The following is a 276,395-nucleotide window of genomic DNA, read 5'->3' as shown; positions in this document are numbered from 1 at the left end:
CAACAGCAACTAAAATCACCACTCATTGCAACCACAGTATGTAGAAGAGCATCACTGACCACACAACATGTAGAAGCAGCAGAAGACCAAAGCAGCTCACAATTCACACATGCTCACCAAAACTTGACAATAGAAGATAAAAATAAATGTTACCTCGTCTGATGAGCCTCAGTTTCTGCTGTGACATTTAGATGGAAGGGTCAGAATGCGGTGTTAGATTTACACCAAAATGAGGTTTTACTTCTCACCACTAAAGCAGAAATTTTTCAGTTGTTGGATATGTACCTACTAGACTTTTAGCATCTTTCGTCCATTGTTACGGGATCTTCATCAGCAGGTGACACTCAAGCAAAGTCTCTTTTTGTTTCTTTTTACTCAAAAGTCAAGCATTGTTGAAATACAAAATTTATTTATTATTCTATAAGAAACCTGACAATTTTCGAATGATTCAAATTTAAAATTAGTGATTTTTTTTACTGGAGTTTGTAATGAGAGACTCAATCATGTTAAAAGTTTAGCTTCGAAAAGCTAAAGTTAACACTTTTAACTGTGTTAAAGATTCAGAAATCAATATATTTGTTGTTTTGTCATTATTAGAAACTCACTTATTTGTTTTCGGTTATTGTGGGATGGAAATCTAAAATAAGAGAAGGGATGCGATTGTTTTTTAAGTCCTAAAAAGAGTTTTTATTACATCAAACTCAAACAAGTTTTTCAGTGGAAGTTTTGAATGAGAGAATCTGTCAGCTTTTCCAAGGGCTTCTGGGAATCGTTTAATTTTATTGTCGTGGCTGTGGACAGCAGATAGGTGACAGGAGGCTCAGTGATCTCCCTGTGGTGACCACCACAGAAGAAGAAGAAGGAGAAGATGCGTTTTGGCCTCCTTGACGTCAGAATTAATCAGCAGGAGCTGAGCTGCAGCCGGGCGAGTTGGTGTTAATTCAGGGAGGCGGGGGTAGCTGGGCTGAGGCTGATCCCCCCGGGTCTCATTTATCAGTCGCCTGCGACGGCTCGAGTTGATTACAATTTGCAAAAAAGAAAAAAAGTCATTAGAGTCGCAGGCAGCGCTGACTGTTCACACTGTGCAGGGTCCAGTCCGGATTTCGGTTTCTGTCGCCTTACTCTGAGCTCACATCTGGTTTTTATTGACACTTAGAGTCACATTAAATCAGAATTCCTCATCCACAGCTCTGACGTCACGACAATCATCACAATTACGCAACGGGTGAAGACAGAGCCTTTACCTCCTCGCTTATAACCAGGGTCCATGTAGAACCATGTTAGAGCAGAAAGAAACTAGATTTAAAGATGCAGTCGTTCATTTAGATTTGGCCAAATTGCTAATTGTGGGTGAGATGATGGATTTGACTCAGGCTGCTGCACATGAGAACATTTTTTCTGGTATAGAGTGTGACGGTGCCAGTATTTTGAGGAGTAAAAGTGTCGGAAATGTACCTTTAAATTTCCCGCATTTCTGTATAAAAACAGACTAAGTAAACATTAAATTACTGTAATTTTACAAGTGAAAACAACCCGAAGAACACTTGTTATTTTCTTCATTAAGAGTCTGAAATGTGCAATAAATTTTCATTTTATCAATAAAATATAACTGAAAAGGCTTCAACATCAAAAAACATCACGGACAACTGTATCCACATGTTTCCTTTTCTTTAAGCCACCCTTAAAATATTCCCCTTTTCAGATCATTTTTATAGATATGGAGATTATTTTTTGATATGATAATAGGCCTAAACAGCGCATGCGTCAGTGCGCACAGGCGCGTCTACATCCAAACTGACTCCTGGGTTTCACTCTGAGGATTTAATTTTGTTTCAGGTAAACTTCAGAGCCAATCAGGACACAGTTTCTGATACCAAGCGAGAACGTGAGGCCGCATGCCGCCCCCCACCCCAACCACCATCGCCGCCACGCAGGCACGTGCAGCTGGTGGGATGACGTCACGTTCAGGTGAATTTCTCCTCTTCCTTTTTTTTGTTTAGCCGCTGATGTTTTAGGATAATAAAAATTTGTTTCCGGAATAAAATGAACCTGATAGAAACCCACGTGACCACCTCTGCTCTCGGTGGAGACGCCATGGCGCGCTCCCGTTTGCCTGAAACTTTGTTAATATGCTACGAGAATGCGCAATTCAGTCCGCGCAACAGGCTGAAAACATAAACACACATCAAAGTTTAACGACATTGTAATACTGTTTTCATTTTTTTAACAATTAAAATTTAAAGTGCACTCAAACTGCAGTTTAAAGCAAACTATAAATAAATATAATAAAACGTTTTAGAATTTAATCTTTATCCTAGTTTTTCTGACTCGTTTCAGCTTTGTTGCGTTTCCTTCATGTCTGAAATCAGCTTTAAGGCCTTCAGAATAAAAAATAATAATAATCTAGACATTTAGTTTGTAAAAAATACAGACTTCCGGCCTAGCTGTCATTGATGTTGGTAAAAAAATGCCCGTGTTTTTTATTTATTTATTTAGTTTAACTAAAGTGGCAGGAAGATGAAGATGATTCCCGGGCATGAATGGAGACACTGCAGCTGTTCAACATCTGATCATCTTTTAATTCACAATTTAATTCATCTTTTTTTTTATTTGTCGTCACAAGTTTTGTGTAAATAAATTAGCAGCTTCATTCAGTCCAAACAAACAGAAACACACGACTCCTCTGCTTGGTCCCGGAAGTATGTACATGTGGGGGTAGGAGGGGAGGGGGTGTGGGTTGATCAACATGTTGCCGAAACAACCCGTCAGTCTGAGTCTTCCTCCTCCTGCCGCAATTTTCTCTCTCTGTCTCTTTTTTTGTTTTTTGTGCCGCTCAGTCACGCGCTCAGGCTTCAGTTGTTCTTTTATTTATTTATTTTTAACTTCCTGCAGAGAAGAAGAAGTCCGGAGTCAGCCTCTGCAGTCAGTCGGGTTCCTAGTTTGTGGAGATGTCCACAGTGTTTTATGATCAAACCAACTCCGTTCAGAAAAAGCGGAATTTTCTTGCATCGGTGCCGCAGTTTGAAAAAAAAAAGAAAAAAAAAGAAAAGAATCGCACCTCTTTAAACAGTGATGAATAATAATTATTTTCAGATTTTACTTTTTATTTTTTCTGATTTCTCACTTCAATGATGTAAAATTATTTTATAAAAATCAAATGAAATGTAATAAAAAGATAATTATTATCGCAAAGATATCCCGAAAGTAATAGCGCTGCAGTGAGAAGATTTTTAAAGATTTTACTTCATGAAAAATAATCACATGATTATTTTGAATTATCCTCCTTTATGTTTGAATTTGTCACATTTTCAGATCAGTTTTATTCACTTCATTTGATATTTTTTCTTTTCTCTAAGCTTCGATGAACGAAATCTGTTAAAATAGAAACTATAAAAATAATAAACCCATCACATTAAACTCATTCACGTTTCTTTCTTTTCTTTCTTTCCTTTTTTTAATGAGTTCTGCGATTTTTGAAAATCTTGAATCCGGTATTTTCACAATAAAACAACCCCTCCCCCCTTAAACGCGGCACGCGGCCTCTCAGTCCGGCCTCGGTCCTCCCGCTTCTTCTTCTACGGTCTGGCCTGCTCCATCTGCTGGTGCTGACTCCTTATTGCGAAGCGGCTCACGTGCACGGGGATGGGCACCACTATTTTGGGGTTCCGGGACGGCTCCCCGGACTTGTTGTTTACGTTTCCAGCCTTCACGCGTTTCCACTTCGCGCGCCGGTTCTGGAACCAGATCTTCACCTGCACTTCGCTCAGCTTGAGCGCATGCGCGATCTGGGAGCGCTCGGTGAGGGACAGGTACTTCTTGCAGTGGAACTCCTTCTCCAGCTCCAGCAGCTGCTCGCTGGTAAACGCCGTCCTCCTCCGCCGGTTCTTCCCGCCGCCTCCGCCCCCCGCGCCTCCTCCTCCCGTCCCGGAGCCGCCGCCGGGGGGCCCGTGCAGGTGCGGGCCTTCATCCAGACCTCCCCCTCCTCCGTCTCCGTCCTCTTTGTGGCACATGGAGGTGAGGTTGTCGTCCGAGCTATAGTCCAGGTCGCTGTCCATGGAGAAGCTCTCGTCCTTCCGGCCGCACTCCTCCTCCTTGGAGTCTTCTTTGCTGTGTGCTCTGACTGTGAGGAAGAGGAGGGACACACAGTACCACCAGTGAGACCAGGACAAAACCAACAAACTTTATCAGTTTAAGGCAGAAACAAAAGTGACAAAAAGTCACCAAAATATTTAAACGCGCTTCTTCCGTTTCCCCCTCTAATTTCACAGTTTTGATGCTTCTTTACAAAAGATTTCTGATTATTTTATTCTGAATAATAAATTAAGCGACCCAATAAAATAATTTTTTCTCACAATCTGCACTTGTTATTAATCGCAAAGTTTAATTTACAGCTATTAAATGTAAGAAGTGAGCGAAAATGCTCATTTAAGATTTCTTTAAATGCTCCGCGTGTTTGGAGGGAAATCGATTAACATGTAAAAGCCAAAAACTTATTTAGCTATTTTTCTAAATATGTTAAGAAGAAAAGTTCTGTGAGAGATATGTTAGGAGGAGATGCTGTTAGAATAATTAAATATGAGGTTAGATTTACATTTTGAATGCGAAACTGTGACGTGTGGAAGCTGAAGGGGTGAGGCGGGCGGTGGCTGCGTTGGGGGTGGAGGTATGTGCGTGGTGGGGTTAGGGGTGCAGTTGTCGTGTCTCGTGTCAATATCCATCATGAGGTGAGTGTTGGTGTGGCTCCAAAGAACGCGCTCTGTGAGCATTTTTATTTTCACGCGTAATTACGCGCGGAGTGTCTCCGCGCGGCCTTTCCCCCCCGCACCTCCCCCTCAGCGTGACACTCTAAGGTGTCAGAGATCATCACAAATAAGGGACCCGAGAGGGAACAAATGTGTTTGTTTTATATGAGGAAGCAATAAAAGCGGTGGCGCATGATTTTTTTTTCTTCCCTGTCAGTAAACATTCAAATCAGGATGATTTATCGGCAAAGACAAAAATCAATCAGAATAATTTCAATAATTATTCAAGATTAAATCGACCCACATGGATCCCACTTTTATAAGAATTGTGAAGTTTGGTTTTAAAACTAATTAATTATTGTTATTATTGTTATTTCTTTTAAAGCTTTAAAATGTTGATTTACAGAAATTAGAAATGAGCGCTGGGCCTGCGAATAATTCCCGAATAATTTATTTTGAAAACGCAAATAAAAACGTTTAAAATCACTGAAGAAAATCACATTTAAATGTCCATGTTTCTTTTTGAAAATCGTCGTTAAAAAGCAGATTTTTTAAGTTAATTTCTTGCTTCAATAAAATAGATCAAAACCTGGACGGTTTTTGTTTAAACACGTGAAACTCTGTAAACAATGAGGAAATATTCTCGCGTTTCAGCTTCATTTATTTCTCAACATAACATCTCATCAAACGAACTAAAGTCTTTAAAATTAGAATTTTTTTCCTTCACTGAAATCAGATAAAATGATGAATTCTTCAGCGGGAAACGGGATGAGGAACCCGCCTACCTGTGGATGCGTGTACCGGCGTGTCCGTGTCGTGGAAACCCGGCAGCGCCGCAGACTCCTTCCCCTGCAGGAAGCTCTTTCCGTCCTCCGCGTCCAGCCGCAGCTCCTGAGCTTTGTCGAAGACCGCATGCAGTGCCTGAGAGCCGAACTTCCTGGCTGCCTCCTGGTGCTGCTGGGACGGGGAGAAGCCGCCGGGGAGCGAGGCCATGAGGGTGGAGGTGAGCGCCATGCCCTGCGTCAGGCCCTGCGTCAGGCTGGAGCAGAAGCCGCTCTGCAGGCTCGGGATCTGGGGGTGCGGGTGATGTCCGGTGGGGAGCGCCTGTTGGAGGCCCGGGGGTGGCGGTGGGGGCGGCTGGAGCACCACCGACCGGTATGGCATGAACATCGGGTACCCGGTGTAGACGAAGTGTCCCGGGCTGGGCTGAGGAGGCCCCCCGATCAGAGAGTCAATGCTGAAGGCGGTGGTGCTTCCGAGTGGCCGCTGCATCACCATGAAGGACGGACTGAACGCTGCGCTCATATGAACGACCGCTGGAGCTCGGAGGAGACCGGAGAGGAGTCGCTGCGGGCGGAGGAGCCGCGGGGGTCACCGCCGTTGTGAGGAAAGCCCACAGAGGCTCAGAGGAGCGATAATCCCAGCAGAGAAGAGCATCCCATCAGTGCGGCGGAGGAGAGAGAGTCCTTAAGAGGAGCCGAGAGGAGAGAGCAACACTTCTTCCTCCTGATTTTAGTTTCCACACAAAAAACAAAAAAGAAAACCAGAGAATCCACTGTGCGTGTTTCCGCTCGCACTGACGCACAGTGCGCACCTCAGGGTCCCGCGCCGCTCCACTTCAACTTGACCGGACCCGGTGTCACAGCAGCGGGCTCTTCTCCCTTACTCATCCGCTGACACGGTGTGGGTTTGTGTGTGTCCTCGGTGTATGTGTCTGTAAGCGTGTGTGTTTTTTCACCCACTCGGCGCGCGTCCAGCAGTGTTTTGGATTTAAATTGCGCTCCCCTCAGTTTAATTGCGCTGCCTTCTCCGAGAGGGCTCCGCCCCACTCCCCGCGCTCTACGCACTGATTGGCTGGCTGAGATGACGCGACAGGGCGGCTTTGGTATCCTGGATGAATGGCAATTACACAGAGTGGAACCTCGGGCCATTTAGGCCCGAGAAAACACATCATTGTAAATAATAAGCTACAGATACAGATCATTTAAAAATCCGCATAAATCACCAGGTAATAGTGATCCGGCCAATAATCGGAGCTCCTGAGCTGCAGGATTTATGTGCACGGTGATGTTTAGAGCCTTTTTGTAGACACAGAGGAAAGATGCTTTAGTTCAATTCATTTTTTTCTTGGACATTCATCAGAGTGTTGTAGCTGCTTCATGTTCCTCCTTGAAGGCTGGACAGCAGGCTTAAAGTCAAAGCTTCTTTGTCCTTCTCTGGCTGAGAGTTAAAAGCCTCTTTGGTGCCTGACATTGACCTACATCTGTGATGACATCCATCCTTTCATAACCAAATCATATATGTTTGTTTTTAAACATTAGATGGCAGAGAATTTACTTGTTTTCTGTGGAGGGTCAGATCAGACTGCTGGCATAAAGAAAGGTTTTCTGTAAAAGCGCGCTAAGAATTAATTTTGTAATTTGTAGTTTCACCCGATGGCGGCAGTCTTGTCTTGCTGTTTCAGCAGCTAAATCCAGACACTATGATACAGAAGTTTGTCTGTTTGTCTTGTTGTAATATCACATTGTAATGCTCCAGCACTTTACCACCCAGGTTTAATACAGAAAAGCACACTGAAATAATATTTAGGACTAAAATATTTTTTATTCTATCTTTTAAGAGGTCATAAACTTTCATCATTTGCAGTACATATATTCAAGACTAAATAAGCTTAACGTGATGCATTGTATTCATAAAATCAATCATACAGTGTAGTGCTAATAATCCCAAAGAGTTTCAGATGCACTCAAAATTGAGGAAAACTGAATAACTATTAGGTCCACATCTTTTTAATTAAATTTTCCGTTCTGCAAATAAAGATATACATAAGCCCCCTGATAAGGATGAACCATTTTTTAAACACCAGCTCATTTAAAAGTTAAACCATAGAATACAAATTGTTTTTAATTGTGCATGTTCCCACTTGGTGATTAGGTGAATATCAAGTTATATGCAGATGATGATGATTTAAATTACAATCCTGCATGTTTGCACACGTTTCAATAAATCAGAGTATCATCTGCATATAAACTGACATTTACCTTAATTCACACAGAAAGCCCCCACGTAGAAGGCTGTACAATTTAAAAAACAAACAAAAATAGAGTCGTATACGGAGCTCTGTGGAACACCACCACTTAGTAAAATAAAAAATAACAGAATATAAAACTTAAATCCAACTAACTGCGATTTTTGATGCTGTGCTGCTTTAAATGGTCTGAGTGTTGGCAGAAACTAATTTTCTTTCTTCTCCTCTCATCACAAACAGCTTCTTCCCCTGGACCATTCAGACTGTTAACAAACACTATTTCCCCCACACCCCACTACTCGCCCACTCATGTCACCAATCTGAGCCATGGTCTGAGTAACCCTCATCACTCAGGTCACTCACATATGGACTCAAACCAAGTCCTTTGCACTACTACTACTAATTTTGTTTCATTTATTCAGGCCATAGCTGTGGGAACATGGCTCACGTAGGTGGTGCTGTGAGTGACCCAGTATGAGTAAAGTAGCACTCTCAGCACTCATATGAATAAGACCTGTATAAATGATAACTGCTGTAAATACATTTGTCCTTATATTATTGTGGTCTTTTTAAAAAAAAAAATATTTAAAATGAGCAGCTTTTCATGATTCACCAGATGGGAGCAAACAGGACTGTTTTAGGACTTATATTCATACACATTTTCCATTTATTTGTATAGTTTCAGCAAAGTAATAAAAGAAAGGCTGTATCTACAAGTTTTAAGTACAAGTACTTAAAATAGTAGTTTTGATATTATTATATTGCTTGTGTGGAAACACGCGTCCATACAAACAGACACATTTCTGTATCATTGTGTTTAAGTGTTTGAACAGCTAGACAGCTCCGCCACCATCTGGTCAGACTTTGAATTATGACACTTCTAGTTATAATTTTTATTGGGCAGTTTATTAAATTTGACACTGTTACACATAATTTAGATTTTTTTTTTTAAGCAGAACAACATTAAAGACAAAAAGTTTGAAGAATAATTGGGTTGATGGGTAAAATGTTAAAAGAAAAAAAAAGAGCACTCTCTTTGAAAGGTCCAAATAGCTTCACTGCTCCTTGGCATTGATTTTCCTAGTGATGAATGTGTTTTTCTAAATGTATTCCCACAGTTAATGTTTTGTTTGTCTCACACTTTGTTCCAAAATCTCTCATAAGTGTTCAGCGTCCTTACTGCACCCTGGAAACAAATATTTGTTTTACACATATTTAGCATAAAACAACATGTTTTTTCTGAAATTACTTTCAGAGTGAGCAGTTTTCATTTCAGTGAGTTTTTAAACTAAATGAAGACTGACTCAGGTTTGCTCTGCCTCCTGTCTGGCACCTCTGGTTTGAGCAGTCATTAGTTAATAATCAGAAAGGTCAGTTCCTGTTCAGACAACAGAGAGTTTGTTGTCATTTACCTTTATCTGAGACAATGAATCACTAGTAAATCATCCAAAATGTTAATGATGCAGACACCTAAATAAATGCCATAAACCAGATGTTTCCAAACGTAAGAAAAACATGAATTACCCAAACCATTAGCCATAACTTAGACTGACACTGACATTTTTCCTCCTTTCTGTTTTTGGCTTGTGTTTTATGATCTCTTGGTTTGCCGAATGATTTATAGCTTTGGGTGGGTAATGATGGTTAAGATTAAGCCTTTAGCTACCTTTACCAAGGTCCATTTAAATTCTCCTTAAAATATTGGTTATAACTGACTAAATTGACATTTCTCTTGTGGCTTATGAGTCCACAAGGTGCACAACTCTTCAGGAACCACTGCCTGCGCAAGTCCACTTGATACCTGCTGTTGTCACCTTTGTGAATGGTGGCAGGCAGCAAGAAATGACCTCACGTTCACTGGCTTTGTTTCAGTGGGTCATGTGTCTCTCAGGCTGAAGACAGGAGTGTGCGATTGTGTAGTTTTTGCCACCATTTCAGTGGTACTTCAGATTTATGAGGAGAGAAACGCTTCAACGGCTTGGAAAGATGAGACTTCTGTTTCCTCAGTACCAGCAGTGATGCAAAGATTTTTTTCAGCTATCATTCAGAGATGGCGTTCTGGCGTGCCCCCGGTTCTTGTGTAAATGTTGATGTCAGTGTTTACACATGGCATCATCAGTGGCTGAAACATTAAATATACCCGTTAAAGATTCCTATCTGATCTCTTATTCACCGGGGTTTGCACTGTATTTTTAATCTGGCAGAGTTTTACTCTGGATGCTTTTTTGTGATGCAACCCCAAAGGGATTTGCATCTCCTACTGGCCTCAAACCAGGGATCTTTCACGTGTGAAGGAAATGTATGTAAAGCACTGCATTATGAAGCCAATATTAATCTACCCTTTAAAGTTAGTTTGGACCAGCTGGGGGCTTCCTACTGGTTAACACCAGTCTAACCAAACCTGCCCAACGCCCTTGCTGTTTGTTTAGCTGTTCATTTACAAAAACTGAAGTCTGGTTATACAGACATTAGTAGCTTATAAGCAAATATGTGAAATTAGACGTTGTGTTAATTTAATCGAAGGATCTTCTAAAGCAGGCCTTCATTTAGTGCTTTCAGCTATCATCCTGAAATCTGGTAGTTTGACCATTCACACAGGTGCAGTCAGTGTAAAATAAATAAATAAATACAAAATGTATACATTTAATGAGACAAGTTTCTCATTCAGTTTAATCCATTAATGATGCTTCTGTGCTGTCTGCATGAGAGGCTATTAAGCATTTAAATGACAGACATGTTAAAGCCTGAAAATACTGTAATACATGCACACGGGAATTCATATTTCTGTGTGTTAATCCTCTGAATCCTGCCATCAGTGCCTCTTCCATCTGCTTTCAGTTTGTTTTTTTTCTGACTCGTCCTCTGGCTCATGTTGTCGTGGCTTCTGATGAGGTCTGAAGTCGTTGGCGGAGTGATTATCCCGCGATCCATCTCCTCCAAAACACAGCTCTAAATCACAATATTTGCTCGCGCGCCGGCATCAAGCTCCCTTCTAATGAATCCTGTAATGGCTTCCTCATCAATTAATACGAAGCTCGTCGATGCCGCTGGCGAACACACGGGCCATCTTATGAATCCCGGTGACCCCTGACCTCCTGCGGATCTCCCAGTGGACCCTCCTCTCTTCTCCTAGGCTGAGTCAAGGGCACTCCCCCTCCTCCTCCTTCCTCTTTCCCTCCCCTTCGTCCTCCTCAGGGTCACTGGGACACGATCTCATTAAAGGCGGCCTGATCTGCAACTGCAATGCAGACATTAAATAGCAGTATTTTTCAATTAGGGCTGACAAATTCAATCAAAATTCCATAGATTAGGATGAAATGAGGCATGGGTCATTTACAAGGGAATTTAATTGCACGGCCATTAGACAAATAGTACAGCAGTCTCTGTCTCATTATCAATCACACGGGGGCATCAATAGTAAAAGGTTGGAAGGCAGGAAGGGAGGGGGGGGCCGGGGAGCATAGGTGTAAGTGTCCATGCACGGGGAGCGTGCACATTACAGCTCTGCCACCACCGCAGAGCAGCTAATAAATACCCTCTTTTGTACTTATAAATTATCCAGTTTAATTAACAACATGGATTATGATTGGACTATGATTTAATTAAACCTCTCCTGCATGCAAGTCGAGCACCACGACCATCCATTATGGGCCTGAGGAGGAGGTGGTGGTGGAGGGGGTTGAAGGTGGAGGAGGCAGGGGTTTAGGGGGGCACTGCAGTAAATGAAGCTTCCTCTAATAGGAGCTGCTTACCTGGTTGGATCATCAGTTGCTGCAACAAGCAGCGATAATAGACCTGCGAATGGCCGGCGGACATTTACCGAGATAAACCAGTTTGATGTAGAAGAAGAAGAACAGCCGACCTCAGCCCCTCCACCCTTTGCACCCACCATTGCCTCCCCCCAGCATTTAAATAGAAGCTAAATGGCACAATCTGAGAGAGGTTGCTGATATTAGCGCCACATGTTGTAAAGTGGAGGGGATGTGGCGGAAGAAGCAATTACAATGAGGAGCAGAGCAGAGGAGGAAGCAGATGCACAGATGAAGGGTGCAGGGGGACGCCGCCCAAAGCACTGCCCGACACCATTCAGTCAGAGTGGAGCAGTGTGGCTGTATCAACCTTTTCGTCAGAATGCCAGGCCGGATTTCCTCACACGGTGTAGGAGGAAAGAGACGCCATCAGGAGTGAGAACTGCAGAGTGAAGATGAAGTGAAGGCCGTGTGAAGCCCTGAGTCTGCAAAACGCAGCTTTCAGGACCAGAAATTTGGAGTTTAGCAATGTCTGAGATCATCTAGAGTCTGTAGTGCCTTTTTTCTAAAGGATGGCTTTTGTCATGACCAAATCTGACAATTTCTAGCCTGCTGTGGTACGGTGGTTAGGGTGGAAGAGATACTCGAGAGATCGAGTTGGATGCTGATTTCTCTTGTCACCAAGGTTTATTTGTCTAGGTCAGGGGTCCCCAATCCCAGTCCACGAGGGCCGGTGTCCCTGCAGGTTTTAGATCTCACCCTGGGTCAACACACCTGAATCACATGATTAGTTCATTACCAGGCCTCTGGAGAACTTCAAGACATGTCGAGAAGGTAATTTATCCATTTAAATCAGCTGTGATGGATCAAGGACACATCTAAAACCTGCAGGGACACCGGCCCTCGTGGACTGGGATTGGGGACCCCTGGTCTAGGTGATCCCTTACAAAAATAGGTATTAAAGAGAAAAACCCAACCAATTATTCATAGGCTTAATATTTCATTATGACCCTACTATAGGATGGTTCAGTCGCTCACCTGGAAGTAGAGAACAGTTGATCTTTGGTCCTGCTCACCTCATGAATCACTTCCAGTGTGGATGTAGCTTTACTTCACTTTACTGTCTTCCTCCTGTCAACCCCAACCAGTTGTGGCAGATGGTCGGCGGTCCCTGAGCCTTGGTCTGCCGGAGGTTTCTTCCTGTTAAAAGGGAGTTTTTCCTTCCCACAAGTGCTTACTCATTGGGGGTTGTCTGATTGTTGGGTTTTTTCTGTATTTCTGTAGGATCTTAAACTAACAATATAGAAGTGTCTTGAAGCACATGTTTGATTTGGCACCATGTAAAGAAAGTAAATTTGCACAGAACTTCAAATTGTCCACATGACTGAGCTGTCATTCAAAGATTAGGTTAACATTAATAAGATAATTCAAGCTAATGGATCTTACTGGGTTCAACATTTAAATTTCAGTCATTTTGGACAGACAAAAACAAATTGTTAGTTCTTAGTTTAATTCAGTGGTTCCCAAACTTTTTTTGCTGGGCCCCCCTTGTTTTACAAGAAAAATGTTTGCGCCCCCCTCGCGCGCGCGCACACACGCAAGAACACATCCTCCAACCACACACGCCCATATTTTGGTCCATTGCGGTTTATTTCACACCTCAAACATTTAGTAAACAATTAAGCAAATACAAGTAATCTGCAATAAATTACAGGTAGTAAGAAAATAAACTAATAAAGTCTTTTACGCTATGTCCACACCTACACGGGTATTTTTGAAAACGCAGCTGTTTCGTCCACACATAAATGGCGTTTCGAATCACCGAGAATGGAGATTTTTTAAAACTCCTTTTTTGCGTTTACGTGTGGACGAGGAATACAGAGTTCGTCATGCAACGTCAAAGGTATGTGCCTTTTTTCACGTCACGCTGTGCGCCACGTTATTGTTTACATGAGATGAATTGCAGAATGGCAGATAGAGACGAAATACTGTTAATCTGACTATCTGCAGGTTTTACAGCTTACATATACACGCAGTTACTGTCCCTCCATTTAGAAAGGCAGAGGCGTCACGGTGTAATTATTTTACATGTAGTTGGGGTTTTTTCCTGTGTAATAATATTCAACATTGCTATCAATACATTTTTCAAAAAATCCCTCTGCAAAATGGGTTCAAAAACATAAACAACTGTTGGATGCTGTTTGTCCGTGATTTGAACCGAGGGAACAAATTGTGGCAGGATCAGCCTGATGTTATTTGTATCCCACTGTAACTTTACTGTATAAAGAGCTCACATCTCCAAAATGTCAGGAGTAGTCATTACAACAGGTGTTTGTGAACTACAAATCAAGAATGTGGGATCCTGTTTGTCCGTGATTTAAACAGCCCAGCGCTGCTCCCGACGAAGGGAAAACCAATCCTGCAGGGAGACCTACCTCGGCACTTGTGCAGGTGAAACCAAAGGGAAGATGTGCTTCACCATATTTTCTAGTCTTTGGCTTAGAATGAAGTTGGTTTGGAAACATATTCAGCTATGCTTTGTCTCCTGCTTTGCGTTTGTGTGGGCGCCCTGTGCTAGCAGTGTCCAAGCGTTGTTTTTCTTTTTTTTCCCCCCTTTTCATGCCGCACCCCCCCTGCAATGGCTCTGCGCCCCCCCTAGGGGGCGGGCCCCACACTTTGGGAACGTCTGGTTTAATTAGTGTATATTCTCTGCCCTCACAAATCCCACTGAAGAACATTCACAGAGAATTAAGTAGATGATCAGGTTCATGAGATTAGTAACTGTTTCTGTTTTCAGCCTTTTTAAAAAAACTTTTACAAAGGGAGAACTCCCAGAATCTCTCAGTGGTCTGTATCACAGCTAACGAGAGTAAAATGCTTAAAGTTTAGGGGTGATCGACACCAACGGACAGAAAAAAAGCCTAATTTTTATTCTAAAAAGCACCAGAATCTCTCTTATGAGATTCAAACTCGAGTCTGAGCTGCTCTACTCCCAGATCAATTAACATTTAGGACACTGATTGGATTTTTGATTATCAGAGCTGAAAGGGGCTCGATTGATTGGTCGCTGAGGTCGCCCCTGCCCTGACGGCGGCTCATCCAATGAGGAGGAGGCCTGATGGGGATTGAGTTTCTTAAGTATCTTCTGGCAGCGAGCAGGGTCAGTATTGATCGTCACTCTGCAGAAAACCTCCAAACAAGTCGTTTGTTTAATATTTGTATCGAGCTCAGAGAGCAGAGGGAAAATCAGCTCTGTGATGCACAGGAAATCAACAAATAATCACAGGAAATGACCAAAAATGCTGCTGAATGATAATTTAACATCTCCACCAGGTATCTGTTGGTGAATTCTCCGAATTTATTAATTTATTTAGAAGAAGAGATGTGCTGTTTAGAGCTGTCAAACAGGATTTGGAGTTCTTGGAGGGTCAGTCTTTTGTGGTGGTTCATCAGTTCTCATGTGGATCGATTTGAACAGCAGCTCAGAAGAAACACAAACATTGTGTTTCTTGGATGTACAGCTGATTGTTTCTGTTGGTGGATTGGCTCAACACTATTATTCTTAACTCACTCCTCTTCGTATGATGCCCTCTGAATCTTCTCGACCTCATTTTTAGTCTTCCTCAGTAAATTATCTTTGCTGTGTGCATGCTTCCAGCTTGGAATAACCTCTGTTTTTTATTTACTGTCTAATCATTCAGGAAAAGAAGTTGAAACCAAATTTATCCTTATGTGGAAATTATGTAACTTTTTTTGTTTTCAGATGATTTTTTATAGCTGGTATATGAACAGTTTGTAACAAATTTGGTTGTCTTTGAAAACCTGTGGATTGATTTATATGTGAAGTACTCAGAATGAATTTTACACCAAAATTGGGGTGTCTTTGGCTTCCAGTATCAACTGTGAGCAACAACATCTGACATTAGCTCAGAAACAGAGCTCAGTAATCCAAAACCATGATTGAAATTACAGTAAATCCCAACATTATTCAAGCTAGTGTCAGCTGAACTGTCGTACAGAATTCATGTTACCATCACACTTAGACAATATATTTCTATAACTTTTATAACGGATTCAACCAGGACTTGACAACTATACAGTTAAACATCCAGCTAAAATGCTGCCCTCTTGTGGTGAAAGTATTTCTTAATTTTGTAAAGAGTCTTTGAAAAAAGTGGTACAAATGAGAGGCCAAATATCTTTGATTAGAGTGAGTTTGTTGTGTTGTTGGTTTTGGTATATCATCATCAGAGGCATCTCAGAGGTGGCAGAGCTGACGTCATGATCACATGAAAAGTATCTTTCCATACGGGGACGACGTGGTAATATCTGGCTTTATGGGGATATTTCCAACAGGAGTCTTTGATAATCTTTTTGATAATTATGTTCATGACTAAAAGCTCATAATCACTGTCTGGAAGAGTCCTGTTTCTTCTTGTTAAAAGGGAGTTTTTCCTTCCCACTGTCGCCAAAGTGCTTGCTCATAGGGGGTCATGTGATTATTGGGGTTTCCTCTGTTTTCTTTCTGTTATTGTAGGGTCTTTACCTTACAACATACAGCACCTTGAGGCAACTGTTGTTGTAATTTGCACTGTATAAATAAAATTGAATTGAACTCTAACCTGAAAACACAGTGAGACACTTTTATTAATTGTATGATGAAACACTTTGACACAAATGGAAGAAAATCCACCAAATAAACTTAACGTGCTCCAATTGAAGTCTAATTAACCCACAGTGCCCCCTGTAGGATGACAGAGAGCTTGGAGAAATAGACAGACTTCCCTGCCTCTGTCTGAGGGAGGTTCCAGTTCTGTAATAGCTGTGGGAGTTTGGGAAACATCTCGCTGTCTCTTCGGGGCTTTGAGTGAGCTGGACCCGAAAATGCAGACAGATTAAATATGGAAGCCCGGAGGAGTCGAGCAGGGGGGTCGCAGACGGTTAAATACAGGTCTGGGAGTCTGGGAGTGCTGAAGTAGAGCTTAGACTCTATTTTTCTGTTGTACTCTGTGATTGTGACAAAAAATCTAGAAAGGTTTGGAGCTTTGTATCTTTGTGATGACATATCTCTGTAAATAAGAGCTGTTTGGATTCTGAATTTTAGCTTTTAAACAGGAAAAAACAATTTATTAAAAACAGCCAAATGTCTTTTAGCATAAATTAAGAACAAAATCGGAGCAGAAAGTCATTTCCAGATCAGCGGGTGTCTTGTTTCGACCTCAGTGCTCGTCCTGAGGCAGCAACAAACTGGCTTCGTTTTAAACTAATTACCCACAATGAGCTGTTTGACATGCAGAAAATATGAACAAAATGACTTCTTGAGGGAGTTTGAGAGAAACCAAAGCCTGAAATGAGTGACAGTTGTTAAAAGTGTAAACCACTCTCTGCTGCAGCGCCCCCTGCTGTAAAAAAAACCCCTTAGAAAAACCTAAGAAATATCTGCATAGCACAAAGACAAATCTGAGGATAATTAGAAAGTTTTTGAAATATGTAAAATAAAGTAAAATATGTAAAAACTTCTAACTTGTAGCTGAACTCTTCACTAAATGTTTATACATCCCCTGCCATAAACAATGTCTGAAAGCACATCAGTGTTTAACTCATAAAAACAAGTCAAGGAGCAGAAGTGGTTAAACTGGCAGATAAATGAAGCTAGGGTTAGCTGGCTATGTGTTACACTGGCTGGGCTGATGAGTATAGAGACCAACTTTAAAACTCATCTCACTTTGCTGTTTTATGAATAACATGAAAAACAAAAAAGAATTTAGAGGGTAAGTAACACCCAAGTGCTGCTAGCGTCCACAGTTCTTTAGATATCAGTTTCAAATTTTGTGTGATATAGATACCAATAACAGCTGGAGCTGATGAAAACTGGCAAGGTGCTAGACCTTGGGGGACATGTGCACCTAGGCTTGCTAAGCACCTTAACCTTCATTGTTAGCGCCAAAGGTCAAAGTTAACCATGACAAAGAAACTTCAAGAAATCATACTGAGTAACATATCATATGAAAGGGCATGGAGAGAGCTGCACAACACACTTTTTATTTTTTCAATCCAATGCCGTATGACATCACAATGATGCCATAACAGGCTCCCATCATCATGTTGTAACAAAAACATCACAAAACATCAAGGTTTTAGTGTAGCTATGCCCTTCGGGGGGAGTTTCTCTTAGATATGTTTTTGTCTCTCTTGAAAATAAGATCTCACCCTCATTGAGACTACCTGTTTAAATTAAGGTTTTAGTCTGTATATATGTATTATGTTCTCTGCTCTATTAGGTGTTGCACAACATATGTGACATATAATAGTGCATCGTAACTGTGGACGGGACAGCTAAGTGTGTGTCTCATTTTTTTGGTGGGCACGAGCAACTTCAGATTCAAGTAACCAGATGATTTTTGCATGTTCATGTTTGAACATATTGTAGCTCACGTTGTTCTAGTTTTCTGGGTTATAAGAGTGTCAGCACATCTTCAAAGGAGAGCGATGATCTACAGAAAAATGCATGTGGAGGTCTGTGACAGCTGCTGGTGGGCTTTAGTTTTTAGTCAAACTTAAGCAACTTTCTATCCCTCACTGCAGCAGCACAGAGCAGGTGTGCTTGCACCCTCTAAAGACTGTTATTACCCACAGAAAGCAGCCGTCCCACCTCTTTAAGCATGTGAAGGCACCCAGCCTGACCTTTCACCTCTGCCCAGACAAACACACAGGTAAGTATACACTCCCAGAGAATTGGAGGCAACCGCAAACCATCCAGACGGTCAAGGAAGGAAAAAAACAACAGAGGCTTCAGACGAGCTAATTAGATCTGTCGAGATGTTCACCTCCTCTCCCACACTCAGGCTAAAAGAGACTTATTTAATTATTACAGCCTTAATTACTGCTGGTACAATCACCCAAATAGGATGCGAGGAGACGGCGACTAAAATTGGGTTAGAGCTGCCTCTGGTTTCCTCTGGGTTCACCGTGTCGGCTTCCATTAGTGACACAAAGGAACGCCGCAAATCTGCCCGTCTGCTCTGCTGTGAGGGAAAGACGAGGGCGAGAGCGCCGTGCGCCTTCTCATCATGAATGACCGCCTTGTCTCTGAAACGCCTCTCCTTTGGTTTTCTCACAAGAAACGTCTCATTTTAGCCTCTCCACAGCCCCGCAGGTTTAACGTCTTTATCGCCTGCGTGTGGTGTGTTTTCTCCTTGTTGGATTGTCCTCGTTTGTCTCATCAGGATGAACTCAGACATGCTGAGAGGTCACTGATATGAATCAGAGGGCCTGTCAGCCTGTGCTCAGGGATTTCTGCCTCATCGTGAAAAAGACTGAGTTTAAGTAGTTTAGTTATTTCCAGTATTTCTTATGTCCTGCAGTCATACACATGAATATCATCATTGCAGAAACTGAGGAAGAAACTACGATGGCTCTAGGATAAAAACAAATGGATAAAACATAAGAAAATAAAGAAATTAGCTCACACAGCGTCCCCTTATCATGGGTGGTTCAAAGGGGGTTAACAGTGTCCCTTATATCAGACGATCATTGTATTTAGGTGGTCTTATTACCTCTTAACTTTTCACTGAAAGGCATGCCTGTGGGGAATTTCAATGCTTTAAATTTTATATTGTTGTAATTGACATACAGCGTACAGCCAATATGAAAATAAGCAAACAGGTAAGTCCTTCCATTAAATCATTATGGTGCTGATTGATATGTTTCTTCTCAGAAGGTTATTTGCAGTGAATGAGTGAGCTTCTTATTTCTTAAATTTGTATGACCACGGTCATGGAAAAGCTGTTAATCTGTTTCAAAAAGGTCGAATTGTCGACCTTTACCAAGCAAAGAAAACAAGCAAAGTCCTGAAACTACTAAAACTGGACTGAGAACTGTTCAGTGTATTATTAAAATGTGAAAGAATAGTTGTCGACCATCATCTTGGAAGAAAAAATGTGTTTGTGGAAAAAAAACCTTGAATGATTGTGAACACTTAAAAGTTTAGTGAAATAAAATCATAAATATCAATATTAGAAGTCACGGCTACGTTTAATAGTGGAAGTAAGAACGTTTCCATACACACCATCTGTGAAGGCTACAGAAAACCACCTATCAATGAGGCTAATTAGAAAAAATGCCTCAGTTTGCCAGAGAGCATACAGACTGGACTGTATGGATAAAGGTCATGTGGTCTGAGTTGACGCTTTTCCAAAGCGATGAGTGCATCACCGTAAGAAAAGAGGTGGATGAAATGGTGCATGCCTTGTGCTTGCTCTACAAGCCTGTGGAGGCAGTGTTATGATCTGAGGTTACTTCGGTTGGTTCAGTCTAGTTTCAGCAACATTACATGCCCATAAAAATGAGGTCAGCAGGGGACCTGAAGATACTGAATGCTCAGGTTTTTCCATCAGTGGATTTATTTTCTTCTCTAATGATTAGGCTAGTTTCAAGATGACAATGCAAGGATTCATCGGGCATGAGACATAATTTTCACAAGTGATTTGGCCACCACAGAGCCCTGCCCTTAACCCCACTGACAATCTTTGGGATGTTGGAGAAGACTATATAAAGTTTTCTGTTTCTCCCATCATCAGTACGAGAGCTTGGGAAAAAAATATAAATGCAATTCTGGATGGAAATAAATGTGACATTGCATGAACTCGTGAAACAGCAAGTTCAGCTCCAGACTTTACATGTGACAAGAGTTCAGGACTTCACACATCTTCACACCAGTATTCAACGATAATACTTTGATTTACTTCCTGTAGCAGGTTTATCACATTTGTGCACAGTTGTTGTGATAGTTCTTCATGATTCTTTATATTTATATTGTGATAATTGCGAGTTTTTACTGAAAGCCGCGTTCTGGTGCTGAATCGCTGTGAAACAGAAGGCTGATATTTAGGTGTCATCATGGTCATAAATGCATGAAATAAGGCACTCACATTAGATGTGGTGAAAATGGTGGTGCAGGAGAACAGCTTTCACTGCAGAAGCCCTTGCACTACTTTTCATGCCTGTACAAAAATGTGCGGCTCGTGTAAGATCCCCAAATGTAAAAAAGAATTGTATCCAAAACCAAACAGGAAGTCTGCCATTTTGAATTGACCTTGTAGTTTTGGTGCAATTTTTTGTATTTTTCAGGTGATGTACTTTCACACACTCCTCCTAGAGAATCTATTATTTGCAAAGCTTTTGAGTTTTCACTGGAGGGTGTCTCTGTGGTGGATTGGTGAAGTATCAGGCTACCAACCATAAACATTGTTTAAAAAAATGGACTTTGGGATTAAAAAAGAATTTTCTGAATTTTTTTTTTGAGAAATTGAGCTTCCCTTGAAAAAGCAGTTAGATTTGAAGCAGGTTTGAAAATAAAAGCATACATCGGGTAAATCTATAACCCCTGAGTATAAAAAAATTCTTCTGGAAACATTAAAATCCTGATATTTTATTTGTGAAATGTTTCTGTACACATCAGCAGGTCAGGCTTGAAATGGTCACTGTGTGAATGAAATCAGCCTGGGCTCATTAGAAGTCTCCCTGGATTTCATCAAATGCTGAATTCAAATCAGAGCTCCATTTTCTGCTCCGAGCGGTTGGATTGTTTAGGTGTAAAACATTTCCGGTTGAACTGGCTGCATGCTCGAGTCTCTGTGGTTTTCTTCTCTGAGCGGCGAGCTGAAAGAGCTGTGACAGATCGCTGGCTGAGCATCAGGCAGTGTTTAGTTCTGCTTCGTTGTGTCAGGTAAGAGCCTGTAATGAGAGTTGGGAAAGACAGAAGGCAGAGAATGACACGGAAGCTCATGGAGACAGACACTTTTATCTAAGCACAGATTAAAGGATTAGTCCATCATTTAAGAAAAACATTAGCACCATCACTGTCAGATTCAGTACAGAAAAAAGAACAGGAAGAGGTGATGAAGATGAAATTTGCGACTATATTTCTCTCACATGTTCTTTTATTCTTGATTATAGATACAAATGATAGATAAGTGTGTGAAAACAGATGCTGACCGAAGCACTGTACCACTGAAAGAGTAACATATTTAAAAGGAAAGGAACATAATATCAGAACTCTGCATGGTATTAACACTAAAAACATCTACTGTTGCACAAAGAAGAGTTTTTTTTCCTATAATTTAGGAGTAGCTCCTGCAAAGGCCGGACCTCCTGATATTTCTGTCTGGACACTGGGACAACTAGAAGCTTCTCCTCACTAGACCTGTGATCTGAGTGTGCAAGGTTACGATATCAGAGAAGTAAGTATGTGCCAATTTAGATATTGCTAAATCAGTGCAGAGAGCCAGTGTGAGGAAGCTGAAGTGTGGTCATCCTTGCATGTTGACCCTGATACGACAGACTGGAAAGATTGTTCATGTTGTGTTTTCTTCTTTGAGTCTGTTAAATCTTCACCTTCACATGCACCCAAAATAGAAAAAAGTTAGGTTTGACAACAACAGTTATTTGTGTTGTCTAATTTTTGCCAACTCCCTCTACAGTTCCCACAGTGGATCATCTGCCTCCATTCAGGCCTTTCCCAGTTCCAATTATTATGATCCACGTATTGTGATTTGGCGAAGAGTTTATCCTTCCTAACTTCCAAACGTTTCCCTTGCTGATGTAACTTTCCTTTACTGTCCACTGGTGTGTAGCACTAATGGCTGGTTAACAGCATTTCTTTGTGTATCCAAGGAAAAGGTGATATCAGTGATCACTGCCACTATCTACTGTGGCCACTTTGATCCATTTGACAAGCTTAACTCTGAAAAACACTGTATGGTGTATGAGGTCTTTCTGTATCCCATGCACTGCACAGTTATTTTAACATTTGGTCAAGTGTTAATAAAATAAGCATAATGTGTCTATTTGTGAAGCATTTCTTCATTCCTTACACTGTCCTGTACACAGTTACAGGAACACTGGTATTTAGCTGTGCACATTCACAGGAACGTTTAAACAACAACCTGATCACTGACATGGCATTATTAATCACTGCAGTCTTGATGACATGTTATTAGCTAATACTTGGAAACAACAATCACAACGTGACCAAATTAAGGATTTAAAGTTACAGAGTCATGTCTTGAGTCTTTGCCCTTGTTTGTCCGAGAGTGTTCTCAAACTTAGAACGATTATATTATTGAAAATTATTAAAATAACAACTATAATGGAACTATATTAAGTTAAATGCAAAAATTAAAATTTAATAATGTTGTCTTGCTTTACAGTGCAGGAGAGCGAGTCCTTTGGACCAGTTAGTTCTTAAGGGTATCTCTATAAATTTGCCTTTTTTGTATTAGGTTGTACTACTGTAGATATTTTGTAAATTGTGCATCATGCCTGCACTGCATTTTGTCTTGAAAAATGACATTTTCAACAAATCGAAAGAAGCAGCAGAGGTTTTAGAGGTTTTGTTTCTTGGATTAACCTGTTGCTGGGTTGTGTGGTGTCCTTAGCTTCTGTAGTCGTGTGACTGATGGTCTGAATGTGTACATATCCTGTTAATGAGGTGGCGTTGGTGGTTTGGATTCAGAGAAGAGACGCTGCAGAGGTAGACAGAGAGAAGTCAACAGCCGCGTTAACCCCTGGATGTTTGATGAAGCGGTGAGCGCTAGCTTCCCTTCGCCGTGGATCCAACATCATTAGCCCGGAGAGAGACAGTATGTTTCGGCCCGCACTGCCGGTAATGAGCCCTCGCCGATCATCCCTCACGGCGTAATTAGCGGCAGGCCCGGCACTCGGGTCCCCTGCTCGCCGCTAATGGAGTGAACAAGGCAGAAAACGAGCGCTATTAAAGGCTGGACAAGAATTCTAGCTCACCACGTGAAACTCTTGAAACATAATCATCATTCAGCGCAGAGACTCGGGCCTCCTCTGGATCGCTGCCTCGTCTGCCATCTCCAATCAAAGCGGGATGGATTGGGACACGCACGGTGAGACCCCCGATTCCTGTCTCCAGGTGTGAGACTTCAAATCTGAGTCCGAGTCTCTTTAATCTTCACGCACAGGAAACATGATGGAGTCATGTGGTTGTATGATGAGTAGAAAAAGAAAGGTTTTTTCTGTCATCTTTGTTGTAGTTTGAGTTTTATAAGATTTAGTTTTTTTTGTGCCGGCTGTTTGGAGTCATGTGGTTAAAGCTCAGGAATCATCTTTAATTGAGTTTTGGGATTCTTGATTGACCTTTATTCTCAGAACACCGGCAAAACAATAAAAATACTCATATTAGGGTACATTTTAACAACTGCTCAGTATTGTGTATGAAGAAAACTGACGGCTCCACATTTCCTTAGTCTCATTGTGTGTTGCATAGATGAAGCTTTGTTTTTTCTAACGATTATGTTTCTTTTTGTAAGATTCAATCACACTGAACCAGTCTCATATGCTGCAAGTGAAAATAATCAAGTTAATTCTTTGTTTCCTTGATTACAGTGACCAGCTGTTATCGGGCTGGTGAGGTTCATTAAGGAAACAAAACAAAATGAGATTTTTTTTTTGTCACATGAATGTTTTGTCCCCCCGATGATCCTCAGAAAGGTCAAAGGTCAAAGCCACAGCACCTCGATTTTGTGTGTTAAAAATGACACAGGAATGCTGTCAGTGTGTTTGATGTGCTCATGGGTGTCACCTGAGTGACAGGGGGGCGGAGACATGTAATGGTCGCAGGTGGCAAGGTCAGGGAGGCATTGGTCGCCTTATCAAGCAGGCAGGAGAAGGAAGGCGGGGTCAAGGCCAGAGCTGACGACAGGAGGCAGGACCAGGCCTCCATAACAGCTTATCCTTTAGTAACAGTAATATAAATAGGAATAATAGAATATCTACTTGATTTAATTAGTTGTTTCTCCTATAAAATCATAATCAATGAAATACTGAACTGACTGGATAGAATTTGAGTAAATTCAGGCGTTAAAGACATTTCTCACAACTTGTTGAGAATTTATGGACTTCAAAAAATGCACCTATATTACTGTTATTTATTAAATGCATATTCTGTAATTTAAACAATCTAAAAATCCTTCATTTATATTTTAGCAGTACAGGATATATTAAGAATTAGTTTGGTGTATGTGTTTCTTGCTGCATATATGCTTTAATTTGTGTTTTCTGTATACTAGCTTGTGTTTTTACGGTATAGTCCTTTACACACAGTAACACACACACACACACACACACACACACACACACACCTTCATTCTGGATCAATTAGCGTTCGGGGGAGCAGAGAACAATTAGCCAGCTGGCTTTTATGAAACAAAGCAATTAATGTTACGCTAATAAGTCAGATTTCCAGCAATTCCAGATCATTCGCTAATCATTCGCTAATTACGTTGACGACTCTTTAGTGCATCGGGTAATGAGTGATTAATCGGACAGATCTGGAGCTTTAACAAACTCCTCTGAGCTGCTGCTGCTACTGCTGCTGCTGAGACATCAACATCTGGACTACATGTAATTCAGTTTAATTACACCGTAGCCTATTATAGGACGTGCGATAATGCAGAAATTAGGGATTTGTATTCATTGGATGTAAATATGAGCTGTTAACCTGCTGGCTGATGGAGGAGGGAAAAGCTGAATATATTGATAAACAGTAAATGTAATCATGCTAGCAGTCAAAGAAACATTAACATGTTGCAGGATTTGTTTTCTTTTTTTTATGTGAAGATATCAAATCCAATGTATTAAAAACAACATTTGTCCCACAGTAGCTGCAACTAAACATCAACAGACATATTAGTATTTTAAGCCATAATGTCTTTAATGTAAACCACTGTATCTTTATTATTGTCGACTTAGGTTACTGTCCCAGTAAATGTGCTAATGTTGCTCCCCTCTGGGGATTAGCTGAGCTTGGTGTTGAAATTCAAATGAGGAGTACTCCTTCTCTTCCAACCTCCCTCTAAAGGACATGGTGATCTGAGAGGTGAAGCTCCTGCAGGGGCGGATCCTCCTCCTCCTCCATCCCACTCCTCATCAAACCAGGAAGAGATGCTGTTGGCAGCTCCAGAATCACAGTGGTGCTTTGAGAGGATATGGATATGAAAAGGTTAAAGCTGGTTTAAAAATTGAAAATCAACATTTAAAAACATGTTACCATGTAAAAAAAAAAAGTAAATATTTAATGACATAGGTCATGAGCATTATATGGCTAGTTTAAAAACAACAATTTTATTTGTATTTAGAAAAAAAAAATCTCCAATCGCAAATTTCAGCACTATATAGAACAGTTTTTATTTGATGCATTTAATTCTTTTAATTCAAGGTGACTGATATAAACATAGCTTGCATAGTTTGTTTAATTTAAAACTGCTGTGTGTAAAAAGACTGTGGTGCCATGTTTTGTTGAGTTCTAGGAATTTTACATATGAGTGATTGAGAGATATGTGTCTTTGTGATGCATCTGTACACTTTATTGACGAATCAGCATGGCGCTCTTCAAAATGTGGAGTCCAAAAGCAATTATGTCAAATGACAACTTTAGGATGAACATAATGTAGTAGATAGTAGTAAACCTTATAAGTCTAACTCTTTTTTACCCAGTTGGTGCCAATGAGAAAAATACTGAATTTTCAGAATCACTAGCATTGGTGTGGAGAAAGCATAAAAGCTAGAAAGTACCCTTTGCTTTAGATGAAACTAGTCTGCAGAACCAATCCTGCTGAAAACAGGTGAAGGTGCCATTAAAAGGCAGCTGTTGCCCCCTCAATTACAGCGTGGAGCATTTGAGGTAATTGGTGTCCCAGCGAGCGAAGGTCAGGGCAGCTGGGGGCTAATCACAGACCTCAGTGGGCAGAGGAAGGTTTGAGATTTTAAGTTGACAACGTGTGCATTTATGGCCTTCACTAAAAACAGAAGCCCAAGTCACTGCTCACATAGCTGCCTTCATGCGCACAAACAAGACCTGACAGCCCACAGCCAGCCTTTATTCATATCTTTATCTGAGATCCAGGAAATGTAACTGAGGCTGATAACAAACAGAATAGATTTCATAAATCTGTGGGTCTTAAATCGTATTATTTTGTGCGTTTTGTTTGAGTTGTGCTACTACAAAGAAATTTGAGTCTATCAGGACATTTGTAGCCATTCAGTTTGTCCAATTTTGTTCAGACTAAAATATAACTTGATGACCCACTATTCCTCTGTGCTGCCACAAGATTTATGGTTGTGGTTTTGTTGAGTGAAATATTTTAATAATTATAATTTAAATTTTTAATTATATTTGACATGTGGTGACCTAAGAAATAAACTGGAGCTCCAATGATATAAAATCATGTAAATATAAAATCTTTAATGTGGTGCCAGTGCCCATTCTAGAACTGGTTTCATTGATTCCATACCATAATTACACTTTATGGACAAAGGTATTGGCCTCAAACTCTGAATTCAGGTGTATTTGGTGACACAGATATATAAACTCAAGCATCTGGCCATGTTGCCTTTACAACATTTGAAAGGATGGGTTGTTTTAAAGACCTCACTGAATTTGAGTGTGGGACCTTAGGATGCCAACGTTCCAACAAGTCACTTTATGGAATTTTCCAATTTATTCCAAGGTAAACTCTTGGTGGTGTTATTACAAATTGGAAGAATTTAAGAACCACAAAATTTAAAGTGGGGCCACCAAGTGCAGAGGGACATAGTGTGTGAAACCTTCTCTGGCATTAACTTTAACACAATAACTGTGTGCCAGGCATGGTTTTCCATGGCAGAGCAGCAATATGTTGGTGGCTGAGTACTTTTATCCATTTTCTCACTGAATACTCAGTTCTCAAATTTTGAAATCTAGTACAGTTCTCAAAAGCTGCAAAGGCAGAACTGGCTCCACACTTTTCTTTTTAAATTAAAAAAAGAAAAGAAGCATTGAGGCCCCGGGATTTAGCTGTGGGGAGCTCCACATCTCAATTTGGTCTCTATGGACCAAATTTACTTTGGTTCTTTGGTTATTTTACTAACAGCTGGGAAGTTTTGGGGGGTTTGGAGTTAGTAATCACTGATATGATACATCAAAATTTCCAAAGACAGCTTAATGAAGTTCATCATGTTTTATTGCAAGATAAATGCTTAATAAACCCCCAGATTTTAGCAAGAGACAAAAATAACTTTCCTTCAGTTCAATGAGATCGATTAGAATTCATATTAATGATTCTGTCCTTTAGCATAAAACTCTCTTTAAAAATCAAATTAAAATGTAAATAGTAAATGAAAGAGACTGGATGATGCCGTATTTCATCAGTTTTAGCCGATATGGAGTACAAGCATGAGCTGCGTGGAAACACAGTCAGCAGAATGATCACTGTAGTTCAGTTTTCTTGGGTAACATAAAGCTCCTTTCAAGTCAAAATAGATACTTTTTTTAGACTTTTTAGGGGTACAGAGAAACCCTGTTTGCTATCAAAGACAACATCAGAAACAGAAGCTGATAGTTCTGCTGATGATGGCACCATGGTCTGACTAAAGGTGAATAAATTCAGACCAAAAACAGGCCCAAGAAGGAAATTACTCTCCTGCTATCTGTCAGAGCCTCTTCAAGCTGGTTATGATGCAGTGGGAGGGAATGCCCCTGAACAGAAGGCCGCTGTGTGTCATGGTTTCTACACACCTGATCAATCTATGTTCCCCAGCTTACATTTACAGTAAATGAGGAGAAACCCAGATGCAATTCACAAGACATTTATAGCAGGTCTCCTCCTTATAGCTGCATGTTTATTAGGGAATATTGAACATGTCACTGTGTTCAGTGTGACTGTAAAAGAGCAGGAGATCCCTCAGAGCATTTATCCTGGAATTTGATGTCACTGTGAACCCCCAAGTGAACCAAGAAGCTCCTCGCTTTGTAAATGAGGTTGTCAGAGACTAAGATGAGGGCAGAGGCGTTGCACCAACATACAACTCCAACAAACCCCCACAGACTGCGAGATAAAGAAGGAGTCCAAAGGCAACAAGGCTGAATGTATAATCAGAGTATTAATGCAGATTTTGTTGAGCGCACCTACTAATGCGGCCACATTTGTGATGTTGTTGTGAAAGCCAAGCAAATTTTAGCCAAAATGTGAGAACTGTTAATATACAAACAAATTAAAATTGACAGAGCCTTTCCTCAGGTTTCTAGTGATACACCTGATAAATGAAAAATGGAGTGGATGAATAGTTTTCAGAAAGAAAAGCAAAGAACATGCATCCATTTCCTCTTCTTCATCTGAAGCTGACTCATGGTGGCAGCAGGTTCTGAATCTTTGGGCTGATACCCGGTCAAACATGCTGGATAAGAGACTTAAAAGGTAAAAACTGTGACTCTTTGTCCGCCAGCACGATGCTGTTCTGACCTCTTAATAGAGGAACTAGAGTTCGTCTTCAGGGCTCAATAAAGCTTTATTTGAATATGACACACATACACACATGTATGCTGAGGCCAGTGGAGAAAACAAAGAGTTCAGAGGGCTGTGAGCTGATGAGCGACCCTGATGTGTCTGCAGTTGCTGATTATCACTTCATATGGATAAATGTGTGTGTGTGTGCATGTGTGTGTGGTCTCCTGTGGGACCAAAACTGGAGCAAACAGAGCGGCGTCTTCCTGCTCGTGGCTTCTTCCTGCTCGCGGCTTCTTTCTTAGGTGAGGAAGGCGGTGGTCCGGACACTTTGCAGATAATTGGATTAACAGCGAGGAGCAGAAAAGGTGACAGAGTTTATTCCGCTCAGTGAGCCCACCTGGAAAAAGAGGCAACAAATCTTATTCTGACAAATCAGTGTCGTGGAGAACAAGGAACCAAATGCAAAAACCTGCACTGCACTTCATTTCCCCATGTGGCTTTTTTAAAGCTTAAGTGTCAAAAGCCAAATGTTTGGAGCTTCAGTGGAGTTTTACTGTGATCATTTTAAAGACCTCAGTTGGAGTTAGGAAACAGCAGCGCTTCTTTTTATTGTCATTATAATATTAGAATGCATATTCAATGAATTTCATGAATTTTTCATGTAATGAATTTGTTGTAGTTGAAGTTTTTTACATATGTGAATAAATATGCTGACATTATCTTTCTGTTGTTGTTTTAAAAAAATGTAAATCAGTCCTGAGGTTTGCCTTTGAGATTAGCCTAGTTTTTAAACTGTGGTGATTTAAGGTTCTGCTGTAGTATTTTGGCTTTAGCTTTAAATCTTATAAACTATATATATTGAAGTATGGCTTCACTTGACTTCATTAGACTTTGTGAAGTGCATTTAAACTGTGGTTAGTTCACTAACAGTTGGTTATGTTGATGCCTTTGAGTGCTGATTGGTTTGCATGCCTCACAGGCATTTACTTTTTGCTGTAGTGTACTGCATGCAGTATACAGATACTACTATGTCCGTCTTGCTCTATTGGTGCAGATGCTCTTATTTTGAAAGTTTAAGTGCTCCTAACTGATACTTACCCATTTTTTTTTTCCCATTTAAGGTCCCAGGTAAGGTCCTGGCTCCTTCAAAGTAAAAATTTAGTCATGATAATCCTGAAAACAGAAATGACCGTCCTTCTCAGAGAGGAAGATGACAGTAAAGCCTCGTGTGTGTGTGTGTGTGTGCATGTGTGTTAGTCCTTTGGGACCTCCTTTTGGGAAGTGGGTCAACCGCTTGGCAAGGCATGACGGCTCGTTAGCATTGAATGTAAACACACACACACACACACAGACACACACACACACGCGCGCGCGCACAGAGCCCCTCTGGCTGTAATTGGCAACAATGAAAATTACACACAGGCTAATTAGCAGCTCCTTGACACAGGCAGGAAGCTCGGTGTGTATGGATGAACGCACACTCATCACTAACTGCAGCATAGTTTAGAGACAACAAGGATTTACAGACACTCAGCAACACCTGCTGACAGCGAGGAGGTCCAAACACCTAAAATGAAATTCATCATGAGCCAGAAAACGAGCTGATTTTATTTAACTTTGATTAAATGTGTCACCAAGTCACATCACTCATAGATTCATTCATTTTAATACATCTCTGTGTGGTTTTCTTAAAATGTACACTAGGATGTGCACATGTTTGAGTGTCCCCTGTGTGCCCTCTGAAATCTACACATATGCATATCGGTGTGTTCGTGTTTCAGGAGGAGTTTAAGGAAGTCTGAAAAACAGCTTCATGTCATCAGACGTGTGAAGTGTACTTTCAGCATCTTTATAAAACACAACTGTTATATCTGTACTAGTTATAACCAAATGATCTAATGAGGTCTTCCTCCAGTTTATCTGCAGTGTTAGAGCCCCCTCCAGTGGCTACTGACAGCTCAAAAAGTTTTGAATGAATTCTGATAAAACTTTGGAGACTGGGGTGGTGTTAACAATCCATTAAAATTTGGTTTACATCCACTGAGGTCTTCAAGGTCAGCTTAGTGAGTTATTGTTTGAGAATTGACAAAAAAGCCTCATAACTCAGAACCTGTGATTCTTACAAGTGTGGTGTGAAATGTCACCATATAGAAAGTCCCATAGAATGACTTAAAATATCATGCAACATTTGACGTCTGACCTCTTTTTCAAAGTCAATGATTGAGCTGAAGGTCAAAGTAATAATCATCCTAATAATAATAATAACCCTATATACAACTATTTAAAACAGTTTTTGCAGTTCTTACTGCAGGCTTGTAACAACATTAAAGTATATAGGGAATCATATATGCAGATTCTAAATATCATGTCATTTTTTACCTCTGCCCTCACTTTTACATTTCACATAAGCCCTTCTTTTAAGACCCCCAAAAGCATTATATCTTTAAAGAAAGTATTATCAATAGAGAGAATGAGCTAGTTAGTTAAAAACATACTGTAATATAACATATAATAAGCTCATGATAGCAATGTCAAGTAATTCTCCTGGTGACTGAGCCCATTTTTTTGTTAGGGCTAGCCTTAAATCTGCTCCTCAGTCCTTCCACTTAATGTCAAATTCTAAAAATTCTTCTGGGACTGAATTAACAACCTCCAAACCTACATCACCTTGGACCATTGCGCTATCTCACCGCAGGACTTGAACTAAGAACAGTTTGAATCTTCAGTGGTACAAAACTTACATTTTGAAGAAAGACTGATAAAGACTGCAAAATGAGCATTTCATCATTTTTAAGAGATGCCCCAAAAATTCTAAATTTCTCAGATTGTTTCAGTCAAGATGCAACGTTAAACTTTCAACCTTTCATTATATATTAAAAGCCAAAGACAAAAAAAACAACTAAAGTCTTGTGAGAAGCTCTGTAAAAAGTTGGTCCAGTGAGTGCTCCTTTTGTTTCTGCTCTTCTGAGCTTCAATGTTCCCATCGGCATTAGGAAGTCAATTTATTATCAGTTTATTTTCTACAAATAAATAAGCAACAGAAATGAATGACATTTGTTCTGATCTTATTCAGCTTTACAGATGAAAACCACACAGCGATATTAAAAGTAATGTATTTATTAGAAATTATAACCACCTTGACAGTCCTTTTCATAATCAAAGTATTCGTCTTCATGGAAACATATAATCCAACCTTGTCATTTATGTTTCCACATCCATTGTTCATAATATCCAGTCATCACATTTACAGTAAAGAGCAGACTCCTGCTCGTTTGTATTGTTCTAAGTCTCTGAGTTCTCTTATTATCAGAACTTTCACTTCTTTAGGAGTACCATTCAGTCTTATCATTACTTTGTAGTTCCTCGGTCATGGTGCTTGTATCTTGTTTTGTTTTTTCAGGCTACGTGCCTGTTTTGCAATTTTAGCAGTTTTTTTCATTAAATGTTCATTGGAAATACACACCAGTCCTCTTTAGCTTCTTTAAAACGGGCTTTGTTTTACTATCTATACAGAGCGTGTGACTTGTTGTGATATGATGTCTCTGAATACTCACATTCTTCATTTGGAAGAATTTATCACTTGCTGTTCAAGTGTTTGCAGCTCCTCTGCTGGGGCATCTTCACCGTCTCTTTACCTCTGCCAGCTGTTGTTCTGGTGTAGGTTCAGTGTTACATCTCTAGTCCACTTATGATTAAATACTCATTCTTGTGTATTGTTCAAGGTCCTCGATTTGCTGTTCCAAGCCGTCTATTTTCTTGTCCTTCTCCTTTATCAGGTTTTTTAGTTGTTTTATCTCATTTATTAGGACATGTAGCATACCTTGTTGTTTAGCCACTTTGCTCAGTTCGTCCAAAATGAAATTTGGCGATTTCCTGATCTCCTCCGACTCCTCTTCAACTCATGAGTTTGCTTTTTTGGTGGCATTTTCAGATCAGTGAGATTGCTATTACCTTCATTAGCGCTGCAATAAAATATCAGTGCATGGGCTCAGGAACACTTCCAGAAACCAGCGTCTGTGAGCAGCTCACTGTATTAGTTGTTTTAAGAAACAACTAAAAACTCATCTTAGACTTGCTTTTGTTAAGTCTTTTTTTAGTGCTCCGTTTTTTATTTTATTTTATTGTGAAGCACTTCGTTATCCTTGTCTTGAAAGGTGCCACATAAATAAAATGTTGCTTACTCCTGAGCTACGACCGCCCCCCATGTGGAAGTAAGCTGGAGGCTACGCACCCAATCAGACATCAGGCTGAAGCCTGGCTGCTCACTAAACTTGTGAATGTCTGAATATTTTCTAAATTCTTCTTCTGTGCATCTCTAACAGGTGAAGATTCTTATCAAATGCCACACAGACTCACAGAGGCCCCAAACAAGACTCTGAATCCAGGATAAAGCAGTTCAGTGAATGTTGTGCTGAAAGTGTGGAGGTGGATCAGAGTTTCAGAGGAGACTCTGTAGAAGGACAGAGTGCCAGAACGACAGTCCACATACACTGCTACTCTGTTAGAGACAGAGGAGGAGGAGGAGGAGATGGATGCTTGTCTGTTGTTGTGTCTGACAGAATGAGGACCATCATCTGTACAATACAAACTCCAGGACTGATCATTCCATCCAAACAAACAATGTTTAGCATTTTCTTTCCTTCTAATTCTTCTGTAACTCACTGATATATAAACGTCTCCTCTCCACTCGACCTCCCAGTAACAGCGACCAGTCAGACCATCTCTACACAATAGCTGTGGATGGAAGTCAAATCTGTCTGGATGATCAGGATATGACTGATCCTCCTCCACACGTGCCACCTTCCTGTTGCTGTCAGACAGTTTCAGTTTTGTGTTCACTGTGTTTGTGTCGAATGTGAGTTGACAGGAATCTGATGGAGAGAACAAACACAATCCAGCTGCAGTTATTGATCCATCATCTGTTCATTGATTGACATTTTGATGATGACTCCTGACATCAGAGATGTGAATGAGTGATGTGACAGTTTGAAGGGGGTTGAATGTATGCTGCTTTGTTTTCATGAATTACATTAAAAGCACACTTACACTTCCTCAGACCTGGTCTCAACCATCGGACTCCAGCAGGCTCCACCCTGAAAGGAGGAGGGGGGTCAGACCAGCACAGTCTCTTTCAGCAGGCACACATGGGCATTACATCGCTCTCATACACATACTGTTAGACACTGATGAAGTCTGTATGACAGAAAGTGAAAGCTTACATTGAAAGCTCAGGACACTGGATGAGAGACCCTGAGTTAAATCAGTCTCTGGAAAGATAATTAAAGCCTCATTATACTGACTAATACCAAATTTAAAAAGTTCCCAATCAAAACCTCCAAAAGTTGATTTTGTTCATCTGGATGTAGCGTTTTCAGTGGGAGAAACGTTTCAACATTTTCAAACCCCAAAACACGCTGCACCAAAAATATGCAAATTATATGTTGCATGGTTGGTTCTTAAGAAGAAAATTTTTTTTGATCATGCAATTTATTGAAAACAACACTTGCTGCATATTTCAGAGTGGCCTTTTATTGTGGGAAGTCTAAGGCACACCTGTGCATTATTCATGCTTTCTAATCATGTGTAGATGTAATCATCAAGTGTTGGGTTTATATTTTTGTTTAGTGTATATTGTGTAATAAGATTATCATTTGGTTGCCTTAAATTTAGTTATCTTTCATGTATGTCTTCTGTATTAGTCTGTCATGTTTCTTGTCTTCTTGTCCATGTTGTCATGTCTGCGTTCCATGCCGTTTCCTGTTTTATTGTGAAAGTCCCTGTCCTATGTGCAGTGTGTCAAGTTTTGCTTCCCTTTGTCTTGTTAGGTCTGATTTGTTCCAGCTGTGTTCCCACCTATTCCCCATCCCCCCATTATCTGATTGTGTACTAGCCCTCTGTCCTCCTTTGTTTAGTGTCAGGCCATCTTTTGTCTTTTGCGCCATGTTTCTATGTTCCAGGTATCTTTGTATCCATGCCAAGTTTCATGTTTTTTTCATGTTTTTGTTTTTTATGTTTATCTTTAGTTTCCTCACTTTAGGTTATTGTTTATTCTTGTCTTTGTTTGCCTTATATATTACTTTGTATTTCTTCATCAGCCACATTAAATGGCTCGCTTTTTGTTAATACTCAAGTTTTGGTTCCACGTTCCTCTGTGTCTGCATTTTGGGTCCACTCTTCACAAATTCAAACAGTCTGCTTCAGCTCACTGTGACAAATGAATTATAAATATTATATCGATATTGGTCTACTTAGTCATAAAGTAATAAAAAAAAATATTGCCAGTATAAAAAAAAGCTACACAGAGAACTTTCAATCCTTGTTTGTGCAAAACAATCAAATAAAAATCCTAATGTGATATTAAATAAACCACTCTAGCCTCAAGCACAGCAGTGTGTGGTACTAAAAGTAAAAAAAACAAAACAAACAAACAAACCAGTGTTCATTTATTTAACATTCACACGGATATAAGACTTGTTTTTCTTTTATGTGGCTTGGAGCAAAATATTATCTAAAAAAAAAAGCTCCTTGATGTGTGAAGAAATTTTTCCTATTTCCTCGAGTGTCTCTTTCTCCATTGCCAGACACTTTGGCTGCCAAAGGCCACTTCATACCTGAGTGTGTCCAGTTGGAGCTGCTTCAGCAGCTTCACCCCTGCCTCTCCTGGATCATTGTAGCTCAGGTCCAGCCCTCTCAGGGTGGAATGGTTGGAGTTCAGCGCTGAGATAAGAACAGTACAACCTTCTTCTGTGATCAAGCAGCCTGACAATCTGCAGACAGCACATGTGACAGATAGTATAAGAGAACAGTGACGCAGTCAAATAGCGAGAAACAATACCGACATAAAACAAATATGTGATCGATTGAAGCGCAGAGTTAGCTTTAACAGAGATATTTTGAGCTAAAAGTTTATTTGTTCAATTAATGAAACTATTAAACTAAGAATTAGGACAAGCCCTACACAAAGTAGAACTGATGCTCATATGAGTGTCATTAGTTTTGTAGGGATTTAAACACTACTTAAAAAGTTGACCAGATAATTACTCTCAATAAAAAAAGCCTGGTGTAAATTACTGTAGTTGATTCTGAGGAAAATGTGAACATCTTTAATAAATTACATCAAATTAAAAACAACAACAAATTGACGCTACACAGTCTGTGTGAAAAGAAATCCTCTTATTAGATAAAGTTTTAATAATATAGCATAATATAGCAGAATAAATCAACAATAGCCCTGGTTAGCCATGGTTAGCCACATAGGTTAGCATTGAATATGATTTAAATGGACTTTATATGCAAAGTTTGAAGAATCCTGACCTGAATATTTCCAGTTTACAGTATGGACTCTCTAGTCCACCACACAGTGTTTTCACTCCCGAGTCCTTCAGGTCATTATTATTCAGGTCCAGCTCTCTCAGACTAGAGGAGTGGGAGCTGAGAACTGAGGATAGAGTGTCACAGATTCTGTCCGAGAGGTTACAACCACTTAGTCTGTTGAGACAACAAGAGGTAAAAAAAACCCCCAAACAAACACACAAACCAAAATAAACAAACAAACAAACAAAAAAACAAAAAAAATGTGCAGTCGATTTTAAAGATACTGATTATTAACTGTGCACATGCTAAATCCTTGCTGGTCTATTCCAAATATCCTTAAGACATTTTATTATTTATACACTTTGTGCATTATTTGCACAAAATAGAAATTATATTTTTTAACATCCGACTAAATCGCAGTGACGTATTTATGGTCATTTTATACTTTATACTTCATTTTTATTACAATAATATTAGCCCTCTGGGGTCCAGGGTATAATTGACCGTTTTTGACTACTTTTGATACTTTTCTATATTTCACCTTTAAAAACTGTTTATCTTGCCTTGTTTTGTATCATTATTTTCAGCACAACCTCAAATATTTGAAATTTGAGTTTTTGGCATACTATATTAGCACAATTTACCTAAATTCAGACAAAAAAATTCAAAATCTGAGTAGAAAAAAGTTATATTTGTTACTGTAAAACCCACAAACATGTTTAACGAATCATTTTCATAACTTGAAATACAAATAGAAATTGTATATTTCTAAAAATTATACACAAGTTTTGCAAACAACAAAGTTATATGGTACTTTTTACCTAAAAATGCAGCCAAGGCCTCAGGCGTTTTTTAAATAACCATTTAAATCTATTTACAGAACAATCATGTGTGCTGCATCAAATGAGAAGGCACACAAATTATTTGTGCGAGTCCAAAAAACTAGTTTGTGTTCAGTATAAGACAGAGGAGAACACCACAGGCCTAAACCCTGCAGGTCTGACAGCAGGAGGTGTATCAGTCCTGTTTTCCATGTGGGAACAGCGTTTACACTGGAATCTGCCTTTGATGGCTTTTTTGGAGCAAATGTGACATTCAGCAGTATAACTGACACACAATACAAAACAATAACTACACAACACACTAACTCTAGCCTCCAAACACGCTAAACGTCACTAATGTCTCACATATGAAAACTCGCTCTCTCTCTTTCTTTCGCTCGCCCGCTTTACGTCGCTGGTGTCACTCCTAAAACTTCCCCTTCTCCCTAAACAACCAAGTGCCGCATGGTAAACTGTAACACCAATAGGGAAGGGGTGTTTTTTCCTTTCTTTTCACTTGCAAGTGGCGAGTGTTTGCTAGCGCTGTCTGTAGAAAACGCAGTTTTTACCGTTCTTCCCGTTCTTCCCGCTGTAAACACCACTGTTTTGTTCACAAAAAACATTGCGTGTATTTTTTATCATAACTCTGGCTTTACGTGTCCGTACTCTCGACCCAAATTCAAATGGAGACTGAGTCACTGCATCTTGTAGCTGTGTCGTCTTAAATTGGTCATGTGATTTTGATGTGCTGGTGCGTCCGTCGACTCCAGAGGGTTAATACAATAATAATCAATTGATTGTAATTTAATTGCAATAAATTGTTTTACCTGTAAAACAAAGTTAAAGTCTAAAGTTGAGAACTGAAATACAAATTATTTGCATGTACTAAGATTGGGCGATTGGAGGAATATATCGACTATTGACTATAGGCTCAATCGTTTTTACAAGGGCGATTTATTTATTTATTTGCCCAAGAATAAGTTTGCTAATAATGTTGGCTAAAGCTAACAGAAGCAGTCAACAGAAACAAATAATAGCGCTGTTTTAACGTCACCCTCCTTCAGCTGTGAGCAAATGCACCCTCCTTAGAGTGCTGGAGCGATTTACTCAAATAAGAGAAAGAAAGAACGGCAGTAGCCTATGTTAAAAAAAAACAAAAGCATTTTATCAAATAAAAAAACCCACAATGGTGGGGAGGGAAACAAAGAGAAACTGGCTTATTTTTTCCACTATAACCCCTTTTTACAGGCATTTCCAGGGTTTATCTGTCTTACACACTCGACCAAACAACTCCTCACTGAGGTAACAGTCGATTTCTATCTGTGCCTTCTCCTCCAGTGTGCAATTTCGCAATTACTTTGTCCATGTTTGGACTTCATCTGTGTTCTAAACGCGCAAATCAGTATGTGCATCATTACATTGCTCCGCCCATCAAAAAGTCTGTGCATACGTGAATATATTGCCTGCATCGGTTGGAAATTTTTTTACATATCGCCCAACCTAAGCATGTTCTTTGGAAATAGTGGTTCAAAGTAATGCAGTCCACTTTCAATCCTCCTTGTCCATATCATTAAAAGTAGCCAAGTATAGTAATAAAACATTGGCAGCTTAGTCATTTGTAAAGTAGTAAACCAGTAAAAAAAAAACCAACAAAAAAACAAAACAAACCCCTCCCAAAACACTTGGCATGGCTTGTTATCCAGAGGTGGGGGGGAAAATATGAATCCTCAAAAACATATCCTCTGCTTATTCGGTTCACATTTATATTCATAATCATACAGACAAATGGGCTGCATGAGACTACGAAGCTACGGATTCACAAACCCTTCCCTTATTTCTTGTTCACGTTCAAGCAAAATTCCTTTAATGAGCTAAATGAAAAAGGCTACTTTATGTGTGACTGTAAGAAAAACTTTCAAAATCATCTTCCTCTATTAGACACTGTGGCTGCAAACAGCCTCTGCACACCTGAGAGTGTCCAGTCGGAGCTGCTTCAGCATCTTCACTCCTGCCTCTCCTGGATTATTGTAGCTCAGGTCGAGCTCTCTCAGGTAGTAATGGTTGGAGTTCAGTGCTGATGTCAGAGCAGTACAACCTTCTTCTGTGACTGAGCAACTTGACAATCTGCAGACAGCATACATGACAGAAACTATTAAACTATTAGAAAAAAGTTGGACTGGTGCTCACGTGGTAAATGGTAAATATACTGGTTCTTAGATAGCGCTTGTCTACTCTACCTGAGCTCTCAAAGTGCTTCATGAGTGTCATTTCTTTAATTAAAGAGAAAAAAAAAATCCTAAACAGACCACATGAAAAGAAAGTAGTGAGAAAGTCCTGATAATTTAATATGTAATATCTAGAATCTCAACTAAAACAATTTTACACATATCATGAAAAATTTGAAGAATTGTAACCTAAGTTTTTCCAGTTTAGAGTGTGGACTCTCAAGTCCCCCAGACAGTACTTTCACTCCGGAGTCTTTCAGGTTGTTGTTACTCAGGTCCAGCTCTCTCAGACAGGAACGGGAGCTGAGTAGTGAGGATAGAGTTTCACAGATTCTGTCTGAGAGGTTACATCCACCAAGTCTGAGGAGACAACAATGGACAAGAAAATAATAATATGTGAACTGCACAGCATGAACTTTTGATTATACATGGACTATATAAATCATCAACTTAGCACATGCTAAATCGTTACCAGTTTACCCTAAAAAAAACCCGATGACATAATGAGCTTATACATTAAGTGCAGCTTCTAATTGGCACATAAATCTTACATCAAACTAGACAGCACACAACTGTGCTAAACAGAATAACAAAAACAGTGTGTTTAAATCATGAAAACGTTATGACTTACAGCGCTATGCTGGAGCATTTAATCACTGGCAGGAGCCTTAGGAAAGCCTTCTCTGAAGCAGAGTATTTCTTCAGGTCAAACACAACCAGATCTTTTTCTGATGATAATAAGATAAAGACCAGAGCTGACCACTGAGCAGGAGACAGTTTATCAGCAGCGAGACTTCCTGATCTCAGGGACTGTTGGATCTCCTCCAATATAGAATGTTCATTTAGTTCATTAAGACAGTGAAACAGGTTGATGCTTTTCTCTGCAGATAGATTTCCACTGAGCCTCTCCTTTATGTGTTGAACTGTTTCCAGATTGGTCTGTGAGCTACATCCTGTCTGTTCCAGCAGCCCGTGTAAAAGACTTTGATTGGTCTGAAGTGAAAGACCCAGGAGGAAGCGGAGGAACAAGTCCAGTTGTCCATTTGAACTCTGTAAAGCCTTATTCACAGCACCCTTGTACAAGCCAGTCTCTGCAGATTCTTCTTCTTGCAAATTCTGGGTGGTTTCCTGTTGCTTTTCCAGTAAATTCACTCCAGAGTTGATGAAAGTCAGATGGACATGAAGAGCAGCCAGAAACTCCTGAACACTCAGATGGATGAAGCAGAACATCTTGTCCTTGTACAGCCCTCTCTCCTCTTTAAAGATCTGTGTAAACACTCCTGAGTACACTGAGGCGGCGCTGATATCGATGCCACAGTCTGTCAGGTCTGATTCATAGAAGATCAGGTTGTCTCCCTGCAGCTGCTCAAAAGCCAGTTTTCCCAGAGACTCAACCATCTGTTTGCTCTCTGGACTCCAGGGTGGATCTGTCTCAATTCCTCCATCATACTTGACCTTCTTCACTTTTGCCTGAACCACCAAGAAGTGGATGTACATCTCAGTCAGGGTTGTAGGTAGTGCTGTCCTTGTTTCCTCTTTTCTCTTCTTCCCCACATCCCCCAGAACTGTAGCAGTGATCCAGCAGAAGACTGGGATGTGACACATGATGTGAAGGCTTTGTGATGTCTTGATGTGGGAGATGATCCTGCTGGCCTGCTCCTCATCTCTGAATCTCTTCCTGAAGTACTCCTCCTTCTGTGGGTCAGTGAACCCCCTCACCTCTGTTACCATGTCAACATACCCAGCTGGAATTTGATTGGCTGCTGCAGGTCGTGTGGTTATCCAGAGGTGAGCAGAGGGAAGCAGGTTCCCTCTGATGAGGTTAGTTAGCAGCACATCTACTGAGGTGGACTTAGTGGGGTCTGTCAGGATTTTAGTTTTGTGGAAGTCCAGAGGAAGTCGACACTCATCGAGGCCATCAAAAATAAAGACAACCTGGAAGTCTTCAAAGCTACAGATTCCTACTTCTTTAGTTTTGGTAAAGAAGTGATGAACAAGTTCCACCAGGCTAAAGTTTTTCTCTTTCAGCACATTCAGCTCTCTGAAAGTGAATGGAAATATGAACTTGATGTCCTGGTTAGTTTTGCTTTCAGCCCAATCTAGAGTGAACTTCTGTGTTAGGACTGTTTTCCCAATGCCAGCCACTCCCTTTGTCAACACTGTTCTGATTGGTTCATCTCTTCCAGGTGAGGCTTTAAAGATGTCTTCTTGTCTGATTGTTGTTTCTGGTCCATCTGGTTTTCGTCTCCTGGATGTTGTTTCAATCTGTCTGACCTCATGCTCATCATTGACTTCTGCTGTCCCTTCTGTGATGTAGAGCTCTGTGTAGATCTGATTCAGAATGGTTGGATTTCCTGCTTTAGCGATCCCCTCAAACAGACACTGGAATTTCTTCTTCAGTTGAGATTTAAGATTATGTTGACAAACTGGAGCAAATCTGCCTGGAAACAGACAATATGTTACCTGATTAAGTTATATATTAAATATCCCACCATTTAATTCTTCTAAAGAATGAGTGTTTACATATGTGCTGGTGTAATCCTTCAGACATTAGTAAATGTCTTAGTATAACCAGCAGCCTATATGTTTAGAAAAATCCTCTTACTGCTCAGCAGACGGTCAGCCAGCTCATACTGCTTCATTCCTCTCAGAAACTGCAGTGTGATCTTTATAAATGCCTCTCTGTTGCTACTCCTTTGCTCTTCATCCTCACACTCCAAAATCTCCTTATCCTCCGTCTGGCAGTTTAAGCATTCTGAATAATCTGGATACAGAACTGTCTGGATCTTCTTTAACTCATTCTTCACAAAAGTGATGATTTTCTCCTCCAGCAGCTGGAACAGAAATTTATATGAATGACTCAATAAATCTGAAATCATAGATACAAACATCAGAAACATGTTGAAAACAATTACAATCCAGCTGGAATTAAAATCTGTTTTATTTATACATCATTCTAGGGCTTCATGTGGTGTCAGTTTGCTGTTTTTAGATCCCCCTTAAAAGCTGAATAAATTAACTTTAGACCTTGGTGATGGAGGAAAATGTCTCAGGGAATGTTAAGATTCCTGCTGAGTACTGCAGGTCTGCATACACCATTTCTTTTGTTTTGCACTCAATGCTGCATTCATGTGGGCATGCACACCCATCAATCTGGGAAGAGTTTTAAAGCAAGTTGAAAACAATTTGAAGGCCATCATCCTAAAGATTATTCACAGGTGGAAAATAATCAAGTCAGCTGCTAGTCTTCCAAGGTATGGATGTTGCGGCAAACCTGGTAAGACTGTACAATTCTCAAAGAAACAGCAAAAAACCACAAGAGCTAAAGAGTTGAAGTTTATGACAGTACATTTACAAAAAGGAGAAACAAATATTGCAAGTTTAGAAGGGTTGCCAGGAGAAAGCTCTTCTTTCTGAGAAGAAAACAGCACAGCTCAGGTTTGTAAAGCTGCATCCAAACAAACCACAAGACTCTGAATGGATGACACCAAAGTGGAGACCTTTGGTCATACCACACAATTTTGTGAAAACCAAACACAGGATCAGCACTAAGGAGCTGAACCCCAACCCTGAAAAACAAACAAATCCCATAATCCAACCTCCACTAAGCTTTACACTTGGCACAGTGCAGTCAGACTTTCATTCCCAGTTGCTTCCACTTTATTATAATACAACTTTTTGTAACGATTTAAAAGTATTTTTTTAAATAAAACTAACAAGTGGTTTAGAAATATTAGAGCTTGAAATACAATTTTAAATAAAAACAATGTAAATACCATACAGTTATATTTTTGCTGCTGCACCATCTGAATTTTGAAGCTATTTTCAAAAATAGTCACGCTTTTTACTTCTGTGTTTGGTTGTAAGAACATGCATAAAACTTTTAAGAAATGACCGTGAACAGATGTAAAGTACTGTTTGTATATTTACAGACCATAAATATGGAGTCCAGGTGTGCTTGATGCTGCTGGGGAGGCTGATCACTGGGAACCTCTGAGGTCTTGTTCTCTCTGTAGAGAAATCATGAAGATGAATAAATAAGAGAGAAAAAAAGACTTCTCAGAAAAACTATTTTACAATCCTACCTTCCTAATTAAGAGGAAAGGAAAACCATGTAATCATGTTTTACCAGTGTTAGAAAATTTTACAGTGATGATTTGAATTTGTTTTAGCTTGATTACCAGCAACTAAGACAGATGTTCATATGAGATAGAATCACGGCACTGATGGACTTCTTTGAGACATTAATAATTGATTTGTGGCTACTAGGTGCAAAATACACCAAACTGGATTTAACATCATTCATAACTTTAGGCAATCTTTTATTAACTGTGACTGTAACTTTCCCCAAAATCTCTAAAATAACCTGTGGGATGCACCAGGGACCAATTTTAAACACTGCATCTTCTTGGATCTACCTCTTACCTCTTGGAGACATCATGAGGAGATGTGTCTATAGTTATGTCACATCTTTCTGTGGCTGTCTCTCCTGATGACACACAATCAACCTATTCCTTTTTAACTGTAATTTAGTATCAATGCTTGGACGTCACAAAACGTTTTATTACTCATCTGAGATTACATTTGAATCATAGGTTTGGAAGCTTAGAGAAAGGAAATTAAAGCAAGTCTCTTGGACTTTACCTAAGCCATCAAGAAAGAAACCTATAAGTGATTTGGGGCTTAGATTTTAACTTCAAAGGCTGCCAGTAAAATGGCAAAAGCCCCATAGCCCTTTGTTCTGTGCCTAAATGGTGGGGCAATTAGGAGCAGCTGGTTAAAAAAAGAGAGTCTCTATTGACATCCAGTTCTTAATAGCAGTAAGGGCTGCCTCCACTTAGCAAGACCTGATGCCACTTGAGTGGTTGCTACCAACATTGTTTCTGAGCCAAAGTACAAAGTTTACACCTGCTGGACCAGCTTTCTGACAGAAAAGCCTCTTACATCAGTGGTTAGGTTTTTAAAAGTTTACTGAAAAAATAAAAATATATACAGATATAGATTACCTTTCCACAGGAGAGTATTGTCCTTTAAAATTAGCACCAATACTCTTTGACCAGTCACTCTTTAAGGACACACAGCTGGGTTCAGGTCCAGGTTGGTTCCTGTGAATAATGATGGAGCAGTGATGTGAGTGCTGAACTGTGTGAGAATAGATTATCGTGTTATCGCAGTAGTAGGGATTTAGTTGTTGAACCATGGTAAAGCATTATATTCATTATTCATTTAAGTAGGTCAAGTTACTAAACATTCACACATAGAGCACACACATAGAATTGGAATAATAGGTCAGAGATGTATGTGAGAAGCAGGAGCGACAGAAAGCTGGCGTTAGTGGGATAAGGAGTTGGTAAGCCAAACCCAGGAGAATATAGTGTGCGAAGAAGTGGGCAGCAAGGACACAAGATAGGGAGGCAGGAGACAGAGAGGGATCACAAGGTTGTCGATGTCTGTGTATAAATGTGTGCTGCTGGGACGGCCCCAGTGGATTTTGATGTTGGATGCTGAGCTGTGAAAATCCCCATGTACATGTAATAAAATTAATTGATTGTTTATCTTGAGAAAAGACAGGAATGGAATATTACACTGTTTCATGATACCTTATATTGCTGATTTATAAAGAAATGGTGTTTGCATAGACTCATGGCCCGCTTTGTCTGATTAAGGAGAACAAAACATGCTGAAAGCCAAGGTCATAACTGAAGCTCACTGAGGCTACGTCCACACTAGCCCGGAGATATTCGAAAACGGCGTTTTCATACGAAAATGCTCCGTGTCCACACTAGCGTTTTCAGTCGTTTTCACAGAGTTGCGCGTCCACATTGAAACGGCCAAAAACGCTTATGTTCCAGTACTGCGCATGCGTGAAACGCAAGAAGATTTGACCTGCCTCATTTCTGGCTGCCGCTTATTTACTTTCCAACTCATAGAAACCCTGTGGCAAAATGTTGAGGAAAAGCACTGAGTTTTTTAAATGGACTAACAATGAGGTGGAGTTGTTGCTGCGAATAACACAAAAGTACAAAGTTACAAAAACGAGTGAGAATTAAAGAATTTGAAGAAAAGCTATCTGGAGCATGTACAAACTGATATTAATCTTTAATAGGACTGTCAAAATTCAGCACAAACAAAACAACTGCTGTATAATGCCCTCTGCTCTCTTAGCTTAATTGGTCACATGACTGCATCACATGACTAACATGTTTTAGAAAGTCTGCATTTTCAATGTCCACACTGTGATGCGAAAGCATCATTTTGAAATGTATGCGTTTCCGAGAGCGTTTTGAAAACGCTGCGCTTTCCATCAGCGAAAACGCAGTCTCAGTGTGGACGGGAGGCCAAAACGGAGAGAAAATAATGGACATAGCCTGAGAGGGAGAGAAAGAATGTGAATGTTTAGGTTTTATGACTCGGGTGGGGGTTGAGGCTATAAGAGTGTGTGTAACTGTAGGACACTTCAAGATCTGCAGGACCCCCTCCTCTGCACATCTCCTGTCCGGACGATTGTATTGCTCAAAGAGTTTGTATGGAATAAAGAGAATTGTATTGATTAAAGAGATTGTTGAGTGAGCATTAAAACACCGAGTGTTGTTCTTCCTTCAGCCCGAAGATCAAAGAATTGTTTTTTAACAGTGTTTGAAAGTTTACTGAAAAAATAAAAATATATACAGATATATTTTACCTTTCCACAGGAGAGTTTTGTCCTTTAAAATTAGCACCAATACTCTTTGACCAGTCACTCTTTAAGGACACACAGCTGGGTTCAGCTCCAGGTTGGTTCCTGTGAATAATGATGGAGCAGTGATGTGAGTGCTGAGCTGTGACATGGAGAAGAGTCATGGACAGTTAGAGATGGTCATCTCACCTCTGAGCTTTGGTCTGGCTCTCATGTTCCCCACACTGAGTGGTTTTAGAGGGAGGGACTCCCTCCTCTCTGTCCTCACACTGATCCATGCTGCTGAATTCACATCCACATCAGCTCACACACACTTTTTGCCTTCCCTGCAGAGAAAACACAAATCATTCGTGTGCACATCAACTGAAATCCTCCTGTCATGAAGCACAGCACACATGATACATTCAGTTTAACTGGAACCTCCAGTCCATTTTCAAACATTTCAATTGATAACTGAAAGTATGTATCGCTCTTTTTTTTTTTCTTTTGAAGGACATGCTGCAAACCATGCTGAGTTTTCAGGTAAAAGCTGGGAATTACATTGTTGGTGTGAAAACCTTATATTATGTCATTTTATTTAATAGACTAAATTACAGAAATGAGAACAAATTGTCTCTTTATCTTAACAAAATACCCAAAAATACAATTTAAGACTGGTTCTTTGCCAAGTTGATCTGTAGACACAACAGTGGTTCATCCCTTGGGTTAGATGCCTTTTTATGCTTGAATGATTCGTACGTCAGTCTTCAGTGGCTTAGCAAACAAACAATAAAAAGATATTCTTCTGAAGGCTCAGGTATAAGAACTGGACTGAAAATGAGTAAAAAGTAGCTAACGTGTAAAGAAGAGCTTTCAAAAGACCTTTGGAAAGCCTGGAGAGCTATTTCTCAAGAACACTTTAAAAAAGTTGATTCTGTTCATCTGGACGCAGCGTTTTCAGTGGGAGAAACATTTAGTCACTCATCCAAGTGACTTCTTCAGACTCAGCTGACTGCAGGTTTCCCCAATCTTATAAACAATACATTTGCATAACGACTGAAACCAGCCCACTGAAGGAACAATCGGCTGTGAGGTCAGTTCCTTGATCATTAATATGTCATGCATATTATGCAAATTGTCATGTCACTGATCAAAGACCACTGATCAAAGAGCATTGATCAATGGCCATGAGTACCATTTACAGAGAGTTCGGGAATGTCTGCAATCACAGCATTGTAAGATGGTGAAAGATGTACCCTTAGGCCCCCTCCTCGATTTAGGGCGGCCTAAGGGTAGTGACAGATGTTCCATGTCAGCTGGTTTCACATACTTATCTCCTGACATCCACCAACTCAAATTCATCCGATTTAACTACCAGGATGAGAAGCATGTAACTGTATTGGACACTAATGGCTGTCATTTAAATCCTTAGCGTGATCCAAACTACTTCTGACAGTTAAACAGCCACCTACAGTAGCGGTTTTAGATACGGGCGACACGGGCGGTTGCCCGGGACGGCATCGTGGTGGGGGGCGGCATCACGGGTATCGGCAAAAAAAAGAAAAAAAAATGCTCGTACTCATGCTGCCCCAATGTCAGCCAGCGCATATTGGGAATAGCATAAGCACCAATCGGTTTTCTATCGCCCATGGGAGTAAGAGCGCCCTTCGTTTGCGAGGTGTGCCTGCTGCTTGTGGCACAGGGAGGAGAGGGCGGGGCGGCGGGGGATTTTCTGACCGGCTGGAGCAGCATCTAATAACCAACTCACAAAATAAAAACAAACCAACAAACACGAAAACACCAGACATTATAATACAGATTTATAATTTGCACCGATGTTTTTTCAAAATTCTATACACGAAAAGTGAGCGCGAGAGCCCTCGGTGCGCCTGCTCGCTGCTGAAGTCAAAGTAAACTTTATTGTAATCTCCGCTACATACAGTCCAGTATATAGAGAGACGAGATGACGAGGTTTCAGTTACAGCAGTGCAAGTAAACAAACAATATATATAAGAAGAGTAAGAATATAAATATACACTTTAGGACTAGGGGTAAAGGGATCAATAACAATTTAAAATTTATAATTTACAGTTTGATGATTTAAAGTCTCACACACAACCCGTCGAAAGGGGAGGAGAGCCGGCTGCTTCCAAATAGAGCACATTTCATTTATAATGTTGTAAATCCAAGTCCATTATGTATTCATGATTTGAATCCTGGGTTGTGTGAAATCCCAGAAATAAACCTTAGACAAAGTGAATCTGTGAACTAAGGTGTAGGTTTATTAGGTTATATTGTGGCGATCCTCGGGTTGAGGGATGGGTGTTCATACTGGGGTGCAAAATTAAAACCCATGGAAGATGGACATGAAAAGTTCAAAGCCATCAGGACCTCAGTTTAGAAAAAAGAGAAAAGAAGAGGAGGAGAAACGAGCAAAAGATACAGGTAAGCAGATGTGTGATTGGATAATGGCAGGTCATCCTGAAACAATCAGAATCAGAATACTTTATTAATCCCTAAGGAAATTATGTGGGTTACAGTTGCTCCAAGAAGAAATGGTAAAAATCGCAACAGTAACAGACTAAACTCCAAACATTATGTTACAGATTTTAATATTAATTAGTCATTGTCAATTGTTGATTTGTCCTGTTCTCATTGTATGATGAATTATGATGGCTGTTTGGTAGCCGTTTGCATACAATGCATACTCTCTCTCTCTTCATATGTGTGTGTGTGTACAACAGTTTTATGTTAATGTACAATCCTTAATATGTTTTTGTGTGTGTGTGTGTGTGTGTGTGGGGGGGGGGGGCAGAGGGAGTGTTCGCCCAGGGCGCCAAACAGGCTAGGACCGCCACTGGCCACCTACTACATTTATCAGTGACTGCAGGGAGGAGGGACTTGCCACTCTTCCGTTTCTACAGGACTTGAACGCATGATAAGGCAGGCTGGGACTTGCTGGGAGTCCCCTCCCTCCTTTTCAAATCAACTTTACTGAGACCCACAAAATGCGAAACATGCCCCATACAGATGAAAAACTACAGACACAGCACAGACATTTCTCCTGTTTGCTCACAGACAGTCGCGGATACGTCGTTATGTTACGGAGCAGCTGCAGGGATTTATTAATCAAATCTGTCTGCGTCAGCCTCGGCTTGTCCCTGTACTTCCTGTTCAGATCATAAGGATAAAATAAATAAGGAGACGTTAAGTCTTGTAAATCGTTATCATAACTACCGCGAGTTACAAAAGCAGAAAAGATTTCCGAAGTTTTAATAAAAGCAGTCCGAGGTGCTCCAGCGGCCGGCCAGCCATCTTCTTCCCGTCTTCCTATTTGCAGCTTTGAGTCTGTTAACGCCAACTGCGCACAACTGACGTGAGCTATCGAGGAAAACACGAAAGACGGATCCCTTACCTCCTACAGGAGACACATTTCTGTTCAGTGAGCTCCAGCGAAATGAAACGAACCAATCAAAGAGGCGTTTGGGGGCAAACCCCGAACTATTCACTCGAGCAGAGCCGCGCGCCCTGTCCAGTCCGGTAGCGCGCGCGTTGTCTGATGCAACCAACCGAAAGCAGAGTGAAGCTGACCCCCCACCCACTTGAAACGTAAAGGCAAATAGGCGGAGCGGTTAGTGCTACGTTTGTGCAGATTTGTGCAGGTAAAATGAGCGTTTGTGCTTCTACGGTTTTTGAGATATTAAACATTATTTTATAGGTCATTCAAAGGTCACCATCCCCCCAGACTGCTCCAAAACGGGCCAAAATGGTCTACTTTTTTAGTGCTACGTTTGTGCTGATTTGTGCAGGTAAAATTAGCGTTTGTGCTGCTACGGTTTACGAGATATTAAAAGTTATATGTTTTGCCGATGACGTCACCATCCCCCCAGACTGCTCCAAAACGGGCCAAAATGGTCTACTTTTTTAGTGCTACGTTTGTGCAGATTTGTGCAGATAAAATTAGCGTTTGTGCTGCTACGGTTTACGAGATATTAAAAGTTATATTTTTTGCCGATGACGTCACCATCCCCCAAGACTGCTCCAAAACGGGCCAAAATGGTCTACTTCTTTAGTGCTACGTTTGTGCAGATTTGTGCAGGTAAAATGAGCGTTTGTGCTGCTACGGTTTCCGAGATATTAAACTTTATTTTATAGGTCATTCAAAGGTCACCATCCCCCCAGACTGCTCCAAAGCGGGCCAAAATGGTCTACTTTTTTAGTGCTACGTTTGTGCTAATTTGTGCAGGTAAAATTAGCATTTGTGCTGCTATGATATGAGATATTCTGTTATGGTGTTACTGCTGAAAAATTTTTTTTCAAATGACCTTTCACTTTGTGTGTTCACTTGTTCAATAAAGTTCGGTTAAAAAAACCCTCTTGTTGTATTTAATCAGCTAAATTTGTATCGAGTGTATTTTTTTTTTTTACTTCAATTTCTTTACTTTAATCACTTTTTGTTCATAAAACCACGATGCAAATGCTTGAGTATTTATTTTTTTAGAGTGGATTAAAAAAACTTTATTGAAAACTACATTTGAACATTTTAAACTCCCATGAACACTTTTTGAGAAACGAACAAGCTAGCAGTCTTTTGCATCAAATACACATTTTCTGGCAGAAAAAACTATTATTTGGCATTACTGTGTCTGAAGGATTCTTAGAACAGCGTGTTACATCTGATTTCTGAACAAGGTAAGCTTACATTTAAAATACTGAGGTTTTAGTTACTGAGTTAATACATGATATAGCTAACTGTCTGGATCAAAAGGATTTTTTTCAATGTTAAACATTTTCAAAAATGTCCAAGAAAAAAGTTTCTAAAGCACTTTAAAACATGTAGCACACTGGACTAAAGTGCTGTACAGTACATGTTAATGGGTTAAATACTCAGACTCAATTTAATAAACTCACAAATTCAATAGCTCCATCTTAAAAACAATAATTCCACAAAATATGAAAGTGTAGATTGGTGGAGAACTTGGGGGAGGGGTTGCTCCTGGCTGTATATATAGGTCAGAAATCATGTTTTGCTCCATCATAATCATAGTGGTTTTTTTTTTTATTTAGATGCCTCAAAAGCCATCTGTAGACAAGGTTTCCATTTTTGCAGTTCTTTGCAATTCAAAAGAGGCCAGAGTCCAAAATGGCAAAATAGCCACTCCAGCTGCATCAGTCTGGAAAGAGCTGAGTCAGCAGCTAGAAGACAAGATGTCAGCAAAGGCCCTGTACACTTTTGTGAAGCTAAATAGACACAACATCTGGTCAGTTTTGGAAATCAGTGATCAGGAAAGTAATAGTGAAGGAGAGTTAGATTCACATTGCATTTCTGCTGGACAAGAAAACTGTCAAGCTTTTGAACTAGAAGTCCCTTTTGAGGACTGGGTTAAATTTATTCCTGAAAAGGTTGAATACAATGACAAGTTTTCTCCTACCCAAAAAAGGGAATACACAATTTTGAAACCTGGCACTTGGACTCATATAATCAACGATCTTATATGGAAGAAGATCAAAAATACATGTACACTTGTGTTCCGTAGAGCAAAGGTCCATCCAACTGTCAACAATAATTATCTGGACATCAGAGGCGACTGTAAGGAGTGTCATGGCCAGTTAGAAATGTCATGTGATAGACAGCCAGCAATTAATAGTCCAATGGTGCTCCAGTGTTTCATGAGAAATACAGATCTCTCCCTGCACACTGGCCACTCCAAGCGGTTCATGTCTGGAAACCTGCGTGAACAGATCGCTAAAGAGCTGTGTGAGGGCAGAATGGAACCAGCTGTATGGAGGTCAGCAAGGGCAGCAGATCTGATGGATGTTGGAGATCCTGAGCCAAGCCACCTTCCAAATTTGGCCACTCTGCGAAAAGCCAAACAAGAGAGAAAAGACTTGGAATTAGGAGATAAGGACCCCATTGCATCTCTGCAATTGTTAAAATATAGTGTTCCTCACAGTGGTAGCATCCGAGATATTGGACTGGACAGGTTTTTCTGTCACTACTGGAGTCAAACACAGATGCATGTTTATAAGACATTGTCAAAAAAATCTCCCCCAACTGTGTGTTTTGATGCAACCGGTTCAGTTGTGAAAAAACTGCTGAGACCAAATGGCAAATCTGGCCATATCTCCCTTTATCAAGGTATTCTGAAAGAAAACAATTGCCCCAGTGTCCCAGTGGTGCAAATGCTGTCAGAGAAACATGATGTTAATGCCATCGCAAACTGGTTGACAGAATGGATTCGTGCAGGTGCACCTGTGCCAAAGGAAGCTGTGAGTGACTTTTCTCTGGCAATTCTGGGAGCTCTGGTCAAGGCTTTCACTCCTCATCCTGATCTGAAGTCCTATCTTAATGAATGCTTTCATGTCCTTCTTGGAACCCAGTCTGCCAAACTCCCCCCTTGTTTTATCAGGGTTGATGTTGCGCACTGCATCAAGATGATATGCCAGTGGGACTGCCTGAAGACGAAAACACATCGTGTTAAAGATTTCTTTGTCAGGTCATTAGCAAAACTTCTTCAGTCACAATGCTTGGATCATGCAAAACAGCTCCTACATGCTATCACTGTTGTGGCCCTCAGTGAGGCAGAAGGTGATGACAGTTCTGGAGCCCCTCTTCCTTCAGAAAGGTGCAAGAAATACTTGAAAGCCCAAATTGCTCAAGACTCCATCATTCCAGATGAACAGATGGAGGAAAGTGAGAGAGTGGATTCAGTGGATGAGATCCAGACTGACCTACGACAGTGGGTAACAGAAATATGTGAGGAGAGCAGGTCACTTGCTGCAGCAAACGGGGATAGAGATAATATTCACTTTCTCCCTGAGATTATTCCTCATATAATAAGACTGGCAAGTTACTTGCCACTCTGGACAGGAATAATGGTCCCTCTCTTCCAAAGCACCAGCATCACAGCAAGTTCAGCCACTGTTGAAGCTGAATTCAAAAACATAAAACATGGCCTTTTCAAACATGAAAACTTGCCTGTTCGAGTCGATCGCTTCATTGCTCGTCATCTTTCCTTCATCGAGGGAAATATGCGGATTTGTTCTGCAAAAGAAAAGGTCAAAGATGAGGCAACAGTGGGATCACTGAAAGTCACAGATGCCAATTCTGGATCCATGACGACTCACAGTGCAGAAGACAAAATAAAAATGGATGCTCACCCGTTTGTGGGATCTGATGCTGCCACAAACATTCTTCCGGCTGATGGGGATGCAGTTGAGAACTGGAGGGGCCTAGCTGTTCCACCCAAAAAAAGGAAGAGGACTTCCTACCTCTCTTCATGTACCAAATGGCTCCATGCAGATGAAACTTTTGGGGCCAAAAGAGTGAAAGTGGGATTATTAAAAAATGGAAACCTCCATCAGCCTATTAGATTAGTGGAATCGACAATCTCTGTGCTCAATACCTGTGCATTTGATGCATTTTTTCAGTGCCTATGTTGTGCCTTCTGTGACAGCTCCACATTTCAAAATGCTGTTCTGAAAGACAGTGAAAACCCAGTCCTGCAGCTGGTGAAAGCCATTGCCACAGATGGTGTGACCCAACAAACCTACAGAAGGAGAGCAGAGCTGCTTAGTGTGATGTTTGAAGCTGTCTCCTTGAGGTCTGGTGCGATCCAAATCGATGCTCAGTGCAATATCTCCGCTGTAATTGCTAAGACAATGAGGAACATCTCAAGTGTTTATTTTACCAAACACTGCTCTTCACAGCACTGCTACCTCAGCAAAGGGATGACAAGGGAAGTGCCATTTGTTTCTCCTGCCATCTCTGTCCTCAAAGAGTCTGGTATGGCTCATCTTGGCACGGCTGTGGAAGCAGGACTTGGCCTACCTGAGTCTACCTGCCTCAGGCCACTCTCCAATCCATCTCTGTGTCCATCAGAATTCAAAACAGAAGACAGCACCACAGGAAATGAGCTCTGTGCAGGGACAGTTACTCACAGCTACAACATTGGAGATATCGTGTGGATTGATACTGACCTTGCAAACCAAACAGAATTTCCACTGAATGAATTTCCCTCCAACCTGGTTCTCCAAGGAAAGTCGTTCACTTTGAGGGCATTAATTGCTTTCCATGGAAAGATGACCACTGACGGTTTGGGGCATTACACTGCATACTGCAGGAGAGCTCCATGTGTGTGGGAGTGCTATGATGACCTGGGAAATGGAGTGACAGGAGCATCTGAAAAGAAAAAAATACAACCCCATGCTGTGTTATACACAGTATAATGAGTGCTGCCTGCATTTTTCTGTTTTATTTGGTTCATTACAGTTACATGTGTTCAAATGGCTAGTGTGTGTTATCAGTAAGTTCAGTTTTGCACATAAAGTTAAAGTTTTAAATCTTTTAACACTCTGTTCTTTGTCAGTCTGATGCATATTTGCTTTTACACACCCAGTCACCTTCACCTGTAGCCTTGAAAGTAACCGTTCCATTTTTCTGTCAATAATTTTTCTGTATTTGTTTTGTGTTGACCTGGTGGCTTAAGTCAGGGGTCAGCATCCTTTTCAGTTCAAAGGGCCCCTTTTCCCCTGCTGCTACAAAACCTGTCTAAAGCCTAAAAAAAGACAGAGCCTATAAATATCTAGAAAATGAGTTGTCGTATCGTTTAAGCTATGGAAATGTAAATAAAAATGTTTATTTTTAGATTTGATAAGAAAATGAATCATCAAAGCTTTATAACGCAAAAAAGTATTTGTTAAAATGAAGCCAGCTACGTGAGTCCTTTCCATAATAACTGAAAATTAGGAAAGATGGGCAACCAACTTGAAAAGTACAGTAAACAGATTTGAAGCTAAGAAACATTAAATCACTTTTAAAAGCCTTGTACATTCAGTGAATAGTCAATGCAGATATTTCATAAAAAAAAAAAAAAACTGTTAACAGAACCCTTTCTTGTTGTCTTTATAATAAAAAAAAATGACTTACTTGGTCTTATAAGGGCCACAGTGGAGGGGCCGGAGAGCAACATGTTCAGTGTTGCCAACTTAGCGACTTTGTCGCTATATTTAGCGAGTTTTCAGACGTGAAAGCGCATATCGCTTTTACTCTCAACAAGCAGCGGGTGCTGTAACGCAGTCAGTTCTTCTTTTACTCTTATGCTGTTTTGTGGATCTCAAGGTTTAAAACTACTTTTAAACACACACACACAAAGTAACTCCACCAGAGTGCCTATTTCGGGTCACTTTTGCCGGTCCAAGCCCGGATTAAGGAGCAGGGTTGGAATTGTGACATTAAAAAAAACAATAATTGCTAAAAGAAATTTAATTTGTAGTTCTAAATGAACTCTAAATGCATTTAGGACGTTTTTTACTCACTTTATGTCTCTTCCACGATGTTATTTCTCTTTCCAACAACGTAGGTTACAATTACATTAGCATGACCAATTATGCAAATTAGGGGATGACGTCATTTAGCGACTTCTAGCGACTTTTAGGACAGCCAATAGCGATTTTCCTTACTGAGGAGTTGGCAACACTGCACATGTTGCTTTAGAGCTGCAGGTTGAAGATCCCTCGCCTAGGTGCTGTGGAATATTCAGTTTTCTACACGTAGGTAACAACCTATCAAAGCAAACACTTCATTTTTTCTGAGACAGCTACATTAATAATAATGAACATATATAATTCAAAACAAAATCATAGAGGCCAACTGGGTATGTAAAAAATAATAATAATTTAGGTATACGTGAATCACTTCACATGAAACTCAGTTTTGCCACAGAAAAACTTTAGCCTACCTTGTGTACGTTTCTGCACTGGTAACAAAAGAAATATTGACCTTTCCGCTGAATAAATTGTGTTACTAAAGTGTAAATTAATAAAAGTTAATATGCAGCAAGCCTAGAAAACGTGGACAGCCTTCTATAAAAGTGCAAAACTCCACAGCTGCTGAAACTCACTGCCACAGACACTGGTGTTATACAGTGTAGGCCGTAATAATTAAAATCATTATATCTCAGATACTGTAGCAGCACAAACGCTAATTTTACCTGCACAAATTAGCACAAACGTAGCACTAAAAAAGTAGACCATTTTGGCCCGTTTTGGAGCAGTCTGGGGGGATGGTGACCTTTGAATGACCTATAAAATAAAGTTTAATATCTCGGAAACCGTAGAAGCACAAACGCTCATTTTACCTGCACAAATCTGCACAAACGTAGCACTTAAAAAGTAGACCATTTTGGCCCGTTTTGGAGCAGTCTGGGGGGATGGTGACGTCATCGGCAAAACATATAACTTTTAATATCTCGTAAACCGTAGCAGCACAAACGCTAATTTTACCTGCACAAATCAGCACAAACGTAGCACTAAAAAAGTAGACCATTTTGGCCCGTTTTGGAGCAGTCTGGGGGGATGGTGACCTTTGAATGACCTATAAAATAATGTTTAATATCTCAAAAACCGTAGCAGCACAAACGCTCATTTTACCTGCACAAATCTGCACAAACGTAGCACTAACCGCTCCGCCTATTTGTCTTTACGTTTCAAGTGGGTGGGGGGTCAGCTTCACTCTGCTCCAACCGAATGGGTGTGCTATGACGTCACCCTTTAGATTTCACAATTAATTTTACAGACTGTAGCCTTTAAACTTTCACCTGTAGCATTTACATATTTTTTAAATCATCAAAACGTTTAAAGAAATACAGAGAAGATTGATATGTGTGCCACAGCTAGATAAAAATATATATTGACAAGATAATATGTAATGCAGAGTTTTATTTTCTTCCAATCGGTACCCAAAAAAACCCAAAAAAAAACACAGTACAGAATATGTTTATTTTTATATTTAACAGCATTCACAATACCATTAATCATAAACAGAGTTCTTATCACTTTTCATAAAATTTACAATGAGCTGCCATGGTATAATGAATTAATAATGTCAATAACCAACCATAAACAGCTGGTATAACAGAGCTCACGTCCACAGTTTAGCTAACAGGTTTTGTAGAATTCTTATTGTATTAGCTTGTTATTTACTTTTGAACTTAGAATATCACCTTCTTTCATTTAAAGTAACCCAGCATTACAGATATATTAGGGCATTTTTTAACCACTAGATAAAAGCAAAGACTTTAGTAGGTCGTTTAATCCTAAAAACAACAACAACACTACACCTGTTTTAACATAACAGTCAAGTCAGTCATTGCTTCTCAAGCTATGTGAGGTGCACACATCATGCACACATTCTTTTTTTTTTTTTTTTTCGCCTGTCCCATTTGGTTCTTTAGCCGTCAGAATTGTTGTCTGAAGACCAACAAGGATACCCAATGGATTTATTTTGCCAAATGGATCATCATGGCATTGCCGTATTGGTCCATTTGATCGACCTTTGTTTTTATTATTTATTTTATTTTCAGTTGTTACAGACGGGACAGACATGAGTGAGGGATAGGAAAGGGAGAAAGAAAGAGGAAGGAAAAGAAAAACAGAAGGGGAGAGGGACAGTGAGAAAAGGGGGGAAGAAAAAATATCTCCGGGATCACCTGTTGAGAGAAAAAGAATAGAAAACAAGCAAAAAAAACAAAACAAAGCAACATACTATACACAACACCATCGCATTAATCTAGCTAAGTGTAAACAGCAGTAAATACTAAATATTGAATGTTGTTGTGCAGCACAGACAGCGCACAATGTGCTTTGAAGTAGCAGCCAAGAAAGGTGTGATTTAAGTCTACGAACAGTGAACACCCATGTGCACACCTGTGTGGATCGGCGCGCTTGTATTCAAATGGTTTCCCCATGTAATGGTCTGCTAGAGGACGTAGAGAGCCATAGCCCTGTCCCCCAGGGCATGAAGCAGGCATGGAGGAGATCCAGGCCCCAGACATCCAGAGGCCCCAGAGTGCAAGAGCCCAAGGAGGACCACCGGAGGGGCATCCGTGCCACCTTCATGGGAAGGGCTGAGGATCCCCAGACGAGGGGTCACCCAGTAGCCACCGGGCAGAAGCTAGAGGGGGCTGCACCGGCGTGCCCGCCGGCTCCGCCGGCAGCCAGCTGTGCCAGAGTGAACCGAGCCGCAGGCACAGAGGCCGGAGGCCCGAGGGCCCCCCGCGCCCCGGAAGAGGCCTGACCGAGCAGCAGGCGCCAGGCCCCGCCAAGTAGCCACCGGGAGTGAGCTGGCACATGACCTGAGCACCCAGCCCCGGACACCAAGAACCAACAATGCACCGACCCCATCATGCACACATTCATATCAGGTGGATCTGACTCACTTTGACAACAGAAGCTTCACATTAGATTAAACCTATATAGATTTATTCTTACAGAGGTGGATGGTGGCTATTGACAGACAATAGTGACATACTTAAATGCTTTAACTTTTTACACAAGTGACCAATGTTCCCTCTAATTTTTCATGTGTCTGAGCGAACGCACAAACTCACTGAGCGATCCCTTGGACCACTGTGAGCAACAGCAGACGTGTGCACTGTGGTCACACCAGCATCGAATCCATCCAAGTTACATGGTTAATTAAAATAATCAAATTACAGCATTTACATTTATGCTAGACTACTTTTAATTAACTGTTTTAGCCCACTTACAATGAAAATTTAAAAAATCTTGTTCATGACCTGTGTAGTATGTTAACACTATTGGAAGTAAGAATAACTTGAACTCCAATTTTGAAAACACAACTTTTTTATTTATTTATTTTTATAAAGCTCTGACTTGTATTATGAGTATGAGTCTGTGGTCTGGGAGAGAGTCCTGTAACTCTGTCTGCAAAATACAGTATATAATGACCAATGTTGGGCAATTAATTATATAGTTACTTCTTCAAAAAAGTTTTGCAAACAAATTTTTTTGCAGCTGTTTACCTAAAAATGCAGCAAAGGCGGTTTTTTAAAATAAACATTTCAAACTATTTACAGAACAATCAGCTGTTCTGCATCAAATCTGATGCCACACAAATTATTTGTGCCACTCCAAAAATAATTTCTGTCCACTATGAGATAAAGGAGAAAAACAGCCTGATACCTGCAGGCCTATATTCTGTCTGATATTGGGCTGCTGTTGTGTTGCTTTGCACATGTATTTTTTGGGGTTAAAAAAATGTGGTTTATTTGTTTAATAAATATTTTTGACCAGTAAACTTTCCCTGTTTAAACATGGTTTGGTCTTTCTTTGCTTGTGACTTCTTGATGTTGGTAAATACATTAATTGAAAAATACCACGTTACATATAACAAACATATAATAATGCACATTATGGAGTATGCTTCTGCTGTGAGGTCCTGCCTCCATGTACTTATGCAATTAATCGCTAGACGGGTATATTTATAAATAATATTATATTAGGGAAATTTTCCTATACATATTTTTGACCTGGGGGCAGAATTGATTGTGAAATGGAAAGGGAAAATGCTTATGAACTTGCAGATGTATTTAAGGTAACCCTTTTTCATTTTTATTTAAGAAGAGAATTTGTTCCACTGTGCGAAAAGGCTGGAGTGCAGAAAAAGTGGTAGAGATGCAGTTATACATTTTACCTGGGCCCCACAAACTATCAGCTAAAGAGAATAAATAAATTAAATTGCTGCACATTTTGTAGACTAACATTTTAAGATTATTTTAAAAATAAAATATATCTTTTTATAACATTAAATGTAAAGAGTCAAATGGAAGTCTTTCTAAAGTTATTTAATGATATTTATATTATGAAAAGCAGATTTTTTGACATTTTAAGTTTTTCCAGATAAAATAAACACGCACAAAACACAAGCAAACAGCCAGAACACAAAGCTGGAAAACCCACCCCATCGACCAAAATCAACTCAAAATACTCCAACACAACAGAACCTCCTCTATTTCTTGCTGGCTCCAAATCTCTCAGTGGAATGATCAGTGGTTCGCTATCTGTCACCATCAAAACGCTCCACAAATCCCGCGAATGAGTCATCTGCTTATAAACCATTGAATCAGACACCGAAGCAGTTAGGTTCTAAATGAAGCTTTGGACGTCACTGATCACGTGACTCTGGCCAAACGAATCAAGCTTCAACACAGTGCTTCTGAAGCAGTGTGTTGATTTTTTTGACACACGCACTGGAGCGTCAGCTTCAAGCAAGCCATCACTAGTGTTCAGGAAGACAAAACATTGCATATATATTTTTATCATAACTCTGGTTTTACTGGATCTGCGCTGGTATAATCTATGTCACGAGCAGTGTTGGGTAAGTTACTTTAAAATAGTAACTTAGTTACATTACTAGTTACTTCTATCAAAAGTAACTCAGTTACTTCAAGTTACTCGTTACTTTCAAAGTAAGTAGTTACTAGGGAAAGTAACTTTGGTTTTACTCAGAATTCTCTTGTTAATCCATAACTTTGCCAGTCTTCTAGCTTGCTTATTTGCCACAAGTGCACTGTGCCACCTACCAATAGAAAAAAAAATAATGTGCATATTTCCACGAGAGAAATCCCACGCCTGGACTGTCATTGACTGCTGCCATGATCCTACGTCACAGCGTCATGTGCGCCTTTTACATCCAACACAAAAACTGCAGTCGTGGTGCTTTGATTGTACTCAGAACTCGGAATTTCTGCCTTCTGAATAGGAAAATGTAGGTAACATCAGACTGCAGATATGCTGCATACAGGGCTGGACTGGGACAAAAAATCGTCCATCGGCATTTTGACTAGAGACCGGCCCACCATTATAGGAAAAATCATAAAGCCTTTGAATGAAAACAAACGCTGTTGTGACAATGATGTACACTGTCTTGATGGTATATATGCATCAATCTATCAATCGTTTGTTGTAAGATTCAGATAATTATTTTTTAAAAGCTAGACATTTTAAATGAGAATAAGAAAGAAAAGTATTTCTTTGTGCCCACCTTTCCCTGTTAATGCCCTACCTGGTCCCCCTGGCAAAACTTTGCTAGATCCGCACCTGCACAGTTACCAGCTGTCAGCTACCTAAAAAAGGATCCTGGGGTTATCTGTCTCTCAGAAACAGTTCATAACTTCCCTTCAACTCATTTATGTCACCTAAAAGGTAAACCTGTTTCTCCATCACCTGTTCAGCTCCGATGATTCAGTAAGAACATCTCGTGGTTTCATCTTCATGTTTCCCTCTCACCACATATCCAAACCGATATCATGACCAGCAGCTTTTTTGCAGCTGTGGTTCCACCAAACATCAGCTGATACTAGAAATTAATATTAAATAAATTCTAACAACAGCTGATCAAGGTTAAACGTGCTGCTGTTGTTTAACGCGACATCAGCTGGTTTCCTCTTTCTGGCGCAAAGTGGGCGATAAATAAACAAGAGAGAAAAGCCGATCAGCTGATCATTGATCAGTTTTCATGATTGAAGTAGAAACGGGAGAGGGAGGGGGGAGAATGAAAGAAGAAGAGGCAGCTGTGCAGCAAACACAGAATAACTCCAGCTTTGTGTCTTTTTCCATTGTAGCTGAATTACGGGACAAACTGTTCCTTTTTACCTCAATAAGAAACGCGTAATATTTTCTCTGAATACCAGACGGGACGGTTGGCAACTCTAATAACTTACGAACAAAATAAAGTTCAACATCATTAACTTCATAGCACCCACCCAGCTGTATAGAAACTCCTTCATGCTAGCTAGTAGTGATGGGTCGTTCGCGAACGAAATGGCTCTTAGAGCCGGCTCTTTGAAGTGAACGACGCGAGCCAGCTCCTTATTGGGAGCCGTGAGGTTTTTTTTTTTTTTTTCTTTCTCTCACCCTCTCTCTCGCCCTTTTTTCCGCTAAACTCCGCATGCGCGGCCTGTACTTTGCGCTGGGCAGAGGGGTGAGGGGCGTTAGTTACACTCGCAGTAGCACAGGAACAGAGCCAGAGAGAAAGAGAGCGAGGGACAACAACGTCACATTAGAAAGGTATAGTAATCATCCGCTATTTTCAGTTGCAGATGATAAAGGATTCAGAAATCATGCAGGCCCATATGACAGAGAATGTGCATCTTCTTTTTGTTTTAATATTTTAATTTATATTTAATTGTGTTGTGGTTTGCAGTGTTTTGTGTTTTTTCACGTTAAATTTGTTTAAAAGGAAAAAGCTGAAAATTTAAATAGTTAAAAGTTTAAAATGTAAATAGTTGTTTTTTGTATTATATGATTTATTTATTACATTTTATGTGGAGTGAATAAATAAAGTATATTTATGGTGGACCTTAGAGACAAAGCACGTACAAACTCCAAAACACGTACAAACTCCTAAGCATGTACAAACTCCAAAACGCGTAAAAACTCCAAAACACGTAAAAACTCCAAAACACGTAAAAACTCAGAAGCACGTACAAACTCCAAAACACGTAAAAACTCAGAAGCACGTACAAACTCCAAAACACGAACAAAAGACAACAGAAGTGCTCCAGGTTTCTAGGGCGTAGTGTTGAGCTTTTGCTACCTAGTGGCTACACAAGCCAGGAAGTATCAACAACCGGATTTGGTGTGTGGTAGTAAATTAACTTTTTTTTTTTAATTATTTGAATAAATATGAGTGCTTGTCTATAAATACACAAACAATACACACATGTTTTCAATTGTGTAATTTAAGTGATCTGGGTAGCTCTGTTTTGGAAGTTCAGTAAACGCTAGAAATGTGTTTTGGAGTTTGTACGTGCTTTTTGGAGTTTGTATATGCTTTAGAGTTTGTACGTGCTTTGTCTCTAGGGGCCATATATAAACATATATAAATAAAACCACTTTTTTTACATTAGTAATTCCTCGACCATCTGTTCGACCAACCGAACAGATGTTCGACCAACAGGTCGACAGGTGTGGCAGTCTTGCGTTTCAGGAGCTGCTACCGACAAACCAGCAAAAAAAACGCCAAATGTGTCACCTGTGACACTTGTGAGGTTATCTCAAACACACTCCGTCAGTCTTGATGCTGTTGAACATCAAAATATTTAAAAATGTGGTGAGTTTACCTGGTGATATTGTCATGCGTGACGCGATCGCGAAAACAGCAAACAATTAACACCACGCCGGTGTTGTTCACAGGACAGCAAGAGTAAACGATCGGGAGACTCTAGTCATCGTTATCGTCCCCCTCGCACGTCTTATTTCTCCGAATTCAGCGTTTTTGCTTCACAACTAAAGCGAACAGTTTACTTTGTGCACTAACATGGAGTCGAGTCAACCAGCGCCACCTCTGGCCAAGTGCCACAGCCTACAGCCAGATCAACTTGTGACACACATCTGCAGCACGTTTGAATTCGTTTCATGCACAATACATTTGTACTTTCAATTGTGTCTGTTTGTGCGTCATGCAAATAAACCTTTGACATGAATAAAATGACACTAATATTTCACTAGTGTTGTAACATCACATGTCGTTAGCGTAGTCTGTCTGTGTCTTTTCTCTGCGAGCAAACATTTTAGAGTTGGTTGTTATATACAGTCTGTATAAGTATGGTTAATCTAATAAACATTTGTAAGGAGATGGCAGTTACTGTGAGTGTACAGCAGGTGATTAGTAATAAACAGTCAGACAATGACCCTGACAATCTCATTCAATCTTGCAGATTGAATGCACCTTCTGTGGAAAGTGGTACCACACAGTGTGTGTGGACTTCCCCTGTGCAGAAGGCGACTACAAATTTGTGGGTGCTAAATAAGCAGAAAAAAATTATCCCTGTTGTCTTTGCTTACTGATTGTTTTTAGTGTTGACAATCCACATTGCTGGGATTGCATCTGTCAACATGTTTGTGGGTAGATCTGAATGTACCAGGGATAAGTGCAGCCACTCAGCCTCTACTCAATGTGATCATAGCAGCAGGTGCAGATGTGTCACAAGTTAATCTAGTACTAGGCTGTGGTATTTGGCCACAGGTGGCAGCAGTGGACTAACCTCCATTGGAGACTGCTCCTGCTATGTGATTGTCGATCTGCTACAAATTGAAGATCATAAGCAAGTTTTGGAAATTAACCCTTGTATTATGTTGAAGAACAAACAATTGACATTGATTTTGTTGCGGGTCATTTAGATCCGTACTGTGTAAATCCACTCAGAATTATCAAAAAACTGCAATAAAACAATAGCAACTTTATTTTCCATGAGATAAACATGTAGAACACAGACATACAACAGTTAGACTTTCCATAACTATTTTAGGAACAATTTGGTTTTTTGTTCTTACAGACACATTTCTTTTGAACTTGCCCAACGTACTCAGTTTTTCAATGCTCAACATTTTCAATTTTGTCCACATGATGGACAGAATGTAACTGTGTGCTTTCTGCAGATGTACTTCTTGCATTTCTCACAAAAAGTGCTTGTTTTCAAACAGGAATCTTCCTAACTTAGATTTAAAACAAAAGATTTCTACGTCTCCTCCAGTCTGACAAACAGATGACAAACCAATCGCCACACCTGAGTCACTGACTTTCTTAAATCCACTCACTCTCACTGGCTGTTTATTACTAATCACTGTGTAACTGCTGTAAATTCACAGTAACTGCCATCTCCTTACAAATGTTCATTAGATTAACCAAACTTATACAGACTGTATATAACGACCAACTCCCCAGCCATGTTGATGGATTGCCTATATTGTCTGGAAATATTCATTTCCAGAGAAAAGACACAGACAGACGATGCTTACAGGATGTGATGTGACAACACTAATGAAATATTGATGTGTCATATTTGTCCAAGGCGTATTTCATTGTTATGGAAAAAGAGAATATTAAAATCATGATGAACAGGGGTGGTGATTTCTATGACTTTGTGTATATAATTTGGAATTTTGTACAAATGTAGGCCAATAAGGAATATATGATATCATTTCATTCTTTTCAAAGGTTTATTTGCATGAAAGTACAAATGTATTGTGCATGAAACGAATTCAAACGTGCTGCAGATGTGTGTCACAAGTTGATCTGGCTGTAGGCTGTGGCACTTGGCCAGAGGTGGCGCTGGTTGATTCGACTCCATGTTAGTGCACAAAGTAAACTGCTCGCTTTAGTTGTGAAGCAAAAACGCTGAAACCGGAGTAATGAAACGTGCGAGGGGAACGATAACGACGACAAGAGTCTCCTGATTGTTTACTCTTGCTGTCCTGTGAACAACACCGGCGTGGTGTTAATTGTTTGCTGTTTTCGCGATCGCGTCGGGCATGAGGATATCACCAGGTAAACTCGCCACATTTTTAAACATTTTGTTGTTCAACGGCATCAAGACTGACGGAGTGTGTTTGAGATAACCTCACAAGTGTCACAGGTGACACATTTGGCGTTTTTTTGCTGGTTTGTCGGTAGCAGCTCCTGAAACGCAAGACTGCCACACATCTGTTCGACCAACGCCAGTAGATCTAAACGCCAGTAGATCTAAACGCCAGTAGATCTAAACGCCAGTAGATCTGGAACACCGGCGGCCGCCTCGGGTCTCTTTTCCTTCTGCGTCCCCTTTCCCTCCTCCACCTGCTGCCTCCACCACTTGCTAATGTTACCGAATCTGTGGAAGCTCCACGATAGCCACCACACGAAGTAACAAGTAACAACCCTATCTAAATCCCAGTGTACTCCACACAGGAAAGGCAGTTGGTCCGGGGAAACTGTTCACAAAAAGGATTAATCACTAACGCGAAACTCTCAAATTGGAAATTAGCTCGTAAGACGAGATGTAATACTGACTTGTCTCACTTAATGATCCAGTGAAGACCCGTTCTGCTTCCCAGCCTTAAATATCAGAGACTCCTCAGCTGAGTAATTGAGAACAGCTGTGCAGACAAAGCTGGGACTTGCTGAAGGCTCTTCCCAGGCAGAGTGTCGAGAGAGGGAGAGAAAGACAGGCACAAAACAAAAACAAACCAATGAAGCCCCGTGGGGCCAGTGAGGCAGACACAGGGACCATGACATACTAAAAGTTCTCTTCAAAAACTAAACGAATATTTTCCACAAACTCCAACAAAGGTCCATCATTATCCAGGGTACCTCTCTTTCCACCCTATTCACTTATCCTTCAACGTGTCATCAGGTCCCTCTATGACCATTCCCATGAATAACAAGTGAAAGTCATTGTTTTCCTGCAGTTAAGCTAAATGCAGAAAATCTTTCTGTCTTATGAAATTGATTGTTTTGGATTTCCATCTGCTTGTTGCCCTTTTCTTTCTGCCTGTTTGAGTTTCATCAGTTTCATCAAATACACCCAGCCATCCCTGTTTCTGTGTCTGGTTATCAAAGGGTATCTTCACCTCTCATCATCAGTTCATCTTCAACATCAGGCTCACCTTCAACTACTTTTGGGCCATTCTACAATAACAAGATTTTGTCTCATCCATATTTTTTTTTTAAATACAACTCAACTCTCAGGAAGCACTCAAAGCCGAATTTTCACATGTCCCTACTTATTGAAAAAATAAGCTATCAATCCAATTTTTTGTTTTGATTTCATTAATATGAACTTATAGTAATTGTGAAATAGCTCAACTGAATGGAAAAATGAACTGGATGTAGCTTTGTGAAATAGCTCAACATATTTTAGAGAACAGTAACCATGCACTGCAAGTTGTTCCCTACAAGATATGTACATCCCTGTTATTGAAACCTAATTAGCCTGGAAAATTAAAACAAAAGTGAGTGAAAAACAGAAAGGATTGAACGAGTCACATACTAACATGATGGGTTAACCATCATGTTAATTATAGCACGTGACTTACGTGCTAACACTGAGATATTTTTCAGACTAGACTGAGTGTGTCATTCTAACTAATGTAACCCTGTTATCCATATTTCCAAAATAAAAAAAAAATAACGGCAAAGTACTTTTCCTTTCTCAATAGAAGTACATTTATTTTTTATTTTCACAGAAAATTATTTAACACATCTAGCATCTGTTTCTGAATAAACACTAATACTGATGTGCTACTATGTTACTTTTACTTACAGTCATGTTGTCATACATATAAAACATTACAGACATATGAAATATTATTTAAATCACATTTCTTGTGTAAATCACCTCTTGCTAGGAGCTAACTTCCTGTCTTCCATTAGAGCTGCCAAAATGACTGAAACACCATATGGAGGGAAAAAGTACATTAAACACTTGAGAATTTTTTAAAAAACCTTTTTTTGACCAAAAATAAAAAAAACCCAAACAAACCAACAAAAACAAACCACTGAAATAAACAGAAATAAAACATTTGGATTCATTTAATGAGCTCAGACTTGTTTGAGATGCAGATGAACTGGTTCAAAACTGAGCTTTGGTGAAACACAACATATTGATATCCACTATGAAGCTTTAACAAGAAATATGCACAAAAATCTGGAATAATCGTTATAATGAACTTCAACTGATTGAACTGATGAATCTGAATACGTTTCTGAGTGATAGAGACAGAAATATACAGAGTGTTAATCTAATAGGAGGACACTCCTTAGGCCAGGGGTGTCCAAACTCCGGCCCGATCCATTTTTAATTGGCCCGCAAGTAATTTTATAAATAGAATCGAATATGGCCTGCACTTCAACTTTTGCTTGAGTGTATTGCACTTCTTAGTTTTAACACCAGGGGGAGCTACTGTCGATCGAGGCAGTTGCTCCACCAAAAACGACAATCACAGAAGAAATTTAGCCCAAGTTAGTTACTAAACATGGCAGAACCAAAGAAGCGAAAGGTAGAAAGTGAATGCAGAAAATTTCAGACATAGTGGGAGAGTGTATATTTGTTCAAAGAATTCAAGGGGAAGTGTGTCTGTTTGATCTGCACTGAAATTATGGCAGTTATGAAAGAGTATAATGTACGACGTCATTATGAAACCAAACATCAGGCCTATGCATCCTACACTGGTGCTGAGCGAGAGCAGAAATTAAAGCAAAGGGTATCTCTGCGAGGTCAGCAACAGTAATTTTTTCGTGCTCAAAAGGTCCAGGAAAAGGCTACAATAGCCAGCTATGAGGTCGCCCAACTCATCGCAAGACATGGCAAGCCTTTTTCAGATGGAGACCTCATAAAACACGGCCTCGTTAAAGTCACCGAAATAATGCGCCCGTCAACAACGTCAGCATGTCCAGAAATCCAGTTGCTGAAGACTTGTCAGCCAACATTAAACTGCAACTGTCTGATAAAGCTGTGCTTTTGATCTTTACTCCATCGCATGCGATGAGAGCACTGATGCCACAGACACCGCACAGCTGCTATTTTTTTGCGGGGAGTGGACGAGCACTTTAGGTGAGTAAAAAATATATTCCACAGTACCCGTGTGTTAATGTGCAGGTACACATGCTTCAAATATCAATAATGCGCATCAATACCCTGCTTTTGCACACCACTTTCTTATATGCGCTTTTCTTGTTAACACACAGAGTACACACCGCTGTGCACTGCCCACGTACACGCAAAGTCAGCTGATCTCATCTGATGCATATTTGCTCCTTGATCAAGTGACATTTGTCTGGATTTTTGGCACGAGTGGCGATCAGCACCGCGGCTGGATGTCCCGATTTACATACCCAGCGCAGCTGATACTCACCAGAATAATTTACTAAAATTATATGCACTCCTGTTATTAAGTCCAGTTCAGTCTGTTAATGTTGATAACGGTTTCAAACGAACGTTAATAGGTGTGTTGCTAAGCCTAATAACTTAAATAACAAACTTGAAATGTGCCCGTCCCATTTCCCCTTTATTGTTTTTTCTCTGTGCTGTAAATCTTCTGTCTAAGAAGAAATCTGAGGCTGCTGTTCTGAGAATGAGCTACCAAAGCTTTTTATGAATAAATCAATAAAGATCCATTTATGGAAAGCTGTGATGAAGGCAGTTTTGTCTTTAATTATATTCAACAATATAATATATTCGACCACTTGTAAGTGATTTTTCTAAGTTTAATACACTAAAGTTAAGGTTATATACCTAATTTCTCCTATATTTTTATGTATGTGGCCCTCAGTGAAAAAAGTTTGGACACCCCTGCCTTAGGCTGAAGTACACAGACTTATTGAGGAACCAGAAAATAAAAGTCTAAATCCAGGATAAAGAGGTTCAGTAAATGTGGTGTTGAAGGTGTGGAGGTGGATCAGAGTGTCATCAGAGGAGACTCTGTAGAAGGACAGCGTGCCAGCAGGACAGTCCACATACACTGCTACTCTGTTAGAGACAGAGGAGGAGGAGATGGATGACAAGAAAGTGAGTTTTCTGTTATTGTGCCAGACATAACGAGGACCATCATCAAAGCAGCTCAGACTCCAGGATTGTTCATTCCTCCCAAACAAACAGTCGTTAATGTTTCCTCTTCTTGTGATTCCTCTGTAACTCACTGATATATGAGCTTCTCCACTCCACTCAACCTCCCAGTAACAGTGACCAGTCAGACCATCTCTACACAGCAGCTGAGGCCAGCGATCAAATCTGTCTGGATGATCAGGATATGGCTGATCCTCTTCCACATGTGTCACCTTCTTGTTGTTATCAGAGAGTTTAAGTTCTCTGTGTACTGTGTTTGCGTCGATTGTGAGTTGACAGGAATCTGATGGAGAGAACAAACACAATCCAGCTGCAGTTATTGATCCATCATCTGTTCATTGAGTGACACTTTGATGATGACTCCTGACATCAGAGATGTGAATAAGTGATGTGACAGTTTGAAGATGGTTGAATGTGAGCCGCTTTGTTTTCATGAATCACATTAAAAACACACTTACACTTCCTCAGACCTGGTCTCAACCATCGGACTCCAGCAGGCTCCACCCTGAAAGGAGGAGGGGGTCAGACCAGCACAGTCTCTTTCAGCATGCACACATGGACATTACATTACACTCATACACATACTGTTAGACACTGATAAAGGAACAGTCAAACATTTAGACTCATTCAAAATAGGACAATATGCTTCAGTTTTAATGTTCCTGTATAAGACACTTTTTCATTGTTTATGTTGACCCCTGACTGCTTTGTTCTCTATCACGTTTGTGGTACATTCATATTTTTTCACCTGTCATTTTTACCTGCATGCATTATGAATTTATGTAGCGATGCTGATATTGCTGATCAGCAATATATATATATATATATATATATATATATATATATATATATATATATATATATCGGTTTCAAGAATCCTGATCAGCTTCCTGTTTATCCCTGGTGATATGCCCTATACCAGGGGTCTGCAACCTTTAACACCCAAAGAGCCACTTGGACCCGGTTTCCACGCAAAAGAAAACACTGGGAGCCGCAAATACTTTTTGAAATCTAAAATGAAGATAACACTGCATATATTGTTTTTTTTACCTTTATGCTTTGTGTGAACAACTAAAGTAAGTAAGTAAAGTTTATTTATTAAGCGCTTTTCACAGAGAGGCAGTCACAAAGCGCTGTACACAAAGATTAAAATAAACAATACAATCAATAGGCATTATACACAATGTAAAAGATCAAATGTAAATAATGTAAAGAATCTAAAATACGTAGATCAACAAAAGGCTTGTTTGAACAGAAAAGTTTTTAACTGCTTTTTAAAAGAATCCACAGAGCAACTGAGGTGTGTTGCTTATAAAATCCATGAAGTGCTACAGAGAAAATTGCATTTTATTTATGTAATTAACACATTTTGAACTCTTAAAGAAATATAACAAAAGGAAAGACACCCAGCTGAACTAAAATGATCCAGCAAACAAAAACTGTTGTGAGCTACCACCCTTATATCGCCTTTGGGCTTTTGGAGCCTTGACCTGACTCTTAAAAAGTAATTGGAAAAAAGCACTATGCTGCTAAAAAAGGAAAAATAGATATTTGCAAAATTCTGCCTAAATATGTATTTTACCTGGTTAATGTGTGTGGCGGGGCGTGGTCTGCAGCGCCGCTAGGAGGCGGACGCACCTGAGCTGCACCCGCAATCACGCCTCGCTGCCTTAAAGTCTGTGCTCTCTGTGCTGTTGTGTTGTCGGGCTGTGAGCTGAAAAGCTACAGCCGGCTGTATGCGTACAGCAACCGTGTGTGAAAATTGGTCAGTAAATCAAATCAAATGATGCAAGATGGCGCTGGAGTGACGGCAGCCTTTCCAAGTAGCTCTGCAACACCGCACTTTTTCTTAACTTTTAACTTTTTTTAGACTAGGCTTTCAAACTTTATTTCACCTTCCTCTAGTTACTGTACTTCTACCTCTTAGATATAGCGATACAAGATGGATAATGCACTTTTTAAAACTTCTGGAACCAGCTCCTTCATCTACTCGAGAGCGGAGCTGCTGGCTCTAAGAACAAAGGGACAGACCGGCATGCGACACAACACCCCGGCTGAGATAAAGAGGAGCTACAGAGGCTGCAAGGCTGGAGCGAGGAAAGCGGATCACCGGAGGCGATTCAAACCATCAATCCCGACAGTGATAATGGGCAACGTGAACTCGCTACCGAATAAAAAGGACGAACTGTGTGCTCTGAACAACCACCGACTATACCGTGAGTGCAGTTTGTTTATCTTCACGGAGACGTGGCTAACCGAGCTAACGCCACAGGCTAACGTAGACCTATGCGGTTTCACATCCGTGAGAGCCGATAGGGACACGCAGGCCAGCGGAAAAAGCAGAGGTGGGGGACTCATTGTCTACGTTAACAACAGATACTGCAAACCCGGACACGTCTCCGTTAAAGTTTCGGTATGCCGTTCCGACCTGGAGCTGCTAGCTGTTAGCTTGCGGCCATATTATCTACCGCGGGAGTTCAGTCATGTGATCTGTGTGTGTGTTTACATCCCTCCGAAAGCCGACGCAACAGCTGCCTGTGAGAAAATACACACAGTCACAGCAAGACTTCAGACACAAAACCCCGAGGCTTTCATTATTATATCTGGAGACTTTAATCATGCCACACTGGATTCTACTCTGGCTGCTTTTCACCAGTTTGTGAATTGTCCCACAAGGAGCAACAGGACAATTGACCTACTGTATGCTAATGTGAGAGATGCATACAGAGCCACCCCCCACTAGGGAAGTCAGACCACAACCTGGTTTGCCTACAGCCACAATACACACCCCTCGTCCAAAGGCAGCCTGTCACAACACGCTCCATCAGGAGATGGACACCAGAAAAGGAGGATGCTCTGAGAGACTGTTATGACACCACAGACTGGGATGTGCTTCTGAGCCCACATGGTGAGGACATAGAGGGGGCGACACACTGTCTTACAGACTACCTCAACTTTTGTGTGGACACGGTCGCCCCTGCTAAGACGGTACGGTGTTACCCTAATAACAAACCGTGGGTAACACAGGAAGTCAAAGCTGTCCTCAACATGAAGAAGAAGGCTTTCAGGAGCAAAGTGAAGGAGGAGATGAAAGCAGCACAGCGGGAGGTGAAACGCTGCCTGAGGGAAGCAAAGGACACCTACAGGAGGAAGGTGGAGCAGAAGTTGGAGAGGAACAATATGAGGGAGGTCTGGAATGGTGTGAAAACCATCACAGGCCACAACACCAAGAACAGCACAGTGGGGGGGACTGCGGAGAAGGCAAACGAACTCAACAACTTCTTCAACAGGTTTGACCAGCCCACAACCCCCCCACCCTCACCCTCACCTTTACTACAGAGCCCTCTCCCCACTCTCCTACCTCCCTTGCTTCCCCCCCTTCCTGACACTATGATGACACCCCCCTCCTCCAATCCCTCTCTCAGCAGCAGGACATCTTCCCCCCCCTCCTTCCAATCATCTCCTAGTGTCACAGTGGATCAGGTCAGGAGACAACTGAGGAAGCTTCGCCCCAGGAAGGCAGCAGGTCCGGACAAGGTGTGTCCGAGGATGCTAAAGGCGTGTGCTGCTGAACTTGGGGAGCCGCTACAACGAGTCTTCAATCTCAGTCTGCGACTGGGGAGAGTGCCCGCCCTATGGAAGACATCCTGCATCGTCCCGGTCCCCAAAAGGAACCGGCCCAATGAGCTGAATGACTTCCGACCGGTGGCACTGACATCACATCTTATGAAGACTCTAGAGCGGCTCTTCCTCAACCTTCTCCGACCACAGGTACAACATGCCCAGGACCCACTACAGTTCGCCTACAAGGCGGGTGTCGGAGTGGACGATGCCATCCTGTACCTCCTGCATAGAGCCCACTCACACCTCGATGGGGGAAAAGGCACAGTCAGGATCCTGTTTCTTGACTTCTCCAGTGCCTTTAATACCATCCGGCCCTGTCTGCTCCAGGAGAAACTGAACAGGATGGAGGTGGAACCCTGCCTGGTGGCTTGGATCTCCGACTACCTCACCGACAGGCCACAGTACGTCAGGCTGAAGGACATCACGTCTGACACTGTGGTCAGCAGCACAGGAGCACCACAGGGAACTGTGCTGTCCCCTCTTCTCTTCACCCTGTACACCTCTGACTTCTGCTACAACTCTGAATTATGCCACATTCAGAAGTTTGCAGACGACACAGCCATCATGGGGTGTATCTGGGATGACCAGGAAGAGGAGTACAGAAGTCTGGTGAGGAACTTTGTCGCATGGAGTCACACAAACCACCTGCAATTCAACACCTCAAAGACTAAGGAACTGGTTGTGGACTTTGGGAGGTCCAGAGCAGGTCCACTGCCGGTTCAGATAGAGGGGGAGGAGGTGGAGGTGGTCAACAAGTACAAGTACCTCGGGCTGTGGGTGGACAATAAACTGGACTGGTCATGCAACACAGAGCACCTGTACAAAAAAGCCCAAAGCCGACTGTACTTCCTCAGGAGGCTGAGGTCTTTTAACATCTGCAGGAAGCTCCTGAGGATGTTTTACCAGTCAGTGGTTGCTGGAGTACTTTTCTATGCTGTGGTGTGCTGGGGGAGCAGCACAGCAAAGAAGGACTCATCCTGGCTGGAGAAACTGATCAGGAAGGCTAGCTCTGTGGTCGGCATGAAACTGGACACTCTGGTGACAGTGGCAGAGAAAAGGACACTAAAGAAACTGCTGGACATTATGGACGATGCTGGGCATCCTCTGCACACGGCCATAAACAACCAGAGGAGTCTGTTCAGTGACAGGTTGCTTCTCCCAAAGACAAGAACCAACAGACTTAAAAACTCCTTTGTCCCACACGCCATCAAACTGTTTAACTCCTCTCTGGAGGGGAGAGGGAGGGGAAACAGGAGGACAAAGGAGGGGGGAACAACTAAGCTGTAGTGCCTCTTCTCTTCACTGTGCAATACCTTTTGTGCAATACTTTTTGTTAATAATCAGCAGTGCAATAGACTCCATACTTGAAATGTGCAATTCACTTGTATTTTTATTTTTATTTTTATTTTTATTCCTATTTATTCTATTTATCCCCTTTGTATATTTGATCTATATATGTCTTTGTATTTATATATGTGTATATATATATATATATATATATATAATATTCTTAACTCTGTAACTTCTGTCGGTGCTGTGCTTTTTGGAAAAACAAATTTCCCAGAGGAACCTACCCGAGGGATTAATAAAGTTTTATCTATCTATCTAAAGAGATGCTGAAAAGCATGTTCATGGAAACATCGTCGGGTCTGCCGTGATATGTTTACAATATGTCAGGCGTTGTGGAGTGGAGGCGAGGAAGAAGGAACCCAAACGCAGGACTCGCAGGTAGGTGAAGCTGGGTGATTTATTGATGACGGAATGAACACACAGAACAGAGGAAGGACATGGCTGGCTGGATGACTGACTGAATGAACGAACGAACGAAGGAGGACTGACTGACTGGCTGGCTGACCGAATGCTGGCGGAAACAACAACATAACCTAAACATCATCAATGACACGACAAAGCATGAGTGGAAACAGAAGACTTAAATACACAGACTGATGAGGATGATAATGAGAGACCGGTGAGTACACAGCTGAACATAATCTGGCTAATGGCACGAGACGAGGTGACACAGGAACAAACAGGAAATGAAACAGGAAGTGGCAAAATAAACTGAACATGAACAAAACGGAAAGCACTGGGTCACCGACCCAGGAACCCTGACAGTACCCCCCCCTCCAAAGGCCGGCACCCGACGGCCAAAAGAAAGAAAAACCAGAACAGGGCGGGCGGAGGGGGCCCAGGACGGAGGGACGGAGTCCAAAACAGAAACAGTTCAGGTGGGCGGCCGCGTGGCCGGCGGCCGAGACGAGACAGTTCAGGTGGGCGGCCGCGTGGCCGGCGGCCGAGACGAGACAGTTCAGGTGGGCGGCCGCGAGGAAGACGGCGGCGGCCGCTGAGCTGGTCCGGTGGGCGGCCGCGAGGAAGGCGGCGACGGCCACTGAGCTGGTCTGGTGGGCGGCCGCGAGGAAGGCGGCGGCGGCGGCCGTGAGGAAGGCGGCGGCTGAGCAGGTCCGGTGGGCGGCCGCGCCGGCGATGACGTCCAGAATGTGGCTGGGGCGACGGTGCGGCAGCCGCAGGACCAGGCGAAGCAGAGGCTGGCGACGCGGCAGCCGCAGGACCAGGCGAAGCAGAGGCTGGCGACGCGGCAGCCGCTGGACCAGGCGAAGCAGAGGCTGGCGACGAGGCTGAGGCCGGACCAGGCGAAGCAGAGGCTGGCGACGAGGCTGAGGCCGGACCAGGCGAAGCTGAAGCTGAAGCCGAGTCCGGACCAGGCGAAGCGGACGCTGAAGCTGAAGCTGAGTCTGAGGCTGGCCCAGGCGAAGCAGACGCTGAAGCTGAAGCTGAGTCTGAGGCTGGCCCAGGCGAAGCAGACGCTGAAGCTGAAGCCGAGTCTGAGGCTGGCCCAGGCGACGATGATGAAGCCGGGTCTGAGGCTGGACCAGGCGACGATGATGAAGCCGGAGCTGGACCAGGCGACGATGATGAAGCCGCAGCTGGACCAGGCGACGATGATGAAGCCAGAGCTGGACCAGGCGACGATGATGAAGCCGGAGCTGGACCAGGCGACGGCGTGGGTGAAGCTGAGGCCGCAGCTGGCGAGGGTGAAGACACGGAGGCCGCAGCTGGCGAGGGTGAAGACACGGAGGCCGCAGCTGGCGAGGGTGAAGACACGGAGGCCGCAGCTGGCGGCTGGACGGGCTCCTCGGGCCCTCCAGCTGACGAGGCAGAAGACTGGACGGGCTCCTCGGGCCCTCCAGCTGACGAGGCAGGAAGCTGGCTGGGTTCTCCTGAACCTCCAGCTGACGAGTCTTGGGGCTGGACGGGCTCCTCGGGCCCTCCAGCGGACGGGACAGGAGGCTGGACGGGCTCCTCGGGCCCTCCAGCGGACGAGACAGGCGGCTGGACGGGCTCCTCGGGCCCTCCAGCGAGAACAGTCTCGGGACCAGCGGGCACAGGGGCCCCTGGCAGGCGCAGAACAGAACCAGCAGGCGCGGAGACCTCTGGCGGGCGCAGAACAGAACCAGCAGGCGCACGGGCCTCTGGCAGGAACAGAACAGAACCAGCAGGCGCGGAGACCTCTGGCGGATGACAGGCAGGGCCAGCGGGCGCGGAGGCCCCTGGCTGGAGACAGGCAGGGCCAGCGGGCGCGGAGGCCCCTGGCTGGAGACAGGCAGGGCCAGCGGGCGCGGAGGCCCCTGGCTGGAGACAGGCAGGGCCAGCGGGCGCGGAGGCCCCTGGCTGGAGAGCGGCCGGGCCAGCGGGCGCGGAAGCCCCTGGCGGGAGAGCGGCTGGGCCAGCGGGCGCGGAGGCCCCTGGCGGGAGAGCGGCCGGGCCAGCGGGCGCGGAGGCCCCTGGCGGGAGAGCGGCCGGGCCAGCGGGCGCGGAGGCCCCTGGCGGGAGAGCAGGAGGGCTCACAGCTGGCTCTGGGTGCTGTGGCTGCAGGTCCGGGGACTGAATCGACTGGACTACAGGGGACTGGAGGACGGGAGGAGACTGGACTACAGGGGACTGGAGGACGGGAGGAGACTGGACTACAGGGGACTGGAGGACGGGAGGAGACTGGACTACAGGGGACTGGAGTGAAGGCTGAAGAGCAGGTGAGTGAACTGACTGGAGTGGAAGCTGAACAGCAGGTGAGTGAACTGACTGGAGTGGAAGCTGAACAGCAGGTGAGTGAACAGACTGGAGTGGAAGCTGAACGGCAGGTGAGTGAACTGACTGGAGTGGGGAAGCTAAGGGATGAACAGAGGTTGGCGATGCTAATGGCTGAGCTAATGACAGAGTTACCGAGGGGGATAAGATGGCGGCCTGGGCTAATAAGGCTGGTGCCTGAGCAGGGGACACTTCAGCTAGCCTAACCAGGGACAGTGCGAGGGCGTGAAAGGTTGGATCAGGAGGTGGATGAAGAGGTGAAGCAGTAGGTGGGCCGGTTAGCTCTTCCAAGCCTCCAGGGAGGTCAGGCTGGGTTGAGGCTGCCCTCAGCCTGGGCGCTGGGACAGGCACGGGAGGTGGCTGGACACCAGTCACCCCCACCCGGGAAACAAGAGTGGATGTGGAGGTAGACTGCGTCGCAGCTGCCTTCCTCCTGGGAGCTGGCACCGGTGTGGGTGTAGGCCGGGCCCTAGACATCTGAGGGGGTGAAATGGCTGAAGGAGAAGGCCAAATCTGGGCTGCCGTGCTGGTGGGGAATGGCTGAGTGACGGGTGTGGAAATGGTGACCGGGTGTGTGCTACTGGCAGGATTATCAAAGTTCGGTCTGTTTTTTCTGCCACCACGATTTACAGTCTTTGTGGGAGCACAGCAGAAAAACTCTTCCCAGTCTACATCATCCAGGAGGGAATCTCCCCATGAATCGGAGATGGATCTATTATGTGTTTTATGAGAATAATCAGATGACGGATGTGGAAAACGGTTAGTGGAACTCACCACCGGGAGCTGTTGAAAATAGTCCATATTGTGGCGGCGTGTGCGCCGCTTTCTCCGGGAAGAGGAAGCGGCCGGGGTAAACGGCTGAGCCTCTGGCGCGGTAGCCTCCATGGAGCCGAGGTGGGAGGCGTAGCCGCGGTGCCTTGGCGAAGGTGGAGGGCCGGCGAATGAGGCGGCGGGTGTGTGAACGAGGAGCGGAGCGGCGAGAGAGGGAGCGGCCGAAACGCGGCATGAAACGTCCGCTCTCCGCGGCAAATGCTCCGGGGCAGGTGTGGCAGCAGGTGGGGGTCTCCGAGGCCCGCCCAGAGCCAGGCGAGTCCCCTCGAAGACGTGCTCTCGCTCCGCGAAGAGCCGCTGTTTTCCCCTGACCAACTCTGCCCAACGGTAAAGCGCTGCCACCTGCCGCTCATTGAGGTCCGAGTCCGCTGGGTCCCAATCGTGTCTTCGTGGCACGGGTCGTGTCATTCTGTCAGGCGTTGTGGAGTGGAGGCGAGGAAGAAGGAACCCAAACGCAGGACTCGCAGGTAGGTGAAGCTGGGTGATTTATTGATGACGGAATGAACACACAGAACAGAGGAAGGACATGGCTGGCTGGATGACTGACTGAATGAACGAACGAACGAAGGAGGACTGACTGACTGGCTGGCTGACCGAATGCTGGCGGAAACAACAACATAACCTAAACATCATCAATGACACGACAAAGCACGAGTGGAAACAGAAGACTTAAATACACAGACTGATGAGGATGATAATGAGAGACCGGTGAGTACACAGCTGAACATAATCTGGCTAATGGCACGAGATGAGGTGACACAGGAACAAACAGGAAATGAAACAGGAAGTGGCAAAATAAACTGAACATGAACAAAACGGAAAGCACTGGGTCACCGACCCAGGAACCCTGACACAATAAGACTTATGGTCCCAACCGCTGCGCACAGCATCTGCAAATCGGGGCTTTCATCTTTACGCAGGACTTTAAGCTGTCATCTGTGAGGCGTGAGCGGTGTTTGTTTTAACATAGTTCATGGTGGAGCTGCTGACATAATGTGGATCCGAAGATCCATAACTGGCTTACCTGGGGTCAAAAGTCTCGATAAATGCACGGCGTTTCGGCGGGTATACCGGCTTCCGCGAGTGTGACGCTTATTTTGAGCGGTGAAAAAATAATATAATATAATTTTATTTTTATATTTCAAAATCACAATAATCTTCCAATTTAGAACTACAAGTTAAAAAAAGAACTAAACAGAAATAAAATACACTTCAGCTAAATACTTCTAATTTATTTTCCCAAACCACCTGGAGCCGCAGTATAAGGACAAAAGAGCCGCATGCGGCTCCAGAGCCGCAGGTTGCCGACCCCTGCCCTATACTATACTATGTGGTGTTAGATCAAGAGTTTTTAGAGGTTTTCGTTTTAAGAAAATTATTATTTTTTATTTAATGTTTTTTTGGCTTAATTATTGTTTTAGTTGATTCATGTATTTTGATTCGATTTATATTGTGGTTAGAGCTTATTTAGTATAAGTGCTTATGTTATTTTCTGGAAATTCATCACTGTGGCAGACCTTAGCTGGCAATTCTCTCGACCTCTCTGCTTATTTTTCTTCTGCTACTCTTTGGACGACCTCTGAAGAGGTCCTTCTTCCCTACTTTGACTACAGCAGGGTTTCTCCTCCAGTACTGGTTCGACATTCTGTCTCTGGAAAAGTCCCCCAGCACTGATCCACCTCATGGACTGTAATTGTCTTCTCTCCAGCCTCAGGCTGCCTAGGCTATTTTCTTCTAAAATGTCACCTACAATCCTTCACTATTTGTGGTTTTCTTTTGGTAATTTTCAGTGTAAGTTTTTTGTATTATAACTTATCTTTATTAGCTACAATTGTTACTGGTTATTTAAAAAAATGACTTAACAACACTTTTTCTGACCTGACAATTGTACAATTTGGATTCTTAAGCATCTTCACACCAGAGTCCTCCAGGTTGTTGTTACTCAGATCCAGCTCTTTCAGAGTACAGGATTGGGAGCTGAGAACTGAGGACAGAGTTTCACAGCTTCTCTTTGAGAGGTTACAGCTACTCAGTCTGCGAAGACATTAATGTACAGAAAAATAACATGTTAAAATATCTGGTCTGAACTCTTGAGGTCCAATATTTTCTATATAAAATATCTATACGTGGTGAATTATTGTCTTTTCTAAATAAAAACACAAAAAAAACTATTTATTTTCACTGGAAAAAGGCACTATGTGAATCTAAACTGTGAAAAAACAATTCTATATGGAATAGCTTTAATTCATAAGTTCACAGGTTCAGGCAAATAGATCATACATCAAACTACAAAGAAGTTTGAAATCCAACCTGAGTGTTTCCATTTTACAGTCTGGACTTTCCAGTCCAGTCAATAGTAGCTTCACTCCAGAGTCTTTCAGGTCATTGTCACTTAGGTCTAGCTCTCTCAGACTAGAAGACTGGGAAGTCAGGACTGATGAGAGAACTTCACAGCTTTTCTCTGAGAGGTTACAGACATTTAGTCTGAAAAAAAAAAGAACAAGTACACAAGTAATACTGGTATTACAAACAATTTGGGGTCACGACTAGATTTAGCAATATTTAATCTCATTTCAGGACTTGCTGGAATTTTAATGTAAATGACTCCATAGCCTTATTTTATTTATTTAACTTTATCTTACCTGAGAGTTTCCAGTGTACCGAGTGAACTCTCCAGTGCAGCAGATAGAAGCTTTATTCCAACATCAGTCAGGTTATTGTTACTCAGGTCCAACACTCTCAGACTAGAGGGCTGGGAACTGAGCATGGAGGACAGAGTTTCACAACTTCTTTCTGACAGACTACAGTCACTTAGTCTAGAATGACAAATAACCAAGTGGAAAGAGATTAATGTTTTTCTTGAAAGATATCAGTATATGATATATGATATATACAACTTTGAGTATACTTACAGAACTTTGTTGGAAGCCTTGACCACAGGCAGCAGCCTCAGAAGAGCTTCTTCTGAAGCAGAGTATTTCTTCAGGTCAAACACATCCAGATCTTTTTCTGATGACAGTAAGATAAAGACCAGAGCTGACCATTGAGCAGGAGACAGTTTATCTGTAGAGAGACTTCCTGAACTCAGAGACTGTTGGATCTCCTCCACTAGAGAATGGTCATTCAGTTCATTCAGACAGTGGAACAGGCTAATGCTTTTCTCTGCAGACAGATTCTCACTGAGCTTCGTCTTGATGTACTGAACTGTTTCCTGATTTGTCTGTGAGCAGCTTCCTGTCTGTGTCAGCAGACCACGTAGGAGACTCTGATTTGTCTGTAGAGAAAAACCCAGCAGGAAACGGAGAAATAAGTCCAGGTGTCCGTTTGAACTCTGCAATGCCTTATCCACGGCACTCTGGTGGAGAAACTGTAGTTTAGGTTTATTAAATAATTTAGACCACTTGGAGATTGTATTTCGGTCATCCAGCAGATTAACTCCAGAGTTAATAAATGTCAGGTGGACATGAAGAGCAGCCAGAAACTCCTGAACACTTAAATGGACAAAGCAGAACACATTGTCCTGGTACAGTCCTCTCTCCTCTTTAAAGATCTGTGTAAACACTCCTGAGTACACTGAGGCAGCTCTGATATCAATACCACATTCTGTCAGGTCTGATTCATAGAAGATCAGGTTTCCTTTCTGCAGCTGCTCAAAAGAAAGTCTTCCCAGAGACTCAACCATCTTCCTGCTCTTTTTATTCCAGTGTGGATCTGTTTCAGTTCCTCCATCATACTTGACCTTCTTCACTTTGGCCTGAACCACCAAGAAGTGGATGTACATCTCAGTCAGGGTCTTGGGCAGCTCTCCTCCCTCTGTTGTTTTTAGAACATCCTCCAGAACTGTAGCAGTGATCCAGCAGAAGACTGGGATGTGACACATGATGTGGAGGCTTCTTGATGTCTTTATGTGAGAGGTGATCCTGCTGGCCTGCTCCTCATCTCTGAATCTCTTCTTAAAGTATTCCTCCTTCTGTGGGTCAGTGAACCCCCTCACCTCTGTCACCATGTCAACATACCTAGGAAGAATCTGATTGGCTGCTGCAGGTCGCGTGGTTATCCAGAGACGAGAGGAGGGAAGCAGGTTCCCTCTGATGAGATTTGTCAGTAACACATCCACAGAGGTGGACTCTGTAGGGTCAGTTAGGTTTTTAGTTTTGTGGAAGTCCAGAGAAGGTCGACACTCATCCAGACCATCAAAGATGAACATAACCTGGAAGTCTTCAAAGTTGCAGATTCCTGCTTCTTTAGTTTCAGTAAAGAAGTGATGAACGAGTTCCACCAAGCTCATCTTTTCAACTTTCAACACATTCAGCTCCCTGAAACTGAATGGAAAAATGAACTGGATGTCCTGGTTGGTTTTGTCTTCAGCCCAGTCCAGAATAAACTTCTGTGTTAAGATTGTTTTCCCAATGCCAGCCACTCCCTTTGTCAACACTGTTCTGATTGGTTCATCTCTTCCAGGTGAGGCATTAAAGATGTCTTCTTGTCTGATTGTTGTTTCTGGTCTGTCTGATTTCCTGGATGCTGTTTCAATCTGCCTGACTTCATGTTCATCATTGACCTCTGCAGTTCCTCCCTCTGTCATGTGGAGCTCTGTGTAGATCTGATTTAGAAGGGTTGGGTTTCCTGCTTTAGCGATCCCCTCAAATACACACTGGAACTTCTTCTTCAGTTGAGATTTAAGATTATGTTGACAAACTGGAGCAAACATGTCTGAAAAGACACAATAAATAACTTGCATAAATCAGTATTAATTTATTTGAAATGTTAGATAAAACGTCTTCTAACTTTTTATCTTTTAGGAGGCAGAGGCTTGGGCTTTCAGACCCCTCTTTTGTGGAACAAACTCCCAGTTTGGATTTGGGAGACAGACACTACTGAATTCTCTACTTTTAAGATTAGGTTTATAAAGCATATAGTTAGGGCTGGATCAGGTGACCCTGAATCCTCCCTTAGTTATGCTGCGATAAACCCCCTGGTGTTTTTTCTTCACTTACCTTTCACTATGTTGTTATACCTCCCTTTGTATTTAATTATTAGTTTTTATTAATGCCTGGCCCCGTTGCACAGCTTGTCTTTTCTGCCGTCTTCTTCCCCTCACCCCTAAGCAGTCGTGGAAAATGTCTTTCCCTCTCTGAGCCTAGTTCTACCAAAGGTTTCTTCCTGTTAGAACTGATCTTTTTCCTTCCCTTGTTACCAAGTGCTTGCTCATTGGGGGGGTTTCTGACTGTTGGTGGTTTCTCTGTATTATTGTAGGGTTTTTACCTTACTATATAAAGTGCCTTCAGGTGACTTTAGTTGTGATTTGGCGCTGTGTAAATAAAACTGAACTGAATTTAATTAAATCAAAATCACATTTCATCACTCAAAATGGTGAAATTGTGGATATTTGTTGGTCAGTTTCATTCATTTCATTCCCCTTAAAAAATACATGTTTGAGTACATACTGTCCCATACACTGAGATAATAAATAATTTAATTATCCTGCAGTTTAGAGATATCGCCTTACTGCTTTGAAGATGCTCAGCCAGCTCATCCTGCTTCATTCTCTTCAAGAAGTGAAGCGTGATCTTTACAAATGCCTCTGTGATGCTCCTCCTCTGCTCTTCATCATCACCCTCCAACATGTCCACAATGTCCCTCTGACCCTCTAAACATTCAAGGTCATGTGCACCAAGAACCCTTAGGATCTTATTCAGCTCATTCTTCACAAATGTCAAAATGCTGTCTTCTAGCAACTGTAACAAAAGCAGAGGTGGGAAGTATGTGTTTTGTTATATATATTTATATATATTCTAATATATATATTATATATTTCTTCTCAGATTTGAAGACAAATATCTGAACTTTCAACTCCTTACAGGCTCGTTGCTTTAGATTTAAGACATTTGAGGTAAGTTATGTTATATCCTATGGTATTCGCTTGTATTGTTTTATTATGACATCAGTATGACATGAAGTCCAGTTTGGTTGGTTAAAAAAAATCCCTTGAGACCTACTTTACTTTTATATTTATTTAAGTACATTTCACATGCTGTTGATTTCACTCCTAAGAAACTGAATCAGTACTTCAACTGTTGGAGTCAAATTGTTAAATGTTGTCATTGTGTTACTTAAATTTGTAAGTCTTAGTTCAAGCAGCATGATCAAAGACATTCCTTTGTCTCTGACCACCTCTCCAGCCAGTTTGTTGGTGGAGGAGGCTGAAGTGTTTTATTAGGGACATCTATGTGAGGGTTCTGTTTGTTGCTTAGTAAATTTCCTGCTTTTATGATCCTTTTGTGGGCAGGAGGTCACACAAACGCACCCACCCACCCACCCACCCACCCACCCACCGACACACACACACACACACACACACACATTCTCGCACATGCATACACGTACACACACGTACACTCACATAGTGCCTTATCTTTTGCAACCATTGGGGGGTTTTAGAATGGGAGGTGCTTCTGTGTACTGTAACTGTTTTCAATAAAAGGCGGCAAGCGGAGGCCTAAGGTGGGGTCAGTCTGTGGTTGGATTCAGAGCACTTTTCTGAGACACTGACCGGGGCCTCCCTTGCTAGCATGTAAAATCGATCGATCGCTGATTGTCTAGTTTCTTTCGTTAACAAGAATAAGTTTCTAAACCAGCGGGGCCTGTGGAAGCACAGACCCAACATCAACTTTCACCAAACACTATTTTAGTACTTGTACTTCTACCTAAGTGATTGTGATTGAACAGAATACTATATGAATGACTCAGTGTGACTGAATTTATGGAGCCAAACATCATATCCATGTTGGACACTAAGACAATTCACTGGTCTACAATGTGTAACATGCAGATGGTTTTGAAAAGAACAAATGTAAAAGGAGTTGTTGTACATGTACAGACCACAAATATGGATTTCAACTGTATTTTATGCTGCTGGGCAGACTGACCACAGGGAACCTCCAGGAACTCCTGGCCCACACTGTGGAGGAATCATGAAAAATCTGTTTACATAATCTCTCCATATTTTTTTTTAGCTTTTTCAAAAATATTTTTAGCACAGTTTTTTGTGAAGTCAAAAATTAATCAAAGACAAAACACAGAACAAATAAAACATATTTTTTCTGACTGGGAATGCAAGTCAATAACTAATAAAACAATTTGTACATATTTTTTTTTTTACTTTCTTTTTGTTTTTAAGTTTTTTTCTGCTTTTTTGCTAAACAGTAAATTTCAAAATTCATAGTTGACAAGAACAATTATATTTTAGTATGAAAAATATTTTGATAAAAGAACTTTATAGAACCATAAAACCATCATCAATTTAGGGCAGCTGTGGCAAAAACACTTACATTGGGTGGTGGTCCACTAAATTTGTTAGTCACTGTGCATCATTCAGTTCTGTGTCTCCAGGAAACTTATTTTAGGCAATAGAGAGATTGTTTTTTCTACAAATGGTACATGGTTTTTGTTTTTGCTACTATAAGATCAATGTTGGAGAGGAACGGAATACATGTACCGGTGTTCTGGGAATCTATCCTACCTCACAAACCATCCTACCCGTTGTTTCTGTGCAAACGCTGTGTATGGGCATAACACAAACCCCTAATTTACATAATTTTTTTAACCCATTGTGAATATTTCTTATGGTTATGGTTAGGTTTATGGTTAGGATTAGGGGTTGGATTAGTCAGAAGTTGCCGGCAAATTATAATATGGGTAGGACGATTTGCCAAAGTAGGACTGTTTCTCAGAACACCGGAGTTACATATTTTCCTGTTTCATATCTTATGCTATGCCCTTTCTAAGTTTTTGGTAATTCCACGCCGGTGGAAACCCAAACAAAACATACATTAACAGGCTCTAATGCCTGTGTCTCAATCTTGCGGCCCATAATGAGGTGAAGAAATATTTTTAAAAATTATTATTCAAAAATTATTTAATTTGAAGGCAATAGGCAGAGTGTTACAGGCATAGCCCTAAAGAATGTGGCCTCATGGGCAGTGTAGTCCGTGCTGCAGCGAGAATGGACTGCCATACCCGTTATGTGTCTGTAAGCGAGGGAGGGAGAAAAAGGAGAATCGAAAAGTATGTGCTGTCACAGGCCAGAAATGGGAGATGGAGGCATGTACATATAATAATACACACTGCAGCCAAAAATAGTGCCTGCCTGTAATCTGTTGTGGAATACATTTTAAAAGTAACCTTCCCAACACTGAATAAGATGTAACAACCACCGGCTATCAATCCTGGCGATGGGTTTTTCCAGGGCCTCTGCCCTTGACTGCTGCCCGATATACATTGCACCAGACCTCTATGACACCTCCTGTGGGTGGTGGGCCTACTAGAGGTGTTGTAGGGATCCAGCCAAGTCCTCCTCCAGGTGTCTAATTTCCTGGTTAAGGATTAACTAAATGCTGAGATATGCTGAGTTTTCAGCTCAAAGTTCTCTTGGGAGTCACCTTGTTGGTGCAAAAGTAATATTTATGTCTGTCAAACTGTGTTATCAGTTGGTGCATTTATTACAGATTCGACAAAAGAAATGGAAATAAATGACATGTTTTTGCCACAGCTTGGAGAACAATTGTTCAGCACCATGCTTGTAAATAATTGAAAGAGTCTGTAGAAATCACATATATTAAGAAATGAGGAGTGGCGTTCAAACTTTTGCACATGGTTGTAGACGTGAAAAATAGTGTGCTGGATGCATAAGTTACATTTAGACAGACAGATTACCTCTCTGCAGGAGAATGTTGTCCGTTAAAATGAACCTCAAAATCCTTTGAGCTGTTGCTCATTAAAGATGCACAGGTTGGTTCAGGTCCACATTTGATTTTCTGATGGATTCTGAAAAAATATTAAAACTTCTTCATTAAAAATGTCACCGCACATAAATGGATGATAAAACAATTTTGATAGTTATATTAATTACATTTTATCATTTGACTGTCTTTGTTTAAATTTTGTAATGATACCCTTGGACCGGTCGCTCTTTATGGATGGACAGCTGGGTTCAGGTCCAGGTTGGTTCCTGTGAATAATGATGGAGCAGTGATGTGAATGCTGAGCTGTGACATGGAGAAGAGTCCTGGACAGTTAGAGATGGTCATCTCACCTCTGAGCTTTGGTCTGGCTCTCATGTTCCCCACACAGAGTGGTTTTAGAGGGAGGGACTCCCCCCTCTCTGTCCTCACACTGATCCATGCTGCTGAATTCACATCCACATCAGCTTACACACACTTTCTACCTTCACCTGCAGAGGAAACACAAATCATTCATGTGCACATCAACTGAAATCCTTTCCATCAGGTGTGCTGTCCATTTATCAGCTGCTTCTTTTCTGCTTCATCTCAGTCTCAGCTGAATGCAGTCAGACAGCAGTGTGAGGCAGATTAAGCTGCCATCAGCGGCTCTACTTCTACTATCAGTCCGCTAGATGGAGGCATGAAACACACACAATGCATTCACTGACACATTCGCAGATGTGATTTGTTTTCAGTCTATTAATATTCATTAAAGTTGCTCAAACACGGCTCAAATCACAGAAACAGATGGAAATACGGGGAAACATCATGTGACAGAGTTTAGTTTTCTTCTTCAAACAGGTTTAACAGGAGTTTTTAATACGCCCCCCATATGAGGGGGCGTATGAAAAGGGGAAAAAAAACCCAAACAATGCTTGAACACTGCTAGCACGGGGCTCCCACACAAACGCAAAGCAGGAGATGAAGCATAGCTGAATATGTTTCCAAACCAACTTCATTGTAAGCCAAAGACTGTGTCCAGGACCTTATTTATTTCCTTCCAAAATGGTGACATGAGAACAATCCCAAAAAATATGGAAGTGATTTGCTACTGCGTGCTCACACAGCCACCAGAATGTTGTCTGTTGAGAATCTTTGGATTTCTGCGCTGGGGTACAAAAGTAACAAGTTACATTCTTCCAGCAGAATTCCCTCTATGAGGGGGAGCTTGTTACTGACAACTGCTGCATACAGATTTTATCCCATTCCTCTCTTGATAAGGTTAGATTGCTCTCTGTTTCCCATCTTGTTTTTACATTTTCTCTATCATGACCCTTTAGATTGGTCAGTGATGAATATAATTTTGAGAGAAGTTTTTGATAGGGTGCATCCTTATATGCATTCTCAAATATATGAATAATTTCTTCATTCCCCATCAGTAACTGGGGATGATTTAATTTTTTATTCAGAAAATCCCTCAGTTGCAAATATAAAAAGAAATCTTGATTTTGCAACCCAAAATTATTCCTAAGGTCCTGGAAATTCATCACTTTTCCCTCTTTTAAGAAGGTACTGTATGTGGCGAGACCTTTATTAGCCCATGTTTCAAATGCCGAGTCAGTCTTACTAAGCAAAAACTCTGAATTGTATGTGACCCACCTAGGGGGTCCAGCCCCCTGTTTTAATTGATACTTTTTAAGTAATCCATTCCATGTCTTCATCAAGCATATTATCCAAGGGTTACCTGGGTCTCTCAAACAACTTGACATTGAGGGGTCTCCTATCAGTGCCCTAACAGGAAGTTTACCGCCCAAGGAGTACTCGATTTCCCTCCATCTTGAGCGATACCCAGGCTTACACCTGCCCACTACTGGCTTTATTTGGGTTGCCATATAATAGTCATGCAGGCAAATATGGCCTAGTTCTCCTTTATCTTTGGGAAGTTGAAGTGTTTTACACTTAACTCTTGGCTTTTTACCCGCGCATATAAATCTGGAGAAGATTTCATTCCTTTCTACAAAGTATTGATCCGGGTTTTCTATAGGAACACACTGGAACAAGTGTAACATCTTTGGGAGTGTATTCATTTTTATGCTATCCACTCTAGAAGAGATGTGTAGATAAGAAATTAATGTCCATCTACTAATATCTACGATAATATCTTTTTAAAGTGGAGAGTAGTTAATTTCTTCCAAACTAATTAGATCCATTGATAAATTAATGCCCAAATATTTAATAGTTTTTTTGTCCAAACCTATTTCGTGTTTGCTGCGCAAATTTTGGGGGGGACTATAATGACTATTGAGAACTTGTGTTTTTTGGACATTCGGTCTATATCCCAAGTAGGACCCATAATCCCTTAGAACTGACATAAGCTCCGTAAATGATTTGGTAGGGTTTGATAAGTAAACCAAAACATCATCTGCAAACAACGCCAATTTCTGCTCACTTCCAGCTATATTACTCCCTTTTATTGTGTCATTCTGCCTAATCCATTGAGCCAACAACTCTATAAAAATAGCAAATAAAAGTGGATTCAATGGGCATCCCTATTTTGTTGACCTTTCAAGCTTGAAAGCATCTGAAAGTTCACCACTGATTTTCAATTTTGCGGTTGATCTGGTATATAAAGCCCTCAATATTGTAATAATAATAATTTCCGGGTCTCTTATCCTGTACACTGTTCTATCTGCTTGTTGCTTCCTTAGTCTATATGCCAATTGTTTCACATCTTTAGTTCCCATCATAATATCTTTGTTTGGTCAACATTAGTTTCGTTTGGACGTCTTGAGTGTATATCTCATCAATTTGAATTCTATTTTTTGCAATTTTTAATTTTGTCTTAGTATCAATAGTATTTTTGTATGTAGCCTCTAAGTCTAATAGTTCTGACTGCAGCATCTGAAGTTTTGCAACTTTGGATTTTTTAATACTAGAGCGGTGATGAGAGGAAGATATCCCCACAATATCAGTGGGGATATCTTATCTCTATCACTGAATTCCAGGTACTCGGTAATGTCTTTTGTTAACTGTTCACATGTCTGTTTATTCAATATACTAGAATTTAATTTCCAGTTAGTAATTCTTCTCCTTTGAGAAAGTTTTAAAGCTAAATACAGAAAGTACTTAAAAAAAATCTAAACATGTACAGGACGTCAGGACCTTTAGACTAAGCAGGTCCAAACTTGTAGACCCACATAGTAGAAAGGTTATTCTCTTCTTTCTTCTCAGCTCAATGGTCATTTTTACCTGTACATTTGACACTTGATAGATTTTTTATTTTCATTTCTAAACTTTCAAGTGTAAGACAATTGGTAGTTGGTTGGTGTTGAAAACATCCCCTTTACTTGTGTTTTTGTTAGAATGTTTTTCTGCAGTTCCAACAGGGACAGTATTTTCTTATCTGTTAGGAGAAGCTGATGAGCATTGTATTTATTTTCATGGGTTTTTCTGCTTTGTGTCGGTGGCTTAAATTGCTATTTATTCTACTGAAGTTGTATATAGAAGAGCACAGATTCAGTTGTAGACAGATACAGGTCATTACTTTGGAGTATGTTTGAAATAAAGTCAAGTGTGCACAGACATGCACTGTATTCGAAGTTCAGTCAGTTTTTAGTCATGTGATCTGGATCCTCAGTACAACTGTAAGATGTCTATACGACTTGTGAGACCAACTTAACACTTAACACTTAATACTTCTCATATTTAATGTCATCAGTGGCTTCTGCCAAGAATTTCCTGGTAATAAGTGCCCACAACAATTTTGAAGTACAGATCTATTTAGGATGTATAATTAGCCCATCTGGGCTTAATCAGTTAATGAGTTATTCTTAAGTAACATTTCAGAGAGCAGAGAAGACATTTTCTTAGCATTTACACAACACCCACAGTAATTTAATCATACTGTCCTTCCTTCTCTATCACAAGAAATCCTCATATTTAACATCCATTAGTGTCAATATTAATTCAACATTAACACAATTTAGAACACAAAACTTGCTTATTGCAAACTCAATAAAACTGCAGCATAAGTTTGCTTTCTAGCATTATTTGTGCTTGGAGGAGCAAAGCAAAAGAACCAACAGACAGGCATGTAATGCACCTACAGCACTTTTCTAGTCTTAATGAACACTCAAAGCACTACTAGGTACAAGTCCCACTTTATCCAGACGTTCTTGCAACACTTTATCTCCGTCACTTCAAGGACCAATTTTAGAATAGCCAGTTAACCTGACATGTATGCTGGAGAGATTCAAACATGCAAACTAAACCCGGAAAGGTCCCAGGCAGAATTTAAACCACAGACCTCGTTGCTGTGAGGCAGCTTTTCTAATCAGTCCACAAACACTGAGTGCTTTACCACAGAGCACCACCATGTCATCGTGTTTCAGATCTCGTGTCTGTGTCAAGACACTCTCAAGGCACCATGTGACTTTTGCATGAACTCTGCTCCTCATGTGCACTGCATGTGATCACTCCTACTCTGTTTTACTATTCCACTGTTTGGAGATTTCCCCATGATCTTTCAAAGATCAGCAGTGGTGCAAACACCAACAATATGAGTGAAAGTGTTAAGGGACCTCTGGAGGTCTGTTAACATTGTCTCATAAAAGAATAAAATGCACACAGACATGGCATGTAGAGTTTAAAGACCCCCTAAACACACCATTGTGGTGACAGCATAAATTTTTTTTTTTGTTTATTTTGAATCAGGTTTGGACAAAGACATTTTTCTGCAGCCAAAACAGGTCAAATTATCATGAGCAGTAAGGAAGGGTTAAAGTGTCTTCCACTTTTGTTTTCCCCCTGTAAAAGCGTCATTGTTCTGACATGTTTTTATTGTGCAACTGCTTTAACTTTTAGTTTTTTGGCTTTGTTTTGGACCAAAAACTATGAACTTCTAATGCCATCATAATAACAAGATTTCAGAATATTGGAGCACATAAATAAGTAAGTCGTACTTTTGTAACTGGTTGAAGTAAAAATTGTCAAAGCACAAAAAGAGAAATATTCAAAAAAAGGCATAAATATTTCAAGAGAACAGTGAAGAACAGGAATTGAGTAGATGTTAAGTTATAGAAGCAGACCAGACATTTCTAAATAGAGCAAAAACTGCCTCGAACAATGAGGCAGTTTTTGCATAATAATTTTGAATGTGAATCATTCTCTTCAAACTCACACAAGATGTCAGACGAGCTGCTTAAAGGTCGCCTCCTTCTCGGGTCCAGCTGTGAGTGAGTCAGCGTGATGTATGGAGTGGCAGATTTCTTTTGTTTCTGCTGGAATTAATCTGAACAAAGCTGGTGTTAACAAGAAGAACAACTATTACCATCACATGGAGCTTCACATGGAGAGGATCATCTGACAGCAAGTCCAGGAAAGTGAAGTGAAACTTTACAAAGAAAGAAAACACAGTGAGGAGCTTAGGGAGAAATTGTGAAAGAGGAAAATCAGGAACTGATCAGTTTGAAATGTTTGAGGTTTTACAGAAATCTGCATTTCTGTACTGTTATTGTTTGTACTGAACAGAAATGTTCTATTTATATTGTGGTGTGACAGAATACATGATGTTTGCCATTTGACAAAAAATTTGCCATGTATTTTTTTATTCTTTATGTTTTGGTGTATGACTATGATATTTTTACCTGCAGTTCATCTCTGTGACCACATGAAGACAATAAACACAGTTTTTCCCTGCTGACGTCAGTATTTCTATCTGTTTAATATCTGCGTTTACGTACTGCAACAACTTCCACTGAAGAACACTAGTGTTGAAACACTGCAGTAAATGTGTCATAAAGACAGTATATTGTATTTGAGTTGTAGTTACTGACAATGACCAGTGAAGGGCAGTGAATGGTCCATTTCATCCTCATAAATATGAGGCTGTTGGTATTAGAGATGGACCGATCCGATATTACGTATCGGTATCGGTCTGATACTGACCCAAATTACTGGATCGGATATTGGCGAGAAATAAAAAATGTAATCCAATCCATTAAATATCAAAAAAGCACCTCACAAAACTTGCTACACGGCGTAACTCGGCTCATAACCGTAGCACGTGGCAGCAGTGTGCATCACGTGATAGAGCGGCTGTGTGTATTTGTAGCCTAGCTAGCAAACCAGCATTTCATCTCCGAGGAAGTTTTCCCAGAGAGAAGTAAAGCAAGTGTGTAAGTTCATCTCTGAATGTCTGTAAAGCGTTCCCACGTTAAGCTTAACAACCGATATATGGAGCGACTGCCTCTCTCTCTCTCTCTCTTTCCTGCTGCTACTTCAATCGTGAAACTGCTTAATGATCAGCTGATCGGCTTTTCTGTCGCGAGTCCGTCTCTCTTCTTAGTTTTTGGCCCACTTCTCACCAGAAAGAGGAAACCAGCGGCTGAACAACAGCAGCACTATTAAGCTTGATAATCTGTTGTTAGAATTTATTTAATATTACTTTCTACACCAGGATCTTTTTCTACGTAGCTAACGGCTGGTAACTGTGCAGGGGCGGATCTAGCAAAGTTTAGCCAGGGGAGCCGATAGGGCATGAACAGGGAAAAGGGGGCACAAAGACATACTTTTCTTTCTTATTCTCATTTAAAATGTCTAGCTTTTAAAAATAATTGTCTGACTCTTACACCCAAAGTTTTAATCTGATGTAAAATATATAGAAGTCCATTACTGTATATAGTAACTGTTAAGTCTAATATACCCTAGTAAGCTATACTACTTTTTCCTTTGGGAAGGTACCATCTGTGCAGTCTGCAATTCTGTTGAAGAAAGATGTTGAATCTATTTAATTATTCTTGAAAAATAATTTATTTTTGTGCATTTCCCCCCTGCATCAAATTAAATTTGATTACATCGATTAAGCATCATGAGGTGGAGGGTGGTTCCCTATTTTTTTTTTTTTGCTGGGAGTTTGCAACCCTATTAGTTAGGTTGCTTAATATTTCTGCTAAGTACTCTTTAAAATACCAGAATAAGGAGGATGGTGCAGGTTTAAGTTTATTAGATTGATCAGTGTTGCTGGACTATGAAATATTTTCGGTGCAGTGTATTTTTTACATACAGGTATAACAGAATAGCTTTAGTGTTGTTATTTATTTAAACTTGAGTATGAACTTATACAAAATGCAACAAGATATTAAAAAAAACGTTTTATTGATTAAAAAACACACTATATCGGATTCATATCGGTATCGGCAGATATCCAAATTTATGATATCGGTATCGGTATCGGACATAAAAAAGTGGTATTGTGCCATCTCTAGTTGGTATCAGTGTTGTTGATGAGCCATCAGTACAATTATAACACAATATTAATATAAAATAATTTGATAATTTAAACACCCATGAAAGAATGAGTAAAGTAACATCATGTAGTTTGTTCATTTATTTATTTGTTTAGTTTTAATAACACAAAGAAAGCTCCCTGACAAAATGGGAACACGTAAACAAAGTTCCTTCAGAGATGGTGGAAATGATCATCTAATGTTGTCTTCACAAGTAAGCGAACAAGAAGAGATTAAAAACATCTAATCAGTGAAAGAAAATCCATAAATCAGTAAATAAAAAAACTAAAACATGTAAAACATGAACAGCTCGAAGTGTTATGCAAATACAGACAGAAAGAGTTCGACTTACAGGTTTGTATGTGATATTTACTCAAAATAAGTCTAAGGTTAACGGTGCATGAATATATTTAGCATTAGGGTTTTCCTTCAAAATTAAATGAGATATTAGTTTTGTTGGAGCTTCATAAAACAAAAAAAAGTTTCACTGTAATGAAACATTTAAGACTTGGTTTTTTATTTGGACACTGAACAGGCTCATGATAAAACAAACCTGAAGTCCAGAGAAACAAAATAATGTGAAAATGTTTTTTAACAGTTTGTTAATTCATCATTTAAGGCACTGCAGCTCAGTGATTCCTCCTTGATATCACAGTCGGTCACCTTTGTTTCAGAGAAATACAACATATTGATATTTACTGTGAAGCTTTGAGTGGAAAAAGACAGAACAACAACATGTAGGTCCTGGAATAATCGTAGCTTCCATCTTTAAAGGACTGAAGGGGAAGATGTTTACAAGGAATCATTTAAAACAGTTTAAAACATCAACAATTGAATCCATGAATCTGAAAACGTGTTTCTGAGTGAAAGAGACAGACATGTACAGACTGAACTATCTGTTCAACAGTCAGAGCGTTTCTCTAACAGGAGGACACTCTTTACACGCTAAATCACAAATTTAGGGTAAAAAATTGTACCTTTTTTTCGAAAGCACTTTTAAAATTTTTGAATGCAAACGTTATTTTCCTTGAAACAAGGAAAGAGCAGTTTATTAATCTTTTATCGGTGGAGTACCCTCCAGGTCCTTGTGAAAATTAAATCCTGTTGAATTGTACTGTATTTCTTTTACTTGACAGCCAGTTATTAACTATACACAGACTTTGATCTAACTGTTGTGCTACATTAAAATATATTGCACTAAATTATAATGAATGTGGAATTTTATGATATTCTGGACTTTCCATGCTTTATTTTCTCTCGCTGAATGTTTAATGTGAATTGAATACCCCTACCTCATCCTAAACTGTACACAAATTCACTGAGGAAGTAGGAAACAAGACTGTAAATCCAGGATAAAGAGGTTCAGTGAAGGTGGTGTTAAAGGTGTGGAGGTGGATCAGAGTGTCAGAGGAGACTCTGTAGAAGGACAGAGTGCCAGCAGGACAGTCCACATACACTGCTACTCTGTTAGAGACAGAGGAGGACGAGGAGGAGGAGGAGATGGATGTTTTTTTATTATTGTGCCAGACAAAATAACAACCATCATCTGAACAGCTCAGACTCCAGGACTGATCATTCTCTCCAAACACACAGTGTTCTCTGTCTCCTCTCCTGTTGATTGCTCTGTAACTTACTGATATGTTAACTCCTCCTCTACACTCGACCTCCCGGTAACAACGACCAGTCAGACCATCTCTGCACAGTAGCTGAGGCCAATAGTCAAATCTGTCTGGATGATCAGGATATGGCTGACCTTCCACCAGACGTGTCACCTTCCTGTTGTCTTCAGACAGTTTGAGGTTTGTGTGTACTGTGTTTGTGTCGATTTCGAGTTGACAGGAATCTGACGGAGAGAACAAACACAAACCAGCTGCAGTTATTGATCCGTCATGTGTTCATGATTGACACTTTGATGATGACTCCTGACATCAGAGATGTCATGTGAGAGTTTGAACATGGGTGAATGTATGCTGCTTTGTTTCATGAATCACATCAAAAACACACTTACACTTCCTCAGACCCGGTCTCAACCATCGGACTCCAGCAGGCTCCACCCTGAAAGGAGGAGGGGGTTCAGACCAGCACAGTCTCTTTCAGCATGCACACATGGACATTACATCGCTCTCATACACATATTGTTAAGTTTTTATTTTTAATTTTTAAATTGCATTATTTAGTTCATTTAAATCAAACTGAGGTTCATTTTCTCCTTTGGAACAGTCAAACATTTTGACACATTTAAAGAAAATGTGTCTAAAGTTCCTTTCTGTGGTTGTCATGTAAGTATCTTCAATCAGACCGTTATGTTTTTTTTTTGCTTTTATTACTTTTCTTAAATATAACCTAGTCAAATAAGTTTAGATATTGCATAAGTAATCAGATTTTCAACCTGACATTTTGGTATATTTTATTACTGATTAAATGAATCAAGAGGCCTCTCCCTACCTGAGAATTTCCAGTCTTAGTTGCTCTAATAGTTTTACTCCTGCCTCTTCTGGATGATTGTAAGTCAAGTCAAGCTCTCTCAGATGGGAGCGGTTGGCCTTCACAGCTGATACCAGAGAGGTACAACCATAATTTGTTATCAGGCATCCTGTCAGCCTGAAAAAACAACATGTGACAGATACTGTTAGAAAACAGCATGGCAGCTAAATACAAAGTGTATTCTTTATAAGGCACTGTTAGGAGAAACAAAGTCACTTTGATCTAAAATCTAACGCCACCAAGAGCCAGATCATTTGATGGTCACGAAAATGATCAATCTAAGGAGAACTGAACTCCAAGAAAACCCCAAAAATCTAGTAAAAAAAAAAGCAACATGCTAGTCCATTTTGTTGAAATTTCATTGCAGTAACTCAAAATGGTACTCTGTAGTGTGCGTTTGAGAGCATGTCTGACAATATCAGGTTTTAGATATTTGTTCAGGGGGATCTCTTCCCAGATCTGGACAAGGGTGTCACTGAGCTCCTGGTCAGTTTGAGGTGTAACCTAGTGACGTCGGAGGACCAAAACATAATTGCCCAGAGGTGGTTTATTGGATATAGACCATACACCAAGAGAACCTAGTGTAGTGTCTGACAGTGGGTCCAAGTGGGTTCATTCTGATACCCAGTGCAAGTCATGGTGTCGTTGTCTTGCTTGTAGAGGTCCTTGCATCCCTCAGTGAGATATCACTGACACACCACCAAAATGATCATGCTGAATGATGTTACATGCATAATGTTCTCTGTCATTTCTACAGACCCCTTTCATGCATTTTACACTTGCATAGGGAGAACTTGCCCAATCTACAAATACCAATCGGGCTTCTCATGCACACTTTGTAGGTTCCAATTTGTTAATTTCATTTATAGCAAAGCAGCTGAAATTGATTAACAACCCACTCTGCTACTTAACTGACCTGGATTCTGCTGTACTCAAGCAGTGAGTTGCTATGAGCCAGAGAACTGATCAGTATTAACTAGTTCATTTAGTAGGTCTGAAAACAAATGGTACTTAGATAAAAGAGGTCAGTTTGATTTGGTGAGAAGGCAGTTTCCAGAATATTTAGGACACTTCTCAGTGTGCAAAGGACAAGCTACAAACCAGAACAGCTCTTCAGTCTCTCTTCCTATCCTCAAGAAGTAGACTGACTGAACTCAGGGGAATTGAATCCAGAGAACAATCCAACAGGAGTTGGTAAGAGTGGGTTGGGCTGAATCAACTGGAGTTGGTTCCAGTTGATTCAGAGTAGTCTAAACAGTTTAAGTACGGAGCTTATTTGTAGATAGGAGAAAAGTGTGTCTGCCAGAGGACTCCAGGAAACATGCCTGCCACTGAAAAACATTGTTTGATACCACTCATATTCACACTTACACAGGCAGGGTAGAGAAAAGTTAGAGCAATAAGGAAGAGAGAGAAAGAGAGGAGGGGGCTGTACCTGGAGGACAGGGTAACCATGTGAAGTTGTACATTTTAAAATCGCTGACCTGAGTGTTTCCAGTTTCCAGTGTGGATTATCCAGTCCAGAAGACAATATGCTCATTCCAGAGTCCTTAAGGTCATTGTCACTCAGGTCCAGCTCTCTCAGAATAGAGTATGAAGCGCTGAGAACTGAGGACAGAATTTCACAGCTTCTCTTTGAGAGGTTACAGTTGCTCAATCTGATTGGAGAGTAATGAAAAAGAAAACAAACATGAACCGTCTTACCTGAATTCTTGAAAATACATAATCTATGGACATTATCATCCCTCTTGCATGCCAAGTCCTTCTCAATTTACAGTGGGGCAAAAAAGTATTTAGTCAGCCACCGATTGTGCAAGTTCCCCCACTTAAAATGATGACAGAGGTCAGTAATTTGCACCAGAGGTACACTTCAACTGTGAGAGACAGAATGTGAAAAAAAAATCCATGAATTCACATGGTAGGATTTGTAAAGAATTTATTCGTAAATCAGGGTGGAAAATAAGTATTTGGTCAATAACAAAAATACAACTCAATACTTTGTAACATAACGTTTGTTGGCAATAACAGAGGTCAAACGTTTACTATAGGTCTTTACCAGGTTTGCACACACAGTAGCTGGTATTTTGGCCCATTCCTCCATGCAGATCTTCTCAAGAGCAGTGATGTTTTGGGGCTGTTGCCGAGCAACACGGACTTTCAACTCCCGCCACAGATTTTCTATGGGGTTGAGGTCTGGAGACTGGCTAGGCCACTCCAGGACTTTCAAATGCTTCTTACGGAGCCACTCCTTTGTTGCCCGGGCAGTGTGTTTTGGATCATTGTCATGTTGGAAGACCCAGCCTCGTTTCATCTTCAAAGTTCTCACTGATGGAAGGAGGTTTTGGCTCAAAATCTCACGATACTTGGCCCCATTCATTCTGTCCTTAACACGGATCAGTCGTCCTGTCCCCTTGGCAGAAAAACAGCCCCATAGCATGATGTTTCCACCCCCATGCTTCACAGTAGGTATGGTGTTCTTGGGATGCAACTCAGTATTCTTCTTCCTCCAAACACGACGAGTTGAGTTTATACCAAAAAGTTCTACTTTGGTTTCATCTGACCACATGACATTCTCCCAATCCTCTGCTGTATCATCCATGTGCTCTCTGGCAAACTTCAGACGGGCCTGGACATGCACTGGCTTCAGCAGCGGAACACGTCTGGCACTGCGGGATTTGATTCCCTGCCGTTGTAGTGTGTTACTGACGGTGACCTTTGGTCCCAGCTCTCTGCAGGTCATTCACCAGGTCCCCCCGTGTGGTTCTGGGATCTTTGCTCACCGTTCTCATGATCATTTTGACCCCACGGGATGAGATCTTGCGTGGAGCCCCAGATCGAGGGAGATTATCAGTGGTCTTGTATGTCTTCCATTTTCTGATGATTGCTCCCACAGTTGATTTTTTCACGCCAAGCTGCTTGCCTATTGTAGATTCACTCTTCCCAGTCTGGTGCAGGTCTACAATTCTTTTCCTGGTGTCCTTCGAAAGCTCTTTGGTCTTGGCCATGGCGGAGTTTGGAGTCTGACTGGTTGAGGCTGTGGACAGGTGTCTTTTATACAGATGATGAGGTCAAACAGGTGCCATTCATACAGGTAACGAGTGGGGGACAGAAAAGCTTCTTACAGAAGACGTTACAGGTCTGTGAGAGCCAGGGATTTTCCTTGTTTGAGGTGACCAAATACTTATTTTCCACCCTGATTTACGAATAAATTCTTTACAAATCCTACCATGTGAATTCATGGATTTTTTTTCACATTCTGTCTCTCACAGTTGAAGTGTACCTCTGGTGCAAATTACTGACCTCTGTCATCATTTTAAGTGGGGGAACTTGCACAATCGGTGGCTGACTAAATACTTTTTTGCCCCACTGTACATAACTGAGAAAATGCTAATGATGAAAAATGATACTCGGTGCTGTACAAATGCAAATAGACTGGTTAAGTTCAAACTACTCCAGACTTTGCACATGTAAAAAACAAAATATGTGAATCTAAATATGCCATTGTAAAATCGAAATTATTATTTATGGAAGGGAAATTCAAACATTTGGCTGATAGGCACATAGATCTGACAAATATGATCTGACCTGAGTGTTTCCAGTTTCCAGTATGGAATTTCAAATCCAGCCAACAGCAGCTTCAATCCTGAATCCTGCAGTTTATTGTTACTCAAGTCTAGAGATCTCAGTTCACAGTCTTCTAATTTTAGAGAAGAGGATAGAGCTTCACAGCTTCTATGTGAGAGGTTGCAGCTACTGAGCCTGAAGAGAAAACAATAATAAAATAGACCAGTCATTCCAGTTCAATTCAGCTTTATTTATATAACAGCAAATCACAACAGCAATTGCGACTTTTATATTATAAGGCGAAGACCCCACAATAACACAGATAAAACAGAGAAAACCCCAACAATCATATGACTGTCTGATGCTTTCTTGTTAAAATGAGGAAGCATTTTAACGAGAGTGGTAAGGAAAAAACTTCCTCTTTTCTGTGTTTTTTAAAAAAGGAAAAACTCCCTTTTAACAGGAAGAAACCTCAGGGAGAACCAGCTAGAGATTGATAATAACAAATTATTAAATGCAGGGTGGTGTATGGTACGTGAAAAGGGTTGAAAGAAGGAGAAACACTCAGTGCATCATGGAAATCCCCTGCCAGCCTAGACCTATTGCAGTGTAACTAAGGGAGGACTCAGGGTCACGTGATCCAGCCCTAATTATATCCTTTGTCAAAAAGGAAAGTCTTAAACCTAATCTTAGAAGTAGAGATAGTGAACTATTTCTACTTCCAAACTGTTAGCTGTTTCCACAGAAGAGGGGCCTGAAATCTAAAGGCTCTGCCTCCCATTTTACTTTTAAACACTCTGGGAACCACAAGTAAGCCTGCAGTCTGAGAGCAAAGAGCTCTAATGGGGTGATATGGTACTATTAAGAGAAGATGGGCCTTAATTATACAAGACCTTGAATGTGATTATAAAGATTTCAAATATGATTCTGGATTCACCAGAGAGCCAATGAAGAGACTCCAATATCAGAGAAACATGCTCTCTCTTTCTAGTCCCTGTTAGTACCCCTACTGCATTTTGGATCAACTGAAGGCTTTTTAGGGAGTTTATAAGCAAACCTAATAATAACAAATACAATTTTGTGTACTGTTAAAGACAGGCATGTGTTTAAAAATAATTGAGGATTTCATGATAACTTACAGAGCGTTTTTGGAGGCTTTGACCACTGGCAGCAGCTGCAGAAGAGCCTCCTCTGAATCAGAGTATTTCTTCAAGTCAAACACATCCATTTCTTTTTTGGATGACAGTAAGATGAAAACCAGAGCTGACCACTGAGCAGGAGACAGTTTATCAGTGGAGATACTTCCTGAACTCAGGGACTGTTTAATTTCCTCCACTAGAGAATGGTCATTCAGTTCATTCAGACAGTGGAACAGGTTGATGCTTTTCTCTGTAGATAGATTCTCATTGAGTTTTTTCTTGATATATGTTTTCTGGTTGAACTGTGAACTACTTCTCAGCCATGTAAGCAGGGATGCTAGTAGAGTCTGATTGGTCTGTGAACTTCTTTCGGTCGTTGTCAGCAGGCCTTGTAGGAGGGTCTGATTGGTCGGCATTGAAAGACCCACAAGAAATCGGAGGAACAAGTCCAGGTGTCCATTTGGACTCTCTAAGGCCTTATCCACAGCACTCTGGTAGAAATGTGCTTTTTCAGACCTACTGGAGATTGTTTGTGCTTCTTCCAGCAAATTGACATCAGAGTTGATGAAGGTCAGACTGACATGAAGAGCAGCCAGAAACTCCTGAACACTCAGATGGATGAAGCAGAACACCTTGTCCTGGTACAGTCCTCTCTCCTCTTTAAAGATCTGTGTGAACACTCCTGAGTACACCGAGGCTGCTCTGATATCAATGCCACACTCTGTCAGGTCTGATTCATAGAAGATCAGGTTTCCTTTCTGTAGCTGATGAAAAGCCAGTTTTCCCAGAGCCTCAACCATCTTCCTGCTCTCTGGACTCCAGTGTGGATCTGTCTCAGCTCCTTCATCATACTTGACCTTCTTCACTTTGACCTGAACCACCAGGAAGTGGATGTACATCTCAGTCAGGGTGTTGGGTAGCTTTCTCACCTCTGTGGTTCTCAACATTTCCTCCAGAACTGTAGCAGTGATCCAGCAGAAGACTGGGATGTGGCACATGATGTGGAGGCTTCGTGATGTCTTGATGTGAGAGATGACCCTGCTGCCCTCCTTCTCATCTCTGAATCTCTTCCTGAAGTACTCCTCCTTCTGTGGGTCAGTGAACCCTCTGATCTCTGTCACCATGTCAACACACTGAGGAGGGATTTGATTGGCTGCTGCAGGTCGTGTTGTTATCCAGAGATGAGCAGAGGGAAGCAGGTTCCCTCTGATGAGATTTGTGAGCAGGACATCCACTGATGTGGACACTGCAACATCAGTCAGAATCATATCGTTGTTGAAATTCAGGGGAAGTCGACACTCATCCAGACCATCAAGAATGAACATAACCTGGAAGTCTTCAAATCTGCAGATTCCTGAGTCTTTAGTTGTGGTTATAAAGTGATGAACAAGTTCCACCAAGCTGAACTTTTTATCTTTCAACACATTCAGCTCTCTGAAAGTGAATGGAAATATGAGCTGGATGTCCTGGTTTGCTTTGTCTTCAGCCCAGTCCAGAATGAATTTCTGAGTTAAAATTGTTTTCCCAATGCCAGCCACTCCCTTTGTCAGCACTATTCTGTTTGTTTGATCTCTTCCACTTGAGGCATTAAAGAATTCTCCATGTTTGATTGTTCTTTCTGGTTTGTCTGGTTTCCTGGATGCTGTTTCAATCTGTCTAACCTCATGTTCATCATTGACCTCTGCGGTCCCTCCCTCTGTGATGTAGAGCTCTGTGTAGATCTGATTTAGATGGGTTGGGTTTCCTGCTTTAGCGATCCCCTCAAATACACACTGGAACTTCTTCTTCAGCAAAGTTTTAAGATCACGTGTACAAATTGGAGCAAACATTTCTGAAAACACATAAGAAATAACTTAAGTTATTGTACAGCAAAGATTAAGTAATGAATATACTAGCCATCAAACACCTGGGTAGTAGACAGATGTGTCATTACTGAACTCATGCACAAGCTTCATTTGTGTCTTCAGCTTCCAGAATCCAACCTGCAACCTTTCACTTGCTAAGTAAATGTATAAAACACTACAATAGGGAATTATTCTCTCGAACTATTAGAACATTTCTAATTTTTCCAGCAGATAAGATATTTAGAGAAATACTCTTACTGCTCTGCAGTTGGTCAGCCAGGGCTTCCTGCTTCATTGTCCTCAGGAAGTGTAGTGCGATCTTTAGGAAGGGTTCTCTGCTTCTCTGCTGTTCATTCACCCCAAACACGTTCTCATCCTTCTTCTGACGCTCAAATGGTTCCATGTAGTCTGGAATCAGAACTCTTTGTATCGTCTTCAGCTCATTCTTCACAAAAGTGATAATGTTTTCCTCCAGTAGCTGGAACAGAATACTCTATGATTCACCTGATCATACTGAAATCCCGGAGCCAAAAATTGGATCAATGTTAGACACACTGTCCTTACACTAGTCTAAAAGGTGCAGCATAGAGATCACTGTGAACAAAATAGAAAATAGCAAAAGTCGTTTTTGCACATGTACTGACCATAAATATTGAGTTAAGTTTTATGTGGTGATGCTGCTGGCCAGACTGATCACTGGAAACCTCTGAGCTCTCCTTGTTCACCCTGTGGAGAAATCATGAAGACTTGGCTCATGTTATGTCTCTCCACACACACAAAAAACCCAGAAATAAATTAAAACTACAAGAAGCGATGAAACTGACTGTGCCCATTAGATTGTGTATAAGAAAACCAACTACATCTTATTTTGCTGTGTATTGTCTGGATCCAAAATTTTAAATTTCATATGTGATTTTATCAGTTAATATTGATTCCTGATGCCTGGAAGTAACATTAAGCATTAGCTAATATTGGCTTGTAGATGTCTCTGGACTCAGAATACCATCTTATATGTTAAATTTGGGATAGACTGGACAAAGTACATTTAAAATATGACAGTTTAATCTCCCCTGGCAAATGATCAAAGTTTGACAATCCGTTGTGGACATACCGTTCTATGAAAACTCAAAAGCTTTACAATTTAGCATCACCAAAGCCTTTAGATTAAGCATGTTTATTCATTCCAATCTCTAGGAGAAGTTTGATAAATACAAGACCAGAAAATGGCAAAAATTGAACCAAAACTTGCATCTTAGATTGAAAATGACTGGCTTCCTGTTATGTTTAGAATAGCTGTCAATAGATAAAAAAAAATTAACGAATTAATCTCACAATTTTCTGTAATTAATTGCAATTAATCACAATTACTTGATCAATAGCCTGGCTGCAATTACACTTTTTCAACTTTATATTTAAGCTTGTAACTGACATTTATGCAATATAAAGAAGTAAATGGACAATAAACACAAAGAATGTATGCTGCAATTCAAAGAGAATTTAAATAGTTTTCTTCTGTCTTTTAGCACAGTTTCTCTCCTGTGAAACACAACTTTTTAAAAAACATATATAGTAATAGTATACACTAATATATAATATATATTAGTGCTCTCAAACAATCACAGTTTTTAATCAGATTTTTCACAGGGTTACTGTGGATTCATTTTGATTAATCACATTTAAATCTCATTCATTTTAATGTATATTAATCATTTCATTTTCCATGAGCAAAAAAAGCAACATCCCCAGCTAAGGTATGCTTCGCGTCAATGTGATATTTTAAGCTGGAAGTGCTTCGGTGAAAAGATAATTCGACTGGTTGACTCTTCCGTCTGGTTATTCTTTTAATACTCAAATTTCCCATCGAGAGGGCCAATGTGTGTTTATCATCTTCCATATTGAGTTGATTGGTTCAGCTGCCCGTCACTACCAGATCAACTGTCCATTTGCACATGTACGAAGGTAACTCTACGTGGGCAAACTGTCTGAAATGCGTTGACAGAAAAATTTCAGGGATTTTGAGGCATTCTGCACTCCAGATGCGTTAATAGCATTAAAAAAATTTATCGTGTTAATCGTGATGACAGCTTAATCTGCGTTAATGCGTTAATTTTGACTGCACTAGTTTAGAGTATTGATCAAAAAGGGTTTTTTTTTTCTTGAGCTATTACATCAGGCTATCAAATTTCATATATGCAGATGAAACAGTTTTGTGGATGCCTCATTGAGATTCTGTAGGTGGTGCTGTAAACCCAATTTAGCATCTCCACCATTAGGACCAATTATCACAAAAGCTTCATCATGTCAGAGGTTTTAAGTTATGATTTTTTAAAGCTTTCCTAACTTCTTAACAACAACTTCCTGTTTCATTGGGGAGTCATCATGCCACCAGGGCAATGAAAAGTTTTAATTTTCATTATTAATTTATTTACACCACTATTGGGGTGGTTGTGATCAACTTGTGAAAACCTCCCCTAAATATTCCTAGCACTCCAACTATCGATCAGTATTGGCCAGTGTTGGGGAGTAACGGAATACATGCACCACTGTTACGTTTTTAAAATACAAAATATGAGTAACTGTATTCTGTTACAGTTACCGTTACTTTGTTGAAATAAATGGATTACACGGCGGTCTTTTCCTGTTTCATATATTAGGCTATGCTCTCTCTATTTTTGGTAATACCACCCTGGTGGAAACCTAAACAAAACGCGCATTAAGAGGCTCTAATGCCTGTGTCCCAATCTCGTGGCCCAAGTTACCTCTGCTTGCAGCCTGCATAGTGACGTGAAGGAATACTAAAAATACTACTAATAAACGGAGCACATGCAGTGTGACCTTTGCAATGTCAGTGCTTGGGCCTTTGATGACACATAAGTATCCTGTTTATCTTGCTATCATGTCAAAATGTGAGGCTGCTTTGGGGCTTGATGTCTATTTCTTCTCTGGTTCTTGTGTTGACACTTTTAGAAGATGAGACCAGGTAAGAGAATACACACTTTATGTATTTAAAAAAATGTGATAAGGACAGCTCACATTAAATCTGCCCACACAGAGACTTGAGCCAAAGGTCCATGAAGTGATGTGTGAAAATGAGCACTGAGTCATATCATTGTGGTAGTAAAGGTTTAGTTGTCCTGATGATGCCATTGAGAACCACCAACAGAGTCTAGAGCTGTTTGGAGCCTTTAGCTCAGTTTGGTTTATTGACAAATACCTCATACATCATAAAGCTTTCACATGCTTCCCATGCCATGTTTCTGAAAAAAAAAAAACCTCACTCAAGACTTCATACTACATTTGATTATAGATATGTGAAAAGCTGATCTGGCATTAACCCTGTTTGAAAGTTTACTGAAAAAATAAACATATATACAGATATAGATTACCTTTCCACAGCAGAGTATTGTCCTTTAAAATCAGCACCAATACTCTTTGACCAGTCACTCTTTAAGGACACACAGCTGGGTTCAGCTCCAGGTTGGTTCCTGTGAGCAATGATGGAGCAGTGATGTGAGTGCTGAGCTGTGACATGGAGAAGAGTCGTGGACAGTTAGAGATGGTTATCTCACCTCTGAGCTTTGGTCTGGCTCTCATGTTCCCCACACAGAGTGGTTTTAGAGGGAGGGACTCCCTCCTCTCTGTCCTCACACTGATCCATGCTGCTGAATTCACATCCACATCAGCTCACACACACTTTCTACCTTCACCTGCAGAGGAAACACAAATCATTCGTGTGCACATCAACTGAAATTCTCCCTCTGCATTGTATGTTGTCCAAACACTGAGATGAACCAGAAAACCAGCAGTGTCAGCTGAATGCAGTCAGACAGCAGTGTGAGGCAGAGGAAGCTGCCATCAGCTGCTCTACTTCTACTATCAGTCCACTAGATGGCGCCATGAAGCACACGCGATGCTTTCACTGACACACACTGATTCACTGTGACTGGAAGTTTTATTCAATTAATGTTCAGTTAAAAACAGAAACAAACAAACACATGACCTCAGATCTCTGCCTCAGATTCTCTTTTTAATAAGAAAAATGACTTTTCACTCATGTTAATCTAAAACTCAACTAACAAAAGAAAAGCAACCTGTTGTTTTAGTTTGTTTTGTGAACCTTTTATTTTTGTTTCCAGAGATATTTCATCAAAAGGAAACATACACCGAACATAGCTTGATGATGCACATTAACTATAGAGGGAAATAATCCTCATAGAGGTCACAAATTTGTATCATATGATCTACAAGCCTGAACTATTCAAAAATTCATACACAGATTTTTTTGTGATTTTAAGCACTCACAACATGTCTCAGTCCATGCACAAAGCAATGTCAACATTAGATACTGAAGGCTACATTAGAACTGGACTCAGTACTGCTAATACACACACACACACACACACACACACACACACACACACGCACACATTTTTAAGGTTAACCTATCTGATATCTGATAATTTTGATAATATCTGATTATTCTCACTTTCAAAAAGATTCTTAAACCTATAATGTTAGCAAGGAAAACATTACAGGCTTCCGTTACCTTAACACAGAGCTTCACATGGAGAAAATCATCTGGGACACCAAGTTCGGGAACGTGAAGTGAAACTTTTAAAAGGAAGGAAATGCTTTCTGTAAAGTTCTAAATGAGCAACATCCGAAACCCACTCACATGCCCTCTGTACTGGAATCAGAATCTGGAGATGAGGGGGATGACCCACTGACGTACTTTACCAACTCTCCAGTTGTTCAGCCAGTGCGATGGATTCAGTCTTAAGGCTGTCCTAGTGTAAATGCCTGTACGATGCCTATAGGACATACCGGACACACTAGGAGAGCTGACAGGGTGGTAGAAGGGCATTAACCCAGCTGCAGGATTGGTACTTGGACCTTTGTGCAAAGAGGAACAGAAGTTACACTCTGAGATCCTTCAAAATGACCTCCAGCAGGCTGTTTATGTTTCTGACCAAACTGTTAAAAACAGAGTCCATGAGGGTAAAACGAGCATGAAAAATGTTATTACATAAGTGCCAATGAATATCTGCACCCATTACATTTTTCTTTACGCATGTGAGTCTTGACATAAATATAATGTCATACCACTGTCTCTCCAACTCATATCAGTCCATCATCCAGCTTCCTGCCAGGCTCATGCTGACTGAATTTTGTCATTTATATACCTGTCAGACAATTTTTCCACTCAATTTCAGTGGTTTCTGTGTGTTTGTGTGTTTGTAGCAAAGAAACTTAACAGGCACAAAGGGTAGAGGCAGGGCTAGAATTAAACATGTCTTTATTAAAGTCAAAAACTAAAAATCAAGTTCTCCCAAATCCAGGAAACCTTTAACTTTAAGTAATTACACAATGAAACACAATGTATACAGTGAAACACACAGCTCCAAACATAAACTACTTCACTTCTTTACATATTTAGGTAGCTGATAACAATTTAATTTAACTCCCAGAAATGTTTAATATCTACTAATACAGATTTTAGCAGGATAATATTGTGACTTCAAGAAACCCCGTTTGGTATCAGTACAATTACAAAAAGTAGAATGAAAAACAGTTCTGTCATCTGCGTTCATTAAACTGACTTCATGTAATTTATCTTCCCACTAACAGAGTGCAAGAAACGATCATCAATAAAGAGTTAAATGAGATGTTAGTTACATCAGACCTTTGCATATTTATCTGATTAATATTAGAAGTTATTGTTTCTTTCATTAGATTATTTTTAAAAGCAGTAATTTTTTATAGAATGGCAGAGACATGAGTGATCATGAGTGATGAATATCTTCAATTCAGTTAGAATTGTTGAATGTCCATTTATTTAGTCATGGAACATCCACACAGGCTGGTTATCATTATTTGGGAGAAAATAAAAACAAAACCCAAAATGTCCTCTTATTGTGAAAATCTCCCTTAATTCCTGTCCTGCTTCAATAACAGTAATAATATGTGGAGAAGTTGAAAATGAATTTTTTTTTTTTTTTAAAGAAATAGCAAACACAATGACAACAACAACAACAATGAATGAGCTCAGGCTTGTCTAAGATGCAGAGGAGCTGGTTCTTGACTGAGATTCATAAAAAACGCTACATAATAATGTTCACCGTGAAGGTTTGAGTGAAAAAAACGACAAAACTAATTCTGCTTCATGAAATAATCCCAGCTTCCATCTTAAAAGGACTAAAGACAAAGAAGTTGACAAAGAGTCATTGTTTAAAACTTAATTTATCCATGCGTCTGAAAACATGTTTCTGATTAATATACTACACCAATCAGATGAATATCCAGGTGTGCTAAACTTCACACAGACTGACTGATGAACCAGGAGACCAGAGTGTAAATCCAGGATAAAGATTTTCAGTGAATATGGTGTTGAAGGTGTGGAGGTGGATCAGAGTGTCAGAGGAGACTCTGTAGAAGGACAGAGTGCCAGCAGGACAGTCCACATACACTGCTACTGTGTTAGAGACAGAGGAGGAGGAGATGGACATTTCTTTTTTACTGTGACATACAGAACGAGGAGCATCATCAGAGAAGAGCAGACTCCAGGACTGGTCATTAACTCCAAAAACATATTCAAAATAATCTTGTATCTTTCCAGCTTTGTAAATCACTGCTACATTAACGGTTCCTCTACACTTGACCTCCCAGTAACAACGACCAGTCAGATCATTTCTACAGAGCAGCTGATGATAGAAGTAAAATCTGTCTGGATGATCAGGATATGAATGAACCTCCTCCACATGTGTCACCTTCCTGTTGTTGTCAGACAGTTTGAGGTTTTTGTGCACTGTGTTTGTGTCAATTGTGAGTTGACAGGAATCTGATGGAGAGAACAAATACAATCCAGCTGCAGTTATTGATCCATCATCTGTTCATTGATTGACACTTGGATAACTACTAACATCAGAGAAATGAATGACTGATGAAAATGTTTCAGTGTTTTTTGTGTTCATTAATCATATTAAAAAACACACTTACACTTCCTCAGACCTGGTCTCAACCATTGGACTCCAGCAGGCTCCACCCTGAAAGGAAGAGGGGGGTCAGACCAGCACAGTCTATGTGCATGCTGAACATGCATTTAGTGTGTGTATGAACAATGTATGTTCATACACACAAGGACATTACATTGTTCTAATATGTATACTAGTCCCTGTTAGCTCACAGATTATCCCTTTAGAGGATTTCTGGACTGACTTAGCAAGAAAACAGTAAGACTGGAAGGTTCCAACCTTTACCAAATCCAGGAGAATGAACTTCTGTTGGACTCCCTGGCTGCAGAGGCCTCTTGCAATCTGGACAACCCTATGCTTCTATATCTTGGTGCCCCAGCAAACACAGATCGGGAGTCAATTATGGTTACCTCCATTCACGAGGAGGATCAATTAACCAAGCTTGAACCCAGGCCAAAGTGAGCTGAAGACCATCAGCTATGTGTCTCACCAGTTAATGTCCTGGGTATTTCACCAATACGTCGAGAAGCAAAGAGTCCACAAGATTTTGCCCATAGGAGGTGACAACTCTCCCCACTGGTGACTGATTTGGTCCCCCACATGTTGTCCATTAGAATAAATGGCTTGAGGTCTATTACAAATATCTCAAAACCCTTTTTAATCTCACAGGCTTACAATTAATAAGTGTGTGTATCTAAACTACACTTTAAAAGGTCATAGTTTTTTTATATTCTATGGCAAGCACATTAATTTAAAATTCATTTAAGTGTGAAATATAAATCAAACTCACATTGACATTTGTTGTTATTGCTAAACTTGACAAGTTTCAATGAATAGTCATAACACACACACACACACACACACACACACACACACACACACACACACACACACACACACACACACACACACACGCATGAAACAGGAAATAAGTGAAACACTTTCTGCTCTATTAGACATTCTTCCCCATACCTGAGAGATTCCAGCCTCCACTGTGGATCATTCTTTAATGCTGATAGCATCCTCGTGCCAGAGTCACCTGGATGATTGTAGCTTAGGTTCAGCTCTTTCAAACGGGAGGGATTGGAGCTCAGAGCTGAGGCCAGATAAGTACAGCCTTGCTCTGTGATCAGGCAGCCTGACAGACTATAGACATAAAACAACAATCTATCTGTGAATGCTTCACTCAAGATTTGCTTTCATTGGTTTGCGTTTGTTTTTCACATACAATGTCATACATCCTTTCAATGTCCAATTCAATTTAGCTTGATTTAGAACATGACAATCCTCATAGATGACAACAGTTCTCAAGTAAGGCCTAAAAATATTAGAAAGTTAATTCCAGCAACTGGATGAGCCCCAGAGAAAAGCTCTTGGTGATGGTGGGGAGAAGGAATTCTCTTTTAACATGCCAGTGTCTCTGGGCCAGCTTTCCAATTTCAAACTACATACTTTGAAGCAGACCTTTAGAAATGCAGTTTCAAACAAGAGATATACAGGTATTGTACAAATAAAATCTATGTGGTACTTTGGACTGAAAGTAACTAACAATAATTTGTCCTAAAGTGGTATATTAAGGAACCTTCAGGGTTAGATACCTTTAACAAATCATATCTTAATATGCTTCTTTTGGCTGCTCTCTCAAGTGGTCACCACAGCAGATGAACCTACATATTTATTTTGGCAAAGATTTTTTTTATAATGGAGTTCTAAATGAGTTTGCAGTTTATCCACAGTAAAACTCCGCTTTTAAATTGTTGTGGGTGAAAAAGTCTAAAGCCTGACCTGAGAGTTTCTAGTTTACAGCGTGGATTTTTCACTCCAACAGACAGCAGCTTCACTCCTGAATCCTTCAGGTCATTGTTGCTCAGGTCCAGCTCTCTCACACTGTTGGACTGGGAGCTGAAAACTAAAGACAGAGCTTCACAGCTTTTCTCTGAGAGCTGACAGTCATTCAGTCTGAAAAAAAAAAATCAAATTAAATCACCTTTAATGTTGAATCTGCACAATTAAATGGAAAAACAAAACAATAAATACTGAGGACAAATGTGAAACACTTCAAATTTGCTTAGCAAAAACTAATGAAAACCAATGTGGAACTGGTAGATTTAGTTATACTAGCTTGACCAGTATCCAACTAGACAGGTATGTAGTGCCATTTGTGACTTTCTAAATTTTAGTATTTAGGATGTATGGAGGTAATTGTACACTGAAGTAGCTCAGACAAGCAACGATGCACCCATTCATTTAGCTGATAGCTTCATTTAGTAGCTTTTGCAGAAGTGACGGTAGGAGCAATGTTTAGCAATCATTGTGTGATTTAGCTGAATGAAAATGTTGTCCTGAAAGTTTTTATTGTGTTTTAAATGTTTGGTAACTTAAAAATTTGTATAACAATCAGCATGTGCAGGGAGAACATGGGGCAGGACTGAAAGAAGATGAGTGGAGGAAGGATGATAGCAGACGACATGGCAAATAAGAGAGATGATGTGTAAGTAATTTTTCCAGGGAGACTACAGCCTATACACTCAAAGGAGATTCAACTGTAACTGCAGCATAAACAGGGAAGGAGGGTGGGTGGGGCACTTCTGTATGGAGATGGCATGTTTCTTTGGTTCTTGCTCCAGTTTACATCAAAGAAGTGAACGTTGCCTAACTGCACCCAAACTCTCAAAACAGTTTGAATTTCTGGTTTAACAGTTTTCTTTTTGTTTTCTATTTTCTCTCTCTCTCTCTCGCTCTGTGTGTGTGTGTGTGTGTGTGTGTGTGTGTGTGTAGGTGTGTGTTTATCACAATAGTATCAAATAAATGCTGAAACCTAACCTCTGCAGTGTTACGGTTTTGTAACCCAGAGTAAAATCTGTTTCCTGCACTTCTTCCTGCCATTGAATGCATCGCAGGTACATGACTCCAACCACATGGCTTTGCTCAGCCAATCGGACGGCATGTGGGTCATAGTAAGCCTGTCCCGGCTTCCTCCTGTCAGATGCGTGGAGGCAAGCCAGGTGACAGAGCTGTTGCAGGTTTGTATTGGCAAACACTTGCTTTTACAATTTATTTTTCCCCATAATGGAAGTTTTTGAGACACTTGCCATTAAGATCCCAAATGCGGTTTTAATCGACGGAGTAACTGAGCACTCAGTTGATGAAGTCATACATTTCCTTGAACAGTATGGTGACATAGGCCGCAAGGTTACTATAGATTCACCAGAATCTGAATTTAATAACATGCTTGTCGCTGAGTACGCTTCGGGTTTATCTTTAACGCGTTTGTCTCAGTTGTTACCGCACACATCTATTTCAGATTCAGGTGACAAACTCCACATGGAGAGTCTATCTGAAATTTATGCATCAAAAGTTAGTGGTTCCAAGACAAATACTTACTTGGCAGACTTAAAAAGAATAGCCAAATTATCTGGGAGGGATTATGCATTAGTCCTCAGTGAGGGGATGACCCAGATACGCCGGTCCCTTGCAGAGCTCGACCCAGAGACTCTAGTGGTTGCAGAACCAGAAGATTCAAAACCTCCCGATTCAGTCTTTCCTCCTTCACTACCAGCCTCTCTTACGACAAAGTCCCCTTCTGTTGCCAGTGGTCCTGAAGTACAAGGTGGAGAGAGGCATTCTGCCTCCATTCCAGCGGCTGATCTCAACCCTCCTGAAGTACAACGCTATGTTGTGGAACACGTTGTTCGGAGTGGGGACAGCTCGCTGCATGCATTCCATCGACTGAGAGCGTTTTCTGGTAAAGTGCCCAGGCCAATTCAAGAGACAGATTATGATATATGGCGGTCAGGTGTGGAATTAGCCCTGAAAGATCCATCTATATCTGATCTGCAGCGCGCCAGACTGATTCGTGACAGTCTACTGCCTCCTGCCTGTAATATGGTAAAACATCTCAGCCTTGACACACCACCAGAAGTTTATATGAAACAACTTGACTCAGCCTATGGTACTGTGCAGGATGGGGAAGAGTTATACGCCAAGTTCATGGACACCTTCCAGGACAGTGGAGAAAAGCCTTCGGCCTATTTGCAGCGGCTGCAGGTGGCATTACAGCATGCAGCAAAAAGAGGAGGTGTTTTAGAGAAAGACATGAACAACAGACTGTTGAATCAATTCTGCAGGGGATGTTGGGATAACAATTTAATATCGGAACTCCAACTTAAACAAAAGAAACACAACCCCCCCAAATTTCCTGTACTTCTCTTACTCCTTCGAACTGAAGAGGACAGCCACCACTAATGCCCAGTTTGCCAATACTGGGGAAGAAACTAACCTCTGTACTGCGCTAACCACTCTGACTAAACAGCTCTCACAACAGATGGCAGCTATACAACAGCAGCTTGCCGCTTTGACAGCACTGCAGTGTAATGTCAAACCACCGGTTGCTGCCTGCCCAGCTTCAGCTTCAAAGCCCTATGGGCCGAAGAAGGTTGGTAAGAATCCAAAACCTAGCGTCTCCAGCCCTAAACCAGGGTTTTGCTTCCGCTGTGGAGAAGATGGTCACATTAAGCCACAATGTGAAAATGCACCCAATTCAGCATTGGTAAGTGCTAAGCGGAAACAATTTGACAACAAACAAAAGTGGCAGAAGCAAAAGTCCTCTGCTTCTGAGGATTTAAACTAGTTCCAGTTCCTGTTGAGGGACAAACAGGAGCTGAGCTGGACCAACCTTGTCCCGCTGAGAACAAAAAGCATGCCACGTGTGCAAAAATGCAGACAAAGACAAAGATCCACACTAGATTACCACCAGGATTAGTTGGATCCAGATGTACAGCAGAAGTCAACATCGCAGGTTGCAACTGCCCGTGTCTACTGGATACTGGTTCCCAGGTTACCACAATTCCAGTTTCATTCTATAATGAGCGTCTCTCTGATCAGCCAGTCCACTCATTGAATGAACTTCTTCATGTGGAGGGGGCTGCTGGTCAGTGTGTTCCATACCTTGGGTATGTTGAAGTTGCCATGACATTTCCAAAAGACTTTCTTGGGACTGACGTCCCAGTCCAAACGCTTGCACTTGTTGTTCCTGATGTGAGACCTGATTTTCCAACCTCAGTTCTTATTGGCATGAATACACTTGAAATTCTTTATGAACAATTCTCTTCTAGTAACTGTTCATCATTCCAGCCTACCTCTTACGGGTACAGAGCAGTTCTGCAAACTCTCCAAGTGACGTGCCAACAGAATTGTAATGGTCATCTTGGTGTTGTGACCACCCTTAGTAAATCTCCTGTGCTAATTCCAGCTGGCTGCACAGTTGTGGTCGAGGGTTCTGCCAAGCTTCTCAGCCCAGCTAGTCAATGTGTTGTCATTCAGCACCCGGGTTCAGGCCTGCCGGGTGGTTTGTGTGTCAGTAATTGTCTAGTTCCTCTTAAAGCTGGTACACACACTCAGGTTCCAGGTGGAGTCCTGAATGTCAGTTGGCTTTTGACACACTCATTGACAAACTTACCACGGCACCAGTTCTAGGTTTTGCTGATCCGGCACTGCCTTACATCCTCCACACAGATGCCAGCACCACCGGATTGGGTGCCGCCCTTTACCAAGAGCAAGAGGGGAGACTTAGGGTGATAGCCTATGCCAGTAGGGGTTTGTCATCCAGTGAAAGTCGTTACCCAGCTCACAAGCTTGAATTCTTGGCACTGAAGTGGAGCGTGACAGAAAAATTTCATGATTACTTGTATGGAGCAAGTTTTACAGTGGTCACGGATAACAACCCACTTACCTATATCTTGACATCAGCAAAGTTGGATGCTACCGGCCATCGTTGGCTGGCTGCTCTTTCTACTTTCTCGTTCAAGATGCAGTATCGAGCCGGCAAGCAAAATCTGGATGCAGATGCACTTTCCCGTCGGCCCCATGATGGTACTTCCTCTAGTGAAACTGCTCAAAAAGATGAGGAGCTAATTAATCAGTTTACTCAACAACATCTCTCAAGCAGCAGTAACGGTGAAATATCAGCTGAAGTCGTCGATGCGATTTGCCAAAGCTGTGTTGTCAGGACCCAAGCTGAGTATAGCTTGGTCGAATCCCTGTCCATCAACACAGCAGTGCTTCCCGAGAATTACTCAGAAGATTCCCATGGACTTCCTGTTATTTCCACCATATCCCGTTCTGAGCTTTATGAAAAACAGAGAACTGATCCAACTCTCCGGGAGGTTATTCACCAGTTGGAGTCAGGAGAAAAAGTTCCTCTGACAGCCAGGAAAGAGCTTCCTGAAATTCCTCTTCTCCTTCGAGAACTGAATAAATTAGAGCTGATTGATGGTATTCTCTATAGGACAAGATATGAAAATGAACAACCATCATACCAACTGGTCCTTCCGACAGAACTGCGGCAAACTGTTCTCCACAGCCTCCACAATGATATGGGCCACCTGGGAGTGGAACGGACCCTTGACCTTGCCAGGACTCGGTTCTATTGGCCAAGAATGGCCGTGGATGTAGAAAATAAAATAAAAACCTGTGGCCGGTGTATTCGCCGGAAAAGCTTGCCGGAGAAAGCTGCTCATCTTGTTAACATTCGGACATCACGTCCACTTGAACTCATTTGTATGGATTTCCTCAGTCTCGAGCCCGATACCAGCAACACCAAAGACATCCTGGTACTGACAGATCATTTCACCAAATATGCCCTTGCCATTCCAACATCGAACCAAAAGGCAAAAACTGTGGCTAAATGTCTTTGGGAAAACTTCATCGTTTATTATGGAATTCCAGAAAGACTCCATACAGATCAAGGGCCAGACTTTGAGTCGAAATTGATAAAGGAGTTATGTGCCCTGTTGGGAGTCCAAAAGTGTCACACAACACCGTACCATCCAAGAGGAAACCCAGTAGAGAGGTTTAATCGCACTCTACTGGCCATGTTGGGAACTCTTGAACCCAAACAGAAATCCAAATGGAAACAGTTTGTAAAGCCACTCGTCCATGCATACAACTGTACCAAAAATGAAGTCACTGGCTACACCCCATACGAACTAATGTTTGGACGTTGTCCTCGTCTCCCCATTGACCTTGCTTTTAATCTTCCTGTACGTGAGAAAGAACATCAGACACATTCACAGTATGTACAAGACTTAAAAGCTAAGTTGAAAGAAAGTTATCTGCTATCTTCAAAGAATGCTGCGAAGAACGCTGAGAGGAACAAGACTCGATTTGACCAACGTATTATACCATCCAAGCTGGAAGTTGGAAGCAGAGTCTTGGTGCGGAACATGAGGCTGAGAGGTAAACATAAACTTGCTGACAAATGGGAACCAGATGTCTTTGTAGTGCTGAAATGTGCCAAAGATCTCCCCATCTACACCGTAAAACCAGAATGCAAAGACGGCCCAATTCGCACATTGCACAGAGATCTCCTTCTTCCATGTGGGTTTCTTCCTGCAACAGAGTCAGGAACATCAGATGAGACTATTCCAATCACACCCTCTTTAACTCGTCAACAGACCAAGAAACAACAGGAATCTCCTGAGTACTTTGTTGAAGAGGATGAATTGGAACCGACCTTTGTCCATCTTGCCCCGCTCCCAATGGGGTTTAGGGTGGAGAAGTCTCTCAACCCCCTACAGTCTTTTCCCAGGGGTGAGGAGGAAAAACTTCCTCCAACATCTGTACCTGAAATGGAATCAGCTGGGGAAGCTCTGTTAGGATCTCAGAGGGAAGAACCATTGGAGTTTGATGCTGATGGGACATCCGAGAAAGATTTGCTTGAAATCTTACCCGAGCACGTTCTTGAAGCCGTATCTACAGACTTGTCCGATCCTGAAGTCTCTGACAGCTTAACAGGCGAGCCTAGTCCTGTGACATTACCAACTCTTAATAGCTCGGATTCGGTTCTTGACCCCCCTCTGAGGCGGTCAACACGTCACAGATCGCCACCTAGGCGACTGCAGTATGCCCACTTAGGCAATCCATTGATATCAGTTGTTCAGTCTCTGTTACATAGTCTGTCAGATGCTTTAACCACCACAACCACCAATTCTAACCCTTCAGTCGTACATATTGTGTAGTGTTATCATGCGACGGGACGTGCATGTATTCAAGGGGGGAGGGTGTAACCCAGAGTAAAATCTGTTTCCTGCACTTATTCCTGCCATTGAATGCATCGCAGGTACATGACTCCAACCACATGGCTTTGCTCAGCCAATCGGACGGCATGTGGGTCATAGTAAGCCTGTCCCGGCTTCCTCCTGTCAGATGCGTGGAGGCAAGCCAGGTGACAGAGCTGTTGCAGGTTTGTATTGGCAAACACTTGCTTTTCCCGTTTTAATGCTTCTTTTAACACCCACTAACTTATGCAACTTAGATGCTGGTTACTGTGAGCCAGAGCCATAGTGTTGTTGTGCACTGAACAGAACGGAATTGGTGAGTTTGAACTTGTAATTGATTGTTTGTATTGCTACCAGCTGGCGCTAATTGGTTGCTGCCGGTCCAAACAATTTGATTTTGATTTGACTGGTATTTGTTGAATAAATAGTGCTGTGAAGCTATATAGTATGTATATAGCAGTTGAAATGTTTCAGTTAAATCCTTATTGGTTAAATATACTGTTTGTTTATTTGTGTACACAGGAACAAGAATAACTTAATGTTTTAGCTTAATTGGCTGACATTTTTGTATTCTTGTGATTTCTTATTGGCCCTGTTTATTTAATGCAGGCCAGGTGAACCCTTTTCGGGTATGAAAAAGGATGGCGAGCCAATGAGCGGCTAGGAGCAGGACTCATTCCGCAATCGAAGCTTCCACTGGTTGGGTAGGAAGCTATCAAAGACGACGCTCTGTCCCCATTTTCCAAATAAACTGATTTTCACACTCATACACACCATTCCCCCGTTTATGGACAATAGCGCTTGGACATCTCTCATGGACACTCAGATAAAACTCATGGACTTCAGTGTGGATCAGTGTTTAGAATGTCAACATGTGTTGTTTATGGGGAACTGTTTTCTATGTTGCTTGGTATAAGCCGGAAGAATTGGCTTAGTTGTTTTGTGCACCCTCACTGGGTTTTTGGTTAATTGAATAGCTGCAGCAGGAGTGATTATTTAAGTTTTCCTTGTCTTTTCTTGTTAATTTTCTTTGGGGTTCGGTTAAATACATGGTACCTGCAAAAGCATTTTGTGTTGTGTGTGTTTATTAATTACTGCCCATCAGCTCCTGTAGCATTCCTAGATCTTCTGATTAATAATAACCATAATACTTCACTGATTAATAATAACCATATTACTTCACTGATTAATAATAACCATATTACTTCACTGATTAATAATAACCATAATACTTCACTCAATACCTAGCCTGTATTGAGTCATTGGCGCTTCATCAGTGTTACAGTTTACTGTCGTAGAACAGTTAACAAATTAACTTTAATTATTTAACTTCTGAATACAAATTGTGCCAAAGATAGAAAGTGATGCCAACACCAGTGATGCACCAGTGAAAAAAATAAATCACCGACTCAAATTTATTTTAAAACTTAAGGTATGAACACACACTCACTTACATGACTTTTTTGGAGGCTTTGACCACAGGCAGCAGCCTCAGAAGAGCCTCCTCTGAAGCAGAGTATTTCTTCAAGTCAAAAACATCCAGATAATTTTCTGATGACAGTAAGATGAAGACCAGAGCTGACCACTGAGCAGGAGACAGTTCATCTGTAGAGAGACTTCCTGAACTCAGGGACTGCTGGATCTCAATCACTAGAGAACAATCATTCAGTTCATTCAAACAGTGAAACAGGTTGAGGCTTTTCTCTGTGGACAGATTCTCATTGAGCTTCTTCTTGATGTACTGAACTGTTTCCTGATTGGTCTGTGAGCCACGTTCTGTCTGTGTCAGCAGGCCTCGTAGGAGAGTCTGATTTGTCTGCAGTGAAAGACCCAGGAGGAAACGAAGAAATAAGTCCAGGTGTCCATTTGGACTCTGTAAGGCCTTGTCTACAGCACACTGGTAGAAGACTTTTTGCTTGTGTTTAATTCCAAACAGTTTAAATGACCAAGATTTTTTTTCTTCCAGCAGATTTACTCCGGAGTTGAAGAAGGTCAGATGGATATGAAGAGCAGCCATAAACTCCTGAACACTCAGATGGATGAAGCAGAACACCTTGTCCTGGTACAGTCCTCTCTCCTCTTTAAAGATCTGTGTGAACACTCCTGAGTACACTGAGGCTGCTGTGATATCGATGCCACACTCTGTCAGGTCTGATTCATAGAAGATCAGGTTTCCTTTCTGTAGCTGATCAAAAGCCAGTTTTCCCAGAGCCTCAACCATCTTCCTGCTTTCTGGACTCCAGGGTGGATCTGTCTCAGATCCTTCATCCTTGACCTTCTTCAATTGGACTTGCACCATCATGAAGTGGATGTACAGATCTGTGAGGCTTTTAGGCAGATCACTGCTATCATTATTTATTGTAAGACAATCCAGAACTGTAGCAGTGATCCAGCAGAAAACTGGGATGTGGCACATGATGTGGAGGTTTTCTGATAACAAGATGTGGGAAATTATAATACTGGCCTGCTCCTCATCTCTGAATCTCTTCCAGAAATATTCGTCCTTCTGTTGGTCATTGAACCCCCTGATCTCTGTCACTATGTCAACAAACTGAGCAGGGATCTGACTGGCTGCCGCAGGTCGTGTGGTTATCCAGACATGGGCAGAGGGAAGTAAATGGCCCTTAACTAGGTTTATCAGCAGCAAATGAACTGAGGTGGCCTCTCTAGGGTCAGTCAGGATCTTGGTGTTGTTGAAGTCCAGAGGAAGTCGACACTCATCCAGACCATCAAAGATGAACATAACCTTGAAGTCTTCAAAGCTGCAGATTCCTGATTCTTTGGTTTCAGTAAAGAAGTGATGAACAAGTTCCACCAAGCTGAAAGTTTTCTCTTTCAAAAGATTCAGCTCTCTGAAAGTGAACAGAAATATGAACTGGATGTCCTGGTTGGCTTTGCCTTCAGCCCAGTCAAGAGTGTATTTCTGTGTTAAGACTGTTTTCCCAATGCCAGCCACTCCCTTTGTCAGCACTGTTCTGATTGGCTCTTCTCTTCCAGGTGAGCCTTTAAAGATCTTGTCTTGTCTGACTATTTTTTCATGCCTGTCTGATTTCCTGGATGCCATTTCAATCTGTCTGAGCTCATGTTCATCAGTGACCTCTGCAGTCCCTCCCTCTATGATGTACAGATCTCTGTATATCAGATTCAGAAGGGTTGGGCTTTCTCCTTTGGTGCTCGCCTCAAACGCACACCGGAGCTCCCTCTTTAGTTTAGATTTGAGTTCTGACTCACACTTTAGAGGACCATCTGAATGACAAAACAACATTATAAGATTATTTGACAACTTGTAGTCAATTGTTGACTTTCCAAAACATTTCTTTAATTCACTGGGAATCTGTGAGTCAATTAAGAAAATATTCAGATCCCTTATTTTTATGCCGTAAATTCATTTTAAATGAATTAAAAAACATCAACACACAGAAACAGTGTCTCATCAGATCCAAGAATCATTTTCCTCTCTGAATTATTACTGCTGGTTAACTACCTATCTGAAGCTTATCTGACTTAAAGGAGTTTAAAAGATTCATTGGTAGAAATTGTGAGGTGGCCCTTCCAGCAAGTTCTCTTTGAAAACAACAAGAGGTCTCATCGATCAGTGTATACATGTTTCTGTGTTAATGACAACTCAGACAAACTATTGATATCCTACCTGTTGTTGAAGCCTCTTGGGTTGAATTGTCCATCTGTTTATACTCAGTAGGTTTCTCCATTCTTAATCTATAAAAAAAAGAGAGAAAACATGAAGCACATTAAGTACTGGAGATGTTTTGGCATAATGCATAGTTACATATTTGAAAAAGCCTACACACAGAATATCAGCACAAAAAGCTAATACCAACTATCACAGTGGTGGAGGGGTGATGGTGTGTGCTTGTTTTGGCCACCTTGAAGTCACTGAATCAAAGTCAAAGTCCAATTCTCAACCTGACCGAGAAGAGAGCTGTGCATAAACAAGTGTCCACAAACATCAATAAACTGAATAAACACTGTAAAGAAGAATTGGCAAAAAATACATAAAATATTTACTTTAAGTTATTACTGCTTAACGTTTTTCTATAAGTTGAAGCATAGGATGTAGTTTTTCACACACTGTGTCTGCATTTGGCCTTATATTACATAACATGTCATTTGATTTTTATCTCCAGTTGTTTTTATCTGGCACATTTCATAACAAGGTTATTATTTTATTTCATGTGAAGAATAATGACCAACATTATGAAATAAATACCTATGTCATGCAGAATTACTGCATAAATACATGTCATACCAGAGTAATAAACACAGTAGTATCATCAAAATACTATGCACATCAAGAAAAGAAGTCAAATTTAATATTTTAGAAATATGTCAACATCTGATTTCAACTTAGATAATCAAAGTATGATTATATTTAAAATATATTAATTTTAAGTATAATTAATTATCTTAAAATGGTTTGGATAATTTTAAACAGAGGTTAAAAATATCCACTTTTGGTTGGTCAAACCCGGTTTGGCTGTGTAACAAATGCACCACATGTTGCAACAACCGCTCCAAGTATTGGCACAAACTGTTAAAATTACTTCCTCTTGGAGGAGAGCCAACAGTATTTATTTCAAGTCAGAGGCCTGCATATTGAAACTATATCTGCAGGAGATAACAAATGATCATTTACAAAGCTCAACCTGTCCTCCATCTACCTTTTCTTCTGTGTTTCTACAACAGGCTGACTGATTCAGTCATCCATTCAGATCCAACACAGCTTAAGAATTATAGGCCTATCTCTAAGCTCCCATCACTGTCAAAAATTCTGGAAAAAGCAGTTGCTGATCAACTTATTGCTTTTTTAGAAAAACATGACATTTATGAAAAATTTCAGTCTGGTTTCCGTAAGTGTCACTCAACAGAAACCACATTAATTAAGGTCTCTAGTGACATTATGATGTCAGCTGACTCCGGAGCATCCACAGTCATGGTTTTGCTGGACTTAACATCTGCCTTTGACACCGTTGACCATACCATCCTGATTAACAGGCTCCGGGACATAGTCACTGTCAGTGTGTCCGGTCTTGCTCTGGAGTGGTTTCAGTCATACCTTTCCAACAGATCTTTTAGTGTCTTTGCAAATCAGTTTATGTCACACTCTAAGGACCTGACATGAAGGGTCCCACAGGGTTCAGTTCTGGGACCGATTCTTTTTCTCCTGTACATGTTACTCCTAGGACTTATAATTAGGCAGTTCCCTGATTTGTCTTATCACTTTTATGCTGATGATATTCAGCTCTACTGCTCTTTTAAGCCGATGGAAGTCCATAAAATGTCCTTTTTAATAAAATGTTTAGCTTCCATTGAACAGTATCTTGGAGACAACTACTTGCAGTTGAACTCTAAGAAGTTAGAAACATTAATTATTGCCCCTGAAAGCCAGATATCTATAATCAAAAAGCATCTTGGTTCTCTTGGATCATCTGTTCACCCGAGCCTCAGGTATCTCGGTGTTGTTTTTGATTCTGCCATGTCTCTAGAGCAACACTCTAGATTAATTAGTAACTGCCTTTTTCAGCTAAGAAATATTTCCAAACTGTGAACTTTTTTGTCTAAATCAGAGTTAGAAATGATTACCCATGCTTTTATTTCTTCTTGCTTAGATTATTGTAACAGTCTTTTTCTTTGTTTGAGCAAAAGGAATCTTGGCTGTCTCCAGTTAGTCCAGAATGCTGCTGCAAGGCTTTTAACTAAGACACGAAAAAGAGAGCACATTACACCAGTGTTACGCTCATTACACTGGCTTCCAGTACATTTTAGAACTCATTTTAAAATCTTAGTCCTGACTTTTAAAGCTTTGAATCATGACGCTCCTGCCTATATTTCTGATCTTTTGGAACCTCACACTCCCTCTCGCAGCATGAGATCATCTAATCAAAGGCTGTTGGTAGTTCCCTGAACATGTTTTAAAACCAGAGGTGATAGATCTTTTAGAGCGGTGGCCCCCAGGTTGTGGAATTCTCTCCCTCCATCTCTACGCTGCCTGGATTGTATTTATTCTTTTAAACATCATCTTAAGACTCACTTATTTAGACTAGCTTTTAATTAGATTTGCGCTGTATGTTTGATTGTACTGTCTTATGTTTATCTGTTTTATATTATTGTGAAGCACTTTGTGTTTTTTATCCTGTGAAGAGTGCTCTATATAATCAATAAAGTAAAGTAAAGTAAAGTAAAGTAAAGTAAAGTCATCAGTAAGTGGATCTGCAGCAACAATGACTGAGTAATACTTCTGCTGCTCTGATTCTTGGATTGTACACACACACACACACACACACACACACACTGAGTGAGGACACCACTTTGAGAAAGGGTAGGATGGGGAGCTCTAGAGTTTCATAATCAGATGACTCTGTTCTTGCAATAACTGAAAGTTACTGTGACAGTCTGTGGTTGTGCAATTTTGTGCTTTTGCAAATGTTACGCAACTTAGTAATAAGCAGGAGTAATCAAACATGCAGCAAATCAATCAATAGGATAATGAAGCGCAGGTGAAGACAATCAGACAGAGCAGACACAAAAGAAAGCAGTAAAACAAAGGTTTTCAGTAAAACATGAAATAACCAAAAGACAGATAACACAGGATAATAACAGGAAAGGGACAAACATTCAGAAAAAAATAAGAAGGTAAGAAAACAGAACAGAAGCATAAAAAAACAAGAACAATTATAAAACAGAGAAAATATGAAAACTGTGAAAAGTTGTAGAGTAGAAAAAACGAACTACTCAAATAAAACAGAAGAATTTCAAGAGAGTAGAAATTCTCAGCTCTTTAGATCGAAGCTTAAAGGCAGTGACAAAAAACAACAATGGACTCCTCACACATTGGTGAAAACTAAACACACACTTAAGTGGATGTAAATGTCAGTCGCCTTCAGCCCACATTCACAGGTCCAGCTCTGACTCCCTTAACATGAACTACAGAGCTGTTAATAAGAAAAACAAAACTGTCTTCATTACCGTCACATAGAGCTTCCCCCGGAGACCATCATCTGTAACACAGAGTTCTGGCAAGGGAGGGAGGCTAAACGTTATAATAAGGAAACACCCAAAGAGGCATTTTTGGGGGAAGTTTTGCAAAATCAGTCCATTTAAAATCTTGAAATCACTGTTCTGTTACTGAAGGTAGTTTAGTTTGAGTTGTTTTTGGCTGAGCTGTGCCCTTAATCACTGATGTGCAGGAAGCAGGATATACCACTAAAGATTTCAGTAAATCTTGGTTTATTTTCCACAAATCAACCAATCAATAAAAAAACCCCAAAAACGTTAAAACCCACAGGAAACACAAAGAAGCACAAAACACTGTAAATGTAGATGATTTTTAGACTGTAATTCTGTTTTGTTTTCAAGTTGAATTGACTTGGAAAAAAGTCCAAATGTAACACACTAAAAGTTCATCTCTTCCAATTACAGGTATGTAGGAATATTTACAAGAATACCAAAGTTGAGAGTAAGTGAACATTTTTTGGAACATTACTGTTATCCACCAAATCAATTCAACATCATAGGAAATAAATGAAAGTGTCTAAATATTTAAGGAAAGCCAGTAATGAATCTTAGAGTGTAGTTTTACAAGAACAGAGAGACAAACCATCAACTTCGAATCAGACAGATTTACAATTAAAGAAGACGTTTGTTACAATTATTACACCGCATGAAAGTTTTTAGATTAAAACTAGATTCATGCAGCTATTTCCCCCAAATTGACAACATTCACAAACACTAATGTTGCATGGTTTGGTAAACCATTCCAGATGATAATAGTCACATGCTTAAAATACCCTGACATTGGATCTGGAGTATTGCTAAGCTTTGTAGAACACCTGTGCTGAAGGGTGAAATACAGCATAAGATTAAAGGGTTAGTGAGGTATGTTGAGGTTAATGTTTTCTTTTTACTTGTTAGATCACCATGGCAACTAATGTTGACAGTATTTCTTTATTTTAATGAGACTTAGCAAACTTAGCAAAGACACACTGAAGAACCACAACTGAGGTAAAATCCAGGATAAAGATGTTCAGTGAATGTGGTGTTGAAGGTGTGGAGGTGGATTGGAGTGTCAGAGGAGACTCTGTAGAAGGACAGAGTGCCAGCAGGACAGTCCACATACACTGCTGCTCTTTTAGAGACAGAGGAGGAGGAGGAGATAGATGTGTATCTGTTATTGTGCCTTACATAAAGAGGACCATGATCAGAGCAGCTCAGACTCCAGGACTGATCATTCTGTCCAAACTCACAATCATCTCTGTCTCCTCTTCTGTCGATTGCTCTGTAACTCACTGATATGTTAACGCCTCCTCTCCATTCGACCTCCCAGTAACAGCCACCAGTGAGATCATTTCTACACAGCAACTGACGCCAGTTATGAAATCTGTCTGGATGATCAGGATATGAATGAACCTCCTCCACAAATGTCACCTTCCTGTTGTTGTCAGACAGTTGGATGTTTGTGTGTACTGTGTTTGTGTCGATTGTGAGTCGACAGGAATCTGATGGAGAGAACAAACACAATACAGCTGCAGTTATTGATCCATCATCTGTTCATTGATTGACACTTTGATGATGACTCCTGACATCAGAGATGTGAATGAGTGATGTGACAGTTTGAAGATGGTTGAATGTGTGCTGCTTTGTTTTCATGAATCACATTATAAACACACTTACACTTCCTCAGACCTGGTCTCAACCATCGGACTCTAGCAGTCTCCACCCTGAAAGGAGGAGGGGGGTCAGACCAGCACAGTCTCTTTCAGCATGCACATATGGACATTACATCGCTCTCATACACATACTGTTAGACACTGCTTGACTCCTTTAAGGTGGTGTTGGAGTGGCGGATGTTGTCCAAGACAATGACAAGGACAATGCTGGACAATACCTCACACTCACTCATGATGTGCTGGCCAGTCACAGAAGCACATTCACTGAGAGACAGAGATTACCCAAATTAACCAATAAAGGACACAGGAAATCATTAAAAAAAAAAAATACTGGGTGCAGATGACTGGCATAGCAGTCACACATAATCTAATCAGTGACTCATATCTTCTCCCTCAAACTGATTCAAACTTGCTGCCATAAAGATTGTGACCGGTGAACACACCCAATCAATTTTTTTTATATACATGTGCTGTTTATTTACTGTAATGTAGACTGCACAATTTTTACTCTTTACCGTGTTGCTGTGACACAACAACTTCCCTTGGGGGATAAATAGAGTATGTATCTATTTCATTGCTTTTAATGCCTTTCCAATTCTTTGCAAAGCACTTTGTGACCTGTCTATGAAAAGAGCTATAAATAAAGAGGTATGGTTCTGCAAGCTTGCATCCTTTAAATGTACAAAAATTATTTTCCAATAGTTATGAATAGTTGTTCAACCACTACCTCCTGTTTGTTTGTCTCTAGAAATTACCGTATGATTAAACGCAAAAGTCCCTTTTCCATTACTACCCACTTAGATTGACTAGCCACGACTCAACTAGTTTTTCATTACAATTGAGTACCTCCTAAGGTGCGTGGTCATTGTCATAGCAATGCGTCCAAGCATCCCATGATGTAATTAATATGCGAAACGAATGCTACAAAAAAGGCAGACTTTGAGGCAAGAATATACCTGCTGCTCGGTCTGTTGCTTTTCGTCAGACTTGGGGAACGTGGCATTGTCTTCTGTAGCCATTTCTGTCATTGCTGGGTTTCAAAAATGGCGGTTTTGATTTTCGTGATTAAGCCACTCTCATAACTGACCGAGTGACGCTACTGACCAGCCAATCGGTGGCATGCAGTCTGACAATGTCAGGCTTCTGGATCTGCACTGATTTGCTGCAGCACACTGTGCAGCAAATAGTGGTGCAACGGATCAAAAATCTTACGGTTTGGATCGGATCACAGTTTTAAGTCACGGATCGGATCAATTTTCGGATCAGCAAAAAAAGAAAAAAGACAAAAATTTAACATTTACTTATTTACTTATTGAAGTATTTTTTGCCTGTTAAAAACATTAAACTCAAGACTCATTCCACGCAATTATTAAAAAAAAAATTATGATACAATATCGGGCAGTATATGGCTTTGTATCTACCACTCAATTCAATTCAATTCAATTTTATTTATAAAGCGCCAAATCACAACAACAGTTGCCTCAAGGCGCTTTAAGGTAAGGTAAGGTAGACCCTACAATAATACATACCGCTCATTATATCGCACTCCGCTGTGATATAATAAGCTGTCACGGTCACATAGCTTTCCGTTGCCCTGGAGGTCCACCCATTTGTAGTAGTTAGAGCAATATAAGATGCCTGGGGCACTTCAGCCATAACTTAAATCTTTTCCTGCTCATACATGCTCGGAACAATCTTGCCACTAAAGTGGAAGCGCAATGGGATATCATTGCATGGCTCAAGCACGTTCATCATAGTTTAAACTCCTTGTTTTGCACAACGGAATACGGCCTCCCGTCTGCAGCTAAACACCCTTTTGTAATAGCTTTAGCCCGGTCGGACTGGGGATCAAAGGGCTGCTTAAATACCACAAACTCCTCTGCTCCTCCACCTGGACCGCTAGCGCTGGCCATAACTATCGCTTGACAGACCCACCACGTGCACCATACACATACTTTTTTTTCTTCTTTTTCGAATCTTCAGACCATGTGCGTGCCGAACCGTGGAGTGGGATCGGTTCGGATTACGGATCAACCGTTATCCGTTTCACCACTAGTAGCAAACAATGTTTCTGTGCCTGCTTGTTTTTTTCTGTATACCTCTCAGGTGCAACAATGAATAGCTCAGCAATTGGAGCAGTTGCCACAATCATGTTCTGGTCCACTCCCAGACATTTAAGTTGTGCCTGTCATGTTTCCTGTTTTACTTTGAAAGTCTGTGTTGATGTGTCTAGTTTTGCTTCCCTTGTCTTGTTAGGTCTGATTTCTCTCAGCTGTGTTTCCCTCCTGTCTTATATTCCCTGATTACTCCAGTGTGTATTTAAGCCCTGTTTTCCTTACCTTGTATTGTGTTGTACCCTCTTCATGCTGTCTTTTTTTTTTCTTGTACTCCTGTTAGTTTTGTAATGTAGGTATCTTCGTTCCTGTTACCAGTTTAATTTTTAGTTTTGCTTTGAGGCTTTGGTTTGTTTTTGTAAAGTCTATTTTCTCAGCAATACAGCTGCGCTCTAAGTTTAACCTCTCGTCTACGAGTCCTGCATTTAGGTCCAATCCTTCCTGCCACACAGCGAATCATGACAAAACCAAGGAAAGTGGAAATTTTTCAACTGGTTGAATGTATTGCTTTGCATATACTAAAAGCCTGCAAGCAGAAAACCTGTCCAAATTTGTAACTGTAAACTGTGTAAAGTGAAACACTCATAAATACATATTATGTCTGCTGGAGACAGCAAAGAGGTTTGCCCCTGGAACTGGTCTCCATACAGAGGTTGCTGTTTCATTCATGTTCATTTATGTACAGATGAAAAGTTCTGGGATGATGGTGAGTGCAGGTCTACTCAGCCATAGCGCAGACAGATGGAAATCACCATAAACACAGAGGTGTGGACGAGTAAAACAGATTTACTCATGCAACGTCAAAGGTGTGCGCCGTTTTTGACGTTGCGCTTTGTGCCATGTTATTGTTTACATGAGATGAATTTCTACAATTGGCAGATACAGACAAAATACTGTTTCTGTTAATCTTACTATCTGCAGTTTTTACACACTTACATATACACATGCAGTTACTATCCCTCCATTTAGTTTTAGGGACATTGGAGAAAAAAAACATGAAGATGAACTTTTGCGACTTAGGCCGTATCATCCTTCGGAGGCCGCATTTGAAGGCCAATTATGTCACAGCCAGGCAACGAAGGCTGTCTCAATTCGAAGGCTGCTCCAAATGCATCCTTCATTTTCCCAAATTTGACTGATGAGTCGGGTATATCCTTCGTGGCCCTACCTATCCCAGAATTCATAGCATGGCCAAGCCAATTCCAGTTTCCAACAATGTTGGCAGCTACTTAGTTTTAATATTACTCTTTCTGAGTCACAAAATAAATGTTTAAAATATTTTCAGGCGAGAATGTAGCTGTGAAAATTTCAAATATCTGCTTGGTTTATCAAGACATCACATATTTGCAAAAGTGCTCAGACATTTTTGGAGACATCTGTTACCCACCATCCTTTGGAGGCTGCCAGGTCGAAGCTGATCAGGAGGACGAGGCCCACTAGAGCCGGCGAGAACACTGCACTCCCAGCACATCGTGCCTTGACCTCCCGGTCAGCTTCGACCTGGCAGCCTCCAAAGGAAAGGATCTCGCAAAAGTAACTCGGGATCTTGTAAAAGTTCAACTTCATTTTTTTTCTCCAGTGTCCCTTGCGGGGCTTCGTACATTACAGTTGTGAGTCTACACCAACCAAAATACTGTCTTTAGTTATACATTTGAAATGCAAAGGGAAAGGGACAAATTATCAACTTGGAGTCAAACTCTTTCACATTTAGGCATTCCCTGAAAATTCATCATATTTTGAACATGTATAAGACAGAGATGGCACGATACCACTGTTTTATGTCCGATACTGATATCACAAATTTGGATCGATATGAATCCGAAAGTGTATTTTATAATGAATAAAACTGTTTTTTTAAATATCTTGCTGCATTTTGTATAAGTTCATACTCAGGTTTTAAAAAACAAAACACTAAAGCTATTCTGTTATACCTTTATCCAAAAAATACACTGCACCCAAAATATTCCATAGTTCAGCAATACTGATCAATCTAATAAACTTAAAACTACACCATCCTCCCTATTTTGGTATTTTCAAGAGTACTTAGCAGAGACATTAAACAGCCTAACTAACAGGGTTGCCAACTCCCAGCAAAAAAAACAACAACAACAAAAAAAAGGGAACCACCCCCTACCTTCCACCTCATGATGCTTAATCAGTGTAATTGACTTTAATTTCATGCATGTGTAAAACAAATTCACAGAAATCAATTATTTTTCTACAATAATTAAATAAATTCAACATCTTTCTTCAATAGAATTGCAGACTGCACAGATGGTACCTTCCCAAAGGAAAAAGTACTACAGCTTACTAGGGTATATATTAGACTTAATAGTTACTATATACAATAATGTACTTCTAGGGCTGGGCGATATAAACGATATATGACAGAAACAATATAAATTTGGCCAACGATAGAGATTTTGACTATACCGCTCTATCGCGATAGCACATGTTGATGATGTCATCAAGCTGCACCTGTTTTGGTCGAAAGCATAGCAGCGGCTACAACCATTATCATCTGCAAATTATGCCGGGCGACAGTCATAGCAAAGAGATGAAGCACTTTTGAAATATGAGGAAAGCGAAAAACTGCGCTTCCTCCACTTCCGTAACATTGATTCATTAATGCTGAATTCTCTCGCTGCTCAGCTGCTCTCGCAGCTGCTCTATTCCCATGTTGTTGCAGTATATTAATAACTAACCTTGTATTGTGGATGAATAATCTCAGTTGTTCTCCTGACTGAAGTTTTCCCCGTGTATCATCCTGCTATGCGATTGCATTTGTCCCTGACCACCAGAATCCCTCACGTTAACTTTCGAGTGGGAAGTTGGCGTTCATCCTCCAGCTTCACTGTGCTAATGTTATGCTAACATAGCTGTGTAGCAATCACGTAGCACAACATTATATACCAGGTAGTCCAACTTCAATAACCCTGCAAACGGCACTGCTGTTTAGTTTTCTGTCTTCATTTATGTTGGAAGTTGTAGCAGAGCTGTACGTTTTAATTAGTTTCAAAAATCTCCCAGTCAGAACATGGTATGAAATGTTTAGGTGGAAACTAGCGCGCTAACTTCTTGTTAACTTCTAACTCCGTTAAATTTAATAAATTCTGTTTTCATGGATGCCTGGATGTTAAACTTAATTGTTACACCTGGTAAAGCAGCAACACTGATGATTTTTATTAAAGATGAAAGAATTTAGACCGTTTTTAACTCTCTGTGTTCGTTTGACTTTGGGACCTGAAACAGAAGAAGTTTTGGACCCAGATTACTCCGCGATGCTCCTCACTACGGCAGCCGTAATGCTCTGACAATCCATCAAGCAGTGCAGCTTACCAAAGTTGTACTAAAACATTTTTTAACAGATTTCTGCACGCCAAAATTGGTTCGAGGTCCTTAAGCACAACCAGAATTCATACATAAGGCACACTCTTGATTTTTGAGAAAATTAAAGGATTTTAAGTGCACCTTATAGTGTGGAAAATACGTTATACAGAAGAAAATAATATATCGCGATATATATCGTTACCGCACGTGCTTCAAATTATACCGCGATATGGATTTCAGGCCATATCGCCCAGCCCTATGTACTTCTATACATTTTACATCAGATGAAAACTTTGGTTGAAAGATTCAGATAATTATTTATTAATAGCTAGATATTTTAAATGATAATAAGAAAGAAAATGATTTCTTTGTGCCCCCCTTTCCCTGTTAATGCCCTATCGGCCCCCCTGGCAAAACTTTGCTAGATCCGCCCCTTAATCAAGATTAAACGTGGTGTTATTGTTTATCTGCTGGTTTTCTGGTGCAAAGTGGGCAATAAACAAAAAAGAGACGGGACTCACGACAGAAAAGCCGATCAGCTGATCACTGATCAGTTTCATGATTGAAGTAGCAACAGGTGAGGGAGGGGGAGAGAAAAAGAGACAGTTGTTCCATATATCGGTTGGTAAGCTTAACGTGGGAAGGCTTTACAAACATTCAGAGATAAACTTACACACTTGCTTTACTTCTCTGGGATACCTTTCTCTGAGATGAAATGGCGGTTTGGTAGCAAGGCTCCAAATGCTCAACCAGACCGCCAACAGGTCTCGCACGCCACAGCCGCTCTATCACATGACACATACTCCTCCAACGTGCTAAGGTCATAAGCTGGGTTACACTATGTTGCAAGTTTTGTGAGGTGCTTTTGTGATAGTTAATGGATCGGATTACATTTTTTATTTCTCTCCAGTATTCGATCCAGTAATTTAGGTCAGTATCGGACCGATACCGATACGTAATATCGGATCGGTCCATCCCTAGTATAAGATATCTATTTTTTCTGCTGATCAAACAGGAAAGTCAAACTGTAACGTGCGGGCTAGTCAGACAGTTTTATTTTTAGATTGGAAATCGAACAGGCTTACAATGAAAGTAGAAAACTGGAAACCAGGAAGACAAAATAATGATTCAGCAATGTACAAAGCTGGGAACTAATACATTTATAACTGTTTTCTAAAGGATCATTTAATGCCATTACAGGCAAGCTAAAGTCTAGCTATCGCTTCATCATTCTAACAGCAAAAGTAAAAATCACAATGAGCCCTGGATGCTCATTAAACTTGTAACCATAGACAATAATGTGTGAATGTCTCTGAGCAGTTTGTAAATTCATCTTTTGGGTAACTGCTGTTCAGTGATTCCATAATTTAAAACAGTTTAAAACATTAACTGACTGAATCCATGAATCTGAAAACATGTTTCTGAGTGAAAGAGACAGACATGTAGAGACTCTTCAACAGTCAGAGTGTTTCTCTAACAGGAGGAAACTGTTTACACTCAACTCAGCACAGAGTAACTGAGGAACCAGGAAACCAGACTGTAAATCCAGGATAAAGAGGTTCAGTGAATGTGGTGTTGAAGGTGTGGAGGTGGATCAGAGTGTCAGAGGAGACTCTGTAGAAGGACAGAGTGCCAGCAGGATGATCCACATACACTGCTACTCTGTTAGAGACAGAGGAGGAGGAGGATGGGGGGTACAGATATGTTTCTCTGTTACCGTGAACGACAGAGTAACCCTTAACATTAGAAGAAAACAGACTCCAGGACTGATCATTCCTTCCAAACACACAGTCTTTACTGTCTCCTTTTCTTCGGATTGTTCCATAGCTCACCGATATTTGAACCTCTACTTTCCACTCGACCTCCCAGTAACAGCGACCAGTCAGACCATCTATACACAGCAGTTGAAGATACTGGTAATCAAATCTGTCTGGATGATCAGGATATGACTGAACCTCCTCAACATGTGTCACCTTCCTGTTGTTGTCAGACAATTTGAGATTTCTGTGTACTGTGTTTGTGTCGATTGTGAGTTGACAGGAATCTGATGGAGAAACAAACACAAACCAGCTGCAGTTATTGATCCATCATCTGTTCATTGATTGACACTTTGATGATGACTCCTGACATCAGAGATGTGAATGAGTGATGTGACAGTTTGAAGATGGTTGAATGTATGCTGCTTTGTTTCATGAATCACATTAAAAACACACTTACACTTCCTCAGACCCGGTCTCAACCATCGGACTCCAGCAGGCTCCACCCTGAAAGAAGGAGGGGGGTCAGACCAGCACAGTCTCTTTCAGCATGCACACATGGACATTACATTGCTCTCATACACATTGTTAAGTTTTAATTTATTTATTTTTAAATTGCATTATTTAGTTAATTTAAATCAAACGGAGGTTCATTTTCTACGTTGGAACAGTCAAACATTTTGACACATTTAAAGAAAATGTCTCTAAAGTTCCTTCCTCTGGTTGTCATGTAAGTAACTTCAATCAGACCGTTATGTTTTTTTGCTTTTATTACTTCTCTTAAATATAACCTGGTCAAATAAGTTTAGATATTGCATAAGTAATCAGATTTTCAACCTGACATTTTGGTATATTTTATTACTGATTAAATGAATCAAGTGGATGAAATTACTGTTGATTTCAACTGTTCCTGGATAGAAATACACATCGATACAGAAATGATTTAATGCCAGTCTGAAGAAAGACTACTAGTTACAGCAGCATACAGGACAGAAAAAAGCGAATTAGAGATATATTAGAAAAGTAAAAACAGAAAAAGGTAAATAATGGGGCTCTATGGGTGTAGGTGACTGGGCAGGACAAAGCTGGCCCTCTTTACCAGTCTACCAGTTTGTGGTTTCAAAACAGTCCCTCAGCGTCTCATTGGGTTCTGTCAGGTCGCATATTTTAACAATTTTGCTGAATTTCTTCAGGGTGAAATGATGTGGATTCAGGCTTTTAGAAATCCACCACACCCCCTCCGACCCGATCTACAGAGCTCACTGCTGATGGTGTTTTATTCACCTTGGGGATGTAGTCTGAAGCAAATGTTGGAAGCTGTGATCTGAAAAGCTGAGTGGGGATGAGGGGTGGCATGGGAATCGATGCGTGGAGTTGCTTATTATCAAGTCAGTCTGATTGACATTTCTAGATTAAATAACTCTGTGAGTTAGTGTAATGTTCATCTGAAGTGAAATTAGTCTGTGGAATTGGAAGGTTTCTTTGTAATGATGTAATTAATTCATAATTCATTAATATTAAGTTGAAATTCATGGGACCACAGGGCCCAGCCTTTGTTCCACATGTGCATCAGTGAGCCTTGGTCACTCATAACCCTGTCACTGATTTACCACTGTTCCCTGGACCACTTTTTATAGATACTGACCACTGCAGACTGGGAACACATAATAAGAGCTGCAGGTTTGAAAATGCTCTGATCCAGTCATCCAGCCATCACAATTTGGCCATTGTCAAACTCACTCAAATCTTTAAATTTGCCCATTTTTCCTGCTTCTTCCTGATTTTCTGTCATTGTTTTCTGAATTACTGTGGACACATGGCACTGTGCATCAACATGATGCACGCCAGTCTTCAACTGAACAGGGCAGAATATTGACCTCAGATCCTCTGCCCTCAAAGAATAGGTATGTTGAATGACACCCTTTTAAGCAAGGGATTTCACAAGTTGGAATACTTTATTCTCCTCTGAACTATTCAACATGTTTTGAGCAGAGAGACTGTCACAGAAAGCAGAGCACAGACTTTTACAGAAGGCATCAAAGGCACAGGTGTTCATGAAACAGTGCTGTCCTTTGTCAAGCTTGACTGGCTGTTGATTATTTCCATTTTTAACAGCCCGAGCTTTACTTCTTTCTTTTTTTTACAGCTGGATCTGAGTGGAGCCATTCAGGACCAAGGGAGAAGTATGAAGTCAATTTCCTCTTCTTTGGTGGGATTGTGGGACCTCTCCAGTTTGTAGAGGCCTGGTGTGGATTCTGAAGCTTTACTTTACCATCCTGTCCAGCAACTTCTGCTTCTATTCACAGCAAAGGTCACACACTGGACCTTGTTTTTACTTTGGGTTTAAATATTGATTTTATTTGCTCTGAGGACATTTTTATTTCTGATCACTATGCTGTTGTTTTTAACTTGTCTTTTAATGAGCCTTTGTCCCCCGTTAGACGGATGGTTAGCTCTCGCATCTTAAACTCCTCCACAGCGGAGAAATTTGTGGATGCTTTTAACTTACAGCTATCTCCTCAAAATGGTGTTGATTTCTCAACCAGTCTTTTTAATAATTATTGCCTTTCTATTTTAGATGAAATTTGTCCGGTTAAGACGAGGAGTGTTTCTGCCTCCAAATCTCCTCCTTGGCTAAATGACAGTATTCGTTGTCTAAAACGTGATTGGTGGAGGAAAACTCATCTAAATGTTCACCTCCTCTATCTTAAGGACCTTTTAGCTTCTTTTAATAATGCGATCAGAGATGCGAGGGCTGCCCATTTCTCACACTTGGTTACAAAGAGCAGAGGCAATCTTAAGGTGCTATTCAACACCATTAGTGACATCCTGCTCTGCCTGCGGCCCCTATTTTTTCTAACGAGGACTGTGAAAATTTTCTCTCTTTTCTGCTTGCAAAAATTCATAACGTGAGAATGAATTTTACACACTCAGCACCTGTTATCTCGATCTCGACCTCATCTCGGCCCATCATCTTGGATACTCCTGTTTCACTACCTGAGCTGGTAAAATTAGTGAATTCAGTAAAAGCATCCTCCTGGTCACTTGACATTGTACCTGCATCATTATTCAAAAATGTCTTCCAGTCTATTGGCCCATGTTTGCTTACTTTAATCAACTCTTCACTGGCATCTGGTATAGTTCCGGTTTATTTTAAAAACGCTGCTATTCTCCCACTTTTAAAAAAACCTCAGCTAGACCCCTCTCTTTGGAGCAGCTACAGACCTATCTCTAAGTTACTGTTAATTACTAAGCTTCTAGAAAAGGTTGTGACTAAGCAACTTATGGCAGCTCTAGATAAACATGGCATTTACGATAAGTTTCAGTCCGGTTTTTGTCGATTTCACTCCACGGAGACAGCTCTTCTTAGGGTCTCAAGTGATATCTTGATGAATAATGATGCAGGAAAATGCTCTGTTCTGCCTGTCCAATCTAATGTCTTCTTCTTCCTCATCATTAGAAACAAACAAAGTCTCATCTGCAATTTTTCTTTTGAGATTTGATTAGGACACTTCTGACACAATGGGGTTTTAAAAACTGCTGTTGCCTTCTGTCTCACTTAATATCACAATAGCAATTAGGACCTTTGCTTCCTCCAAGGATTGGGACTTTGATCGCAAGTCTTTTACCTGATGAGGCTTTTTTTCTCAAACAGTCCCACTGGCAAATCATTTTGATGAAGTGTGCCACATCCACTCCGATGAAACATAGTGGTAGTTTGTAGGATTTTTTTTTAGGATTTATTGCGCTAGCTCACGTGGTTGCAGTGCTACTGGGATTTTAAAATAGTTACGCAAAACGGAGCATGCCCGCTCTGAACGGTTTTAAAGCGTTAATGTAGCTCTTCAAATCTGAATGATGTGTTAAAGCCTTCACTAAAGCACCAAGTAAAGTTAAAGAGAAATCACAAATGGCTTCTTTTGGGATTGGTGCTCCAGCACGAATCCATTCTGATAACCATCTTGTGAATGCCTGGACATCATGTCTCTCTGACAACATTTGCACCACTGGGATGTGAGAGTTGTCGCTTCCTGTTAAAACACCTTGATATAGGAAGATATTTCCAGACAAACCATTAGGCCTGAGAAGCTTTTTTACAACTCAGCCAGTTGCATCAAAGGCAACTATGGGGTGCTTCACCATCTTGTACATTAGCATTTGAGTTTGACTCCAGTAGTGACAGAAGAACTTGTCTAATCTAATGTCTCCAATGCTTCCACTGTAAGAAGAACTATATTTTAATGAGTGGAGTGACAGTATTGGATTTTTATGAGCCACTTCTAGTTGATTTTGTTTGTGGTAGATGGCTTGGATCTGGATCACCAGCGTCCATCAGCTTTGCTGCCTCTGATGCTCTCCACACATGGGGCTGCAAAGTTCACAAAGTTATTTTGTTACTTCTGCCCACAGACTTCTGGACATGGCTCTCTTAGAAAAGCCAGTGTGCAGTGTTCATCTGTGTTTGGCATTACACACTTCAGCACCATTGGGCAGTGAATTTCAGGTTCTGTCGGACTTTTATGAAACAAGATACAGTTGTGGGGTTCACCTTGGCTCGTTTAAAAGTAATGGTGCATGTACTTTTAATCTCTTTCCAGATTCCCTGGCTTACTACATGAGTCCATGTACCTGGCTTTAAAATGGTGTACTTCCTTTTTTTTTTTTTGAAAGTATTCTTTTTGTATGCGACTTCATCTGGAATCATATGTATCCACTGTTCAAATGGGAGCTCCACATTGAAAGTCTTGCAGTCTTTGTTTTGAAAAGGAGAGCTACTTGGCTCAAAAGCATTGTCATTGTCATTGCTGTCTGTGTCAGTCTCCTTTCATTACTGTAATCCAGAGCAGACCATACAGTGTGTCTGTTTAATTTAACAAAAGTGTAAAGTGCTATTGGTGTCATCTTTTCACCAAGTTCTTTGCACAGATTTTGCCATATTTCATCACTTGGAGGTGAAATGTTTCTTCTTTTTTTTTTGACTGCTTCTTTTGAAGCACAAAGGACTTCCAACACTGCAGTTTTGTTCACCACTGATTTCTTTGGCATCTGTTAAGCAAAATTAAAAAATATATTATATTACTGCTTTAATTTGGTTATAACTGTAGGTCAAATAATTAAGTGAAAATAAAATTACTTACTTTAATGCACTGCTTTGAAATAGTGAACTGAAGTATTGATGATTGCTGTTGATCATGATATCTAGCTTAATATGGCTTCTGTGCCAATTTTAATTTCCTGTTTTGTTCAGTTTGTTCAGTTCTGTTTATTTTATTTTATTTAACTTTTTATTTTTGTGTTGCTTTAAATAACATTATTCTATGTTGTGCACTAATTTAGAAAAACACTGCCTTTTGTTCATAAAAAGTGCTATGACTAAAAACTTTTTTTTTTTAAATTCTGCAAGCTTGCATGCTCTAAAATGTACAGAAAAAATGCCTGTTGGTTGTCAGGTTCTACCACAGTTTTGATTATAAACTTTTTCTAATGATTTATTTTTGATCAAGCCAGGCTGAAGGTTTCCCCTGCGTACAGTCTTTCTGCTAGGATAAACAGGCCGTAAACCTGTCTCTATACAAAGAATACAGAAATACTGAAAATGAGTTAATAGTTAAACCTACAGAGATCAAAATGATGAATAAATGATGTCCACCTACATAAATACCTCTTGTTATTGTTCAGTTAGACTGGTGTTTTGTTGTAAGCTGTCAGGGGTTGCTGAGTGGATGTGGAGAAGAGGACTGAAACGCAGGACTCACGGTGAAGATTCAGGGTGTTTATTGTGAGGGACGAATGACGAAAACAGGAGATGGCTGACTGACTGAATAACTGAATGAATGGCTGACTGATCTGAACTTGGAAGGCAAACATGGGGCATAGACAGCAGTGACAACATCAATGACGCGACGCCGACCAGGAGAGAACTGAGGACTTAAATACACTGGCTGAACAATGACTGATTGGTGACAGGTGAGCAGCTGAACACAATTGAACTAACGATGCATGGAATAAGAACTAGAACATAATGCACACAGAGTAACGCTAACACAAAACAGTTAGTGGAACGTACAGAGGATAAATAGTGAACATGAACTGAAAATACTGGGTCAACGACCCAGGAACCCTGACATAAGCAAAGGAAAGATTGTTCTCAGTGTGTTATTGTCCATGTCACATCTACATGAAACAAACAAGAGCTGAGTGAAGTACACAGAAAATGTTTCCAGCTCTTTCTCCTCTATCAGATATTTTTTCCATACCTGAGAGTGTCCAGTCTCAAGTGTAGATCCTTTAGCAGATTCATTCCTGAGTCTCCAGGATGATTGTAGCTCAGGTCCAGCTCTCTCAGATTTGAGGGGTTGGAGCTCAGAGCTGAAGCTATAGAAGTACAGCCATCCTCTGTGATCAGACAGCCTGAAAGACTGCAGACACACAAAATAACAATCCATCTGTGAACACTTTATTTTAAATGTTTTTTAGTTTTTCTAAAAAACATATCCATATTCACTTTCATCCATTAAATCAATGTATCTTTATTTATAGTGACCACATGCAACAGACAACAACAGCTGTTTCAAGTTGTTAAATTGTGTAAGGCGTTTATTCTAGCATGGCTAAAATGTGGTTCAGTCACCTGATCCAATCCTAACTGTAGGCTATAAGTATAAAGGGCGTCTTTTTTCTGAACTTCTGGTTCCACAGAAGAGAGATCTCTATCCTAGTTATACAAACTAGTTATACAAACTCTAACAGCCATAAGTAAGTCTGCAGTCTTAGTGTCAAGTGCTCTATTTGAATGGATAAAGTAAGTACTGAACACAGCACCAATTTTCTAAGTAAATTTATTTCTAAATGTGCTATTGGCATGAAATTCTCAAAAGATATGTGTAATAACCCATCCAATCCACACTTGCAAAGGAATTAAACCATAGATGTCCTTAAATTAAGTTTTGTGTAATAAACTTAATTTTAGGACACAGGAAAAATGTTTTCTAGTGTTGAAAATTTTAGTAAGAGTTCTTCTTCTTCTTTTCTTTTTTTTTTGTCTAAAAGCTTTTGTTGGCGGTGACAACTTCAAGATGCCTCCTGTATGGAGAAATTAGTCACATACATCGCTCAGGTGTGGTTCTTCATCAAAAATAATCTTCAAATCTGGAAGGCTTTTTTCTACGAACTCTGACCTTTAGATCTTGCTATAGATTTTCAGTTGGATTCAGTTTGGGTGATTGGCTGGGCCAATCTTTACTTTCTTTCTCTGAAAACAATTGAGAGTTTCCTTGACTGAAACATCCACCCTCATTTCATTTTCATCATCCTGGTAGATGGCAACAGATTTTTATCAAGAATGTCTCGTTGCATTTTTCCAAACATCCTTCCTTCAAGTATATGAAACATGCAAATGCCCTGTGCTGAAAAATACCAATACACTATGATGTTCCCACATCCAAACGTCACAGCTGGTGTTTTGGGGGTGAAATGCAGTGAAATACTATGGCATCCAAAGATTTTAATTTAGGTCCAATCTGACCAGACTATATTCTCCTAGTATTTCACAGGCTTGTCTAAATATTTTTCAGCAAACTTTAAATAATGGTGTTTCTTCAGTAATGGAGTCTTGCATGATCAGAGTGCTAATAGGCCATGGTGGTTGAGTGAATTACTTATACTTTTCTTAGCAACAATTATACCTGCTGTTTACAGGTCTTTCAGTAGCTCCTCACAAGTGGTTCTTCAATCTTGGATAATTCTTTTCACTTGTCTGTCTGGCATTTGTGGGGAGCACCTTGTCATTGTAAGTTTATTTTGAAATTATGTTCTTTCTACTTCTGGATTATGACGCCAACAGAGCTCACTGGACCCTTCAGTAGTTCAGAAATTCTTCCTTAGCCTATACCATCAGTATGCTTTGCAGCAATTGTGAAGGTCTTGAGAGATCTCATCAGTTATACACATAGTGATATTTTTCTTGTGTGACACCTTGGTTATGAGACACATGGGCCATCAGTTCTGACCATGACAAATCATATTAATTTGCACTGAGTGGAAAGATTGCTTTCTAATTACCATGATGTTCCATGCCTTTTTACACCTCCTTTGCTTCATGTATTCAATACTTTTTCCCTGTATCATTTCTCATTGTCACACATAATTAATGGCCATCTATGGTTTGATTTCTTTGTTTGTTACTGACATCTGGTGATAATTTCATGTCAACAGCACCAAATAGAAATATATTTACTTAGAAAGTTGGTGATGTGTTAATGCTTATTTTTGCTGTTGTAAATGAGAAGAAGTTGTTGCTCTGGATATAGCAGGAAGCCACTGATGAAAAGTCAATATGGATGAAATATGATCTCTCTTTCTAGTCACTGTTAGTACTCGCACTGGAAGGTTTTGCTTAAGCTAAAGACTCTTCAGGGAGCTTTTAAAGCAGTTTAACCTCAAAGCAATAAATGCTACCCATCAGCACTACTCTGAGACTTTGTTTCTAATTCTAGAAACATTAAATAGAGCAATTCCAGTTATTTGTTAAATGTGCACATCAAAGAACATATCATTAAAAAAGTGTATTCAAGTTTCATGACAGTGTTACCAGAAGCTGAGGTAATGCCATCAAGAATAAGTATAAATTAAAAATCAAAAATTAATACATTCTTAAACATCAAGTTAAAGGTAGTCACCCTCGTACTAAATACTAATTCAATTTCAGATTTTTATTTGTCGGTTGTAACGTCAGTAACGATTTCAAACTATTCCAAAGGCAATAAGTTCAATTCAATTCAATTCAATTCAATTCAATTTTATTTATATAGCACCAAATCACAACAAAAGTAGCCTCAAGGCGCTTATAAGTTAAACCCTTGTGAGCTCAGAAAAAAATTTATGATTATTTGACTTAAAATGATATCGGAACAGGCCTTGCATTATCATAAAAAGGCTGACTGGATATATTACTTTGATTTGTAGACTGTGGCAAACTTGCGACAAAAATAATTAGGCCCAGAGAATAGTTAATATTTGATGTGTTTGTGATGTTCGTTTTATATTTAAGGTAAAGGGGTTGCAATTATAGGGAACAACTCGGAGTTAGCATTAGTGTAGGATGTGTTGGCTGCAATGGATTGTGAAAGTCAAGAATAAATGTACTTATAGGACTAAGGAATAAGAAGGAAACTTTGAAAAGAATTAGTCTTCGCTTATTAATATGGGTTCTGCTCAGTGTTTAACTCAGTCTAATCCTCATGTGTTATCCATCCATGAGGTTTCAATACTATTAACAAGACAATCTACCTGTGTGAAAGTAAAGTTTAGGTAGCATCTATAAATTGTGGTGACACATGGCATCGAAGAAAAACAAAGTCAAATCACTTCCATCTAATTGAGATTTGCAGGGCGTGAAGTATATCACAGTTGACATTAATTGCTGTGACATTAAATTCCCAATACTGTCATTTTGAGAAATCAACCTTTGAAAGTCCATCCATCTATTCGCTTCTGCTTATTCTGTTCAGGGTCGTGGGGTGGGGGGGGGGGGGGGTGGGGGTGGGGAGGTGGAACCTGTCCAGGGTGAGCCCTGGTCTGTCGCAGGGCTAACACATAGACATAGACAACCATTCGCACTCACATTCACTCCCACATTCACACCTATGAGCAATTTTCAAATTAACCTATCCCCACTAAGTGAATGTCTATGGACTGTAGAAGGAAGCTGGAGGACCCAGGGAGAACATGCAAACTCCACACAGAAAGACTGTGAAGACATATATTGTGACAGAAATATATATTTTAAAATTCCAGAAACTTTCGTTGCAAAGAGTGAAAAGAGTAAAAAATAGAAATACACCTCGACATGTAATTCTCTGGATTTAAACTAGCCTGGTAACTGGTGTATATTCAAACCGGTGTCATGCATATCAGTAATTGTTACCAGTTCAAAAACAAAAGAATTTGAAGAAGAAAAACCTTTTCAGACAATAATCCAACCAAATTTAATTCAAAGTGACTAAATAATTCTGTACAGGTAGTGGCTTATGCACTAATATGGTTCAGATTTTAAGTGCTAATCAGTGTAAAAGACTGAAACCTGACCTGAGAGTTTCCAGTTTCCAGTATGGACTCTTGAGGCCAACAGACAAAAGCTTCACTCCTGAATCCCGCAAGTTGTTGTTACTCAGGTCCAGCTCTCTCAGACTAACGGGCGGGGAACTAAGAAGTGAGGACAGAGCATCACAGCTTCTCTCTGAGAGGTCACAGCCACTCAGTCTGAAAAACAATGATAATAGTGGTTAAATTAAATCACTTAATATTGAACGTATTAAAGGAAAACAGAGTGTGCACTACAGTTCTTGGTTATTTAAAATAAATTAAAACATGTCTCAAATTTGTCAAATATAAAACACCTTAAATTCGCCCACTAAAAACACAACTATGCCTATATAATTAAATCTAAACCAGTGAGGAGCTGGTAGATTTAGTCATACTTGTGTAATACCCACTGGCACAGGCACACTAGGCACAGTCTGTGTTTTGTTTTGTTTTTTTCTTTCTTTTTGTTCAGGTAAGTAGAATAAACATTTTAAACAGACACAGATGAGTCCATTTTACTTACAGAGCTTTGTTGGAGGCTTTGACCACGGGCAGCAGCCTTAGAAGAGCCTTCTCTGAAGCAGAGTATTTCTTCAGGTCAAACACATTCATATCTTTTTCTGATGACAATAAGATGAAGACCAGAGCTGACCACTGAGCAGGAGACAGTTTATCTGCAGAGAGCTGTCCCGATCTCAGGGACTGTTGGATCTCCTCCACTAGAGAACAATCATTCAGTTCATTTAAACAGTGGAACAGATTGATATTTTTCTCTGCAGACAGATTCTCACTGAGCTTCTTCTTGATATACTGAACTGTTCCCTGATTGGTCTGTGAGCCACGTTCTGTCTGTGTCAGCAGGCCTTGTAGGAGAGTCTGATTGGTCTGAATTGAAAGACCCACAAGGAAACGGAGGAACAAGTCCAAGTGTCCATTTGGACTCTGTAATGCCTTATCCACAGCACTCTCATAGAAGTATTCATCTGTTTCACACTGATGCGATGATTTTTGTTGCTCGTCCAGCAGATTAACTCCAGAGTTAATAAATGTCAGGTGGACATGAAGAGCAGCCAGAAACTCCTGAACACTGAGATGAACGAAGCAGAACACCTTATTCTGGTACAGTCCTCTCTCCTCTATAAAGATCTGTGTGAACACTCCTGAGTACACTGAGGCTGCTGTGATATCGATGCCACACTCTGTCAGGTCTGATTCATAAAAGATCAGGTTTCCTTTCTTCAGCTGCTCAAAAGCCAGTTTTCCCAGAGATTCAATCATCTTCCTACTCTCTGGACTCCAGTGTGGATCTGTCTCAGATCCTCCATCATACTTGACTTTTTTCACTTTGACCTGAACCACCAGGAAGTGGATGTACATCTGAGTCAGGGTCTTGGGCAGCTCTCCTTTCTCTTTGGTTTTCAGCACATCCTCCAGAACTGTAGCAGTGATCCAGCAGAAGACTGGGATGTGACACATGATGAGGACACTTCTTGATGTCTTGATGTGAGAGAATATCCTGCTGGCTTGCTGTTCATCTCTGAATCTTTTCCTGAAGTACTCCTCCTTCTGTGAGTCATTGAACCCCCTGATCTCTGTTACAATGTCAACACATTCTGGAGGGATCTGATTGGCTGCTGCAGGTCGTGTGGTTATCCAGAGGCGAGCAGAGGGAAGCAGGTTCCCCCTAATGAGGTTAATCAACAGCACATCCACCGTGGTGGACTTTCTAGGGTCAGTTAGGATTGTAGCTTTGTGGAAGTCCAGAGGAAGTCGACACTCATCCAGACTATCTAAGATAAAAACAACCTGGAAGTCTTCAAAGCTGCAGATTCCTGCTTGTTTGGTTTCAGTAAAGAAGTGATGAACAAGTTCCACCAAGCTGAACTTTTCCTCTTTAAGCACATTCAGCTCTCTGAAAGTCAATGGAAATATGAGCTGGATGTCCTGGTTGGCTTTGTCTTCAGCCCAGTCAAGACTGAACTTCTGTGTTAGGACTGTTTTCCCAATGCCAGCCACTCCCTTTGTCAGCACTGTCCTGACTGGTTGTTCTCTTCCAAGTGAGGCTTTAAAGATGTCTTCTTGTCTGATTGTTGTTTCTGGTCTGTCTGGTTTCCTGGATGCTGTTTCAATCTGTCTGACCTCATGTTCTTCATTGACCTCTGTAGTCTCTCCCTCTGTGATGTAGAGCTCTGTGTAGATCTGATTCAGAAGAGTTGGGTTTCCTGCTCTAGCAACCCCCTCAAACACACACTGGAACTTATTCTTCAGAGAAGATTTGAGTTCATGTCGAAAATCTGGAGCAAATATTTCTGAACACACACAATAAATACATTTAATTATGGAATTATTATTTAGTAAATAAGCTTACATTTTTCTTGCCTAAAGAATAGGTTTTTGAATCTATGTTGGTCCATTTCTTGAGACATTCCTAAATTTCCCATTTATGCAGCAGCTTAAATCTTTAAAGACATCCTCTTACTGCTCTGCAGACAGTCAGCCAGTTCCTCCTGCTTCAGTTTCCTCAGGAAGTGCAGTGTGATTTTCAAAAATGCTTCTCTGCTGTTTCTGTTCTCATCTTTATCTTCACCCTCCAAGACCTCCTCATCCTCTTTCTGGCTCCCTAAGGATTCTGGGTAATCTGAACTTAGAATTTTCTGGATCTCCTTCAGCTCATTCTTGACAAAAGTAATGATGTTGTCCTCCAGTAGCTGGAACAGAAGATGATATGAATAATCCAGCCAGACTGAAATCATTGACCAAAACCTCAGATGATGGACACATTAACAATTCAGTGGTCTATAAAGTCCAGAATGGAGTAAACAGAACAGATGTAAGAGCTGTTTTTCTGCATGTACAGACCATAAATACAGAGTCCAAATGTGTCTGATGGTGTTTGGCACGTTGATCAATGGAAACCATTGAACTCTTCTGGTCCACTCTATAAAGAGTCATAACGAATTTGTTCACATTATGACTTTCCACACAGAGATAAATACAAGCTAAAGGACACAAGAGATGCTTTGCTGTTTGTCTTGGTGTCAAACTGAGAATCTTCTCTCTGATATTTGAGAAGATCAGATAAGGTGACAAGTATGAAGAGTTTTGTTTTGGATTTTCTTTATTTTCATTTTTATGTTTCGGACTAGTCAGGTCTTAAATTTTAAAGCCAAAATAATACATTTATCTTAACCCCTCTATGAAGTACATCCCATGAGATGAAGAACTTTGTGAACATTCTTCCCAGAGCTTGTCATCCATCTTCATTATTGTCCTTTTTGATAGGTTTTTGTGGCTGATGTTAACTCAGAGTTAGAAATCATGGCTGTTATGCTTGTCTTAAAGAAAGAAATAATTAATTAATCTACTTGACATTTTTATGACTTACAAATGGGTTACCCTCCCAAAATAAACCATATATCTTGCTAATTAGGAATTTCTTTAGTATCAAACAATTTGCACTATCAAAAGAGCCATAACTAATCATAATTACCAGGTGAACCTCTTATAAAATAAAAACTATAAAAACGAAAACTTTCTAAGCTAACCATTAGTGCTAATTAGTTTGCAAAACAAACACTCTTCTTTAACAGGTGTTCATATAGTAGTATAACATATGATATAAATGTACTTAAAATGTGTAAATAGGTCCGCACAAATCCAGTAAATAGATACAAGCATCTAGCATAATAATTCCCATCTTCATGGCCTTCCAGTGTATTTAGGTCAATTGTGTTAATACAATATGTAAAAAGTACACTCACTATAGAAACGCATCCTACAAATACTCATTCTTCAATCTTTGACTGCTGTATTTATGAAAAGAAAAACTCCCAAAACACACAGCTTTACATACGAACATAGAAATGTGTGTGAAAAGAGCTGAGCTGGCATTAAACATAATGTAAACATTTTAAGAAACAGCATTTAGTGACACATTACCTCTCTGCAGCAGAAGAATTTTCTTTGAAATCAACATTAAAGTTCTTTGACTTATCACTTTTTAAGGACATACAGCTGGGTTCAGGTTGATGTTTACGTTTAGTTCCTCGTTTCTTCCTGTGAATAATGATGGAGCAGGGATGTGAGTGCTGAGCTGTGACATGGAGAAGAGTCATGGACAGTTAAAGATAGTCATCTCACCTCTGAGCTGTGGTCTGGCTCTCTCTGGCTCTTTTAGAGGGAGGGACTCCCTCCTCTCTGTCCTCACACTGATCCATGCTGCTAAATTCACATACACATCAGCTCACACACTTTCTACCTTCACCTGCAGAGGAAACACAAATCATTCATGTGCACATCAACTGAAATCCTCCTTTTCCTCTTTTTCCTCTTTTCCCTCCAGAGGGTCAACCCACTTCAGAAAGTAACACGCCTTCTACAGAGCACAGATGGCCACATAAGAACAGTAAAAGTCACAGTGTGGGATAAAACGTATACAAAAACCTGTAGCATGTCTCATCCCCCTGCCTTCACTTCCTGAAAAGGACTGTTGACTGTGGTAATTTAAACATATTTCCAACTAGAAATATGGTGGTGGCTGTTGTAAAGATTCTTGTTTTTCTTACCCTTTTTTCCCCACTCTCCTTCAGCTCACCAGATTGACCTTGTTTCCTTTTCTCACCATTGATTGGCTCTGGACTTTGTCCCTTAATTGCACACACCTGGCACACGTTATATAAGGACTGCACTCACAGCTAACTCATTTCACTCTCACATGGGGTGAAAGCTGAGGTGAGTTTGATTTGGTCTCTTGAGTTTAAACGTTTATTCTTAAGTTAGGTTAGTGACTTGTAGTCCAACCTTGTTTTCTCATTCAGAGTTTAGCAGTCCATGTGAGTCTTCCTTTAAGTTGAGTTACCACTGATTACAATTCAATCAACTGAAATATACTTCAACAGATTGATGGCTGTTTTTTTCACATTCTGACTGGATGGTGATAACAACCTCAAACTTTCTTTGAACCTCTTCATTAGCACAATAATGAACTCCTCCATAAATCAATCTGGCCATCAAGATCAAACTGGAATCCGTCACGTGCACCAGTGTCTCATATCACATCTCCAGTTTTATAGTTTGACTATGAGCCCAGCTTCAGAGTCAAAGTGAAAACTCAGTCCTAATAAACATGTCATCACACTCAAACTTCACTGTTAAAGAGGACTAGACAGTTCTAGATGTGATGTAAAGTGGATGGTGAGAAACATTTCATGATGTTGAAGCTAACCTGCAGTCTTCTGATTAAGACACTCAGACAGTTATTCTGATGTGAGGAGAATACATCTCTACCTACAGACTCTACAAATATCAGCTCACAGACTTTTAGAGTTTATTGTTGGAGGAACTTTGTGGTTTGATTGCCAAGACACTAAAGATGAAATAAGTCTGTTCTCTACATAAACACGCTAACAAAACCTCAGAGAATCAATTAATCAAACTTCTGTTCTGAAATTCTACTTTCACAACAAAAGCTGCAGCTGCAGATGTTACTGAGGTTTTATCAGAGACACAGCAATCAAAATAATCCTGAATTAACATCTATGGAAGATTTCTATGAAAATAAATAATGGTGGTAGAAATATAGCCTCCGGGGAAGAATAAAACATCACATTGTGGCAGTTAGCAGAGTTTTTAAATGGCTTTGAGAAAATCAATTATTTATTTATTTAATGCAAGTTGCTCATGATTCTATACATGCACATTTTGTGATTATTGAAACAGACGTTTATTTAGATGAGGATAATCAATTAGTTTTCATTAACAGAACATAACAATGACATCTTTCTAGTTTTATCATTATCCCTATTACCGCACATTATCAGCAATGAGTGAGACAGGCTATTTAATTTTACCTTTTATTTATTACTGATTTTCTGTCCACACCTTACATGTCACATATGTGATCATTCACACTACCTGGTCTCCCTCACAGTCTGTTAGTATTTCATGTCTTGTTTGTAGGCACTATAGAACTGGTGTAGCTCGTATCAGTGGGACTGCAACTGATTATGTAGTTGTGCGGGACTAACTACAGCAGGACTGCAGTGAATCCCTCAAAGCCTCCATAAATCCATCCTGCAGTATCACTGTAGACTGACAAGCAGCACTCAGGGGGAACCAGCAGGGGGCGCTCACTGATTCCTGTTAAATATTATCCACGAAATATGGAGAATATTTAACACATGAACATGAACCTTGATGCCCATAAAACAACTTGAGTATCAGTCAGACTGGAGTCCAGCATTTGAACCATCTGAACTCAAATCAGAGCTCGTTTTATAGTTTATAGTTTGATTTGTGAGCCTCTATCTAATCTAATCTGTTCAGAGTTCACAAGAATACTGAGTCTTACTAAATATCACATTACAGTCTGATCTCGTCTGTTAAAGAGGCTCAAACAGTGGCAGATGTGATATGAAATACAGAATGAGAAACATTTAATGAAGCTGGTAAAAACCTGCAGCCATCTGAAGACACTGACACAGACTGTTCGCCTGAAGAGAAGAGAGTAAACCAAATATCTACTTGTAAATTTTGTCAAGTTTATATTCAAGGCACATTATGGTTTTGAGTCTTTATCCAATGTATCACAGTCCTCATCAGTTTTCTGCATAAACACACTAACAAAGAGCAGCAGCTGATTTGTGATGAAGACAAAACCTGAGAGACACTAATGAATCAAAGTTTCACTTACTCAGCTTCTTCCAGTGAACTTCTTCACTCTTTGGTTCTCCACTGTGTGGACCACATCTGTTTAGAAAAACAGAAAATCCTCTGCTTCTTCTCTGTGATCTGGCTGCCGCCACATTGAACACTTTAAATCATAAAAGAGTCTTAAGATGCATCTCAGAGCTCAAAGATCAACTGCTCTACCTTAATATGTCTTTAAACTTATCAATGATTACAGCAACAACTTCCTGCTGTGACTCTGATGCTGTAAAACAAACAGACACAGACACACCCAGCCTGCTTGCTTTATTTGAAATAATGAACATTTGTACTGCAAAGGTTGAAATATTAACAAATCTGTTTACAGACTACTTCTTCCAGTTAGTACAGATACCAGCATTACTTCAGACATCTGGAAGGAATCATGTTGGATAAATATAACTAATAAATAATGGATGAATCTGACTATTTTTGAAAGAAAAGTGTTCCTGCAAACAACAACAACAACAAAACCCTAGATACTGGGCAGTGAAATGTGCTGCCCAGTATCAGAAAGCTTTGTCTCAGTCACAGGTCACAGATCCTCCAAAAGGATGATGAACCAAAACAGGGCTAAAAACTGAAACATGATTGTGCTGAACCACAATTAGTACATTTTCAGTAAATTTTTAACTATTTCTAGTTTTGTCAGTTTTAAGGCAGCATGGTGGCTCACTGTTGCCTCACAGTGTGAACATCCTGAGTTCGACTCCACCACCAGTTCAGGGCCTTTCTGTGTGGAGTTTGCTTTTTTTTTTCCTCCCACAGTCCAAAGACATGCAGCTAGTGGGGTTAGGTTAACTGATGATTCCAAATGCCCATAGATGTGAATGACTGTCTGTCTGTTTGTGTTAGCCATATGACAGACTGGCGACCTGTTATAAGTTGCTCAGAACAAAAACCATAATCTGAGCAAAAAAAAACAAAACACACACACATATATATATATATATATATATATATATATATATATTTATTTATTTATTTATTAATGGGCATTATGATGGTGTAGACATGAGGAGTCAGAGAAGAGTGTAGTTGTGACAGAGCTGCTGACTTTACAAAGTAAGGTAAACCTATATTATAGGAAGTATATGAAGAGATTAAACTGATAATGCAAGCTAAAAATAAAACACATCTATGACTGTGTGTGACAGGAAAAGTAGTGAACAGAAGTTTACAATTAAAAGTGCGGCATGTTTGAAAAAGTTTGGTCAGTGAGACTGAAAAATAGCTGCATAAGTTATCATCGGGAACATACCCCTGTAAGAACCCTGACATTACCTGGATAAGATCAAATCCTGTTTCGTAGTGCAGACCTCAGTAATTGGACGCGGTCCAGTTGGATTCTTATATGTTGTGAGTAGAAGGACTAAGAAGGACTGGTGTTTCCCAGTCTGCAGTCTGCCTGCAGAAAATGAACCAATGGAACAAATTGAAGCTGATTATTTCACACACATATTTCAGCTCACAGTTTAATGTTGTAATTTAAAATTACAACATTAAACCGTTGTTACTACAGAGAAATCTATCATAATTTTTAAAAACACTTTGATTTAATACATTTCTGAGAAAGATCAACAAAGATTCATGAAAAGGACTCCGATTTATTCACAGATTAATTATTTATCACTGGAAACATTCTTCATGTGATCATGATTCTGTTTGCCTGTAGACGTAGTTCATGTTATCATCAATCTTTTTTAAATGTAATGTTTTAGCAACATTTTATCTGTACTTAAGAGTTTTGAATATTTCAGTGTAAAATGCTGTCAGAGCACATCCAGACTCTCTGTAGATGTTCAACAACTCCCCAAAAATATATTCAGTGATGTTTGGAAGCAGTCATGTAGGGAAAAAGCTGCCCTGATGTCCACAAACTCAGTATTTCTAGATATGTATAGATCTTACCGAAATCACCGGCTCTGTCTCTACTTTGATGACAGACTGATGACATCAGCACTCATGCTGAACACAGACTGTGGGGAACTGATGAACTGATGTCTAACTGGGACTTTAATGTCACAAACTTGTGTAGATTAATTGTACTCTGATATCAGCTTTAGGAATAAGGTAATGATTTACAGACAGCTGCTTCAGGCTCCCCTGTGCTTGTCAGTGAGAAAGTCAGTAACAATTGTGATTGATATGTAATCAGCTTTAAATGATTATGTTTAAATTTAATAAAGTTTAATAAACAATAAAAGTTCATAAAAACTTTTGGTCCAGTCAGTCTCTGAGTAAGACCATTCTTCTGTGGGTGTAAACAGTGAACAATAGCCTACTTCCTGTTAGAAGAGAGCCAGAGGTTTGTGACGCAGTATTTGTATTTCGAGGTTTATGTCGAATTTTTGTTACATCTATATTAAATAATAATTTACACAGACCTGTCCCTCTATCCTCTGAGTCAAGCTGCTGACCATCAACTAACTGTTTCTGCTCTCATTCCCGGACTCTGATCACACACACAGAAAATGACGAACAGGTTACCAGTCGCTGTTCGTGAATCCGTTACTGTGAACTATGCAGCAGCAGATTTGTGCTGTTTGTGCTGGAACTAAGCTGCACACAGCTGATGTTAACTTAAAAAACAAAACAAAACAAAAAAAACCATCACAGACTGCTTTCATTACCTTCACATGGATACTCACACCGACAAGATCATCTGCGACACCAAGTTCAGGAAAACGAAAGTGAAACTTTAATAAAAAGAAGAAAAAAAAACTGGGACAGGACGGGTTTGTGAGAAAGCTGGTGCTCGGAAACACAAGTTTAGAATCACTTCCTTTGTTTAGGAATAAAAATTTAAATGTTTGTTGGAGGGTTTAAAGAAGCTGAATCATTTTGTGTGACAGTTAAAGTCAAACACTTGTAGAGAGAGACTGTCTCTGCTGATCAAACAGGTCTCACTGTAATGTCTCTTTAGTCAGAATCCGTCTCTGCTACATTACTGACTGAAAGCTGTCACATTCTGTAATGTGAATGCAGATACAGCTTACACTAGATATACTCTTGTTTTAATACTCTGCTGAAGGAATACATTTTCTATCTGCAACCTGTTGAGTCTTATCTGACAGAGAAGGAAGCAGTGCAATAAAGCTGACATCACAGTTTTTCTTATCTGCAGCAAAATAACTGCAGGCAGTAGCGTTTTTTGATACGGGCGACACGGGCGGTTGCCCGGGGCGGCATCGTGGTGGGGGGCGGCATCACGGGCATCAGCAAAAAGAAAATAAAAATAATAAAAATTGCTCATACTCATGCTGCCCCGACATCATGCCAGCGCATATTGGGAATGGCATAGGCACCGATCGGTTTTCTATCGCCCATTTGCTGGGAGTAAGGGCGCCCTCTGTTTGCGAGGTGCGCCTGCTGATTGCGGCACATGGAGGAGAGGGGCGGCGGGGATTCTCTGGCTGGCTGGAGCAGCATCTAATAACCAACTCGCATAATAAAAACAAACCAAGGAACACCGATGTTTTTTCGAAATTCTGTACTCGAAAAGTGAGCGCGAGAGCCCTCAGTGCGCCTGCTTGCTGCTGAAGTCAAAGTAAAACTTTATTGTCATCTCGGCTACATACAGTACAGAATATAGAGACACGAGAAGACGAGGCTCCAGTTACAGCAGTGCAAGTAAACAAACAATATATATAAGAAGAGTAAGAAAATAAATATGCACTTTAGGACCAGGGATAAAGGGATCAATAACAATTTAAAATGTATATTTTACAGTTTGATGATTTAAAGTCTCACACACAACCTGTCGAAAGGGGAGGGGGGCCGGCTGCTTCCAAATAGAGCACATTTCATTCATAATATTGTAAATCCAAGTCCATTATGTATTCATGATTTGAATCCTGGGTTGTGTGAAATCCCAGAAATACACCCTAGACAAAGTGAATCTGTGAACTAAGGTGTAGGTCTATTAGGTTATATTGTGGCAATCCTCGAGTTGGGGGATTTGTGTTCATACTGGAGTGCAAAATTAAAACCAATGGAAGATGGACAAGAAAAGTTCAAAGCCATCAGGTGCTCAGCTTAGAAAAAATAGAAAAGAAAAGGAGAAACGAGCAAAAGATGCAGGTAAGCAGATGTGTCATTGGATAATGGCAGGTCATCCTGAAACAATCAGAATCAGAATACTTTATTAATCCCTAAGGAAATTATGTGGGAAACAGGCTAGGACCGCCACTGACTGCAGGCGACATGAACTGAATATTCTCAGCTGAACTGAGCTTCAGAGAAACACAACATATTGTTGTGTGATATTCACTGTGAAAGTTTTACAAAGACAGACAAACAACATCTGAATCATAGTGTTGTGGAAGTTTTCCATTTAAAAAAAGCCTGCAGATGAGCGGTAGCTAACATTCTTTAATCCAAACACACAAAGAACAGAAAACCAAACTTTTGGAGAGCCTACATGACCGCGGGGCAGACGGTCAGCAGAGTCTCTCTGAGCCTAACATGGCTCTCTGTTAAATACCTTCTCCAGGAACAAAAGGCAGTACACAGCTGTTTCACACCTTAAGGTTCACACTCCCTTGCTACCTCCCAGAGTCCTCAAAGAGACAAAAGACTCTTCCTGTAGTCCTTCCTGTGGTCTGCTTCCCCCAACTTCCTTACTACACCGCCACCATTTGTCTTACAGTATGGGTGTCAGACATGTTAAAATCCAGTGGCACCAAGGCATTATACAATAAAATAATGTGATAATATATAAGTAAAGGAAATTCCTATACAATCCCACCCTTTGATTCTTAAATCAAGAATGACATTAATACCAGAATTTCTTTCCTGACATTCTGTATATCACATCAACATTATTGTACACTTAGGAGTTTCACACTGTGTATCCTCACTTTACTGTTCTCTCACCACCCTTTGTTCATCTTTAATCTTCCCCACAATCTAAGCTGTCACATGCAAATGGAAACAATAATGATACAGAGGAAAGGCCTTTTCCAGAGTGTCAAAGTACTTTGCATGGCAAAGTGAAACAGCATTAGGTGGTCATTCTCAGTCACAGTCATGGCTCCTGGTGTCTGTGCCATTTACAGTCATAATTCCAACGCTGATCTTCCTTGCGCTGTCACTTTTGGAGCTTGGCATGCTCTCTTCATCCCTCGATTTCTGTTCCAACGCGGCTGTAGATTTAAGGCAGAGCACGTCGTACACCTTAGTTGTCTTCCCCAACATCAACGTCGAAATCTCTTTCATTTTATATAAGATTTTGCTGTTCAAAATCTCCTCGTGACAATCTTTTGGAAGCCCAGTGGTGAAGCCCACTGTCGTTTGTCTGCTGTCCTGCAGATGGTCCCTGGTTCTCACTGGTCCTCTTGAAGCCTTCTCTCCCAGTCATGGTCTGCATCTGCACCTCAGTCTCTCCTTCCATATCCCTCATGTCACGGTCCCTGCAATTTAAAAATAAAAACTTCCCCGGAAAACCCTCTTTTGCCCTATGTCAGCTTATCACAATTAGACATGCACAATAAAGTTGTGCATTGTCTCTTAAAAATTCCCAGGGCTTCTCCCCTGGAGTAGTTTCCCTCCAGGCCCTGTCGTAAGAAAAAACATTAGCCAGTGGTGTGTCCTGCTGTAAATCATGTGATTAGATCCCACAATTAACCATTTGCTGTGGAAAAAGTGATGTAGATGTTAGCGCAACACATCAGTATGCACACTTTCTCACAGTGACCTCTGCACTGTAAACAATACAAGGTCATGAATAACACACTGCTGGTAAATTCACAAAGACACAGAAAGAGGTAATTAAAAGGTTAAGTCAGCACGGCCCAAAAGCCCATGCAACCTGTTGCTGTCACCTTTCTGCTCCTGTAAAAAGAAACATACATACATCCACCCTTTTGTCACTCTTGGTGGAGGTGCAATCTTGCATACTGGTGTCAAGTCAGCCAAAGCTTTTGTCAGTCCAGTCAGTCCCCATTTTTTATTTGCTGACAGTAGAACCTCTCGTGACGCAATGAGTTTCTACTGCCAGCAAAGATGTCATTTCAAAAAAGAAAAATAATTTAGACTGGATTACCTCGCTGATTCCTTTTTGGCAGGGACTTGTTTTCTGATTGTCCCAAATAAGTGGCTTTCTCCCGAGCCCATTTTAATTCTGGAGAAGCTCACTTGCGATTGTTCAACATGTTGTGTAGCGCTTTCGATTCCGATCTTGCAGGCCTGCTTGAAAAAGAGAAAATTGCCAAACAAAAAATCTCAGTGCACTGTTAAAAATCAAAAAATATGAAGGCCTCTTTTTAGAAGTTGTCTAAGCGTACTCTCTTAGAATGATAGATCAAAACACAACTAACTGGTAGGTTAAAAGTGGTAACAAAAGAAAATGCATGAGCCACGTAAATCCCCAAAACATTCATCCACCAGTCACACACCTCACACAACAACAATATTCTATTAGATGATGAGTTTTTGTTTCCCCCATGTACCCAGATGTGTGTCATGATAAAACCTCCCTCACACATCAGAAACAAGAAACTCAATAATCTATTAGTCTCCACTCATCTGACCCTCCTGCAACATTCTGTTCACCCCTGCTATGATTCAATCATCCTTCCCCAAAAATAATAGTTCACTAGTCTATGTATCACCTTTTAACCTACTAAATGAACCGGACAAGATGATGGTAACAGAAATGCATGCTTAAAAATACTGTTTGATCTTCATGAGCTTCATTGCATGTGTGTACATGTGTTAGTAGGATTAATGCATTTTTCTGTTTGTGTAATTTTTGTGTACCTCTCCTCTTTGCGGCGCTCCAGACACTTTTCAATTCTCTACGCAAGGCAGTTGTTTTTTCTTCCCAGTTTCCTAAACCCAAATTTCATTTCCCACACTAAAACAGCCTTCCTCCATGTCCTCCCCTGCTCCTTCCACTGTGGTCTCATCTCTCCTCCTTGCAGCAGTCCAACTATTCACATTTCATCTTTTAACTATTTAAATTTTCAGCTTTTTCCTTTTAAACAAATTTAAAGTGAAACAACACAAAACACTGCAAACCACAACACAATTAAATATAAATTATAATATGAAAACAAAAAGAACATGCACATTCTCTGTCATATGGGCCTGCATGAATAAACTTTCGGAATCCTTTATCATCCACAACTGAAAATAGTTGTGGATAATTACTATACCTTTCTAATGTGATGTTGTTGTCCCTGGCTCTCTTTCTGTCTCTTTCCCTCGGGCTCTGTTCCTTTGCTACTGCAAGTGTAACTACCGCCCCTCCCCCCTCTGCTCAGCGCAAAGCACAAGGCTTGCGTGTGGAGTGAAGCGGGAAAAAAGTGCGAGAGAGAGGGTGAGACAAAGGGGAAAAAAAGAACCCACGGCTCGCGTCGTCCGGCTCACTAGAATGGACTGGAGCCTCCTGCTTGAGGGGAGCAGTGTTTCATCTCATGTCCTACTGCTTTAGTCTGTGTAAACAAAATATGAGTAAAACATTACCAAGCCAGATTATATTTGGCATATTTTAAAAATAGAGTACATTACGGTGAAATCTGCTGTCAATTTGACATTTATATTTACCCTTTTAAAACCCATTTTAGTTATATACATCAGACAAACTATTTGTAGAGCACTTAAATGTTTAATATTGTTTTTATAGTTGTACTGATAAGCGTTGATCACCAACAGCTTCATTAATGTGGATGATCTGGACGGTTCCAGGGAAACTATTATGATCACTTGCCTCTAGTGGTCACTGTAAGTAACTACAACTCTACACTTGCAAGAATTAAAGATATTTTTTATTGCAGAAAGATGGAACAAAATTTTGTTTCACTCACTGGCAAACAATGGCAAGAGATAAAAATAGTTTGTTAAAAAAGACAAAAATGGTAACAATGAAAAGAAATACAAACGACAGGATTAGGATCAATACAATACACAGCAAATGACAGTGATGTTGCCATGGTGACCACTGCCATATATATATATATATATATATAGTATTTATGTTACCTCACTTGTCTTAAACGTCAATATTGGCTGTGTTTCATTTTACTAATGAGTCCACTCTCTTCCCTGTCTTCCTCATGTTTGAGATTCTCTCAGAGAGGATTTAAGAAAGAGCTTTGATGATGGCTGGCTATAGCTCAGGAGATAGAGCAAGGCATCTAATGATCAGAATGTTGTTAGTTCAATCCCTGGCTGCTCCAGTTGGCATGCAAAATATACTTGAGCAAGATACTAACCCTCTCCATAATCCATCAGAGTATGAATGTGTGCAGAAAAGTGCTAAACAAGAATCAGTTTATTTACCATGAAAATATCAAAATAGAAAGCGATGTCAGTTATGGTGGACTGCACAGCCAGATCACATGATCAACTGAGTGGTACAAATAACAGGAAATCTTCTCTTGTGGCGTTAATAATCATTTGAATTAATAACTTATGATTTGCAGACTGTTTTATATCTTTTCATTGTCATCTGTATCACAGTAAAAAATCATATTGGAAAATATAATATTTATATCTAGTTTCTAAAGGATGGTTTAATTCTCCAAATGCCACCACTGACATGTTAAAGTTGAGTTATTTCATCATTCTAAATGTACTGAAAATAAATATCAGCATCTTTCTTACATCTCATGATGTGTTTCTGACTGAAAGAGCCAAATATGTACAGACTGAACTGTTTCTCTAACAGGGGAACGCTAACTACACAGAGTCACTGACTCAAAGTCAAATAATAGTTTATTCAAGGGAGGGCCATAAAAGTCGATAATACCCTTTGCCAAACCATCCGATGGAGCCCAGAACCCAAATCCAGGATAAAGAGGTTCAGTGAATGTGGTGTTGAAGGTGTGGAGGTGGATCAGAGTGTCAGAGGAGACTCTGTAGAAGGACAGAGTGCCAGCAGGACAGTCTACATACACTGCTGCTCTGTTAGAGACAGAGGAGGAGGAGGCGGACGTTTTTATGCTTCTGTGCCAGACAGAATGAGCATCATTAGAGCATCTGAGACTCCAGGACTGATCATTTAAACCAAACACACACTCATCACTCCTTCCTTTCCTTTTGATTCCTCTGTAACTCACTGATATCCAAGCTGTTCTTCTCCACTCAACCTCCCAGTAACAGCGACCTTCAAGCTCATCTTTACACAGCAGCTGAGGATACCAGTCAAATCTGTCTGGATGATCAGGATATAATGGAATCGATAAAACACGTGTCACCTTCCTGTTGTTGTCAGACAGTTTGAGGTTTCTGTTCACTGTGTTTGTGTCGATTGTGAGTTGACAGGAATCTGATGGAGAGAAAAAAACACAATCCAGCAGCAGTTATGGATCCATCATCTATTCATTGATTGACACTTTGATGATGACTCCTGACATCAGAGATGTGAATGAGTGATGTGACAGTTTGAAGGTGGTTAAATGTTTCCGTTTTTTTTATGAATCACATTATAAGCACACTTACACTTCCTCAGACCTGGTGTCAGCCATCGGACTCCAGCAGGCTCCACCCTGAAAGGAGGAGGGGGGTCAGACCAGCACAGTCTCTTTTAGCATGCACACATGGACATTACATTGCTCTCATACACATACTGTTAGACACTGATAAAGGAAAAATCCAACATTTTGACACATACACTTGAAGAAAATGTCTAAACTTCAAAAGAGCAAAAATGATTATCAGATTACATCATAATCTTTATTATTAAGCACGATGTCCAGAGAGCACTCAACATGTGCCACAGTCACAGTCAAGTTCAACACACTGTGACATTCATTCACGCTGTCAGGGAGTGAGTACATATTAAAAATAAAGACTGGGACTGGGTACAAAAAATGATTTAGTACAGGTAGAGTGCAGCAGCCAGTGCATCACATATTTTGAGCTACTGTAGCGGCCATAGAATATGATGTGATCTTCATGATCATTAGTGTACCCTAACTCTTTGCTATTGCTTTTACAAAGGTTATGCTTCAGTCAGGATGGAATAATTCATAGATTTTATTTACTAGCTCCACGTATTAGAACACAAATCTGCAATTCCATGCTTTAGTCTGTAAACAATTATAACTGTAATAAATGAGACATAATACAACATGCCATTGTGATATGACACAAACAGCAGGAATAGCCAATGAGCTGAATTTACCTAAAATTAAGTCAACATTCCTGCTTCCTGCCACTCATTCTGAGAAAGAGTTCCTCTTTCATCACCCTATAAAATCAGCTGGTTCATTTCTTAGTTCATGTACAATCATCTATTATTTTTTTGTTCAGACTCTGTCTTCTCTCTGTTTGTTCTAAATTGACAATACCAGTGACTCCGTGACCTGTTAATTAACAGGTATGTTGTATTTTTCTGCATGTGGATGATCACTGAGGGACCTGCTTGCTTTTCATTTTCCCGTCTGTGTTGTGTTGCTACTTAACCTAAATGTGAATGGCAAGAATGCATAAATAATCAGATCAATGTGCAAACAGAAGCAGTGGCAGTTAAGTCAAAAGGAAGCAACTGTCACTTCACTTTTCATTTGTTTCTGTTTTTGTATTCTCTTGCTCTGTTTCACTCACTCTCATTCTCATACTTGTCGTTTTCGGATTGCTTCTGTCCTCTGGCTGACCTTTATGATGTATAGATTTATTTCATATTCTCCTAACTGTATATAACAGTATATATCCTAACAAATATTTGTACATTTGAGAGTTCAGTTGAGCACAGTATGTAATGTCAGAGTCCTTTCACAACATGATGTATCACAGCATCACACTAAAATAATTATAGCATATGTTTACATGTTCCTTTTGTATGTGTGTTTAAAGGCTCATCATCTTCATTTATTTATGCAAAAATATCAATAACATTTGACTGAAGTGCTGGTTGGCTGCAGGACCATCATGCAGGCTCTTTCTGGAGCTCTCAGTGGCACAGTATATATCCTGCAGTGCAGGCTGCAGGGTAACATAACCAGTGCTTGTTAATGCTAGACCGGCTTTACAGTCAAAAACACCCACTAGTCTGGGCCTAACACCCCAACCGGTGACCCAGTTTGCTCCACCAGCTCCATTCCATTGATCCTTAGTATTGGCTTACTGCTGTAATTATTATTTCTTATTATAATTTGAATTTGAATTTTAAGGTTGATCGACCAAAGTTAATTAACTTTCACTATATGTAACTGTGACTGTGTCATCACAAAGTCCAGAAGATCAATTTGATATTTTAGCACAAACAAGTTTCAGTAGTAAACGCTCAGAAGCAGCAAACTAGCAATGCAAAGCCCATTTTTGTAGTTGGCCAGTTAGGTTGAGTGACCTAGTAATCCATTTATTTTAACAATTCTTTTTTTCTAAGCTAGGCAAACAATGTCCCCTTAATTCTAGTTTATGCTAGAATTAGGGGCTAAACATGTCCTGGGCATGGTCTCTACACACAGATAAAACTTAATCTAAATAAAGGTCAGAGAGTAAAAATGTAAGTTCCTTTCCACAGATCAGTTAGAACAGGTTGCACCATTGTTGTTGACAGAGAATTTGCCCTTTGAGACCCCTTACAGACATCTACTGTTTATGTTAGATAATAATCACAATGTTCCTACATGTGTGATTATTCAAATTACACTATCCAGCATTAAGTTATCAGACAGTGTTTGTGGTTGTAACGGCCATCTACATACCCGAGAGTGTCCAGTCTTAGCTGCTCAAGCATCTTCACTACTGACTCTCCTGGATTATTGTAGCTCAGGTCCAGCTCTTTCAGATGGGAAGAATTGAGGCTAAAAGCTGAGACCAGAGACTTGCAACCTTCTTCTGTGATCAGGCAGCCTGACAGCCTGTAGACATGACAAATACTCTTAGAGAATAGCAACACAGCTAAATGCAAACAGAAAAATTGCAGCCAAAAATCATTAAAGAATGACACACATCTAAACCTTAAAATCGACAAATGATAAAAAAAATAATGAAATAAAAATTAAGACAAAAAATACATAAAGTAGGGCTGAGACTGTTTCGGGTGTCATCAGCTTTGTTGCTTTTTGGTTCTAATGAAAATATTGGGCAAGCGAGACGTCTGACCAGATTATGACAGTAAATTAAGTCTATATTATAAAAGTCTTTATATCTTATATTACCTTGTGAGGACAACAAAAACATCTGAAATAAATATGTTCAATATGTTGGACAATTTCCAACACTTTATTTATACGTTTTTCATTTTTTGATCAGATAAATCGCGTAGATTAGGATGAACAATATAATAGATAATTTGACAAATCACAACAGAAAGCCCTGCATTGCTTAAAGATTTTAAATAGTCATCTATTGACCATTTTAAGAATGCTGACCTGAGTGTTTCCAGTTTACAATACAGACTTTCTAGTCCAGAAGACAAAACTTTCACTCCAGAGTCCTTCAGGTCATTGTTACTCAAGTCAAGCTCTCGCAAACTGGAGGGCTGGGAGCTGAGAAGTGAAGACAGAGTTTCACAGCTTCTCTCTGAGAGATTACAGACACTCAATCTGAAGAGACAATAATGAGAAAAATAACAGCATGTTAAACTTTGTGGTCTGCATCTTTGAAAAAAAATATGATCTTGATAAAATATAATCTTTATTAATTAAACATGTTATTAAATCATTTATTAAATGTCATTAATTTCATTTAAAACATTTATTAAATTATTTATTTCCAAATTAATTAATCAATGACACATGTAATTAATAATTATAGATTTAATTAATCAATTATTGAAACATTAAATTAATTATTTAATGATGTATCCTGGCCCTGCAGCTTTGTTCATTAATTAATTTCATTTGTCACCCATCAAAGTCAAGGGGTGGGGTCAACACTGCCACTCCAGCTTGTGTAACATCTTATTGCTTACACAGTCGCGCACAGTCAATGAAGACAGTTTGATCTTAGATAACCAATTGCTATGGACTGGCGGTAGTGTTGACTTGGGACAACCAGGTATCTCAGAATGCATTTCAAATCACAAGCGATAATGGTGCTGCTATAAACTGTAAATAGTGATGATGTGATGTGATGATGTGTCGAATCTTTCTGGCCAATTGCGTCACCAAAAGGCAGATCACACCAAGCCTTGTTTAACTGCTTATTTGGAAGTACTGACACCTGATAACTATAAATATGATAACTATAAATTAACTAATTCGTACATTTCTTTTGTAATGAAAAATGTAAAGACTCATATCGCCGGTAAGTTATGCCAGCTGTTTAATTCACAGTAGCTTTTCCAGTAAATATGGCAACCACAGACACTGATCCAGGCCAGACTTTGGGGAGTACCCTTCATGTCTCTTTGAAACTAAAAAAACAGTCATTCATTACGGTCAGCTGTGAAGTGAGTTCATTGATTGTCTTCTGCATCGATGGAAATGTCTCTCCTGTTTATCTCTCAATTCGCATTTATTATAGCAATTATATAATGTTTAGTATAGATATAGATAGTTACCAATTACCATTAATTGCTAACCTTCTAGAAAAGGTTGTGGCTAAGCAACTTATAGCAGTTCTAGACAAACACAGCCAGTTTCAGTCCAGCTTTCGGAGAGTTCACTCTACAGAAACAGCCCTTCTTAAAGTCTCTAGTGACATTTTGATGAGTAATGATGCAGGAAAATGTTCTGTTCTGCTCTGTTCTGGACCTCACATTTGCTTTTGACACAGTTAACCACAACATTTAGCTTGAAAGGCTAAAATATTGGCTTGGTATATCTGGAACTTCCTTGGAGTGGTTCTCCTCATAGTTACATAACCAATGTTTTTCTGTGACGGTCTCTTATTTCAGGTCATCCTCTACCTCCCTTACTTATGGTGTCCCTCAAGGTTTTGTTTTGGGGCCTTTATTGTTTTTAATATAGCTTCTTCTCCTCCAACGTATAATGAACCCCTCCAAGGACATTTCCTATCACTGTTATGCTGATGAGATGCAGTTATACATTTTTTAAGCCCCAAGATTTATCTAAGCTCCAGTTTCTGAATGACTGCTTAAATTCGTTGGATGGCTGTTAACTTCCTCAAACTTAATGAGGGGAAAACTGAAGTCCTTGTATGCGCTCCTGACAGATTTTTCCCCCTGATAGTGTAAGCCCTTGGTCCTCTTTTGGTCTATGTTAAATCCTCTATCAGGAATTTAGGTGTAACTTTTGACTCGACTCTCACATTGGATGGTCATGTCAAATCTCTGGTTCGGTCTTGTTTTTATCATTTAAGAAATGTTGCTAAATTAAGATGTATTGTATCTTGCTCTAAACTGGAGATTGCTATACATACATTTATTTCTTTATGCTTGGACTACTGTAACTCACTTTTTATGTGTCTAGACAAAGGTTCCCTGGATTGTCAGCAGGTTGTGCAAAACGCTGCTGCTAGGCTTCTGACCAAAAGATGAGAACTAAAGGTGATAGAGCTTTTGCCACTGTGGCCCCTGTTGGAGTGATTTTGATAAAAGTTGTCATTGTTGTACTTAAAATTGTAAACCTTGTCCTGAACTGCATGTTCAGATATTTTTCTGTCCCTCCCCTACATGTAGGATGATGGGGAGGCAATAGCTATAGTGTTTAATTGCAGGCACATTCTATGTAAGGTTCTGGTTTGCTTATTTAGTAAGGCATGATTACTTCCTTCCATTTATGGGCTCACCTGTGCTTGTATATAGTGGACCATTAAAGGAGTTGAGCCATATAGGAGAGATGACCCTTTTATGACCAGCAGGAAGTCACGTATACAAAGGCATACGTGACTTCCTGCTGTTTCACACATGTTTCACACATGTGTATACACATGTGTGTGTATACACATGCACACACATGCACACACACACTCACGTGCATGCACATGCATGCACACGTACACAGTGCCTTTACCTTTTGACACACCATATGGGTTTTACAATGGGGTTGTGTGTTCACTGAATAAAAGGCTGCAAGGGGACACTGTTTTTTTGGAGTTGGCTGGGATCAGGTGAGGATCTTGTAGCTCCAAGATCCTGATCCGACCGGCTTCCCTTGCAAGTTTGAAACCGATCGAGCTCTGATTGTCTTGCTTCGTTCACAGGGATAAGTCTCTGAACTAGCGGGGCCTGGGAGTGCAGACCTAACAGCCCCCAGACTGTGGAACACCCTTTACCCAGCCCTGTTGCTTGTCATGTGTTTCTTTGGTGTATTAAGAGTTTTTTCATGTGCTATGTGCAGAGGTGTTTTTTTCTGTTCTCAAACTGAGCTCCCTGTTGAAGTTCAGTCTGGGGGGAGTTATTTTTTTCTCCTTATCTTTCCTCATGTGGTGCATTTTTCCATTGTTACACCTCTCTGACCTGTCTTCCCCATGTGATGTTTTGTGTAATGTATGTATGGCCGGAGGGTAAGATGGCACCGCCATTGCGTGCAACAGGTCGGCAGCCTTATGAAATTTCCCCTTGTGGGACTAATAAAGGTATATCAAATCAAAACTCTCTCGCTCTGAGCCTAAGAACTCTGGACTCAGTAGTCGCTTTTAAAAAAACCCTCAAAACTCACCTTTTTAGAATTGCTTTTGGTTAATTCTTCCCTGTTTATGTTGTTTGTTTTATGTTTTATGAATTGTTATTCTATGTGCAGCACTTTGTGATTCTCTGTCTAGAAAGGTGCTATATAAATAAAAATTTACTTACTTACAGTTAGGTCCATAAATATTTGGACAGAGACAACTTTTTTCTAATTTTGGTTTTGTACATTACCACAATCAATTTCAAATGGAACAACTCAGATGTGGTGGAAAGGATGGGAGGAAAGGATTTTTTTTGTAAAACAATCCCTATAATTGGACAAATTAAATAACTGAAAACAAAATGTTAATTTCTAATACTTGAAACCCCTTTGCTGGCAATGACAGCTTTGAAGTCTTGAACTCATAGATATCACCAGACGCTGGGTTTTCTCCTTTTTAATGCCCAGTGACTTTACTGCAGTGACTTTCATTTGCCGTTTGTTTGTTGGCCTTTCTTTTTTTTTTATTCAAAACATTTTTATTGAGTATTTGTGGATATAGTTTACAAAGAAAAAAAGAAGACGAAAAACACAAACAGTTGGAACATTGTTTTCCTCTCTTATTATTTACCAAACAAGCAACGAGAAAAAAGAAAAAGAACAAAAACAGAAAAAAAACAAAAAGAGAGAACCCCCCACGCCCCTCCCCGAAAACAACCCCATAAGAGCCACACAGAAGTTAGCTACACCATCACTGAGCTCCACACACTGCCCACTGTACTAAAACCCACTGAAGTGCAATCTGTGTGTCGCATTGTCAAAGAAATACGCGTGTATGAATTTGGTCATTTAGAAAATGTATAAATGTTGCTCTACTTGATTCTGATCTGCTGCTGAATCTCTTTTATGCTGATGGAAATGTAGAGTTTGATCTGTGACACACTGAAACATTAATCTCTTATTGGGCTCTTCAGTGTCTCCAAGAACCTGGGCCTGTTGCATGGTGGTACAGTGGTTATCACTGTTACCTCACACCACTAAGGTCTTGAGTTCAACTCCACAAACAGGCTGGGGTCTTCCTCACACAGTTCAAAGACATGCAGTTAGTGGAGATGGGTTAATTGGAAACTCTAAATTGCCCATGGGTATGAATGTGAATGATGTGTCTATGTGTTAGCCCTGTGACAGACTGGCGATCTGTCCAGGTTGTACCCTACCTCTCAGGGGTGGGATGACTTTGATGGGTGAGGCTGACAGAAAAAATATAACAACTTGCAGCCTTTCATGTCATCCTGACGTCTGCTGTGGACAGGGGGGGCATCTTCCTTGCTCGCTCTTTGTTCTCTGCCTCAAAATGTGCAAAGAAGTCTTTCAGGCAGGGAGGGATCACTGCTGCATGCCGGAGGTGTTGGCTTGTTTAAATGCCCTGCCACAGCTGAGAGTCCTTTGAACTTGTGAAGTGTGTGTTGTTGTTATCTGCATACTCCCGCTTTGCCTCTTTGATGGCCTGTGATAGGTCTGCTCTGGCTGTAGTGTAGGCTTCTCTATTGTTGGACTTAAAGGTAGAGTCTCTGATTTCTGATTCTTTGCAGAGAACCAGGGTTTATGGTTTGCATGGGTGATGATGGTCTCTGAGACAGTGACATCTTCATTGCATTTGCTGATGTAGGTGGTCACTGAGGTTGTGTACTCCTCCAGATCCACGGTGTCTGTGTATGTAGCAGCTTCTCTCAACATATCCCAGTCCGTGCATTCAAGGCAATCTTGCAGAACAGGTTTGGCCCCCTCTGGCCATGTTTTCACCTCTCTGAAGGTTGGTCTGATCCGTTTGTTGATGGGTCTGTAGACTGGGGTGAAAAGTATGGAGATGCGGTCCGATTGTCCGTTGTGAGGGAGGGGTGAAGCCTTGTATGCATGCTGGATGTTTGTGTAAACAAGGTATAACATGTTGTCCCCTCTTGTTGCAAAGTCAATGTTCCGATGAAATTTGGGTAGAACTGATTTAAGTTTGGCATTATTAAAATCCCCAGTGACACTGAAGAAGCTGTCAGGGTGGGCTGTTTGCAGATCACTGATAATCTTGTAGAGTTCACTGCATGCTCCACTAGCTTTAGCATTAGTGCTAGTACTAGGTGGGATGTAAACAGCAACAATGATCACCACAGTAAACTCTCTTGGGATATAAAACGGCCTGCATCTGACTGCTAAGGCCTCCACAAGTTCTAAAAAGTGCACAGACACAATTGGAGCATTCCTACACCAGCTGTTATTGATGTAAACACACAGTCCACTGCCATGTGTCTTGCCGATGATAGGGGGTCTCTGTTGGCATGGTGGCTATCTGGCCCATTTAGCTGGATAGCGTGGTCTACGATGCCTCCGTGTAGCCATGTTTCAGTAAAAATAAGAAAAAAGCAGTGCCTTGTTTCTTTCCTGGAGTTTATTAGTAGTCTCAAACAGTCCAGTTTGTTTTCTATGGAGCACATGTTGGAGAGCAGTGATGGAAGCGTGGTTGGCTACGGTTAGCTTTTAGCCTAGCATGTATACCGGCTCGCTTACTGCACTTTCACTTCCTCCCACACTGTTTTCGATGGACTTCCAGGCGGACGCTAAGATGTGGTGGTGCCGTAGCCCGTCTGTTCAGAGCTTGCAGTATGCAGTATGCAGCAGCAGCGCAGTTTCTCCACTGTGTTTCCATCTGGTTGAGTTTACTGGTGTTTTCCTAAATCCAAACGTTGTTGGTGGTTATAGAAGTGTTTGACTGTAGTTCCGACGTACATTACAGCTATATAATAAACCAGGACTCAAATAGAACTTGAGTAAAAACACGAAAATTGCACGATGATTTCGACACGGTGTAGCCACTGCAACCCAGCATGCCACCATCATGGTATTTACAGTAATACCATACCAAGAGTAAGGATATGTCAGTACAAAAACTAAATGTAGCTTTTATGTTGCAGATTTCAAGTCAAATCATAAACGACATAATCTGACCTGAGCGTTTCCAGCTTCCAGTTTGTAGTCTTCAGTCGAGAAAACAGTAGTGTCAAACCTGAGTCTTGCACATTGTTGTTACTCAGGTCTAGATCTCTGAGCTCACAGTCTTCTAGTTGAAGAGAAGAGGACAGAGCTCCACATGCTCTCTCTGACAGGTTACAGCTATTCAGCCTAAAAAGATATATGTATAACAAGAAGAATGGAATAGCAAGAGTTTTCTGTTTGTAAACTGAATTTAAATGATAAAAACATCATGACTTACAGAGCTTTTTTAGAGGCTTTGACCACTGGCAGCAGCCTCAGAAAAGCCTCCTCTGAAGCAGAGTATTTCTTCAGGTCAAACACATCCAGATCTTTTTCTGATGACAGTAAGATGAAGACTAGAGCTGACCACTGAGCAGGAGACAGTTTATCAGTGGAGAGACTTCCTGATCTCAGGGACTGTTGGATCTCCTCCACTAGAGAATGGTCATTCAGTTCATTTAGACACTGGAACAGGTTGATGCTTTTTTCTACAGACAGATTCTCACTGAGCTTGTTCTTGATGTACTGAACTGTTTCCCGATTGGTCTGTGAGCTACTTCCTGTCTGTGTCACCAGGCCTTGCAAATAAATTTTATTAGTTTTCAGACCCAAAAGAAAACGAAGGAACAAGTCCAGGTGTCCATTTGGGCTCTGTAAGGCCTTGTCCACAGAACTCTGATAGAAGTCTTTCTCTGTGTGAGAGCTTGTTTGTTGTTCTTCCAGCTGATTGACTCCGGAGTTGATGAAGGTCAGATGGATATGAAGAGCAGCCAGAAACTCCTGAACACTCAGATGGACAAAGCAGAACACCTTGTCCTGGTACAGTCCTTTCTCCTCTTTAAAGATCTGTGTGAACACTCCTGAGTACACCGAGGCAGTTCTGATATCGATGCCACACTCTGTCAGGTCTGATTCATAGAAGATCAGGTTTCCTTTCTGCAGCTGCTCAAAAGCCAGTTTTCCCAGAGACTCAACCATCTTCCTGCTCTCTGGACTCCAGTGTGGATCTGTCTCAGTTCCTCCATCATATTTGATCCTCTTGACTTTGGCCTGAACTACCAGGAAGTGAATGTACATCTCAGTCAGGTTCTTGGGCAGCTCTCCTCCCTCTGTTGTTTTCAGCACATCCTCCAGAACCGTGGCAATGATCCAGCAGAAGACTGGGATGTGACACATGATGTGGAGGCTTCGTGATGTCTTGATGTGGGAGATGATTCTGCTGGCCTGCTCCTCATCTCTGAATCTCTTCTTGAAGTACTCCTCCTTCTGAGGGTCAGTAAAGCCCCTGACCTCTGTCACCAGGTCCACACACTTAGGAGGGATCTGACTGGCTGATGCAGGACGTGTGGTTATCCAGAGGTGAGCAGATGGAAGCAGGTTCCCCTTGATGAGGTTTGTCAACAGTACATCCAATGAGTCGGACTTTCTTGTTTCAGTCAGGATTTTAGTTTTGTTGAAGTCCAAACTAATTCGGCACTCATCCAGACCATCAAGAATGAACACAACCTGGAAGTCTTCCAGCCTGCATATTCCTGATTCTTTAGTTTTAGTAAAGAAGTGATGAACAAGTTCCACCAAGCTGAACTTTTCCTCTTTTAGCACATTCAGCTCTCTGAAAGTGAATGGAAATATGAACTGGATATCCTGATTGGCTTTGTCTTCAGCCCAGTCCAGAGTGAACTTCTGTGTTAAGACTGTTTTCCCAATGCCAGCCACTCCCTTTGTCAGCACTGTTCTGATTGGTTCATCTCTTCCAAGTGAAGATTTAAAGATATCTTCTTGTCTGATTGTTGTTTCTGGTCCCTTTGATTTCCTGAATGCTGTTTCAATCTGTCTGATCTCATGTTCATCATTGACCTCTGCAGTCCCTCCTTCTGTGATGTAGAGTTCTGTGTAGATCTGATTCAGAAGAGTTGGGTTTCCTGCTTTAGCGATCCCCTCAAACACACACTGGAACTTCTTCTTCAGTTGGGCTTTAAGTTCACGTTTATAGAGTGGAGCAAATATTTCTGAAAATAAGTAATTCAGATAAATTAATTATTATATAACAAATATCATAGCCTTTCAGTACCCTGAAAGGATTAATGTGTGCGATAGATATAGAATAGATATTGGTCCATTTCTTGAGATATTAGGAAAGATCAATATGCAATCTTTAGAGAAATTCTCTTACTGCTCTGCAGATGGTCAGCCATCTCATGCTGCTTAAGTCTCCTCAAGAAGTGTAATGTGATCTTCAGAAATGCTTCTCTGCAGCTCTTTCTTTGATCTTCATCCTCACCTTCAAACATCTCCTTATCCTCCCTCTGGCTTTTTATAGTTTCTCGGTCATCTGGACTCAGAACCTTTTTGGTTTTCTTCAGCTCATTCTTCACAAACATCATAATGTTGTCCTCCAGCCGCTGGAAAAGAAGACCATATGAGTTACCGAGCGGTCTTTCTATACATCCTCACACAGAACATTGCATCCTGGTATGGGAATAGCTATGTTATGGACCAAAAAGCTATTCAGAAAGTGATCCGTACAGCAGAACGCTGCTACAGGGCTGCCCTCCCCTCCCTATAGAACATTTACACCAGGAGATGCTGGACTAGAGCAGCTCAGATACTGAAGGACCTGTCCCATCCCAGCAATACACTGTTCCAACTTCTGCAATCATCTGAGCCCTGAGTCTCAGGCCATCCCCCCCATTCACAACGGCACAATACACTTTAACACACCATTTAGAAAATGTACATTCTCAGATTTGAACTGTAAATTTCCAGATTGTTTTATTTTATTTATATAATATATATAACTCACTCACTTATTGCACATAATGTCATCTTTGTATATATTCACTCCCTGTATATAATGTTCTCTCTCTCTTGTTTTTTTGCACAGTCGAGCATATCAGGTTACATTTCACTGCGTGTGTCACGGACCCGGCTCTGGGGACTCAGGGTCCGTGGGCAGTGGGGACTATGACTGTTGTTGTTGTTATTATTATTATTATTATTGTCATTATTATTATCATTTGGTGTGTTGTCTGCACTGCTCTTATCTCTGTCCACATCTGTATGTAGGCAGGTATGTGTGTGTTGCCTTTTTTCTGTGGCCATGTTACAGGCACCTTCAGGCCTGAGGGGCGTGGCCTAGCTTGAGGACTGGCCACACCTTAAGTCCTTGCTACACACCTGCTCCTCATCTGGGCTCGTCGGGGGAGCTATCTAGAAGAGCGATGGAGCTTCCACCGGCGCAGGATTATTGCGTTTGACTTCACGTCAGTCTTCAAGCACAGTCAAGTGTGAGTGTATACCTGCTGGGATAAGTGTGTAACGGCTGGCTCTATTGTTTTCCCTCAGGAGGAGTGTGGGACGCGAAGGAGCAGTGAGCACGGGGAGTGCAGGGACACTGGAGCAGAGAGCACTACACTGGGACTTTTCTGGGAAGAAGCCACAACACGGGAGTCTGGGACACTGGGGAATTTATTGTTGTTTACTTCACCACTCTGTAAATAAACACTGTTGCACGGAAGAGTCCAGCGTTTGGGTCCTGTTTCCCCACCTCCCCACGGTCTGCTAGCCAGACCGTGACAGCGTGTTGTACTTCTATAACTATGCACGTGACAAATAAACAATCTTGAAATGCACTGGTTCTTATACAGCTCTTCTACACTCTGTGCATTCAGAGTACTTTATACAACATGCCACATTTAACTATGCACATTTTTCTATGCTCAAATGCTTTTTAACTTTAACACTCTGATGGTTGCATCAGAGAGAACTTTGGGTTTAGTATCTTGTCCAGTACATTTACCAGCCAAGGTTTGATCCACCAACCTTCTGATTAGTAACTGACCTGCTCCCCTCCTGAGCTACAGGCACCCCCAAATGGACTGAAATCATGGAACCAAAAATCAGATTCATATTGGACACACTGACAATCCACTGGTCTACAAAGTGCAGCATAGAGATGACCGAAAAAAACACATGTAAAAGTAGTAGTACAGACCATAAACACAGAGTCCAGGTGTGTTTGACGCTGCTGTGCAGACTGACCAGTGGAAACCTCTGCTCTCTCCTGGTCCACTCTGTGGAGGAGTGAACTATAATTAGGTCACGTTATGTCTGTCCACACACAGACGCAAGGTCCATGAAGTGATGTTTTGATGGGTTCAGTGAATACGATGACTCCCTGCAATGGTGAAGCTTTGCTAGTCCTGGTGATCTCACTGAAAATTAAAAACTCAGTTTTCAGATGTCTGTAGCTTTCCCAACAGCTCTTACCATCTCGTGCATTAAGCTTTCCCTCCATGCTGAGATGCCTTGGAGCAAGGTACTCTCTTTGCACCAGTGACTGGTTTGAAGTGACAACTTCCAGCGCTCGGTCAACTTTGTGTCAGGAAAAGTACATCTAATGTATCACTGTAACAAAACACTGTGTGGATCGTAGATTTTATTAGGTCACCGCAGGCATAGATTTCCAGCAAAAATAAGCACGTATTACAGATAAAACATCGAACAGAAGCAACGTCTAAAAGGTGAAAACAAAAATCCAAAAATATGAGGGACAAACAGGGACCTATTTTAAGGCGCAGGTTCAACAAACGGAATCTAGCCATAAACTCTGAGTTGAATCTGTCGACAGGCTTCAGTTTTAATTTCCAGACAGGCTTAGTTACTTCAGTGAAGTCTGACTATGTTCACTTTGAGTTGTGGAGCTCAAGGTGTACCAACTAAGAAGGCCTGGAGAAGGCTGATGAAGGACAGGGTTTGAAAGCACCAGAGATCGAAGACGAAACAGACATCAGAGAGACACAGAAGTAGGAGTTGTCCACAATTGCTACTATGTATGTATGTGGTTTTATGTCACGACGGCCACCACAGGTTAAAGGACTCAGGTGCAGACACCACTCTGAAGCTCGGAGGATCAGCGAAAAGCAAGATTTTATTTCAGCAAGCGAAGGTGACACAGGGGAAAATAGTTAAAGGCAAAAACACTAAACAAGAACAAAAGGCGAGAGGAATAAATCTAACCTCTGGAGTTACTCAAACTAAAAACTAACATGATGCTACAAACTCAGGGGACTAAGAAAGTGAGATTAAACACACTCTATGGCAGGCAAGAAACTCAGTCACTCTTGGTGGTGCTGTCACTTGGTGTTCGCTCGCTCTGCGGTAGAGTATCACTTCCTGTTCCTGCTCAAACACAGTGGTGTTTTTGAGTAGCTTATCTGCTTAGCAATTTAATTAAAAACTTTTAAAATACATTCTTTTTCATAGTATAATCTTCACGTTTCATCCGAAGCACACTTTCTGTGTACTCACTGCCTAATTTATAGCCAAAGTTTTTACTCACTGTGTCTGTACTGTTTCGCTAGCTTAGCTTAGCTAGTAGCTGACTCGCTAGCACCATGGCTACTTCACCTGTCCCTCCTGCACTTTCCTGCTCATTGTGTCAGATGTTTAGTTACTCCTCGGCCTCCTTTAGCAGTAATGATACTTGTAACAAATGTAGCATATTTGCAGCTCTGGAGGCCAGGATTACTGAATTGGAGACTCGGCTTCGCACCCTTCATTCACCCGTAGCTAGCCAGGCCCCTGTAGCTGGTACAGGCGAAGATAGCGTAGGCCCCGCTAGCTGTTCCCCGGCAGACCCCAAGCAGCTGGGGAAAGAGGGCGGCTGGGTGATGGTGAGGAGGAAGCATATTCCTAAACAGAAGCCCCAGGTACACCCCCAATCTGTTCATGTGTCTAACCGTTTTTCCCCACTCGGCGACACACCCGCCGGGGGTCAAACTCTTTGACGATTCTGTTGGTGATTCTGTTCTCAGACATGTGAAGCTAGAGACACCGGCAACCATAGTCAGTTGTCTTCCTGGGGCCATAGCAGGCGACATTGAGGGAAATTTAAAACTGGTGGCTAAGGGTAAATGTAAATTCAGTGAAATCATAATTCACGTCGGCAGTAATGACACCCGGTTACGCCAATCGGAGGTCACTAAAATCAATATTGAATTGGTGTGTAACTTTGCTAAAACAATGTCGAACTCTGTAGTTTTCTCTGGTCCCCTCCCCAATCAGAACAGGATTGACATGTTTAGCTGCATGTTCTCCTTAAATTGCTGGCTGTCTGAGTGGTGTCCAAAAAACGATGTGGGCTTCATAGATAATTAGCAAACCTTCTGGAGGAAACCTGGCCATGTTAGGAGAGACGGCATCCATCCCGCTATGGATGGAGCAGTTCTCATTTCTAGAAATATGGACAAGTTTATTAAACCCCCCAAAATATGACTAACCAGATTTGGGACCAGGAGTCTTACACGTCTCTCTGCAGCTTCTCTCCTCCTGCTACCCCCCCCCCCCCCCCAAAGAAAAAAAAAAAAACAAAAACGCAAAAAACCCCATCTCCATCTTTTTTGTGTCAGCTCCCAAACAGACAAAAAACAAACTAAAAACTAGCAATGAACAACTTAAACATAAAAAAATCACAAAGAAAGAACAATACAGTATCCACATCTGAAAGAGTAAAACAGTGAAATGTGGAAATATTAGGTCTCTCTCCTCCAAGTCTCTGTTAGTACACGACTTAATAATTGATCAACAAATCGATTTACTCTGCCTTACAGAAACCTGGTTGCAGCAGGATGATTGTGTTAGTTTAAATGAATCAACACCGCCGGGTCATTCTAACTACCAGAAATCTCGAAGCACAGGCCGAGGGGGTGGTGTGGCAGCAATTTTTCACACCAGCCTATTAATCAACGAAAGACCAAGACAGACTTTTAATTCATTTGAAAGCCTGATGCTTAGCCTTGTCCACCCCAGCTGTAAAACTCAGAAACCAGTCTTACTTGTTATCATCTATCGTCCACCTGGGCCTTACACAGAGTTTCTGTCTGATTTCTCAGACTTTTTATCTGATTTAATGCTCAGCTCAGATAAAATAATTATTGTGGGTGATTTTAATGTCCATGTAGATGCTAAGAATGACAGCCTCAACATGGCATTTAATCTGTTATTAGACTCAATTGGCTTCTCTCAAACTGTAAAAGAACCCACCCACCACTTTAATCACACTCTAGATCTTGTTTTAACATATGGCATAGAAACTGAACATTTAACAGTGTTTCCTGAAAACCCGCTCCTGTCTGATCATTTCATGATAACATTTACATTTACAATAATTGATTACACAGCAGTGGAGAGTAGACTCATCAACATCACAGTAGATGTCTTTCTGAAAGCGCTGTAACTACGTTTAAGAATATAATCCACCCACTGTTATCATCTTCAATGCCCTGTACCAACACAGAGCAGAGCAGCTATCTGAACGCTACTCCAACAGAGGTCGATTATCTTGTTAATAATTTTACCTCTTCACTATGTATGACTCTGGATACTGTAGTTCCTGTGAAAATGAAGGTCTCAAATCAGAAGTAACTGACTCCGTGGTATAATTCTCAAACACGTAGCCTAAAGCAGATAACTCGTATGCTGGAGAGGAAATGGCGTGTCACAAATTTAGAGGATCATCATTTAGCCTGGAGAAATAGTTTGTTGCTTTATAAGAAAGCGCTCCGCAAAGCTAGAAGGTCTTACTATTCGTCACTGATTGAAGAAAATAAGAACAACCCTAGGTTTCTCTTCAGCACTGTAGCCAGGCTGACAAAAAGTCAGAGCTCTTTTGAGCCAACTATCCCTTTAACATTAACTAGTAATGACTTCATGAACTTCTTCACAAATAAATTTTTTATAATTAGAGAATAAATTACCAATAATCATCCCACAGATGTAATATTATGTACAGCTACTTTTAGTACCATTGATGTTAAGTTTGACTCTTTTTCTCCAATTGATCTTTCTGAGTTAATTTCAATAATTTCCTCCAAATCATCAACATGTCTTTTAGACCCCATTCCTACAAAACTGCTCAAAGAAGTCCCGCCATTAATTAATTCTTCGATCTTAAATATGATCAACTCATCTCTAATAATCGGCTATGTACCACAGGCCTTCAAGCTGACTGTAGTTAAACCTTTACTTAAAAAGCCATCCCTAGACCCAACTGTCTTAGCTAATTATAGGCCAATCTCCAACCTTCCTTTCATATCAAACATTCTTGAAAGAGTAGTTGTCAAACAGCTAACAGATCATCTGCAGAGGAATGGCTTTTTTGAAGAGTTTCAGTCAGGTTTCAGAGCTCATCACAGCACAGAAAAAGCTTTAGTGAAGGTTACAAATGATCTTCTTATGGCCTCTGACAGTGGACTCATCTCTGTGCTTGTCCTGCTAGACCTTAGTGCAGCATTCGATACTGTTGACCATAATATCCTATTAGAGCGACTAGAACATGCTGTAGGTATTACAGGTACTGTGCTGCAGTGGTTTGTATCATATCTATCTAATAGACTCCAATTTGTGCAAGTAAATGGAGAGTCCTCTTCACACACCAAGGTCAATTAATTATGGTGTTCCACATGCTTCCCCTAGGCAGTATCATTAGAAGACATAGTATACATTTTCACTGCTATGCAGATGACACCCAGCTCTATCTATCTATGAAGCCAGATAACACACACCATTTAGTTAAACTGCAGGAATGTCTTAAAGACATAAAGACCTGGATGGCCGCTAACTTTCTGCTTCTTCATTCAGATAAAACTGAAGTTATTGTACTCGGCCCTGAAAATCTTAGAAATATGGTATCTAACCAGATTCTTACTCTGGATGGCATTACCTTGGCCTCCAGTAATGCTGTGAGGAACCTTTGAGTCATTTTTGACCAGGACATGTCCTTCAACGCACATATTAAACAAATATGAAAGACTGCTTTCTTCAATTTGCGCAACATCTCTAAAATTAGAAATATCCTGTCTCAGAGTGATGCTGAAAAACTAGGTCATGCATTTATTACTTCCAGGCTGGACAACTGTAATTCATTATTATCAGGATGTTACTAAAAACTCACTGAAAAGCCTTCAGCTAATCCAAAATGCTGCAGCAAGAGTACTGACAGGGACAAGAAAGAGAGAGCATATTTCTCCTGTTTTGGCTTCCTTTCATTGGCTTCCTGTTAAATCCAGAATTGAATTCAAAATCCTGCTCCTCACATGCAAGGTCTTAAATAATCAGGCCCCATCTTATCTTAATGAACTTGTAGTACCATATCACCCTATTAGAACACTTCACTCTCGCACTGTAGGCTTACTTGTTGTTCCTAGAGTATTTAAAAGTAGAATGGGAGGGAGAGCCTTCAGTTTTCAGGCCCCTCTTCTGTGGAACCAGCTTCCAGTTTGGATTCGGGAGACAGACACTATCTCTACTTTCAAGATTAGGCTTAAAACTTTCCTTTTTGCTAAAGCATATAGTTAGGACTGGACCAGGTGACCCTGAATCCTCCCTTAGTTATGCTGCAATAGGTGTAGGCTGCCGGGGGATTCCCATGATGCATTGAGTTTTTCCTTTCCAGTCACCTTTCTCACTCAGTATGTGTTAATAGATTATTAATCTCTGTCTCTCTTCCACAGCATGTCTTTATCCTGTTTTCCTTCTCTCACCCCAACTAGTCGCAGCAGATGGCCGCCCCTCCCTGAGCCTGGTTCTGCCGGAGGTTTCTTCCTGGGTAAAAGGGAGTTTTTCCTTCCCACTGTCGCCAAAGTGCTTGCTCATAGGGGGTCATATGATTGTTGGGTTTTTCACTGTATCTATTATTATAGGGTATACTGTACAATATAAAGCACCTTGAGGCAACTTTTGTTGTGATTTGGCGCTATATAAATAGAATTGAATTGAATTGAATAAATACAAAACCAGAATATTACTATGGGAGACTATGAACAAAAGCAGAACTACAAAGCATTAAACTATACTAGAGCAACTGTCATAAAACATGAAAGGATGAAACGAGTGCTTTAGCAGAGTCCAAAAGGAAAAGGTCTCTTTAGCAGGCTGGGGAAGCAGCTAGGGAACCCGACATCGGGTATTTTCTAGAACTGGCACTGTGAGCTGCGGAGCAGAAGGAGGAATATGGAGTTATGCTCACAGAGTCACTGTAATAAGGGAGAGCAAAGTTAAAGTGAGCCCCAAGCAACAGTCCAGGGAGACAGGGCAATTTGCAATTATCGTACTTTTGCAGGCAGAGGTGAGGCTCAGGGGTAGTAAAATCCAGGCAAGGCTAAACCAGTCCAGATTCACTCACTGGAAAACGAGGGCAGGGAGGTAGGCAGGTTAGTAAACCCCGAAAACAGCACGCAGGCCAGTGGCTGTGTGAAGGGAAGGAAAAATGACGGCGTGATCCAGACATCCGTGAGACTGCGGCGAGTAGAAAGACAAGATTCGTTCCAAAAACTGCTATGAGGAGAACTACTTAACTGTGGCTTTCACTAACAAGGGCTAGCTAACGTTCTGACGAGAAGTGTTTGTTAGTGGTGGGCGGACTGATCAAAATATCAATTGTATCGATAGTAAATCGGTATCGGATCGAGACTAGCCTGGTGAGATCGATTATTTACTTTAAGTTCCGCTCTTGTTTGCAGTGCTGTGGTTTCAGCAAAGATGAAACAGCTAGGTCACCGGATTAGCCGCTCCTGTGTCAGCGCAGAGCAGGCACACTTTGCTCCCCCTCCCCCCTCTTGTGCTTAGATTTTGCGCCATTACGTGACGTGACTTAAATGCACAAAGCAAACAAACAAGCAAGCTGCCAGCTCAGGTTCATCAGCACACGTCACGCACAGAGAAAATACAACAGAAGAACGGCAGAGAGGAAGAGGAGCGCAATGTGCCTGCATTTTCAAGTCAAAAATGAGACAACAGCAAAATGTGGGATTTGTAAAAAGCTTGCCAGGTATAGTGGAAACACTACCATTTTATATAAACATATATAAAAAACCATCTGTCCCATCTGCTCTGCCCCAACTCCTGAAACTACCTCAAGCTCGTCTGGAGGGGCTGCTTCATCCCCACCTGCAGCAAAAGGTGGGATATGGGAAGAATTTCACCCTAAAGTCCTAGCATCTCAGCAGCATCGGACAACTGGTACTGATGCCCTAATTGAGATGTGCAGGTACTCTGAGGAAAGGCCAGTTCTTTGGGTATAGGATCCACTACTTTGGTGGAAAAACAATGAACAAACATTCCCATCTCTGAGCAAACTTGCCAAAAAATACCTGGCAGTGGTTGCAACATCAGTGCCAGCTGAGAGGATCTTTTCAAAAGTAGGGCAGTTAGCAAATAACAGATGAAGTGCATTAAAAGCAAAGAATGTTAATATGATACTGTTCTTGAACAAAAACCTGTAACCAATACCTTTGTTTTGCACAGACTAACTAAAGGCTTTGGGGGTTGTTAAGTTGTTTACATATTATTTATATTTTCACCAGTTGTTGTTGTTGTTGCTGAGAATTTTAATTGTAATTTTTGTATTATACTTTCTCAACAGTACTTGTTTGTTTTAATTTGTTTTCTGGTTTGCATGCACTTTTTAAATTAAGATTTTTCTAAAAAATAATAATAATAATAAAGCATTTTCTATTTAATTATAAACTTTGTCCTAATTATGTCCTGTGTTTTTATTTAATAATAAAAAAAAGGAAACATCACAAAAAACACTTAAGGTCGTGAAAATTTATTGAGATTTAGCCATTCAATGACGCATCCACCTTATTTACTGAAAAGTATCCGTATCGGTATCAGCAATACTGGCCCGTATATACTGACCAGTCTGTGAGATTAAACAGTCCTGTAGATGGTGGAGAGCATCATCTGGCCATGTTTTAATGACCCAGATGCTTGAAGGAGTTTGTTTCCTGCGGAGGGTGTAAGCAGGGATGAGGAGCAGATAGAGGTGATCAGATGGTCCTAGGTGGGGGAGGGGTGTCACTTTGTAAGCCTGCTTGATGTTACTATACACATGGTCCAGTGTCTCTTCCTGAAAAACTAGTTGATGCATTTATTGCTTCTGGGCTGGACTTCTGTAATTATCATCAGGATATCCTAAAAACTCCCTGAAAAGCCTTTGGTTGATCCAAAATGCTGCAGCAAGAGTATTGATTAGAAAGACAGCATATTTCCTCTCTATTGCCTTCCTTTCATTGGCTCCTTGTTAAAGAAATAATCAAATTTAAAATCCTGCTCCTCACATACAAGGTCTTAAATAATCAGGCCCCATCTTATCTTAATGACCTTGTAGTACCATATCACTCTCTGACTGTTGGCTTACTTGTTGTTCCTAGAGTATTTCAAAGTAGAATGGGAGGCAGAGCCTTCAGCTTTTAGGCTGCTCTTCTGTGAACCAGTTCCCAGCTATGATTTGTGAGATAGACATTCTCTCTTCCTTTTAAGATTAGGCTTAAAACTTTCCTTTTTGACAAAGCACATAGTTAGGGCTGGATCAGGTGACCCTGAATCTTCCCTTAGTTACATTGCAATAGCACGAGGCTGCCATGAGTTTTCCCTTGCTGTCTTCTTTGTAATACAATTTCCTCATGTAGTTACTTCCTGGTGCAAAGTGGCTGTAATGATGCTGTGATAGCTTATCACTATCAGAGCTCTATGATTAAGACATGTAAGAACACCTATTTGTATTTGTTGGCACTATATCAAATACGTATGGAGATTAAGCCTATGTTTAAATTTTTACTATCTCTCAGGCTGTTAAACATCACTGTAGCTGCATATCTTTTTTTTCTCTGCCAGCTGGAAATTTATTTGAAATGTTAGGTGGAAAGTTTATTGCTTAGTTTCACCAAAGTAAGATAGAATTATTATCCATAAACCTTCATAAGACAAACATCTCCCCAGAACATTGAGCACTGCTGAAGTATAATTGAAGAGGAGAAAAAACTATTTGTCCTCGTCCATCCGGCAATACCTGAAACACCTGAGTGGAAGATCCACCTACGCTGTGTTTGATGCAAAGCACAAAGGAGACACATGCTGGAGCAGCTGGAGTCCTACACACACTCAGCCTCTTCACTACAGAAACCCCTTCTACAACATCCATTCTTTACACTCCGACTGCTGTGTTTGTGGAAACATTCTAACACACACCACTTCACACATGAACATAGAAATGTGTGTGAAAAAGAGATGGACTGATATTAAACACGATGGAGGATTTATTCACATTTATTCACAACGACATTTAGATACACATTACCTCTTGGCAGCAGAAGAACATCCTTTAAATTTTTCACCAATATCCTTTGACAGATGGCTCTTTAAAGACGCACAGCTGGGTTCAGGTCCAGGAGATTCTGGCTTCTTACTGATCCTAGAAGTAAAACAATAAATGTAACAGTTTCATGAGACAGATGGAAAAACTGGAAATATTAAATTACTTACATGATGAACAAAATTACTCAAATCAGAAAAAAATTATGTAAAACAAAAAAAATTAAAATGAGAATACTTAATCCCCCAAAACATAAACAACCAGAAAAAAAGTAAACTACTTACTCTTTGTCACATAAAAGTTCTTTTTTAAAGTCAGCACCAATATCCTTTGACAGGTCACTCTTTAAGGAAACACAGCTGGGTTCAGGTCCAGGTTCTGGATTAGTTTTAGGCTTAGGTCCAGCAGACCCTGGTACACCGTGCACCTCTGGGCTTTAAAACAACATACATGAGTGTGAATAATGAATAATGATGGAGCAGTGATGTGAGTGCTGAGCTGTGACATGGAGAAGAGTCATGGACAGTTGGAGATGGTCATCTCACCTCTGAGCTGTGGTCTGGCTCTCATGTTCCCCACACAGAGTTGTTTTAGAGGGAGGGACTCCCTCCTCTCTGTCCTCACACTGATCCATGCTGCTAAATTCACATCCACATCAGCTTACACACACATTCTACCTTCACCTACAGAGGAAACACAAATCATTCATGTGCACATCAACTGAAATCCTCCTTTCCATCATGTGTGTCCAAATACCAGCTGCTTCTTTTCTGTTTCATCTCAGTGTCAGTTGAATGCAGTCAGACAGCAGTGTGAAGCAGAGGAAGCTGCCATCAGCTGCTCTACGTCTCCTATCAGTTCAATAGATAGAGCCATGAAGCACACATGATCACGGTTGGAAAGGTAACTTTTAAAATGTATTCCACTACAGATTACAGAATACATACCCCAACCTGTATTTTTTAACGTATTCCATTACATTACTCAATGAGAGTAACGTATTCTGAATGCTTTAGATTACTTAATATATTGTCATGCTTTTTACAACTGCATGAATGTACTATTGCTGTGATTTATTACTATTACTGAATGTTACTCGAGATACCAATAGCAACTAGATTTTTAAATCTTAATATAAAATGAGTAACAGTAGGGTGGACATTAGGTAAGGCTGCACTTTTTGCAGCGATCTCATATAGAAAACTATTCTGCGCATATATCAAACAGGTCCGCAGCTCTGAACTGTAGTAAAGGGACCTCTGGCTAATATGTCGGTTCCGTGTTGGGCTCGTAGCCAAAAACTAGCTTTACTTTGTTGTCTGGGTCAACTTTGCTAGCGAGAGACAGAGAGATTGTTTCAGAGGAAAACACGAACACAGTGTAAAGTCGAGTCTTAATAACTTCTTTACAACTGGGCTCGTCAGGCACTCTTTTTGGCTGCAGTGGTTATTATTATATTTACTATATATATTATTATATATATTTCTTATATTACATGCTTCCATGTCCCGTTTCTGGTCTGTGACAACTCATACTTTTGACTCTCCTTTGTGTCCCTCCCTCGCGCTCACAGACACATAATGGTATGGGAGTCCATTCTCCCTGCAGCACAGACTACACTGCTCATGAGTCTACATTCTTTATGGCTATGCCTGTAACACTCTGCCTATTGCCTTTATATTAAATAATTTTTTGAATAATAATTTTGAAAAAAAATTTCTTCACGTCATTTATACAAGCAGAGGTGACATGGGCCGCAAGACTGAGACACAGGCATTAGAGCCTCTTATTGCGTGTTTTCTTAGGGTTTTCCACAGGTGTGAAATTAACAAAAATTGAGAGGGCATAGCCTAACATATAAAACAGGAAAAGACTGCCATGTAATCCATTTATCTCAACAAATATTCTGAACAATGTTCCCTCTAAGTTGCGCACGTGTGCAATTGCGCACTGCTGGCACGGTCTCTGCGCACAGAAAATATGCGTTGCGCACAAAAAAAAAACTCACCTGAATTGAAATTAAAATTAATACTTAATACAGTGTTAGTCAGTAAGTGACTGGCTGCTCCCGTATGGGATTAGAACGATGCCACCTTATCCCATGGTCCAGCCAATAATGCGATTCACATTCGTATATACGCAGCTAAGCAACGTTGACAGGCTATGACAGCGTCCTTATGTGCCGACACCGGTGTTTTAGTGAGCAAAGCGGCTGATGTGGAGTGAAGCCACGTTAATGACAACGTGTACAACCATTGGAGATGTGAGCAAGACAGACGGAACAATTGACGGAAAAAGTGTGGACTTTATACCAGTTTTGATTTTGTGTTGATAGGCCACGTAAAACCAGAGTTATGATAAAAATATTTGCAGTGTTTGGTTTTCTTCCTGAATACTATTGTTGTTTATATTTACTGCGGGAAGAAACGGTAAAAACGGCGTTTCATAAGGAAAACGCTTGAAAGCGCTCTCCACCTGTGAGCAAAGACAAAACCAAAACCCCCCACCCTTTCCTATTGGTCGGAAAATGTACCATGTCGACCAATCAAAAAATGATGTGGCAACGTGGCATCTAGTTGTTAAGATGCCACGGGGGGAAGTTTTAGAAGTGACGGCGGTGTTATGAGATGTGAGAGATTTGAGACGTTTAGCGCAAATCTTGTGTAGTTCGTGTGTAGTGTAGTCAATAGTTTTGTTGTGTGTGTCAGAACAATGAGGTTTTACAGAGTTTTACAGGAGTGATACATCTCCTGTTGTCAGGCCTGCAGGTATCAGGCTGGTGTTCTCCTTTATCTCATAGTGGACAGAAATAATTTTTTGGAGTGGCACAAATAATTTGTGTGGCATCAAATTTAATGCAGAACAGCTGATTGTTCTGTAAATAGTTTGAAATGTTTGTTTAAAAGCGCATTGGCTGCATTTAAAAAAAAAATAGCTGCAACAAACTTTGCAGCTACCAGACCACATACTCATACTCATAATACAAGTCAGAGCTTTATATATATATAAAAAAACCCACCCAGCACGCCCCTGCGGACGGTTTATCCTTCAAGCTCGGGTCCTCTACCAGAGGCCTGGGAGCTTGAGGGTCCTGCGCAATATCTTAGCTGTTCCCAGGACTGCGCTCTTCTGGACAGAGATCTCCGATGTTATTCCCGGGATCTGCTGGAGCCACTCGCCTAGCTTGGGAGTCACCTAGTGCTCCGATTACCACGGGGACCACCGATACCTTCACCCTCCACATCCTCTCGAGCTCTTCTCTGAGCCCTTGGTATTTCTCCAGCTTCTCGTGTTCCTTCTTCCTGATATTGCTGTCATTCGGAACCGCTACATCGATCACTACGGCCGTCTTCTTCTGTTTGTCTACCACCACTATGTCCGGTTGGTTAGCCACCACCATTTTGTCCGTCTGTATCTGGAAGTCCCACAGGATCTTAGCTCGGTCATTCTCCACCACCCTTGGGGGCATTTCCCATTTTGACCTCGGGACTTCCAGGTTATATATATATATATATATATATATATATATATATATATATATACATATATATATATATATATAGTTAAAAAGTTCAAGAAAGACCCAGAAAGAGTAATAAGAGTAATATTAAAACTAAGTAGCTGCCGCCATTGCAGGAAACTGGAATTGGCTGAGCCGCACTGTGAATTCTGGGATAGGTTGGGCCACGAAGGATACACCAGACCCACCTTCAAATCTGAGGAAAAGGAGGATGCATTTGTTGGAGTCTTTGAATTTGGCCAGCCTTCGTCACATCACTGTAATGTAATTGACCTTCAAATGCAGCCTCCGAAGGATGTGGCTAAATTTGGACACAGCTATGATACTGGAGGCTGCTTCTTCTTCTTCTTCTTCTTTGGCATTTAACAGCAGCTGGCATCCTTGTACATGCATTGCTGACATCTTCTGTTTCACACTCTTAAATCCTACTTCCTATTCCTGCGTCTTTCAGGATCTTAGCTTCAAACGACGCACCAAACTCAAATTAGTCGTCGACGTAATTGTGACTAGTAGACTAATCGTGGCAGCCCTACTCAGGATAACTGTTTCTGTCATGTAATGGGATTGCAATTTGTCAGGCCTCTACCCTAAGACCTGACCAACTTGGGTGTCCCACCTGAAGGCTAAGCTTCTGCAGGTCTAGCTTTTATGGTCACTAAGGCACGCAAACCCCCTGACCACGTTAAGATAGGAATCCCTCAGGGGGAAAACAGAAAAGCAAAAACACCAAAAAAATCAAATAAAATATTCTTCATCAGATTCTAACAACTAAAAACATGGCATTTACCTTAATTGGATAGCCTATATCAAATATATTCATACCAACAATAAAACTTCTCACTATTGCCAATATGAACAAAACTAAAAATGGTAGGCCCAGTTATAAAAAGAAAAGGAGGAAAGGAGAATTTGCAAAGTCTTGGAAAATAACACTGAAAAATACAAATAGAGAATAAAATAAAATATCCATCCAGATCTTTACAATCAACAACATAAAATCAAACTTAATTGGATGGCCTAATTCAAATAAATGTGCAAAATTAAATAAGACCAAGCAACACACTCAGACAAAAACTGGTTCATCCAAAAAACAAAACTCCTAAACACAAACTTAACAATGTAGTGTATGCTGTACAGTGTAGTGAGGAATGCCCAGACCTCTACAATGAATAGACCAAACAGGGCCAAACAGAGGTTGGGGTTACCTATCATCTCATTTGTGCCTTTTCCAGCGGATTATTAAGCTACTGCAGTAAATCTTGCCCATATTCAGTTTGTGGGTAATCTATTATTTTCTTTCTCAACTTCTACATTTTGACTTAAGGGGGCAGGACGTTTGTATAAGGGGGCATTGACCCCTCTTACCCCAGCGTATAGCCGGCCCTGCTTAAGCCCATTAATATTCAGTCAGTTCAACACGTCTGAACAACATTTTCAAATATTTCAGCGCATCCATGAAAGGTTCGCAATAATTATTCTTACGCAGAGAAGTGTACACACACATATTGGTTTACAGTTAATAAGAAGCATCTTCCATCCAGTAATGTTTTGTCTCCATAAGTTTCAGGATTGATTAGTTGATGAGTTACAATTGGGAATATACCCCTGTATGAAGTGAAAACCCAGGGTTAACCCTAACCCTGTGATTATATGGATAAGATCAAATCCTGTGTCATAGAACAAGCTTCAGTACGTGGATGTGGTCCAGTTGGACTCTTATATGTTGTAAGGAGAAGGACTATGAAGGACTGGTGCTTCCCAGTCTGCAGTGTGCCGTCAGAAAATCAATCAATGGAACAAACAAATTACATCTGATTATTTAACACACAATATTTCAGCTCACAGCTTCAGAATTAGAGCATTCAACCGTTGTTACCACAGAGAAGTCTAACATCATTTTTATAAACACACTTTGTTTTAGTAAATTTCTGAGAAAGATCCATGAAATTGACTCTGATTTATCATTTTCATTTCTAGCCAATAATTATTCACTGATTAATAAACATTCTTCATGTGATCTTTTGTTCTGTTTGCCTATAGATATAGTTTGTGTTGACATTGAAAGAACTTATTTTAATTTAATGGTTCAGCAACATTTTATCTGTATTTAAGAGTTTTGAATACTTTAGTGTAAAATGCTGTTAGAGCACATCTAGACTCTCTGTAGAGGCTCAGCAACTCCTCAAAAATATATTCAGTGATGTTTAGAATCAGTCATATAGGGAAAGCGCTGCCCTGATGTCCACAGACTCCCCAGATCGCAAGAAGACATTGAATTGATGTTGATTTTTGACATCTTAAATTGTAACTTAACAGATGATGGTTATCTTTTTCAGATAATACACAGTTGTCTTTTTCACATTTTTCACATTTTCACGTTTAAGTATTGATGGTAATTTGCAATGGTTTAGTATTGGTTGAAGTCCTGTTGATTTTCAATCATCAGTATTAACCAAGGCTAAAAAAAAGATGTAAAATCAATGTCAGATTTCAGTGTTGATTCAAGGGAATTGCCTGATATTGATTTAACATTATTTCAATGAATGTTCGCTATCTGGATTGATGACAGACTGATGATATCAGCACTCATGTTGAAGACAGTCTGTGTGGTATAAACTGTGTCTAACTGGAACTCAATTTCTTTAAACACAATCTTGCAGATTAAGGAAATGAGTCACAGACAGCTGTTTCAGGCTCAGCGGGACAGTCAATAACAATTCTGACTGATATGTAATGAGCTTTAAATTATTATGTTTAAATTTAATAAAGTTTAATAATAAAGTTTTAAAGCGTGATGTGTTTAATCCAGTTAGTGAATGAGTAACACTACTCCTGTGGGTGTAAACAATGAACAATAGTCCGCTTTCTGTTGGAAGAGAGCCAAAAGTTTGTGACGCAGTATTTTTAGTCATTTTTTATTCTGTTTTGAATTTATGCCTTATCTATATTTAATAATAAAAATCACACCGTCCACTCTGACCCTCGCTTTACGCTTTCCTCCCAACAGTCTGCGTGATTATAAAGACCCGGAGCTCTGAGTTTCTCCAGCGGCTTTCCGGTGCAGCTCAGGCCGGATTTAGCGTGTCAGTGAACGGGAGAGCAGCGGCTCCTCTCCGCTTCCTCCATAGACTAGTGGAGGCAGAAAAAGTTGCCTTCAGTCATCAGTAAGTGGATCCACAGTAACAATGATTCTGAGTTCAGTTGCTGACCATCAACTAAAAGACATTTCACATAGGACGCGGCACTCATTCATGTCTATTCTTTGCGCCACGCAATAACGGTTTCCCGCTGCGCGGACGTACCTTTACGCGACCAGTAAAAACTGCTGCGCTAAGTTGAACCTCACGATGAAGGAAAACATTCTGTCCGAGTCCGGTGAACCTTTTGTCACAGGTTCAACGGACCTCCAGAACTTTTTCGATGGCTCTGCGGACCTCGGCGGGGAAACCCGTGTTGTGGAAACGACACACTCTTCACTGGTCGGGATAGTTACAAAGCTTTCTTCTTCATGAATGAGCGATATATTTTTCTTATTAAACACTTGAACATAATACATAAAACACAAATTCTCGTAGAGGATACAAAGTCAGTGAGGTGAAAGTCTCGAAATGACAAGGAGCAGGCGCATCTGGTACACGCAGAGCGGCCGCAAAGAAAAAAAAAACAGCGAAGTTTGACGCGCATGCCGCGTCCAGTGTGAAAGGGCCTTAACTTTGCTGCTGCTCTCATTCCCGGACTCTGATCTCACACACTAGCAGAAAATAATTTGTGACACACCTTGTTGGTCCAGCTGTGAGTCCGTTACCGTGAAGTATGCAGTTTCACTTACCTTCCATTCATACCGAGACGATCATCTGCGACGCCAAGTTCAGGAAAAGGAAAAGAAAGTTAAAAAAGAAAAGAAAAGAAAAAAGAGAAACAGCAAGGGCAGGAGGGGTTTGTGGGAACGCTGGGGCTCGGGAACATAAGTAACGGATTAGTTTATGATCAATTTCTGTGTTTAGGAGTATTAATGTTTTTAAGCATATAAATGTTTGTTGGAGGGTTTACAGACGCTGAATCATTTTGTGTGACAGTTAAAGTGAAATATACTCGCAGTAGAGAGAGACTGTCTCTGCTGATCAAACGGGAGAGTCTCACTGTAATGTCCCTTTAGTCAGACTCTGTCTCTACATTACTCACTGAAACTTGTGACATTCACAAAATACAATAATGATATATGTGTTTGTTACCTCGCCGGGGTTTAATCTGATACCTTTGTAATTGTTTGAATTATAATATGAATACTTTTTTTGAAAAACAAAAAAACAAACACGTTTACTGAAATGCTGGATGAGGTGGATTTCTAAAGTTTGTTGACTCAATACGTATAGAGTATGAGTGTGACTGTCTTTTACTTAAGGATCAGGAATGCATTAACAACATTTATTTCTTTGACAGGGCCCAGGATAGCACCGAGTCTACTGCCCTGATTATTGTCCCACCTCCTGCCACGCTTGACAAATCTACCATGTCATGACTATTCCTTGAAGCTGACCTTGAATCTGAATTTGAGCCTTCTACTCTCTTAGAGACAGAGGAGGAGGGCGACGAGATGCACATTTGTCTGTTATTGTGCCAGACAGAATGAGGACTACCAGCAAAGCAGCTGAGACTCCAGGACTCATCATTCCTTCCAAACAGACAGACATTGCTGTGTCCTTTCCTTTTGATTCCCCTGTAACTCACTGAGATATTAACATCTCCTTCCCAAGCGACCTTCCAGTAACAATGGCCAGACCATCTCTATACAGCAGCTGATGCCAATGAAATCTCTCTTGATGCGCAGGATCACTCCACATGTGTCAACTTCCTGTTGTTGTCAGAGAGTTTGAGTTTTCTGTTTATTGTGTGTCAATTGTGTCAGTTGTGAGTTGATAGGAATTTCAAGTGAATGAGTGAATGAGAAAAAACACACATGCAAGAAGCAGAACATGAACTCTCATTCATGTTCTCTTTTATATTCATATCAATATGAGAGGATGGACAGCAGCTCCAGAGAGCCCAAAGCAGGAGGCTTCAGATCCAGGAAGAGGAGAGCTTTAGAGAGAAGAGAATAGAGAAATGCAGCTCTACATGAAGAGGAGGCTGCAGCTGCAATGGTAGGAATGAACACTGTGACATCATGGTTCACAAATGTACTTTCCTAAATCCTTTTCAAGCAAGCAAGAAATATATAGTCTAAGGAGCTTGGAAAGAAAAGCGTCTGGACTTTTTTAAGTTGCCTAAAGACGTTTCACCCCACATCCGAGAAGCTTCTTCAGTTCTAGGGTCAAATGTCCCAGATTTAAACCCTGTGGGGGTATCCCCCCCTAATGATCCTCTACCTAATCACGTGAGCCAAGGACCGCTGAGTCTTCTATGTTGTGCCATGCGTTTATGAAGTGGCTGTTTGGTCTCTCCAATGTAGAGGTCTGGAGTAAACTGTCGTGTTTGGAGAAGACTCTCCTGAGTTTTTTTCTGATACACCAGGAATGACAATGTTGTTGTCTTTCTTATCCTCCCTAGCTGGTGTCTGATGTTCTTTTCTGTGCATCTTTGCTGACTTGATGAAAGCCCAATTATGATAGCCACGTTTTAATCAGTAACCGCTGATTACTCAAAGTTTGTGTTCCAGATGGTGGTGGAAGTCAAAGAGGAGGTACTGGTTCGTGTATGTGGGCTTCCGCCTTCCAGTCCAGGAAAGGCAAACAGTTGTCCTTTGTGTCTTCCCTGATGAACTTGATGGTTTTATCCACAACTTTAATGTGCGCAGTGAAGGACTCCACTTCTTGTGTTTTGATTTTGACCCAGGTGTCATCTACATATCTGCACCAGTGGCTAGGTACTCTCCCTGGTACAGATATGTAGATGACACCTGGGTACGTATATGAATAGGAAGTTAGTGTGGGAACACACTGCTTCCTATTTTGGTGTATTTGTACTGATTACAGTTGGTAACAAATGTGTGTGTGTTTGTTTGTTTGCTTGTTTGTTTGGGGGGGGGTTGTCTGTGTCTATCCAAACTTAAAAGTGTTTCCAATAAAGAATCTGGAGGGGAAGAGAAACATATAGATCTGTATGCAAGAACTGAGTGACCTTCACACTTCTAATGCAACTGTAAATTAACTATTTATTAATGCTACACTTCAGGCATGATATGGCAGCCTCGCTTCTGTCAGTCTACCCCAGGGCAGCTGTGGCTACAACCGTAGCTTGCCTCCATCAGTGTGTGAATGCGAGAGTGAATGAATAGTGGCATTGTAAAGTGCTTTGGGTGCCTTGAAAAGCGCTATATAAATCCAATCCATTATTATTAGCTTATTCTCATTGGTCTAACACTGCCATATGTGTCAAGAACCCACCCACTACTTTAATCACACTCTAGATCTTGTTTTAACATATGGCATAGAAACTGAACATTTAACAGTGTTTCCTGAAAACCCTTTCCTGCCTGATCATTTCTTGATAACATTTACATTTACAATATTTGATTACACACAGCAGTGGAGAGTAGACTTTATCACAGTAGATGTCTTTCTGAAAGCGCTGTAACTAAGTTTAAGAATATAATCCACCCACTGTTATCATCGCCCTGTACCAACATAGAGCAGAGCAGCTATCTGAACGCTACTCCAACAGAGGTCGATTATCTTGTTAATAATTTTACCTCCTCACTACATACGACTCTGGATACTGTAGCTCAAGTGAAAACTAAGTTCTCAAATCAGAAGTACCTGACTCCGTGGTGTAATTCTCAAACACGTAGCCTAAAGCAGATGACTCGTAAGCTGGAGAGGAAATGGCGTGTCACAAATTTAGAGGATCATCATTTAGCCTGGAGAAATAGTTTGCTGCTTTATAAGAAAGCCCTCTGCAAAGCCAGAACGTCTTATTATTCATCACTGATTGAAGAAAATAAGAACAACCCTAGGTTTCTCTTCAGCACTGTAGCCAGGCTGACAAAAAGTCAGAGCTCTATTGAGCCAACCACCCCTTTAACGTTAACTAGTAATGACTTCATGAACTTCTTCACAAATAAAAATTTTATCATTAGAGAAAAAATTACCAATAATCATCCCACAGATGTAATATTATCTACAGTTACTTTTAGTACCATTGATGTTAAGTTAGACTCTTTTTCTCTAATTGATCTTTCTGAGTTAACTTCAATAATTACTTCCTCCAAACCATCAACATGTCTTTTAGACCCCATTCCTACAAAACTGCTCAAAGAAGTCCTGCCATTAATTAATGCTTCAATCTTAAATATGATTAACCTATCTCTAATAATCGGCTATGTACCACAGGCCTTCAAGCTGGCTGTAGTTAAACCTTTACTTAAAAAGCCATCTCTAGACCCAACTGTCTTAGCTAATTATAGGCCAATCTCCAACCTTCCTTTCATATCAAAAATCCTTGAAAGAGTAGTTGTCAAACAGCTAACAGATCATCTGCAGAGGAATGGCTTATTTGAAGAGTTTCAGTCAGGTTTCAGAGCTCATCACAGCACAGAAACAGCTTTAGTTACAAATGATCTTCTTATGGCCTCTGACAGTGGACTCATCTCTGTGCTTGTCCTGCTAGACCTTATGTAGGTATTACAGGTACTGTGCTGCAGTGGTTTGTATCATATCTATCTAATAGACTCCAATTTGTGCAAGTAAATGGAGAGTCCTCTTCACACACTAAGATCAATTATGATGTTCCACAGGGTTTAGTGCTAGGACCAATTCTGTTTACATTATACATGCTTCCCTTAGGCAGTATCATTAGAAGACATAGCATACATTTTCGCTGCTATGCAGATGACACCCAGCTCTATCTGTCCATGAAGCCAGATAACACACACCAATTAGTTAAACTGCAGGAATGTCTTAAAGACATAAAGACCTGGATGGCCGCTAACTTTCTGCTTCTTAATTCAGATAAAACGGAGGTTATTTTACTCGACCCTGAAAATCTTAGAAATATGGTATCTAACCAGATTCTTACTCTGGATGGCATTACCTTGTCCTCCAGTAACACTGTGAGGAATCTTGGAGTCACACATAATGACATGAAGAATGGCTTTATTTGAGTTACAAGCACAACACGTGTTTTTATTACAAAGGAAAGAAATGATGTTATCTTAGATAACTTACATTAACCCTGAATTAAGCCTGAATCATGAAATAATTGTCAGAAAATTGTACTTTTTTAAAAATAGTTTTTATTTAACCTTCTTTGGTTTAATTTTTTTAATTAAAAAATCACATTTCCATATATGACATTTAATTTCTATCATATTGTCTTATGTTTTTTTAATTGCTTAAAAATATATTTTGCAATTTATTTAGGTTTTACAGGGAAAAAAATTCACACTGTTGAAAAATTCACAATGATGTTGAAATCCCCAAAACTGGCAAAAAAAAAAAAAAAAAACCCTGTATGGCGTTAAGGAATTAAATAAGGTCACAACCAAAAAAGCGGTGTAAAAGTCTAGACCAGGGGTGTCCAAACTTTTTTCACTGAGGGCCACATACATAAAAATATAGGAGGAGTTGGGCCACTTAATAGAAATTAGGTATATAACCTTAACTTTAGTGTTAGAAAGTTAGAAAAAAGTTAGAAAATCACTTAAAAGTGGTCAAATATGTTATATTGGTGAATATAATTAAAGACAAAACTGCCTTCATCACAGCTTTCCATAAATGGATCTTTATTGATTTATTCATAAAAAGCTTTGGTAGCTCATTCTCAGAACAGCAGCCTCAGATTTCTTCTTAGACAGAAGATTTACAGCACAGAGAAAAAACAATAAAGGGGAAAATGGGACGGGTACATTTCAAGCTTGTTATTTAAGTTATTAGGCTTAGCAACACTATTAACGTTCGTTTGAAACGGTTGTCAACATTAACAGACTGAACTGGACTTAATAACGGGAGTGCATATAATTTTAGTAAATTATTCTGGTGAGTATCAGCTGCGCTGGGTACGTAAATCGGGCCATCCAGCTGCGGTGCTGATCACCACTCGTGCCAAAGATCCAGACAAATGTCACTTGATCAAGGAGCAAATCTGAGCAAATAATCACATTATTTCGGTGACTTTAACGAGGCCGTGTTTTATGAGGTCTCCATCTGAAAAAGGCTTGCCATGTCTTGCCATGAGTTGGGCGACCTCATAGCTGGCTATTGGAGCCTTTTCCTGGACAATTTGAGCACGAAAAAAATACTGCTGCTGACCCTGCAAGAGAGCTACCCTTTGCTTTAATTTCTGCTCTCGCTCAGCACCAGTGTCGGATGCATAGGCCTGATGTTTGGTTTCATAATGACGTCGTACATTATACTCTTTCATAACTGCCACAGTTTCAGTGCAGATCAAACAGACACACGTCCCCTTGAATTCTTTAAAGAAATATTCACTCTCTCACCGTGTCTGAAAATTTCTGCACTCACTTTTCTACCTTTCGCTTCTTTGGTTCTGCCATGTTTAGTAACTTGGGGGTAAATTTCTTCTGTGATTGTCCTTTTTGGTGGAGCAACTGCCTTGATCAACAGTAGCTCCCCCTGGTGTTAAAGCTAAGAAGTGCAATACACTCCAGCAAAAGTTGAAGTGTGGCCATATTCTATTCTGTTTATAAAATTACCTGCGGGCCAATTAAAAATGGCTGCAGTTGGCCCGCGGGCCGGACTTTGGACACCCCTGGTCTAGACACACCAACATAATTTTAGGTTCTCAGAGGCAGTGTCATGCTCATCCAATAAAAGGACTAAACATTTACTAAAAATTAATCATTCTTTGAATGTACATTGGAGAGAGATTTTATTTGCTGATGAAACTGGAGTCTCACTGTAATATGCCGATTAGACTTTTTTTGTGGAAACTGAGCAGGTTCACAATAAAACTACAATACTGGCATCCACCAACACAAAATAGTGATTCAACAAAGAATAATGTTGGGAACTAATACATTTAAGGGATCACAAGCAAGTTAAAGTCCAGCTATATTTCATTATTCTAAAAACAAAACACATATCACAATGAACCTGGCTGCTCATAAAATTTGTATCCATTGGAGACTAATGTGTGAATATCTGAACAGTAAATTGATCTTTTGGGTAAGCTCAGTGACTCCTCTCTGATATCACAGTTTGTCTCATCTGCAACAAACTAACTGCAACTAAAATGAACTGAATCATCTCAGCTGACCTGAGCTTAAAAGAAAAACAGCATACGGATATTCACTGTGCAGCTTTGAGTGGAAAAAGAAAAACAACACGTGGATCCTGGAATAATCGTAGCTTCCATCTTTGAAGGACTGAAGAGGAACTTTAAAGGAATCATTTAGTACAGTTTAAACAATAACTGATTGAATGCACAAATCTGAAAATGTGTTTCTGAGTGAAAGAGACAGACATGTACAGACTGAACTATCTCTTCAACAGTCAGAGTGTTTCTCTAACAGGAGGAAACTCTTTACACTCAACTCAGCACAGAGTCACTGAAGCACCAGACTGACCAAACCATAACCCAAATCCAGCATAAAGAGGTTCAGTGAATGTGGTGTTGAAGGTGTGGAGGTGGATCAGAGTGTCAGAGGAGACTCTGTAGAAGGACAGAGTGCCAGCAGGACAGTCCACATACACTGCTACTCTGTTAGAGACAGAGGAAGAGGAGGAATAGGAGGAGATGCATGTTTTTTTCTTATTGTGATAAACATCAAATCCATAGTCATGAGAGCAGTACAGACTCCATGAATGATCATTCCTTCCAAACAAACAGTCATTACTGTCTCCTTTCCTTACAATTTTTCTGTAACTCACTGATATCTCAGCCAGTTCTCTCCATTCAACCTCCCAGTAACAACGACCAATCAGATCATTTTTACACAACAGCTGAGGATACCCATCATTAAATCTGTCTGGATGATCAGGATATGACTGAAACTCCTCCACACGTGTCACCCTCCTGTTGTTGTCAGACAGTTTGAGATTTCTATTTACAGTGTTTGTGTCGATTGTGAGTTGACAGGAATCTGATGGAGAGAACAAACACAATCCAGCTGCAGTTATTGATCCATCATTTGTTCATTGATCAACACTTTGAAGATGACTCCTGACATCTGAGATGTGAATGAATGATGTGACAGTTTGAAGATGGTTTAATGTGTGCTGCTTTGTTTTCATGAATCACATTAAAAACACACTTACACTTCCTCAGACCTGGTCTCAACCAATGTTCTCCAGCAGGCTCCACCCTGAAAGAGGTGGGGGGGGGGGGGACTAGAATGTCAGACTTTAAAATCATATGCTCATTGACTTGTGATTGAAGACTTCTTCATTAAATAACTTATTTGGCTTGTGGTTGCAAAATGAGGAGGCCAAAATTGTTGTTATTACAATTAATTCCAGTTTTTATAGAGCTAGGCTATTAGCTTCCTCTTGTATCTAGTTGTTGTGCTAAACATGTTGTGAACTGATCTCGGTACAGAGGTTAAACTTATCTGATCCACAGTCAGAAAGTAACAATTAAAGATTTTTCATTTGCACAGATCAGTTTGGTAAGGGTTAACCGCTGATGTTCTTGAAAATGGTGGGTTTTTTTTGGAGAACTTCTTAAGAAATTTCTTTTATTTCTGCTCAACAGAGTTTCTGTTGTGTGCAATTTTAAAAGCTTGAGTATGTGTTATTGCTTTATTTTGAATATGTGTTATTTGAATAATCACACAGGAACAGAGTGAAGAGCTGAAAACTATTCAGCTCCTCTATCAGGCGCTCTCTATGGCTGCACAGGCCTCTCCATACCTTAGAGTTTCAAGTTTCAGATTCTTCAGTAGAGTCACGCCTGCTTTCCCTGGATGATTGTAGCTCATGTCCAGCTCTCTCAGATGGGAGCCCCTAGAGTGCAGACTTGATGCCAGAGAAGAACAACCTTCTTGTGTGATCAGACAGCCAGACAGCCTGCAGAGATCATTCAGAAAGTGTTAGAGAAACCAATTAATGCAAAGATTACATTTCCCTTGGGAAATAAAATTATACTGGAGGTGTTGGGTTGGGTTTTGGAAGTAAATACTAGATATATTGAGTTACCAAAAACAAATTTAATTAGCTATAATTGAAAGTAAAAAGAAAATACATTTTTAACTTGTTTTCTGTTGGCTGAAGCGGCCATAGTGCATGTAATTTTGGGGGCAGCAACCCAAGCAGAGAAGACCAGATTTCCCTCTCCCCGGTCACCTCCTCTAGCTTGTCCGGGGGAACACCAAGGCATTCCTATGCCAGCCTAAAGATATAATCTCTCCGGTGTGTCCTGGGTCTATCCCAGGGGCTCCTCCTGGTGGGACATGCCCAGAACACCTCACCCAGGAGGCATCCTTGTCAGATGCCCAAACCACCTCAACTGGTTCCTTTCGATGTGGAGAAGCAGCGGCTCTACTCTGAACCCCTCCCAGATGGCCATACTTCTCACCCCATCTCGAAGGGAAAGGCCAGCCACCCTTCAGAGAAAGCTCATTTCCACCGATTGTATCAGCGATCTCGTTCTTTCAGTCACGACCCACAGCTCGTGACCATGGGTGAGGGTAGGGGTGTAGATGGACCGGTAAATTGAACTTTTCTTTTAAACTCAGCTTTCTCTTCACCACTACAGACGAGTACAGCTTCCGCATCACTGAAGCCGCAACGCCAATCCATCTGTTGATCTCCAACTTCCTTCTCCCATTACTTGTGAACAAGGTCCCAAAATACCTAAACTCCTCCACCTGGGGCAGGAACTTGTCCCTGCCACCCTGGGCATGCTACCCTTTTCCAGCTGCTGACCATGGCCTCAGATTTGGAGGTTCTGATTCTCATTCCCACCGCTTCACACTTGGCCGCGAACCATTACTGTGTGAGCTGGAGGCCATCACTCGATGAAGCCAAAAGAACCATATCATCTGCGAAAAGCAGAGATTATATTCTCAGGCCACCCAATGGAAAGCGTTCAACCACTTGGCTATGCCTAGAAACTGTGTAGATAAAACAGAATCGGTCGCAAAGGGCAGTCCTGGCAGAGTCCATCACACACCGGAAATGAGTCCAACCTATTGCTGGCTATGCAGAACAAGCTCTTGCAACGGTTGCATAAGGATTGAATGGCCTGTAGTCTTTACCTGTTTTACAGTCTTTGCAAGTTCATTTGGGAAAAAGCTTTTGAATATTTCCTGATATTTCATTTAGTACTAAGGAGCTTGGAAAGGAATGTGCACCACTTTACTATGAGACACTTCTTCAGTTCTGAAGAAGCTTCTCGGATGAGAGGTAAAATGTCTTCAAGCAACTTAAAGAAGTCCAGATGCTTCTCTTTCCAAGCTACTTAGACTACGATGATCTGGATGATTGAGAACCTTCACAGACAACATGTAATACAAATTTGCACATTTATAAGACAATTGACTTGCATGCTTTTAACAACACTATCAAATAAAAGAAAATAAAAAAAAAATCATATATTGCAGGAAATTAAACATCAGTTGTCTAAAATAAAAACTTATAGTAGTCTTTACCAACTCGAGACTACATATACCTTAAAATTTTAAGTACTATGTACAATTTTTATTTTGGTAATTAAACTTGAGTGTCAGTCAATGACACACAAAAAAATCCCAGATTATTAAAACATACATTTTTTTATTTCACTTATTTTATTTTTTTATGGTTTGCTTGCTTTTTCTTAACAAACCTAGGGTTAAAAACACATTTTAAATTATTTTTATAAGCCTGACCTGAGTGTTTTTAGTTGTAGGTGTAAAATTGTCAGTCCAGAAGACAATTTTTTCACCCCTGAATCTCTCAGGTCATTGTTACTCAGGTCCAGCTCTGTCAAATTTGAGGACTGAAAACTGTGAACTGAGGTGAGAGCTTCACAGCTTTTCACTGAGAGGTTACAGCTGCTCAACCTGATGGGACATAAATGAAATAATATGTGTCATTTTCTTTCCCCTGTTAAAGTGATAGCAGTGTCTTTCGAGCATAAAACTTATAACTTACAGAGCTTTACTGGAAGTTTTAACTACTGGCAGGAACCTCAGAAGAGCCTCCTCTGAAGCAGAGTATTTCTTCAGGTCAAACACATCCAGATCTTTTTCTGATGACAGTAAGATGAAGACCAGAGCTGACCACTGAGCAGGAGACAGTTCATCTGTGGAGAGACTTCCTGAACTCAGGAACTGTTGGATCTCCTCCACTAGAGAATGATCGTTCAGTTCATTCAAACAGTGGAACAAGTTGATATTTTTCTCTGCTGACAGATTATCACTGAGCTTGTTCTTGATATATTGGACTGTTTTCTGGATAGTCTGTGACCTATTTCTTGTCTGCGCCAGGCCTTGTAGGAGAGTCTGATTGGTCTGCACTGAAAGACCCAGAAGGAAGCGGAGTAACAAGTCCAGGTGACCATTTGGACTTTTTAAAGCCACGTTCACAGCACACTTGTACAAATGAGTCTCTGCAGATTCTCTTGTTGAGTTCTGATAAGCTATGTCTTGTTCTTTTAGCAGATTGACTCCGGAGTTGATGAAGGTCAGATGGACATGAAGAGCAGCCAGAAACTCCTGAACACTGAGATGAACAAAGCAGAACACCTTGTCCTGGTACAGTCCTCTCTCCTCTTTAAAGATCTGTGTGAACACTCCAGAGTACACCGAGGCTGCTCTGATATCGATGCCACACTCTGTCAGTTCTGATTCATAGAAGATCAGGTTTCCTTTCTGCAGCTGATCAAAAGCCAGTTTTCCCAGAGACTCAACCATCTTCCTGCTCTCTGGACTCCAGTGTGGATCTGTCTCAGTTCCTCCATCATATTTGATCCTCTTGACTTTGGCCTGAACTACCAGGAAGTGAATGTACATCTCAGTCAGGGTCTTGGGCAGGGGTCCTTTCTCTTTGGTTTTCAGCACATTCTCCAGAACTGTAGCAGTGATCCAGCAAAAGACTGGGATGTGGCACATGATGTAGAGGCTTCGTGATGTCTTGATATGGGAGAATATCCTGCTGGCCTTCTGTTCATCTCTGAATCTCTTCCTAAAGTACTCCTCTTTCTGTGGGTCATTAAACCCCCTGATCTCTGTCACCACGTCAAAACAACAGGGAGGGATCTGACTGGTTGCAGCAGGTCGTGTGGTTATCCAGAGGCGAGCAGAGGGAATAAGATTCCCCCTGATGAGGTTTATCAATAGCACGTCCACTGAGTCGGACTTTCTAGGGTCAGTTAAGATTTCAGATTTGTTGAAGTCCAAACTAAGTCGACACTCATCCAGACCATCAAGAATGAACACAACCTGGAAGTCTTCCAGCCTGCAGATTCCTGATTCTTTAGTTTTAGTAAAGAAGTGATGAACAAGTTCCACCAAGCTGAACTTTTTCTCTTTCAGCACATTCAGCTCTCTGAAAGTGAATGGAAATATGAACTGGATATCCTGGTTGGCTTTGCCTTCAGCCCAGTCCAGACAGAATTTCTGTGTCAAGACTGTTTTCCCAATGCCAGCCACCCCTTTTGTCAGCACTGTTCTGATTGGTTTATCTATTCCAGGTAAGGCTTTAAAGATGTCTTCTGGACTGATTGTTAATTCTTCTGGTCTGATTCTTGTTTCTGGTCTGAATTGTTTCCTGGATGCTGTTTCAATCTGTCTGACCTCATGTTCATCATTGACTTCTGCACTCCCTCCCTCTGTGATGTGGAGCTCTGTGTAGATCTGATTCAGAAGGGTTGGCTTTCCTGCTTTAGCAATCCCCTCAAACACACACTGGAACTTCTTCTTCAGCAAAGATTTGAGTTCATGTCGAAAATCTGGATCAAATATTTCTGAAAACACACAAATACATTTAATGATGGAATTATTATCCAGTAAATACACCTACATCTTTCGTCCCCCCGAATATAGGTTTTTTAATCTATGTTGGTGCATATTTTAATTTATCATTCAATTTCCCATTTATGCAGCAGCTTAACCCCTTAAGACACCAAGTCCGCAACAGCTTATCTTTATATTTTTACATGCTGTAGTGCCATTTTTGGGAGCATTTCAAGTTGCTATACATAAATACAACCGTTATAGCCCAAATTTTAGTCATATGTATGCATTAAGTCCATAGAAACTACATAATTACTACATTGCAAAAAAGTGCAATAAACTACAAAAGAAGATTTGTAGTTTATTGCACTTAGAAAAGAAAAGATTTTTCTTTTACATATATTTCTAGTTAGAGAAATTTAAGAGGTTTATTCCTCAAAACTGTAAATACAAAAAAGTTGCACAAAATAGTTTCCAACCACAGGAAATTTATTTTGAGTGTCTTCATAGTTTCATTTTTGAGATTTTTATATACTGCAGGAAAAACGACATTTTCCATGAAAATGATGTCACTTCCGGTTTTGGCCAGGTAATGGCAGACATACGATAGTTCACTCTGATGTCTATTCCAACCTAGAAAGTGTTACGAACAGCTGATCGGATCGGCAAAGCATGTTTCTGGAATATTATGTTTTTGTTGCTGCAAGCGCTTTTTATGCAGTTTTTGCAAAGCTATATGGGGAAGGAAACCGTGACCTAGGACTAGCTAATGGCATAACATGTAAGTACAACTCCTCCGGTTTCATATGCAAAAAAAAAAAAAAAATTGCACTACCTTATGTGGTAACAGTTCTACAGAGATTTAAAATTAGTTACGCAAAACGGAGCATGCCCGCTTCAGCCGTTTTTAGAGGGTTAAATCTTTAAAGACATCCTCTTACTGCTCTCCAGATAGTCAGCCAGTTCCTCCTGCTTCAGTTTCCTCAGGAAGTGCAGTATTATTTTCACAAATGCTTGTCTGTTGTTCCTGGTCTCCTCTTTATCTTCATCCTCTAAGACCCCCTCATCCTCTTTCTGGCTCCCTAAGCATTCTGCGTAATCTGAACTCAGAGTCTTCTGGATCTTCTTCAGCTCATTCTTCACAAAAGTCATGATGTTGTCCTCCAGCAGCTAGAACAGAAGACGATATGAATAATCCATCCAGACTGAAATCATTGAACAAAACCTCAGATCCATCAAAAGTAAAAGTGAAGTATGGAGATCACAGTGAACAGAACAGATGTAAGAGCAGTTGTTCTACATGTACAGACCATAAATACAGAGTCTAAATGTGCTTGATGCTGCTTGGCAGGTTGACCACTGGGAACCTTTGAACTCTCATGGTCCACTCTATGAAGAATCATGAAGAATTAGTTCACATTATGATTTTCCACACAAAATACAAGCTAAAGGACACAACAGAAGTTTTGATGTTTCTCTTGGTGTTTCGTAAAATGGAGATCCTTGTCTCTGAGAAGATCAGATCAGATGAGAAGTATGAGGAGTTTTATTTTTGGATTTTGTTAATTTTTGCTTTTACATTACATTTTTAAATGTTAAATTTTTTAAAGCCAACACAATACCCTACTCTTTTGTGAAGTACACCTCATGAGATAAAGAACTTTGTGAACATTATTCCCAGATCTTATGCATGATTTTAGGTCAATTATGTTAATACAATATGTAAAACGGACACTTAGCTTCTTCACAGTAGAAATGCATCAAAAAAAAAAAAAGAAAAAAAATGCATCAAAAAAAATATTAATTCTTCAATCTTTGACTGCTGTGTTTAAGGGAAAAAACATAACTCAGAAACACACAGCTTTACATATGAACATAAAAGTGTGAAAAGGAGCTGAGCTGTGACATTAAACATGTTGGAAATTTTTTTTCAGAAAAAACAGTTCAACCTAAGTCAGTAAGAACATTTAGTGACACATTACCTCTCTGCAGTAGAAGTACTTTCTTTAAAATAAGGATTAAAATCCTTTGACATGTCACTTTTTAAGGACACACAGCTGTGTTCAGGCTTCTGGTTCATCCTGACAGAGAAAAAAAACCCAAAGCACACTTTAGGGTTAAGTTTTAAATTATGTAAATAATTGTGAAACTAAAATAGTTTTGTATAAACTAGAAGAAAACAAATTACAAACACGATGAATATGATGGAGCAAACTACAGTAGATATAATAAATCATCCAAAATTCAAATTATTGTATTCAACAATTTGTCCTCTGAAATATTTTTTCAGCCCCATTTTAATACTGAGACATACTTACTCTGTGTCAGATAAATGTCTTTCTCTAAAACTAATATGAAGATCCTTTGACGTGTCACTCTTTAAGGACACACAGCTGGGTTCAGCTCCAGGTTGGTTCCTGTGAATAATGATGGAGCAGTGATGTGAGTGCTGAGCTGTGACATGGAGAAGAGTCATGGACAGTTAGAGATGGTCATCTCACCTCTGAGCTTTGGTCTGGCTATCTCTGGCTCTTTTAGGGGGAGGGACTCCCTCCTCTCTGTCCTCACACTGATCCATGCTGCTGAATTCACATCAGCTCACACACACTTTCTACCTTCATCTGCAGATGAAACACAAATCATTCATGTGCACATCAACTGAAATCCTTGTTTCCATCATGTGTGCTGTCCAAATATCAGCTGCTTCTTTCCTGCTTCATCTCGGTGTCAGCTGAATGCAGTCAGACAGCAGTGTGAGGCAGAGGAAGCTGCCATCAGCTTCTCTACTTCTACTATCAGTCCACTAGATGGAGACATGAAGCTCACGCGATGCATTCACTGACACATCCTTATTCACTGTGACTGGAAGCTTAATCTTCAGTCAGTTCAATACGTCTGAACAACATTTTAAAACATTTCAGCTGATCCATGACTCAAAGAGGATAAGCAGAGTTAAAAACTTCACTTTAATTATTCTTGCGTACTGTGCAGAGAACTTAATCATTAATCTTAATCATCTGATCACTGCTCTCTAATCATTCCTCCATATTTCTCTCCAATGTATGTCAACATGGATAACAGACCAGGCACGTGCGGGGGGGGGGGGGGGGGGGGGGCTAGAGGGGCACCCGCCCCTTTCCTGATGGGTGCCCAAAGTGCCCTTTTGTTGAGGCAACTTTTTAATAAAATGATTTTTTTTTATGTGTGTGGTTGTGCGGAGTCCTGTCTGTGCCCCTCAACAATAATATTTAACTATTAATCACAGTTTTGCTAAATAAAAGGATCTGGCTTGCATCAGTCACATGATCACATTTAACAAATGATCGCCCTTGACGGCAGAACGCGCTGGTTACGAGCCGGGAACGAGCTCACAAAGAGCAGGCGCATTTTTTGCGGTCCGGAGCTGTAGGAGAAACATAAATTAACTCAGAGACACAGACTGATGCGACAAAACCAGTAAGTAGGTGTACAGCGTACACTGTAGTGTATAGCACACAGGAGTATTGGCTTATTACGTACACGTTGGTAACTTGTCTTGTTGCAACTGACGAACTGAAACAAACGAGCGTGCTGTGTGTGCAACAGCGTGACAAACATTACCTGTCCTTTTATTAACTGCACAAGTAGTGCTGGTCGTAGCTGCTGGCTACCTGTGTAAGGCTGTCATGGGTCTGTAGCTCTGTCCACCGTTTTAGGGAACATATTTAGTTTTAAAGTAAGTTTCCGGGCTTTTCCTGCCTTTCTGGAGGGATTATATTTCACTAAAAAACAATCTAATATGCATGTCCACATAATTATGCATTATTATATTATATATTATATTATAATATAATATATTAAAAAACACACGCTGTATTTTAAAGAACATACATTAAGAAGCAGATTATATTAGATTTATATTTTAAATAAGACAAAATTTGGATTTTACAGCAGTAAAATTATTGTATCTCTACAGTTTAAAATGTAATAAGCTTTGCCCCGGCACAGAGTGGATAGTGAAACAAATGGAATCATCATAATGACATTATTTCATATTTATTACTTCCCCCTCCTCATTGCTTTATTATTGTAGGTCTAGTAATAAATAATAATGTAAGGATTCTGGATCAGCACCGTGATGCCCATAGTATATACAGTATTCTGAAGAAGGTCTAAAATGTCACTGTGTGTGCGTGCATGTGTGTGTTTTATTTAGATGGATTTTTAAAAAAAATATTACTCATGATATAACATTGTCCAGACATGCCTGGTAAGTACATGAGGAGGAAACAGTAGGAGCTGTGTGAGGCTACTAAAGGCAGTGGATCCCTCAGCAGCTGGATTACAAAGAGCACATGTACCAGTTGTACCAGCTATAACATTTTTCTCTCATCATTTTATTATAGATTAAGTGCAAGAGTTGTTAGGTGTGGATAATTAGATTATAGTTTATTGCAATAGCAAGTTGTGCCTTGTTCTCAGATAGACAGCAAGTGGAGAGTGATATATGAAAAGATGGGATGGAAGAAAGAAGAAAAGCAAAGAGTGATTCACAGGCAGAGCCTAATTTATTTCTTACAGTTTTTTGTTGCCTTATAGTTCCAAGCGCTGTCACCAATCTTTGCATTTTGTTATTATCTCATGACACTTGTTTAATCAGCTACCATCTCTCCTATGGACTTTTTAATGTCTACAGTCTCAGATCAACACAGCCCTGCCCTCCAGCACTATCCACAGCAACCCCTCAACAGCAACATTGTACCCATCAGGTAAAACATCGGCTACGTTTGCTTTGCCTTAATGCCCATATTAGATTCTTGATGAATGTGTGTTGTTGTTATTCAGCCTGGCTCAATGTGCCCCTTTTTAACTTTGAGCACCCGCCCCTTTAAACCTCTCTGCACGGCCCTGACGCAGACGTCACATAAACACTGACATCTATTATGACTCACACATTATGGCAAACCATTTTATTTTAGGACTTAATCAGCAGCACACTGTTGTGTTTGACTTTAATGGTGAGACTACAGTTTTCTTCTGGAAAACAAAAACCAACAAATTCAGTATCTGGATTAAACATATGAATCTGATGTGACCGAGTTCTGACTGATGGTTTCTGACTCTCCTCCTGCTAAAGGCTCATGAATGCTACAGTACACAGCTTTCCTGCATACACATGAACAGGACTAACCTTTGCACTAATCCGACATTTCAGAGTTTCTTTTGCTGCTCAGAAACAAATACAGAAAAATTATGAACAATAATCTGTTCATTCACTCATACTCATGATTTTTAAAAAAGCTAAATATTCACAGCAAAACAAAAGAAAAACCTCCCTTTAATGAAGACAAATCAAATAAAGAGTTCCACTAAAAACCTTTACTCAAAGACAGTTTTTTACTGTTTACGTACAAACTGATCTATGTGTCTGTTCAAATGGTTTCTTGTCATTTAATGGTGTATGTGCATAGGACACTCCTTCATTGCCTCACTTGTAAATATGCTGTCTGACTGGTCAGACTGGGGCGTCAGTTCACATACTGACGTGTGAAGACATGAAACCTTCTAACTCTGGCATAAAATGGCTCAAAGTTTGTGACAAAAGAGGGAAAACACAGTCTGTAGATGATAGACTGTTTTAATGAAGCTACTAAATGAAGCATAAATGCGTTTATCCCATTAAATCAGTATGTTAGCAGAGTCTGTATGAGTCTATGAATGAGACTAAACAAACAAAAAAAAGTGGGAGTTTTTTTTCAGAGCTGTGACATTATTTACACACATACTGAGAATCCTTTCAGAGAGCTAAAAAAAAACAACAACTAAAGGTTAAATTAACATTTGACCTCGGGGAGAAAGTGCACTGTAAAAGTAGTAACTAGCAGTTGTTGATCTCAGTAAAGTTTTCAAATTAATTAGACTCAAAAATATAGATTTGATAACTGTTGATCTCTGATCTGAAACAACACCAGAGAAGATCAGGTTTGCAGCATAAGGCTATGTTCACACTGCAGGCAAAAGTGCAGCAAATCTGATTTTTTTGACCCTATGCGACCCATATCCGATCATGGTATGACAGTGTGAACGGCATCCGATATTTTCAAAAACGATCTGGGTCACTTTCGTATGTGTAATGAATCCGATACATATCCGATGTTTTAGAAAGCGACTGCTGTTTGAATGGTCATGTATTAAATCTGTCTTTAACGTCACTGACAGAAGACAGAGGCCAATTATCAGCGCCGGAGAAGACATCGTGAACGCTTCCTGGCCATCCAGTGCAGATGTTAGTGAAACTGTTGGGAAGACAACGTTGGAGAAACGTGAACATTTTATTTGTACTGTATAATCTGCAGATTCTGACAGAAATCTGCAACTATCCCTTGAAGCACCGCTCCTCTCTAAAACAGCAATAAGGATAATTCTTTTGTTATTTACATTATTATGTAAAAAACAAAATAACTTAAAGCAAAAATTGGGAAACGTAAAGTCCGAAGTCTTTATATTAAAGGCCATCAGTCAAACAATATTGTTTGCTCTGGGTCTATACAGAGCGGGTTGTGTGTGAAGTCTTCTTTTGCGATGCGGCCGCTTTGAGCATTCACACTAGAGAGCGTTTGCTGTCACATTTTATTTGTAGTGTGAACAAGCAGACAAAAAAATCGGATTTGATCAAAAAATCGGAATTGAGCATTAAGACCTGCAGTGTGAACGTAGCCTTAGTTGCCATGGCAACATAGGTGAGAGGTAATCTGTCTTTGCAGTACAGAAATCCCAGGGTTAACAACAAAATTACTTGAATAAGATCAAACCTGATGCGTAGTACTGGCCTCGGTCAGAAGACGTGTTCCAGAAGGACTCTCGACAAGTTGTGAGTAACAGGAGGACCAGGATGGACTGTTTCTCTGTCTGCAGCGTCTCTCTGCAAAAAATGAGCCAATAGATAAACTACAGCTGATTATTTCTGCCACATTATTTCTCCTCACAGCTCCAGCATTACAATTTTCAATCATATATATGTTATAAAGCTCTCTCACACACACACACACACACACACACACACACACACACACACACACACACACACACACACACACACACGTTGTGCATAATTTCAGTCATAGATGCATAGATACACACTCAGAAAAGTTAAATGTAGCCATGGTTATAAAAAGAAAATGATAATAATAATGATCTGTCTTAGATTGCTGGTGACAAACAGCAGAGACTTTTTTAATGTACAGACGTGGCTCAATGAACCCGCCAACCAGTAAAACAGCTGACTGTGAGCACACAATATTCTCAACACATTTGCATTTGTTTTGCAGTATTCAAGTAGGGTCATGCTTTAAAGAGGACGTAAAACACTATATATACAGAATAATGAACATTATGGAGCCCTGTTCTAAAAATATTCAGATTTTTCCATGTTGATGAATTAAAGCAATCCCTGTTAAAAAAAACTTCCACCTATGGACTCTATGTACACACAGAGCTGCCAGAAAGAGCAGAGGGAATTAACAGGGACTCACTCCATCCAGCTCACTCTCTGCTCAGACACAAGAACTGCACATACAATGTAAGACAGAAGAGCGGACAGCATCATCACTCACAGGACAATGTTTTTCAATAGCGTCTTCCCCGCCACAGTCAGACTGATGGCAAACAAAAGCCAGTGAACAATGTGCAAAAATAACCCTACAATACCCCACTTTACTTGCCAGAAGTCCTAACTGTGTAATATTTGCAATATAATTGACCTATTTAGAATTCATATTTGTGTTGTACTGTCTTGTTTATTTCTGTCTATTTTCCTGTCTTACTTTGACTGCTCTACACAAGAATTGCAACGTGCCTTGACTGCTGGTTTATGCACACATAGCAAATAAAGAACCCTCAAGCTTAAATTTAAAGTTTTTACAACTTTACAATTTATCTTGTGGTACGACAGAATGTGACATCACCAAATAAGTTGCTTGATTGCTCTTAACATACTTCCATTGGTTTATGTTAGCTAACTTAGGCTTTATAATGGCAGTATGGAGGAGAGCTAGTTTGAGTCTGGTGCACCTGTTGTTCACCAGACCGACAAACTGGAATCAGACGCAGATTTTTATTGTTTGTTTTGACAGATTGATGGTAACAGTGCTCATCTTGAAGGCGGTCTTTGAGGAGGCAATTAACTAGGATGTCAATGCTTGGATTTCAAAGACAAAATTCAGTGGACGAGTAAGCTTAAAGCACTGAGACTCAATCTTTATCATCAACTGTATGAATGAGGAAATGAGACACAGCTCCTTCAACCTCAGCAGGAGGGACAGAGTCGAAGAAAATCCTACTGTGATGAAATAAAATTTGTGACATATATGGATTTATCTTTAAATGTTTTGGGTAATAAAAAGAAAGATACAAGTTTCCTATAAATGTTGTTGGGTGTAATTTAATCTAGTCTCTAAGTGACTTCTCTGTCTGTGTGTAAATAGTCAACATTACTTTCTGTTAGAGGAGAGCCAACTGTTTGTGTCGTAGTATTTTTTTAAACAGAAACTACAAGTTGAATATGTTTGGAGGATAAATCTATGTTAAATAATAATTTACGTTGTTACCTCCAAAAACTTTTCCTTGTTTTGTGCCAAAAAGTAATTTTATTTAAATTATTAGAAGTAGCTTTTTGGTCTGTAATATGTGAAATGTATCCCTCATGAATGATATCATACCCGAGCAACAAACAGCATTCCTGTCCTAAGGTAGAAGTTTCAGTATCAGTTTTTGGAAATGTGACTTTTCTATATATTACATTTATCCAGGTAAAAAGTCTCAGTGACATTAAAAATATATTTTTTAAAGAGTGACCAGACCAAGAGGGCAGCAGAATTTACAACAAATATAACAACAGTTTTGTAGGGTACTGGATTGATTCAACTTTAGGTACAGTAACAGAACATTTCTTTATTATACATATAACCTCTTTGTACAGCCTGTTTACTGAAGCCTATTTACCTTCACAATAGGTAAATACATTAAAAAAATAGAAATGTTGGAAATCAGCTTTTCCTGAAACTAGAGTTGAACATATTGTTCAGACATTACAGAGAAGAAACAAACAATAAAGTTTCTAAAGACTAACGATTAAATGAGGAAACAAAGTGAACTTACAGTTTGTTCAGCATGAAGAATTTCCACTCCACACCTGACACTAAACACAGATAGACAGGTGAGCTGTTTAGCTTTTCAGTTTGAGTTTTAGTTTAACCTGAAAGTGGCAGGACTTGAAGCGGGTGGGCGGGGCTCAGCAGGAGTAGCATTATACTACAAGCTCAAACTCATTTTACATCAGTAGAGCCGCAGACAGCCCACTTTGATCTTAAACATGCCAGACCAGTGAAACTCTCCTTTCTGTCAGTGTAAAGAAATCACATATTTATCTGTTTTTCTACATGATAAAGAAAAAAGCTGCTGTGATAGAGAAAGAAATCTGTCAGCACAACTCATTTTTAAATTGTAAGAAATGTGTAAAATTACCCAGACTCTCAACTTTTTTTTAGCTGTAATTGTGAAAAAAAAAACTTTAGTAAAAATGAAAAGATAGAAACTTTTCTGCCATTTAATTGTTTATTGGCCAATTACTTTGTGTAGTATGAATGTCCATAAGGGAGGTTTTGTCGGTAGGAAAATGGCTGAAAACACAAACAGGTATCAATTTAGCCATTTCCTAAATTCTGCATTTAGCTTTGCAGTCTGCAGTATCATTGAAATGCAGTCAGATGCTGCTCATTTTGTTTTCAAAAACTGAAAATTTTATGAAATCTTATGCTTTATGTTTGACACGCCTGATCTATATTTATTTCTAATTTAAATTATTAATGACACATTAAATTAATCATTAAATGACATATGTAATTAAGTCATATTGGCACTCTCGGCCCTGCAGCTGTATTCATGAATATATTTTATCTGTCAAGCTTGTATACCACCGACAACACACAGCTGGATAACCCCCATTGACTGAACCCCGGACTTAATTTACTTCTATATACTTCTTTATTTCCTCATGTTCACATGTTGTATACTTGTTACATGTGTTTGAATTAAAACTAATAGAAAGGGCATTTTTCACCACAGCATGTTGATAGATACTGAAGACTGATGTCCAGTCTATGTCCTTATTAGTAGAATAAAAATGAAATTATCTGAACTTTGTGGTTTTTGTTCAATAAAGAGTAAATGCAAAAACTGAGTTTTAAAAAGTCTCCATTTTCGGTGATTCGAAACGCCGTTTACATGTGGATGAGGAATACAGAGTTCGTCACGCAACGTCAAAGGTATGTGCATTTTTTCACGTCACACTGTGCGCCATGTTATTGTTTAAATGAGATGAATTTCTAAGGCTAATTTCTAAGTGAATGGTACTCATGGACATTGATCAATGGTCATGACATTTTGCATATTAATAATTAACAAACTGATGCAGTCACATTAAAGTGGTGCTGTCAGCATCAAACTAATCTATGTGTCAATATATAAAATATAGTCTAACGCAACACTGTTTTAGAAAGGATGAGATGAACACTTCAGTTTGTCGCGGATCAAAATGGAATGAATGTGAGGTGGTTAAACAGGTATTATTGGTGTCTGCTCTGTGTCATCTGCATTTCCGTCATCATAAAAGAGACTCAGCAGCAGATAAGAATCAAGTAGAACAACATTCACTACTAAACGAATACATGCACAAACAGTTTGCTCTTCATTCGGTGGTTTTAGTACAGTAGGCTTTACACACGGTTTATATAAAACATGTTCCTCGACAATATAACCACTTAAAAGGTAAATATTCCTGTTTTGCAGTTAAAAAAGAAAAAATAAAGTTATGACTACGACTATATTACTGATGTTCATGACAGAAACAAAGACTTTATAGACAGATCCCGCTATTAGCCATTTTCTAGAGAATGAATTGGTCACAGGTGGTGATTTAATACCTGTTGAACTGAGCCTTTCAGAGTTTCTAACAAGCCTTTTATGGTTAAACTTAACAGTTACTGCATGACTGAAATCTATTAAGGAGTATTAGGGCCACATTAAGAAAAAGAGTAATTATCAACCATTTTAAGATAAAGTCGAAAATGTATTTTGAGCCAAAAGTGGAAATCTGGAGATTACAGTTATTTTAAGACAAACTGCCACGGTTGCTGAACTCTGAGTTAGTGAAGTTGTACTTCAGTATGTGTTTTAGTAACAAGGAAATTATTCCTGTTTAGCACATGAACACAGTGTGCTGTTCAGTACAAGGAAATTTGAAAGATTGGCGTGAAAGTTGTGTCTGGTCAGAGGCAAAAACAGAAACTCAGAAGTGTTTATTTGAATTTACTGCACCTCAGACACACAGTCCTGCAGCCTCACATACTGGGGTCTTCTGGTAAGGTAGTCAGCAATTATAATGATGTAAAGCTCAGACAGATCACTGGCTCTGTCTTTATGATGATGTTTTTTTTGCCGAGGAGGGGGGCTGGCAGCAATCCTCCTCTTTAGCTTAACCATAGACCATAAAGCCTGACTTTTACCCTTGTCCCTAACATGAAAACCCCCCAGAACATCTGATACTCCACAGTGCAGGTACCTACACTCTAAACCCACAGAGGTCAGTTATCTCATCAATGCTGTTATGCTGGTGTGAAAAAAGTGTCTGCACCTTACTTTACTTCCTGTATTTACTTTTCTTGCTCCCCTCACAGACACATCTGACCAATGGATGCACTGAATATTGTCACATGGTTTGTGGAGGGGTTTTTTTTTGTTGTTTTTTCTTTCCTTTGTGTGCCACCCTCAGCCTAATGAATCACTATTATAATAATAGTTCACCAGGACACCATCAGGATGGCAGGGTATCTCACTCAACACCAACTCACTTTGGGGATTTGGGTCCGTAGGATGAGTCTACTCACAACAGCAAAGGGAAGCCATAAGGTGACACTGCTGTTGTCTTCCTGAAAGAAGACAAACAGGGTTAGTTAAGGTTAGCGCTTATGTAAGGTTATTGATGGAAACAAGAGGAAAACAAGACTGCTTCCACTACCTTCTCATAGAGTCTCACATGGACATGATCTTCTGTGACACAAAGGTCAGGAAAGTGCAAATGAAACTTTGTGAAGGAAGGGTTCACCCAGTGAAATACTTTGATGCATCTGTAGCATAATGTTAGTAGGATGTTTACAGTGACTAACATTACTTTGTTTTAATTTGGTTTTGAAACAATGCAAAGGTCGATTTGTCTTATTAGTCAATTAAAATAAAACTCAAAGCAAATCAAATTACATACTGATGTTTATTTGTGTGAGTTTTTTCCTTACATATTTTCATTTGAGGTTAATTAAGTATGCTGATTCTGATGATTCTGATAAAGTCTGAATTTAAATTGATGGGGAGAAACTATTCAATATGCATGTTTACAGTGCATTTGCTTTCCAGTGCATTTAAACCTGCACTTCCTCTCTGTGTCCATCTGCGGTCATTAAGCACTGGAGTAAATTTGCCCTAATGTCAATGTTATTGTATTCAGAGAATTGTAGTTACTGACAGTGACCACAAGAGGGCAGTGATTCTGATACTTTCATACTATTACCAGTAGTCCAGCGTTAATAGTATGAATATAAATCTATATTGTGTGGTTGAAAACATTTATCACTACAAATATAAAACACAATATTAAAACAGGTGTGATATAGAAATAAATTAAATTCAATTAATGTCACAAATATCTTTTAATTAACACAAGAAATGTTTACTTACAAAGAAGATGAAAACATGGAAAATGGCTTCAGCTCTCCAACTTACAGTTATGTAGGTGATATTTACTCAAAATAAGTCCAAAGGTAATATCTGAGTTAAACATGTAACCAGTTCTATATCACAGAAAGTAAATGAAGGAATGTTTTACATATTTAATGAGAACCTGGCATGAATATGAGAATGTAATTCATCTTTTTACCAGCAATGAGTATCAAATGATCATTTTAATTTTCAGAGTTAAAAGAAATGCTGGTTCCATTGGAGTTTCAGTGAATGTTCATCATATTCTGATCTCAGAGTAGAGATAAATTGTCTCTTCTGATGAAACAGGAGAGTTTCAGTGTAATGTAATTTGTTAAGATTGTGATACTAAAGAACTCACAATAAAACTAGAAAATGGTCCAGGAACAAAAATAATTGAAACATGTCTCTGAGTGAAAGAGACAGACATGTACAGACTGAAATATCTGTTCAGTCAGAGTGTTTCTCTAACAGAAGGACACTCAACCGAGCACAGACACACTGAGGCATCAGAAAGCCTGTAAACCAGGGGTGGGCAACTCCAGGCCACAAGGGCCGGTGTCCTGCAGGTTTTAGATATCACTCTGGGTCAACACACCTGAATCAAATGATTAAAAATGATTAGTTCATTTTCCAGGTCTCTGGGGAACTTTAAGACATGTTGAGGAGGTAATTTAGCCATTTGAATCAGCTGTGGTGAACCAAGGACACATCTAAAACCTGGAGTTGCCCACCCGTGCTCTAAACCCAGGATAAAGAGTTTCAGTGAATGTGGTGTTGAAGGTGTGGAGGTGGATCAGAGTGTCAGAGGAGACTCTGTAGAAGGACAGAATGCCAGCAGGACAGTCCGCATACACTGCTACTCTGTTAGAGAGAGGAGGAGGAGGAGGAGGAGGTGGAGAAGATAAATGTTGCTTTCTTATTGTGACTGACAGAAGGAGGGCTGTCATTCGAACAGGTCAGACTCGATGACTTTTCATTAAATCCAAAGGTACAGTCTCTACTCAACCTCCCAGTAACAGCGACCCATCGGCCCATCTCTACAAAGCGGCTGAGGCCAGTAATCGAATCTGTTGAGATGATCTGGATATGGCTGAACCTCCTCCACATATGTCACCTTCTTGTGTTTGTCAGACAGTTTGAGATATCTGTTTACTGTGTTTGTGTGTCCCGGGGATATGTTGTCTGGGGGCTTTTGGCCCCTGGTAGGGTCTTCCATGACAAATTGGTCTTGGATGAGGGCCCAGACAAAGAGTGTTTCAGAAGACCCTTATGAGAAAACCATCAAAGGAACAGTGTACCCTGCCCTAGATAGGGTTACTGGGGCCTCGCCCTGAAGCCAGGCCTCGTCCACAGGTAAACGCAAAAAACGAGTTTCAAAAAATCTCAGTTTTCGGTGATTCGAAACGCTGTTTACATGTGGACGAAACAGCTGCGTTGTCAAAAATACTTGTGTAGGTGCAGACGTAGCGTAAAAGAGTTAGTAGTTTATTTTATTACTACCTGTAATTTATTGCAGATTACTTGTATTTGCTTAATTGTTTACTAAATGTTTGAGGTGTGAAATAAACCGAAATGGAGCAAAATAAGGGTGTGTGTGGTTGGAGGATGTGTTTGTGCGTGTGCGAGTGCACGAGGGGGCGCAAACATTTTTCTTGTAAAACAAAGGGGTCCCAGCAGAAAAAGCTTGGGAACCACTGCACTACAGCTCAGAGAGTAAATGGTGACTGTTTACAGACAAGTTAATGTCTTCGATACAAACTTCTCCTATCTGCCCGCAACCAAAAAAAATCACAAGGTGGTTGCAACACACTCTTTGGGTCAAATTTATACATTTTGGTCACACTCTTTTTGAAAAAGGTAGAGCAAGCTGTCAAGCAGTAGCACATCCTAGATTGTATTAGAGAATGTGAAAGGTCCCGATATGCTGATTCTGAAGTAAAATGGTAAATGGCCTGTATTTGTATAGCGCTTTACTCAGTCCCTAAGGACCCCAAAGCACTTTACACTACATTCAGTCATTAAATTCAGTCAAGTAAATTACAAGTACTTTAAAACTACACTGAAGCACAGAATTGAAGTCAATGTGATCACTTTTAGCATCATTCAGAGAGGTTTTTGGGAGTCACCCGAGGTCCACAAAAACTTGAAAAGATAAGCTTGAACAGGTCCAACTTTTTTCAATAATCCTAAATAACACTGTATAATTGAACTCTCCACCAGCTATGTAGTTAGCTATGTCGAAACTCTACCCATTCTTCTGTCCTGGTGTCAATGATAATGGTAAAAACTCTGCACCTCTGATCATCTGTCCTGTCAATCAATCAGTCTGAAAATTTTCAATGCAGAAACTATATTAATTACATTATTCTCAACATTTTAACAACACAGAGAAGAAGTCCTAAAAACAGAACTGAACAAACTGCACCTGTTGATAAAAACCATGAGATACAGGAAGCAGAGTTGCAGTCTTACACGCCTCTCTGCAGCTTCTCTCCTCCTGCTACCCCCCCAAAAACCCATCTCCATAGAGACTGTGTCTGCTTCCAAAAAGACAAAAAACAAACTAAAAACCAGCAACAAACAACTTAAACAATCACAAAGAAAGAACAATACAGTATCCACATCTGAACCAAAGAGTAAAACAGTGAAATGTGGATTATTAAATATTAGGTCTCTCTCCTCCAAGTCTCTGTTAGTACATGACTTAATAATTGATCAACAAATTGATTTACTCTGCCTTACAGAAACCTGGTTGCAGCAGGATGATTATGTTAGTTTAAATGAATCAACACCCCCGAGTCATTCTAACTACCAGAAATCTCGAAGCACAGGTCGAGGGGGTGGTGTGGCAGCAATTTTTCACACCAGTCTATTAATTAATGAAAGACCAAGACAGACTTTTAATTCATTTGAAAGCCTGATGCTTAGCATTGTCCACCCCAGCTGTGAAACTCAGAAACCAGTCTTACTTGTTATCATCTATCGTCCACCTGGGCCTTACACAGAGTTTCTGTCTGATTTCTCAGACTTTATATCTAATTTAGTTCTGAGCTCAGATAAAATAATTATTGTGGGGGATTTTAACATCCATGTAGATGCTAAAAATGACAGCCTCAACATGGCATTTAATCTGTTGTTAGACTCAATTGGTTTCTCTCAAAATGTAAAAGAACCCACCCACCACTTTAATCACACTCTAGATCTTGTTTTAACATATGGCATAGAAACTGAACATTTAACAGTGTTTCCTGAAAACCCTCTCCTGTCTGATCATTTCTTGATAACATTTACATTTACAATAATTGATTACGCAGCAGTGGAGAGTGGACTTTATCAAAGTAGATGTCTTTCTGAAAGCGCTGTAACTAAGTTTAAGAATATAATCCAGCCACTGTTATCATCGTCAATGCCCTGTACCAACACAGAGCAGAGCAGCTATCTGAACGCTACCCCAACAGAGGTCGATTATCTTGTTAATAATTTCACCTCCTCACTACGTACGACTCTGGATACTGTAGCTCCAGTGAAAACTAAGGTCTCTAATCAGAAGTACCTGACCCCGTGGTATAATTCTCAAACACGTACCCTAAAGCAGATGACTCGTAATCTGGAGAGGAAATGGCGTGTCACAAATTTAGAGGATCATCATTTAGCCTGGAGAAATAGTTTGTTGCTTTATAAGAAAGCCCTCCGCAAAGCCAGAACAGCTTACTACTCATCACTGATTGAAGAAAATAAGAACAACCCCAGGTTTCTCTTCAGCACTGTAGCCAGGCTGACAAAAAGTCAGAGCTCTGTTGAGCCAACCATCCCTTTAACGTTAACTAGTGATGACTTCATGAACTTCTTCACAAATAAAATTTTTATCATTAGAGAAAAAATTACCAATAATCATCCCACAGATGTAATATTATCTACAGCTACTCTTAGTTTCATTGATGTTAAGTTAGACTCTTTTTTTCCAATCGATCTTTCTGAGTTAACTTCAATAATTACTTCCTCCAAACCATTAACGTGTCTTTTAGACCCCATTCCTACAAAACTGCTCAAAGAAGTCCTGCCATTGATTAATTCTTCGATCTTATATATGATCAACCTATCTCTAATAATCGGCTATGTACCACAGGCCTTCAAGGTGGCTGCAGTTAAACCTTTACTCAAAAAGCCATCTCTAGACCCAGCAGTCTTAGCTAATTATAGGCCAATCTCCAACCTTCCTTTCATATCAAAAATCCTTGAAAGAGTAGTTGTCAAACAGCTAACAGATCATCTGCAGAGGAATGGTTTATTTGAAGAGTTTCAGTCAGGTTTCAGAGTTCATCACAGCACAGAAACAGCTTTATTGAAGGTTACAAATGATCTTCTTATGGCCTCTGACAGTGGACTCATCTCTGTGCTTGTCCTTCTTGACCTTAGTGCAGCATTCGATACTGTTGACCATAATATTCTATTAGAGCGATTAGAACATGCTGTAGGTATTACAGGTATTGCACTGCAGTGGTTTGTATCATATCTATCTAATAGACTCCAATTTGTGCATGTAAATGGAGAGTCCTCTTCACACACTGAGGTTAATTATGGAGTTCCACAGGGTTCGGTGCTAGGACCAATTCTGTTTACATTATACATGCTTCCCCTAGGCAGCATCATTAGAAGACATAGCATACATTTTCACTGCTATGCAGATGACACCCAGCTCTATCTGTCCATGAAGCCAGATAACACACACCAATTAGTTAAACTGCAGGAATGTCTTAAAGACATAAAGACTTGGATGGCCACTAACTTTCTGCTTCTTAACTCAGATAAAACTGAGGTCATTGTACTCGGCGCTGAAAAGCTTAGAAATATGGTATCTAACCAGATTCTTACTCTGGATGGCATTACCTTGGCCTCCAGTAACACTGTGAGGAACCTTGGAGTCATTTTTGACCAGGATATGTCCTTCAACGCACATATTAAACAAATATGTAAGACTGCGTTCTTCCATTTGCGCAACATCTCTAAAATTAGAAATATCCTGTCTCAGAGTGACGCTGAAAAACTAGTTCATGCATTTATTACTTCCAGGCTAGACTACTGCAATTCATTATTATCAGGATGTCCAAAAAACTCACTGAAAAGCCTTCAGTTAATCCAAAATGCTGCAGCAAGAGTACTGACAGGGACTAGAAGGAGAGAGCATATTTCTCCTGTTTTGGCTTCCCTTCATTGGCTTCCTGTTAAATCCAGAATTGAATTCAAAATCCTGCTCCTCACATGCAAGGTCTTAAATAATCAGGCCCCATCTTATCTTAATGACCTTGTAGTACCATATCACCCTATTAGAGCACTTCGCTCCCGCTCTGCAGGCCTACTTGTTGTTCCTAGAGTATTTAAAAGTAGAATGGGAGGGAGAGCCTTCAGTTTTCAGGCCCCTCTTCTGTGGAACCAGCTTCCAGTTTGGATTCAGGAGACAGACACTATCTCTACTTTTAAGATTAGGCTTAAAACCTTCCTTTTTGCTAAAGCATATAGTTAGGGCTGGACCAGGTGACCCTGAATCCTCCCTTAGTTATGCTGCAATAGATGTAGGCTGCCGGGGGATTCCCATGATGCATTGAGTTTTTCCTTTCCAGTCACCTTTCTCACTCACTATGTATTAACAGACCTCTCTGTATTGAATCGTATCTATTATTAATCTCTGTCTCTCTTCCACAGCATGTCTTTATCCTGTCTTCCTTCTCTCACCCCAACCGGTCGCAGCAGATGGCCGCCCCTCCCTGAGCCTGGTTCTGCCGGAGGTTTCTTCCTGTTAAAAGGGAGTTTTTCCTTCCCACTGTCGCCAAAGTGCTTGTTCATAGGGGGTCATATGATTGTTGGGCTTTTCTCTGTATCTATGAAGCGCCTTGAGGCGACATTTGTTGTGATTTGGCGCTATATAAATAAAATTGAATTGAATTGAATTGAATACAATCAGAAGCTTCAGAACAAACTAGTGAGCTCACCTTTCAGTTGATTTTTATTGAACTGTTTTCAAGTTGAAGAAAAAGATTTCTTTGAGGAAGTGAGAATAGTCTGAGAAAATACAAACTCTCCTTTACTTTTCTCAGTTTTTAAAGGCACACACATTAAAGCATAAACTGTACAAATGTTAATATTTCATTATTTTTATTCACCTGGGTTTAAATATCAAAAACTAGGATTGATAAACTGTTCTGTTGTTTTAACATGAAATGATTAAAAATATGAACTTTTATCACCTCCTGTGATGGTTTCTTGAACAAAGCTGTTCAATTTGAGTTTTACCTGCATCTGCTCCATTTGTATATTTTTCTTTTTGCCACAATTTAAAGAAAAGCTTAAACAAAAATGGCAGTGTACTATTCACCTTTCTTTATGAAACTGTGAAATTAAAGTTTATTTACACATGAATACTCAGAAAGCAATGTACAAGAAAAAAAATCAGGAAGAATCACAATAAAACCTAGTAGAAAATTCAAATACATCCAACATTTTGTGTTTATGAGGGTCAACCAAAGTGCATAGAAAACAGGCTATGTCAAAGGGAGGAGTTAGAACAAGTAGTTATAAACTGAAGAGCAGCACTGAAGCTCAGTCTGAGGTCAAGAAGGATTATTTTGAAATGTGAATCATGCAATGTAGTTACAATAGATGCAACAAATCCGGAAGCTCTGCATATTGGACAGTTTAATGTAATTCAGCACTTTGTGAGTCATATTTCAGCTCAGGTCGATGGATTTGGTACACACTGTAGATCATTTTACAGTCTTATAGGGGGTAGAGCAAAACCCGAAAGACAAGCATTTTAGGAAGAAGTGAAACCTAGAGTGAGAACTATGAAATATTTCTCTCTCTTTCAAAGATACTTGAACTGGATTATCCAGCCTTCTTCAACAACTGAGTAGAGTTTAAAAAAATAGTCCTCTCATTTTAAATAAGAGTAACTCTCAATCTTGAGCTGTGAAAAGTGACAAACATCTTTTGTTCTTTGGTCACTGAAGCATTCAACAACCAAAAGAGGAAAGGATAAAAATGGGTTGAGGTTCTGATTTTCTTTTTGCTGATTTTTAACATTAAGTCCATAAAGTCCAGTCCTCCTGTGTCTGAGGAATCCTGGAATCCAGTCTGACGAGAATGAGATGGGACAAAAATCTGAATAGGTGACATTCCAACATTTACTAGATGAAAGTAAATGTTTGTTGTTACAGCAGACTTTCAGTTAAATACTGATACAATCTGTTATACTATCTGTTTCCCTTTAAAGGAACATGAAACTGAGCTCATACAGCCATTCTCAACAGCACAGCAAAGGTTTTGTCCAGTACTGGTGAGTACAGATAATCATGATCACGCAATTTAAAAGTCCAAGCCAAATGTGGATCTTTCTTTCTTTGTCAGTATATGTAAATTTTATGCTGCTGAAGCTGGTGTGTCTGTTTGGTTTTTCAAAAGGATGAAATAAGAGTTTATTTAACAGCAGGACTGATCAGACTACATTTGTTGGACAGAGAAAAAAAGTTTAGAGTTAAAATCTTTCATCCCTAACTCCCAAAAGGTGGATTCTGTTCATCTGGACGTAGGGTTTTCAGTGGGAGAAACGTTTCATGACTTGGATGAGTCATGAAACGTTTCTCCCACTGAAAACCCTACGTCCAGATGAACAGAATCCACCTTTTGGGATTTACTTACCTGGATGACTGAGCATGCATCAAGACTTTCATCCCTAATCTCAAGGTCTGAAAAGCTTACTACTTGGTGCCTGACACACCTGCAGAGAGAGGTGGGGATTTAACGGAGTCCATCAGGTTGTCTTCAACAACACAGCAGAGTCTCTACAAGCAGTGATGAGTCTAGTTGATCACATTCATGTTTCAGTGCAACTCTTTGATTGACTTTATTCATTTCATGCTGACTTTCTTTGTCTCCAATCCTCTACCTTAAGTATGTTTTCACTACAGCCATTTCCATCCTCTTTACGATATCCTCAACTGTTATTGTGCATTTCTCTCCCTATATCCAACAGGGAACAGAGGTCATTCTCATCACCTCTGTTCCCTGTTCCCTATATTCATGATCCAGCCTGACACGCATGGCTGGGATTGTCATCAAACAGAACTAAGAGAACAGAAAAAAAAAATCTTGAAACTGATTCTCCACAGGTAGCCTGGAACAGGACATATGTGGCAGGAAAGAAGGCAAAGCAGAATGGATCCACATTAAATAGAATGAAAACTGAATTTTAAATAAAATCAGTTTCTTTTCTCTTTCAGAGTGCAGACATGTCTGCTGCCAGCTGTCTTCTATCTCGTGATCAGTTTCAGTGCTCCATCTGTCTGGATATCTTAACTGATCCAGTCTCCACACCATGTGGACACAACTTCTGCAAAAAATGCATCAGTCAACACTGGGATATTAGTGAAACCTGTCAGTGCCCCACATGTAAAAAGGTGTTTGAGACCAGACCTGAGCTGCACATCAACACTATAATCTCTGAGATGGTTTCTCAGTTCAGACGTGAAGCTCAGCAAAAAACCAGCACCAGCAGCTCAGAGCAACAAGCTGCCAAACCAGGAGAAGTTCCCTGTGACATCTGCACTGAAACCAAACTGAAGGCCCTGAAGTCCTGCCTGGTGTGTCTGGCCTCCTACTGTCAGACTCACCTGGAGCCTCATCTGACAGCTTCACATCTGAAAAGACATCAGCTGATTGATCCTGAGGAGAACCTGGAAGGCAGGATGTGTATGAAGCATGATAAACCTCTGGAGCTGTTCTGTAAGACCGATCACACATGTGTTTGCATGCTCTGTTCTGTCATAGACCACAAGACTCATGAGTTTGTTCCTTTGAGAGAAGAATATGAAGAAAAGAAGGCAGAACTGGGGGAGACTGAGACTGAAATTCAACAGATAATCACGAAGAGACAACTAAAGATTCAGGAGATCAAAGAGTCAGTGAAGATGAGCAAAGATGCTGCAGACAGAGAGAAAGCAGAAGGTGTTCAGGTCTTCACTGCTCTGAAGGAGTCTGTTGACAGAAGCCTGAACGAGCTCATAAAGGAGATAGAAAACAAACAGGAAACAACAGAGAAACAGGCTGAAGGTTTCATCACAGATCTGGAACAGGAAATCTCTGAGCTGATGAAGAGAAGCTCTGAGGTGGAGCAGCTCTCACGCTCTAAAGATCACCTCCACCTTCTCCAAAGATTCTCATCCCTGAAAGCTGCTCCAACAACCAAGGACTGGACAGAGGTCAGTATCCATCCACCATTATATGAGGGGACTGTGGTGAGAGCTGTGGATCAGCTGAAGGAGACACTCAGTAAAGACATGAAGAAGCTGTTTGAGGCTGAGCTGAAGAGGGTCCAGCAGTATGCAGTGGATGTGACTCTTGATCCTGATACAGCACATCCGAAACTCATCCTGTCTGATGATGAAAGACAAGTACACCATGATGATGAGAAGAAGAATCTTTCAGACAACCCAGAGAGATTTTCTAAAGGTGTTTGTGCTTTAGGAAAGCAGAGTCTCTCTTCAGGTAGATTTTACTTTGAGGTTCGGGTTAAAGAAAAGAGAGACTGGATTTTAGGAATGGTCAGAGAGTCAGTCAACAGAAAGGAAGAAATCACACTCAGTCCTGAGGATGGTTACTGGACTGTAGCAGTAGTAAATGGAAATGTATGTGTAGCTTTTGAGGATTCGCAGGTCTGTCTCTCTCCTCAGTTTTGTCCTGAGAAGGTGGGAGTGTTTGTGGATTATGAAGAGGGTCTGGTCTCCTTTCATGATGTAGATGATGCAGCTCTTATCTACTCCTTTACTGGCTGCTCCTTCACTGAGAAACTCTACCCATTCTTCTGTCCTGGTGTCAATGATAATGGTAAAAACTCTGCACCTCTGATCATCTGTCCTGTCAATCAATCAGTCTGAAATGTTTCAATGCAGAAACTATATTAATTACATTATTCTCAACATTTTAACAACACAGAGAAGAAGTCCTAAAAACAGAACTGAACAAACTGCACCTGTTGATAAAAACCATGAGATACAATCAGAAGCTTCAGAACAAACTAGTGAGCTCACCTTTCAGTTGATTTTTATTGAACTGTTTTCAAGTTGAAGAAAAAGATTTCTTTGAGGAAGTGAGAATAGTCTGAGAAAATACAAACTCTCCTTTACTTTTCTCAGTTTTTAAAGGCACACACATTAAAGCATAAACTGTACAAATGTTAATATTTCATTATTTTTATTCACCTGGGGTTAAATAACAAAAACTAGGATTGATAAACTGTTCTGTTGTTTTAACATGAAATGATTAAAAATATGAACTTTTATCACCTCCTGTGATGGTTTCTTGAACAAAGCTGTTCAGTTTGAGTTTTACCTGCATCTGCTCCATTTGTATATTTTTCTTTTTGCCACAATTTAAAGAAAAGCTGAAACAAAAATGTCAGTGTACTACTCACCTTTCTTTATGAAACCGTGAAATTAAAGTTTATTTACACATGAATACTCAGAAAGCAATGTACAAAAAAAAAATCAGGAAGAATCACAATAAAACCTAGTAGAAAATTCAAATACATCCAACATTTTGTGTTTATGAGGGTCAACCAAAGTGCATAGAAAACAGGCTATGTCAAAGGGAGGAGTTAGAACAAGTAGTTATAAACTGAAGAGCAGCACTGAAGCTCAGTCTGAGCTCAGTCAAGAAGGATTATTTTGAAATGTGAATCATGCAAAGTCAATTTAGGAAAATTCAAGAATAAAAATATGGAACTGCAAATGAAAACAATATGTCCACATTAATTTTAAACTCTCATAAATTATATCACTACACTGTGCAGTATCTGCTTTTATTACACTACTTTCATTTAGACAAAACATTTATCATCATTTATCATATCATCACTAATTTCAAGTATAACACTAATATGTAGCTTCAAGAAGGATTTATCATTTAAAAAGACTGAGTTTCACACACAAGAGCACAAAATCCAACTGAATAAGAAGAGAGCCTTAGAAGGAACTGAACATGGTTTTTTATATATTCTGGAATGCATAAAACACAACGAAATACTATTTTATCAGACATAAGTGCTGCTTGTGGCAGGATTTCAAGCTTGGAAGCAGTCAATTTTGAACCAAGATACAACTTTGTTATGTATTTAGTAAAAGCAATATATTGTTTAGTGGTACTACTTTCTGTTATAAGCGAGAGAACACCAAGTGTGGTGTGTGCACATGGATATCCCTGTGCCCCTTCCACAACATGTTAAATAAAGTAAGTTCCTTTCCACAAAAAACGTGTTGTTACCTTGCCAGTTAAGTTATAAACAGTGTTGGAATACATGTACCGCCGTTACGTATTTAAAATACAAAATATGAGTAACTGTATTCCGTTACAGTTACCGTTTAAAAAGGTGGCATTTAGAATACAGATACTTTGTTGAAATAAATGGATTACACAGCGGTACTTCCCTGTTTCATATTGTCGCGGGTCAGGACTGTTTGGGTTTTGTTTGACAGCTATGTTCTGTTGTTCCAGGCGGCAGCGTTACGGTTGCCATGGTTACAGGGTGACGCTCTCTCTCTGCGTGTTTCCTGGGTGAGAGAGAGCGCCTTTTTGTTGTTGTTGTGCTAAGCTAATAGGCAGAATGCTACAGGTATAGCTCTAAACAATGTAGCATCATAGGCAGTAGGGATGCAACGATACCAATTTTTTCAAACCGATACGATACCGATACTTGGATCTGAGTACTTGCCGATACTGAGTACAAAAACCGATACTTCTACCACACACACACACACACACACAAATGCAATGAATTGGAAGACAGGTTTTATTTTATTCTCTGCCGATAAAAAATAAAATCGTAATAAAAATGACCACAAAAAAAATTTCAAGTGAAAAATAAGCACTTCTGTTAAATTGTTGCGGAGTATCCACATTGTAATTTAACAAAATATCACTGAACTATTGGCACTGTCTCGAGCTTTCAGAATAATAAATAAACACTTCTGTTTGGAATAAAATAAATTCAAATTAGGTTTGAGAATAAAATAAACTTTTAAATTATTGCAGAGTGTCCAATTTCATATCGCGGCTCGAGTATGCTGAGAAGATGGTTCAATCCTATGCTTTCCACGACCAGCATTGGCTGGTCATCCAGAGAAATAAAATGAGTCAGAGCCTCTGTTATTTTAACTGCCAGTGGATTTTCTCTTGACATTTTTCATCGCTTTTCCAAAACCTGAGTTAAAGTTGGCTGTTCCGGTCCACACTGCTGACATTTTGTTTAGCCTAGCTACAGCAGCCTCCAGTTTCTTTTTTTTATCTTGAGCCGCCAGTCTCACTCGCCTAACCCTGTGCCTGTTTAGCGCGGGATGTCCCCCTAGTGACCAATCTAAAAAACTACAACAGAAATGTCCAGCCACCCTCTGACTAATGAAATAAGTTAGTATCGGTTCATGGTATCGGTTAACTTTTACGAGTATGAGTACACACACATTTTACAGTATCGGCCCCGATACCCGATACCAGTATCAGTATCGGTGCATCCCTAATAGGCAGTGTAGTCCATGCTGCAGGGAGAATGGACCGCCATACCTGTTATCTGTCTGTGAGCGAGGGAGGGAGAAAAAGGAAAAGTATGAGCTGTCATCGAGCAAAAACGGGAGCTGGAAGCATGTAAATATAAAAATAACCACTGGAGCCAAGAAGAGTGCCTGACGAGCCCAGGTGTAAGTAAGCTATTAAGACTCGACTGTACACCGTGTTCGTGTTTTCCTCCGAAACAATAAGTTCCGTTGGAGCAGCCTTTCAACGCCTCTCTATGCCTCTCGCAAGCAAAGTTGACCCAGACAACAAAGTAAAGCTATTTTTCAGCTACGAGCCCGACACAGAACCCACCGTATTAGCCAGAGGTCCCTTTACTATGGTTTGGAGCCGCGGACCTTCAGTAACAGTAATAAATCACAGCAATAGTACATTCATGTAGTTGTAAACATGAAATACTTTGGATATTAAGTAATCCAAAGTATTCAGAATACGTTACTCTCATTGAGTAACGTAACGGAATACGTTACAGAATACATTTTGGGGCATGTATTCTGTATTCTGTAATGGAATACATTTTAAAAGTAACCTTCCCAACACTGGTTATAAGAGAGAACATAACAGACTAACTAAGGTTAACTAAGGTTAAAACGGATCCCGGATGTGCAGTGGGTGACAGAGAGGGGGAAATCCTTGTGAAAGTGGCCAAAAGATGCGAAAAAGGATACGAAAAAAACAACTAACCCTCCATGTGGATGCTAACTCACCTGCCTAGCTAGTGAGCTGCAGAGAGGACGTGAGTAACATCAATTCTTTTACGTGAGGGACGCTTAAAGGCACAGAGAAAATGTCAGGTGTTGTTGGACAAATGTACATTTTATGGATCTGCTAAATGGATCATTTAAGCATTTAAATTCATATAACCCTCTACTGCATAGTGTTGCAACAAACCACATTTTCATGTCTCACACTGGCCCTTGAAAAAAAAAAAAATTTATTTCAAATAATGCTACCAGGCACATCTCTGTCCAATGAAATGATGAGTTGAAGGTGGGGGATGGGGGGTGGGGGGCTCCCCTCCCCTCCCCCTTTCTGCCAACTGCGCTACGTGAGAGACGAGAGACCTCCATTAGGAGGTAAGATAAAGACAGAGGACAGTGAGCTTTTAGGGAGTGACAGTGAAGTTAAGGAGTGGATCCCTGAATCAGGTAAAGTAATTGTGTGTGTGTGCATGGGGTTAGGGTCAAATGTTGGATGTATTTTGGTGTTTTATTGTTCTGTGAAATGTTTAGATTGTTTATTTGTTGCTTGTTTATTTGTTCATTTTTGTTGTACTAATAAAACGTATTATAGAATAACTTGGTGTTTCATTACCCTTATCACACAATGTTGCCTTGAAGCAACAAACCAATATCATTTTGGGGAGGTGTCATATTTTATGATTGATATATTATTACGGACCCTAAATCTCCCCCAAAATAGGGTGAAATATTAATATTTCCCAAAAATTTTAAAAGTCATGCAGTACAGGGTTAAGAGACCTTCAACTGGGTGTCTTTCCCTTTTGTTATATTTCTTTAAGAGTTCAAAATGTGTTAATTACATAAATAAAATGAAATTTTCTCTGTAGCACTTCATGGATTTCATAAGCAACACACTTTAGTTGTTTACACAAATTATAAATGTAAAAAATAGCATCTACAGTGTTATCTTCATTTTAAATGTCAAAAAGTATTTGTGGCCCCACTTTTTCTTTTTTGTGGAAACCGGGTCCAAATGGCTCTTTGGGTGTTAAAGGTTGCTGACCCCTGATATAGATTATGCTGCCCCATTTATGGACCAAATGTTCCTGGTTGTGGTTGATGCTCACTCATAGTGGCCAGAAGTCATCCCCATAAAGCAAGCAACAGCTGCCAGCACAATCAATAGACTTCGGTCAGTGTTTGCACGCACAGGTCTGCCACAACAGCTCGTAAGTGAAAATGGTTGTCAGTTTACTGGAGAGGAGTTCCAGTGTTTCCTTAGGAGTAACGGAGTACAATATATCACTTCAGCCCTCCATCATCCTGCAACAAATGGACACGCTGAATGGTTCATCCAGTCCTTCAAGCAGTCAATGAAAGCCAGTCGGACAAAGGGTAAGCCGCTACAACAGAAAATCGGCAATTTCTTACTGGCTTACAGGAACACCACCGATGCAACAACTGGACACACACCTGCAATGCTCTTTATGGGACAGAATCTGAGATCGCGTCTAGATTTGCTGAAACCAGACATTCGCAAGGATGTCCAAGGTAAACAGTCTTCCATGGGGGAAACAACAAGAAACAAAACCAGATTCTGGTTTGGACAAAAAGTTCTTGCGTGAAATGTGAAAATGAAATTATTTGAAGTGCCTCAATGGTTTGCTGTATATTAACAAATGTCATATAACCGTATAGTTCACAACACTAAAGAAGACACGGCCCTGAACAATAAAGGCTCTTACAGTGTGTCATTGTCTCTAGTCACTGTCTATTGTCAGTGACTAGAGTGGGACACTCTGTAACAAAACTGTTACGTGGACACCGCCAATTCGAGATTCGCTGCAGCGTGTCATGCAGGACGCATCTCCCTTCCGGAAGTAATAAAAGTGTGAAATGGTCTACTGAGCAGTGTGTTGTCTTCCATCAGATGCCTATGAGGAATCAAAAGAACTCGGTGAAGTGTTGATATTTAACACTTGCCAGAGGCTACAGAGACCCAAGTCAGAAATGGCAGTCTGGCATGATTCTGTCATGGACCAGACCGCTGACATACATCATAAATGTTGGAGCCAACTTAGTCTGGTGTAGAAATGTTGATCAGATTCAGATAGATGCAGAAAGTCTCATGGTTCCAGAGCAAGCGGAGGGCACAGCTACATCTCAAGATTCAGAGGAGTTTACCTTTGTGTGTGTGACTTATAAACTGGCTGACAATGGTGGACAAAATGCTTGCTATGCATTCCAACAGACTAATGTTACATCTTCAACAGTCAAAATCCCTAAAAATATTTAGTTCATGATCCTGAGTACTGTCAGCACACCTGTTGATTGAAGTGACCACAGCCCCAACTTTAACCTTTAATAAAATCCAAGCAGGTTGAAAAAAAGATTCACCCACCTTACAGCTATTACGGAGGGAGAAGTTAGTGTTAAAGACCAAGACTGTTTTTGTATCAAGTTATAAACATGTTTTCTTCTGCTTTAATTCTGCACATTTTAGTGAAGTAATCCCTGGACTGACTCACTTATGGAGCCTGTCTCTAGTGGACAATAGAGCTGCAATTTCAGCACTGACACAAAACAGCCTTTTGACTGCCTTATTGTGTGCAGTCAGGGAAAGATACATGTGATTCATATTTAATCCAGATCAAGCTTTCTGTAACTTAACTGCTACTGTAGCTGAAGTGGGTATTGCTGATTCTGAAGTAAAATACAAATACTTTAAAAGTGTTAAAATTTTACTAAAGCCAGAATTTAAGTAGCAGCTTTATTCAGTGAAGCTTTTGCTACTCAAACAGGTTCCACATTACTGAACTGTCAATATAGCAAATGTGGAAGCTCTAACAGGTGCTATGATATAATTTTCCATGTTATTTGGAATTGTATTTAGTTGGATTTAAATAGTCCCTGAGCCATTTCTGGGCATCAGGCCATCTTTTGCCCATTTGGGCTTTAAAGGAGCTTTTGTTGCTGATCAAATTATTTTATTGTACAGTCTGTGAACTCTCACCACGAGATGTCAATAGATTACAAATTGCTGTCAACTGAATTCTGTTTTTTGTAGGCCTCCTAATTCAAGTGCCTGTCCTTGCTACATCGCTAGTACATCTTTGCTATCGTGGCCAGAGAGAGCAAAAATATCAAATTAAGACACCATAATGGCCAGTGAGCAAGTTTATTCTAATGTTTGAGTTTTGTTGGTAGGAGGTAGCAGGCAGGTGCTTCTTCCCTGCATCTTCAGCTTGTAGAATGAGTTGTGATTGTCATTGTGCTCAGGTGGGTTCCATCTGGTAACTACTGAGACATTTGATTCTATTACTGGACTTCTGTGCAAATCAAAATTTGTCCATAATGAACACTGTGTTCAAAATTAAGGATGTCCATGAGTGCACATTGCAACAGGACATCCTAGGTCACAAGTCAATTATTTTGTGATCTCTCCCCTCTAAGGCTACGTTCACACTGCAGGTCTTAATGCTCAATTCTGATTTTTTGATCAAATCCGATTTTTTTGTCTGCTTGTTCACACTACAGATAAAATGTGACAGCAAACGTGCTCTAGTGTGAACGCTCAAAGCGGCCCGCATGCGCAAAAGAAGACGTCACACACAACGGCTCTGTTTAGACCCAGAGCAAACAATATTGTTTGACTGATGGCCCTTAATATAAAGACTTTGGACTTTACGTTTCCCAATTTTTGCTTTAAGTTATTTTGTTATTTACATAATAATGTAAATAACAAAGGAATTATCCTTATTGCTGTTTTAGAGAGGAGCGGTGCTTCAAAGGATAGTTGCAGATTTCTGTCAGAATCTGCCCATTATACAGTACAAATAAAATGTTCACGTTGTCTTCCCAGCAGTTTCACTGGATGGCCAGGAAGCGTTCACGATGTCTTATCAGGCGCTTCTCCGGCTCTGATAATTGGCGTCTGTCTTGTGACGTAAAAGACAGATTTAATGCGACATGACCGTTCAAACAGCAGTCGCTTTCTAAAACATCGGATATGTATCGGATTCAGTACCACATACGAAAGTGACTCAGATCGGATTTGAAAATATCGGATTTGTGCCCTTCACACTGTCATACCATGATCGGATATGGGTCGCATAGGGTCAAAAAAGTCGGATTTGATGCGTTTTCGCCTGCAGTGTGAACGTAGACTTAGACTGCTCCTCTCCTTTTTCTGTGCAATTACTCAAATCCCCTGTGTTTCCCTGCTTCAACATAAATCCTCTAAGTGTGAAAATAAATATTTCCATTCTCTGTGATTCGTGTTTGGATTCTGCCATTGAGTTCACTTGCCACTGGTTTTGGTTGTTCATGATAAGTGTACTACTAACATTTAATTTCAATTAAAATTTCTACTTTAAGTGGTGCATTTTCCATTGTTATACCTCTCTGACCTGTCTTCCCCATGTGATGTTTTGTGTAATGTATGTATGGTCGGAGGGTAAGATGGCGCCGCCATTGCGTGCAATAGGTCGGCAGCCTTATGAAATTTCCCCTTGTGGGCCTAATAAAGGTATATCAATCAATATTTTGTCGAGAACGCCAAGAATGCAATTAAACTATAGGTGTGTTTCCACTCAACACAACCTGACTAGCAGTGAGAGAGCAAGAGAGAGTGAGTGAGCCAGGGATGGAGAGTAGCCCAACTGGCTACACTGACATCATGTAGTGTATCTTATGAACACAAGTAATGCTTTGAAATGAGATGGAACAGAAGAGTATAGCTTATTTAACAATGGCAGAAATGCAAAGCAAAGATTTAAAACATGAATGTTGTTCAGACTTTTATTTACTGTTTCCACAATTTTCAGTGGCTTGAAATAAATAAAGACCAAATGTTACATAAACACAAGGAGTTCATTACAGGTGTGTGATATTTTCCCAACATAACTCCAAAGTTAACAGTATCTAAATATTTAACATCACAATTACCCATCAAAACAATTATATATCACAGCAAATAAAGAAGTATATTTAATGAAGCCATCAGCGGAGCGGGAGGGTGGCTTGCTGGGCTTATGCCCGGGTCATTTTTTCAGAAGCCCGGGGTCTTTTGGAGTGTAATTTGTTTCATAGTTAGATGCCTGACTGACAACTGTATAAAACAAAACCTACACAAAATATTCGAAGCACATAGCGCACAGTCGGAAATTCCCCCTAATTTTGGTATGAGGAGAGCTTAAGTTTGACCAAGTACCAAAGCAAATCATTCGTACTTTTACAATGTAAATATGATGGTGTATCACAAAAGATTGATATCAAACTGGTTACTTGACCCATATTAAGCTACTTGCTCTTCGAGTGAATCAACAAATGGCGAAATGAAAAGCCAAACAACAATGCTGTTTTTTAGAGAGTCTTAGCCAGTGTTGGGTAAGTTACTTTAAAAAAGTAATTAATTACTAATTACTTAGTCAATATTGTATTTAAAATACTTATCTAATTACTATGTCAGAAAAGTAACTTAATAACTAAATAAGTAATTTAACTAAATACTTCTTAAAATCGCTATAAACCTTGAGTGGGCAAACAATAGAAATTAAACTCTTTAAATAATAAATATATTTTTTTAAAGACGGAGACTCTACAGTACGCAGCGGTTCATCTCTTCCACAATGTAGCCTGCAATCATTTTTTTAAGCTCACCTTCAGACACTTTCTGTGCTGCTGAAGTAAAATCAAGTTTTGCTTGCTTAGCAGGAGTTGCCGCAGTGTAATCCATGGATGACGAACAAGGATCACTAAGAAGTGTTCGTCTATGCTCTCGTGTCAGGTGCTTCAGTAGATTACTCGTGCTATTAACAGCAGCCGATAGTTTTTTCTCCCCAGGACATAGCTTACATATTACTGTAATGTTCTTGTCTGCTTGTTTCAGAAAAGTGAAGAGACGGGAATATGTCCATTTCATTACATTGAAATGGACATATTTCATGAAAGCCAAGTCCAAAATGTTGGACTCAGCTTCAGAATTACTGTTCATTTCTTTTACTTAGAAATGAACAGTAATTAGTTACTCTACTTTTTCAGTGGAAAAGTAATTTAATTACAGTAACGCGTTACTTAGTAACACATTACACCCAACACTGGTCTTAGCTTACATGTGTGTTTATTTCATATTTTCAGTTGTTACCCTCTATGGCTAAATAAAGCACTCTAAATCGGTTTCAGCTATGTACTGATGAACACAACAATGGACATAAGGGGCTTCTTTCAAAGAAAAAAACTCAGGTAGATGTTATTTTATATATTATGCTTTGTAAGTTGTTCAATATTTCTATATTTCTATGCAAAACAAGAGGAATTTCAATACACAGCAGTATGTTCACAGGAGAAACCAGATATTTACATACACTTTAGGGAAAAACAAGAACTTTTTTTTTTACTGTTAAACATCAATTTAGAATAAACTTGTTTTGTTTTAGATAAATAAATATTGAAGCATCTTTTGAACTAGTTAAATGTCAGAATAAAAAGAGAGCGCTGTCTATTTTTTTATCACTTTCATCAACTTTAGGAGTACATATACACTAAGTTTATTGTTAATTAATAAGCGTTAATAAGAGTTTAAGAAGTATGTCTGTGAAGGTTCTCAGTCATCCAGGTCATTGTAGTCAAATGAGCTTGCAAAGAAAAGCGTCTGGACTTCTTTAAGTTGCTTGAAGACGTTTCACCTCTCATCCGAGAAGCTTCTTCAGTTCTAAGGTCAAATGGTGGGGAGTCCCAGCTTTAAACCTAGTGGGAGTATCCCCCCACAGAGGGACAAAAGGACCCCCTGATGATCCTCTAATCGCCTGAGCCAAGTTGTGAAACTGGGTGTGGGTCCCAATCAGCCAGAGTTTTGGGTGAGCTCATTGTGAAACCTGGCCCCACCTTATCATGTGATGGTCAGATGCGGTCAGATGGCCCAGGATGTGAGTGGGCGTTAAGGCGTCTGGGGAGGGAACTCAAAACTGGATTATAGATGGCAGACAGTTGGTGTCGTAAACCACCGCTTCTGTTCAAAGATGGTCGCTCACAGTGGACATAGATGGCTTCCTTCACTCCTCTTTCAAAGAGTTTAAGAAGCTTCAGATAGGTTATTAGAGGCCATGTGATTAAATTGGTGGCACACCTGTGGATCCATATAAGGTACCCCCAAAACACAGAGTCTGTTTCTTTGTCGTGGGAAAATCAAGAGATATGAACCAAAACACCAGGAAAAGAATTGTGGACCTCCGTAAGTGTGGCTCAATTTTGAATACAATTTGGTGCCATTTGCAATTACGAAATACATACAATTTCTCTCTTTACTCTTATATTTAACAAATATGTTTTCTTATATTTTCCTCCGTGAATCGCAACCTTATCGTGGTGGAGGGGTTTGTGTGTCCCAGGGATCCCAGGGGCTATGTTGTCTGGGGGCTTTTGCCCCCTGGTAGGGCCTCCCATGGCAAATTGGTCCTGGGTGAGGGACCAGACAAAGAGCGATTCAGAAGACCCTTATGAAAAAAACACCGAGGGAACAGTTTACCCTGCCCGGGATAGGGTTATCGGGGCCCCGCCCTGGAGCCAGGCCCGGGGAGGGTGCCCGAGGGCGAGCGTCTGGTGGCCGGGCCTTAGTCCATGGGGCCCGGCCGGGCACAGCCCGAAGAGGAGACATGGGCCCATCCTCCCGCAGGCCCACCACCCGCAGGAGGCGCCATAGGGGTCGGGTGCATTGTGTGCCGGGTGGCGGCCAGGAGCGGAGGCCCTGGCGGACTGACCCCCGGCTGCCAAGACTGGCAATAGGGACATGGAATGTCACCTCTCTGGTGGGGAAGGAGCCTGAGTTAGTGCGTGAGGTTGAGAGGTACCGGCTAGATATAGTCGGGCTCACCTCTATGCATGGCTTGGGCTCTGGAACCAGTCTCCTGGAGAGGGGCTGGACTCTGTCTCAGTCTGGAGACAGAGTCCTGGGGTGGGTATTCTAATATCGGGCGGGCTGGGGTGGGTATTCTAATATCCCCTCGGCTTGCTGCCAGTACGTTGGGGTTTTTCCCGGTGGACGAGAGGGTTTGTTCCCTGCGCCTTAGGGTCGGGGAACGGGTCCTGACTGTCATCTGCGCTTATGCGCCGAGTGGCAGTTCGGAGTACCCAGCCTTCTTAGAGTCCTTGGGGGGGGTGCTGGAAGGTGCCCCACCTGGAGACTCTGTAGTCCTGCTGGGAGACTTCAATGCTCACGTGGGTAACGACAGCGAGACCTGGAGGGGCGTGATTGGGAGGAACGGCCTCCCTGATCTGAACCCGAGCGGTGCTTTGTTATTGGACTTCTGTGCTAATCACAGTTTGGCCATAACGAACACCTTGTTCGAACATAAGAGTGTCCATAAGTGCACGTGGCACCAGGACGCTCTAGGCCGTAGGTCGATGATCGATTTTGTAATCGTATCACCAGACCTGCGACCATATGTTCTGGACACTCAGGTAAAGAGAGGGGCTGAGCTGTCAACTGATCACCACCTGGTGGTGAGTTGGATCAGGTGGCGGGGGAGGACGCTGGACAGACCTGGTGCACCTAAACACGCAGTGAGGGTGTGCTGGGAACGACTAGCAGAGGCCCCAGTCCGCGAGATCTTCAACGCACACCTCCGGCAGAGCTTCAACAGCATTCCGAGGGAGGCGGGGGACATTGAGTCCGAATGGACCATGTTCAGCGCCTCCATTGCCGAAGCTGCTGCATTGAGCTGCGGCCGCAGGGTGGTTGGTGCCTGCCGTGGTGGTAATCCCCGAACCAAATGGTGGACACCAGAGGTGAAGGGAGCCACCAGGCTGAAGAAGGAGTCCTATCGGGCTTGGTTAGCCTGTGGGACTCCAGAGGCAGCCGACAGGTATCGACAGGCCAAGCGGAATGCGGCTCGGGCAGTGGCTGAAGCAAAAACTCGGGTGTGGGAGGAGTTCCGAGAGGCCATGGAAAAAGACTTTCGGACTGCCTCGAAGAGGTTCTGGCAAACCGTCAGGCATCTCAGGAGGGGAAAGCAGTGCTCTACCTGCACTGTGTATAGTGCTGGCGGAGCGCTGCTGACGTCGACTGAGAAAATTGTCAGGCGGTGGAAGGAATACTTCGAGGACCTCCTTAATCCCACTGACGCGTCTTCCGAGAAGGAAGCAGAGTCTGGGGATGAGGGGAATGACCCGCCAATTTCCGGGGGTGAGGTCACTGAGGCAGTTAAACAACTCCTTGGTGGCAGAGCCCCTGGTGTTGATGAGGTCCGCCCCGAGTTTCTGAAGGCTCTGGACGTTGTAGGGCTGTCCTGGTTGACACGCCTCTGCAATGTTGCGTGGAGATCAGGGGCAGTACCCGTGGATTGGCAGACCGGGGTGGTGGTCCCCATCTTTAAGAAGGGGGACCGGAGGGTGTGTTCCAACTACAGGGGGATCACACTCCTCAGCCTCCCCGGGAAAGTCTATGCCATCGTGCTGGAAAGGAGAGTTCGTCCGCTAGTCGAACCTCGGATGCAGGAGGAACAATGCGGTTTTCGTCCTGGTCGCGGAACACTGGACCAGCTCTTTATCCTCTCAAGGATACTTGAGGGTGCATGGGAGTTTGCCCAACCAGTCTACATGTGTTTTGTGGACTTGGAGAAGGCATTCGACCGTGTCCCTCGGGGTGTCCTGTGGGAGGTGTTGCGGGAGTATGGGGTGTCTGGCCCATTGCTACGGGCCATTCGATTCCTATACAACCGTTGCAAGAGCTTGGTTCGCATTGCCGGCAATAAGTCGGACTCGTTCCCGGTGGGTGATGGGCTCCGCCAGGGCTGCCCTTTGTCACCGGTTCTGTTCATAATTTTTATGGACAGGATTTCTAGGCGCAGCCAAGTGGCGGAGGGCTTTCGCTTTGGTGGCCTCAGAATCTCATCTCTGATCTTTGCGGATGATGTGGTTGTGTTGGCTTCATCGGGTGAGGGCCTCCAGATCGCACTGGAGCGGTTTGCAGCTGAGTGTGAAGCAGCGGGAATGAGGATCAACACCTCCAAATCTGAGGCCATGATTCTCAGCCGGAAAAGGGTGGAGTGCCCACTCTGGGTCGGGGATGAGTTCCTGCCCCAAGTGGAGGAGTTCAAGTATCTCGGGGTCTTGTTCGCGAGTGATGGGAGAAGGGAGCCGGAGATCGACAGACGGATTGGGGCTGCAGCTGCAGTAATGCAGACGCTGCACCGGTCCGTCGTGGTGAAGAGGGAGCTGAGTGTAAAAGCGAAGCTCTCAATTTACCGGTCGATCTACGTCCCTACCCTCACCTATGGCCACGAGCTGTGGGTAGTGACCGAAAGGACGAGATCGCGGATACAAGCGGCGGAAATGAGCTTCCTCCGAAGGGTGGCTGGCCTCTCCCTTAGAGATGAGGGTGAGAAGTTCGGCCATCCGGGAGGGGCTCAGAGTAGAGCCGCTGCTGCTCCACATCGAAAGGAGCCAGCTGAGGTGGTTTGGGCATCTGACAAGGATGCCCCCTGGGCGCCTCCTGGGTGAGGTGTTCCAGGCATGTCCCACCGGGAGGAGGCCCCGGGGCAGACCCAGGACACGGTGGAGAGATTATATCTCTCGGCTGGCCTGGGAACGCCTTGGTGTTCCCCCGGACGAGCTGGAGGAGGTGGCTGGGGAGAGGGAGGTCTGGGCCTCTTTGCTTAGGCTGCTGCCCCCGCGACCCGGCCCCGGATAAAGCGGATGAAGATGGATGGATGGATGGATGGATGTTTTCTTATATTTTTCAATCAAAAAAATAAACATTTAGTCTGATTTGATGTTTTACAATTTGAAAAATGATTCTGGTTCTGAGTAAATTGGTGGGAAATGGTGGCCTTAAGTAGTCCTGAATTTACTGTGAATTAACTATTGTAGTCCTGTTTTAAATCCAGATCTTTTTTGAACATAACTCAAAACACATTTCCTGAGGTCAGATGGCCCAGGATTTGAGGGGGCTCAAAACTAGATTATAGATGGCAGACAGTTGGTGTCGTAAACCTACCAATAACAACATAACAATATTGTGTTATGTTGTGTTGTGTTATGTGAAGCTTTGAGTGTAAAAAAAACATGTGGATCCTGAAATAATTGTAGCTTCCACCTTTAAAGGGCTGAAGAGGAAGATGTTTACAAGGAATCATTTAGAATATTTACAACTGACTGATTATCTGAAACTGTGTTTCTGACTGAAAGAGACAGACATGTACAGACTGAACTATCTGTTTAACAGTCAAAATGTTTCTCTAACAGGAGGACATTTTGTACACTCAACTCGGCGCAGACACACTGAGGAACCAGGAAACCAGACTGTAAATCCAGGATAAAGAGGTTCAGTGAATGTGGTGTTGAAGGTGTGGAGGTGAATCAGAGTGTCAGAGGAAACTCTGTAGAAGGACAGAGTGCCAGCAGGACAGTCCACATACACTGCTACTGTGTTAGAGACAGAGGAGGAGGATTGCAGATATGTTTCTGTGTTACTGTGTAAGACAGAGTAACCCTTAACATCAGAGCAGAACAGAGACCAGGACTGATCATTCCTTCCAAAGACAAAGGCATTGCTGTCTCCGTTTTTTGAAATTCTTCTGTAACTCACCGATATATAAACCTCTCCTTTCCACTCAACCTCCCAATAACAGCAACTGGTGAGACCATCTTTACATAGAAGCTGACAATCACCATCAAATCTGTGTGGATGATCAGGATATGACTGATCCTCCTCCACACGTGTCACCCTCCTGTTGTTATCAGACAGTTTGAGTTTTCTGTTTACTGTGTTTTTGTCGATTGTGAGTTGACAGGAATCTGATGGCGAGAACAAACACAGTCCAGCTGCAATTATTGATCCATCATCTGTTCATTGATTGACAATTTGATGGTGACAGATGTGAATGAGTGATGTGACAGTTTGAAGATGGTTGAATGTGTGCTGCTTTGTTTTCATGAATCACATTAAAAACACACTTACACTTCCTCAGACCTGGTCTCAACCATTGTTCTCCAGCAGGCTCCAGAATGACCCTGAAAGGAGGAGGGGGTCAGACCAGCACAGTCTCTTTCAGCATGCACACGTGGACATTACATCGCTCTCATACTGTTAGACACTGATAAAGGAAGAGCCACGATTTTCAGATATACACTTTAATCCATTTGTGTATTGAAGAGCATTTCATGTAAAGATAAATTTGTATGACCCTTTAGTTCCCCGACTCATTACTTTTAGGGAGGTGCTTCAGTCAGTAGGAATAATACACATGTGCCATTTATTAGTATCACATGTTAGAAGAATACTCCCGCCTATAATATTTTCCACATTTACTTTTTTCTCACTGCGTGTAATGAACTTTGGCTTTCTGATATCTGCCAAAATAAAGTTAGTGTTCAATAGTGCTCTTTTTCTGAGTTTAGGAGATAAAATCAAAAGAGGGAAACAAGAAGGACATGGAAATACAGAGCAATGGGGCCAACGTGACACCAAGTAGAGGAAAACAGAGGACATAAGTACACAGAGGATAGCGGATGGAAAACAGGGGAGAACACAGCTGGAACAACAGAACAGGTAAAACAAAAATAAACAGTCAAAATAAAACAGGAAGTATGATAACTATGAACACAAACACTAAGACACAAAGGTATGACACTGGGAGAAACAGACGTGGAACAAGACTGACTCTGGAGAAAGAAAGGAAACACCAAACAGAGAAACAGGAGTTGAGCAAAACAAAGGAAAGAGAGCAATACGGATTGTGAAGAACAGACTAACAGACTAACCAATTACTTAAACACTCTCTCTCTCCTAAGAGAGAGAGAGAGAGCGAGAGAGAGAGAGAGAGATTTAGCAAAGAAAAAAAACTCTTCTATTAGACATAATCTTTGGCTACAAACAAGTCTCTCCATACCTAAGAGTTTCCTGTCTTAATTTCTCAAGCAGAGTCACTCCTGCATCTCCAGGATGATTGTAGCTCAGGTTCATCTCTTTAAGACGTGAGGAAGGGGAGCTCAGAGCTTTTTTCAGCAAAGAGCAACCTTCTTCTGTCATCATACATCCTGACAGGCTGCAGAAACATGACATACTCATAGAGAAGTGTGATGCAGTTGACTAACATTATTTTGTAATGAAGTAGGATTTAGCACTTAAAAACTAAAGTCTACAGTTAGCAAAACCATAATAATGCCAATAATAATAATAATAATAATAATAATAATAAATAATAATAATAAAACACTGAAGGTTCTACTTTACAGAAGTAATAATAATAGATACTTTGATAAATTCCAGTAGACACATTCCCTCATAGCCTGGCTCAAACCAGATTTTAAATCACCATAATTAAAACATTTTAGAACCCTGACCGGAGTGTTTCCAGTTCACAGTGTGGAGATTCCAGTCCTCGGCACAGCACTTCCACTCCTGAATCCTTCAAGTCATTGTTACTCAGGTCCAGATCTCTCAGACTAGAGGACTGGGAGCTGAGTACTGAGCAAAGAGCTTCACAGCTTCTCTCTGTGAGGTTGCAGCCACTAAGTCTGGTGAGACATCAAAAGAATCTTGAGATATTGTTTTTTCTTTGCTAGTGAATATATAGCAGCGTATTTAAAGCAAAAGAGTTTAAAACTTACAGAGCTTTTTCAGAAGCTTTGACGATGGGCAGCAGCCTCAGAAGAGCCTGCTCTGAAGCAGAGTATTTCTTCAGGTCAAACACATCCAGGTCATCAGATGACAGTAGGATAAAAACCAGAGCTGACCATTGAGCAGGAGACAATTCATTTGTAGAGAGACTTCCTGAATTCAGGGACCTTTGAATCTCCTCCACTAGAGAACAATCATTCAGTTCATGTAAACAGTGGAACAGGTTAATCTTTTGCTCTGCAGACAGACTCTCACTGAGCTTCTTCTTGATGTAATTACTTGTTTCCTGATTTGTCTGGGGATTAATTCTTGTCTGTTTCAGGAGACCTTGTAGGAGATTCTGATTTGTCTGCACTGAAATACCCAGGAGGAAATGCAGAAATAAATCCAGGTGTCCTTTTGTGCTTTGCAAGGCCTTGTTCACAGCGCACTGATAGAAGTGATTCTCTGTCTGGGTGTGTATTTGTTGTTCTTCCAGCAGATTGACTCCAGAATTGATGAAGGTCAGATGGACATGAAGAGCAGCCAGAAACTCCTGAACACTCAGATGAACAAAGCAGAACACCTTGTCCTGGTACAGTCCTCTCTCCTCTTTAAAGATCTCTGTGAACACTCCTGAGTACACTGAGGCTGCTGTGATATCGATGCCACACTCTGTCAGGTCTGATTCATAGAAGATCAGGTTTCCTTTCTGCAGCTGATCAATAGCTAGTTTTCCCAGAGACTCAATCATCTTCCTGCTCTCTGGATTCCAAGGTGGATCTGTCTCAACTCCTTCGTCATACTTGACCTTCTTCACTTTGGCCTGAACCACCAGGAAGTGGATGTACATCTCAGTCAGGGTCTTGGGCAGCTCTCCTCCCTCTGTGGTTTTTAGAACATCCTCCAGAACTGTAGCAGTGATCCAGCAGAAGACTGGGATGTGGCACATGATGTGGAGGCTTCGTGATGTCTCGATGTGGGAGATTATTTTGCTAGCTAGTTTCTTATCACTGAATCTCTTCCTGAAGTACTTCTCCTTCTGTGGGTCAGTGAACCCTCTGACCTCTGTCACCATGTCAATACACTCAGCAGGGATCTGACTGGCTGCTGCAGGTCGTGTGGTTATCCAGAGGCGAGAAGAAGGAAGCAGTTTCCCCTTGATGAGGTTAATCAACAGCACATCCACTGAGGTGGACTTTTTAGGATCAGTTAGGATTCTAGTTTTGCGGAAGTCCAGACGAAGTCGACACTCATCCAGACCATCAAAGATGAACACAACCTGGAGGTCTTCAAAGCTCGAGATTCCTGCTTGTTTGGTTTCAATAAAGAAGTAATGAATAAGTTCCACCAAGCTGAGCTTTTTCTCTTTCAGCACATTCAGCTCTCTGAAAGTGAATGGGAATATGAACTGGATGTCCTGGTTGGCTTTGCCTTCAGCCCAGTCCAGAGTGAACTTCTGTGTTAAGACTGTTTTCCCAATGCCAGCCACTCCTTTTGTCAGCACTGTTCTTATTGGTTCATCTCTTCCAGGTGAGGCATTAAAGATGTCTTCTTGTGTGATTGATGTTTCTGGTCTGTCTGGTTTCCTGAATGCTGTTTCAATCTGTCTGACCTCATGTTCATTGACCTCTGCAGTCCCTCCCTCTGTGATGTAGAGCTCTGTGTAGATCTGATTCAGAAGGGTTGGGTTTCCTGCTTTAGTGATCCCCTCAAACACACACTGGACCTTCTTCTTTAAAGCACATTTAAGTTTATTCCGGCATATGCTGGGAATTTCTTAAAGAACACAGAGAGGATATAGCCTTAAAATTAAAACATCAACAAGTTCTGCTTTCAGAAGTAGATATATAATATGAGATCGCAAATGTAATGTTATTCTACTACCATTTTAAATATTTAGAGTAACCCTCTTACTGCTCTCCAGATGATCAGCCAGCTCCGCTTGCTTCATCATCCTCAGGAAGTGCAGAGTGAGCTTCACAAATGCTTCTCTGCTGCTGTTCATCTGCTTTTCATTCTCAGCTTTCAACAACTCTTCATCCTCCCCATGACTCTCTAAGCATTCTGGGTAATCTGGACCCAGAATGTTCAGAATCTTCTTCAGCTCATTCTTTACAAAATTAACAATGTTTTCCTCCAGCAGCTGGAATAGAATAGAATATGAATGATTGTGAAATCATGAAGTGAAACATCAGATCCATGTTAGATACACTGGACTTCAGCCAGAATGTTTCCAATACAAATATCATATTTTGGTGTCTCTCAAACTAAAAATAATGCCTAAAAAATGGGGTGTTGGTTTCATTATATACTACTCCATTCTAAGACAACAGGTTGCTAACTAAAACTATAATATAATTTGAACTGTACAACATATAAAATGCAATCAGAATTTCCCTTCATGATCACTACTCTTTACATCCTAGTAGTAGGAAATCTCTTAAGTAATATTTTTAAAAATCAACAAATTAAAATACCCTCAAATGTTTCCATTTCCTTTCCTTTGCTGTTGAAAAATGCTGTGACTTTCAGAAGTCACACCAGTGAAATACTAATTGTCATGGTCCTGGGTCAGGGACCCAGCATTTTGTGATTATTATTATGATTATTATTATTTTCTCATGTTCTAGTTTCATTCGGATTTTGTATTCTGTTAAACTGCCTGGGAACTTCCTGTTTTATTTTGTAGATCCATATGTGATATCACTGTGTTCAGCTTGCGTTTCCCTGTCATCATGTGAATTAGGATCATCTATGCTTCCCTCCTGTGTGTAATTTCCTAATTACCTTGTGTGTGTATATATAGTGGGTGTCAGTCTGTGCTCAGTGTGTGCCATGTATTTTGGGTTTGTCATTAGTTTTCCCCAGTCTAGGTTTTGAAGGTTTTTGCTCATCATTTTCTGTTTACGTCACTCTGTAAATAAACAGTCACTTGCATCACAGCCTTAGACTGCATTTTGGATCCTTTTCCACAAACACCACCCGGCAGCCGTGACAATGCAAACCAACCTGAGTCTGGACCCAGCAGACTGAGGCTCTTTCACAGAGGAGAAATTGCTCACACTGCTATGGGATTACTGCCGGGCAGTCATCCACGCCTCGGACACTCCAAAGAAACCCATTCAAGTCGTCTTCTTGGATGCCTTCCTGTCTTCCACTGTTTTTCCTCAGAACTTCCTGGATGTCAGGGAGCTGGTTCGCATTATTAAGGATTTAAGAGCGACCTTCAGGTTTGAACTGTTTGGCATGGATGGCCCAGGCAAAGAGGATTCTGTGGCCTTCCTAGAGACTCTTGCCACTTGGTATTCCCAGCACCAACGGGCAATTTCCCCGTCGCTGGTCACTGCTACACCACCCAACACTCCTCAACTCACTCCTGTGGCTTCAGTTGGGACTGCTGACCACAGACGGGCAGTGAAAAACATCACAGTGAGCAAATTGGACTCTGTGGTATGTGTACAGGACACTGGTTTTGTTGTTTCAGCCGTGACATTAATAACTTTTCCATAAGCTTTATTGGTGCCTGTGGCGGGTCCTGGTTTGTGGCTAGCTGCAGGGGAAAGGTAGAGTGGTGGGTTCAGGGTATGGTGTCAGTGGAGGCTGTCTCACACACCAAACCCCATCATATAATCATGTCTCCCCTGTTTAAGATGTTGTCGGGACCTCAGAAGGGGGTTGTGTGTGCTACAGAAGCAGAGCAGCTGGAAAGCTGCACTCTGGAAAACTAGACAATGAAAGATGTTTAAAGCTGCAATGCTGCTGTTGTCAGGTCCTTCACTGCCACAGTGTCCTACAATCTTAAGTATGGTTGTGGACAAATCTATAACCAGACGTGAAGACGAGCAATTAAAGCAACACAACTACATCTGAGAATATTCTGAGTAACTGCTGAATTTCACATTTCTCTAGCTCAGACATGCTGGGCTCTAAATAAATTCATTAAATTTGTTTTGTGAACAGAGGTGGAATAACTTTCCTGCACTAATGCCAGTGATGGACAGTGTTGGGGAGTAACAGAATACATGTACCAGCGTCACGTACAGTGGCTTGCAAAAGTATTCGGCCCCCTTGAACTTTTCCACATTTTGTCACATTACAGCCACAAACATGAATCAATTTTATTGGAATTCCATGTGAAAGACCAATACAAAGTGGTGTACATGTGAGAAGTGGAACGAAAATCAATACAATAAATAACTGCAAAGTGGGGTGTGCGTGATTATTCAGCCCCCTGAGTCAATACTTTGCTGCAATTACAGCTGCCAGTCTTTTAGGGTATGTCTCTACCAGCTTTGCACATCTAGAGATTAAAATCCTTGCCCATTCTTCTTTGCAAAACAGCTCCAGCTCAGTCAGATTAGGTGGACAGCGTTTGTGAACAGCAGTTTTCAGATCTTGCCACAGATTCTCGATTGTATTTAGATCTGGACCTTGACTGGGCTATTCTAACACATGGATATGTTTTGTTTTAAACCATTCCATTGTTGCCCTGGCTTTATGTTTAGGGTCCTGCTGGAAGGTGGACCTCCGCCCCAGACTCAAGTCTTTTGCAGACTCCTAGAGGTTTTCTTCCAAGATTGCCCTGTATTTGGCTCCATCCATCTTCCCATCAACTCTGACCAGCTTCCCTGTCCCTGCTGAAGAGAAGCACCCCCAGAGCATGATGCTGCCACCACCACATTTGACAGTGGGGATGGTGTGTTCAGAGTGATGTGTAGTGTTAGTTTTCCGCCACCATAGCGTTTTGCATTTTGGCCAAAAAGTTCCATTTTGGTCTCATCTGACCAGAGCACCTTCTTCCACATGTTTGCTGTGTCCCCCACAGGGCTTGTGTCAAACTGCAAACGGGACTTCTTATGGTTTTCTGTTAACAATGGCTTTCAATGGCTTTCTTCTTGCCACTCTTCCATAAAGGCCAACTTTGTGCAGTGCACGACTAATAGTTGTCCTATGGACAGATTCCCCCACCTGAGCTGTAGATCTCTTCAGCTCGTCCAGAGTCACCATGGGCCTTTTGGCTGCATTTCTGATCAGCGCTCTCCTTGTTCGGCCTGTGAGTTTGGGTGGACGGCCTTGTCTTGGTAGGTTTACAGTTGTGCTATACTCCTTCCATTTCTGAATGATCGCTTGAACAGTAATCCGTGGGATGTTCAAGGCTTGGGAAATCTTTTTGTAGCCTAAGCCTGCTTTAAATTTCTCAATAACTTTATCCCTGACCTGTCTGGTGTGTTCGTTGGACTTCATGGTGTTGTTGCTCCCAATATTCTCTTAGACAACCTCTGAGGCCGTCACAGAGCAGCTGTATTTGTACTGACATTAGATTACACACAGGTGCACTCTATTTAGTCATTAGCACTCATCAGGCAATGTCTATGGGCAACTGACTGCACTCAGCCCAAAGGGGGCTGAATAATTATGCACACCCGCTTTGCAGTTATTTATTTGTAAAAAATGTTTGGAATCATGTATGATTTTTGTTCCACTTCTCACGTGTACACCACTTTGTATTGGTCTTTCACGTAGAATTCCAATAAAATTGATTCATGTTTGTGGCTGTAATGTGACAAAATGTGGAAAAGTTCAAGGGGGCCGAATATCTTTGCAAGCCACTGTATTTAAAATGCAAAATATGAGTAACTGTATTCCGTTACAGTTAACGTTTAAAAAGGTGGTATTCAGAATACAGTTACTTTGTCGAAAAAAATGGATTACACAACGGTCTTTTCCTGTTTCATATGTTAGGCTATACCTTCTTTATTTTGTAAGTGTTACAGGCATAGCCCTAAAGAATGTAGCCTCATGGGCAGTGTAGTCCGTGCTGCTGGGAGAATGGACTGCCATACCCGTTGTGTGTCTGTGAGCGAGGGAGGGAGAAAAAGGAGAGTCAAAAAGTACGAGTTGTCACCGACCAGAAACAGGAGATGGAAGCATGTAAATATAATAATAATGACTGCAGCCAAAAAGATGGGCTAACGAGCCCAGTTGTAAGTAAATATTATATAGTCTAGTTAAAATTGATATGGTGAATAACCTTCAGTAAAAGTAATAAATCACACAGCAATAGTACATTTATGTAGTCGTGAAAAGCATGATAATATATTAAGTAACCCAAAGTATTCCGAATACGTTACTCTCATTGAGTAATGTAACTCAGCGGTTTCCAACCTTTTTTGCACCACGGACCGGTTTATGCCGACAATATTTTCACGGACCGGCCTTTAAGGTGTTGCGGATAAATACAACAAAATAAAACTAGTACCGGTACCGAAAAAAACAAGATTTATTCATAACACACGTGAAAAGACCCAGGAAAACCACATTAACGATAAAAACGATAACAAAATAACACTGAAAAACGATAAAAAACTAAAACTAATTATACTCTACCTAATCACATGAGCCAAGGTGTGAAAATGGGTGTAGTCACGATCAGCCAAAGTTTCGGGTGAGCTCATTGTGAAACCAGCCCCACCCTACCAAGTGATTCCTGAGGTGAAATGGCCCAGGATGTGAGTGGGCGTTAAGGCGCCTGGGAAGAGATCTCAAAACCGAATTATAGATGGCAGACAGTTGGTGTCGTATGCGACCGTCTCTGTTCGAAGATGGTTGTTCACAGTGGACAAAGATGACTTCTTCCACTCTGCTTTCAAACCATCTGTCTTCTCTGTCCAAAATGTGAACACTGGAAAGAAGTCACTCTTTCAAGGGCTTAGATCTGGGACTCTCCACTATTTGACTCCAAACATCGAAGAGCATCCCTGAGTACGTGGCTAAAATTAGAGAGCGCCTTAAAACAGCTTGTGCTATTGCCAGGGACACCTTAACTGCTAGGCAGATAAGGATGAAAAAACACTATGATCGGAGAGCAGTTGCTCGTCAGTTTAAACCTGGTGATCAGGTTCTAGTTTTGCTCCCCGTCCTGGGCTCTTCTCTGAGAACAAAGTTTTCGGGACCATATGTTGTGGAAAAGAAACTTAGTGAGACCAATTATGTTGTTCAAACACCCGATCGTCGTCGCAAGACCAGAGTATGCCATGTTAACATGATGAAACATTATCTTACGAGAGAGAATGAAGGTAATCCACTCACTCCGCACAAGGTTACATCTAGCTCTCCTGTAGCATGTGTAACTTCAGAGATAGCCAATGAAAGCAGTGAGGAGGATGCGGTCCGGGGCAAAGACGCGTCACAGGGTACGAGGCTAAGTAATGGTGAGATTCTGTCTGACTTGCCCCACTATTTGTCTCACCTGTCACTTGATCAGGCTGAAGACATTCAGAACCTGATTGTATCTTTCCGGTGTATGTTTGGGGATATTCCTACCCAGACGAGTTTGATATCCCATGACATCGTTCTTACCAATCCTGCACCCGTTAAACAGCATGCATACAGAGTCAATCCCATCAAAAGGGAGGCTATGAAAAAGGAAGTAGAGTATCTAGTTAGGAATGGACTTGCCATACCCAGTTGCAGCCCCTGGAGTTCCCCTTGTTTGTTGGACATTAAAGCTGATGGGAGTCCACGGTTCTGTACGGACTTCCGCAGAGTGAATGCTGTGACAGTTCCTGACGCATACCCCTTGCCCCTCATCGATGATTGCATTGATGACATCAGACCTGCCACATTTATTACTAAACTGGATATGTTGAAAGGTTACTGGCAGATTCCTTTAACCAAAAGTGCGTCAGAGATATCCGCTTTTGTAACTCCAGACAGATTCCTCCAGTACACAGTCATGCCATTTGGGTTATGTAATGCGCCAGCTACATTTCAGAGGCTAGTGAACAAAGTACTGGGTGATGTTCCAAACTGCCGGGTGTATCTGGACGACATAGTTGTGTATTCCAATGAATGGGCAGAGCATCTTGCTACTTTGTCAGCTGTGTTTGAACGCCTCTCAGCTGCCTCACTGACTTTGAACCTTGCCAAGTGTGAGTTTGGTAAAAGCACCATTCTCTATCTAGGCCAACGAGTTGGTGGAGGAAAGGTATGCCCAGTGGATGCAAAGATCCATGCCATTTCAACCTTTCCAGTTCCATCTACAAGAAGGGAGCTACGTCGTTTTCTTGGAATGGCTGGATATTATCGCCGGTTCTGTAAGAACTTCTCAACAGTAGCTGCCCCGTTGACTGCCTTGACCAGTCCATCAGTTCCATTTTCCTGGTCTGATGAATGCCAACATGCCTTTGAGAATCTTAAAGGATTGCTTTCATGTTCACCTGTTCTCTCCGCCCCAGACTTCAGCCAACCATTCAAGTTGGAGGTCGATGCTAGCGCCGTTGGGGTAGGCGCTGTCCTTCTCCAGGAAGACCAGGATGGACTCGATCACCCTGTGTGCTACTTCTCAAAGAAGTTCACTCTTCCTCAGAGAAGGTATTCAACAATCGAACAAGAAACTCTTGCCGTTCTGTTGGCTCTGCAACATTTTGAGGTTTATCTTGGATTAAGTGTAGAACCCACAAAAGTCTTTACAGACCATAATCCACTTGTTTTCCTTTCAAGGATGTACAATAACAATCGTCGGCTTATGAGGTGGTCTTTAATCATTCAAGAGTATAACCTTCAAATCTGCCATAAAAAGGGGACAGAAAATGTCCTGGCTGATGCACTATCCCGTGCCCTGTAGTCTGTTTAGGGTTTGTGTTTGTGTTTGAAGGATCCAAACTTTTTGTTTGGACTTGTAAGGGTGGGGGTGTTACGTGTCTGCAGGCTGCATGTTTTCTTTCCCCTTCCTTTTGTTTGCCGTTCCCTTAGGTTGCAGACTGCAGGCTGATGTCAATCTGGGGCCATCCAACTAATTAGAGGAGGGGGACCCTGATTGGACAATCCAGGAGTGCACACCTTAATAAGGAGACTCACCTGTGGCTGGGCGTGGCTCTCTTCCCTCCTTTGAATTGTTTGGCACATGCGTGAAGTTTCTCTGCTGTCCTTCTTTTGTTTGGTAATTGTGGTGGGAGTAAAGTGGACTAGGTAAGTTTGGGGACCCCATACACTTACTCACGTAGAGTCTTTTTGTTAGAAACACTAGGTAAGTAGGTTGGTGCCACCCATGTAGTTTTGAGCTTGTTTTGAGTTGAGGTTTAGGGTTTTTCCCTCTTGTTTTTGCTTTTCTAGAATAATAGCTCAGTTAAGTTTTGGATTTGTCTTTTTGGTGGTTTTTTTGGCACAACCTAACTGTCCCTTTCTCCCCCACATTTGTTGTTTGAATTGGGGTTATTTATTTTGTGAGAGCGCTGCCATTAAACATTTTTAATAACACCTGTACCGAGTTTCCGGAGTTGTTGTGTTATCCCCTCCCCACCTTATGATACGTTTTATTTATGCCAAGGTGTCCGGAAAGTGGGTGATCATGTGCTAACGCTAGGACTTGCAAGCGGAAAACCTTTGGCACAACAACTTGATAAACTGTATGCCAGTCATCTAAGTTTTCACCAGCCCAGCGACGTAGAAAGAGATCCTCATCAACAACGTACGCTACCTTCTTTACCTTAGCTTCCTCCTGGGTAAGTACGGACGTACGGCATTTCAGAAGAGAGTCATCTTCATGCTGTGCAACAATAAATTCCTCTCTAGAAGCAGGCAGTTTTATGTCTGCGTCAGTAAGAGAAAACCTCTTTCTAGCCTCATCTTTAAGCATAGCTTCAGGTCCAGCAATATCAGGTCCTTCTGTCATAACAAGGAAAGAGTCAGACAAATCAAAGTCATTCTTCCTGGATTGAGATCTAGTCAGCACACAAGCAGGAAAAATGTTGGCATTTTCTTGCTGTTTAACTTCCAAGCCTGTTTCAGGCTTATCCAGCATCTCAGGGACAGGCATCACTTTTCCACCTGCTAAATCATTCCCGAGGATGAAATCAACCCCTTTTATGGGCAGGGAGGGGAGGACAGCGACCTTACCAACTCCACTGAACACAGAGGAAGTGATATGAACATTGTGCAAAGGTGCAGACACAAAAGTCATTCCGATACCCTGGACCACAACACTTGACCGACAGGATGACTCAACAGACAAAGGCAAAATACCCTCTCGAATGATAGACTGTGAACCACCCGTGTCACTCAGCATTGTTACAGACTGGTCATCAACAGTATTACCTGTTAAAGAAACACAACCCTGTGTGATAAAAGGTTTGAAACAAGGATCTATTTCACTCTGAGATGTTTGGTTTCTGGGAGGCGACATGTTTTTAATCAAACCCACGCCCTTGGGATGTGGTGGTGTGGTCTTATTCTTTAGTGCAAGGCAATCAGCAATGACATGACCTTTTTTGTGGCAATAGAAGCATTCACGTACCTCACAAGAGAGAAATGGTTGCCTAGCTCTGGCTTCAGGCTGGCCACGATCAGGTTTCGGTGAGTGTGTGATCAAAACTTTATCTGAACGAGGGGGTGATGCAAACACGTTTTTGTAAGTCAAAGTGAACTCATCAGCCAAAACGGCTGCTTTTGACAGTGAGGCAACCTTTTGCTCATTTAAAAACATCACAAGCTTCTCTGGTAATAGATTCTTAAAATCTTCCAACAGGACTAACTGACGAAGCGCTTCAAACTCTTTCTTCACTTCACTTGCTGTGCACCACTTGTCAAAAAGAACTGCCTTCTCACGTGCAAACTCTACATATGTGTGACCATTAGACTTCTTGTGATTCCTGAACTTTTGTCGGTAGGCCTCCGGTACAAGCTCATAAGCACGAAGGATGGACTCTTTCAGTACATCATATTTCATGCTGTTTTCAATAGAGAGAGTTGACACAACCTCCTGTGCTTTGCCCACTAGCTTGCATTGCAGTAGCACAGCCCACATTTCTTTTGGCCAGTCTAATGCTATTGCAATCCTTTCAAAAGCGTTAAAGTAGGAATCAACTTCGGTCTCTCTAAATGTTGGCACCAAAGCAATATTTTTGCGCACATCAAACCTACAGGTGCTGCCAGATGAATGTAAAGGATCTGAAGTAACTGGTGAGCTGGGAGAAGACAGGCCTTGTGTAAGTCTCATAGCTTCCACTTCTAGCTGTTTTAACTTTACCTCCTTCTCAGCTTCAATTTCTAGCTGACGTATCCGAAGTTTGAGGTCAAGCTCGGCCTTACGTGTCTGCTCCCTTTCCTGCGCCTCCAGCCGAAGGCGGGCTAGACTCACCTTAAGTCTAGCATGTCTGTTTGACCCACTGAAGTCTGGGGACAGAGGATCAAAACGAGGTAGTTTAGGAGGCACCTTAGGCTCCACCTGGACTTTGGGGGGAGTAGCCATAGCACCAACATCCTCCTTCAGGGGTTTGACACCTTGCTCAACAGAAAGAACGTTACCATCACACACATCAGAACCAGTCAAGATTTTCAACTCAACTAAACGTTGTAAGATAATACCCTTAATTTCCTTTTTCGCACTATATTTCTTTACTGAAATATCAAAGTGTGCCGCAATACTCAATAAGTCATCTTTACGACATAACTCAACCTTCTCAGGTCTCGGAGCACGAATGAAATCCTCTAAGTCGAAATCCATACTTAAATACAGGGCAGTAACATTGTACCAAGCACCAGCGTTGTCTATAGCTCCGGAAAATATATCCCGGACGAGCCCCCACTTGTGTTACGTCTCCTCGAGGGCAGGAGGGGATAACACAACAACTCCGGAAACTCAGTACAGGTGTTATTAAAAATGTTTAATGGCAGCGCTCTCACAAAATAAATAACCCCAATTCAAACAACAAATGTGGGGGAGAAAGGGACAGTTAGGTTGTGCCAAAAAAAACACCAAAAAGACAAATCCAAAACTTAACTGAGCTATTATTCTAGAAAAGCAAAAACAAGAGGGAAAAACCCTAAACCTCAACTCAAAACAAGCTCAAAACTACATGGGTGGCACCAACCTACTTACCTAGTGTTTCTAACAAAAAGACTCTACGTGAGTAAGTGTATGGGTTCCCCAAACTTACCTAGTCCACTTTACTCCCATCACAATTACCAAACTAAAGAAGGACAGCAGAGACACTTCACGCATGTGCCAAACAATTCAAAGGAGGGAAGAGAGCCACGCCCAGCCACAGGTGAGTCTCCTTATTAAGGTGTGCACTCCTGGATTGTCCAATCAGGGTCCCCCTCCTCTAATTAGTTGGATGGCCCCAGATTGACATCAGCCTGCAGTCTGCAACCTAAGGGAACGGCAAACAAAAGGAAGGGGAAAGAAAACATGCAGCCTGCAGACACGTAACAACTGAAAAAGCTTCTTGGATGAGAAGTGAAACATCTTCAAGCAAATTAAAGAAGTCCAGACACTTTTCTTTCCAAGCTCCTTAGACTAAAATGATCTGGATGACTGAGAACCTTCACAGGCATCCCATTCACCCACCAATCTGAGCCATGGTCTGAGTAACCCTCACACCCTGTACAGACCCTAAATATGGAGTCCAGATGTGCATGATTCTCCCGGTCAGACTGATCTCTGGCAACCTCTGAGCTTTCCTGGTCCACTCTGTGGAGGAATCATGAAGAATTAGTTTACATCAGGTCTGTTCATACAGAGTCAACCACAAGCTAAACGCTCATGAAGTGAGGTCTGAATGTGAGCAGTGAATCAGATGCTTCCCTTTAGTCGTAAATTTTTACTAGTCCTGATAATGCCATTGATAATCAGCAGCTCAGCCTGCAGCTGTTTGAAAATGTTAGCTAAGCTTAGTTTTGTCCCGACAGCTTTCCATTAGTTTCAGCTAAGATAAAAGTCCTTCTCTATCTGTATGTATAACTGGTTTCACAGGTCACCTTCCAGTTCTCAGAAAATGTCTATGTTTGTAGTCAATAATTGTACCATTTCTTCTAAATATGTTCTAAACATGTTATAAATGTCTTGAAGAGGCATATTTCTGTCTAATGTATATTTTCAACATACAACTTTGTCTCCTCGTAATCTAATTTCCTTTTACATTTGTTTTAGCTATTACTGTCAAACATTTTCCAGTCACCCAAGATAATTCTGAATTTATCTTGGTGAGTTTGTGGTATTTTTAAGTTTTGTACATTTTTGAAATGTTTCCTTGTTGTTTTTATTTCCTCAGGTGATCTTTAAAGTGGTTAATATTATCTGGGTTCAATTTATTGTCCTAGTTTATTTGTATTGTCTGTTTTAGTTTACTTTTCATTTCCTGTGTAAAGTCTGCATTTCTGTGTTCTGTATACTGTTACTTCCTGTTTTATTTTGGCAATCTGTCTTCTTTCAGATTTAGTTGTATGTTTCTTCCCAGGTGTCTCCAATATGGTCTCATCTTCTCTTATGTATTTAAACCTTTAAACCCTCGTTTGTTGTGCCCCCCATCATGCTGTGTGTTCTTTTGGTTTCTGGTTTCCCAGTTTTTCCTTTCCTGTTGCCAGCACTGTGTTGTTTTTGTATTTTGTTTAAAAGACTTCTGCATTAAAACTGTTTTTGAAGCTGGGCAACTTACTTATGTGATCTGAGCAGAACCATCTGCAACTCAATGCAAAGACTAAATAACTGGGTGTGGACATGAGGAGGAACAGAAGAACCAATGAGAACTATTTCTATGGGGTCTGTGTGCAGTCATTGGAAGATGGCAAGTGCCATGTTCAGATTGACAATAAACTGGACTTCATTTTAAAAAAAACCCACAGAAACACTCTTCAAGAAGGGCCAAAGCTCTCTCTATTTTCTGAGATTACTGAGGTCCTTTGACATTTTCTAGGTGATGCTCAGGATTTCCTATGAGTCTGTTGTGACCAGTGCCAGTCTCTATTCTGCTGTGTGGTGGGGCTGTAGACGGAGGTTAGTGGATAGCAAAAGACAATAAACTGATCCACAAGGTCACTAATGTGGGTGTGGAGCTTGACTCTCTGGGAGGCATTTCACAAAGGATGACACAAATGGGAGTGATTGACAATCTTTCACATCCTTTTCATTTCATGTTGGAAAGCACATTCATTACTCCTCCTCCTCATTATGACTTGTTTAAATTGTACATAGTATTGTTAAACTTTGAAATATTAAACTGAATATTGTAGTTTGACCACCATCTTCTGCTACAGCATTTGTTCCTTACACTTTAACTGCTGTGTTTTTGAAACAAACTCCATCACACACCACTTTAAACATGAATATAGAAATGTGTGTGAAACAGATCTGAGCTGACATTAAACATGTCAGAGACTATTCAGTCAAACGGTTTAAATAAATAAAGTCAGTTCCAACATTTAGATACAGATTACCTTTCTGCAACCGAATGGTGTCCTTCCTTAAAACCTACAGGGATATACATTGACGAGTCACTTTTTAAGGACACACAGCTGGATTCAGCTCCAGAAAAATCTGGTCTGCAATGGAGCCCGACAGAAAAAGAGAAAATAGTTAAAAAAGTTAAAAATAAAAAGTTAACAGTTTCTTCAATTGATTAATTATAGTTTAATTTAACTGAATTACAATTTGTCCCCTGGGATATTTTTCAGTCCAATCTAAACAATGAGAAGCACTTACTCTGCATTATTTGATGCTGCTTTTTGAAAATCTAAAATATTCGCTTTTGATCCATCACTCTTTAAGGACACACAGCTGGGTTCAGCTCCAGGTTGGTTCCTGTGAATAATGATGGAGCAGTGATGTGAGCGCTGAGCTGTGACATGGAGAAGAGTCATGGACAGTTACAGATGGTCATCTCACCTCTGAGCTTTGGTCTGGCTCTCATGTTCCCCACACAGAGTGGTTTTAGATGGAGGGACTCCCTCCTCTCTGTCCTCACACTGATCCATGCTGCTGAATTCACATCCACATCAGCTCACACACAAACTTTCTACCTTCACCTGCAGAGGAAACACAAATCATGCATGTGCACATCAACTGATATCCTCCTTTCCATCATGTGTGCTGTCCAAATATCAGCTGCTTCTTTTCTGCTTCCTCTCAGTGTCAGCTGAATGCAGTCAGACAGCAGTGTGAGGCAGAGGAAGCTGCCATCAGCTGCTCTACTTCTACTATCAGTCCACTAGATGGAGCCATGAAGCACACACGATGCATTCACTGACACACTGATTCACTCTGACTGGAAGCTTCAGCCCATTAATATTCAGTCAGTTCAACACGTCTGAACATTTTCAAACATTTCAGCTGATCCATAATTCAAGGAGGATCAGCAGAGTTAAAAGTGGGGAAGAACTTGGCGTTTAAGAACATTTAAGCATTCAAACATAAATATTGAATGCATTAACTGAGTTTGTAAGTAGGTGAAGTAACTGTGAAATGAGGAAGTACTGAAAAACGTACTTCAAGACAGCACTAGAAACATATAAGAGAAAGTTACAGAATATAACATTTTAGTAACTGTTTCAAAATAAATTAGTTAATACCTCTAATATCTTGACCATAGTATGAGTTCATATTCTGACTTTCTGTTCACACTCACACACAAGATGTCAGATGGATTGTTGGTGAGCTTCCTTTATTCACATCTTCCCAATTCCAGATTTTTCTCTGTTAGTTTGAACTATGAAGCAAATTTTTGCTGTTTCTGCAGGTAAAAAAAAAATTAAAGATTCCTTACTGTGTTACAGAGCTTCAGACTGAGGCAGTAATGTGATCCCAAGTTCAGGAAAATGAAGTGAAACTGTAAAAAGGAAAGAAAAACCCAGAAAGGAGCTGACACATGACTTGTCCAAAAACTGAACTGATCTGTTTTTGGTTATCTGGAAATGTCTGATCAGAGTTTTATTGTTTAAAAATAAATAGATAAAACAAAAAAAGCACAACTTTCCTGTTAATCAACTTAACCTCCAAAATGATCTTTTTATATTGTAACCTGACACTTTGAATTCACACTGGTGTCACTGCATATTAAAGAAAACATTGTAGTTTAATTTGTGCTGTTTCCTTAATCAAATTTTAAGAAGGAAATGTGTGCAGATACATTCGCTGACAATGTGTCATTTTGAGTGTAAGATTCAGTTTATTGTTTTCAGCCAATTCAACACATCTGGACAACATTTTCAAACATGTCAGCAGATGCATGAGTCAAAGACGATCATGAGGCTGCTGTGGTTGGTGTTCAGTCCCTGGATCCTCCTCTAGTCTGCATGTTAAAGTATCACTGAACAAGAGTCACAGTCACAGCTGCTTCAGGCTCACATGACAGAGGAGTCAGAGAACAAAATGAGAGTGAGGCAAAATGGATCCGATCAATAACGGATCCATGCTTTCTCTTTGTTTAATAGAACACTGGAAGCTTTTTCCCTAAACCTCAGATATAATGCTTTGTGGTTTCACAGTCACACTGATGTATGTTTGTAGACTTACTGAAATAGCCCAGAGTGTCAGTCTGTTTGTGTTACACTTCCCTGTGCTCAAGTGACTGTCAGTGTCATGCAGTTTGATTAAGCACTGAACAAACAATTCATTTTTTCCCACAAATAGTCTGACTTGCATCGGTACAATGAAGTCACGCAGCACTGTTGTGCCAGACCTGCCCTACATATAAACTGCTCACATCAGTTTGAGTCTAAATGGACAGGTCACATGATAGTTCCCCCAACCTTTCTTCCAGTCTATCCACATGCTCATACTTACTGAGTCATTTTTGGAAGCTGCTCAGAAGGGAAGGTCTCAGTAGGAGTAAAATTTCACAGTGAGGTTACATTTAGGTATTTGCTTTGATTTGTTCCCAAATAATGAAAACTACATTGTGGGCAGTGCTATATGACTGTTTTACTGTACATCCAATTACTATACAAACAATGTATAATAAATATTAATGACATTCAGCCTCACATGTTCCTTTTTATTTAAAAAAAAATAGCCTGTATTTAACATTGATATAATAAAAGAAACATGAAGTTCCATATTAATCAGATCAGTATGTACAGCACTAACGTCACCAATGTCTCTTTTAACTCTGGTGAGATGTTGAGTTATGTCCCTCTGCCGGTGAGAAGATGAACTGCATGGAGTCAGTTTAATGAACGTAGATGACATGAAGTGTTTTTAAATCAACCTTTGATAATTGTACAGGTGACTGCTGATAACCATACACACACCATGACACAAACAGTGATATCAATTAAAGTCATAATATGATCCTGGGTGTACACCCAAACACATTACCACAGGGTAACACACAGAGAAATAATCATTCATACCTGTTTTTCACTTAAAAGAGCACTTTCTCAGCAGTTTTACTTTGTGATACTGTATTTATTTTGACCTAGGTTGAATTAAATGTTTTCACGGATGTGACTGTGACAGTAATTTCCAAAAATCTCATTTTGAAAAATCAACCTGTAAACATATTTTAAAATTCCAGACTTTCCATTAGTGACATTGGATTAGCCAATCAAATCTCTTAAAGCAAATGAGCCCTCCCCTACATTTTCTGTGTGCTCGTGCACCTTATAGTACAGCATTTAATGTGTAGGAGAGAGAAAAAAAAATAAACTGCAGCAAAATTTGTCAGATTAACCGACATGTTAGCTGCGAGGGCTGCTGTGATGCTGCTGCTACACCATCAAAAGTGACTAGCGACTAATCACCAGGCTTTACAGTCACAGGACGCTGTAGGAGGGACAACAGTCCCAACAACAGAGTGAGGAAGAGATGGAGGAAGGTGAAATTACTGCAGTAAGAAAATAGATGGGGGGGGGACATAATAAGCAAGGGAGAGATTCAAGGGTTCAGGTAAAATGATTGACTACTTTGACCATGAGCCACTGCTACTGTGTGTTGCTTTTAATTGCCACATGCAGTGCAACTATCCTAACCCAGTAATTGTACCGACCTGCTCAGACCTGTTTCAATATCAATAATTAAACAAAATGACATATACACATGTGTATGTATGTAATGTACACAGATCAGGTCATCAGGGTGGGCAAGTTTCAATAAAATTTGACCAATACTTTAGCAGGAGTAGAGAGCCTTGCGACTAGTGGCAAGATGGACTGACAGAGGATCCTTTACAATGGCATGAGCTCGCCAGTGCTGATGATCAGTTCTTCTCTCTTGCCAGTGGAGGGCGCTGCTCACTTAATGCATTATTATTGCACCTTTACTTACATTCACTTCTGTTAAACATCAACACTTTGGTTGCTTTTTCTTTTGGTAATGTGTCTCCTTGCATGCTTCACTTGAACCTCATCCTCTCATTTGAGCCTCTCCCAGTTATAATGACAGAGAAATTTGAGGGCAAGGGAGCCAAAAGAAGAGCACAACTTAGATATAATATTCTGTAAAGCTGGAGCATGTGACCAGATACATAGTATGGATAAATAGAGCACATCTTCTTATATTATAACACAAGAGGTCATCTGGACAGGTAAATTAATGATTTACAGTCACAGTTACAGTTTTTGTCACTCTTTTATTTGAGTCTATACCACAACAGAGTAAAACAATGTTCAGTATTGGTAACTGACTAACTGTCTATCTAGGTTCTAAAGGACCATTTAATTCTCCAAATTTGACCACAGACACGTTCAAATCTAGTTATGATTTCATCACACGAGCAAAAGTAAGAATAGATATCAAGATGAACCCTGACTGCTCAACAAACTTACAAAGCCAGGAAAGAAGTTTACAAAAAATCATTTAGAACAGTTTAAAACATCAGCTGAATCGATAAATCTGAAAACATATTTCAAAATGAAAGAGACCGACATGTACAGACTAAACTATCTATTAGGACACTATTATGCTAAACTACACACAGAGTCACTGAGGAACCAGAGGACCAGATTCCAAACCCAGGATAAAGAGGTTCAGTGAATGTGGTGTTGAAGGTGTGGAGGTGGATCAAAGTGTCAGAGGAGACTCTGTAGAAGGACAGAGTGCCAGCAGGACAGTCCACATACACTGCTACTCTGTTAGAGACAGAGGAGGAGGAGGAGGAGGCAGAGACAGATGTTGATTTCTTATTGTGCCAGGCAGAGTAGCGGCCATCATCACAGCAGCTCAGACTCCAGGACTGATCACTCCATCCAAACAAACAGTCATTGTCTCGTCTCCTTGTTATTCCTCTGTAACTCACTGATATCTCAACTTTTCCATTCCACTCGACCTCCCAATAACAACAGCCAGTCAGACCATCTTTACACAGCAGCTGAGGCCGTTCAAATCTGTCTGGATGATCAGGATATGATTGAACTTCCTTTGCTTGTCTCACCTTCATGTTGTCAGACAGTTTGAGTTTTCTGTTTACTGTGTTTTTGTCGATTGTGAGTTGACAGGAATCTGATGGAGAGAACAAACACAATACAGCTGCAATTATTGATCCATCATCTGTTCATTGATTGACACTTTGATGATGACTCCTGACATCAGAGATGTGAATGAGTGATGTGACAGTTTGAAGATGGTTGAATGTGTGCTGCTTTGTTTTCATGAATCACATTAAAAACACACTTACACTTCCTCAGACTTCCTGGTTTCAGCCATCGGACTCCAGCAGGCTCGACCCTGAAAGGAGGAGGGGGGTCAGACCAGCACAGTCTCTTTCAGCATGCACACATGGACATTACATCGCTCTCATACACATGCTGTTAGACACTAATAAAGGAACAGTCCAACATTTTCACAAATACATTTGAAGAAAATGCTTCTGAAGTCTTGTCCAGTGGTTGTCATGATCTAGTTAGTCTGTTTTATTATAGCAGAATTTATAATTAAAATTATGTGGATCATCATTGTCATCTCTATTTGTCAAAATGATGATTCATTAACGTAAACATCACACAGTTATGTAGTTTAAAAAACATTTCTTTTCACAGGAGACTTCCTAATTAAAAAGACAATGAAGCTAAGGTTAAAGGGGGTCCACCGGTGCACTTGTATGCCTCCACAGGTGCGCAGAGAACCAAACCTTACAGCTACATGTAAAAAAAACAAACCAAAAAACCAGTGTAGTCCAACAAAAAGATTGAAAGCACGCAGACAGGAGCAGCCGGGGATCAAAATACCTACTCTTCTCATCAGTAGTTGGCCTGTGCTACCTCCTGAGCTACAGTCACCTTAAGTCACAGCATACTAAAAGCTATTTCATCAATACTCCCAAATCAGTGAGAATGAAACATGCATGTTTTTACACAATTTCAATGGAGTTTAATTTTACTAATTTCTAAGCAATTAAACTAATTACTTTAGTTATTTTGTTCAGTTTTTTGGTTCCTTTTTCTTTTTCAGTGAGAGAAGTCTAGTTTGTTTGTCCATTAAAGTCAGGTCCAATATCTGAGGTGGAAATGTGAAGGACAGCAGACAGGTGATCATCACTGACAGAGAATCTGTACTTGGATTTGTTAAATTTCATTCCTGTGTTTGTTTGTTGACATATAAATGTAGGTCCATAGAGAACCAACATCTTCTGAGCAGGTCTACCTATATGTGGAAGGTTCTCCTCTTTGAGAGAAAAATACCATCCTAGCAGTGATACTAGTTGAATCAGACTGACAGTATTGAATCAGACTACATATCAAATAGTTCAATCTGAACATCATTGGAGCATTTCCCTATAATGCAAGTTAAGGGAAATGAAATCATGTGCATTTCATTCTAAACTGTTTTGGAATTGCTCTCATCATGCGGGGCTCAGAACACATACCAGCTCAGGGCGTATTATCATGGCAGAACCTACTAAACACTGTGTTAAATTCCCCATCAGAGAATGGCTTACTGTGTTTTTGTGATTATGTTGAAAATCAAAAATCTAGTCTTAACACAGCCATCTGCTCTCCACAAACTGAACACATAACTTTTTGATCACAATAAATAAAAGCTCCTGCGTCACATACTCTTTCTTCTGATAAGTTGTCCATGTTCAAATGTGTGTGATGCTATGAGACATTCTCTGTACCTGAGAGTGTCAAGTCTCAGCTCCTTCAACAGATTCATGCCTGTTATCCCTGGATGATTGTAGCTCAGGTCCAGCTCTCTGAGACAGGAGGGATTAGACCTCAGATCTGAGGCCAGAAAAGTACAACCTTCTTCTGTTATCAGACAGCCCGACAGCCTGCACATAATAATCATTACAGATACTGTTAGAGAACAGCAGATAATTAGCACAAAAAAAGGACAGGACAAACTACAATTTTAATGAAATAATAACTATAAATTTAAAGTTACATTGATTTTGAAATTATAATTCATTCTGGTTATAATACGAACCAATTTAATTTCTAGTCTGTGTTGAAATCCAAGGTTGATTCTGTTCATCATTACATCCAGATGAACAGAATCAACCTTTTGGGATTTACTTAGCTTGATGACTGAGCCTGAATCAGGATATCTGTGTTGAAATATTTCAGTGGAAAGTGACCATTACATTCCACTAAACTGTACGTTTGTATGTTTTTCACTTTTTGATCATAAACATTTAGTCCAGATTTAAAACTCAAAGTTCAAAAATTAAACGAAGGAGAAATCTTCATTTTATCAGTAGGCAAGAATTAAAGAAGAAAAAAATTGGAAATGTTAAAGAAAACCCCTCAAACTTGCATTAGTAACTAACCCCGGCTTGGGTTACTTATGCAATCCAGATTTCAAAATGTTCATCAACTAAACAATTGATGATTTCTGACCTGAGTGTTTCCAATTTACAGTGTGGATTTCTTAGTCCAGCCGACAAAGCTTTTACTCCAGAATCCCTCAGGTTGTTGTTGCTCAGGTCCATCTCTCTCAGACTAGAGAACTGGAGACTGAGAACTGACGACATAGTTCCACAGATTTTCTCTGAAAGGTTACAAGTGCTCAGTCTGAAGAGACAGTAATTTAGAAGGGAAAAAAAGCATTTTTAAAATGTTTAATTTAAACTTTTAATCACACATAATATATATAACATTTGATCCCTACACCTGCTAAAGCCTAAAAAAGATTCTTGATACTTATTGAAGATAAACAAATTGTTAAAAAAAATTGCTAATTTAGACAATTCCAAAGTTTTCCACAAAATACTAAATAAATGTGTAAATCTCAATATAAAACTGGAAAACTTTAAATGCTTTGAGAAATTCAGGAGTGCATGTTATTGTTTACATTCAATGAAGGTTCAAATTAGCAAACCGCTCTCACATTAAACCACAAACAATGTATCTGACCTGAGTTTCTCTAATTTACAGTGCATGCTCTCCATTCCAGCTATCAACTGATTTACGCCTGAATCCTGCAGATTGTTATTGCTCAGGTCCAGAGTTCTCAGCTCACAGCCTTCTACTTTGAGAGACAGAGAAAGAGCTTCACAGCTTCTCTCTGTCAAGTTACAGTTATTCAGCCTAAGAGAAAATACACACAAAGCAGCAAATTCAGTCTTTATCTTCCTTGTGAATAGATCTTAAAAACTTTAAGGTAACATACAGAGCTTTCTTAGATGCTTTGAGCACAGGCAGCAGCCTCAGAAGAGCATCCTCTGAAGCAGAATATTTCTTCAGATCAAGAACATCCATATCTTTTTCTGATGTTAATAAGATGAAGACCAGAGCTGACCACTGAGCAGGAGATAGTTTCTCTGTGGAAAGACTTCCCATACTCAGGGACTGTTGGAGCTCCCCAACTAGAGCACGATCATGTAGTTCATTCAGACAGTGGAACAGGTTGATGCTTTGCTCTACAGACAGATTCTCACTGATCTTTTTCTTGATGTACTGGACTGTCTGTTGATTGGTCTCAGAGTTCATTCCTGTCTGTGTCAGTAGACCTCGTAGAAGGGCTTGATTGGACTGCAGTGAAAGACCCAGGAGGAAACGAAGGAACAAATCCAGGTGTCCATTTGGACTCTCTAAGGCCTTGTCCACAGCACTCTTGTGAAGAAATTGTCCACCACAGTTTTGGAGTTTGAGTTTATTAAATGCTTTAGACCATGCAGAGGTTTCTCCTTCTAGCAGATTGACACAGAAGTTGTAGAACGTCAGGTGAACATGAAGAGCAGCTAGAAACTCCTGAATGCTCAGATGGACAAAGCAGAATACCTTGTCCTGGTACAGTCCTCTCTCCTCTTTAAAGATCTGTGTGAACACTCCTGAGTACACTGAGGCTGCTGTGATATCAATGCCACACTCTGTCAGGTCTGATTCATAGAAGATCAGGTTTCCTTTCTGCAGCTGATCAAAAGCTAGTTTTCCTAGACACTCAACCATCTTCCTGCTCTCTGGACTCCAGTGTGGATCTGTCTCAGATCCTCCATCATACTTGACCTTCTTCACTTTGGCCTGAACCACCAGGAAGTGGATGTACAACTCAGTCAAGGTTTTGGGCATGTCTCTCTGTTCTTTTGTTTTCAGCACATCCTCCAGAACCGTAGCATTGATCCAGCAGAAGATTGGGATGTGGCACATGATGTGGAGGCTTTGTGATGTTTTGATGTGAGAGATGATCCTCGAAGCCTGCTTCTTGTCTCTGAATCTCTTCCTGAAGTACTCCTCCTTCTGTGGGTCAGTGAACCCTCTGACCTCTGTCACCATGTCAACACACTCAGGAGGGATCTGATTGGCAGCTGCAGGTCGTGTGGTTATCCAGATGTGAGCAGAGGGAAGCAGGTTCCCCCTGATGAGGTTTGTCAGCAGCACATCCACCGAGGTGGATTTTCTGGAGTCAGTTATTATTTTTATTTTGTGGAAGTCCAGAGGAAGTCGACATTCATCCAGACCATCAAAGATGAACAAAACCTGGAAGTCTTCAAAGCTGCAGATTCCAGCTTGTTTGGTTTCAATAAAGAAGTGATGAACAAGTTCCACCAAGCTGAACTTTTCCTCTTTCAGCACATTCAACTCCTTGAAAGTAAATGGAAATATGAACTGGATGTCCTGGTTGGATTTTTCTTCAGCCCAGTCAAGAGTGAACTTCTGTGTTAGGACTGTTTTCCCAATGCCAGCCACTCCCTTTGTCAGTACTGTTCTGATTGGTTCATCTATTTCAGGTGAAGTTTTAAAGATGTTGTCTAGTCTGATTGTTGTGTTTGGTTTGTCTGCTTTCCTGGATGTTGTTTCAATCTGTCTGACTTCATGTTCATCATTGACCTCTGCAGTCCCTCCCTCTGTGATGTAGAGCTCTGTGTAGATCTGATTCAGAAGTGTTGAGTTTCCTGCTTTAGTGATCCCCTCAAACACACACTGGAACTTTTTGTTCAAAGTAGATTTAAGTTTACATTGACAAAGTGGAGCAAACATTTCTGAAAACACAAAAATAAATACATTACATTAATTTGGTTTTCAGAAAATATCCCAAAATTTCAATTCAGTAAGTCTTGAGATATTTTTAAATTTTAAACTCGTGCTGCAGCTTAAATGTTTTGAGAAATCCCCTTACTGCTCTGCAGACGGTCAGCCAGCTCTTCCTGCTTTATTCTCTTCAAAAAGTGTAACACAATTGTCACAAATGCCTCTCTGCTTTTACTCTTCTGCTTTTTATTGTCATCCTTCAACATATCATCTTCTTCCATCTCTAAATAATCTGGACTCAAAATCTCGTGCATCTTCTTCAGTTCATTCTTTACAAACGTGATGATGTTGTCCTCTAACAGCTGGAACAAAATATTATATGAATATTATGTCAATGACAAAATAGTGCTGACATCATGTCCTTCCACTGGTCTACAAAGAGCAACATGGAGATGAATGAACATAATAGATGTAAGAGTGGTTGTTATATACTGTATGTACGTACCATGAATATGGAGTCCAGCTGTTTTTGATCCTGCTGTACAAAATGACCACTAGAAACCTCTGAATTTTCCTGGTCCAGTCTGTGGAGGACTCATGAATATTAGTTCATGCACAGGGGAAAGACAACGTAAGTGACATCTGAAGAAAAAAAAACTAAGGTGTTTAGATTATATATGACTCCATGTAGTTGTAAAAGTTTGCCACTCTTGCCGATCTCATTGATACTCAGCTACTCAGCTTAGCATTTTTTCAACATTGTACATCTGATAAACAGTTATGTGTTAATTCCATGAAAAATCATTGTGTAAATTCAACCTGACACCTTCTATTATGTTTGTCAAATAACTTTAGCATATGTGTGCAAATTTAATGCAGTCACTTTTTTGTTGTGGGGTTTTTTTTATTCAGAATGTTTTCTTTCTAAAACCAACCAGCATCAGTATCAATGGATTTTCCATACACTTAATAGACTGCATCAATTTATTGTCTATCAGGGACAATGACAACAATATTATATTTTCACAGCAGATCCTCCTTTCATTTGATATTTCTTATTTCTTATATTCTAATAATTTCAAAAATATTCACACATTCAGAGGACTCAGTAACTGTTTGAGATTATTTCAAAATCTGCTTTGATAGTGTTAAGATCCTTCTCTTCTACTATTGTCCTGTTTTCACTGTCAGATTGTGAACACTGGTGATCATGTAATCTTGGTATTTCCAGGTAAAATGAGTGCTTGAGTTCATTGTGTCTGAATGGATATGTACATTCTTCAACATAAAGAGCTGTTGCACAATAATCTGCCGTTGTTTTCTGTAAATCTAGATTTCAAAGAATGTGAATCAACTTTAGTTTAAGGTGCAATCAGTGAGGTAAATATGATTTGGATTTAAATGGTAATTAGGTATTTCGTGGTCCTCATGATGTGACCCTCAGCCATTTACACTATGCAGGACTATGGATGGTCCTACAATAAGCTGCAGACGTTTAAATATACATCTGTGTATATATTATATAATAAAGGAATTCCTTAATACCTTAGTATTCCAGTTAATTTAAGTCAAACACCAAATTGATGGCTAAAATAGCGTCAGTGTTAGTAACAGCTCACCTTTCTGCAGGAGATGATTTTTGTCCTTTAAAATAAATAAGGCAATCTTTAGACTCGTCACTTTTTAAAGATACCCTGCTTGTGCCAGATCTAAGTTCTGCAGGTTTCCCATAGATCCTGTTAGACAGAAGAAAATTGTTTTTTTCATTTCCAGCAAAAGAATTTGATGAAGACTTAGAATACTTTTGTCATCCATAAGAGAACCTGGTTTGCAGGCCATGCCCGAGCAGAAGGAAACTCCAGACTAGTGTTTGTGATTTACCACCCAAAGTTAAACAGTCATTTACACTATGCAGGACTATTGATGGTCCCACAATAAGCTGCAGAAGGTTAAATGTACAGGGTAGGCCATTTATATGGATACACTGTAATAAAATGGGAATGGTTGGTGATATGAAAGTCCTGTTTGTGGCACATTAGTATATGTGAGGGGGCAAACTCCTCAAGATGGGTGGTGACCATGGTAGCCATTTAGAAGTCGGCCATCTTGGATACAACTTTTGTTTTTTCAATAGGAAGAGGGCCATGTGACACATCAAACTTATTGGTAATGTCACAAGAAAAACGATGGTGTGCTTGGTTTCAACGTAATTTTATTCTTTCATGAGTTATTTACAAGTTTCTCTTTGTTCACAGCCATTGACATGTCGAAGAGGTTAACATGTGAGGAGCAGATCAAAATTGTGTTGATAACTGGTGAACGCAGTAACCGGGTCATTGCAGCAGATTTCAATGCAAGACATCCTACGAGACCACCCATCTCCCATGCTACAGTTAGCAAACTGCTTGCTAAGTTTTGTGAAACTGGTTCAGTGTTGGATTTGCCAAAATGTGGTCGCAAGAAAACTGTCACTAATGAAGAAACATCAGTGGCTGTCCTAGCTTCATTCAGCAAGAGCCCACAGCGTAGCACTCGCCGCATGTCACTGGAGAGTGGCATTAGTCGAACATGCCTTCGGTGGATATTAGCTACTCACAAATGGCACCCTTACAAACTCCAGCTACTGCAGCATCTCAACAAGGATGACCCAGATCGGCGCACAGAATTTGCAGAATGGGCAAAACAAAAATTGGAACAGGACCCTCAGTTCACGCAGAAGATTTTGTTCAGTGATGAGGCAAACTTTTATGTGAATGGTGAAGTTAACAAACAAAACCACCGCTATTGGTCTGACACTAACCCACATTGGATGGATCCCTCCAAGACTGTTGGACCAACAAAAGTGATGGTTTGGTATGGTATATGGGGTACAACGATAGTGGGTCCATTCTTCATCAATGGAAACCTCAAGGCCACTGGATATTTGAAATTGCTACATGATGATGTGTTTCCCTCTTTGTGCACTGAAGCTGGCACGTTCCCTGAGTTTTTCCAGCAAGATGGTCACCACCACATTATGGGTGCCAGGTCCGAGCATTCCTAGATGAACAGTTTCCTGGAAAGTGGATTGGTCGTCGTGGGCCAGTTGAATGGCCTCCAAGGTCTCCCAATCTGACCCCCTTAGACTTTTATCTGTGGGGTCATCTGAAGGCAATTGTCTATGGTGTGAAGATACGAGATGTGCAGCACCTGAAACTACGGATACTGGATGCCTGTGCTGGCATTTCTCCTGCGGTGTTGCTATCAGTGTGTGAAGAGTGGGAGAAGAGGGTTGCATTGACAATCCAACACAATGGGCAGCACATTGAACACATTTTATAAGTGGTCAGAAACTTGTAAATAACTCATGAAAGAATAAAGTTATGTTGAAACCAAGCACACCATTGTTTTTCTTGTGACATTACCAATAAGTTTGATGTGCCATATGGCTCTCTTCCTATTGAAAAAACAAAAGTTGTATCCAAGATGGCCGACTTCTAAATGGCCACCATGGTCACCACCCATCTTGAGGAGTTTGCCCCCTCACATGTGCCACAAACAGAACTTTAATATCACCAACCATTCCCATTTTATTACGGTGTATCCATATAAATGGCCCACCCTGTGGAATAAAGATATTCCTGGCTCAGTTCCTTATTTTTTTAAATGCCGTTTAGGGCCATGAAACAACAAAAAGCAATTCATTTAAATCAGATGCCAAACTGACAGCTAACAGCATCATTGTTACTAACAGCTCACCTCTCTGCAGGAGATGATTTTTGTCCTTTGAAATAAATGAGGCGATTTTTTGGCCCGTCACTCTTTAAAGATACACTGCTTAGTTCAGGTCTCCCATAGGTCCTGTTAGACAGAGAAGAATTTTTTTTTTTTCATTTCCAGCAACAAAAACAGATGAAGACCTCGTCATTATCCCAAATACAACCTTGTTTTTTCCAGACTGTAAATCAGCATAAAGAAACTCCAAACAGTCACTGTAAGAACAGAGCACCACCCAGACAAACGTTCTCATCCCAAAGCATAATATGTTTAATGTGACAAATCATCGGTATGTTATGCTTTTGGCCACCCAACACATCTCTATGTTACCTGTTCAGAAACAGGAGGAAGTACGAGAACTGTTTGTACTGAATCTACACATGTACATTTATTTTACTTTCTCATTATGAATTGCTTTGGAAAACACTATCTAATATGATTAAGGTTGTGGTTAAGAGTAGGGATAAGGTTATGGTTAGGGTTAGGATTAAGTTTAGGGTTAGGGCTGGAATACACGTCTGGAACGTGTGTTACCACCGGGTCATTCTATTGGATTCTATCCACAACCCAGCACGCATCATAGGGGTGCGGAAGGTTACATTTCCGGTTCCTATGTGACACCTCAGGACATGACAAATCATCGGTATGTTACGTATCGGGAAGGGGAACAGTCTCACCCAGACGTAAACACTTTAATTTGGCCTTTACAGGACTACCCATGTTCCTACTTTCAACAGGCACCAAAATGATAACTATCAAAAAGTTCATATTACTAACAGCTCACCTCTCTGCAGATGATTTTTGTCCTTTAAAATAAATGAGGCGATTTTTTGACCCGTCACTCTTAAAGGACACACAGCTGGGTTCAGCTCCAGGTTGGTTCCTGTGAATAATGATGGAGCAGTGATGTGAGTGCTGAGCTGTGACATGGAGAAGAGTCATGGACAGTTAGAGATGGTCATCTCACCTCTGAGCTTTGGTCTGGCTCTCATGTTCCCCACACAGAGTGGTTTTAGAGGGAGGGACTCCCTCCTCTCTGTCCTCACATTGATCCATGCTGCTGAATTCACATCCACATCAGCTCACACACACCTTCTACCTTCACCTGCAGAGGAAACACAAAACATTCATGTGGCAGTCAGACAGCAGTGTGACGCAGAAGAAGCTTCCATCAGCTGATGTATTTCAGGATGGCTGCTAAACTGCTAGACTTACTTTTAGAAGAACTAATAAGCTTACACCTGCCACTGGCTTATTGCTGAACAGAACACATCAGTGACAAGTTTGTGTTGGCATCATTACTACTATTAAAACACACTGATGGTGGTTAGTTAGAGGATAAGTGCTTAACTCTATTTTAGGTTATTTTGGTACTCACAATCTCTCTGTGCTTCTCCACTTGTCACACATGACATCTGAAATATTATTAGCGTTAACTGAAAAAATCTATTGTGTCGACTCTGTCTTGGTGCAGATTTGGATACAAATATTGAACTTAAGCAGGGTGACTGTGTTTTGAAGAGTCTGAGAAAAAGTCATGCTGCAATTTCAGTGTTTACTGCTTCTATTTTATTACATCTGGAAATAGAAGGTTAAATATAATTGATGAAGGAAGAAATGTATTTGGATTTCTGAAGCAATAACACTGAACTCAAAATTTAAACATTAACTGTGGTTACACAGGTGTGAGGAATTAACTACAATTGAACTGCTGTGAATTCCACAGATCCTCCATAAATCCATCCCAACAATGGTACTTACAGGAACCCAGCAGGAAGAACTCACCCATTCCAGTAATGCACTTTGTTCCTTCATAAAACAACAATAAAACAGCCTCAGAGTCAAACTAGAGCTTAGCTACAGCACTTCAGTTTTATAGTTTGATTATGAAACCGTTCAGGGTGCACTTCAAGAACACCTAAGTCTTAGTAAACATAACATCACAGTCAGGCTTTCTGTGTTTAAAAGGATCTGATGAACAAATCTCTACCTGCTCATTCTGTTTGAAAGGCTCTGAGCCAAATGTTGGAGACTTCGTTGTTGGGGGTTTGGAGTCTTTAGCCAATTCAACACCTCAGAGATTAGAGTCTTCAAATGTTCACCACATAAGCTAACAAACAAAGATAAAAGCAGCTGCTTTGTGATGGAGAGAAAAACCTAGGAGGCTCAAATAAATCAAAGTTCTACTCACTCTGCGTTTTCCCATTAGCTTCTTCGCTATTCAGCTCTCTGGTGTCTTCACGACATCTGTGTCAAGAAAAAAAGAAAATCCCCCAAATCATCTCTGTTACCACTCTGCAGGCTCATTAAACTCTTCAAACAAGTCTTAAGCTGTAGCTCATTGGTCGAAAATCTGCTGATACATTGTAATATGGCTTCAATAATTAACTTGCAACAACTTCACGCTCTGACTGGAACACCCTAAACAAAGCTGAGAACAAATAAACCTCCTCTTTCCTGACAACTATTAACATTTACACATCAAATGTTGAGCAATCTACAGCAGCTGGAAACGTTCCTCCTTCACCTCTACAGGAAACATTGAGGGCAAAGTTGAAACCCTCAGGCCAATCACTGATCTCGATATTGTTGTTTCTAGTATTTTGAATTCAACATTAAATGAAAGTTTGTTTATATCTACAATTTACAAAGCATCACAGGAAGTTACGAAAGTTCAGGGAAATGTTGCTCCGGCGGACGAGGAAATGAGCTGACTGGGAGTAACGGGAAAAAAACTGAACAAACTGGATTTTAGTGACCGAGGAGGTTTTGAAAAGGTGGCTACAAATGATAAACAGATGAAAGGCACTTATGTGTTCATGTTCGCTCTCATGATTTTTCACAGTATTTTATTCTTAAGTTTCTGTCCACGTTATTTCAGGTCACTTTGGGCTTTTTAGGTTTAATATATTTTCAGATTTCTATTTTCTTCTCCTGTTTCCAATTCCCAGTCAGCCCTCAGTCTGTGCATATACTAGTGATGTGCGATACCACTGATTTCCTTTCCGATCCGATACCAAGTAATATTCAGGGTGGTATCGACGATACTGATCCGATACCGATACTTTGTACAAAAACTTATTTTAATAAATAAAATAAGTTTTTGTACAAAGTAGTTTTTGTACAAAGTAATAAATAAAATAAGTAAAAACTTATTTTATTTATTGTATCTCAAATTATAGCGTCATAATGATTACAGGACATCAGATTACTTGTTCTTATCACTTAATAATGCAGAGTTCATCATACAGAAATTAAAAACTGAAGTTGTGCTATTTGAACACGTTGCCTGCCTGCAGCACTAAAGGACTCTGTGAGAGACGTCTGTCTCGCCCTAGCAGCACCTGTCCCTCTCCTCCTCTTCAGTTCACCTCAACATACGCGCCTCATATTCTGTGATATGATTTACTCTGAGGTGTTTGACAAGGTTAGTGATGTTGCCACAACCATACATGCCAACCCTCCCGATTTTTCCGGGAGAATCCCGGAGCCACCATTCTCCCAAATTTCCACCTGGACAACAAAATTGAAAATTGCAGAATTCATAGCGCGGCCCAGCCAATTCGCTACTCGGGTTAAACATGATATATAAGTCACTTTGATAACTTAAAAATGTTATTGTTTGGCTTTTTCAGTGTTTTATTTGTTCATGAGTAAATCGGTTTGGCTGAGATTAAATTTATTAGATTAGATTAAATTAAATTTAACTTTATTAATCCATCGGGTGGGTTCCTCCGGGGTTTTCACACAGCTGAATAAACATCAAACAGAAAACTAATTAAAGAAAGTGTGAGACGGTCGAGAGTTTACGTCAGTGCCCGGTTATATTTTAGATAGCAAGGAGCAGACGGCAGTTTCACTCCACCGAGGGAGCTCGTGACGTACTACCCGGCTTTCTTTAGACCGTGAAGGCCGGGTCCTCAGGTGGAAGCAGCCTCTGAATTTGGACACCCCCGCTGTTTCCGGGCCGGCCAATAATAACGGTGACATTTAACGTATTTTATCCGATAAATAAACACTGTAAAATGTATTTATCACCCCCCAACAGCCCTTTTGAATGTCTCCTTAATTCTGAGGTCTCAAGGTTGGGAAAGTATGGCCACAACACTTCACTCTTGGAGCACTTTTTTGCCACATGTATCGCAAACCATGTCTCAGCTGTTTGCGGAGGTAAAATACGCCCGCACAATTACGCTCAGCCATTGTTGTGAGTGCGCGCGCCAAGGGGCTGCGAGACATTTATACAGCCGTATTTCGCACATGACTATGAAAGGCGGAAGAGGAAGTAGTTCCTTTGAATGTAGACAATCCGAATGTTATAGTTTCTTTCCACTGTGTTCCTGTTAATGATAAACTACAAATTAACCCTAAATTACTAAAATATCGATATTTTAATGTGAGAATCGATTCTAGAACATAAATGACTGGTATCGGAGGAATCGATATTTCAGGATCGATCCGCACATCACTAGCATATACTGCTCCGTCTTTGTCTTAGCATTTGCTTTGCTGACACAGTGTCCTCTGTGTTTTCTAAATTACCTCCAAGACGTAGTTTTGACCCACTGACTCGGCTTTGGCCTTTTAACACTTGACCTGAATAAAAATTTTATTTTTTGCTTTGAGTCCTGACCTGATATGATGAGTGCTTTGTTAATATATATGTTTTCTGTATTATTACTGGATGTTTAATCAAACAATAGTTTAACATTTAAAATCACAAATTAGTTTGAAGAATGAGAGCTTGTTTCAAACACAATTTAATACAGTAGATAGTGAAAAAACAGGAAATGTCTGTCATTTAATTTTTTATCTGTTACTTAATTTTTACTTAATTTCTGTTGTAAAATAAATTATGGGGGTTCTTTATTAATAGGAAAGGCTTAAAATTTGTGAAAATACAGTGAAAAATTCCAAATCTATGCATTTTCAGAGCGTTCTAGTGGGCCTGACTGGAGTCTTTGTCGCGGGGACGCGGGGTACTCCTTGGACAGGTCTCCAGTCTGTTGCATGGCTAACACAGGGAGATAGACAATTCCATTCACACTTACATTCACACCCATGGGCAATTTAGAATCAACAATTAACCTACACCCACTAACTGCATGTCTTTGGGCTGTGGGAAGATAAAATACAAATTAAGTATTAAAATAAAAATAGCCTCTAGACTGGCAACAGCAAAATGTGCTGTAAAAACTAAAAGAAAAACTGTGAAGTTGTGATAGTCATGAATGCATTTCTTTTTAAAGTAACTGAATACCAAGGGCATAGATTAAAAAAATGAAGACTGAAAGACACTATATAAACAAATAAAACAAAGTAATAACAAAATCTTACATTCCAAATATAACTCTGTATTTGCACGTGGGGATGAAAAGGGCATCATAATTTAATTTCAGGAACTGTTTTTGAATTTCATGTGCTGACTTTGAAACTTATGGAAAACCAGGACTGCCATAATGAATTAATTAAATACACCATTAAATAATTAATTAAATGTGGCAATAATTAATTAAAATCGGAAATAATTAATTACATAAATATTTACGACACATGTAATTAATTAATTATTGACACATTTAATTATTATTGACATGTTTAATTAATTAATGACACGTTTAATTAATTATTTATTTATTTCACATTTTAATTAATTATTGCCACATTTAAATAATTATTTAATGGTGTATTTAATTAATTCATTTTGGCACAGTTGACTCCTTCAGGTCTGACCATGAAATAATTTTATCTGTCAACCTCACCCATCAAACTCAGTGTTCCACATGTTGCATTCGCAGATTCTCATTTTCACCGAACGATCGTCTCTTTCCGCCTGGTCTTGTGTCTCTGTGCTTCTGTAACATAAAGAACGAGCTGACGTGTTTCTCACGACACCAGCGATCAGCTCAACAGGCCCTCAGTTTACCTGCATGCATCCTCCTCCTCCTCACCTGTCAGCGGTTGTTTAACACCTGCTGCTAAATCAAGAAACACGTCCACGTTACTTGGTGATAGTCACAGTTTAACTAACAATATAACGCAATGTCAGCACATTTTTCTGCACAAGATAAGTAAATATAGTTTTTCCCCGAGCGCAGAGCTGCTGGAGCTTGTTTCCCAACAGAGCACTTTATAGGCGAACCCACTTTATCAGCGGCTGATGTTCAATCACCGGCACAAAGCTTTGAAACCTTAGCTGAGTTTTAGCTCTCAGTGTTAAACGCTGGACTTAATTCATTCAGGTTTTGTCTGTCGGGTCACGTTTACTTCGCTGTTTTATTTACAACTGAGCAAATAGGTTTGGCTGAGGTTAAAGTTACGTTTCATAACTGCACAAATGAACCAATTTAATGGTTCACTGGCACATGTGTTAGACTGAACCATTCGCTTTTCTTTATCTGGTGTGTTTTGAATTTAACAGTGAATTTTGAAAGTAAACTGACTTATAAAATGTTTTAAAGAAAGGCGCATTTCCACCGAGAGGAGCAGAGTTTGCAACAGCGTGTTCATCATGAAGACTGCAACCTGGACAGAAATATTATATCATCTGTTTTTTAATAGTTATTCAACTGTATTCTAAGCACCAGCTGTCTGTTAGAATTTTTAGAGTTTACTTAACTAAAAATAAATGAAGTTAACATATAATTTGTGATTTTTTTTCTCTTTTTTTCTTTCTTTTTTCTTTTTTTTCTTTTTCGGTCATGTTATGTTTACCTGTCAAAGGCTTGTTACAAACTATGAAACACATCGTGCAGACTTCTGGATGTTAGAAGAAAACTAATACTGCTCATGAATGAGACTAAAGACAGGAAGGTGTCCTTTAAAACTAAACATGTTAATAGGACCTCCCTATTATAGCACGTGTATTTCAGTAATAACCTACTTATTTCAGTGTAGTGGTGAACAGTCACACAGCTCACGTGGGCGTTATATGTGATACTCCTTAACTATAATTTATCCAAGTTAACTTCAGTTAACCATTCAGACAGTTCTGACTGTTCATTCAGACAGTTCTTTTGCAATGAAAAACATAAACACCCATGCTCCCGGTAGGTTTCCGCTGTGCCAGTTGTTTACATTACAGCCAGTGGCGTGTCTAGACAATTTTTGTTGGGGGGGCCAGGTAGGGGCACAGATTTGGAGAAGGGTGGCAGATGTAATTGGCAGATAATGTTAAAAACAATTCTACCAACCGTTAACCATAATTCAATAACCCTATAAACCGAATGCGCTTTTAACTCTTATTAGAATGAGATTTTAACCACTACGGTGAAAATTTTTTAGATACTGCGTTGATAAAGTACAAGAGATACAATCAGTCAGTGTTTATTCAGCAGTCAAGGACATCAGTATTTGCATAGTATTTTTACTGACATGTAGTGCACATATGTTTTGGGCAAAAACATTTTTGAATATTAAAATACGAACATTTTTAACATACAACTGGCAAATTAGCCAATGCTAATGCCAAACCAATGCCTATTAAAAAAAGAAGATAATCTTCTCACAAACTGGTGTT

General features: G+C 40.5%; 10 protein-coding genes and 1 pseudogene across 36 annotated transcripts; 2 read left to right on the top strand and 9 right to left on the bottom strand.

Annotated features, from left to right (window-relative positions):
- Positions 1-3,075: 3,075 nt before the first annotated feature.
- Positions 3,076-6,618, bottom strand: gbx2 (gastrulation brain homeobox 2). Its single transcript, XM_085152095.1, has 2 exons — positions 5,528-6,618; positions 3,076-4,120 (listed from the first exon to the last, which is right to left on the bottom strand). Exons 1-2 carry the CDS (start codon positions 6,045-6,047, stop codon positions 3,576-3,578), a joined length of 1,065 nt encoding a protein of 354 aa, XP_085008221.1. The 5' UTR covers positions 6,048-6,618; the 3' UTR covers positions 3,076-3,575.
- Positions 6,619-32,946: 26,328 nt separating this feature from the next.
- On the bottom strand, positions 32,947-106,289 carry LOC146491452 (protein NLRC3-like). 9 transcript variants are annotated; one of them, XM_085152750.1, is made up of 13 exons: positions 106,180-106,289; positions 105,997-106,095; positions 45,853-45,951; positions 44,177-44,275; positions 43,105-43,180; positions 41,776-42,004; positions 39,802-41,611; positions 39,360-39,530; positions 38,914-39,069; positions 36,125-36,298; positions 35,422-35,577; positions 33,857-33,903; positions 32,947-33,681 (listed from the first exon to the last, which is right to left on the bottom strand). In XM_085152750.1, exons 1-13 carry the CDS (start codon positions 106,266-106,268, stop codon positions 33,146-33,148), a joined length of 3,741 nt encoding a protein of 1,246 aa, XP_085008876.1. In that variant the 5' UTR covers positions 106,269-106,289; the 3' UTR covers positions 32,947-33,145. The 9 variants fall into 9 exon arrangements, with proteins under 9 accessions (XP_085008876.1, XP_085008877.1, XP_085008878.1 ...); XM_085152751.1 differs by lacking the exons at positions 105,997-106,095; positions 106,180-106,289 and adding exons at positions 46,036-46,172; positions 49,241-49,398; XM_085152752.1 differs by lacking the exons at positions 105,997-106,095; positions 106,180-106,289 and adding exons at positions 46,036-46,172; positions 49,255-49,398.
- LOC146491453 (uncharacterized) lies at positions 70,954-74,044 on the top strand. Its single transcript, XM_085150201.1, has 2 exons — positions 70,954-71,424; positions 71,721-74,044. Exons 1-2 carry the CDS (start codon positions 70,954-70,956, stop codon positions 73,920-73,922), a joined length of 2,673 nt encoding a protein of 890 aa, XP_085006327.1. The 3' UTR covers positions 73,923-74,044.
- Positions 106,179-189,424, bottom strand: LOC146491448 (protein NLRC3-like). 12 transcript variants are annotated; one of them, XM_085152781.1, is made up of 14 exons: positions 182,507-185,449; positions 182,246-182,395; positions 181,947-182,060; positions 172,800-172,878; positions 170,979-171,207; positions 169,044-170,814; positions 168,779-168,952; positions 162,638-162,811; positions 161,969-162,124; positions 159,759-159,805; positions 152,945-159,585; positions 151,596-151,719; positions 150,298-150,399; positions 147,746-147,870 (listed from the first exon to the last, which is right to left on the bottom strand). In XM_085152781.1, exons 1-11 carry the CDS (start codon positions 182,593-182,595, stop codon positions 158,993-158,995), a joined length of 3,576 nt encoding a protein of 1,191 aa, XP_085008907.1. In that variant the 5' UTR covers positions 182,596-185,449; the 3' UTR covers positions 147,746-147,870; positions 150,298-150,399; positions 151,596-151,719; positions 152,945-158,992. The 12 variants fall into 12 exon arrangements, with proteins under 12 accessions (XP_085008899.1, XP_085008907.1, XP_085008905.1 ...); XM_085152779.1 differs by having other exon boundaries at positions 150,298-150,353; XM_085152773.1 differs by lacking the exon at positions 147,746-147,870 and adding an exon at positions 106,179-106,317 and having other exon boundaries at positions 150,298-151,719.
- LOC146491451 (protein NLRC3-like) lies at positions 107,345-124,879 on the bottom strand. 2 transcript variants are annotated; one of them, XM_085152800.1, is made up of 7 exons: positions 124,623-124,879; positions 121,288-121,355; positions 119,093-120,884; positions 111,367-111,540; positions 110,554-110,727; positions 109,607-109,653; positions 107,345-109,448 (listed from the first exon to the last, which is right to left on the bottom strand). In XM_085152800.1, exons 2-7 carry the CDS (start codon positions 121,346-121,348, stop codon positions 108,919-108,921), a joined length of 2,778 nt encoding a protein of 925 aa, XP_085008926.1. In that variant the 5' UTR covers positions 121,349-121,355; positions 124,623-124,879; the 3' UTR covers positions 107,345-108,918. The 2 variants fall into 2 exon arrangements, with proteins under 2 accessions (XP_085008926.1, XP_085008925.1); XM_085152799.1 differs by lacking the exon at positions 124,623-124,879 and adding an exon at positions 121,478-123,246.
- On the bottom strand, positions 123,361-127,350 carry LOC146491450 (neoverrucotoxin subunit alpha-like). Its single transcript, XM_085150360.1, has 3 exons — positions 127,279-127,350; positions 126,327-126,408; positions 123,361-126,151 (listed from the first exon to the last, which is right to left on the bottom strand). Exons 1-3 carry the CDS (start codon positions 127,348-127,350, stop codon positions 125,625-125,627), a joined length of 681 nt encoding a protein of 226 aa, XP_085006486.1. The 3' UTR covers positions 123,361-125,624.
- LOC146491449 (NLR family CARD domain-containing protein 3-like) lies at positions 132,800-147,862 on the bottom strand (annotated as a pseudogene). Its single transcript, XR_014872578.1, has 9 exons — positions 147,747-147,862; positions 147,546-147,662; positions 146,466-146,544; positions 146,086-146,314; positions 144,130-145,915; positions 143,610-143,783; positions 139,781-139,942; positions 133,984-134,030; positions 132,800-133,810 (listed from the first exon to the last, which is right to left on the bottom strand). The product of XR_014872578.1 is annotated as an NLR family CARD domain-containing protein 3-like (transcript).
- A 5,893-nt stretch (positions 189,425-195,317) lies between the features above and the next one.
- LOC146491447 (protein NLRC3-like) lies at positions 195,318-210,729 on the bottom strand. The gene is made up of 12 exons (XM_085152791.1): positions 210,449-210,729; positions 208,105-208,214; positions 203,815-203,934; positions 203,632-203,730; positions 203,296-203,394; positions 202,624-202,702; positions 202,255-202,483; positions 199,512-201,324; positions 199,247-199,420; positions 197,289-197,444; positions 196,695-196,741; positions 195,318-196,519 (listed from the first exon to the last, which is right to left on the bottom strand). The coding sequence occupies exons 3-12, from the start codon at positions 203,889-203,891 to the stop codon at positions 195,972-195,974; spliced, it is 3,321 nt and encodes a 1,106-aa protein (XP_085008917.1). The 5' UTR covers positions 203,892-203,934; positions 208,105-208,214; positions 210,449-210,729; the 3' UTR covers positions 195,318-195,971.
- Positions 210,730-222,378: 11,649 nt separating this feature from the next.
- Positions 222,379-225,444, top strand: LOC146491446 (E3 ubiquitin-protein ligase TRIM21-like). Its single transcript, XM_085152848.1, has one exon. It carries the CDS (start codon positions 222,385-222,387, stop codon positions 224,026-224,028), a length of 1,644 nt encoding a protein of 547 aa, XP_085008974.1. The 5' UTR covers positions 222,379-222,384; the 3' UTR covers positions 224,029-225,444.
- Positions 225,445-235,842: 10,398 nt separating this feature from the next.
- Positions 235,843-256,602, bottom strand: LOC146491445 (protein NLRC3-like). Of its 5 annotated transcripts, XM_085152789.1 has the most exons (12): positions 256,537-256,602; positions 255,660-255,799; positions 255,477-255,575; positions 255,212-255,316; positions 253,391-253,469; positions 242,912-243,140; positions 241,006-242,773; positions 240,739-240,912; positions 240,285-240,440; positions 239,354-239,406; positions 238,983-239,190; positions 238,647-238,821 (listed from the first exon to the last, which is right to left on the bottom strand). In XM_085152789.1, exons 2-12 carry the CDS (start codon positions 255,746-255,748, stop codon positions 238,761-238,763), a joined length of 3,021 nt encoding a protein of 1,006 aa, XP_085008915.1. In that variant the 5' UTR covers positions 255,749-255,799; positions 256,537-256,602; the 3' UTR covers positions 238,647-238,760. The 5 variants fall into 5 exon arrangements, with proteins under 5 accessions (XP_085008911.1, XP_085008912.1, XP_085008913.1 ...); XM_085152785.1 differs by having other exon boundaries at positions 235,843-239,190; XM_085152786.1 differs by lacking the exon at positions 256,537-256,602 and adding an exon at positions 256,399-256,528 and having other exon boundaries at positions 235,843-239,190.
- Positions 256,603-258,167: 1,565 nt separating this feature from the next.
- On the bottom strand, positions 258,168-271,958 carry LOC146491444 (NLR family CARD domain-containing protein 3-like). Of its 2 annotated transcripts, XM_085152769.1 has the most exons (12): positions 269,844-271,958; positions 269,661-269,759; positions 268,859-268,960; positions 266,740-266,856; positions 265,626-265,704; positions 265,269-265,482; positions 263,322-265,131; positions 263,066-263,239; positions 262,550-262,723; positions 261,826-261,981; positions 260,386-260,435; positions 258,168-260,210 (listed from the first exon to the last, which is right to left on the bottom strand). In XM_085152769.1, exons 1-12 carry the CDS (start codon positions 269,930-269,932, stop codon positions 259,675-259,677), a joined length of 3,600 nt encoding a protein of 1,199 aa, XP_085008895.1. In that variant the 5' UTR covers positions 269,933-271,958; the 3' UTR covers positions 258,168-259,674. The 2 variants fall into 2 exon arrangements, with proteins under 2 accessions (XP_085008895.1, XP_085008896.1); XM_085152770.1 differs by lacking the exons at positions 266,740-266,856; positions 269,661-269,759; positions 269,844-271,958 and having other exon boundaries at positions 268,859-269,651.
- Positions 271,959-276,395: the final 4,437 nt, after the last annotated feature.

This window comes from Neolamprologus multifasciatus, chromosome 23, assembly GCF_963576455.1.
Source record: "Neolamprologus multifasciatus chromosome 23, fNeoMul1.2, whole genome shotgun sequence".
Lineage (NCBI taxonomy): Eukaryota > Metazoa > Chordata > Actinopteri > Cichliformes > Cichlidae > Neolamprologus > Neolamprologus multifasciatus.
The sequence above is the reverse complement of the archived record's forward strand: the minus strand, read 5'-3'. Positions and strand labels throughout refer to the sequence as shown.

Excerpts from the sequence above, each read along its gene's own strand:
- LOC146491453 (XM_085150201.1), top strand. The coding sequence starts at position 70,954 with ATGGATAATGCACTTTTTAAAACTTCTGGAACCAGCTCCTTCATCTAC. Across the intron at positions 71,425-71,720 it reads ACGTCTCCGTTAAAGTTTCG|TGTGAGAGATGCATACAGAG; the intron begins GTATGCCGTTCC and ends ACTGTATGCTAA.
- LOC146491451 (XM_085152800.1), bottom strand. The coding sequence starts at position 121,348 with ATGGAGAAACCTACTGAGTATAAACAGATGGACAATTCAACCCAAGAG. Across the intron at positions 110,728-111,366 it reads TGTAAACTAGAAACTCTCAG|TCTGTCAGGCTGCCTGATCA; the intron begins GTCAGGCTTTAG and ends TTATGTCTATAG. Across the intron at positions 109,449-109,606 it reads GAGACCAGGTCTGAGGAAGT|ATTCCTGTCAACTCACAATT; the intron begins GTAAGTGTGTTT and ends TCTCTCCATCAG.
- LOC146491448 (XM_085152771.1), bottom strand. The coding sequence starts at position 182,595 with ATGGATCAGTGTGAGGACAGAGAGGAGGGAGTCCCTCCCTCTAAAACA. Across the intron at positions 182,061-182,245 it reads GAACTTTTATGTGACAAAGA|GATCAGTAAGAAGCCAGAAT; the intron begins GTAAGTAGTTTA and ends TTTTACTTCTAG. Across the intron at positions 168,953-169,043 it reads AAAGCCTCTAAAAAAGCTCT|GCTGAATAGCTGTAACCTGT; the intron begins GTAAGTCATGAT and ends ATATCTTTTTAG.
- gbx2 (XM_085152095.1), bottom strand. The coding sequence starts at position 6,047 with ATGAGCGCAGCGTTCAGTCCGTCCTTCATGGTGATGCAGCGGCCACTC. Across the intron at positions 4,121-5,527 it reads GCCGGTACACGCATCCACAG|TCAGAGCACACAGCAAAGAA; the intron begins GTAGGCGGGTTC and ends TCTTCCTCACAG.
- LOC146491447 (XM_085152791.1), bottom strand. The coding sequence starts at position 203,891 with ATGGATCAGTGTGAGGACAGAGAGGAGGGAGTCCCTCCCCCTAAAAGA. Across the intron at positions 203,731-203,814 it reads AGCCAGACCAAAGCTCAGAG|GAACCAACCTGGAGCTGAAC; the intron begins GTGAGATGACCA and ends CATTATTCACAG. Across the intron at positions 196,520-196,694 it reads GAGACCAGGTCTGAGGAAGT|ATTCCTGTCAACTCACAATC; the intron begins GTAAGTGTGTTT and ends TCTCTCCATCAG.
- LOC146491450 (XM_085150360.1), bottom strand. The coding sequence starts at position 127,350 with ATGACAGAAATGGCTACAGAAGACAATGCCACGTTCCCCAAGTCTGAC. Across the intron at positions 126,409-127,278 it reads AGCAACAGACCGAGCAGCAG|AGACTGTGCTGGTCTGACCC; the intron begins GTATATTCTTGC and ends GCATGCTGAAAG. Across the intron at positions 126,152-126,326 it reads GAGACCAGGTCTGAGGAAGT|ATTCCTGTCGACTCACAATC; the intron begins GTAAGTGTGTTT and ends TCTCTCCATCAG.
- LOC146491445 (XM_085152785.1), bottom strand. The coding sequence starts at position 255,748 with ATGGATCAGTGTGAGGACAGAGAGGAGGGAGTCCCTCCATCTAAAACC. Across the intron at positions 240,441-240,738 it reads TGTGAACTGGAAACACTCCG|CCTGTCAGGATGTATGATGA; the intron begins GTCAGGGTTCTA and ends ATGTTTCTGCAG. Across the intron at positions 239,191-239,353 it reads GAGACCAGGTCTGAGGAAGT|ATTCCTGTCAACTCACAATC; the intron begins GTAAGTGTGTTT and ends TCTCGCCATCAG.
- LOC146491452 (XM_085152750.1), bottom strand. The coding sequence starts at position 106,268 with ATGGATCAGTGTGAGGACAGAGAGGAGGGAGTCCCTCCCTCTAAAACC. Across the intron at positions 43,181-44,176 it reads CAATACTCTCCTGTGGAAAG|AGAGAACAAGACCTCAGAGG; the intron begins GTAATCTATATC and ends ATTTCTCTACAG. Across the intron at positions 42,005-43,104 it reads ACCTGGACTCCATATTTATG|CTGCTGGAGGAGAAAATCAT; the intron begins GTCTGTAAATAT and ends TTTCTGTTCCAG.
- LOC146491444 (XM_085152769.1), bottom strand. The coding sequence starts at position 269,932 with ATGGATCAATGTGAGGACAGAGAGGAGGGAGTCCCTCCCTCTAAAACC. Across the intron at positions 265,483-265,625 it reads AGCTGGACTCCATATTCATG|CTGTTAGAGGACAACATCAT; the intron begins GTACGTACATAC and ends ATTTTGTTCCAG. Across the intron at positions 262,724-263,065 it reads TGTAAATTAGAGAAACTCAG|ACTGAGCACTTGTAACCTTT; the intron begins GTCAGATACATT and ends CTGTCTCTTCAG.
- LOC146491446 (XM_085152848.1), top strand. The coding sequence starts at position 222,385 with ATGTCTGCTGCCAGCTGTCTTCTATCTCGTGATCAGTTTCAGTGCTCC.